The sequence below is a fragment of the Rhamphochromis longiceps genome, linkage group LG20 (assembly GCF_057381845.1).
Source record: "Rhamphochromis longiceps isolate RC_006_pf linkage group LG20, R_longiceps_female_GT1.1, whole genome shotgun sequence".
Classification (NCBI taxonomy): domain Eukaryota; kingdom Metazoa; phylum Chordata; class Actinopteri; order Cichliformes; family Cichlidae; genus Rhamphochromis; species Rhamphochromis longiceps.
The window spans coordinates 27,451,763-27,681,346 of NC_140576.1; the positions used below are offsets into that span (position 1 = coordinate 27,451,763).

The window sequence follows — 229,584 nt, forward strand, 5'->3', positions numbered from 1 at the left end:
TTCACACTACCGGCCACACTACAGCCCCGGATCCCGAGTCCAGGCCAGCAGTACTTATGTGGTGGCACCATATGGCAGGATGCTGTGTGCCATGTTGGCTAGCTGGCACTACCCACGTGCGAATGGCCAGACGCTAGTCACTCCCCCTCATGGGACCGAATGGCTCGGGTTGCTATGGAGACGGGTGGCTTGTGGCTGCCGCGTGGCGATGAAAAGAAAAAAAAAAGGAGGGGTCACAAGTGAGTGAAAGTAACAAGTCAGATAAAAGTCAGAGGAGCGGAGCGGGTTGGCAGTGAATCTAGCTTTTTGATGTACAGTTCATATAAAAAAAGAAAACACGTCGGTGTTAAAGAGATGGCCAGTCACTTATTGGAGTGCTCTCACTGACACAAAATGGTGTTGTAAAAGCAGACATAATCATGATGAGTGGCCCACTATTTAATTAGCAGAGATGAAACACTGAGGGGAGAGTAGAGGAGAGAGGGGGAGATAAACCCTCCCCACCTCCTCTCTACTTGTTGGCTGGTAGGAGTAACCCAGTAAATGCAGGGCCCATCAGAGAGCCAGAGATACATGTAAATGAAATAGCCCCATTAATTAGTAATTAACATCAAGTTAATGACATTTCACTGTGTCGCCATCTCATCCTATGTCCTTCCTCTGTGGTGGAGGGGTTGTCTCTCGGGTCCCTGATCTGAATGCTAATTAGTGAAAAGCTAAAATGCTATATAGGACTACCTAATAATATAGAGGCCCAGTTTAAGACTGGTCATTGTTAGGGAGGATTAATCACTTTGTGGCAATAGATCAGGAGGCTTTACAAGTCTCCCACTCCTTAGAGGGCTGTGATACTGAAGGCCATTGACAGGCTTTATGTGCTAATTGCATTGCGCCTGTTAGCCTAACGTTTTGTTATCCTTCAGGACTTCGAACTACTTTCAACCATTTTTCACCAATCATCCAAGAAATATTTCCATTTAAGTGAGTGTAAAATGGTTTCGTATGTTACGTCTTGTTATTTCAGTCTCTTGTTATAGCAGCGATTGAGTTTGAACACAACAGCAGACACAGTCTTTGGTTTTGGGTCCCCTCCTGAGCTTAAAGCAGCTCTGTGACAGAGGTAATTTTACATGATTTGACTGCAGCCTGGTGCATTATCTCTGTGGAGCTGGATGAAACATGAAGTTAGTGCTCTGTACACCCAGTGTGTTCCTGGGATGGACAATGAATGTCAGCTCCAAAATGAAGGAAATTGTAATCACTCACTGATGTGCATGATTATGTCCTACAATGCTAAACGAGACCCGCAGCGTTTCTCCATCCCTTTCTTTCTTTCTTTCTTTCTTCTGATAGATAATTGACCCTTTAAAGGGATCCCCTGATGCCCAAGCTCATCCACCATTAGCGCACCATCGCACACACACATGCGCACAACCAAATATGTTGATTTCTGTCAATTAAAACCCCATCAGCTGTTTGCCTCCTGCTAGACATATGGCCCGTGTTAAATCTAAAGAGCAAATGGAGCCTCCATTGAGAGGGGCATCATTTTAATGGAACCCTGAGGGACAAGACCCACACCTGCGTGATAATAACATTAAACCATGCTCAGCCCACTGGCCAGATGAGGACAGTGTTGGTTTGTGTGTGTGTGTGTGTGTGTGTGTGTGTATACATGCACATGGCTCTACTGTATCTCATTTCAGCCTCACCTGCAATTGTTTGGTCTGTTTCTAGAACCCACAGGTATGTTTGGTTTGAATCCTTCGCAGCGATATGTTTTCTGTTTTCAGAGCCACAACAGCAGAAAAGAGGCTCAGGCTGTTTTCAGAGTCTAATATTTATTATATAACCCTGAGAAGCAAAGACACAAATGCACTCCATCACTGCAAACCAGCTCTCCCCTGCAGTCAGAGTGAGAGTACAGATTTTTCTTCTTTTGCCAAATGAATGGTTATGGAGTTCACAGGTCCTTAGTCAGAAACAGAGACAAATATCTGAACAAATGTTTAGAAATATAATTTTAGAAAACAATATGGTGCTACGCCTTTGGCACAGAGTGTCAGATGCTTGGTTTTAAGGCAAGAACAGAACAGATAAAACACTGATGGGGTAAATATAGCACGCCTTTTCAGTTCACCCATAACAAATGAAAGTATATTTATTAAACATGAATGTCTGTGCGTTGCTGTTAATGAGAATGACTTTACTTCTCCTAATATTTTTAATATTAAGACGAGTAAAAGTATTTCTTTTAGCTCCCAGTGTTCTCATTATTTTTTCATAAATCATTTGCCAGTAAAATCTGTTTTGTACATTTTGTTAAAAAATTCAAAACACAAAGAAAATCTGTTTACTAATGCAAGAGATAGAAAAATCATTAACCAAAAATGGGAGGCTCTTATCGCAAAATGTTTTCTGCTACTGCTCATAAAATCATCAATTAATCAGAAATATCAAACAGTTGAGGATGAATTATCTTACCGTCTCATCTCACCTGAAACAAGCAAATTTGAATTACAACATTCAGTGCATCTCTTGCTATATGATCTTGAAAAAAATGAATACTTGAATACTGGGGTGAATAAATTAGGTGACTGGAGCAGTAAATTACAAATAAACACAGCCCCTTTGCTATGTGTAGCAGGTATGCAGATCTAGGGTTGCGGTTTATTTGTGTTATTAATTAATCTCAAATTTATTATCCCGATTGAGTCCAGAAGTGGAGTCCAGGGGAAGGTGGATTTGGATTTAGCTTTCTGGGGGTGGCTGTGGCCCAGAAGGGAATAGCGGGTTGTGCACTGATTGGGGGGGTGGGGGGTGGGGGGGTGGATTTGATCCCCAGCTCCTCCACTGTGCATTCTGAACCTAGAGTTGGCCCGAGTGGGGTTGATTGGATGGTGTGTGTGGGAGTGTTGGTCAAGGCGATGTATGTGATTGGGTGAATGAGGCTTTTAGATCCTTTACCGAAGTAAGAATAACAGCACACATTAAGACTACTCCAGTACAAGTTAAAAACCTTCATTCAAAAGTATTTAACAATTTTTAGCAGAATGTAATTAAAGTATGACAAATAAAGGTAATTATTCCACAATAAAATAGTCCCTCGCAGATACAGTGTGTGGCATTTTGGATTAATATTCTTGTTGCATTTTTTTTGTTGTTGCAGTAGATGTTTAAGGCTGAGCTGATTTTAATACTGTTTAATCTACAGTAGTGTATGATATTCTACAATGTCGCATATGCCTTTTCCATTCCTGTAATTGCCTTGGTGTTTTTAAAATTAAAGTTTTCATGAGCCCGCAGAAGCAGCCATGTATTCAGATTAGAGACATTGCTTAGCTTTTTTCTTTAAAATGAACAAACTTCCAGTTTTTACTTAATCTAATCAGAAAAAAATGTCACATTTAAGATAATCATATTCAGAGATACACAGCTTTAGATGGACAGGAATGGTATAAAAATTATAAACCTAAAGTATAAGGTTTAAAAAAGCTCCAATATCACTGTAGTAGGTTCAAAATGAGCAAGAATTTCCACGTTTTTTATGTAAAGTATGAGGCTTGAATAAACATACTTTCATTTCATCAGTGACAGAGTCCAGGTCAGCATCGTCAGATTCACTGTTATGTCTGAGCAACAGTCCAAAACCTAAAGATATTTGATTTGCATTGATACATATCAGAGAAAAGCAGCAACTCCTCAGACTGGAGAATCTGGCTTCAGGAGACATTTTTAAGCTGTTTCATGAAATTGTTTAAAATTGTCACTTTTCAAACTAGTTGCTGATTAACCATCAATTAAGTGGTTAATCCAATTGCTTATTTTTCAGAAAAGAAATGCCAGTATAGTGATTCTTTCTTCACATACCGCTGTGTCCATGTGGACAACATGGTTAGAGAACAAAAAGCCTGAAATCATAAAATATTGTGAAATAGTTCTGTTTTGCTTGTTATGTTCCCAATAATTTGCTGCATTCTGTTTGTGCATGCACACCAGGAGGTTAAATAAATCACCCCCGCCGCCCTCTCGCCCACCCCCCCTCAGTACCCCTCCACTCATCTGTTCCAGCTCTCCCCAGCTTCACACCGCTCACATCTCCAACACCACCAGATCTCCCCTTTTTTTCCTGCTTGCTCTTTACTAAAGTTTGGCTGTCAATCAGCAGTGGCCTCAGGCAACAGGCACTGATGAAAAGACCCCTGAGACAAGGAGACCCAAATTAGATTTCAATAAGGATGTTGAATATTCATATCAGGGAAACATCTAAAGGTAAACGCTTTTTGATCTCCTCGCACAAATATCATTTGTGTGCATTCCCAGGTCCTGGCGCTCTGGTTCTAGTGTTTTCTCTCCCAGCCTGGTCCGGCCCCGGCCTCGGCCTCGGCTCTGTCTCACTCCTCAGGGGATGTGGTGGAATAATGATGATGGAGCTACAAAGGAGAAAAAGCACTATAATGAATGTTTATACTAAAGGGACCCAATAGAAAGGGCATCCGTACTAAGTATTCAGTAATTAGTATTTAGCAGAAGTTGATCGCCGAGTGCACACATTCAAACAGAGAGAGACGCGCACACACACATATCCAGGGCAAAATCAGTGAAGCATAATCATTTACTATGTAAACTTTAGACAGGGGAACCTCCCTCGACAGGAGCAGTCAAAACACAGTTTCGTTTCTCCTGTCAACATGTTTACTTTATTTTTATAATTGACTCACTTTGGGTTCTTTCTCTGCAAAATGTCAACAGAATTCACAGTGGGGCTGTTTATTTTCCTGAACATACCTGCGTTCTGTTGCTCAGCTGCTTTGCACAGAATTATAATTATCACCTTAACTCATGTAACACATTTCTTACCTTGATGATCATTTTTCTTCAAAACTGTACTTGGTATGAGAACTAAAAATTTTTTTAAAAAGGGCCAGCATCCTCCTAATACCCTAAAGAAATTGCCATCACTTCCATCTACTCGGAGATGGTAATGTGTGATGGTGGAGGATGTGGGGAGGGTGTGGGGGAGACTGCCTTAGGCTCTTTCATCTGCAGAGTCCACTCCGCTCGGGAACGCACTTATAAAACAAGTCCTGAAATGAGACCAAAGGATGGAAGCGCCATCTCTTTTTGACGTAGGAAGCGACAACCCAGCTAATAGTCCACGCCAACTCCTATCATCAATAAGGCGTCAAGAGTGAGTGTGATAGTTGCAAACGAGCAACTGGGGCTCATAATGCGGGGAGACAAGCGACTCCGTCTTTCGGTAAAGCTACTAAAGACACATCCATTCTCATCTTACGTTATACTTTTCTCTTGTTATTTCTCTCACTCTGTGTTCCTCTCAACCTCCCCCGCCCCTTCCTTACAACATGATGGTCAGTCCATTGCCAGGCAATCTGGTCTGTGATGTTGTTCACACCTTCGACGAGCCAAAAAGGAAAAAAAAAAAAATCTTTGACAAGATATGATGACTTGCCCAGGTGGTGTGTTTCACTGGTCTCTTGGTCTTATGGGTGAGGGCAGCCAACCAAGGTATGTGTATGTGTGTATGTGTTTGCCTCTACAGTATATGATGGTGTGTTTACCCCAGGCCCTGTGCTGTGGTGCTGTGATGCTGAGTGTCACCCTGCTCCGGCCTGAGCCCTGCAGCCAGAGAAACCAGCTGTGAAACTGACAGGTTTGTCTCCTGCACTCACCTACACTCTTTCTTCCCCCTGAACACGCACGTACTGATCCATACACATGCAACCGCATACACATAATGAGACGCGCGCACACACACACACACACAGACACGCACAGACACGCACACACTTTCATGGCCTGAGGTTTAAGTACACATGCACACATAAGCCCCCCCACATCCACACATATCCACAGACCATCACACAAGCTGCAGGCAGTCTCTCTCATGCCAGCTACAAACACGGCGCAAAAGGAATATGCTTACAGAGCTCCAATTTATAGTGGCTGCTCACTGAACACATTTTTACAATTTGATAAAAATCTGCAAACAGAGATGTTAAAATCCAAGAGATGTATCCATTAAACTCTGACTTTCAATCAGTATTTCTAATCATGGCTCTATACTTTGATCCATGTAGTTTCATTGTGCAGGGATTTTATGCTGTCAGTAGCAATGTTAGCTTCATTCCATTAAATGGAACATTTTATCCCGCACATTTTATAATTAAAAAAACATAGAATATTTCGATTGCGTTCCTTAAGTGAAAATTTCTATCTGATGCAAATAAATCAGAAAACATTTTAAACACACAATGCTTCATTATTTCACACTGAAGTGTATTTTTCCAACCTTTCCAAGCCAAACACTAAACTGTCATTCAGTGAAAGTTTAGCTAAATTTTTTTTTAAAAATTTTGCTCAATGAATTGTGCTAACCTAGTTATTGACAGTATGAGTAAATATGGCTTCCTCCTCCTACACGAGTCTTGCAGTATGCACACTGTACATATGCAGTACATACGTGTTCATGTGTATCATGTAGGTCAGTGAGGACATGCAGCACTGCTCTAAGCGTCTGAACTTGTGGTCCATCCAGGAAAAGCTCATGAGTTACCCTCAGGAGATGCTGCCTTCTATGGAACCTTCCCCCCACACCTAATGCACACCTAGCTAGCACACAAACCCTCACGCACACACACGTGGACTTTGACACACAGTAGTGAAGGATGCCATGTGTATCCAGGTGTCTGGCTGTGCTGTAGCGCCCTTCAGATGTCACAACGACAGAAATCAGTGTTCTGACCAGAAAGTCTGCAGGCAGCATGTGTGTGTTACCTTGCCACATTTGTGTACATGAGCACCAGCGTGCGTGCATGTGTGTTGGTGCATCTGCGCACGCATTTGCATGTGTGTACTTCTGGTTGCCTGTTCCTAGAGGGTGGGGGTGAGAAAAACAAGTGAGAAAAACAGCAAAACAAGTTAAGAGACAATGAAGAAAGCAACACTGGCACCTGTTTCCCCTGGTGTTGAGGGCGAAGAATCCACCACAGAAACTACAATGACTGGTCCTTTGATGTACTCTGACTCTAATAACACCACTGATGATTTTATTTCTGGGTATTTTAGTTCAATAGCATGCACTATATCACCTTTTCCTCCAGCATAAACATGTTCTCTTCCTAACACACATGCACACTTTTGTTGGGTTCAGTTATGTGGCCAGATGTCCAAGTTGACACAGCGCTTAAGGCGTTTGACTGGATGAAACAGTGCATTGGCTGCGGGTAAAGAGGGATTAAAACAAGGCCTGAGGCACTTGTGTTATATTGAAAACATCCTGGGCTGCTTTGTATGGAGATTTGCATACATTGGGGTCTGTGCAGCGATGGCCCATCTGCTGAAGTGCATTGTCCCCAAACAACAAAGTGTGTTTAAATATTTCACATCTCCATCTACTGGGACAGAGGTACACCGAAATGAGTGGAGAGTAAGTGAGAGAAATAGAGGGAGACTGAGGGGGTGAAAAAAAAGACAAAAAAAGGAATGAGTAGATTGGCACAGCTTTGAATTTGAACTGCTCCCAAATGTGCCTCAGTCAGAGCCACAGTAAATAACACTATTGCCGGCCAGAATCCGGGAAAATGAGGAGAATCTAAATATAATATTTTGTGAATCTGATGTCTACTGGAAAATTCTTCTGAATACAGAAATTAAGATGTGGAATGTATGCTTTGGTAATCATATCACACTATGGTTGTTCTCTGAATATTCAGTTAAAGATAAAACGGATTTCCACACATGCAATTTAACATTTAACCTGATATTAATAAACGAATTGTCTAATGTATGCAGTGTGTTTAACTATGAAAGACACTGCTGATGTTGGTAGAATGAAACTGGCAAAAATCCACAGCAGACACTTTGGAGCAGTAGTAAGTTATCATCCCTCTGGCCCAAAACCTCTTTATTGTATTAATGTCATAACTCTGGATTTCTGTGACATTTAATGGCACTGTAAAATTAGATAATTACTGTAATATATCTGTGTACTCATGCCCGTTTCTGAGGTCAGAAACATAAAAATTAATGAGGAACAAGTGGGAGAAAGGGGATAGAGAAGAGAGATTAAATGAGAGAGCGAGTGTGCGAGAGTTTAAAAGATGGCAAAAGTTAGTTTTATTAATGCAAGGAGAAGACAGTCTTTAGTCACTTTGACATCCAATGTTTATGCATCTTGTCTTGATACCCCTGCATTTTTATTTTCTCTTCTCTCCCCGTGTGTCTTTCATTTCGACCAAAACATACATCAAATGAAAAACATGCTCAGGGCAGTGGATGGTGGATGGAACAGTAAGGTGATTTAACGACGGGACGGTTTGTGTGTAGGCTGGACAGCCTGGTGCAGCCTCCGTCTTCACAACCAGCACACACAAACCAATGCACACATTTACACATTTACACACACACAGATAGACACACACACTGACACCAAATATCTGAAAAAAAAACGAAAAAAAAAAAACAGCCAAGATGGACGTGAGGAACATGTTGCTTGCACGGGGGAGGATTTTGGAAAGAGGAGCGTGGTCAATCTGTTTGTTTCTCTGCCACATCCAAGAAGAGTGATAATTTCATTTTCTTTCATTATTTTCTCTCTTTTATTTTACTCCTAATGTCAGATTTTGAAAGCTGCTGAGGTTTATGTTCAAGGAAGGAGCATATCAGACAATGGTTTTTATTTATTTTTTGAAATGGAATAGTGGACATCGTGGCAGAAAAACAGACATAGCCTGTGGTATTACCTGATCCTTGTACCTCTTCCTTGTCTGCCTGTGTCGCCGTCTATCTAATTATATCTCATAAGCCAGTTCATTTATGCAAACTATTTAGCTGTAGAAGGTCACGGTTGGGGGATCTGTGAAAAAGTTTAACAGACACACATTAACCCTCATTTAATCAGGATTACAGAGAACAACCAAGCATTATTTAACACACATCACAGACCATGGCAGCAGTAGGAAAATATGGGACACACACACACAGACACAAATCCAGCACAATCAATCTAATGGTGTGCATTAGTTAACTGCCAAATGTTGGGCTTTTTATGGCAGGATCACCCATCCCTTGAAAAGATAAATACGGTGCACAGATCCCAGTAATTACAGCAATCCCCTTACAGCACACAGAGACTGTCCTCACTCACCAGCCTCTCTGGAGTACTATTGCCCTGTAGATTAAGTCATTTAGGACAGTTTTAGGGCAGCCGACTGACTGACAGAAAAGGAGCTGGACGGAGAGGAGACAAAAGGAGGGAGAGGAGTGTTGTCAACGTGTTTTGTGGTGTGTTTTTTGGGGGGGATGGGTCCTATTTGCAAGGAATATGGACAGAGCAGACAAAATAAATTGCACCGGACAATCAAATGTATTTTGACACACCTGCGTTACGCAGGCAGACACTTGCACTGCTTTACTCAGGTTAACCACCAACATAGAAAAAATCCAACTGAAGAATGAAAAGGAATCACAGTTAAACCGTGCAATATAAAGGACTCGTGGCCTTTGTGACATACGGCAAATTAATGTCCGATAAAGCAATCAGAACAAAAAAGCAAATATTTAAGTTTTCCACTGCATTTCATGTTGCAAACTGGAGTATTTTTTACACAAATATAGTAAGCTTAAGTGCAATTTATACAATTTAATACAACTACTGTACAGGTAATATCATAAACTGTCACCGTGAACTCTGTTTTGCTCCTTTAAAGTCATGTGATTTTGTTGATTAATGAAAGTACACACAATATGTGTACAGTTTCAGAACAATGCTAAAGTGATTTCTACTGTGTGTATCATCAAGCACTAAAAAGATGCTTAAAAGATGCTAAATGTATTTTCTTCCTAATAAAATCCTGTTGTTGTTGTTGTTGTTTTTGTTTGTTTGTTTTAAAATTCCCATTTCATAGGTCCAGTGCACTCTTTGTGTGTCACTGTCAAATATCAGCAGGATAGCTGAAATGAGAAGCAGTAGTTTGCGTCATTCAAATGCTGGCCTGTATGCACTGTATAAGCAACAACAGGGATCCCCTCCATATAACAGTATACCATGGTAGTCAAAATCTCCACAGGGCACCTTTAAACTTTGTGTTGTTGTACCAACTGCTTGTGTGGAATCAGAGCTCAGAACTGAGTCATCTGTCTTTATACCTGCTTTTCCAGAGGAGCTCGCTGTGATGATGCACCCCTTTCTGGTATAGACCACAAAAGAGTTAGACTACTCAAGAAAAATACCTCGACTGTCCGTGTGGGCAGGTCTGTGTGGCTGTGTCCAAAGGGCAGCGATGGGTGTGGTTTCGCAAAGGGAACTGAGTAAAGCCTTCAGGCCTTTCAGGGCAATTGATGTCCAACGGGTGGCTGAGGAACACTAACTCACTCTGCTCTCTGGGTGCAGCTACAACTCTCATTAGTTTAAGTGTGTGAGAGTGAGAGTTCTCTGCCTCTGCAGCCTTTTGACTGAACAAAGCAGCAAAGGGCCAAAATCTCCTCAGATGGCTTTCTCTACAGGGGGAGGGATGCACAGAAGCAAATGTGCATGTATTTAAGCTAAACTGTGTATGCAAATAATAGCACTCCTACGTATTTCTTCCTTTTTTTCTTTTGCAGCCATGCGTGTACTGTACATAACTGTGAGCATGCAGATTAACAGCGGAACCTAATCACGTCTGAAATATAAGCGGTAAACATTTGTATGGACAGATGTGGATTAATGTTCATCTTTTCTTCAAGCCACAGATTAAACCTGATTTACTGCCTAACAGGTTTTAGTTTTGTTCTATTTAATTTCAGAGAGATAGAAAAGGAGAAAGGATGTAAATGAGGCAGAAAGAGAAACAAAGGAAAGAAGCAGAGTGACTGTGTGATTGTGTCTCCTACTTGTGGGGAACTTGCCAGAAGAAGCCAGACAGTGAAAGTGGAAAGAACAAAGAAAAAAAAATAGATGGATTGGATGGAAAGGGAGGCAGAGGGAATCGTCAGATGCTCCTCATTCCTGTTGTGGGTTGCTGAAGTGAAGGAGAAGAAATTTGAGTCACAGAGACGGAATCAGAAATGTCAACAGATTGAGTCAGAGCAGAACTGGGACCGTCTGGAAGGAGAGAGTATCAACACTGACGGAGGGGCATGCAAGATTTTGGGACCATCACTGAGCTAATGGCAAAATTATTGGACATTATGTGTGTGCGTGTGTGGATGTGTGTGTACGTGTTGCATGGGGGCGGATGTGGGATTGGCTTAGTCTGCTGTCTATAATGAATGGTTAATGTTAGTCGGGGAAAAAATGAATACGGTCACCATCTGCTCGATCTAAGTCTGCGTTCTGTGCATGTGTGTGTGCACATTTGTGTGTATGACAATCATGCAGACGCACACACACACACACACACACACACACACACACACACACACACACACACACACACACAATGTGCTCTTGGAGAGGGATTTGGAAATATGGGATGGAGGAAAAAGGAGGGAGGAAGAAAGAGAGGATGAAACAGCTAGCAGAGGAGATACGAACAACAAAAACCTGTGCTAACATGAAGAAAGAAACAATGAAAGTAATATAAGGAGAGAGTCTGAAAAAATGTTCATGTAGGTAACATCATATGTGTTGAGATACAGCAGAGACACAAATACAGGTGAGCACAAATAGGGCACAAATTACAAATTCTGTCAGGTTTCCTCAGCGCATCTAGCCTGTGGTTGCAAGCAAACATGCAAAAAAAGCACACTTGCAAAACATAGAAAACTGTAAAGGAAAAAAAATACTTTTTTTGTTGTTTTATTACTAACACTGTCCAAGCTGAAAACAATGTATACATCCATGAATATACAGGAGTAAAATAGGTTTACAAAACATTTGCTGGAGTAACAACAAGATCCATAAAAAGTGCATAAAATTATATGTAAGCAACAGCAGTGACATTGGCTGCTAGTTTTAAAGTAAATAAAATATTTGTGCAGAATTGCACTTGTTATATAATCTTTCCCAAAAATGTTGAAAATGCAGCTGGCTAATGAACCAAATCTGAAAGTGTTTTCTACGGTTATGGGCTGTCTGAATCAGAACTATCGCTTAACATTTTAGGCTTCTGAACAGATTTAATGTTTTGTCTATTTGAATCTGGATAGCCATCTGTTGTATAATGTTTAATTCTGAAATGCAAGCAGCACATAATAACAATACTCAAACAACAAAAAGATAACCAAAAAGGTTATTTGTATGTTTCCACTAGTCCAGATACACCAGGCAGACTTCTGAATGACTCGAAGGACTGTGGATTTAATATGTATTGTTCACAATATCTTATGTGATGACTTCATACGAATAAAGTAACTGAAATATTTAATTTTAGTTTTAAATGGTAGGCAGATAAGAGAAAATATTACACAATACAGGTAAATATCATGGCTAAATTTAGGACCTTTGTGCAGCTATCTATTACCAGACTACAATTTGAATACAGTATTTAAAGCTTTAGGGAGATTACAAGTGTTGAGGACACCGGAACAGAATCATCCCCGGCTGTGCTCAAGCACACACACACTCTCTCGCCCACTCACACACCAACACAGAACAAATACAAGACTTAGCTTTTTCTCTTTGGTCCATGAATGCACTATATTTGTGTCCAAAGTTTAAATCATAGAAGCCTTGCACTTTTCATGCATCATCACCATGCTCACGGGGAGCCTTTACAGGAGAAAAAAATACAGCACAGATAAAACATTTGTGATACATCTTTAAACACTGGGTTGATAAGTAAATACAGCCTACATCAATAATCCTCATGTCACTGCGCACTCTGTATTATGCAGAGTTGCACACGCACGCACACACAGACACACAGAGACACTGCCAGGTTGTGATTAAATTCTCTGTGGCCTATGATCTGCCTCTAAATCTTTGCAATTTTCATTTTATGCAGCTTTAATATGGATCATAGTTGCTCTCAGAGTGCCCCATCTCCTAATCTGGAGCAATCTGAGTTGAGCCTGGCTGGGCCAACAGCTGACGCTAAGCCAGCCAGTCACACTCAACCAGCCAGCAAGTCAGCCACAAAGCCTCTGTGCAAGTATAGGCCTAAAAATGATGTGAGACAGGAGACGGTGGAGACATTTTAGAGGAAGCTTAAAATATTTTTGCACAAATGCAGAATATAACAAAAAAAAGTGCCAGATTAGGGGGAAAAAACAAAAACACAATTAAATTAAATCTCAGAATAAAGATTTTATAAAGGAAATCAGGATAATATCCGAGTTTCAAGATGCTTTAATAAATAGTGTGCGTGTGCACCTACATATTGTAAATCCTGATTAGGTTAAAATGAGATGGGCCTGTCTGAGTGTTTGTGAGGGGGGTGGCAGGAGGTGAAGGGAGGGGCTGAATGGTAATGTTTGTTGAGGTCATAGTGTCGCAGTGTTTTTGGGTGTGGCAATTTCTTTGCAATAGGTCATATCATTTTCTCATACACATGCTCTATATTTTCACACGACCTTGTTTATCAGAGAATTGGAGAAGCCATAAGAGGATCAAGTAATTAAGTGTACACTGTTAAAAAATGTATATTAATATTGTAATGCTTATATCCAGGAAATCCAAACGCACTGGATGATCTCTCCTGCAATAATTTTGTTTGAAAAAAGATACATCTATGTCATTTATAGTAAAGTAAAAATATATGAATTTGCATGCTGTATCGTGTTTCTCTCAATCTAGATTAAACTGTCATGTCAAATATCAACAGACTAACCAAGTAAAATGTTGGATCAGGAGCAGGCACCCTGCTGGGACTCATGTAAATAATACTGCTGCTGATGGAGGAAACCCCACTAACTGAGCAAAGCTAATGCTCGGCTTATCTATCTCTCTGCTCCTCTGTCTCCCACACACATGCAGTACAGTAGCAGACAGCCTTGTATTTTAAGTCTTTACATTTGTAATACTGCAGAGACATTAGTTAGTGTAGTTCAATCTGCCTTTTGGTAAAAAAAAAAATATCCTCAGGTGATTATTTTAGCAGATAGTAATGAAGAGCACAGGGTGAAAATGTAAGAGGGAGAGTGAACATCAGGAGGAGGAGATCACCCCCCATTTTAGCCTTTTTAATCCTCCCAGTGGCAGACGGGAACACCATTTAGATATCAGGGGACCCCTATGGATATATTAAGAGCACTGATTTTATATGAACACATTGATATTGATGTACACTTGAAATTTATGTGAATCTGACAGGTATGACTAGAAACTAAAACATGTTTATTTTATATATAAATTACCCTGGATTTGAATTTAGCTTGCACAAAAAGCAGTTTAATAAGAAATATGTAGGAATGTATGAGTCCAGTTACCTCAAAAATCCTTTGTGACACACTAACTCTTTGCATTTCTTTTAATCTTTTGCACATTGTTCATGACATAGTTTATCCTCATAGCATTTGCTTAACCATAATCTGTCTATTATGTGTCTAGGGATTGCTAAGTAATCCATCTTTGCTGTGTCAAATGTTAAAGATGCCCCCACCCCCAAAAACACAAAACGTAAACCAAACAGACCTTCAGTCTTCTAAATTCCTTTTTTTTTTTTTTTTTTTTTTTTTTTTTTAAATGACATCAGAAACAGCAGTATGCGACATTACGTGATGGCAGAGCTTCAGTTCATCCTTTGTCATTTTTTTTTTTTTTTTTTTTTTTTTAATAAATAGGACAGGGGGAATGAATGAGAGAAAGAGGGGGAGAGAAAGAAAGAAAACCAAAGGGGAGAAGAGACGGTGAGAAGGGGGGGGAAGAGAGAGAAAAAAAAAAGAACTCCTGGGTCACCTGTATGGAGAAAAAAAAAAAAAAACAAACAAAAAAAACAAACAGAGGAGACAGCAAACAACAAAGAGCAACATAATAATAGAGAAAACAAAGCACCATCACAATAAACTAGCTAGTCATAGATATCAATATTTACTAAATAATAAACGATATTGTGCAGCACGCAAGATAGACAGCGCACAGTGTGCTTTGAGGCAGCAGCCAAGAAAGCTTTAGTCCGCGTCTGTGAATACCCATGTGTGCATACCTGTGTGGATCAGCATGCTTGCATTCCAAAGGTTTCTCCATGTAATGATCTGCTAGGGAGTGTGGGGGGGCCACAGCCCCGTCCTCCAGGGTGTGAAGCGGGTATGGAGGAGATCAAAACTCCAGACATCCAGAGGCCCCCAGAACACAAGAGACCATGGAAGACCAACAGAGGGGCAGCCGCGCCACTGTCCCAGTAAGAGCCGAGGAGAGTCCCAGATGAGGGCTCGCCCAGCAGCCGCGGAGCAGAAGTCAGGGGGAGTTGCAGTGACGCGCCCGTGAGCTCCGCCGGCAGCCAGCTGTGCCTGAGTGACCGAGCCCCAGGCCGAGAGGCCGGGGGCACCCCACCTCCAAAGGGGCCCGAGCGAGCCCCAGGCCCCGACAAGCGGCCGCCAAGGAGTGAGCCGGTGTGTACCCGGACGCCCACCCCCAGACACAAAGAGCCACCAACACACCGACACCTGAGGGAGTCCGCCACCGGCAGGGGAAGTGGTGGTGGGTGGAGATAGGCCTCCAAACCTTGGAGGGCCTGAGGTGTCCCCAGAGAGGTGGCGTCTGATACCCAACCTGACATATAGACACAGACATACAGGCACACACAGATACAAACATCCATTCCCACCCTCATGCTCTCATATGCACTCACTCCACACTCAACCAACGTGGAGACAGACATAAAGAGACGCTGTACACACAATCACACTCCCCAAGCGTACTCTACAGACCGGGTCTAGGTACCCTTGCCCCTGGAGGGGGGAATTGCACCCAGACCCAGGTGGTGTTACCCTTTTCCCTGCGGTGGGGAGAGGCAGACCACCCCGACTCCGCAGCAGCAGGGAGGCCCCACACCCCAGACCGCAGTCGGACGGCCAACTCCTCCTTCTAAATTCCTACACTTACATTTTCAACTTTTTTTTTCTTTTGGCAAAACTTTAAAGCATAACTCAAGTGATTTTTTTTAAAATTCCTTAGTGTCAACACAATAAGTACTGACTTGACAAATATTGCTTGTGTCACCACAGCCTAGGTCATAAACGTGCATTATTATCAAAAGAAATTAAGAGTGAACTGCATGACCACACTGGGTGATGATGAAAGAGAGTATGGTAGATTATATTTGCAGCAGTAGGACATGCACTGTGTGTGTAAATGTTCAGTTAAACATCACATACACAGCTGAAGATAATTTCACACAAAGGTACCATTTACTTCTGTTTAATTAACATTTCCTAAAAATAGAGTTTCCAGGTATTTCAGGAAATTTTATCCTTATTTATTTAGATCTTTGTCTGTAATGAACAGGCTTGTTGTGTCAGACAGGGTTGGGGCATCAAATATGTTTTATTTTGTCTCTTCTCTGAAAATGATAGAATATTGCTAACCTACAATTTTAAATACTTTTGAACCTATATCAATATCAATCCCTTTTGTTTTATTTCTGTCACCTACCTCTAATCCTACACAATCAGGAACGCTGTCCTAAAGTAATGTACAACCATATGAAAAATGGCTGAAAGATCCTATCATAAACTATGCACTGCTGCACGCTGTAGCATAGCGGCAGAATGTTGATAATACCAACAAACTTGTCCCTGTCTGTGCTGAAATATTAAGACCACTTTCTGCCTGTCAGGAAGTAGATAAGTGCAGGTTCACCTCAGTGAACATGATTAAATCACACAATAACCTCCTTCCCCTTATCAAATCCTCTTAAGCAGGCTGCATTACATATCTGCCAAACAAAGAAAACTCAATCAGAACAATCAACCAAGCCAGGCCAAGCCCGTCCCACTAGCTTGTCTGATCCCATTGTCGTGATTAAAATGAAAATGGAGCTGGGACATTACCAGAAATCCCATGTTCACCTTATGAGGAAGATCAGAAATGTGTGTGTGTGTGTGTGTGTGTGTGTGTGTGTGTGTGTGTGTGTGTGTGTGTGTGTGTGTGTGTGTACTCGTATTACTGGCTCTGTGAGGACGCACATGTTTATTAAGTCAATGTGAGGACCTCGTTACCCTGTGTAGGTTAAGTCTTCTAGGAATTTCCTGATTATGGTGATGACAAGTGAATGAATTAAATCAATGTACTGTCCTCTGAAGTGAAGGAAACAGGACTTTTTATCTCGCCCTCTCTCTCTCTGTCTCGCTCTCTGTCTCGCTCTTTGTGTGTGTGTGTGTGCATAAAAGAGGAAGATAAGATAAATGTATCCCGTGTTATTTCCTGTTTGTTTGTTTTTATAAAAAAAAATAGGGTTTTATTGTCTGCAGTATTAACAGAAGATACATTCTAACTGATAGCATTGGATTGGTGATATTTATTGTTTTCATTCTTAGTAGTAATAAATTAATTTATTCATGTGCAGTTTGTTTGAAGCAAAAACATGTTTTTAATGTGATTCAACACAGAGTCACCTGTATGGACATATTCCAAATGTGCTGCGGGGTTTTGAATTATGACTCTTATGAAATGGCAAAATATGAAATAAACCACTGGGTACAAAGATTTGGCTCAATTAATCTGCTTATTTATTTATCTCTTTATTTATTTATACGTTAAATGAATTATACTGTAGGATATTCTCAGTTCCGTGAGTATTTTGAAAATTATGCAGTTTTCAAATTTTTGCCACCAGCACAAAGGATTTGTGATGCAATAAATACTTGAATTGCAGACATCAAGCTTTAATTCAAGGTCTTTAACAAATGTCTCTCCATGTATCTGTGTGAGCGCTTATTTGTGTGTGTGTGTGTGTGTGTGTGTGTGTGTGTGTGTGTGTGTGTGTGTGTGTGTGTGTGTGTGTGTGTGTGCGTGCCAGCAACTCCTGGGCGAGCTTACAGTAAGAGGCACACTTCATATTATTGTTGCTCCAGTTCACTTCCTGGGATAATCCTTAACACAACAGAGTGAACGGCAGGTGACCTGGACCAACGGTGATACAGTATGGGGCTCCATTACCAAACACACACACACACACATACTCACACACACAGAGTCATCCATTCATAAATAATATCAATATGACCCACTCGTCCCTCCTTCCTTCTGCTTTATCGCCACTCCTCTAACACATTTCTCCGTCTTGAGCTCCCCTCCTCTACTCTTAGCAAAACATATTGTAGCCCTGCAGCCTGAGATGAGGGAGTGTCATTCATCCACAGCCCCAAAGTCATCTCCTCCATTAACAGCACTGTCTAATTAAACCTGTAAATGACAAACACATAGACACAAACACAGGCTGTGCTCTAATGACCTGCTGTAGCAGGAGACTGATGGGCAGCTGTCTCTTGTCCATCCTCTGTGCAGATCAACCTTGAGACAGGAGACCTGAGGGATGACAATTGGACCTCCGAGATAAAACCGGAAGGTTACCAGAGCATTGATAATGAATGATTTATATACAGGAGCTTAGCAGTTAGATAAGTTGATTGATTCATTAGCTGAGAACAATATTGTCTTTTAACAAGATGATGTTTTCAGTGCTGTGCTTAGTAGGTCTCACATATGATTTCATCTCCTTCCAGATATTCACCATAGCAAAACAAAAACAACAAGGGATACTGGAGAAACAAACAAGAGGTGTTTTTCTGCTGTTTGACTCAGAATCAAAAACAATAGCAGTCTCCGGGGATCATATCTGGCATTATTATCCTCTTATTTGTATTGTATGAAAAGGGAATAACAATAGAGTGGGTCCATGGCTTATCTAGAGCTCCTGTATTAACCACTGTGGGATTAGCATTAGCAGCCAGAAGCTAACTTGGTTATGTAGCTCAAGATGCTACATCAAGAGGGTGGCAAAAATCAAAAGCCTTGAAAACCCCTGTTTCTTACTAAGAGAGAAAGAGAGAGGCTTTATTGCATAACAGTGATGCTAAAACCCAGCCTCTCTGAGAATAAAGCATCTGTCTGTTTGTTTGTTCCTCTCGCTGTCAATCACTAAAATCACCCTGCTTGTCCACTACACTGTCCCAGAGAAACCTAAGCATGGACAAAATAAACAAATACTCTTCAATCCATTTTCATATTAGTAATAAAATGTTCGAATATTTCAGAGGAATTATCCCTTCCAAAAAACAGAATAAAAGCCCTCTTATTCCCGCTAATCCCTCAAAGACTGTGATATTACCTGATAGGATGTTGTACAGTGTGAATACTATCAACAAGGCATGGCGAAAAATAATGTAAGCAGTTTCCCATTCTGGAGATTAAACCGAGCATGTCTCTTTTCCAATTTTTCTCTTCCCCAGAATGTAAAGCTTGTTTTTTTCGCTGAAGTTCTCTCTCCTTGCCCCAGAATGAGTCATTAACAGTTTCTTTTTCTTTGTCATGCAGCTTAAAGAAACAGAAGTTATTTACTATATCTCCAATAAAAGGGTTAATTAAGGAAACATAATTTTGGGTTCACTTTTTCAGTTAGCTTTGAGGATTTTACACATTTGTGATTTTCAGCTGTGATGAGTGAAGTATTTCTAACTGTGTCAGTTAGGCCACGACTTTGGTCTATTTCACCAGCTTGTGATTGCTATGAAATTTTGAACATTTGATGTTGGTGTTGTCACTCCTTTGATGCTGGCGAGTTTATTTCCCTCCTGAAATCACAAACTACATGATTCTCAAACTGTGGGATGGCCACACTGGCAGGACACGAAGCCACTGCATGAAGGGCATGGATGATCGGCGGAAAAATATGAATGAATTACCTTTTTAAACAAAAAAAGTTTGCTAATGCAATCAGATTGAGATTTATGCAACTAGAAGCTAGCTTGGATCTTTTGTTATTGTTAATCATTGACAAAAATTGTGGGTTGTGAGAAGTGAACTGAGAAGTGAGGGGGCATGCCAGAAAATCACTGAGAACCACTGCGCTAAGTCATTCAGGGTCTTTTTGTCTAAGCACATTTTCACACATTGCCCACACCAAAACAAATTTTACACATCAAATGAAACAAAATGAACACCATCAGCTGCTGGAATCTAGAATGACTGATGTACACTTGTCTCGGTTTAACAGCCTACTGTAACAGAGCAGGGTCCTCCGACTGATTGTTTGTGGTTATTAGTCCTAGAGTGAAGAAAATCCCAGAGGCTGAGCTGTATGACACTCAAAGCCCCTCAAGTCCAGCTCTTTTCTGCTCTATACATATTGAACAGTGAAGTCAGGGGGCTAAGAAGATTAACACAATGGGATAAAGAGGCTGTAAGAGCTTTTGTGTAGCCTCTGTATTGTGGGTGGGTTAGAAATGCACAATGAAAGTTGTGACAGCACTCACAAGCCCTTAAACTGCTTGACCTTAATGTTTATGAGCTTTCAAAGAAAAAGCTGTGGGAAGAGGAGAAAATGAAAAAAACAAAACAAAACACGTAACATGGTAAAATGCAGTGTTGCTAATTCTGTTTGGCAGCACTGCACAAAGAAAGAATAGAAAAACACTGTCAGGTTGAGAATGGGTGTCATCAAGATCACCTGAAGCAAAACTGTCATTGTCTTTCTTTTCACTTAAAATGTAAAAGTTGTTGCTGCGCCTTCCTTGTTCGGCAAAGGATTATTGTGTGTGTGTGAGTGAGTGTGTATGTGTGTGTATGTGCACAGTAAGAGTGACTGGAGCACTGAAATGACATGAAGAGTTATTTGGGCTGTAATGAAGCTGCTTAATGAAATCAGTGCCCTTGAAAGTTCTTCATCAATTCCAGCTCCCTTGCTCACTTGCTTGCACTCCACCATTCCAGCCTGTCAGCTAATCCACGTGCGCGACACAATATTAATTAAACACAGCGTTTCCTGAAGTACTTAAGTGAAGCGCTATCATTGATAATGAGCAGGTTTAAAGGAGTCACATCCCTCCAAAATTACTTTTTAAACCGGCCTTATTAAGCAGAAAATGAGGCCCAAATCAGCCTACAAGCTCCTCATTAAAAGCCACTGATCCTTGGCTACGCGCATGTTCCAGTGGTTTTAATTAGGCTAGTGCAAGATCGTCAGCGACAGGAAGTGCCATTAATCTTGTCTTTTCATCCTGAGTGGGGGGGTTACAGCATGTTGCAGTGTGGTGCTCCAGCCTGGGCCCAGTGGAGCCTTAAACAGTACAATAAGATGAGAATTAAAAACCAAGTGACACACTTTGAAATGTTCTTCATTTGTGTAAAATGACACCGAAACTGTGGGAACACACAGAGTCACGCTTCCCTCTTCTTGCAACCTTTGGTATCACTTTGCATGTCTTTCAGTTAATGTGCATCAGAAGCCACACATAAATACTGACGCACAAAAACAGGATGAAATGTGTCTTCATTTACCCTCGGTGTGTGTGTTTATGAGTAGCACTCGCTGTAGAGGATGGTCCCGGCCCTGCCTGTCACACCGTCTCCGCATGGAGGATTATGGATGGCCAATTACATCGCTTTTGTCATTAATTAATGAGGATAACGAGCTCCCCCTGCTCCCCACAAAACCATGGTGCTCCTCAGCTGGTACTGAGCAGCGAGAGGGGTGCTGGGGCCTGTGTGTGAAAGTGTGTGTGTGCGCGTGTAGATGGGTGTATACTTTACTTCTGCATTACGTGCCTTGTCGATAATTCTTCAAATTCAATGGCTGAGATGTGGTTTAAAGTTGGAGTACTGGTTAGTGCTAGGCAAGAAGTGTTTAAAGTTAGGGTAAGTCTTTGGGACTAGAAGGAGATACAGTGTGATGGAGGGTTTGCTGATTGCTGACTCCAGGGCATTCATGTACATTTGTCTAGTAAGTTGAGGTGTGTTTGCGTGTCTATGTGTCTGTGTATGTCTAGTGTTTGCCCACCACCAGTTATGTATGTCTGGGACCATTACAGAGATTAGGCCATGCTACAATAACGGATGCCCCCGTTTGTCAGCTCATATCCTCTGTCAAGACAACAAGCTAAAGGAGAAAGAGTGTGATGAGCACAGGGATAGAAAAAGGGGGAGGGACTGCAGGAGGAGGAGAAATAGAGGCAAGTTAGCAGGAGAATGTAGGGGTGAGAAAAGCTTTAGTAAAGTGCAAAAGAGGTCTTGAAAGAAAATTGAGCCTTTGAGAATCAAAATGTCCTGGGATCAACAAAAAATGAGGGTAATTTTGGCCTAGGATATCATTTTCAACAATGGCTCAGACTGTTGTCATCAAGTGCTGCCTATCCCAGCTCCTCTCCCCCCCTACCAGGCCCAATTTGGCCCCTGCCACACTGTCTGGGTCTACCATGCGTCGTGTCAGGTGCCTTGTGGCGATAGGCAAAACGCTTTGCATGGCTGCCATGTTTCAAGGGTTTTCAGCCATATGAGCACAAAACACGGGCATCCGCGCACACACATTCACACGATGCACAAAAACACAGACACATACAAACAGACATCCTCTCTCCAACCCCCCTTTAGACATCTGATTAACGAATGAAAGGCCCTGGCCCGTCCCCGCTACACTTGTAGGAACGTCGCCCCAAATCACATGGCTCCTCGGAACCAACTGACTCACCCGCTTATCGCTTCCGACAAGGCGGGGCTGGGAGGGACGACAAAGTGTGATGTCATAGTGAAGCAGAGAAGTTGGAGGTCCACGGGTGGCTGGGTGGGTGAATGTGGGGCATCCTTACAGTGCAACCTCTGGCATTCTCATCTCCTCAGCACCTCATCTCTTCCTCCACGTGCTGTGCCCTCTTTTTTACTCCACACACTGATGAACCCCCCGCGCACACATCCACTTGCCTAGGTCTATTCTCTATCTCACATCCTCGCCCCTTCCCCCTCTCAGGAACCTGCATAAAAACAAGCCTTCAATGCCACTTCACATACAAAGCCTCAACTATGCTTCTGTGAGCGCATTTTAATGAAGACAAAAAATCTCTAATGTTTAATAAACCCTTTGGTCCCCCTGCAGTAAGCTTAATCAGAGTCGAAGGGTGTTCATTTTCCTTCAAGGCCCCTGTTGTAAGTACAGTTTGTGTGTTGGGCTATGTGTGTGTGAAACGGAGTGCTACAATGTGCATCAGACACATGAGCTTGCACATGGAGAGAACTTAATTAGAGAAAACAGCGCTGTCAGATGCATTAGGCAGAGGTACGCACTTAAGGGCATATGGTTTTAGTACTATACCATCGGGTTGGAGAAAAGCACACAAACATACCTCAAAGCTCTGAGCCATGGTAATGAAATCACTCCCTTTCTATCCCACCGAGAGCAAACACAAATGTTTACAGACATCACACAGTCTGTCCGTACTCCTGCACCACACTGGGCTGTGAGAGTAGTAAAGCACCGAGGATTTCTCCGAATAAATACACTGTCCACAAGAGAAAATAGGTGAGAAAAGGCAGCAATAATAGTTTGCAATCTTAATATATGCTATACAATACTACAATGCATTTATAGTAAAATATTTTCTTTCAACACTTTGAAATACCTGGATTATATCATATTTAGAGATGAATCTACGTTCAACTGCAGTACTCCCACTACCTGTTTGAAAATGTGTTTTTGTGAGGAGAGGACAGTGATGACGCAGGTTAATATGACTATTTTTAAATTCTGTGTGTGAGGTGACTCCACAATCTGTCATGGTAGAACAGATCAGACAGGTCCAGATGAGGAATATAAGTACACATAACTGTCTTTCACTGTACTTCATTCATAGTTTTAAATGATGACTTTAAATCTTGTTTTTATAATTGTAGCCTTCACAAACATGTGGCAGATTTTGTTTTTAACCTTGCCCGGAGCATATCCAGAAATGTATCTATTTTCTGTGTTGCATCCAAAATCAATGGGTTTGTATAATTGTAGTTGTATGGATAAAAATTCTTTACGTGTGTTTGTTTTATTCTTTCTTCTTTTCTTTTCTTTTTTTTACTGTATGTTATGAAAAAAGATATGTACATTTCTCTCAATTTTAATATTTTTAAACACCAAATTGTACTTTCTGATATTGCATTAGACACTTACTTTAAGTCACATGAATTATCCATGTAATTATCAATTTATTACATGGATAATTAAGAACAGTTATTTAATTTGAGTCCATTTATCAGCAAATTAAATGAGCAGTCAACATGTTGCACAACAAGAAAAAGGAATGTTTGCCACTTCCCACATCTTCAGATTCTGATTTACATTTACGAAAATTGTAAAACACACAAAAGTGCCCTCGTTATACAGAAAAATGAAGATAAATGATTATTTAAAACACACTTCATTCACTGCTGACTGGCTAAAGCATCGGGGAACACCATCATGTGACCAGCAAGACCGCAAATCTGTCTTAATGTATAGCCAACATGTCAAATAACACACTACCACTATGCACGCTGATGGCCATTAAGATAATAAGGTGCCAAAATATAACATATATTTCTTTAGCTCGACATCTGAGGCCTATAGGGAGGAACAGTGACCACCCAACCATTGGTACACAAAAAGCAACAGTCTCATTTATGGCTATTAGGCTGCACAGGGACTGATGAAGCGCAGGGCCAGAGTCCTCACATCATTGGCAGCATTTGTCACATTTCATCTCCGCTGTCCTAACTGTCTCACGGGGCCTCAGACAAGGCATGTGTCATCAAAGGTCCCATTTAAGATGCCATGGGTGGCCTGTTGTTGTGACATGTATCTAAATTGTAAGAGAGACACACTGTGGTGGATCACTTAGTCTCTGACTAGATTTACCAGACTGCTCAAGAACAAATGTCTGCTTTAATGTATTCATCGGAGCAAGTAGAAAGAACACAAATGAGTGTGAATATGTCAGTGTAGGAAAAGCACCTGTGAGATTAAAGGCAACATTTATTCTGGTATTACTCATTTTTTCTAAGTTCTTTCTTACAAATCAAAGTACTTTTCAGGCTGGTGGTGATTGAAAAAGAGCACATTTACCTAACGGTTTACAATTGTAATCAGTCTAATGGAAGCGTTGTTTAATCCACTACTACTGTGTGGATCTTTGTTCAGTGTTAATTTCCAGATCAATAGGTTAAATATGTAATATATTTTGTGACGTTAGATGTTTTTTATTTACACCCCAAAACCACAAATGGAAATCTGACTATTTACATTAACATATGTACACTACTATAACTAAAAAGAGAAATAATAAAGCACTGATATGTAAACTTAGCGATAACATGGACTTGTTATTAGTGTGCCAAACAGAGATACTATCAGACAGTTAGAGATGATCAAAAACAAAGACAAATGCTTGTTTTCAGGAATGTGAATATCACTTCTCTCTGACCAGTACAAATACCAAGCATATTTTCTTTTTAAATATGTATATACTTTGCTCTAAATTCATCCAGTGCCCAACCTGCAAAGGGGAGCTGGCCCTGTAATGTTCAGTGAATTGTCTACCAAAGAGACAGGAGCAGAAATCGTGTTAATAGCTGTCCAGGCTTTAAGAGCCCGCCAAGGAAGCATACAATCACCCAAATAACCAGAGACAGGTCCTGGGTGCCCCGGGCGGCTCTTGCGTACTTCCCTTCAGCGCCACCGACCCCACTGCGTGCCAAACAGGCCTCACCAGCCCCACTGAGCTCGTTTAGACCCATCTCTTCATGTCAAAGGCTTGAAATGCAAGAACAGAAAAATGCCAACTCATTTTTTGCGGGGTGAGTGGGGGGTTCAACTCAGAGGGTAAGAAGTAGAGATCATGTTAGCAGCGTGATAGTTTTTATTTTCTTTTTCACATATAAAATTTGTCTGTGGCTACAATGCACCGTTATTCTCCCATTTGTTTGCCTTGAAAAATAGATGCGTTAAAAGTGTGTCAGTTTTTTCAGGGTTTCCTAAAAAACACGGCATTGTGTCCGGAACGTAAATATAAACAGAATGCATTTGAAAATTTTGAAATTTTAAATTAAGTAAAGTGTGTATTTTTACACTGCCTGAAGTTTAAATATCATGTCAGCGGTGTGTCTCGTGTAAAACTGTTTTAAAGCTGTGGCGTTGTTGTTGAAATGAAGCAAACCGAGTCCGAGCATAGATATGTGTTTTAATTATAAAGACATATAAACAATATATGAAATCCATGTTGCAACACAACCAAAACGCTTCTTCAGTTGATAGGCTGTAGTCATATAACCATTAAGATAACCAGGCTTGAAGCAAGTGATTTTTTTTTTAAGTTGTACAATACAATCATGAGAAATGTGCAGTAACGTAAAATAAAAACAAACCTGTCAACACATGGTATCAGAAAATATCAGTCAGAATCACATAAAGTTGTGTTTTTTATCTCCCACATAGCATCATATAGTCAGTCGGGGGAAGCCTTAATTGCGGTTTCAAATCTAAATGTTGTAGCATTGGGTCCCGTTTCGTCGTTTCGTGTTGTTGTTACTGAATGTTGCATAGATTACAAATGAGCTGATAACAAAAGCTTTCTCAAATTTACCCAAATTTGGACATGGCCTGTAAGTGTTTGTAAAGTACAAGCGACAAAGTAACAGGGACGTCATCCAATAAGAAGGCCTAAGCAGTTCAGTTTCTATGTAGCGTCAGTTAAATCTGGATGAAACATTGCAATATGCTCACTTAACCATATCTTAAGATTATGCATTAGACTAAAGTCGTTTTTTTTTCTTCTTTTTTTCCACAGAATGGTTTTAAAATAACTAGGGTGGGTGAGAGACCGACACGGGTGCAGTATAGGTAGGCTAAAAGTTCAGGAAAGAGAGTTAAAGCAAATCAAGGCTTGTCGTTACAGTGTTTGAAGAGACTCGACGGTGCCCCAGAGTAAGTAGTGCACTTCTCGGCACAGGTGGCGAGTGCGGAACCCGAGAAGGGGTATACGGCAGCCTGTCCAAAGGGTGCCAGGGCGGTGGGGATCGGTGAGGTTATGGTCTGTCCTTGGTTCAGATACGCCACCAGCCGCCTCATCTCCTCCAGAGCCTGCGCCTGCATGAGGATGTAGTTCTTGGCCAGGAGGAGAGTGGCTATTTTGGAGAGTTTTCTCACCGAGGGGCTGTGGGCGTAGGGAATAACGGCGCGCAGGCCGTCCAGCGCGTCGTTCAGGTCGTGCATCCTCCTTCTCTCGCGGGCGTTGATGCTGAGCCGCAGGGACCGTTGCTCCTTGCTCTTCTTAGCGAGGGCCCCTCCGGGCTTGTCGTCCCCAAATGACGAGCCCCTTTTCCGGGACTCCAGCGAGTCGAAGCCATCCTCGTCGTCGCTCGTGTGTTCCCCGCCGCTCTCGTTGGACTTCGCGGTCTGCCCGGAGAGGAAATCAGTGGCAGGTGTAAGCGGGTACCGGCCGGGGCTTCCAGCACCATGGCCAGCGCCAAACCCGAAGGCTGACTGCCCGTAGCGCTGCGTCAGGTCGAGGAGCGCGTCGTTGCTGATGGACTTGAGCAGATTCTCTTCGTTGACATTCATTTTCTCTTCCAGAGCAGGTTTTGACCAGGAAAAGTCTACCGCGCTTCCTTTATCCTTATCCTTTATCCTAGCTTTTGTTTTGGAAACAGTAGCGTGTTCTCGCGTAGTTCTCTCCAAGAGTTGCTGTTTCCAAGGAGTTCCTCTCCTTCTTCACTCCTTTCCTCTGTCAGTGCAGTGACTCTTCAAGAAGGAGGCTGTGAATCTGAAGCTTCTACATGCATTCACCTCCTCTGTACACTGCGCTCCCCCCTTGTTGCGCGCATAGCCCACGTTCAACAACACTTCTCTAACTGTGCTCGTTGAGACCGGAGCGCTCGTGTCCCTTTCGTACGGTCGGTTTCCTCTCGCGCGTCTTTCTTGCCCTCCCTCGCCTTGGGCAGATTGTGACTGGCGCTCTGCCCTGCTTGCAAGTTAGTAGGAGCACGAGGCCCGTCGGGATTATCTGCCCGTCCAATCAGGGGGGCGTTTTAATTAACTCAGGAAGAGCGCAGGTCTGCTCCCAATTTCAATCACAAAGCGATAAATGCAACACAAATTGACACAGCCGCGTGTATGCCGGCACTCTCCACGAATAAATACAAATTTAACAAAACTGTTCTTTCCGATACTTTAAATAAACTTGAAGTTGGAGGTATTTGTAGGATTTTTTTAGGCATTTAAAATGCACAAATGAAGAAGAGCTCAAGCCTTAACATACGACTAGGTCGTTGGAGAAAAAGGACTCACCTATCTGAAGAAGTCTAGATCAGAAACATAGTGAGGGATCAGGTAAAGGACATTTTGTGAGGTTTGGGAATGTGACCTCCAGGTTCGAGCGTTTTGCTTTTTGAAGTGAATGTGATAGATAGACAAGCTGACAGTGCAGTGACAGTTTTGGGCATCAGTTTCAATTGTGCAGCCTTCTCTGATTGATAGTCCTAACAATGAACCCACAGTCCTCCTGACCGCCGTTCACCTGCACTCTGCTATCAGCACCAACAAAAGCTCGTGGGCAGATACACTCAGACATCAGGTGTTACAGCCCCTTACACTATCCAGTCAGTGATTAGTGAAAGAATCAGTAACCAAATGTCATGAAAATGGTCACAATTTGCGATAATATTAAAGGCCAATACTCTTCTTTGCAAGAAGAGACAATAGGATGCTTTGATAGAATTTAAAGAAAATAGCTCAGCGTCAACTTGAGATCTCTAAATATCTGCTAAATCTGCTAAATAAAGATTTGTAATACAATTATATACCAAACGATAATCAGAATTAAAACGTCATTATATCTGTAGGTGTTAGAGTGCAAGTCAGACACATCCTGAGGATGAGGAACAGGTGTCCTGACTGTCACTAAGTTGATAGCTGAGATAACGGTGCCACTCTGAGTTCACTGTAGAGCATTACACCACGGTGAAGCCTCCCGTAACTCACTAAAGCCATACACTGTACATTCAGCTCCCCCTATGTTAGTGTATATTTTTGTTTAGGTGATGGTGCCACCTTGTGGAGATGCCTTAAAAATGCTCTAGTGCGACAGCTTGACGAGGTATATATATATATAGATATATATATATATATATATATATATATATATATATATATATATATATATATATATATATATATATACGCAGTACTCTTGAAGATGCCCGTAGTATACCTGCATTGAAGAGTAGTGTATACTTCCAGGGGCTCATACTTCACTTAGACACTTAGATGTTTGATCTTCATGATGCACAATGATTCACTGTATGTGAAAAGCTCAGTCACAGCAGTTTGCACCTTCATTTCATGGGGAGAGAAAGTGTGACATTCTGATCGTGTGCAAATGCAATTATTAGCACGTGTTTGATATATTGTATTATTATAATGGCTTAGATAAACTTCCCTCAAGCCCTGTGAACATTGTTTTTGTTGCTAAGTTTAAGAGAACTGTGTTTATTGCATCTGCTGTGGTGTTTTTAGTTTTGTTACTGCAGATGTACAGTTGTTGTTGTGGAAAATAGATAATGCACCATGAGTGGAGTTATGTGTGTGGTTAATGGCCCCTTGGAAGCACAGCATTAGACGTTGTCTAGGTCTCTCAGTAAAACTGTAATGCTTCGGTGCTATTCAGGGGCTTAAAAGATGGGACATTTGAGTCTGTCCACGGGACTACATGTCTTAGTCATTCTTGGTACACTATCTCAATGTGCTTTTTTGTATTTCCACTCCTTTGGATTAGGAATTACTGTTGAATCGAATTTGACACAATTACTACTAGTTGATGTATAATGACTTAGTTGTGTGGTAGTTGTGTGGCAACCTATTGCTCTGACATCCTGAAGCAACTGATTTCACTGAATTTTGAAACATTTAACTGAATTATTGTTGGTGTGATTTGACAAGTGGCAGATGCGGTCTAAAATAAAACAACCTAACATAATACAAAAAAGTTTCTTAAAAAGTTGCGGTAAAAGAATGCAGGGTACCCCCTGGACAGGTCATCAGTCAATTGCAGAAACAGACAACCACTTAAACCCGCAGTCAGTTTATAGATTAACCTATAAAGCATGTTGGACTGTTGGAGAATGTTGGGGAATATGTGAAGACACATAGAGAAAATGCAAACTTTATACAGAAAAGCTTTCAGGCAGCAGTGCTAACCACTGTGCCAACCATGATAGCACACAATGATTTCAAATGACAAGATTATTTGATTAAAATTATTTCATATCCAACAGAATAAGGAGAATATATAGACTGTTGAAACTAACACATTTTATTGTTTTGCTCCAACTTTCTTTCTCCATTAAAAAAAAAACCATTGATGCCAGCAGCGTGTATCAGAAAGGTTGAGGGGCCACAAATCAACAAAAACGACTGAAATCGTTGTGTACACCTGATGAATACTGATAACTAAATAGGCAAATGATTGGACCTGAAAGTACATACCAGTTGGGTTGAATCTCTCAAAAGTAAAGAAAATGAAAAAGGTGTTCACATATAAAAGATTGCATAGGTATGCATTTTTGATTCCAAAGAATTCAGGAATTTGAAATCACATCACATCACAATGGCAAGCAGTTGACACTGAAAGGACAGGAAATGTCTTCAGGCTCCCAGGTAACATTAGAAACAGACACAGCTCTCACACAATTTTGTATTCAAAACTGCAACTAGTCTCCTCAGTTCTCATTTGCTTACAGAGTGCATTTAAAGAGGAGGTAGCACAAAACATCGGTAAATATGACATCCTTCTTTTTCAATCAAATTGAAAATAAGCATATACCAAAATAATAATAACACATTTCTGTCTACCAACATCTGATATGTTGTCTTTGCCCCTAGTTGTAATCATTTCCAAAACAATTTATTGTGTTTTTATTTACATTTTTACAGTCTTACAGCTTTTTGGAAACTGTAATGACAAAAAGTAAGTCATGACAGTGTGACAGTAAGCACCATGCACAATGCCATAACTCTGAAAATGCAGCAGCTTTGTGGAATAATCTGTTATTAATTTTGTTATCAGTGCTTAGCGAGACACATAAAAATATCTCAGGTAAAAAGATAACATAAAGCACAACAGGGTATAAAGATTTTCCATATACAAAAGATTGAAGGCTGTAGCAAACATGTAGCTTCATGATAACAAACAAATTCTACAATATCCTTCCCATAGAAATATTAATATGCTTTCTAGTTATATATTCTTAATATCACACAGAGAATAGCGAGGTGTTTGATCACAAACCTCTCAGTGTGGGTTTGATTTTATTTTTATTGTTGCTATTTACATATTTTTTTGTAGGTGAAAACCTCATTGTATATTACAATTTATTCACGTGTGTGACTTCAAACACTACATAGTCCAGGTTTACTCTGATGATTAAGGGTGGGCGTTACATCACGTCATAGTTTGTTAAATCTAATTCTCAAACTTAATGTGCAATTCACCTTTTCAGTATTAGTTTCTGCCAGCAGATGGCAGAGACGTCCATTAATTGAAAAAAAAAAAAAAGAATACCCTAGACATATTACAACAGAAAAGAAACGGTCTGTCTGTAAAGAAAGTTTTGGTCATTTCTTGAGTTATTTTGTGTGATTTGATTATGCTATTTCTACCGCACAAATGTTCATGTCAATCTAACTACTGAAGCTTATTTTAAAGGGGTTTTGCAAACAGCATCTAAACAAAAGCAGAGCTCTAAGGTGTACACAGAGCATTAATAATATCACTAACTTTAAGACTAAGGATCTAGAGTGTTAGTGAAACGTGGCCTTGTACTGTAAGTAGATACAGCAATGGCAGTACTGCACTTCTCTGCTCACTGAGATCAGATCCCCAAGTGTTCGGCTAACAGCACTACACAGAATCCTCACCTTCTCCAAGCAGGACTGGGCACTAAAAGCTCCCGCTTCACAGAGAATGGAAGAAGCACAAAAAGTGTCAACACACCAACTATTAATACATGATGCTTTTAAAGCCTCTGCTGCAGCTCCGTGTCGCCATGGCAACTGCAGGCTCAGCTGCCAAGCGATGGTGGCGTACCACCATCCTCTGTGACAGTGTCTGCTGCGAGGAAGGGAGAAGGGCTTACGCTGCAGTGACAGGGGAGGACCACCATGGGGCAGGAAAGTACTTTCCATTGCACCGAAACTGGCGGCGGTCACATTTGACAGGAACAATGCACGCGGCAAAGCACGTAGGCAAATGCGTTTATATGTGCATGCATGCAGACGTGTGGACGCGAGCATCCATGTTATACACACGGCTGTGTTGGCTTCACGCTGTCATCATGATGTGCGCTAATTTTGCTCTTTGTAGACTCCCGTGCATGCAGTGAGCGGGAGCATTTTTTTTTCTTCTCTTTTTAGTCTTAACAGGTGCTGATATTCAAAGTTAGACCAGGTCTTGATTGTATCTCAAACCCCAGCAGGATGAGAGTTTTCTTTTCAGGCTGTCTTTCAACCCTGCTCCCTCTCTGTCTGACTCACTCCCCATCTCTCTCTCTGTCTCTCTCTCTGTCTCTCTCTCTCTCACACACACACACACACACACACACACACACACACACACACACACACACACACACACACACACACACACACACGCACACACATGCACACATCAAAGTGCTGCTCTGAGTAAAGATGGAACAGGCTCCTTTGATCTCTCCCTGCCGACTCTGATTAATGTGTGGATTTACAGTGCAGACCTGCAGGGACCTGGCAGCCATGACACCCCTCTGCTGCACTGGAATCTAGTTTCTTCTTCTTCTTCTTCTTTTGCACAAATAATTAGAGCTCTTTATTTTATTCATTGCTCCGGTCGTGATGCTTTCAGCCAAGGCACTCATGAAACAAACCCAAAAGTCTTAGTCTCACTCAACCTTAAGCACGCAATCCAGAGTCTCCAAAAATCCCCACGCTGTCACAAATCACCGGACACACTTTGTACCTGCCCAATCAGAGAGATTTCGCAAAACTTTCCGCTTTGCAAAGCCTTTCCCCAATTCAAACCTCTCTATTTTCATCTTAGAATTGACAGGAAGTTAGTTAGCACGAGATCGCTGTGGTCGGTGTGGTAAATGTTTAATTCAGTCAGTCTTAGGAGTCAGCTGAAATGGCGGGTACAATGTTAGTGTTTGGGAAGATCTTTTCTGATGATGACAGAGCAAAAGTTGGCAAAATTTAGCATTGAACATGAAAGGAAATCTTTGTCAAGTGCAGCTTGCACATTGTACGTTGCATATCGCCTATTGCACCCATGTTTCATCACAAGCCGAGCCAAAAGAACTAAACAAAGTACTCGCTCCTGACTCTGTGTTTGGTCTCTTTATCCCGAAATTCCATCCTCCACGGTTCCCCTCGCGCCATATCTCTTTTTCCCTCCATTTTGTCTCCCCTCACTGCAGTGCAATGCAGATTTTTCACAGGGTGGAGGTATGGTAGAGATAGGCGGGGTCCCATGAATAATTGTTGAAGATATTTTTACTCTGACCCACTTTAGAGTCCCTTTCGCCCCCCTTAAAGGTGCCGCAGCCGTACTCTGTAATAAGTCAACACAAAATGTTTAAATGAGTGCTGCAAAAGGAACAGAACCAATTCACAAGTGAGTTGTGTGGTCTCAGCTGTCAAACGCATGTCTACAGCTATTTAAGAACATGCATCATGATCGAGTTCAAAAAAACAGTATTTCCGCAGTGCTCACTCGCCAGCTTTTCTAGAAGATGCCTTTAAGTTGAATGCAATGGTTTCTGAAAGACAAAAGTAGCCCTCCAGTCTCTTCTCCATATGCACCAAGGTGTTCACTAACATATGAATGCATCTTTCACACTGAGTCCTCAAAGTGCAGTGACCATACTAAATTAGAGCTGGAATGAAATGTTTAATGTTGTCCTATTACATAAAACTGATTTGTATTGATGCCACAAGGAGGAAAAAACTTGTGATCATAGCAGTAGCAGAAACAATGACCAAAGGCAGCTACAGTGATGCACATGTTCATACTGACTGTGGCAGCAGTTTCAAATAAAGAGGTAAACCTAATACCCGTGTGCACAAAACTCAGGCGTCAGACTTCTGCTAGGCTTGCCTACTGGTGGTGGTCAGAGGGCCCGGTGGCGCCAGTGTCCGGCAGCCTCGCCTCTGTCAGTGCGCCCCAGGGTGGCTGTGGCTACAATGTAGCTTGCCATCACCAGTGTGTGAATGTGTGTGTGAATGGGTGGATGACTGGATATGTAAAGCGCTTTGGGGTCCTTAGGGACTAGTAAAGCGCTATATAAATACAGGCCATTTACCATTTACCATTTTAAATGTTTTTCTGCTGTGGCCATGCCATCTCATCATGGATGCCATCTTTGTACAATCCTCTCGTTGCCCAAAATGTACAAGCAGGACACCTCACAAGAACTGGTCACTGCCCCTCTGCAGGCTTTCGTAACTTGGCCAAAAGGAAAAAACTGGACTTAAAGACAGAAAAGAGCTAAAATGAACTGATGGGGTACATAAACTGTTAGTACATATGTGAATCATGCAGATCTACTCCAGAGTCATTAGAATGAAAATATAGAGAGGAAAATGAGAATAATATATCCTCTCTTATCAGTGTGAGTCCTTAACAGCTGCTAGTCTCAAAAATAGGAGCAGCAAGTTTCCCCACAGTTTGAGTTACTACTCAGATGTAGTATCTTCAGGAACTAAATCCACTGTGTGATAGATGAACGTGCCAAAGGTTCCATGTGGCCTGTTCATTCTGTGGCATTTGGCCGGTAGATTGGCATGTTGGAAAGTAACAAAGGTTAGAGCAAGAAGCAGCTGATTGTGTAAACAGGTTTAAAGAGCTGAATGATTTAATCAGCATGTGCACAGAACTAGGGTAAACACTGTTGTGAAAATTTGATTTTGTCAGCAAAACTTTGTCATACAGCAATCTTGTGAGTTTATAATGCTGTTTCAGGTTGTCATGCTTCAGGTTTGATAATGATGTTTGCATTGTAACATGCAGAGTGCATGAATCTGGCTATTTCTATGTGGCTCTACCAACTAGGGCAAATACAATACCACTCAGAATTAAAATAGAATCAGTGCAAAATATTTTCTTGCTGCAGTTTGGTTCGTAGTTTTTTTTTAAAAATCCATTAGCTGTTAGTGTTATTAATTTTTTTCGTATTGATTTGAATAGATTTAGTGCTTCCAGTGCATGTCTTTCTTTTGCTCCTGACATGGATATGCATAAATATGAGATGATTTGGTTGAACTCCTAAAAACAGAAGTTAGAATCAAAATAATAATGACAAGCTTTGTGCAGCTTACATGTTAATATTTCAGAAGGACAGTGATGCATGTACATGGCTCAAAATCTACTCAAACATGGGCCTTTAACACATGTAATGTCTAATATATCAAAAGATACACAATTACTCAGGAAGCACAACACGCAAACTTTCAGGCACTAAAAGTTTGAACCAACAGAAGAGTGAAATAATCAGTTAAGTTAAGGCGGTCAGGTTCAGTGCAGACTGTTGCAGCAGTATGAGAAGAAATACAGTTGCTAATTAATGTATATTCTCGAGTGCATTTGAAATGTGATAAAAGAAATGAACCAAGAATGTAATCAGTGACTTTAAATCATTCATTCAGTATGAATCAGCAAAGTGAGCAGTAATTTCTGTACCTGATCTGAAGGTACCAATTAGCCGTGATATAATGTACCGCCTGGTTATACGCTTCAAGAAAGAACAAAAGGAGGAAAAAAACACAAATATGATGTGATACAGTAGGTATAAAAGAAAGCTATTTACTGTTCTAAATTATGCTTTTGTAATATGCTGAAAGTAACAGTTTGAATCACTGACAGATTTAGATTAAACCAACCATGAATGACTCTTTCACATCAAGGGTTTGATTATATTTATTAGTGATTAAACACTGGCTATACTAAAACTGCATTATATAAGCTGTGTTGGTGATGCATAACATGCGGAGTGTCACCTACATTTTTTGTAAATAGCAAATAGCACAAAGGCACCTTCATGTTTTCCATAGAAGCAAAACTGAGATTTACAGCCACCAGCAAGTATGTAACCATATACTGTAAATAAAAGATGGTTGTAGCTACTGTGATATCATATATGTCCATGGGCTGTATGCGTAACCACCTTTATTTTTACTATCAGCCTAGACGAAATGGCATGTGTGACTTGACAACTTTAAGCCTTACTACAGCTTGAACTGGTAATTTTTACTTCAAACATAAGCTTTTTTGTGTTAGACTTTAAAGTTGAGCGTCAGTGTCTTTGGAGAGTGACTGAGTTTTATAACCATCCACAAGTAGCCATTCGGCATGTTTGTGGACTTCGCTCCGAGCTGGATGTTACCACATTGTAGCCACACACAGCTGGAACAGCATAAATCCAACCGTTCCCTTTTGACACACATATATATATCCAAGATTTGGAGTCAAAACATCAAAGAATTTGTGCTGAAAGAAAATGCATTGGGACAAGGTGAACACCTGTCTCTGTTTTCACTACTGACTGTGTAGATCATAAAAATGTTATCTAAAAGTGTGCTTTTTTTGTTTTGATGATGATTTGTTCTGTTAGCCTGATCACCGTGGAGGTCAAAGCAGTCAGCAGTTGTATTTTTAAGTGAAAAAAAAAAACAAAACTTAGTAAGCAGTAAAAAATTATTTTCTATGACCAGCCAATCCATCTGTTTGTTAACTGGATGGACTTTGCTAGAATACTGCCCTAAGCCCCACTGCATTAATGTCTCTTGTCTTTTCAACATACGCCGTTTGTTTGAAATATTCCAGCTAATCCATGACTAAGATATTTTCCGTGGAGATTAAGCTCAGCAACAAATAATGCAAACCACGCAATAACATACTAATTACTATCTCGTGTTGTGTATGCTGTCATCTCAGACACTCTTGGATGCAACTTTAACAGCTTTCTATATCTTCTTGACATGCGACCAATTCCCAAATCAATTTGTTCTTATTTGTACTTCAGTGCTGTTTTGCCCTGCCCTGAATCTCGGTGTTACACATAAGGTCTCCTTTGCCACTGGGGCCTTGACAAACCAGCAAGGGGTTTATGGGACACCCTGAGAATACGGATCCAAAATAGAGGCCTACAACAGCCTCTGATTTGTCAGCTAGAAGACTGCGGTTCATGCACTTCTGAGACCTTGGCACTTGCGGATTTTTAAAATGTAAATGTTACTTTTAGTTTTTGGTTATGTTTGGGAAAAGATCATGAATTAAGTTAAAATATATAAATACATAATACAAAACATAGGGCACTTGAGTGACACCCAGTGTGGTCTTCTGCTGCTGTAGTATTCAGAGATGCTCTTCTGCATTCCTTGGTTGTAACAAGTCCTTACTTGAGTTATTGTTGCCGTCCTTTCTTCTTGAAGCCATCAGGCCATTTTCCTCTGATCTCTGGCATCAACAACATATCACCAAGATATGAAATTATCACCAACATATGATCAACAAGAGAACTGATGCTCACTGGATATTTTATCTTTTTCCAACCATTCTCTGTAAATCCTAGAAATTGTTTAGCAGAAAAGTCCAAGTAGATCGGCACTTTATGAAATACTGAAGTGACTGGGGAGTGTATTTGAATTAGTATTCCTTTAGTAACCCTCCCTAACCTTGCTAGTGTTTAGATGTTCATTTTTGCTATGTCCAGAATTAAAACAGTGCTGTATTGCTTTAACATCTTTAGATGTCAGTTGGCTAATTCCCCTTAACCTCGTGATTCCTCTTTTTACAAATAGTCTGTTATTTTCTACTTGAAAAGTGTATGAAATGACAAACCTGCAGCTGCTGAAATAAGACCACAGCACAGGAGGAGTTTCATTCAGAGTTAAAATGTACTTTCCTACATGAATAATGCTGGCGAGTTAGATTCATCTTGGAGGCCAAACATTCCAGACTGAATGGCATATTAACCCTTGTGTGGTGTATTCAGCTAGTGCTTGCAGGTCTGATGGATTCACTGCATTTTTTAGTTTTCAAATCAATACGGCCATATAAATGTATGCAAAATGTCTGTGAAGGTTCTCAGTCATCCAGGTCATCGTAGTCAAAGGAGCTTGCAAAGAAAAGCGTCTGGACTTCTTCAAGTTACTTGAAGACGTTTCACCTCTCATCCGAGAAGCTTCTTCAGTTCTAAGGCCAAATGGTGGAGAGTGATGTATGCAAAGAAATACTTAACAGATGTTTACTTTATCCCGCTTTAAAGCAACATATACCACATATTATACAGTAAATATTTGGTATTTTCCTCTGTTAGAGCCAGTTTGAATAAAATACCATTAATCTTCAAGTCATACAACAAAATATAATAAGAAAAATCGTAACATCTGTACCTTGAACAAATATAAAGGAAGCAAAGTTTGCCAAAGTTTGATATTTACTTGAATTAGAAAGTGAAGAGATTCATGTTAGTCTATTTTTTTAGTCCCTAATGGAATATCTTATTCGTGCCAGTTTATGCAACACATGAGGGGCAGAGCTTTCCTGTGTGTTGCATATGTATTTCTTACACTTGATGCACGTATACTGTGTTTTCCTGTCTATCCTGGGCACACACAGTGCAGCTCATCTTTTACTACTGAATCTAGAACAGAATTTAGATCAGGAAATAATCTCCCAATAAGGATTATTTAGTAGGATGCAAGGTTTAAACTCTTATTTGATGTCGTGCAGACATTACTGTTAGCTCTGGTTGAATAACATCTGCACACTTCACAATGGGAAGTCATAGAAAATGTGTTATTTCATAGGTCACAGAAAACGAGAAAAATCTGAGGTTGAATCGTGATAAAATGTTTGGGTTTTTTTGTTGAGATTTTGAAAACAAGCCCGACGGACCCAAACACCACACAAGGGTTAACCAGTAAAGTGATCTCTGCAATGAGAAACTTTACAGGTCAGATTATGTTCATTTTAAGCAGGTCTGTACAGATGCATTGTTGTATTTATGGTGTATATGCCTGATCTTTATCACCTTTCCCAACAGATATCCCAATCTGAAGTGTTACTTAAGGCACCACTTTGCATTATTTATAGTAGAGGTATGTGTCTGTAAAGCTTGGTATGAAAAATTGAATGTCAGTAATCATATTTCGCATGATTTTTTAAATTAGATCCTTGAATGTGCCAAATTTCAAAATGTATTTTGAAGTTTAAATTATAAACTCGCAAAAGATCGAATGAATGTGCTTTTGATAAACACCATCACCGTCTGTGTGGAGCATTTTCTAGACTGCAGATGTGACACCGATGCAAGCTAAAAGATTTAACATTTGACCTGAACTCCTCTTTTTATGACATATTAAATATGTCTGGGTGAAAAGTGCTCAGAGGTGGTACAGTCCCTTTTAACAGCAGCCTGTTTCAACATTAATACACCATCGAGCTGAATTTGGTGCTTAAGTTGCACCATTTCTTGCAGTGGCTTCAAAAACACGAAAGAAACATCGATTTCTTTCCCTGCAAAATTTCCTACAAACTTTAAGTCTTTAAAATTTTGAGCTGATTGCATAGCAGAACTCATCCCCCCACTGTCTTTATCTTACTCTGTTTCTTCTTTTTCAGTCTTATTCGACTCTGCAATGTAATTTGATGAAATTTGTTTTCTGTCAAAGCTTTGAAAACAGGTAACAAATGGGCGCACATACACAAACATAAAAAGGATGCAATATGAACGCAAAACTGCCCTGATGTGTGGTTTGTGAAAATTTAGAGAGATCTGACAGGTCTTCACCAATTTCCACCTCACTGCTCCTGTTATCTCGCCTTGCTTGTCCTTTTTTTCAGCACTGCTATATTTCTCTCCCTTTGTCTCTCTGCGCAATAGTTTCTCTGTCTGCCTCAAACTCCCATGAATGCCCCCACCCCCCACCCCCACATTTTTCCCAATATTTCACAATGTGAAAAGTCACCCAGAGTTTTCCTTGTAGGGTTTTTGTGGACAGGAAGTACATATTTAATGAAGTGACTCTCTTGTTAAAATGCTTTTAAGTGCTCCTGTGCAGGGCTTTGGGCTGGAGGGGAGAGGAGGAGGAGGAGGAGGAAGCAGGGGCTGAGGCTTTTATTTATTCATTGGGCGGTTCAGTGCCTCTTCCCCGCTCTGGCTCTGTGAAGAAGGGAGAGGATTAGAACGAACGAATCCCCCTCCCCATCTCATACACACATACACAGAAACACACACCCACATACACACCCTTCCTCACTCGTTGGCCATGTTCCCTCCCTCGGGGGACACCCCTGCGTCAGTCCACATTAACATCCATCAGAGCATGGTGCTCTAGAGGGGGACGAGCCTCTGTCCCAGTGAGTCGCAGACATGCGCGCACGAATACAACATGTAAGCTTGCGTAAACTCGTGCACACCCGCATGCACATATGTGGAAGGCAAGTGCACACGCACGAGCGTGCACAGAGTGAAGACAGGCACGCTCGCAAGCAAACAGTCCTCATAGTTATGAGTCACGGACTCAAAGTGTCTCCGTCACCTTACTGCAGTTCCTGCCTTGAGCTACCCTCAGATTCAGTTTTTTGTTTATACATTACATTCAGATTGGACTTGTTTCCAGAGAGCCCTCCAACATTTAAGTTACACAAGTGCAGCTGTCCCCTACTTGATCAGTAGGCGTATTTGAACAAGTTTGAACAAGCATCTGAAGACTATCGGCAAACAGAAGACAGAGAAGAAGAGAAAGTTTTGCGAGTGAAGGCTGAGATTGCGGTTGTGCTGATTCCTCTCTTCTTTGTGTGAAGTTTTGGGCTGTCTGCTCCCTCGTTATCTCTCTTGCTTGCAGAATGGGAGGGGAGGCGCGACTCGGGCTGGATGAGAGAGGCATATCATTAACCAAGAGCTTTCTACAACAAAGCGCAGACTCCATCAAATCCCACTCATTCCCACACAGTGGTGTCATTCTCATGCACTGAACTGCGGTATGAAAAAAAAAAATGCCCTCATTTGTCAAAGAGACACATCATTTTGTTGTCAGCAGACCTAACAGAAACACCTTTAATATTTTTCTCTCTTAAATCTTTGAGAATTTTGAGAAACTAGGGCTCATATCTAAAATTGGATTATATTTGTTAGGGCTTGATTGATGTGCACGCGTATGTGTCTGTTTGTGTGAGTGGGTGTCGTGCGCATACACACGGATCCTTATTGGATGGCTTCACTGTAGGCATGCAGAGGGATGCAGATTGTTTCTAATTCACCAGGCTGGCCTAGATTCTAAAATCATGCACATGAAGAGAGAGATGTTGCCCCGTGTCAGCACTCGCACAAAGAATAACACTCACACATGAAAAAAAAAAGAAACATACCCTATGTCTCTGCTTTATGTGCAACACCATCATTCCATTCATCACTTCTCACCTTAAAAGATTTGAACTGCTGATTTGATCCATTCACACCAAATTGCACATCTGTAATTTCCCCCCTTTTCTCATTTCAGAGCTTTCCCTCTTTCCTTCTCATCTTTCAATCTAACATCAAAACCCAAAATGTTAAAATGCAAATTAATTTTCCCTGCTAGCTGCAGTTCACATAAACTTATAATTGGATTCTTCCTATTAATATGAAAGCTTTCTTTGTCCTCATCATTGGATCTCATATTAGTCTTACTACAATACACATGAACTGGCCTCATTTCATAATAAATCAGAGGAGGAAAGATGGTGCGGCAGAGGAAGACAGAGAGGACAGTGGTCTCATTAGCATGGAAAAATGTCTTACTGAATCACGGACTTTGCCCAAACTGAAGTAGCACAGTTAACGCAACGAGTTAAGAATTAATAAGCAAAGTGTGCACATCTGCCTTATTAACATGCGGTCAGTGATTTTGCCCTCAACAGTCTTCCACTTGGTTACATTAACTCTTCTATTTCAGGTTTTGCCCTCCATCAGCCTGTGTGTTCAAGCCAACCTGTGCATATATAGATATATATGTATATTTATTTTTGTAGGATGTGAAATCCGATGCTTAGTGAGACAGAGGAAGCGTCGCTACACCCTCTGACTTCGGCTAACTAGCATGTTCAACTTAAGAAACACTGACACTACTAAAGCACAGAAAGAGGAAAAACAAACGGAGAAGCAGAAAATCGGCGTGCGATGGTCGGGAAAGAGACAGACGGCCTGAGAGAGAGCACCAGATGCTGTGTGGGAGGGTTATTTAATTGATGATATCACACCTCTCTTTCCCTCTTTCTCTCCCTCTTGTTCTCCCTCTTTTTCTGACTCTCTAACACACGTGCACGTTCACAAACATGGGCACACACATTAACACTCGTGCACACTGTAATTGCCCTGTCACCTTCTTGTCCTCGCATGACACGCCACCCACACCTCCCCTTACTCCATCCTGCCCACCTTGGGCTCACCAAGAGGAGGCCTCTTAGCTAACGTGTACCCACAAACACAAAACTGAATGAGAACTTTCCGTCACAACTGCCATCTTATCAAAAAAGAAACAAAAAACAGATTCTTTGTGAAGTCGAGTAGGAGGAATTGCACAACGGATGCTCTGCCAGTGATGTGATTTGAAAATATGTAACATCAGTTTGTTGGTTTAAAGAGCAGAAACAACATTGGCTCTCTAAGTTCTCCGAGCCACGCTTTCTTGTCCTCGTTTCACTCCGGGATTTTCTGCGTGCAGGTAAAAACAGTTCCACATGCTTCCTGCCAAACTAGAAAAGCCCCAGAAAATGAGTCTCATTAATTAGCTTCTCATTTGTAAATGCAAATGAGCTTAATTAAAAAATAGACTCTCCTTTTGTGGGCTTCAAGGGGAGACAGTGAGGCCTAATCAGGAGGTTTGTTCAGCTGTGGCACTAATGAGACATATTTGGCCTAACGAGGGAGCGATGCCCTCATTTGTTTATGCTAATGATATGAAACAGTGCTTGTCCTTTTGGTGTATCTGGGAAGGGATCAGTCACACACATGCCTCTGTGTGATGTACCTTCAGGGTTTCGTTCAGCGTTGGCGAGGTGGTGCTGTGGCCTCGCTGAATTATTTCAGTAGGTTAATTGGCTTAATTAGCCTAATAGAGATCATTGGGGTGATGACTCAATGTCAAGGCATATGTGGGTTTCTAAGTCATATTCTGTGCAAATATTGTGCAATGACAATTAACTAAGGAAATGTAGTTCTTCTCGCTATGCCGGAGATGTAAGGTTAACTCAACAAACCCTTAAAAATAGACCTAGAAAAGTAAACAAATCAAAGCTGGTCCAGGTCAAGTCTCAGGTCTACAGCTCAAAGGATAATTGTGGTTTATTACAGTCTAGGGTTTTCAGCCTCCCATTATTTTCATTATTTTTTTCAATAATAACCTGATACTCAGTAGGCCTGTAGTGAACCAAAAAAAACCTTGTTGGACTGAAATAAGTTTTTACATCAACCAAGCAGGGGAAAGCAAAGATCTGCACATATCTCTAGATTAAAACAATCGTAACAGCTAGCCCTGTTAGAGTAAATAAAGGATACGCAATAAACAGAAATGAGTAGTACTGGCAACATTTACACTACTTTCATCTTTGTTGTTTTATTCTGCGATCATACTGCGAACACTCTCAGAGCTGGTAAACTGGCATCTGCAATATTTGTAGGATTTCTGAAAATAAAATAAAGGAGTAATGCAGAACTCGTCATTTGAAAGTTCCCATTGTGATCACTGCAGACTTCACATCTAGCGTGGTCTAGTTGTAGGTGCTGCTCCTAACAGACAGATGTAGTGGCCTCATTCTTATGTACGGCAGTTGTCCGGTGGTGATACTGATCAATTGATTAACCAACTGAGCAAAACAGCAACAATTTAGCCAAGTGAGTTACAATGTAGCTACAGTTCACAGGTTTTTGTGAAAAACTTGTAAACCAGTTGTCTGGTGGTGATTAAATCAAAGAACCAAGACTGATGTGCAGACTTTAAGATTTCATTCCAGGGCGTTCAACGCAAGCATTACATCAACCTTTTGGAAATTAGGTTGATGTTTTTGGGAGTCTTTCTAGTATTCATTTAAATATTCCCTGAGATTTTTGGTTCTCTTAGTAGTTATATTTTTTCTTGCATATTTTACTCTTAAGTATATTTAGTTGTGTTCTCATTTCCTAATTGCATTAGTTTATTCCCCGCTCTTCCTCATGTGTCATGTCCTTTGTATCTGGATTATTCTCTGTATTCCCTGTTTAGTTAAAACTTCCTGTTTTAGTTTGAGAGTTGTGGTCCTGGTACTTTGCTTTTAGTTTTGTGTCTTATCTTCTGTGATTTAGTTCATTCATGTCTCATTCCTCCCAGAAGTCTTCACTTCCCATAATTACTTCTTCTGTGTATTTTTTTTATTTATTGTCTCTCTAGATCCTTTGTCTGAGTGTCCATTTATGTTCTGGTCCTTTTAGCATCAGTATTTTGTAATCCCAGTGTTTCTAGCTTTAGTGTGTTTTCTAGTTCAAGTTTAATGAGCTCAATTTTTCTTTTGTACTTGCCATATTTTTTGGCGCACCGGATTATAAGGCGCATTAAGCAAAACAAAACAGTCAGGTAAGTCAAACTTTACTCAACTCATTCTTCTTGCTTCCTCTACTTCCGTACCATTTATTCATTAATGCTGAATTCTCTTGCAGCTGCTCTATTCCCATGTTGTTGCAGTATATTAATGAATAACCTCGTATTTGTCATGGTCCTGCGGCCATGACTGAGTGACTTTGTGTTTGTGTCCCTTATTGTTATTATTCTCTTTATTATTCATGGGCTGTTTTGGGATGGTTTGTGTTTTGGGATTTTAGATACTGGGTTCTGGGTTTGTGCTCCCTCTGTTGGTCCCTGGTGTTAGTGTTCCCCTGTCTCGTCAGGTTAATCAGGTCCAGCTGTTTCCCCCACCTGTGTGTGATTTCCCAGTGTCTCTTTGTGTACTTATAGTGTGTGATTTCCTCTGCTCCTCGTCGCGTCGTCTGTGTTCATACCTGGTGTAATCCCCTGCGTGCTCTCCCTGCTGTTCTCATGCTCAGGTTTGCTATTTCTTTGTGTAGTTTCTCCCAGTTAGTTCATCCTTAGTTCTGTTTTACCATCCCCACTTTATATTGGATATTATCAATAAATCACCCTCACACCTGAATAAGTGCTGTGTTTTGAGTCCTCCTTCCGCTCTCCACACGGCCGCTGCCCCGGACCGTGACAGTATTGTGAAAGGATCATCTCAGTTGTTCTCCCTACTGAAGTTTGGTCCGTTTACAGCATCCTGCCATGTGATTGCATTTGTCCCTAACCATCAAGAACTTTTGTGTTAACTTTTATCGAGTGGAAAAATATTAGCGTTCATCCTCCAGCTTCACTGTATTTATGTTATGCTAACGTAGCGGTGTTGCTAGTGATCACGTAGCACATGATTATATACCAGCTAGTCCAACTTCAGTAACCCTACAAACGTCACTGCTGTTTACTTTCCTGTCTTCATTTATGTTGGAAGTGATAGCAGAGTTGTACGTTTTCATTTTTTCTGCGAGGCTCCTGACTACAATAGCCGTAATGCTCCGACAATCCATTAAGTGGCTTCGTAGCTTACCAAAGTCGTACTAAAACATTTTTTGACAGATTTTTGAGCGCCACATAAAATCATTTCGAGGTCAGTAAGCACAACCAGAATTCATACATAAGGCGCACCGGATTATAAGGCGTACTGTCGATTTTTGAGAAAATTACAGGATTTTAAGTGCACCTTATAGTGTGGAAAATACGGTAATGCTCAGCATTTTTTATTTTCCTGCCATCAGCCTCGATAAAGGCCTTGCTTTTTGTTCAACTCATTCTACCTTCACATCCATACATAACATTTGTCCAGCAAAATTTTTAAAATAAGTGTTGTTTTTAATCCTTAGATGAAACTCCTTTGCAGTCAATGCAGCCTGAAGTCCAGAACCCACGGACACCACCAAATGCTGTGTTACCTCTCTAAGTTTTTACTTCAAACTACCTTTGGTTGTTGCTTGTTCGTGGGTCTCTCTGCATTCAATTTTGCCTTCAGTAACTGAAAAGCATGCTCTATGGGGTTGAGATTTTCACCTTGAGAGACCTTTGCCCGGTATGCCCGATGGTGATTTTTCGTTTTTATGGGCCGATGGGGTTTTTTTTTTGTAAACACTGAAAGGTGGTGTATTGGCCAGATGCTGGGAGATGTGTAAAAGTAACGCAATTGTTTGGTGGTGGCTATTGTGGAGCTTCCACAGATTCAGTAACATTAGCAAGTGATGGAGGCCAGCAGATGCAACACGCTGGCAGGTGGATGACGGAAAGGCAGGAGGAGCAGAGACCCGAGGCGGTCAACTGAACTTCAGGTAAGAAGTTATGACCTGCAGTCTATCTGGGTCAGATATAAACCAAGTTTAGGTGGAGTTTTCGTTATGCTGACTTTTTACAGTCAGTTACAATAACTCGTACTGCGTACTAGCTAGCATGACGGAGTTTATATACTGCTGGGCGGGTGCTATGATGTTAATGATGTTGAACTTGTTTTATCTTATTTTATTTATAAGGTTAGAGTTTCCAACCGTCCCGTAAAAAACGGAATCGTCTCGTATTCAGAGAAAATATTGCGCGTTTTGTATTGAGGTGAAAAGGAACACAGTTTGTCCCGTAATTCAGCTACAATGAAAAAGACACAAAACTGGAGTTATTCTGTGTCTTTGCTGCACAGCTACCTCTTCTTCTCTCATTCTCCCCCCACCCTCCCCTGTTTCTACTTCAATCATGAAACTGATCAATGATCAGCTGATCGGCTTTTCTCTCTTGTTTGTTTATCGCTCACTTTGCGCCAGAAAGAGGAAACCAGCGGATGTCACGCTAAACAATAGCAGCACGTTTAAGCTTGATCAGCTGTTGTTAGAATTTATTTAATATTAATTTCTAGTATCAGCTGGTGTTTGCTGGAGCCACAGCTGTAAAAGCTGCTGGTCATGATATCGGTTTGGTTATCTGGTGAGAGGGAAACATGAAGATGAAACAGGAGATGTCCTTACTGAATCATCAGAGCTGAACAGGTGATGGAGAAACAGGTTTACCTTTTCGGTGACATAAATGAGTTGAAGGGAAGTTATGAACTGTTTCTGAGAGACAAATAACACCAGGATCCTTTTTTTATGTAGCTGGTAACTGTGCAGGGGCGGATCTAGCAAAGTTTTGCCAGGGGGCAGGTAGGGCATTAACAGGGAGAGGTGGGCACAAAGAAATACTTTTCTTTCTTATTCTCATTTAAAATGTCTCGCTTTTAACAAATAATTATCTGAATCTTACAAAATATATAGAAATCCATTATTGTACATAGTAATTTTTTTTAGGGTTCCATCATAATTTCTTCAGAAGTAGCTAAGTACTGTATATGATGCCAGTATTTTCCCACATTTTCTAGGTACTGTACCAGTACTTTGTGTAAAATGCCATCAAAAAGTCAATTAAGTTTTTCTTTCTCACCTGTCTTTCTGTCTCCTTTCACTTTTTAAAGGTTGCCATGTTAGAAAAAATATTTTGCCCTGCCATGCTGTTTATTGATGTGGCAAATGAATGGTTTATGAAAATATATCTAAATCTGTCATCAGTAATCAGTAATGATCATGTCTCACCTCTAGTCTTCTCTGTCTTAATTTCAGGTTTTCACCATGTGTTGTAGATAGTTCAGGAGGTTAACTCGACCAAGCAGTCTATTTTCGGGTACTGTTTAGAATACCAGAATAGTTTAGTTTATTAGACTGATACATATATACCAACAAGACAGTGTACATCACTGTGACAGCAGCGTTTGTTTTCATTCAAAGGCTTTATGGTTTTTCTTATAATACCTGGTGGGCCGGTCTCTAGTCAAAATGCTGATTTTTTGTCCCAGTCCAGTCCTGGCATTGGGTCATTATCCATTTGCACTGTGTAGCAGCTCAGAGTAGAGAGTCCAACTCTGTATACTTCACAGTTCATCCTACTACTTCTACCAGCAGTCACGACATCAACAAACACTAACGACCCAATGACCAAGGCAGTTTAACTCATTAAAAGTCATAATCACGTGGCACTTTATCTACCTGTTTTGTTACATAGCACCTGGTTTCATATTTAGGCATATTTATTAGTACATGTAAATATGTACATACTGTGCGTGCCAAAGTGAGCACATGTGTGTGAGTGACAGGGTTCTACCAGCTATTTAGTTCACCGTTGAGTGAGTGTGAGGCCGAGTGAGACGACAGCGTGGCTGGCCCTCACTGATAACTAGGCACAGGCAGAGCCCTGTGCTCTGTGCTTCTATTCAAAACACATGCACACACTCATGTTAATTAATCCAAAAATGGAGGGGAAATCGGAAAAAAGCCCACTGTCTCCACTTTTAATTGGACTGACTGTCGTCCAACCATAAAGAGAAAACAAGCTCAATCATTTTCCTCCATCTTGTCGCTTGTTGAATTATTGATAGACGAAGCGCACACAGCACTAGAAAATGAAATAGGGAAAGAGTACAGAGCTCGAGTGTGTTTGAATGTAGTGATAAAATGTGATTATTCATGTGTGATGCATGCTGTGTGGACCCTTGTAACAGAGCGAGGAGGAGTACTGAGTTTCTCCACAGTGACTATAGAGAACCTGTATGTGCCAGACAAGCCAGCTGGTATCTTGTTGTCCAAGTACACAATGCTCCAGCAGAAAAAAAGAAAAAAAAAACAACTGAAGAAGATGAGTGCTGAGATGGTACTCAGTCAGAAGGGATTCAGTTTTCAGTCACATTTGAACTACTATTAAATGCTCATCCGCTACCAGCCAGCACTCACCGCCTTCCCGACCCTGTTGGCCCCAGTATAAATCTTATAATCATCTCTTCATTTTACCCTTGCATCTCAAGTTTGATGATCTTGCTGATACGCTGATTAAATTATATCAGATTGGCTTTTAGCTAGCAGCTGTAGTTAAAAAGATTTTTTCGAATAATATTTTGGCATGTTAGCTCTTAAAAAAAAAGAAGAAAAAATTCGCCCTCTCATAACACAGTGTAACAGGAATCAGAAGCAATTTTCTCCTTCTCTAATGGACTGGTATGTGCTTCAAAAATTAGAATATAGCTACTTGCAAACTTTTATAACTGGAAGATATAATATAATACAGGTGATCCACGATGTGGCACATTAAATACCCATTATTGTTATTACCAACAATAATAGTATTAATATAGATAGTCACATAAAATGATATGTTATATGGACTTTAACTGCATATTACCTTAATAGAAAGATGATTATTTTTGTGACCTCTTAATTTTTTGATAACTCAACCAGATAATGAGAATGGGGAAATCCCTGAATGGGCTTCTGGGCTTTGACAGTGACAAAACATGTTTCACTTAAACTTCTAGAGGCCAAATAGAGACCTTGAAATATTCCCCTCATCAATTAATCTCCATTCAATGACACACTGCTTTACTTAGCCAACCATTCAGCCTCTTCTGACTGCTATAATTGTCCTAGTTAATTGCTTTTCAGCTCTTGTTGATTACAAGGTTGGATCTGAATGGATGGTGTACATGGCTCAAAGTTTAGCTCTGTACTGGCCCCTCCCCCGTTTCCATCCATCTCCTTGTGTCCTGTCCTCTCTCCTTTTTTCTTTTTTTTCCACGGACCCACACAACTCAGGGTATCAGTCAGAGTTGTGATGTCCATGAAAATATTCATCATGATGACATGGTGTCCTTTAAGTTTGACATAGCTGATACATAATAAACCCAAAGATAGCCACTGCAGGACATAAATAAACACTTGCGGGAGTGGGGGCTGGAGTCTGGTAGGGGAAATTTTGGAAAATATAGTGTTTGGAAAAAAAAATCAGCATTTTACTCTACATAAAAAATGCTTTTGTACTTATTGTTTTAAATAATACATTTCATCATTTTGCCACAAAGAGGCATGGAGAGGAAAACTGTAGAGGAATAGAGATATATTGATGTGGCCTCATGAGAATAGCAGTGCTCTGCAACTGTCCCTGAATTTATGTACTGTTGAGATGGTCAGAAGCAGTGCCTATGAGAAAAAACCGGAGGGGGCTGGTGAGTGTGTGTGTGTGTTGCTCTTGTATCCTTCTCCTCTCCCTCCACAGCTCACACGGAGGCGACAGAGTCCCGCTCATTACTAAACAGCACAGCCCCCAAACAAAGACTCACACACCGACAGTGGCGCGTGTTCAGTACCGATAACTGCTGTGGCCTCTCATCTGAATTAGCATGCCGCTTAGGTCCTGACACATATTCACCCCATTACACGCACAAACATAGGCATGCATTCAGGTCCGAGCAGACAAAAAAAAAAACAGCACATACATGCAGGCATGTTCAAAAGCCCGCGCTCATGTGCAATTATTCACACAAGCACACACACACAAACACAAACACTCATCCTCCAAACTCTTGTGTCGAACAGATAGCGATTACCGGATTACTTTGCAGCGGCAACTTGAATATGCATTCAAGCTTTGCATTGTCAGCACTGGCTTTTGTTCTCCATGTGAAGAAGAGCCACAAAGCCTTTCTGACATCAAAGACGGGGAACATCAGAAATAGCAAATTGCAAAATACTAACTGTGGTTCTAAGGGACGCCGCTGGGTTGATTCGGAGAAGAACCTCGTACATAAGCAGCACAGCATTATTTGTGCTCCACTGAATGTAGTTTTCTCCTCATCTGGCCTTCTCTGCGTTTCACACCTGGCTGGCTAAATGTGCCACTGGGCCTGAAGATGTGTGCTGAGGGGTGAACAGAAATGAGGCAGTGAACATACATGCACACAAATACACACACATATGTTGGCTGACCTTTGCGCCGTCAAGACCCTGAAAGACTAGGTTGTGCATTGCAAAAAGAAGTGAAATGAAAAGTGTAAGATTATCAGACAGTAGTTTTTTTTTAAATAAGTAGGCAATAGTCAGATGCAGTTCTATAAATAAACATCTTTCCTCTTTTTGCGGAGGCCATGTGGTAAAAGCAGGCTAGAAGAACGCTACCTCCTGTTGTGACTAATATCTGCAATCTTCCTGTCTCTCTGCCACACACAGTCTCTTGTGTATCTTGCTGTCATATTTCTTTGATGCTATGTCACTTTTGGCTGTGATTGCGCAAATAGTCCTTACGTATAGTGAGATGCAATAACAGCAGGGAGCAAAATGGGGGACTTTGAAAATGTTTCATGTTTCGGCGAATGCGACCATGCACATCAATAACCGCGTCCTTCCGGTGGTTATGGAGGTTTTTGCCCCGATTTGCTGTGCTATATGGAACACTTTAACGAAGGTGGGAGTGACCTGTTTGGCAAATGAGTTTGGGATTGAGGAATATTTACAGAACAGGTAGCTAGCATGTCATTTCTCAAGCTGATAATGAGGGGAAAGTGTGAGGGAGGAAAGCATGGGAGAGGAGGAGTGGAGGAGGAGAAGTGACGAGATGTGGAGTGCAGGAAGGGAAGCCTAAAATATGCATGTCATCATGTGGATGACTGATAAGTTTCTGTGAAAGCTTCTCTTGATGGGTGCATACAAGGCAGGCCTCTAATTGAGCTCTGCTGCCAATCACAAGTGCTCATAGCTTGTGTGTGTGTCTCTGTGCGCGTGTATGACTGCATGCGTGTGTTGATTTGCAGTGTTACATCCCCCCACCGGAGCGTTGAACATACACACAGAACTCTTCTGTCTTTGATCATCTGAGTGAGACTGTTCTCTCCATGTTGTAATTAGCTTGATGTTAAATGTGAGAGAGGAGACAGATCAAGCAGGGAACCCAACAAATGATCAGTGCATGGTGGGAATGTAATGATCATCCTAAACTATCAATACCAGTCTGCAGGGCTGACCATCTATTACCGCTTTCACTGTTACTCCAAAGGGACACAAGTTGTCTCAAGTTCTGGTTGCATATTCTCGTGAATATTCTCTGGCCAAGATTAGGATTTGGTGCCCTCCTCAGTAGCTATCAGTATCAAAATTTTGGGATTTTCAACCTTGCAACACAAGACTTGCCTTAAATTCAGTGCATTGATTATTTCTAGTATTTATTTGCACAACTACACACAAATGCTATTACTTGCGTTATAAACGTGTCCTTACTCACTCTGTCTGAAGTGTCCTCTAAGCATCAGCTGTTTACTGCAGTGTTAATATTGTTTTTAACAAAATATTGGGAGCTTTCGACGTCAATGGCAGACTATTAAGAATAGATCAGGAGCAATAACAAAATATTTTCCCTCATCTCTGGTGCCAATCCAGCTGGTGGCACCGTAGGCGGCTGTCTAGTAGGCCAAAAACCACTCCTGCGTTTCTTAAATCCTCTTCAGGTTCATTCATTTTACACTTTGGTGCTGTTTCCCATTTGAAGCTCAAACGTGGTTAATTAAAGCAGCCAGAATGAAGACGTCAGTGACTAGAGCAGCCAATTTCTGTGTGGATTTTTGCCTTTTTGTTCAGAAGTCACGGCGAACATAAAAGCAAGTGACGCTCATCATAGCATCTCTACAGAACAACCGCTGTGTTGACTGTGGTGAGTGTTGTGCAAGCGTACTGAATTGCTTTAGATGGAACATGTTGATCTAATTCAATGAAAGGCATTTAAAAGAGGCTGTTTTGTGCATTCGCTAATATCTAAATAAGGTCAAAGATTAAAAAAAAGTTAAGCGCCTATAGTTAAACCCCAAGGCCTCATATCCATCTCTGAGAGCATGAATAAAAGAATATATACAGCACAGACAATTTCTATTTTCATTAACCCATAATGTTCTTGATCTCCATTATTTATTTATTTCGCTTTCACTTTTAATGGCACAAAGAGTCTCTTTTTGCACCTGCAGGCTTCCTGGTTTCCATCCTATACTTCCTCCCTCTGCTGGTCCAAGGTCTCGGCACATATAGACACAGGCAGCTCACAGAGGAGTAATATCGGTATCACCTCCTCACCATCCTTTATTACCCCCCTTTTTCTGTCTTTCCCTCATGAATAAACATCTCTTACATTCACTCAGTGCTGGCATGAAATGGCCACACAGCCCCTGGCACACGCAAGAGTAATGCCGCAATCATTATTCCACTGCAGTGGTCCCACACAAGCATATTTCACCAATCATGTGGCTCTCTCCCCTGGCTTTTGTTTGGATGACTTAAACAAATGATGTGGCAGTGAGGAGGGCCTGCGTACCACAGCTCCCCCTGTTAACACGGCAACCGTTGACACAGACACAGCAAAATTTGCATAAGAGTAAGCTTGAGTGGTACTGGCAATTCCAACAGGGGTCCACAGATTTTTTCCCTCTCTTTCTGTGAGAGGGGTGAGGTTGAGGTGGGGAGGGGGCTGTAAATTGAGGGGTGGTGTGTTATTTTTAGGTCTCCCGCTCTTCTCCTTCCTTTCATCCTGTTCTCCCCTCGCTCCCATTCACTCCAACTGCCAACTCCTCTTTTCTCTGGGGTTTAGTGCTGAATTGGAAGTAATAAAAGATGCACACATGCCATGAGACTGACTGGGCTTTCAGCAATAGAGACGGAGGAAGTCTATTTGGCAGAGCTCTTAAACACATACAACACAATGGTGGCATCTAAGAATCAGCCCAGTTACAAATGACTTCTACCTGATACTGAATGGCCACATATGCAGACACAGAAGTACTGTGGGTGCATGGGTAAGGAGAAATAATTGCATTTAAATTGAATAACTACAATTGATGGATTGACCTACAGAGGATATTTGTAAGTATTTTAGCAGTAACCACTGGATTGTGATGAGAAATCAGTTGGGGGGGTTAAATGCAATGTGGCATTGTGAAGAGGGAGAGGTGGCAACTGTCGTGGTGATCGGAGTACACTTAAAAAAGGACAGGGTTGCTGAGGAAGGTGAGGATGAGGAGGGTAATCATGATTATGCTTATTTCTGTTTTGGCTTATTTGTTGATGTTAATGTCTGAAAATAGGACAGGGGAGTGCTGCATTCAGAGAAGTTAATCAAGCAGCCCGAAGGGCCACAGCTCCATCCTTTTATGTGCCTATCTCTCCCTGCATTTCTCCTATCTCTATCTCTTTCATTCGCCTTATCTCGCCGTTCTTTAATCACAGCATATCAATGTGACTGATACATCTAAGAGATCTATTTGCGCGCTGTTCACTTTGTGAGAAAGTTCTATTTGAATTCCGTGATCTCGCTCTCGCTTGACTTTCAGACTTCTCACAGTGAAGTAGGAGCTCACAGGAATACCAAACAATGAAAACAACCAATAATATCTCCACGTATGCTTATGCAAAGCTGGTGTGCTGCCTTGCATTTGGGCGCATGGGAGTTTTAATGTGTGTGTGTGTGTGTGTGTGTGTGTGTGTGTGTGTGTGTGTGTGTGTGTGTGTGTGTGTGTGTGTGTGTGTGTGTGTGTGTGTGTGTGTGTATAGGCAGCAGTGAATTTGCTGAATCCTAAGGGTGGGGTGTGGCCCACCACTGTTCAGAGGTTGTTTCCATGGTGATAGATGTTGGGTCATCTCCATGACGATGGATGGGAGTCGATGTTGGCCCAAGGTCGTGGACCAAGGACAAGGGAAGAGTGATTGCAGCCACCCAGACAGGAAATCGAAGAGGAACACTCCAAGGAGGTGGGTGGGGGGGTGCTGAGGAAAAAGGTGCAATTTCACAAGCCAAATTACTTCTGGGATGGAGAAGAGAAAAATATCACAGCAATAACGGAGCAAAGGATGACAGGAGGAATGGAGAAGGAGGAGGCGTAGGTGGCAGGGAAAAGGAGGGAGGTCCCAAACAAAAGCTCAATTATCAAAGTCTTCAAACGTGTATGCTTAGCTAAGCAAATAGAGCGACATCCCATCACCTGAGCGCCACAGAAACTTCCCATCAGTGAGAGAAATTTTCAGAAGTATCTGTCAGAGTTTGGCAGTGATTTTATATGCGGTTTATCAAGCTTGGTTTATTTCTGAGACTGATGCTGGCTGTGACTTGAAAATATTGATTGGATTGTGCAATGTTTTCCACTGCAGCCCTACTGATTTCTTTTTTCTTTTCTCCCTCTCTGCTCCTCCTCTGCTCTCTGGCGATTCCACAACATTAGTATGTGGAGCAACAGCATATCAGTAAATTGTTAACAAGAACCGACACGGTGAATAAATGACAACGACGACTTAAAATTTCTGCCTCGCTGCCTCGTCCTCTCCCTCCTTAGGATTTCCTACATATTCAAATTTCTCTGTGTTTCTGTTTGTGTGTGTAAGTGTGTGTGTGTGTATGTTTGTGCACGCTGGTACAGATGAGTGTCTGTATCGGCAGACTGAGTGCACTGAATCATTAAGTCCACAGTGCCACTGTGCCCATTGCCTCATTGCACCTAATTAAGCCCCCTTTGTTTCCTATCAATTAACATTGTAATTAAAACTAGTCCTGCTTCTGTTTACCCAGAGTCTGCTGATTCATGGGAAATGAAACACAAACAGTGATGTGCAGGAATTTAGCCAACACATCCATTCGCTTACAGTGGGCACGTACAGTACATCTAGAAATAAATACGAATGTGCCTGCAGTACAGTGCAATTTTTTTTCTCACACTATTGCAACATGGGAGCTCATCTGGGCCTCTCAGTTTATTCAAGAGTGTGATAGAACAGGGGGTGCTGATGGAGATAGGATATTACAGCAGGATGCGTGTGTGTGTGTGTGTGTGTGTGTGTGTGTGTGTGTGTGTGTGTGTGTGTGTGTGTGTGTGTGTGTGTGTGTGTGTGTGAGAGTCTAAGTGTGAACCACTGTTGAGTCGTTAGCAGAACCAGGGGATTCACCTCCCGATAATCTCACACTAATCACCTAATCCTCCCTCCCTCAGGTGAACAGACAGGAACGGAGTACTTGACAAAAGTGGAAGCCTGACAATATGAAACCCGCTCTCTCTCTCACACACACACACACACAAACAAAAAAACACACTCACACATACTCACATATATATCTCTCTATATATTATATATTTAAGTACATATACATACACGCTGATGAATGAGTAAGTCAAGCAAGCGTTACTCCATCGTGCCACTAGCAGCCCCATCCTCCTCGACGAGCAAATGTACATTTTCCCAAAAAGTATACACCCTATCGTCTTGTTTCCATGGCAACTGACTGTAGAGCTGTGAGTATATGAGGCAGCAGGCGAAATCACTGGAGTGAGAGGCGTACCGGTCTGTCACCTCAGCCTCCCCAGAGATACAACACCTCATACTGTACTACTGTACTCGCTCCTCTTTCTCTCTCTGCATCTATAGCTCGCGTTTAGATGAACACATCGATTTATCTTCACCCACACTGATACACCATCCTCCATGTTGCTTCATTTACAGTAGCTCAGGGCAGGCAGGGCTGCGACACCAGACTTTTGTGTGCAAAACATGTGTGATCTTCTTATTAAAACATGGATGTGAACTGCTACCCAGACAAGCCACCACTCCCCTTTTCTTCTCCTGTCAGGGGTGACTTCTGCTGGTGGTGATGGAGGCCAAACTGTCCTTGGGTGCAGTAAAGGATTACAGCAGCACACACACCATGTGACCTTAATCCCCCCCCAATGCCGGCTTCTGCTGTGCTCAGCCAATCAGTATTAGGGACGAGCTGGGCATGTATGTGTGTATGCTGTGCATATTTGTGTGCCTTTACATGGAGACCGCCATGTTTGTCAGGCGTATGTACTCGAATGGATGGATTAAGTGAGATAAAAGCGGCGGGGGAGGGGGCTCTGAGGTTCTGATTGTGTATGCATGCGCCAGCTTGTGTTTTTAAAAAGTGGGGGAGATACTATGAATCAGCAGCAGAAACAACAGTCGGCATGTGTCACACAATCAGACAACCTCATTCATCCCCAGCAACCCCCAAAATCCCTCTGCTCCTTCCCCCTCACCCACAAACAGACCTCAGCCCTTGACACAGCCGCCACCATCAGTAGGCTCAGCTGGTAACTGAGGAAGGGGTGGGGTGGGGGGTAGCAGAGAGATGGATGGAAGGAAGGATGGATGGATGGATGGATTGGGGGGTTAAGATACTTAAAAGACAACTTAGTAAGAGGCTATTTTTTTTTAACGATGCAGAGGGAATAGATGTTACAGTATAAGAGGGCAGCTAAGTCTTAAAATGTGATGCATGTTGTTGGGATGGAGATCAGTGTGTGTGTTGTGGGGGTGTCAATTAGATATGGAGATCAGACATATTAAGCAGCAGTTTAAACATGAGCATTACATCAAGGGGAGACGTCTGGCTCTTATGGTGCTTTGCACCCGCCAGATAAGGCCCGCAAAGCTTTGTGTGTGCGTCTAAGAGTGTGCCCGTGTGTTTCTTTGTGTCTGTGACGCAGCAGACCCAACAGACGCAGCACCTTGCCTCATAAGGCACCCGCTGTTGTTGGTGACCTTTGACCTTAACTAAACCTTGACCCTGGCAGAAGGGAAGTGATTTACCCAACAAAGACAGATGACACAGCAGAGCCTGAAGCTAGTGCTAAACTCTGACCCTGAGCCCTCCACTCGTGACCCGAGCTCTATCTGAAGCCAAACACAACCAGCTCTGCGGACACACGTGCATAGATTCGGGTAACAAAAATGGAGCTATGCCACACTTGTCAATCAAAGTGTCAGAAAACCAATCCCATCAAATAACATACATATGCAAGTGACGCCATTTTTGTTATCATGGCTTATTCAGTTTGCTCATTTTGTGCTTTCATTGCAGATTTTTTTTAAAGTGCTGAGTTTGTATTTATATCACATCATCATAAATTTATTTTTTAGCAGAGGAAATTAGTTGTGACAAATGTAGAGAAAAAGCTAAATCAGTGGTTAAAAGGACAATAATAATAAAAAAGAAGGGGACCGAATACTAAATACTTAAATGGACTTAGATATATAGTAAATACAGACATAATATTATAGATTATTCACAAATAAAAAAAATATAACAGAGGAAATAAAAAACCCAAAACATTTTAAGTACCCATGTCTGTGGGAGTGTCAATCTATAATGGACTGAACACAGCCACAAAGCCACATTATATCATACAATACTTTTTGGATTAAAAAAATTACACAAATTTGTAAAATATCTTTTGTACCATGTTCCTAAAGATTTTGGCTCAAATGACACGTGTGGTGTCACCGATTTCCTAATTTGCCTTTTCAAGGTCTGGTGCTGTGCTAAGGACTGGATTTATAACACCATGTAATCAGATGTAGTTTTGAAAACTGGAATGCAAACCTCCAAAGCATCAAAACATAAACAATAAAAGCAGAAAATATCTAAAAATCTATTTTTAAAAATGGATGGACATGTTTCAAAGGATTCAGTCCCCACAAATAATCCGCTGTTTACTTGTGATATCAAGTTAATTCTTCACTTTTCTAAACCTTACATGGAAATAGTGTATTTCTTGTTTATTTTTTTTACAGAAAAATTCAATTATTTATAAAATCTAGGCTTATTTTTGTAACTGCACAAGGTATCTGGGTGTCTTTTTGTCTGAGTCACGTAAAGTGGATGTCTAACCCCTGAATTAAATGTTCGTCTGTAACAGATGGTTTGTGTGTGTGTGAGTGTTTCCTCCAAAGTCTGGCAGAAGCACCTTATCACAGTGTGTTGCATCATTCCAACTGTTTTTAACCAACCACACAGAATCTTTCATTTCAACCTTTTACTCCTTTTGCATCTATGCTTTTTTAGTGTCATTTCTTTGTACCTGTCATACAATCAAAGTAAAGCTAAATTTTAGACACCCCCCAACACACACACACACACACACACACACACACACACACACACACACACACACACACACACACACACACACACACACACACACACAAATAAATGAAAAATAAAAACAAAACACACTTTATTAAGTAATTCCAGGCTTTCTGTTCAGTATACCTAAGAGAGAATTATTTTTTTTGCCACTTGTTGTGTCAGCAGTTGGTTGTCTGGTAGCAGTGGAAGAAAAAGAGACGCTACCCTAGGATAGGCTGTAAAATGTTTGTGACATGCTAACATAAAACATTTAGGATTCTTACATGCCTTCCCACTTTGCAAAGCTTTCAAATGTTTGGACTCTTATTTATGTGGCAAGTGTTAGAATATTATAATCTTACATGAGTTTGGTAAAAGTGTTTATTTAAAAGAGCATATATGCAAAGAATTCACACATGTTGTGTATTTTCTGATGCATTTTTTCAATTTGTAAAAGTAAACCTGCTACCATATCAGATTTTCACAACAAGAAAAACATTGGTAAACAAATAAAAAATAAAATAAAATAATTAACTTGCAAAAGATTATTGCAATATCTACTTTCAGTACTTCCTGCAGTTTCAGAAACCTAAATTAAAACTACCTCTTTTTGGCTGGAAGTAGCCTACAGTGCTTTGCTACAGTATGTATCAATTAGGAACTGAAATAAACAATCCTTACCTTCTTTCATTTGTCTTAGCCAATTAGCCGCCAAAATGCTAGGATTATGCTAATGTATGGAGAGTTCTCCCTTTATGACACACATTTCAAAATGATACAGTACAGTGTTGTGCAAAAGTCTTGAGGATTTGATTGGGCAGTGGGTGAAGTGATTTTTTTTTTTCAAATGAAAAACAAAAATGGAAGTAAAGTATATAAAACAAAAACAGAGTTTGTACAATTCTAATCAGCTTCAGATTCAATAATTGGTATGATCACATTCATAATTTCAGTCTTTGGCAATCCTTCCTCTAATCTTCAGCCAACATCCAAAGCTCTTCTGTGGATGTTGGCTGCCTTTTGTTCTGCCTTCTGACGAGATGATCCAATGCCGTTTCAGTAACGTTGGCCTCCGGGCTTTGGGGAGACCAATCCATGACCGACAGTGCTTTGTTATGTGTTTTTCTGTCCAGGTATATTTTTTCTCTATTGGCAGTATTTTTTGAGATCATCGTCATATTGAAAAATGAAGCTGTTGCCAATCAGACACTTTCTGGATGGTACTGCATGGTGGATTAACTTCTGACAGACTTTTCCTGTGTTCATATTTCCATCAATTTTTGACGAAACCCCCAACACTAGCAGAAATGCAACCCTGACCTATAACATAGCCTGCAGCGTCTTTTGCAGATGGCTGTAAACATTCACTGTTGCAGTTCTCTCTTAATGTTCTCTGTGCACATTGACAATGATTTGACCCAAAAATGTCAAATTTAGATTCATCTCTCCATCAGACCTGTTGCCACTGATTCCAGTCCAGTTCTCCTGTAATGTGGTATACCTCAGCATTTTCTCCCTCTTTCACTTCCTTGAGAACGGCTTCTTGACAGCCACCCTTCCACTGAGACCATTACTGATTAAGCCTCAGTGAAGAGTAGATAAATCAGCTCAAGGTCCAGATGCATCTCTCGGGCCCTGTGTCATATCTTAGCTGGGTTTCTTCCTAGTAAGCACATGATCCTCAGCTACTGTTCATCTGCTGCAGATAGTGTTTTTTTAGGCCTGCCATTTTTTCTAAAGGACAAGCTGCTTAATAATTGATTAATCCAGGCATTGATATTGTCTCATCTTGAGTATTTCTCAGTAGTATGGTCTGGTGGTACAGTGGATCAGATTAAGAAACTGCAAATGGTACAAAGTAGAGCAGCACAAATGAATTGTTATAGATATCGATATTGTAAATAGATGTCTTAATTGAGTCACTGTAAAACATAGATTACTTTATTGTTGTTACTATGTAAAAAAAATTATCATTACAAAGATTCCAATTATTTTGTATAAAAATTATATTTCAGTGTAGATAGGACTATTCTACCCGACAGACTACAGAAGGACATTGTTATTACCCATAGCAATAACCAATTCAACTGAAAGAATATTTTTATACAAGGCTATGAAGAAATGGAATGTGTTGCAAATACAGATAATACACACACCACACACAGTGGTGCTTTTATATGTTAGTGGGGACATCTAATTGACATAACGCTAACCATCAAATGAATGCCTAAACCTAACCATTAAACCACATTTTGAGTCTCAAAAATCCCTTCAAACTTTTGGGGACAAGCATTTTGTCCCTATAAAAGCTGTTGGTCCCCACAAAGATATGTAAACATGATGTACACACACACACACACACACACACACACAAAAGTGCAACTGGATTTGAAAAACTGATTTGGGATCACGCCTGACCGATCATGGCAGATGGCTGCTGAGCCTGGTTCTTCTGGAGGTTTTTCCTTCCCACTGTCACCAAGTGCTTGCTCAACTGCTGAGCAAGGCAGACTGCATAGCTAGATCCTTGATTTCATACACCTGTGGCAATGGGACTGAAAACACTTCACTTCAAAGATTATGAGGTGGGACCAACACTTTTATCCACATAGTGTAGCTAAATAGCTAAATTTAAACAAAAAAATGTTTTAAAAAAATGTGCCTATGTATACGTTTGGGGTGGATGAAAATCTCTGCTGTGGCTTCTCTCGTGGATGAAATCCTGTAAAATCTCTTGATGCTGTTACTTATCTAATTTTTGTAAAACCTTGTGTATATTTTTTTAAAATGTTGTCACAACCCCTTCTATTTATGCCACAGTTCCATGGGTCTCCATTTTTATGCACTATTTCACAAGTGTACCCTATAAAAGTGGAAGTCCAGTTAGTTCTCATATTTAGGGGGCATCCAGTTCCTACAGCTTCTTTTTCTTCTTTTTTTGTTCTGTGTTGGTCACAACTAGCGATAAAGTCCATTACAGCCACCTCCTATACTGAATATGTGGCTACTATTTATGACAGTATCATATGTATATTATTAATATGTTATTATTATTTCAATTTTGAATATCATGGTCATAATTACAAACACATCCCAACACCTTTATGTTAAAGCAATGAAAAGCGATCCACAGTTTAGCCCACACAGACTAAACTGGTGTTATAGGAGTTTAAAAATATTCATTTCTGGAAATAAATACTGCGTTCAGAAAACACCAAATACATCCACGCCGGATATATCTGAGAGACGCAAACCTGGCAGTGTCATGGATTCTGAAATTCAATGTCTAATGACAGGGAAAATGATATTGTCCTCTCCTTTGTTGCACTTGCTCAGCAATATTTACAGTTTTTCTCAGTCGCTTTGGTGCGTTTCTCAGATCAGAATTGAAATTCTCATAACTATTAGTTCAACCTCCACAACACTCAGTCATTTGTGCACATCATAGTAGCAATTTCTCCTCTCTCTGAACAAACTGCAAATGATTTTGGACATGAATCAGTTGCTTCCATACATTTCCCTGCTGCTTTCTGACATTTCCATTTGCTTATGTCATGTCAGTCAAAAGTAATCATACCTATGGATGCTGAATAGTCGTTCCCAATAAAACTAATAGTCATACATCCATTGCTTGAGTCATCACACACAAAATTGTTGAACTAGTTATCACATGCCAAATATTGGCCATCTGTCAAGCAAATCCTATACCTTTCTGTATCACTGTTCCTGGAAATGTCTCCGAAATTGAACAATTGATCTCGGGTGAATTACAGCTGTCACTCATGAGGAGGCGTGTGAAAGTTTAGTTGTAACCAATGACAAACAACTTGTTCACTGTCAATTATGGATGAATCCTGTGAATCCCCAATTGGCAAGCATATATAAACTGCGCAGGAGCTAGTGTGTACCATTTCTACACTTCTGTGACACAAAACGGAAGGTCAGCATCGTGGAAGAGGGGTGAGGATGCGGGGAGGAAGGGGAAGGGGAAGAGGGAGAAGAGGCAGATATAGGCGGATTCCTAATGAAATAAGGGCTACAATTGTGGACCATGTTGTCAATCACGGCCTCACCATGGAGGAGGCTGGTCGAAGGGTGCAACCCAATATTGGAAGAACTACTGTCAGTTCAATCATTCAAACATTCCGTAGGGAAAACAGGTATGCAAACAGTAATACACTGTACTGTACTGTGCCATCTCAGACACATCACATGTTACTGTACTGTATTTGCAATTTCACAAAAAGTTCACTCTGCACCACATAGGATTGTAAGACAACCTCGCAGAGGCGGAAGAGGGCCCCTTTTTACCCCACAGCAAGAAGAAGCCATTTGTGCAATGGTCATTGCAAACAATGCAATAAAGCTGAGAGAAATACAAAGCGCTGTCATAGAGAATTACACGGTATTTGGCAATATTGAATCTGTTCCAATTTCAACAATTGACAGAGTACTCAAGAAAAATGAAATCCACATGAGCAAATGGCCCTGCTAGCAGCCATGGATGCAGCATGTGACGACATCACAGCAGGGTCCTGCAGACGATGGATTCGCCACTCCAGGAGATACTTTCCTCGCTGCATTGCGAGGGATAACATCTGTTGTGATGTAGATGAAAATATGTGGCCAGACAGACAGGAACGTCTGGATGTGCCAGAATGATTTACTGTACTGTTACATGTGCTGTTTATTGTTCACATTAGTGCACAGCTCTACCAAATGGGTGATTTTATGTTTACATGTATTCTACAGTGAACAAGTGATTGTAGCATATTTTTCTTTTGCACAATTCTGTAGGATTACAAACACTTCTACACAATGGAAATGTGAAACGTACGTATTCAGTGTCTCAGTTACTCCCAAGACTCCCATAACATCTACAGTGACTTTACTGCACATTTCAGATGGCTGTACAGGTAGGCCATAGTGCTGTCGTCAGCATTTTCAGGTGTCACCAATTGTTTTTGCAATGGGAAACACTGAAATTATAAACTGTCATAGTGGAAACATGACAATGCCATTTGACTATCTTGTTCATAAAGATGGTGTCAAGACTTTTCATTTTGATGGCACTGACAGTTTCATTGACATGGATACTTGCTTTTGAGGTATGGATAATCAATTCTGTGCATGTGACGTGCTTTTGCAGGCTATCCACTAGGTTTTGCAGTTTGCACTAATTGTTTTAGGAAATGCACTAACTGCTGTGCAAATGTTAATGGTGTTCTGAGAAACGCACCAAAGCGACTGAGAAAAACTGTAATAACTGTTCTAACAAGGCTTGTAGAAATGACAGCAGAAGAGGCCTGACATTTGCAGATAAATTTTCACATTGTGCCATCAAGTGAGTAAATGCAAACAGATTATGAAGAGAAGAAGAAGAAAAAAGACAGACAGACAGACAGACAGACAGACAGACAGACAGACAGACAGACAGACAGACAGATAGATAGATAGATAGATAGATAGATAGATAGATAGATAGATAGATAGATAGATAGATAGATAGATAGATAGATAGATAGATAGATAGATAGATAGATAGATAGATAGATAGATAGATAGATAGATAGATAGATAGATAGAACGTGAGATATAAAAAATCCCTAAAGATGCGTTTTCTCTGGTAATCTAGAACAGATTGTGCTTCAAAGTTATTTCAGTAAACTTTGTGGATTCACTAAAAATGTGATTGAACTGACAAAAAAGGAATGAGGGCGATGAGAGAGAGAGTGCAAGAAAGACCCGTTCACGCCTCTGAAAATCTGTGAAAGCAGTTTGGATTTCGCGAGTGTTTCTTGGGAAAGACACACACAGAGATTTCATTTCATAACGGCAGAAAATGCAATACCCAGCTACAGTGCTACAGAATTCTTTTTGGCAACACTTTGGTAGCATCAAGAGCCGACTACAAACAGCAAAGCAGCATTGATTTGACACGTGTCACGGGTGTTTTGTAAATACTTTGGATATTTTCCTCCCCCAGCATTAGACTATTGCTGCCTCCTGTCACACTGCTGCTGCTGTGACAAATACTCCAAAACACCCTTTCTGGCAGGTCAAGTGAAAAACATTTTCAAGGTTTTATGTGGGAGGAGGAATATTGCATTGATTAATAAAGGCTGAATGGATTGGCAAATTATTATTTTTGAACTTCCACCACACAGTTTAGTGTGAATGAGTTCAGCTTCCCGCCTCCCTTTCTTGTCTGTATGCAGAGTCTGTCTCAGGGTTCTCATGCCATGCTGCTGCCGCTGCTGCTGCTCAGGCAGGCTGAGGGAGGCGTGGGGCGAGAGCAGTGGGGTGGGTGACAGGGCAGCATCCATGCCCAGACAGACACAGCCTCTCTTGGGCTGACGTTACCAGCATTCCTTGCTTCTAGAGATACGCACAGATGAGCCCTGTCTGGAGTCGCGGCTGCAGCCACAAAGTGTCGTCAAAGTCATGAAGTGTGTACGTGTGTGCTCACTGACACTTAGGGAAGGTAACCAAGTCCTTTAACTCATACACTTTAATCAAAGTAGTTCTATAAAGGGTAACACTGTTACATGGACTACAACTAGGGTGTCTAAATTTAAATGGAACTTTTTTTTATTTGAACTTACAATGTAATTATAGTTACCTACACTAGAATAAAGGAGTACAGTTTATACAGGAAATAAGAAATAACTATTATTACAGTATTACTTACATACTGCTCAAAATTACACTTTAGTCTTTAATAATTACCCCATCATTCTAGTATATTTACTGCTAAGCAGGAAAAACAATGGAAATTGCATTTAAGTCGAGAGGAATTACAGCATTTGTTGCACTACTTAGAACTACTTTCAGCATAATTTGCGTGTCCTTACCTGTGAAATATAAGTTATGCACTACTTAGAATTACTTTCACACAACCTAAAACTGCTTATATAATACTTAAAATTACTTGCTTAGAATTGCTTACACACCGCATAAAATGAAGTACACTGAAATTATTTCTTATATTCTGTAAAAACCTGAATAATTGCCCTCTTATTCTAGTGCATGTACTACTAAGCAGGAAAAACACATGCAAACACTATTTATTTCGAGAGGACGTACAGCTTTAATTGGTGCTATCCTATGAAGAACTGTGTAAAATTGTTTGAAAATAGTATATTACAAATATATTTACTATCGTATATTGTTACATTTTGTGCATCTTTTTCTGTCAGACAATTTTTGCAGTTTGAAATGTATATGTTTTTATTCTAATGCAACTTTGAGAGACCTAGAGCAACATACTTGCAATTTTCCTACTGGATATAAAGCTATAGATCTGCCTGGTAAGTGTGCATGTATTACTGCACAGAATCAAAGCAGGTTTAACAGAGACAGCCCATTTAAAGTCAACCTGTTATCGGATTCTGATAAAGTAACCTAAATTATTATTAGAGGTTAAATGCAGAATACAAGTTTATGTTGTTATTCACCTTTGGACACCTCTGAATCGTCACTGGTCTAGTCAATAGTCTGTAATTGTTAACTTATCTGAATGGACAAACTTTTATTTTGGTAAGTAAAATGGCAGAACGACAAACATTAAGACAAAGAAATAAAATAGTAACAGTGAAAATTAGATTTAAGCTCTGAAACTGGCACCAAAACTTTTGAAAAGGGTGTAACTGTGACATAAATCACTTTTCCTGTTGATTTTTTTAAAAGCATAATTAGATTATTTTTTTACACTTTTATTTCATGGAGACTGGATGGATTCTTAATCCATGATGTTTTCTATGATTCTGTGTAGCTGCTTTTAATACAACAGAGGATCAGAGTATTCTAAATTCAACTCTAATAAAAAGAAAGAAAAAGAAAAATTATTTTATATCCTGTCTAGCTGCAGCATTAATGTGATTCTTAGGGGTTTATTTCTGCCCTTAGACCCACATGACTGTAATACCTACAGTATAGGATATAATATCGCAATAAAATTAGTAATAGTACATTAAAAGTATACATTCGTGCTTTGATACTGGAGTACACCTTGTTGCTTTAAATGTGGTGCTTGAATTTTTCATCCCCAAAAAAAAATAAAAATGCTCCTGTAGCTTCCATATCAACACAGAGCTCTCAGTCAAGGCATTCATCCAAAAGAGCCTTTTTATAAAGATAATTAACCTATCCAGTACATCACCAGTGAATGAATGATGGAACTGGAGGTGAGGTGAGATGAGGTGAAAGTGGTGAGTGGCATAGAGGGGAGGACAGTGCGGTCACTGGGAAGGAAAGAAACGATGGATACAAAGCCGCGGGGTCTTGGCATTGCCTCCTTTTAACGACATTACAGTGGAAAGAACAAGCGGCAATGAGCGACACTGTCATTAACCTCTGGCTGGGCTATAAATCAACAGCAGTTCACACAAATTAGACCAATTCCCCCAGATCTGCCTCCAAAGGCCCGCGCTAGGACTATGCCATTATAAATCAGTGGCGGGGAGGAAGACACGCACACACACACACACACACACACACACACACACACACACACACACACACACACACACACACACACAAATAAGCGCTCACACAGATACATGGAGAGACAATGCAGACACTTTTATTGTCAGTTTTTAAAGTGAGTCATATACACTAAAAGGATGAAATGTATCAGGCTTACCCTTAGTGATTCACACACATTGTCATCATCCCTGCTTATTATGGATACCTTAGTTCACTGTCAAGGGACTCGAGCGAACTAATGTTACTTGTAACCTGTGTTACAGAAGAGGAGAGTAGACAAGGACTGAAGAAACTTTACGAGATGACACAAGTTACGCAACTTCCTAATATTATTCAGCACAGCGCAGCCCTCGGGACTGATTTGATGTAAATATGAAAGAGTGCCGCATTAACTTTTTTTCTCAAACACAAAAGAATGATTTCTACAGAAACCAAAAATAACAGTGGCTACAAATAGAATACTCTAATTTATCACAAATATACTCATTAATGAATTTTGAATGGTGATTTTTTTTTTTTTTTTTGCCACATTTGAATTGGGCTGTTCGTAGACTACGTCCTTGCAGGGTGGTGCGGGGCGAGGGATGGACAGCTGCCGTCTCTCTGTGGTCGTCTGTAGGAAAGAGTACATGTTGCACGTCACTCGGAAAGGTAACAGATACGGCAGTATGTCCCTACCATCTGTCACTAGAGCTTCACAAATCTACACAGACAAAGGAAAACCAGGCTGCTGAGACGGCAGTGAGGCCCCAGCCTATTATTGTCCTTCAGGCTTCTGGGTGAATGCAGGGGCCCTTATCATCAGGCCTTATTGCAGTGACATAGGTTTTTTAAAGGTAGTATTGTTGATCATGCATAACCAGCAGGCCAAAGAGAATAAGGAAGTGTATATAATTGCATTGGCATGGGTGATTCTCTAATAGTAATAAACCTTTTTTTTTTTCACTTTTTGTCCAGTTTGATTTGTTGTGCCTGATTTTAACACGTGTCTTTTTTTTTTTATAAATCTCTTAAATAAAACCAGAGATGTGCACACTCTTGTGAACACAGACTTCTATCCAACTCAAACTCCTGCAGATAAGGTCCCGGGCTTAGTGGACAGGGTCAATTTTCCATTATGGAATTTCATAATAAAGATAAACTGTCACAGCAATCAAAGCATCACTTAAGGCTGCCTTAAAGCAAAGCCAGGACCTCTGTTTTTATCCAGCAACCTCTTCCCCATCCCCCGAAATAATCACCCTCAGTCCCTCCAAACACTGCTGATCCTCCAAGAGTTCCATCTTTTCCTTTATCTCTGCTTAGAAGAAAGAAAATGAAGGAAAGATGAGGAAGGTCAACGATCTGTCAGCAGTAGATAAAGAAGGAGAGAAGAAAATCTAAAAAAAAAAAAAAAAAGTTGCAGTTTTTGGTCTCAAAGGAAAACAGGGCGACAAAATGCTGTCAGGCTCCAAGTATTCTCACTCTTCCTGCTGTTGCAGGTATTGTTTTTTTTAAATGATTTTTTGTGTTTTAAATAAAAATCATGTCAGCAGTGGACAGTCAAGCATGTTTGTGATTTATGAGCTTCTCTGTGTTGTCTGTGTCTGGGTGCAAAACTGTCAGGGAAAAAGCCTCCCTTGTTCCTTTTTTGGACAGCATTACAGGCCAACATGTGAGATTACAAGATTTAATCCCTGTGTAATCTCCATGTTCGTGTTCGTCTGCTGTAAAAGTTGTCTCGGCGCGAAGGTCCAACGTCTTTGCAAATCGTCTCCTAAATTTTCTGTTTGTTTGTTTTTATTGCAAATTTGTGCTCTGCAAGCAAAACATAGAAGCCGACATTAAACATCTGCACCATTGGTAATATTAACCTGATAAGAGTTTAACACTATAAAACTAGCCTAATGCAGTTTTATCAGGGCTACGTTAGACTAAAAGTGACATACAAATGTCATCAGATTTTTCATCCAAATGTTGAAACGGTTCACAGAAGAAGAAAAAAAACCAGCATGGAGGGTACAGATATGAACACAAGAATTTGCGAAATAACCACAACTGTCCAAACTTTTGCTTGAGCAGCAAAACGTCACTAATATTAAGAAACTGGATGAAAAAAGAAAAAGAAAAAAGGGGGGCAGGAGGTTTGGGGCTTCTGGAGCTTTAAAATTTGCTATTGTGAATGCACAGCGAGCCAACAGTGCATGCAGGGAAGGATTTGGTAGAGCTGAAGGGAACCAGCCCGTTGTAGAGGCCAAGGTATAACCCTTCAGATCTCAGCTCTGTGTGTGCAAGGGTGGTTCATGTTTTGAAGTTGGGGTTTCCAATCAGACAGATTGCTGTTGGGGCCCCTTTTGACATGAAGAGCCAAGTGTTGCTTCAAATCCTGGTGGGCCCACTGGCAGCCTCTGAGGAAACCTGTTTCAATTACCATAAGAGCCTTGGCTTGTTTCCATTCGTCCCATTCTTTAATGGACGACGCATGTAACATCTTATGCAAATCACTTATAGCAAGGTCTTTTTCTTTTTTTTTAGTGGTGCTGATATTCTGAAAGTTTTCTTGGTATGTGACTGGGTCTGTCTCTGTGTGTCTGTGGATGCACCGGTGTGTCTTGGTGTGCGATTAGCTATAAAAGATGTCAGCTATTACCCTGACACATTTCTGACCCCGTGGCAGCAGCGTTTTTGGGAAAGTCGATGAAAACAAAGAGTTCAAAAATACATAATTGCTGAGGCAGCCTGTGTTGACATTCTGTGAACGCGGGGCGATATCTATAAACCAGTCAACCAAAACATGCATTAGAAGCTGGAGATCAGACACAAGTCATATCAGTGTTTTCTTCACAGGCAAGCAGGGGGGAGAGACCTGGAGAGGAGAAGCAAGAGAGACAAGAAGAGCTAGAAGGAGAATGAATGCCACAAAGTCAATGAAAAGAGGAAAGACACATAGAAGTTCAGCGTTTTAGTACGGGATGCAATCAGCATCCAATTTGAGCCTCAGTCCTGTCTTTCATTGCTTTGCAATATCTTGTTTCTTGGCATAAACTTTAGAGTTGTTTAAATGTAAAACGTGTTAACAATCCATGATGACCTTTAAAAGAACAGGTCATTTTCAAATAGTTTTTTAGTAGAGAGATGGCAATAAATGAAAAAAAGAAAAAAACATTCAACAGCCTTGAACAAAATGGCACAAAAGGCCAGATGATTTTATCAGAGCTGTAAAAGCACATAGTAAAAGTACAGGTGTACCTAATACCCTAATACCATTAGCGATGTATCTGTTCTGGTAAAGACTCTCAGCAGCCCTGTGCGAATCACCCACAAAACCAGTATTGTAACGTGCTGCTGAAAAGCAGATATGTTTATTACAAATTAGTGTTTTATGTTCAAAAGGGGCTGCAAACACAAAGAAAACCTAATTTGACCTGCTGATGGTGCTAGATGAAAGGTTATACAGTAAGCCATTCATTTTAATAAATCAACAAATTCATGGCAGGGAAATTCTGCCCTTGCGTGGTATAAATCTTTATGTCAATAAACTGGTAAAAAATAAAATAAAATATATTTTTAGATGATAGATAATAGGATCTGGGTTTGCACTGGCTCAGCACCTCAGGCACATGAAGTCCACTTAAAGATGCCTTTGGTCTGTGTTACATTTGTTTCTACATATGAGCCTCTATGAGTTGTCTCCCATAAAATCTTGGTCCAAGTATGTGAAAATCAGTTTGAGACCAGATTTTGCAACACATTTCTTGTGAATGTAATCTACAGCATATCTAAAGGATGTACATGAGACCAGAGGGATGTTATCAGCTATCGTGTGAGATGCTCTTAGGTTCTGAAAATGCAGGTGTACAGCTTTGCTTTCCTTCCACTTTTGCTTTGTTAGTTTGTTTTTGTTTCCCATTTTATTTGCCACAAATTCAGTCAGTCAAATTATCGACGTGAATGTGGGAACATGCCTCCTCTAGGACCAATGAATATTTTGCAGCATTTCTTTCATGGTTGTCAAAGTTTGTCTTACACAAATGAAACCTACATACTGCAAAGGGCCCCGAAGTCTTAAAAGTCTGCAGTAATTTTGTACAGCACGTTATATGACTGGGGAAAAATAGAGATTAGTGAGATCCATGTTTGCTCATGTTTCAGTTGCTTGGATTAATTAGCAAGCCAGGCTAAATTCTCTACAGAGATGATGGAGGCAGCTGAACACACATTAAAATAAACTCATAATTAATTATATGTATGTCCTCACCAAAAATACACATCGGGGCTGCGCAGACAGCGCACAGCACTTGTTGCACGTCTTACACAGAAGCAGCTCACCGCTGGCTTGGTAGAGGTCTCTAGTGTTTCTTTGACACAGAAGCGACGTGAGAGCAAACCAGACAACGACTTTGGAATTGTATGAGATCCAATTATGAGAGGCGGAGGGGAGCTTTGTGCTCTTCCAGGTACTACCCCCAGGAAAGGAGTTCATCTGCTGGGGATGAGCTGTGGGATTACCTGACCATGAATTGGTTCCCGGAAAACAGGAAAAGTCTATTAGTAACAGTGTAATCTTCCACAGTTAAAATGGGTGGATAACAGCATGTCAGAACAGAGTGCCTACTCAGGCCATTTTGGTGTTGATGGGTGTGTGTGTGTCCATCTATCTAGTATCTTTCTGATTAGTATGCTCGGGCCATGAGGCCACTCTAACAGTGGGGCCTCTGAGAGCAGTAGCACCATGAATTCTTTAGCATGAGGCCGTGTGTACCCTTGCTCTCATCACGCCTGAGAGGACAAGTCCAGTCAACAGGAGACACACAGACACACACACACACACACACACACACAAAACTGCACTCACAAGTGCACACACACACATACAAATCTTAATTTGGCTCATACATCTATGCCTACCCCTCTGAGTTAAGTGAAGGTCCCTCTGGCCTACATGCTGCATCTAACCATCTCATCAGTACAAGGGCCAAACATACCCATGTATAATACACACACAACAAACACACACCCACAAACACGCACCTACACATATGCACACGCACACCAGATAAAATCTGAGGGAATTTTCAATCTCTTCTTCTCCTTTTCTCTCCCTGTCCGCCTGTGGAGAACACTGGCAGGAATCAGGGGGAAGAGCAGGGTTGCTAGGCGACAGGTTGTGGTTGCCATGGTGAATTTAAGTGGAACAGCTGGTCCAATCAGCATAAAGTGCGGGCAGGCGGGGGCAGAGCCAGGGAGGCTCATGCCAACACAGACAGACAGGAAGGAGAGGCTGCTAAGGCATGCAGGATGGAGAGGAGAGGAGAGGAGAGGAGAGGAGAGGAGAGGAGAGGAGAGGAGAGGAGAGGAGAGGAGCTAAAGTAGGCTAATGGTGAGATAACACTAAAAATGGAAGTATGAGGTAAAAAAAAAAAAAAGTAGGAGGTCAGAATGACAGGACAGAATAAAAATCCTGGTTGGTCAGATGAGTAGACTTTAACTAAAGGAGGAGAATATATGAAGATCAGAGGAAGACCAAAATAGGTTCTGTTCAGGGATATTTTTCCCCCATAGATTCATGCAGATCTCTTCACTCAAAGATTACACTTCCCATGGTACCGACAGCAAACAACATCAAATGTATTTCCTAATGTGTGTGCTATATGTGTCTGAGACACGCCATCACACCAAATAAAGCACCATCTTCTGAGAGAAAATATCTGAAGGCACACTCACACACACACACATACTCGAGTACAAGAAAAACAACACTGGCGCCATCACAGTTAGACACAGCTAATGACAAAGTGGTGATAAGATGGTGATAATGATAATGGGGTGGGACAATGTGGGGATTGGGGGATTTGTGATTAATGGAGTATTTTTCAAAATATCTTGACTGCGGTTTGGGGAGGCTGAGAAATGGAAGCCTGTTTGCCAATAAAGTTTTCAGATAAGTGCAATCAGCAGCAGCTCTGAGAGATTGGCGAGGCATGTTGGGGTGACTGGTGACAGGGAGGATGGAGAAATACAGGTGAAACTGTATTGATGTAGTCAAGAGAGACTTGCAGAATGATTACATTATCGGCAATGCCGCTGTTGTCTACATCACTTATGTGGCAAGAAGCTACCGCACATTGAGGCGCTTTTATCATGCAGCATATTTGATGGTGCAGCTTTTTTTATAGCAAGAAACCGAAAACAAGGATGTGCAAAAAGCCACACAAGCTGAAACTGCGCAGAGAGTTAGACTACATATCAGTAAGACCTGACAGATGCTCCCTGGTGTCAGTTATTTCTGATTTTGCTTATCTGGTCAGTGTTCAGGAAACGGTCCATTTCCAGGTTCACCACCGGACAGTACTCCCCGCTGTCTGACACTTTATCAGTTATTGGTTTCACACTTTATCAGGCTTCTAAGACTGAACACTGTGCAGACACGCGCACATGCACACAAAAAAGATCAGAATTGTAGGAGCTGATTCTTTTCCTGCACACAGACACACTGGCGTGCAGGCATGTGTTTATTGCAGACTGTAAACTACAGCTCAAACACACACAGATAGGAACACAGAGAAACAATACGATTCAAAACTACCATCAGTGTTGCACTCGCTTCAGAGGTGAAAGCAGACTTGCGTGCTCTGGACACAGGGACACGCATGTCTTCTCCAAGGAGGACACGCTCTTAGAGCGTCTCGCATGAGCGAGCACAGAGGGGAGTGAGATGAACACAGGCTGCCACTGCTGTAACCAATCATGGCAGCCACTTATCCTGCTCGTTCCCCTCCACTGCAAAATTATGTTGCATCTATTGTCATAGAAAATATGCACTTCTTATCCCTGAAAATAAGAGTAAGAATAAAAGAACAACAGCATAATTTTAAGTCTTTCCACACATGTTGGATGGAGTGGTTGTTGAAATGGCAACATGAACTATGATTGCTAATAATATTACTTTCAGAACCTTAAATCACGTGAAGAATAGAGTGGTGCATTTGGGTTCTGCTAACAAACAGAAAGGGCTTTGAATGTCCGTTCACACAAAGCCCTCACTCTGTCACACCTTCCTCCTGTCACTCACACAAAGCATGCTGGGAGGCATGGTTTCCAGGGCGACCGAGAGGCACCTTTCCTTGACAACAGTTCAGAATGCAGAGATGGAGGACATTGGCTTGCACCTCAGGTGTGGCAATATCAGTGCCTATAGCTCAAGAGGAACAAAGCAAGCGTGACCACAGAAAAACACAGAATTCAACGCAAAGAACTTAGAAAATGCAAAGAAAAAACCCACAGTAACTGGGATTACCAAAGAGCAATCGTTTCTCGATGAACTTTGTAGTTTTTAGTTTTGCGGCTAGTTAGGAGCCTGCAGAGCTTGGTGTGACAGAGGACCTACTGGGAGTTGAAACAGCTCCCTGGGTATCTCCTCTCAGTGATAAATGAACTAAGTCGCTTCACACTTATAGTGTGAATTAAAATTTCACACACACATACTCTCTCAAAAGACCCTCGCACACTGTCCTAAATATGCAATAACACACTCCAGAATCCCCCTCTAGGTTCCAAAATACATCTTCAAAGAAACCCTCAAGCTGTTTAACACATTTTACACACTGCACTCACACACTCACTGGTCATAGCCGCACACGTGCGCACAAAATAACACGTTCAGACTCACAGCGCTCGGATCAATGGAAGAGGAGAGTACACTTTGTGATATTGTGTTGCTTTCAGTGAAGGCCAAACCCATGAAATTCACGAACAGGAGACAGAGGCAGAGATGGGTGTGTCACGTGATCGAAAAACACACTAGATACAGAGAGGAGACAACACACAGTCATTCACATCTCATGAGAAACACACAGCGAAGGGGGAGAAGAAAACGGGTGTGTGCATTCGTAGGTGTATGCGTCTGTGTGAGTGAGTGAGAAGGAGACTGAGTGCGTAGGGAATTGAGTGCAGTTAGTAGTGTTTCCCCCTCGGCTGAGGCATTAACAAGCCTATAATGGACCCTCTTAAAAAGCTGACTAGGATCTCCTCCAAAACTAACTGATTTAGAGTGGCCAGGGCCCCCATGGGCAGTGGCCAAGTCCCCCTCTGTCCCTCCCCAGCACAACCACAGCCAGCCCCGGTGGCAGGCGGCACAGACACACATTGTGTTTGTCTACTGAACCACAAGCAATAGCAGTTTATAACACAATAAAACACCATGAGGAGGCATTAATTGGATATAATAGCCAGGGAATGATTTAGATGATTTAACACCTTTTTTCCAAGACGAGTACATAAAAGAGGAAAAAAGGAAGAGACAGATAAAAGGGAGTTAGAAACGGACTTGAACAACGTTTCCAACTTTGATTTCAAATAGCAGACTGAATCGCACAAATGCAGATGTACGTGCACGCATGCACACACACACACACACACACACACACACACACACACACACACACACACACACACACACACACTCCCGAGCAAGCGCACATGTCAAGCAGCTGTCTATTTTATGATGTCAATTATTATGATGCATGCCAAGTTAAATTTACCTAATTTAAACTGATGATCAGACACATCTGAAATGTTCGTGTACCATTATCAAATAACGCTTTTGCAGTATATTGTTGCAATACTGGGAGTACATTAACAAACCTAAAATCTAGCAAGTTAATCAAATAAAATTCAGCAATTTGTTTAGTTTGCGCTGCAAAGAAATTACAGCACTTTAATATTCATATTTCCTGTTATTTCGTAACCTGATCGCAATAATCAGGCCATCAGAAATGCGGCTATGACAGCGCTGCACAGAAACATCCTCTTTATCGGTGCTCCAGTGTCAGTGTTTCATTGACAATATAAGGATCAGGAAACAACACACAGTATATTGTTGCAGGAAATTATCCTCATAGTCCGCCTGCTAACACTTCGACATTTTCCTTCACTTTATCTATTCAGTCTCCTCTTCTTCACCTCGCTGCCTATTCTCTCCGCGAAGAGCTAAAAAGGAGCGGGGCCTTGCATGTATGTACATAATTGGCACTTTACTGTCATATCAAATTCATATCAGCGCGGGGTCTTGGGCTGGGAAGAACAATGAGGGCCAGACAAAAGCGTGGCTCCATGCTCTGAGAGTCGCCCTGATAACCACAGCACAGGCCAGTCAATAAAACCAATCATCTCTAATCTTCTTATGGGGGTCTAAACAGTTCCCCCAGATACTCCACAATGCCCACTAGACACAATGTGCACCGCACTGTACCAGTTGGAAGGACTGCAACAGCGGGGATGAAAACAATGGCTGAACCATAACCTCAGTTTACGACCTCATCAACCTCATCTGCAGCTACATTACTGTCATGTGAGTTATTTTGGATATGAAATTATGTAAATTTTAAGGGCAGTATAGCTGGGGTTTTTTCCTTTTTGAAAAAGTTAAAAAAAAAAAGGGCCTGCGTATTTCAGCTTTTCATGTACAGTTTTGAAAATCTGATATCTGCAAACCAGCAGGGCCTTTCAACTCATAAATCATTGTAAATTTTTCTTTAGTATTTGGTACTAAACAAGCCTACAATAGACCACCTATTAACCTTTGGTACATTCTCAGTTAAAGAACAAGGGTGTTTGGGATAAATCGTCAACTAGGCTGCATTTTTTACATTCTCATCCCTGATATAAAACAATGAATGCATGAAATGAAGAAACCTCTCTATCTCCTGGACGTTGGTCTGTTTGTTTGAAAGCAGCACTTTGAACACACAAGATACAAGATTAAAGCTGAAACCGTCATCCTTTTTGCATTTAGCTTTATCTATTTTATCCTAAGGTTTTCTTTACTTTAAACACAAATACACCTGTTTTAATCATGTAAAATATGAAATTGTATGTAGGCTTCTTCTTTTTTTTTTTTTTGCCTCAATTTTTAAAAACACGCCTCCAGCATGTCAGTAGAGTTGCTCCGGTCTTGAATACAGCTGTATGCAAAACCTCTCTGATGCTCCAACGCCCAAACCTCTTTACTGGGGCCTACCCAATATGCAAAAAAAAAAAAAAAAATGGTGGGGGCCGAGGGGAGAGGTCAGGAGGGTTATGCTATATAGCTTGTGGATGGATCTTAAGCAATCTGAGTCTATAACTGAAAAGATATATATATGTGCAAACCCACCAGAAAATGTCCAGGAAAGGGACACATCAAAAAAAAAAACCCTGCAAGAACAGGATCAATCTGGCAAAGTTGTTTATACTTTACAAACAAACAACAAAATCTCGCTTAGATGACGTGCAGCTTTACACAGGCTAAACTTCCCATACTTGCGTGTCACTGTTTCTCACTCTGTGCATTTATTTGCCCCTCATCTTTCTCAGTTTCTGTCTCTCCCCTTCTCTCTCTCCCTAATGATGTTTGGCTGAGCTGAGGGTTAATTGCGGGGTTAACCGACAGCGTAGAGGAGCAGTGTGTTGCGAATATGAGACGAAAGCGAGGTGTGTGTGTCATCCGCTGGGCACGAATGAGCATCAGTAAGAGCAATGCTTTGAAGGGAGGTTAAACGTGTGCCTTTGTTTTCATGTGAACGGTTGACATGCAAGATTTGTGTAAAACTCACCTCAGCACTGGCGTCACCTCTGCTCTCTATCTCAGTGTAACACAAAAAAAACCCGTCTTTACTGCCACAGTGTTACATTCATTGAAATTTGACTTGTTTTACAACTGCCACTAATGAATATCTGCAGAGGCAGTTAATGTTCCTCGTTGTTCAGTGTGTCCTTTTCAGGAGTCTATTTCCTCTCCAGACTCCTGACTGCTCAGGCTGGAGTACATGACCCAGGAGCAGCTTTAGTAGTGTGCAGGCTAATTGCAGCATACATGAATGTATGAGAGTCTTGTATAGACATATGAGACATGCAGTCAAATACAATTTTGCACCACTTAAGCGCCATTTACATGAAGTAACATAAGGTGTTATTTGTGATCGAAATCATCACACAAACACTAATTGTGGGCAATATCGATTACAGCCTTCTCTATCTTTCCAGTGATTACAAACACACACATTTGGGTTCTAGAGATGAATGCTCCTGCGCACACAAACACACACACACACCTTCAAGGGAGAGCTGAGATTCAGCAGACTTTTAAACATGCAATAAATGTATAGAAACAGACAGGATAATGACCCTTTTCTACTGGCTGTGTGACAAACAGATCAATGCAAACAGCTCGTGACATTTATCAGATAGAGTCAAGGACCTCCACATTAGCGTTGATGCGCACCTCACTTGTCAAGTGGCCCAGGATTATTGATATGGAGTCCACAAAGCAAAGGACAAATGTAATTCATCTGTAAAACATCCAATGAGGAATTGCCACAGACTGGTGTTGGGAAAATGATAATTTGAGGAGTTGTGTTTACAACATGCACACAGCATCATGCGCGTGTGAGTGTGTGTGTTCAAGTCATTGTTCTAAGCCACACAAAGTGACAGTCCATCTCTCAGCAAATGCACAGTGCAATTTTTCTCATTGTGAAATGATGAACAGTGACATCGTAGATGCTTTTTATTTGGTGGGTAAGAGCTGATAAAGTTTCCTTTTCACTGTACCAAGATCACTTTTAGGACAACTTTAATGGGAAATGCATAAACCTTTCTTTGCTCTTATATTTTCTAATTTAATTTGCAAGTTATCTAAAACTGTGTGGGTGCAATTATATATATATGTATATAATATTTTTAATACTTAAATACAGCAGGTTGCAAAGAGATTCCAAAACACTGCAAAAAATTAAATATCCAATCAAACAAAAAAGTTGGCAAGAAATAACTAATTGCAATTTAATTGATCCGAAAAATGTCTGGAATAAGAGTACCTTTATAGTGCAAGGGTAGGCCTTTATTCCTATTAGCTAACATCATATTATTATACAGCTTCACGTATCATATGGTATTTTATATTATTATATGACCCTTAAGACAATTACAGTAACAGACGAAGGCAATTATGGATATCTGTTTAAATTTAATTGTCTAGAGCACTAGAGAGTTATATGGTCAAGTTAAAAATAACATAACTTGTCAGGAAACAATTCAGCATTAATGGAAGCTTACCTGTAACCATGTGTACCACAGCTTCATAACTGAAGTTTGAAGGGGGGGGGGGAGTGAGGTTTACTCTGAGCGCAGGTGCAGCCCATTGCATCCAAAGTACAGTAAAGTGTTCTTCAAACTTCCAGCTTCCACCTTATCTTTCTGTCAACTGTGTTTGTGCTTGCATTTGTACAGAACTTGGTAATAGCACGGTTTAATATAGGATACTGTTTGGAGTATCTTGCCATATATTACCATTTCTCCTTGGAGGGGCCCCTTGCATTCAAATCAGCGGCTGGCTGCCTGATCGTAGAGGACAGCTTACTAGGACCCTTGAATTGTTCACCAGGAACAATGGATTCCTTTGTCAACGTGTTTCTCTTTCTCTCCCTGGACAATACTAGAGGGTCCTTCTGGCTCTGTGCACTTAAGAAATGTTTGCAAAATTACACCTTTTTATATGCCTCTCAAAACAAGTAGCAGTGCCAGTATAAAAGTGTGGGAGGTTTAGAGGAAAATGCACCGGACACTTGTTTTTTTGTTTTTTGCTTTTTGCTTTGTTTTTCCCCCTCTTTGATAAACCTCATGCAGCGTTTTAAAGGAAATTTCCAGCATTTAAAGATCTATTTGAAACAGTTTTTTGTGTGTTTTATCCTTTTCTTTTCCTTTCTTTTTTTTTTCTTTTTTTTGGGGGAAAACCCCGGCGTCTTTAGCTGAAGTGTAATGTGTTTGCTCGTGATTAAAAACTATATAAAACAAGAAAAGAATTAAAATGCAAATGCTAAAAAAATATGAATATTATAAACAAGATAGGAAGAAATGAAAATGCAACTAAAAACACAACTAATACAAGACGCAAAATTATATAAATGTCATTACGGGGTTTTTCTTGTCGCCTGGTGAAGGTAATTTTTTGAAAACACCCTTTTCCCTTATTAAAGTTATAAACTATAAGCTGTGCATCTGCATAACGTGCTTATAGTGCAGAGCTGCCCACGGAGCAGCAGTGCTGACCTCTCCCTCCTCTTGATGAATAGGCCCATAAGCAGATGCCCAGCTGTGCCTATTCGGGCCTTCAACAGCATTTCGGAAATCGGTATGATTTCCCTGGGAAAGTTGTCTTCATCCGGACTATTTCTCCACAATCGAACTGTTTTCGCTTATTATTAGTATTTTTTTATTATTATCATTATTCTTATTGTTATTGTTGTTGTTGTGGTTGTTGCTGCTGCTGCTGCTGCCGCTGCTGCTGCTGCTGTGTCAGATTTTATGATGACTGTGGATGTTTGTTTTCTTGCACTGGTCATTACTGCAGGACTTCCAGATGTTTTGTTGTTGTTGTTGTTGTTGTTGTTTGTTTGTTTTTAAATTAAATTTTTGTTACAGCACAAAAGCTGCTAATTTTTAAATGTTACTATTAGCATAAAAACATGTTTCATTTTAAAATTACATTTTTCCGCAATGTTTGCAAATGCATTCATTTTTAATTGATTTGCATTCTGATTTGCAATTTCGCGCAGAGAGCGAGAGAGAGAAAACTAAACTTCACGCAGCATGTGCATGAATATGCAAAACTGTGTTTGAAACTGATCTATAGCTCACCTCTCTTTGCGCATTCTCTCAGCATTTTTTTTTTTACCTGTTTGCGCCAACTTAACATAAGTTAACATTAACATTAATAGGCAGTTAAATAAGAGAGCGTTTTGTGTTTTACCTCATAACTGCTTTGAACGTTTATAGGAAAGCTTGCTGCACCTGCTGCAGAAAAGGTCAATATGTTAAAAAGGGATAGGCATTGAGAAATTATAAACAGCACGCAGCATACAAACCGTTTATTTTTGAAACGTTTTAATGGCGTGTTCACGTTAAACTCCACCGCGGCACGTTTCTTAATGTAATTCACATGCACAGGAATATTTTCCCAGCATACCTCAAAAGTCCAGGGGCCGCAGCTCGCACAACTGGGGCCGACTCTCCTCTCTCTTTTGTTGGGGCTATTGTGGGGGGCTCCATGTTGGGATTGGGGGTGTAATGAGGGGGCTGCGACCCCCCGATGGGGGTGCATTTGCTGTCCAAAGACCGTTAGACAGTGGCTGAATGAATGGGGCCTGAATGTCATTGTAATGCACAGGGACAACTCCCCCTTCATTCAACTTAAGATGTGGAGGCCGCTTAGCTCGGCAGAGGGAGAGACGAGGAGGGAAAAAGCAACTGCAATTCAATTCACAATCTAGCTGTCTTTGCTTCTTCGTCCATGTGGAGAGACACGGAGGGCATTTCGTTCACGTTTAGGCGTAATTCCCGCTCTTGTATGTATTTTTCTTTTATTTATTTATTTATTTATTTTGTTAGAGCGTTTTTTAAACCGTGAAGAAAACCTGCGCTGCACAAAGTGGAGAGAAGATATGATGGAGCCACACTGTGGTGCATAGCTGGAGGATGCCAGGAACGACGAGAGTAAGACACTGAACAAAGGATTTCGAGTCCAAGCCGACGTGGATTTATCAGTATAGGCTATATTTGGATAGAGGACGCATCTCCTGTAGCAGGTGGCCGCTGTGCTATATGGGTTATTGCATTTTGGCATCAGGAACCAGCAGGCTTATAGGCCTAACGAATTAGGTGACTTGGGGAATTGACTTGAATTAAAGTAAATGCTGGAAGCTTGTTTAGCGATGCAGATTGCAGCGGGGGCTGGGATGAGTCAATAGAAAGCGCCTGGTAAAATAGTTAATAATTACATGTGCTCGAAAAAGACCACATTTGCGATTCTATGGGCTCAGTTATCGAGAGCAACGCAGCGGATTCTTCCTAAACAAGGCTGACGGTTCTTCCTCTCCCTGTCTTTGTTCAGCCAACAGTGGGAGGTAGAGCCACGCTACGGAAGAGGGGAGAAACATTTGAAAATCCAATGACATTTTCTTCCGGGACAAAAATCAAAATAGTGAAGGATTTCATGGGAATGGCGTTTAAATGTATAATATGCATACGTGTTAGTATGCGGCACTATTTAGGGGACTTGTGTGTTTACGCAAAATTGCGATGAAAACAATCATATAGATTTAATAACACTGTTCGATGCTGGTATGGAAACGGCATCTAAAATAATAAAATAGATCCAATGGAATACAAAAAAGCAGGGAACATTTAATTTGGCCCGAATGATATTAAGAATATTTAAAAGTATTTTACAAATAGGAACTGCAAGATGGAAAGTGAAGGAGGAAGCAACAGGCAAAAATATCTCCTCCAAAACAAGCAAACCAAAAATAAATAAATAATCAAACCTACCTTTAGGGTCACTGACAAATATACACCTAAAAGGCAGACAACCTAACAAGTCAACGCCTCTAAAACTAAAACATAAAAAATGTTTAACGAGACTGCTACAATACTATCAGTCAGGCTAAAGAATAAAATAATAACCACTTCCTAGTGTCTTGTACACCATTTACAGAGTGTGCATGATGTCGTGGAACATTATACACTGCGGCAGCATGTGATGATGGCCCTGACCATCCAGGATCACAGACCGCAGACCTTAGAGGCAATAACCGTGACTACAATCACAGTTTTGCAAACTGGCAAGCACCGATTTTCTGGATAAAACGTTTAACACAGAAAGCTTTACATGCTGTGTGACTGTTACATTTGCAACATGCTAACTCCAAAACCAGTGGTTAGTTTGCAAAGCAGAAACCCCTTCACCGTTTGCCACGGTTAACATCTCGTTAACATCTCCTAATCTAGTCATAATTTAAGATTAGACGCCAACGAGCTGTATTTTGGGTCCCTGAAACAAGCGAAAACTTCATTTTGTTGCTTTAGGAAATTATGCTGAACTCATAATGACAACAAAGTGCTGGTCACGTTTGAGCATGCTCAAATTTAATTATTTATTTATTTATTTTTACCACAAGCCTGAAACATCACATGAAGCAGGAATTGGCCGCTGCGCCTGCATCTGGAAGGAAAACCTTCAAGGGGTTCAGGTGCACACAAGCGACGCTGGACATCCCACGTATATTTGGCTTCTTCGGTAACCAGGCTAACTTGGATTTGTTAGTAAATTCTGGCTATGGACTACAGCTACTCTATTATCTGTAAGCATACACAGTAAAATGCACCGATGCATGCATGCATGACGCGTTGCAGAAAGTCAGGTCGGTGGTTTCAAGGACATTTGGGGCTGATGAGGATTTGGTTTTAATGGGGGGAGGTGAGGAGAGAAGGGGGGCGGGTGGTGGTTTGGGCCCAGGGCCATGACGTCATTGTGCGCCCATGTAATCCTCTTGCGCTGAAGCCCAATCAGCAGAGACTCGCGATTGTCTAGGATGGGAAGAGAGGGGCGCTCTAATCCGGGAGACAGTGGATCACACAGCCCGAAAGAGAGAGAGAGAGAGAGAAAGGGGGGAGCGAGAGAGGGGGCATGCATCCAGGGCTGGATTGTGCCTGAAATGGGTCAGATTAAAAAGACACGAAACGAAAGGAACCGACTGACTCTTGGTAGAGGAGGACATTTCTGAAGATGAAGAAGCCATTTCCCCCTCACCTCAAGCACGAGAAAAGCAGCCTGCCGACTCAACGAGCTTTAGGGATATGCTAGAGTGCTGTAGAAGAAGCGACCTGGGGTCTCAAGATATTCAGTAGCCTATTGTAAAACTAGCCTTCTGTAGTTTGTCAGCAGCAGAGGAGACATCGCGCGTTTTGTCCGAGGGCGTTGATCGTGGACAAGTCGAGGAACTGCACTCAAGCCAAAATGAAATGGAACATACAGTACTCTTCGCACTGGGATGTATGACTTCAAATAGCACTGCCATCGTGGTTGCTTTCTTTTACATTTACCTCTTTGTGTTTTTGGTCAGGCTAATGTAAAATGAGTGGGTTTTCTTTTTCTTTTTTTATGAGGAAGGACAAAGCGAGAGGCTGTGTAGCTTTGAGGTGTCAATCTGCGCGAAGTATCGTGCCAAGAGATGCGTAAAGACTCGCAACCCGCCGAATTAGACAGTGCAAGTGTTTGCAAAAACGTCACGCTAAGGTTTGTTTCACATCTTTATGGATCGTATTCTGATATGATGGGGAGAGGGGGAGGAGGGAGGAGGGCTCCGAGTTGTGGCGCAGTGATATCAATATTTCTTTGCGTGCAATCTAAAGAGGCGCGGGGGAAAGAATGTGGCGGTGCGCATTATTGCTGGTGTAGGCTACAAATCGGCTTTTAGATCTGAGTGTCCGAAATGCTTGTGCGCGCGCGTGATTGTGTTGCAAATCGGCTTTACTTTTGCCTGTATGTTTGTGCGTGTAAGAGAAAGATAGAGAAGATGCGTACCTGTGTGTGTGTGTGTGTGTGTGTGTGTGTGTGTGTGTGTGTGTGTGTGTGTGTGTGTGTGTGTGTGTGTGTGTGTGTGTGTGTGTACACCCGAGCGCGCGCACGGAAACGGGAGCAGTACTTAAATCGCAGTCAAGCAGTCTTGCATCCTCCTTGGCAGAAGATGCTGGGGGTTTGAGCGTGTGGAGGTCAGGCTTTCTTAGAAGCTGCTTGCTCGTCTTCATTCTGCACCCGTCGGCGGGGTGAGAAGGCGACTTCTTAAAGGGTTGTCACTCTGCGTGTTCACAGCGGACCTTGATTTAATGTCCATACAATTAAGGCACGCGGTGAATGCCAAGAGAGGAATCTACACAGCATCATGCTTCACATTTTATTCCTTCGTTATTTCATCAGGTTGTCGGCTTAGAGTGCGCTCCTTTGACCCCGAATGCTAGGAGGGGAGGGGGACAGGCCCTGACTGCCGACCATAGCAGCAGGATAAAGCTGACTGCTGTACTGTCACTCAACGGCGCGTGTGTGCGTGCGCACGCGGAAGCTCGGATGTGTGTGTGTGTGTGTGTGTGTGTGTGTGTGTGTGTGTGTGTGTGTGTGTGTGTGTGTGTGTGTGTGTGTGTGTTGCTTTGACTGTATGGACGCAATGCGTACTTTAATAGGCCATTTTGGTATAGAATTGGGATAGTCCAATCTAGCGTTTATTTCAAGTCATTGGTGAGAAACGTATTGCTTTGAAATCCCTGATTAGTCCGGGATGTCCTTTAAATGCAAAGTGTATCTGAAATCTGGATACGCACAACGTAGTTGCCAAGTCAGAAGTCCACCTCTTGGTTTTATAAAACACTCTCGGGAATTATTTTAAAATATGGTCTTCTTCAGCCTTCTTCTTCTTTTAAATTTAGTACTCAGTGAAAGGCTTTCATTTTTAAGTGCGCCAATCCTAAAACAAAAACACAACAACAAACAAACACATGACATTTCTAAACCCAAGCGGGAGATTTGGGACCAATTAAATAAAAAAATAAAATAAAATGTTTTTATATTTGTTGTACTTTTAAAATTAAGCGAGACCGTTAAGCATCAAATTGTTTTGGTGCACCAGCTCCGAAGCTTGCCAAGAAATCGCCAAACTGTATGTCTGACAGCGGAAACAGCTGTGAGCGCATGAATGCTAAATCCATATCGGTGGGATTCTGTGCTGTCCTTGTGTGGCAATTTTTTAAAGGTATTTTACCAAATGTAACAGAGGCCACCAACGAGGTGTTGTGGACTTTACTAGCTTCAGCTGGGGTTGGCGTCTGATATATTATTTCTAGAGGAAAAGTAGGACAGCAGTTCCACTCCGACACACCTCACGGTGTGGCTGAATCCTCGGGCCCACAGCACAGGCTGAAGAGCCTCGAAGGGATACAAACTGACCATAGCGACAGGGTTTATTCGCACGGAGTCAGCATATAGAAATATAGGCAATTCAATGCCACCTACAGGCGTCCCTCAGACAACGCATCGCGGAAGCTGTTTATCACTCAGGGGGCATAGCAATGAATACTAAATAAGATAAAGTCCCACAAAATAATTGAGTGCTCCTTTTAGACCAGCTCGGATTTCACTCTGCTGTTAAACAGGCCATTGATTTACAACCAGCACTACAGAAGAATAGTGCCTGTGATAGTCCTTGTCTCCACTGGATGCTTTTGGTTGATACCTCGATCAAATTTAGCTCAGATGGGTATGCTTCTAATGATCATCTGAAGGTCTTCAAAACATATTAATAAATAAAAGCTTCATTAGATATGAATAAATGAATGGTCCAACATTACCACAAAGAGCCAAAGGTCGTGTTTTCTGTCATTTTCCAACACTTTTAGTTCAGTATTTGCTGCTGTCATGTAACTTGAAGCCTCAGGTTTGGAGCTTGTGCCACCTAATAAAATCTTTTTTTTCTTTAATTCACTCAGAAAGATTTCCAGCAAAAAGAACTCATCTCATTCTATTAGCAGTTATATAGCACCTTTTGCTGCTTAATCTGTATAGTCTGAAAATATTGTTTGCCTGTTGTTATAGCTGAAATTATATTTTGTAATGATGCAAAACAAATAAAGAATAAGCTGCACTGAGTTTTCTATCTGTTCTTGTAATTATTTTATTACCGATTGTATGCCCTCATCCCAGTTTTGAATCCATGGACTGTTTGCATAAGCATATTTTATAAATGTAGAACTAAGAGTTACACATTAGCAGTCTTGTGATTTAGGTTTTGTTCCACAGATCTTCCCTGATGATCTGGAAAGGATTCACTCATTTGTCCACACATCCTTTAAAATGATCACATTAATGTATATCTAAGGTAGAAGAAATTCTCCATTTCAGAGTGTTTTCACGCCAGATTGTGACTGGAACATCCTACCAGCAGGTCCTTCAAATCAAGAATTCAGCACCACGGAGAGCTCCTGTCAAGGGAAGAAAAGAAAATCTATTGTGGATCAATTATATCATTAACGGAGTTTCAAAACAACTTACATTTACAGCAAGCGAAAAAGACATCTCAGACTAAACAACTAGATTACCCCCACCCTTTTCCTAATTCAAACCTAAAGCCTCTATCTTGTATTATTTTAGAAGCGTAAAATGGCTAAATCAATTTCAATAAATGTCAAATCTGTTTTTATTTTTATTCCAGGGTGCAGTAACTCCATTTGTGCACTCAAATTCTTCTCTAGACTACTTGAAACTGTGGACACATTTGCCTTATACTACAATAAAGTATTTACACTGTTGTCAGCATCATGGTGAAAAACACAAAGAAAAACAAATTGCAGCAAAGAAAACCTTTCAGTGACATTTAAGCTCTGCAGGCTGCACTACAGAGATTTCACTCATTATATAAGGCCACATGTTTGTTTAGTTACTCACAAAGAATTCATGAGATCAAGACGAAGTAATTTCTGAATGGACAGTTTATTAAGGCTTGATTTTTTTTTTTAAGATAGAAAACCAAGATAGATCTTTTGAACAAGGTATCGTCACTACAGCTGTGGCCTACAAGATAAGGTTTATTTAGTACTTTGTATTTCATTGATCCTTTAATAAATATAATTTCATGGCTAACCTGACATCCCTCTTGCAGCAAACATTTCCTGACAGTTTACATTAACATGCATTTAGGCCCTGTCCTACAATCACAACCAGTCGCTTCCCGAGAGAAAGACGGCTGTGGCTGCGATGGGTTGGCGGCGGCATCCTTAAGCTTTTCCCTGCCTTTACGCTACTTGGTGAGAGCGGTGTTGGTGAAGTTAAACATGTTCACCGTATTGCTTATATCCACCTAGCTATTGATTAGTGCAGATTTAAAATAAAAAAAAAAAAAATGAGGAGACAAAGAACAAAGGCTACTGTTAGATGGCAGTTCTCTCAATGATTTTTTTTTTTTTTTTTTGGGGGGGGGGGGGGGGGGGGTTACACTGGTCAGGTGCAAACACACACCTGGAAAATACTGCTGTGAAGCAGACAGTTCAAATGATTTGAAGTACCTCAGCACAGTGCAGCACTTGTGCCATTTCAATGTTTTAACGGTGTTAACAGTCAAGACAGATCGCACAACACTCACATAATCTAACATAATCTGAGAATACAAACAGCTTATTTCCAGGACATGTTTACCTGACATTACTGTTAAGGTGACACGACTTCAGAGAACTGTGAAGTGGAATCTGAAAATTGAATTAGCTCACTGTAAAATCACAACAGATTAAAAATAAGAATTACACAGACGAGAGAAACAAAAATAAAAATCCCTTAAAAGGCAAAAAGGCAGTCATGAATTCCTCTCTTCATCTTTGTAATCTTTCAGTCCAAGATTAAATGACAATCTCAAACTAATCACGAGGCGCGAACCAACTGATCTCACAAATAATCTTGCTGTGAATGCTCCAAAACGGGCGTCTGAACACCCGTCATCACCCGAAAAAACAAGCTGCAGAGTAAATAATACTTCAGCCATCCCCAACAGACTTCCATTATGCAGCTTGCCATGCATGGGCACACACATCTATTAATATTTTTTATTTTTTAATATCCAATCTTTTTTTTCTTTTTTAAACATACCTCAATGTAGTTTACAGTATCATAATCAATGGCTTCAGTCTAGAACAAACTATAATCGCAACATCCAAAAAACACACAGAAACCACATCTCATTCTTCGTATTTTTTTCTTACTTGATATTAAATCAGTTACATTAATTTTTAGGTTATACATTTTTAGGCTTTCTCCATGAATATATAGGCTCCTACGTTAAAGCTTAGCATTATGACCAACATGATAGACTTAGCGAAACCAAATTAAAGGAAAAAACAAAGAAAGGATTAAGACAGAATGACGGTGACTAGACAAATATCGGAACCTTCCCCCTTTTTGTGGAACAAAAATATGATAGCAACAATTGATTCAATGCAGCACTTACATCATTACATAAATCTGATAAAGTAATTTAAGGTGGTGGATGCGACAATTCTCTCAGACTGGGTTGTGTACACAAGCAGAATCTCCTGATGAAACATACAAAGGACCCCTTCACGACAAACATCAAAAGAAAGCAAAGCAGAGGGGTGTGAAGGATGTCAATAGTACAATTTTTGATTTAAATGGTGAGAGTTCTGGTTGTGGAGGACACATCCATTATTTCTTTCCCAGAGGCCTTTGCAATTCCTCCTCTGAAATGTCTCGAGTCCCGTGTGACTTCACACTATCCCTGATTTCTCCAGCAGTGTCACTGTTTGAGCAGTTCTTTTGAGAAGTCACCAATAATTAGAAAAAAAATGTTAAGGCTCCAGAAAACAGGTTTCTGAAATGAAAATTGTCAGTAGTAAGCCAAAAAATAGAGATTTTGTCGATCTGAATGAAAAATAGATAAAACCTTGAAGAAGTTTTATTATCGCACAGTTCCAAGTCCAACATTGCCTTTGTGATCCTCCAACCCTGTTGGCACAGTTAAACCTCTGAAGCATGGCAATGTTGCCCCCAAATGGACAAATAGGGGCAGGACACATCCGTTCCTGATTGTACTGAAATATAAAGTGGCAGATTTATTTTTTCCTCCATGGTGCAGTCAAACCCTGATTCAATTGTAAAGAGGGGGGAGTGGGTGGGCAAGAGAGAGAAAACCAGTCTGTTGAGAGAAGAGTACGTCATGGAATGGGAAGAAAAATGTTTATAAAAAACTGAAATAAAAAGAGTGGTGGTGGTGGTGGCTAGGTAATACATTAAATCAGCTTGTTATCCCTGCACAAAACGTGGTGGTACATGGGGCAAAAAAAAAAAAAAAAAGCACAAGTGTCAATGATGGCAGATTCACCAGGATTAAATTAATAAAAATAAAAAAAAGAAGGGTTTGCTTGCATTTTCATAATCTTCTGTCTTTTTTAAATCAAGTCCTAGTGTAACTGTTGATCAAGCCAAGGATAGATGTCTTCTATTGTTTATTCCTGTTCTGGCGCTCCTGTTCAGAAAAAAAAGAACAAAAGCAACAAACAAACAAAAAATTACTCAAACATTACTCATATGATCATTAGACAACAACAAACTAAGTGCAGCATTTCTTGGTGAACAGATGTCTGCATGTATTTAAAGTGCTGATCAAACAGCAAAAAAAAAAAAAAGTCAGCTTTTTACCTGATCCAACCAGGAGCGGTTCTGTATCTGAGCAGGTTCAAAAGTCTGTCAAAAAAGAGCAAAGAGGAGACAGACAAAAACAAGATCAGGAACAAATCAAGAGTCAAATTATCTAAAGAAACTTTCACCAGTTTTCCACTAAAAAGGTACAAAATCCTATTTTTAAGATAACAGAGAGATGACTGTACCCACCTTGCGCACCTCTTCCTCTTCTTCCTGTCTCTTCTCATAATGGGAGAAGTCATCAAAGATGGAGGTTGTGTGTTTGTAGGTGGCAATGATTTTGAGCACCTGCTTGGCCTTTTCCAGGGGTACCTCCTGGGTATCACGGGAGTTGGTCACTGGCTTGTTGTCGTTGTTCTCCAAGCGGATGTGGCGCAGCTGGCTATTAGGCACATCCTTAACAAACAACCAGTCCACATCAAACTTGCCTTTCCACTTGTCCTGTGCCCAAACACCAGCACTGGTCCCATAGTCCACTGGTGAACGCATCTCTGCCACACCACAGAAATGACCACTGCCATTGACACTGAACAGGAGGTATACAGGACCTTTACCATTCATGGCCCGGAAGGCTGAGTCCAGCCGCTTGTTGCCATGCTCAGTGCTGCACCAGATGGAGTACTTGATGGAGCGATGAATATCATCCTCAGAGTAGCTCTTAATGATGAAAACACGGCCATTCTTCAGGTTCCAATCAAAGTCCTTGGGGTTGTAGCTATGGGAGGCCCGCAGCTTCTCCAGCACTGGGTGCGACTCTCCACAAGGTCCTTGGCTGGAAGATGCTTGGGGACCATTGTTCCCACTACCAACCACACCCATCACACCACTACCATCATGGCCAGGTCCACCCTGGCCATAACCTTGGTTACGGTTGCGTGGAGCAATCCAGCGGGTCTGGGGTTGTGGGGGCTGTGTGTGGTTTTGGTAGGGCTGGGGTGGTGGCTGGTGGTGATGGGGGGGCTGGGGCTGTAAGGCCATAGGTGGCATCTGGGGTTGCACCAAAGACTGAGGAGGAGGGGGCTGCATGGGTCCTTGCTGCATGGGGGGTTGAGGTGGCATGGCATGAGGCAGGCCAAGAGGCTGCTGCTGTTGCTGCAGTGGAGCTGTGGCTACTTTAGTCACTGGGCCCTTTTCCCAGGTCCCAATGTTCATGTTGTGTTTGATGGGTGGTGGGGGAAGAGCTCCCCCTGGGTTGGGCATCCCTGGCTTCACCTTAGCTTTTAGCTGCTGTGGTTTGGCAGGCTTGCTGGCAATGGCCGCCCAAGAGGTGGGTTTAGGTGGCGGCATTCCAATCGGCGTTGCTCCGTTTCCTGTGGCTGCCACTGCAGGTCCACCAATCACAGATCCTACAGCCTTTACTGCTGACCCCTGACCAGTGACATCCCCACCGATCTTCAAGCCAACCATACCCTGCTCCAGGCTGTTCATACCAGGGGCTTTGTTCAGGGTGTCACTGTGAAACCCTGTCTGACCATCAGGCACCAGAGTGCCCCCCAGGGAGCTGGGAGGATAGCTATAGCTGCCACCATAGGCTGAACTTTGAGTCTGCTGGCCCTGGGAGCCACTCGTCCCCCAAGCAGAGAAGGCAGGGTTTTCAGGGAAAAAGTTAAACCTGTGGGGATAGATACTGCTTCCCAGGCCCCCTGGCTGGCCAAACACTGTGTCCGGCATGAAGTGATGGTCTCCATTACTCAAGGGTCCATATGGGGTGAGGTATGGAATAGGGGGATCACCACCTGTGGACCAGGGAGCCTCACTTAGGGGGTATGGAAATCCAATGGAAGGAGCGTAGTAGCTTGGCAAGTAAGGGTCGGTGATGGACTGGTAACTGTTGTTCTGAATGAATAGAAGTCAGAATCACAACATTAGCAAATAACTGAGTTAAACTTAAAAATACCCCACAACAAATTAAATACAACTCTGCTAGTTGTGGATTTTTGATAGGTAAATAGCTAAAGGCTTCTTAACAAATCCCATTTCATTGCGTAGGTTACAAGGTTCACTTTTTTATAAAAAGTGACTGTGCATACATTTGCCATGCTGTGGCATTCGATAATGAATAACATTCTTACAACTCATGTGAGAGAAGCTGAAGAGCAGACTTTACCTGAGTTGATTGACTAGTGAGGTATGGCTCAAAGTCATTGTCATGGACAGTGTCCTTCTGATGCAGTGAACCATTTTGCACTGCAAAAAAACAAAACAAAACATTAATGGATCGTTTAAACTTATTTTGTACTGAGGATGCAGTTATGTTTTGAGGTCTATATAGCAACAGCTTTTTTAGCTTTCAAGATGTAGTGTGTTCAGGGATAACCTTATGATTGTATGAAACTCTTAATATATTTTTACAAAATCAAAAATCAAATCACACTGATGCTGTCTTCGATTTCTCAAACATATTAGTTCTATAAATGTTAGTTTAATCAGTTTTTAATGTCTCTGCTTTTCCAAAAGCACCCCCCCCCCCCCCCCCCCCAAAAAAAAAAAAACCCCCAAACATTACACCAAAACTGCCAAACCATGCCAGACAACCAGATGTGGATGAGCTTGTGGCCTGCTGCCAGCCAGACCTGAGATGAGCACAATTTAAGACCTGTCTGTCCAAAAGCTGCAGCAGATCAAATATACCAATATCAGTGTTCATGAAGAACCAACAATAATAAATTGCAAGTAAATCTTTCTGTGTAATAATTGGTTGGGATAAAAAAAAAAAATGTTCATTTACACAAATCAGCTACAACATTACAGTACAAAGGAGTCATTGTTTTGGACAGCTGCAGTAATAAGAATTTTGAGGCACAGGTGGAGTAATAATGTAATAAAAATGTGATTTATCGTCAAAAACTACATTTTGATATTTAAGGCTCTGAGTACTCAGGACTTTTGTGTTTTACACTGAAAATACCAAGTTTCTGGAGACACAAGTGTGCCCCTCACCTGTGAGATGAGAGCAATTTTGAAGCAACAGGAAGTTCTTATTGTGCCTTCAAAACAATATTAAGCAGGTTCTTTTCAAAATAGCTTTTTCATTGCAATTTTTAACAATTTGGTGGTATGATACAATTCACTCTGATTACAAGGGTTTCTGATTATGTTGGCCCATATGGAAAAGAAATAGAAAAAAATTATAAAAGACTTGCATCAGATTTGGCTTGCTTCATATAGTGAATCATATAAGGCTTATATGATTTACTCATGAAAGTGGCCACTTTCTCATTACTTTCATATATTGTTTTAGGAAGTATCCAAAACATACAGGTTTCATTTATATAATTTTTCAAGGGATTTTATATCTGTTTTCACTCTTGTGTGTTCATACAAGTTTCACACAAGACAGATACAAACTTTATAAGATTTATATATATATTTTCCAAATGGGAGTATTCACTGGAAAAAGACTGTTAATGTGGATGGAAAGTGTGTGAAGGATGTGAAATTTTATCAACATGGGATTTAGGAAATGTAAACTGGAATATAGTGCATCTCCAGTGATTGGAACCTTTATCCCCCCACCCTTTATTATATTGCAAAAATTTGCAGGCAATTTTCTAGGCTATGGGTGTGTGTGTGTGTGTGTGTGTGTGTGTGTGTGTGTGTGTGTGTGTGTGTGTGTGTGTGTGTGTGTGTCATACTGCAGAGATGGATTTGTGCCCTTACTATAAAATCATGAACTAAATAAATGCCAAACCATAAGAGACATAAATCATTGCATTTCATAAATATCAATCTCGTATGTAAACATAAAAATAAAACACGTTCGCCCAAATGCCACATTCTTCAAAAAATGTTACTGAATCCACAGGAAAGGGAGGATGTCAAATTTTACATCATAGGCCATATACACAAATGTAAGGCCACAAATGTAAGAGATCCGTCTGTACAAATAAAAACATTCTGCCAGCCAACTGCCAATTAAATGTCCATCCCCCGGGCCGGAACGGGGTCTTTGCCAGACTAATTCTGACCCACGGGCCTTGTGTTTGACACCCCCAATCTACCAATTTAGAGGTTTCTGAAATTTTTATTTTTAATAGCAAAGGTATTCTAATCTAGTATGTCCCTCTGAATGTGAAATAGTACAATATTTTGCCATTTGGCTTTAATATTATTTGTATTACATGTTAACACTTGACTTATGAAGAATAAGAGCATAAATTTTTTTAAAAATCGCTAGCGGAAAGGATATCACCTTTAAATGTAGATATTCATCTACCAGTGTCAAACACAATAAACAATGTAGTTTGACAATCCAATTAGATAATTTTAACTATAAATTTTCATTACACTGTATCAATCTCCAGCATAGTGTACTAATTACTCAGAAATATGGTATTGCACACCACAGAGAGGACAAGGATGCCAATCTCACTGGTTTAAGTAAAACCAGACTATGGTTCTTCGGTCTGTTGTAACACAGATGTTGTTACATGTTGTTACAGTGTTTTAAGTAGTACCAACCTGGGAAACTATCTCCTTTAATTGCTACATGTGGAAAAGGACAATTTTGGACACTGACCCAATCTTAATCTGCCAAATTCTAAAGAGTTCATCTATGAAAGTTGGCATTTATTCTAAAAAGTGTCTGTGTCTGGGGGGTGGGGGACTGTAAAAACATTGTACTAAAAGATATTTAGTGTTATGATAATGGTGATGGTGCACTGTCCAAGACATTGGTTCAAAAATCAATCATATGCTACTTGTGACATGGCTCTGGTAGCATATAATTTATATTTGAGGGATGAGGGTACTATCATCCAAAAAAGGCCACTGACATCTAATTAAACTTATTCGTCATAGAACAAAGGTGATCTTCAAGAACAATATTGTAGTAATTCAGATACTCTTCCCTCTAAGGTGATAAGTGGACTCAAACCACAACAGCAAAACAGATCCACTGGATATCTCCAGGCCAAGCATTTAAAGTTTTCCTTTAATTTGTCCTGGTCTTTAGATGTAAAAAGTAATTATCTTGATACAGTCATCCACAACTCACCTTTAGATGCTTGTCCCTTTGATCTCTGTGTCCAAGTAAATCATAGGAAAGGGGGGAAAAGAAGACCAAAAAGTTATTTTGAGTCGGCCTGAGATATCACACGTAGCTTGTGAGTACAACCCATAATGTTACCTATCCATTGCCTAGAAACTGAACATGAGACTACTTCCCGAAGAGAGCCATCTGAAACACTTGCCTTACGCTATTCTATATTAAAAGGTGTATAGTAATTACACTTTTATTTGACATATTGTACAATGTAATGGTCTATGATTAACTGTTTATTTAAATAACCAGTTTATGATAGCTCTAATCCACATACAACTTTGCTAACTACCATAGCTCCCTTAAAATGGCTCTACAAAAGCCATCAGACTTAATGCAGCTTTCAGCTTAGTGTTTCTTAGCAGATTCAAATATTTTTCACAGCCCAGACACGAGAAAATATTCCATTATAAAAGTTACTATTTAAAGAATAAGTTAGCCTGAGCCTTTATGTAAATCTGTTGACGTTAACTAGCTTTGGGTTTCACGTATTCAGGTATTGGCTGCTACTTTTTCCCCCGTCCCCAATAGGCAACAAAACATATCGATTCTGTTAAAGATACATCTGACAACAGCCTGAATATTTTCGCAAAAGTGTCATCTTTCTTACTCGTCCAATAAAACATTTAGCAATTTCACGGAAAGTGGCTAACTCGCTAGCTACAAGCACCGGCCAAATGCTAGTGGCTTGCTAGCACTTCCGAGCAATAGCCATAGCCCAATAAATCGTTAACGTTAGCGGGTGAGGTAGCCTAGAAGCTCTCTACAGACGAAGTAAGTCGTCCTTCCTACCTGAGGGTCAATGCTTGTGGCAGACATAATTCATTAAGCAAATCCCTGGATTCTCACAGAGCCTGAGCTTGTGACTGAATTGCAACCCCCGTGATTTGAAAAGCAAGTTCACAGCTCAGTTACAGTTAGCTTTGTGGCTAGCTGCGCCGCTTAGCGTGTGGCTAGCAGTTGTAGCGCAGGCTCAGCTGTATATTTTCCACTGTGTGGACGTATCCCAACTTCCACAGTTCAAGTCAGTCGCTTCGGATACTGCGTCCGAAAGCAGTCAAGTCCCCGGTAAAGGTATTCAAGTTGATGGTACGTGTCGCCGAACGGGCCTTTCCGACCGTGAATATTTTCGGTCGCCTCTTACTTTGTCTTTTTTTTTAATTCCACAGAGGGAGAGAGAGAGAGAGAGAGAGACCTCCTCAGTTACGTTAAAGCCCTGTACACTTCCCCAATGGCTGCTCCATCCGGGCTTTGAGCCGCCGCTGTAGTTCACGTCGTTCCCCACGGGGTGGCAAAAGTTTGAGGCATCCTTACCATCGGCAAAGTGCATCCATGGCTGTGATTTAATGGTAGCAACGAATAAATCCAAGTCGTTTAACAAAAAACAAAATAAAACAAAAAACACAAAAACATAATTCTAGTTCTATAAGTACTATTCCAGTATCACGAGTGCTATTTTCTGCATCCCCTGTGGGTGTAAATAGCGCCAGGAGGTGTCAGCAGACTGCTGGTGGTTTTCTGCAGGCCCCCTAGAACTGACAGTTCAGTCAGACACAGCGCTCATGTGAGACTGTGTGCACAGCGCCACTGGTTTCCCATTGTTATGAATTTGGTATATAATCAGCCTGAAACACAGTGAGGAAAACAGTTGAGTTGTCATGATTATTTTAGTATAGCTAATTTTACATAGATTAGAAATGCAATTGTGCAGTAAATGTTACACCCTTTAACCACTAGGAGGAAGCAACGAGACATACGCAATCCCCTAAACTCAGTCAAAGGTCAAATTTATTTACTGTGTATAGTGTAAATAGATGGTGAAATGTTTGATTATCTATAATCAAATCAAAGTCGCTATAAGAGCTGTTTTATTTTCCCCATCTTGTGTAGGTTATGTTTCGACTTGGCTTGCCTCGTGGCTCATCATCTAGATATTCAACATCCCATATTTTATAAACTATTTAGATAGGTCTTTTAATTAGATTTAAATGTACACTTTTTTCCTTCCAAGAAAGAAGATGACACATCTTATTATTTTGTGTATTTAAGCAATTTGTTTTCACATTTTATTGTGCAAGCTCTCATTTTTATTTACCTGTATTCTCATGATCTATACATTAAGTTGTTTTCTGCTATTTTGTTTAAAGAAAAGCATCCTTTTAAAAATTATTAGTTATTAGGGAAAGGCATGCCGCTGAAATGTTTTGCAGTGTTTTCCTAAGAGGCGGAGCAACATGGCATGTTCAGGCTGTCATTCATTCAAGGATCAAAGAGCAAATATTCTGGCATTTGGGGGATTTTCTGGAAAGCAGTCTCCTGTAGGTCACTGTGCAGGCCCCCTGCAGCTGATCACATTATTTTCAACTGGATGTGCTGCGCTGACCTTCAGTGTGCACTCCACTATGGACCGCAAAAGGGATGACTGGCACAGAACAAAAAGGGAAAGGGAAACCTATATGCTACACAATGATGGATGACAGGCAAGCTATGCTTCACATCCTTGAGGAGCCTCAGATGCGAAGAGAAGGAGAGAGACTTCGAACTTTTCACAACTGGCCAGCAGATGCACCTGTCACATCTGGAGATCTGGCCAAGGCAGGGTTTTTCTTTCTAGGCCCTGGGGATAAAGTACAGTGTTTCTGCTGTGGAGGGATTTTAAGATGCTGGGTACAAGGGGATAGCCCAGCCACTGAGCATAAAAGACATTTCCCTGCTTGCAGCTTCATTCTGGGTCGAGCTGTAGGAAATATCCCACTTCAAGCTGACTCCTCAGATTCTGTGGATGGACAGCTTTTGAGTCAGCTCCAGAGGATGACTATGGATGACCAGGGAACAGCTGGGCAAGCAGTCTACCCAGAGATGGAAGCAGAGGATTCGCGGCTCACCACTTTCCACAACTGGCCCACCGAAGCCTCAATCCAACCCGATGTTCTTGCCAGAGCAGGCTTTTTCTACACAGGTACTCAAATGTCTGACTCTAAAGCCTAATAATGCTGATCACCTCTTGTTTTTAACAAACGATGAGCAAAACTATAGTATTTACTCGTATTTGTAAGTAAAATATCCAGCACAGATCTTGTCACTGCTAGAGTGACCAACCCCACTGTGTGAGAGTTCATGGTACAATTGTCCTGCTGACTCATGATGTTGTGGACAGAACAACCTAGACAAAGCTGGAGCTGCTAAAGAGGTAGGATGTGTACAGCTTCAGGCAGTACACAGGGTGTGGACACAATATCATGAACAGCATTCCAAGTAGTTTTGTCAAGACAGTATCAGGGAAGGCTTGATTAACCTTCATTACAATTTGTTCAGGTTATAGTTTTTGCATGTATTTTATTCCTTTGGTGCGTGAGAGATTTTCTGAGTTCGTTCTAAAGCTGCGAAGATTAAGTGGGCGTGTGTCATTGCTCCCTTTTCACAGCCGTCTTATATTATCGCAGGTCACGGTGACAATGTCAAATGCTTCTACTGCGACGGAGGGCTGAGGAACTGGGAGCCAGGCGACGACCCCTGGCAGGAACATGCCAAATGGTTTCCACGGTAACAACAGGACATTTCCAGGCAGATATTGAAACATCAGCTGAATGCTTTTTTTGTGTCATGCCATGGCAATATTTCTTTTTATAACGAGAAATGTGCAAAGGTTTTAGTCACTCTGGATGTCAAAATTCGCATCACATAATATCATCAGAGATGCACGTGATCAGTCCCAAATTCGTTCTGCAGCATGACCTAATTACCACAAACCTACAGCCAGAGTTATCAAGATCTTTCATGTTTGATTTGAGAAATGAACTGAAAAAATAATTAGGTGGTATTATATTTGAAAAGATGCTCTTGGCCAAATCTCTGACATACACATATACACCATATGCATAAATGTGTGTCTGTATATTGTAGATTATAAAGCAGCTTTTGTTTTCAGATGTGAGTTCTTAATCCAAACGAGGGGGCAGGAATACATCAGCAACATACAGGACACTCATTTCCACCTGGATGACACTATGGTGAGACCTTTTGCTTCTTATCTATTTGGAACATTGGAGATATTATAGCTGCACATTAATGAGCTGTAGTTTGTCACTGCTGCATTTAAATCTGTAAAAAAAAAAAAAGTATATTACTTCTCCAGGGAGGATCACAGACCTCCTCGGGTAGAGATATCAGCTCCAGAGGCGGTAAGTCCTATAAAAAACAAAAATCTAACTTTTGCTGAGGAGATATGATTAACAACATAGCAGCCTTCTGCTTTCATGTCTCTAATTATATATGTGTACTCTATATATAGCAAAGATTTAAACCATCAACACTCAGTCTTGCTTGTTCACACAAGAGAGAAAAAGGGGGATCAAACATTTCTGTTTGCACTGCAAGTCACACAAAGAGAGAAAAGAGGTCTGCGGCCACTTGATTGATTTATTCCTAAGTCAACCACTTTTGTTGAAATACAGATCTGATGGATAAAGGCATACCTTTCACAAACTCGATTTAATACCTTAAATTAGCCACTGAGTAGCAGGTCCATTTCTTTCTATTCTCATTGCTTTGGGGGCAGCTGAAAATGAAATTAATGGGCGATCAATTACCTGAGCTAATGTTTGCTCTAAAATTGAAGCAATTAGGGAGAGCTATGGAAGCCATTTGACTATTGCTCATGGTTGCAGGGCAGGCATGACAGGGCAATTATTCCATACAATGAAGGAAGCACAATTATAATCCATAGCAGCTGAAATGCAGAAGGGGTCTGTGCTTTGAAATGTTTATATATTGGCAGACGGAGGTAAGCTTGCACAATTTGGCAATTATTTACACATTATCTTATAGAGGGTAGAGTGTGTGGGGTGCTTAGACTAGTATAAAATTCACATAGTGTCCAGTGAAGGCTGCTGCTTCTCTAATCATCCTGGCATCTCCCTTCCTCTGATCCCCAGATCTGGTCGGAGGTCTGGGAGCTTCATCGGCCATGCTTTCTCCTGTGGTACAGTCTGTGCTCCAGATGGGCTTTGAAGCCAGCCTGGTGGAGAGTCTGGTCCAAACCAAGTACCTTCTGACAGGCCAGCATTACACGTCTGTATCTGACCTGGTTACTGATGTACTGCAGGCGGAGGAGGAAGACAGACAGAGCAGGCCTCGAAGCAGAGGTAGCTGTCATTGTTAGAAAGCAACTAAGTTTATTTACATACATTTTCTGCTACTGTATATATTTCCACTTCACAATAGAAAGGGGGGGGTGGGGGTGGGGGTTTCTACTTTTCCTTTCACTGTATTTGTTCAACAGCCATTGTATTTCAATTAGAATTCAAATGGTTTTGTTTTTATTAAGGAAAATTCACCATTTTAATGGATCCTTAAGTTCCGAATATATCTGACTGACTCTTAATGTTCGCATACATCAGACCCAGAGATGAGGCAAGGCTCCAGTGCTGGAAATGTAAGAACACAGACACCTGTCAGAGAGAAAGGTCAGCAGTCAATATCTCAAAGATTTTCAAAAAAGATCAAAATTTTGTGCTTGTAGTAGTTTTATTTATTTGAAATCAACCAATTAAACAGTAAATGTGTATAATTACTATAGGCTTGACTTACAACATTGTGCTTGAACAAATAGTTTGTGTGTTTGTCTTCATCGGTTTCTCCCAACAGTTAAGGAAAACAGTCCAGAGGAGCTGCTGAGGCAGCTGCAGGAGGAGAGGACCTGTAAAGTGTGCATGGACAAGCTTGTGTCCATTGTCTTCATCCCCTGTGGTCATCTGGTGGTTTGTGGTGATTGTGCTGCCAGCCTACGTCACTGCCCCATCTGCAGAGCTGTCATCAGAGGCAGCGTCCGTGCTTTCATGTCCTAAGGCTGTAGTGAAAAGCCACCCCTATACAGGTGTTGCATGAGTGGCCTTGAGTTTTCCACAGGCCCCAGTTTCTGTTGTACTGGAAAGAATAAAGAGTGCTGATTGCTTATTTTGTCAGGGTTACCAGATCATTTTCTACAATAAACAGTTCAAGCTGCCATCATATTTATAGCTTCTGGATTTTATTTTTTATTTTTTTACAAAAACAGAATTACCTACTAAATGACACATGGGACCATCAAAAGAGCACATTCTTTTATTAACAAACACATATTTACATGAGCACAAAGCACAGTTCTGGATAAATAGGAATACAAATTCAGGTCACATCGGGTTGGAGGAACACAGGACGCAAAATTGAAGAGAAAAAGAACCATTTCCACTTTCTATAAAAACAAAAAGTATCTACACAGAGATAGACTCTTTTCAGTGGAAATTTAACAAATATAACATGTTTCAACTAATACTAGTCACCAGGTTAGGAAAAGGCTGTATTGCACTGAGAGGAAGACCTGTTTTACATTAGGATTTTAGAAGCATTTTCCTGTTAATACTGATTATGTTACAATATGAGGTGCTTTGTGTTTTTACTCACACGCTAGCTGGCTTCCCAGGAGTGTGTAAACTTTAAATTATAAAGAAACAATGACACAAAAATTATTGCATCTCTCAGACAGCGAGGTGATCAATCGAATGGAAACAGTATTCAGATCATTTTAAGAATCCTAACAGTTGAAAAACTGTTTGTCTGGCAGTAAAGCACATTTAAGATCACAGAGGACTCTGACACGCACTTGATAGCTGAAGTTGCTGAAAACAGAAATGAAAAAACTTCCACAGAAAACAAGCCAAGTGGCCAACTATTCCAATCAATTAACACAATGCAATTACTTTCAAATGGACCAAATCTCAGTCTATATGATGTAGCATACAACTGAAGGCAAATACAACTATGACAACACAAAAATAAGAAACAAATCCTGGCCAGGGAAAGTGCTAAAAAAAAAAAAAAGGGAGTTTTATGGAAGGTTAAGCATGCAGCAGAAACTCAGTAGCCTTGAAATTTGCACATGAATACTATGAACACCAGAGGGCAGTAGTGATTCACACAACCAGTAAGGCGTGAGCGAATCTGACTTCTTGATGACACTAACAGGAACAAAAGAAGTGCTACCAATCAGTATGGGAGATATGAACTTTTTCATTTCATTTCATTTGAATAATTGTCGTTTTTCTGGGTCAGAATACAAGAAATTTAAGTTGCCAGTTTATATAAAGCAATTTAAAGACACCAGTTTTGCTTTTTACTTATTACTTAATATGCATAAAATTACAAAACAAAAAAACACCCCAACATGCTCTCAAACAATCACAGCTGCGACTATTAACACTGACAATTTAATTTAAACTGCTGAAGTGACAGGAGAAAACTCTCTGATCTATTCATGTATATGCCACGCTACTTCTACACTGAAGACCATACCCAGACATCTCAGCACTGTTGTGCTTAAATATGAACAACGAAACAACTTCTATTGTTTTCTTCAAGTTAAAAATATGCTATGTAACCTTTGTTTGAGTGTGTGTAATGATCACCCTTGGCAGATCTGTCAGTAGTTAGAGGGGGACTGACGTGAAAACAAAGCTTTCAGCGTATCATCGAGCACAAACACCTGACACTTCAGAAACACCGACTTTGTTGTTGGTGAAAATAGTCACAATAATAAGACTCCCGAAATAAAACTAAGACTCGCATGCCATCCTTTGTGTTTGAATGCCTCTTGCAGGCTCACGCTATTTTGCATTCTTGATAGCTCACATTTTCAAACTCTAAATCAAAAGCTAATTTTAACCCTCCCACTTTCATTATTTACATTTTCTATTTTTGACAGATGCCCCTGTAGGTTTGGTGCTTTTGTTCCCTCCCCACCCTCTACCTCTACACTCCCCTGTCTCTTCCTGCTCTGCTTCTGTATTTATGCACACACATCCTGGCCTAAAGTAAACAGACAGCACACAATAGCTCATTCCACAGGCTCCACTGTAATTCAGCCCTCCGGCTAAGATTTGAGCCAAACCAGCAATAATATGCTAAATCAGTGAGTCCTCTAAGACACAGCACCACAGACTGGCAATGATGGGCAGCCCCTGATTACATCCACAATGTATTTAATAGCTGTACATGTTCTATACAGTCACAGTCTGGGAGGGGGGTATTTGCCCATTGTGGGCAGGTTGCAGCAGTGGGAGCACAGCAGAGAAATCAACACGAACAAAATGATTGATACTTGCCCAAATACACAAATACCCCTAAATACATGCTTTGTTTTACTGCAATTCCCCAGCTCCCTAAACCCGTCACGATGGACCCTTACAGAGAAATGTTGGCTTTTCTGGGCAGTACATCAGCAAATTACACGTTTAAAGGACTGAAATCAAAAGAGGGAGGAACGTCTCGTGCACCGAAGCGCACTGGGACGTTTGTGTCAAAGCAACCATTTTGTCTCTGTAGGAATTTGCTGCATCACCTCCCCGCTGGATGTTCTCCTATTTACGTAGACCTGGAAGGGACAAAAAGATAGACAGAAAGGGCATAGCTTTAAGACTTGTTGAACAACCAAAGGAAAAAGATATTTCTATTCACACAAACACACACACACACACACACTTAGAAGAATTTCTCCAGGATATACAGGTAACTCTCAGTAGGTTAAGAGGGGAGATGAAAACTTCCTCCTATTAGAGACAGAGTTGATTAAACTGTCAAGAAGCTAATAAAATATTAATTTCATGTTGGCAGAGAATTATTACATTACTTCCCAGGCTTATTTTTATTAATTCCTCTGCACGACTTAAGTGATTAATCCAATTGTAGACATATTTTTATGTGTTTTTCTACCAGTAGCTGCCTGTGGACACACACACACTTACGCACACGCACACAGTGCTATGAAAGGTCTCCATATTCCCCAAAGCACACTGACAGGATGTAGCATGTTTCAGACACTAGTTTACTCCCCAGACATGAGTCATTTCTCCAGATACTGAATAAGCAACTCTGTGTAATCTCTGTCAGTAAACGCTGTGTTGCAACCTAGAGATGCTGACACTAAACTCTGGCACGGACATGAAAGTGGAGATTATTTTCTTGCACTTTCCAACGCATGTAAAAGTTTCACGATCACAACTTGCACCAACAACAATGTGAAAGGTCACATAAATATGCTTCCAACGCACAGAGACAAATACACATGTAATGGGATGAGAGCGCACTCGTACTTACGGGTACATGGGCTTTAAGAGGAGATGAGATGATTTCTCATTGACATGGTAGAGTGGGAATGGGTCAAATCCTCCAATAAAATCAACTGAAAACAAAGTATTGAACACATAAATCCCGGAGTAAATCAAAAGACAGACAACTAAAAATACATGCACGATTAAAAAAAAAGAAACTGAATGAAGAATGAAATGGAAACAAAAAGACACAATGGGAACAAATGGAGTGCACAGATGTTGTAAGGTAGCTTGTGAACAACAGTGCAAACTTTGAGTCTCTTTTAGTTTGACAAAATCTACAAAAGTAGAAGAGAGAGAAAAAAACTGTTTTTCATCTGTGCATCTGCCTCAAGCCTAAGGGAAAGCTTGGGAACAGGTGAAAGCTTGCCAGCTGTCAAAATAGCTTAAGCCTTTTTATCGCTCAGAAACAGAGGTGACCTTCAGCCACCAAATTGATCCTCAAACCTTTCTGTTTAATTTCTCAGTTAAGAGTTCAGACTCTAGGCGAGGTGCAGATGAGCGAGCGAGTGTTATGTCATGCGAGAAACAGAAGGACATGCTGGTACCAAAGTGCAGTGTGTTTTTCACACATGCGGAGAGAGGGATTTTTGAGATGGATGGAAAAGGCTTGGGGCTTTTGAGGGGACATAAACGGCAGAGAGGGAGACAGACAGAGAGGGGAGGAAAAAGGAGGAGAGGACGGGGTGCGTCACGCTTGTCGGTCTGACTGACAGGGAGCCAAGGAGATTAGGGAGTCCGTGTGAAAAAGGCCAGCGTGTCCAGGAGCTGTGAGTCTCCTCTAAACACAGCGAGTGGAAGAAAAGTAGAAGCTGCACCCTATTCAGTGGGAAAAGACACCAAATATATAAAGGACCCTAGCTGAGTGAATAACAAAATGAGCACATCTGTTTCTTTTTTGGAACCCAGCACCTGTGGTGGAAAAACACACATACAAGCCAGCCATAGAGACTAGTGGACGGCCCAATCAGTTCCATCCAGATAAGAGGAGGCAGGGGTGGTCTGCTAAATGCTGATAGGTAGACAGGATGCGCACACCAGCCAGAGGGGTTGTGCTGTGTCACCCCTTTCCTCTGACCCTGTCCCGGTTTCCAGGCATTCACTGTTTCATCTGCACACCACAAACACACACACATGCCACCCACCCACCAAAAGATACAAAGATGCACACACTCACACACACACAAAGCCCTCTCCCCTGCTCTTTTCTGTACGAGTGATTTTCTCATTATAAGCAGGTGGGGATCCATCTCCTGCCATGATAAACCGTGCTGAGGAATACAGCTGGATGATAATCATGGTTGCCATTTTTAGACACGCTACAGCTCGTGGGATAGCAAAGCAATATCGCTCGGTGGATCCCTCCACCAGTCTGTGAATCTAATACTCTGGCTCAGAGTGAAATATCAGCTTGACTACTGGATGGATTGCCACAAAATTTGACACAGATATTCGAGGACTCCGGAGCAGAAATCCCAATGACTTTGGCGATATGTGTGCCTTTCATGTAAAACTACAAATAGGTCAACTTCTCCACTTGGAAAGTATTTGAAAGTCAGATTTCTGTAAAGAATCTTGTGACATATGCACTGACCAACCTAAACTTAAACTGGGCCCGGTGTGTATGATGTACTATTTTGTATTATATCCTTATTTTCTGTCATGTATATACACTGTTAGGATGCTAGTCTCTCTTATTTAGCAAAGCCAGAGCTAAAAATAATAAGCTCGGGCATGTGCAAGCAATCCACATAAGCTCTTTTCACAGTAGTCTTTTCGCATATAATTGCTAAGTAAACACAGGTATTACTAATTAACCAGTAAGATTAATTATGGCTCTGTTTTTTAAGACAGGAAACAGCTGTGAAACACTAAATAGAATGGGGCCGCTTCTGTTTAATCAACCTGAGCTACAATGCTTAAAATTGCTGCTTAGAAAAGGACCTATGAACTAAAAACTAAGGCTTTTACAGTACAGAAGCCCCACCCACCTGCTGTTCAAACCTTTTGTTTACCAGGGACAGCCAATCATAAGAAAGCTGGCTTAAAGGGAGGGGGAAGGGTTGTGAAAGAGATTGTTGCATATAGATGATGAACTGAGGGGCTGTGTCTGCCAGGACCCAAATAAGGATTATTTTGTGTGAATCATTTAAATCTGCTTTATTAAGATTTCAAGAACGAAAGAAAGAAATCCTGGCTTGGGCATAATAGGTTGCCTCTAAAGCTGCCTCTTTTCACTCTAATGAAGACATTCAGTGTGTCAAAACATTACTTTGCTCTCTATTAAATGCTTAATTTATAACCCCGACCTCTATTCCTCCTACAGACTATATTGTTTTTCAGCCAGTTAATTGCTTGTTCCATGTTGAATCATTTCCCTATTAATTACAGCATGCATCAGTCTGATCCTGCTCTGAGGCCGGTCTTCTGTGCAGCTCACTGATTCTTGATGGTTGAGAAATTACTGGAAAAAAAAAATCCATATGACTGTGTTTTCAACATTAAATCTAGTAACACCAGTGCAAACAGAAAACCTTTAACAGGAGAGATTATTAAAACAGATACTGGCGGTTTTTTGACACCAACACTGACAGAAGCAAGATCACTTTCTTCCCAGCAGATTGAGCAAGCTGGTTTTTTTCCCCCTTCTGCAGACACATGCAAGATATGAAAGGTATGTAGGTCAGTAGTTAAGGCATCTAAGTAGTGCCCCCAAACAAGCAGGGAGTAATGTAATGTAAAGCAGAGATACAGACAGTCAGCAGACAGTGGTGTGTGTGTGCATGTGTGTGTGTGTGGTGGGTGGGGACGGCGGGGCTTCGCTTGAAAAATTAGACTAAAACAGACAGAGTATAGTGTAAGGAAAATCATGAAAAACAAGGGTGAGAAATGGCAGAGACAAAGACAGAGAGAGTGATAAAAGACTGGACAGCTCATTCAAGACTTCTGTAGAGAGAATCTGTAATGATGGAAGAGGTCAATTAAAAGACAGTTGTGGTCCCTTTCACACACACACTCCTAGCTGGCTCTGCATGTCTGCATCTCTCGCCTCACACACGCAGCCATCTTTGCTGTTTTATGCATTGTTATTCTGCACATAAAAATGTTGGGTGTGTTTGATTGAAAGTGCATTTAAATTTTATGATCCATGCAAAGATGAGTGAGAGTAAGATGTTCAAGGGAGAGATGGAGTCTGTAGAAACTTTGTCTGCATTAATGATGTTTCTAAACTCCAACATCCAGCACCGTCTTCACTGGTTTTCACTGGAATTTGGAATTGCTTGCGCTTATTATGAGCTATTATTATAAAGTCTTTGAAGATAGTATATCATAAACAATTCCATTAACCGTCTAGCTTATGTTATCATAGTATGACCAAAATTATTGCAACTTTGTTCAATGAACTTGCGACTTTGTTGCCATTTTCAAAGGCAGGGACCAGATCTGTGATGATAAACGGGAAATGAAAAGAACAATTCAGACTGATTTCAATGTGTTGGCAATTTGTCTGTACTTATACAGTAATGTGCAAACCTGTCTGAGAACAACTGCAATCACTGGTCAACCACTAACTTTTACTAGTCGCAAAGAGGTTGCCACCGTAATTTTACTTTAATGTGACTGCTGATCCATTAAGCATGTATTGATTTTGAAATTTAATAATAATAATAATAATAATAATAATAATAATAATAATAATAATAATTTGCTGACCAACATAATAATATTTGTTTTATTATTATTTTTGCTTCAATTGCTTGTTGGGCAGCTTATAGACAGAAATTCATGCATCTTTGCTGCCTGGATCCTTGATTAGCATATATTATGGGGCTGGCTAATCACCCCGAAACACTTGCTTGTTGGCTTTTTGTTTGTTTTGGCAGATCACCCCCATTTCATTGTGTTTCTGCAAAAGACCCTGGAGAGCACACTTGTCTACTGTAAAATTTGCAATATTTAATGCATTCTCTGGTTCCAGCCTTTCCATTGTTTCTTTTTGTTTTCATATGTCTGGGTATTTGACTCTTAGTTGGGTAAAACAAGACCTTTATATTAGAAACTGATTTGTCATCTTGGTTGACTAACTTAAGTTTATTTGCATAAACATCAGCTATTAGGTCAATGCATCAGTGGAGCGATGTTTGATCCTCCAGTTTCGGGGATCTGATGTTGAACATTCTGACCCAGTGTCACACTGATGAGATGTTCATAGGTACAACATAAACATCAGATTAATATCAGCCATTATTTAGTTTGAACTACAGCAAATGAAAACAGCTTTGGTGAAAAGGGACTGTAGTTTAATTAGCACAAAATCTCTGACAGTATTGATTTCCAACTTGGTGGAATGCCACAGTATCATTAAAACCTCCAACTCTAGTGTCAGCTTTAAAAACAATGCATTTTATAATTCAGTTCAGTTTTTATATATTTTATTGCTGTGATATTTTACTTGTAACCCACCAAGGGACTGCAGATGCAAATTAGCTCTAAGCTAACTCTGATACAATGCTAATGTTAATATTAAACATGTTCCCTTAAAAAACAAACAAACAAACAAACAAACAAAAAAGAAAATTAAAAATTCTTATCCCTAAGCAAAGATCTGGGCTTGTCCCTACTGTTTATATCAGGATACTTTTGATGAACATGTGTCTCTGCCTCACCTCACACTACCAAGCTATGACTGGCTTTGTTTCTCAACCCATCATGAATCCACAAAATATGTTCGATCTCCTCTACTTAACACTTTGCTACTGTTTTAAAATTAGCATGTTTTATTCTTTTGGTCAGTTGCTTTATTTTCATGGCATAAAAAATAAGATGGACAATGAAGTACAGGTACCTCAGATTTGCAATATGAGTAAGTTAAATTTCATTTGTAAAATTGTGATTGGGATACTGTTAAATGTCAATGGAAATTATCTTAACGTTACAGTGTGTAAAATATCATTGCTAGTTGTCAGTAGATTGCAGACTGCAGTTAACCGAGTTCTGTTTTTTTTTTGCCTACTTCAAGGGTATAATGGTAGTTATGGTGGCCACTGTTCATCTGTACTGACTGTAGGCTATAAGTCTGCTGTTCACCTCAGCTGGTGTCTACATGTATTTACTCTGAAGCAGGCTGTAAAACTGTGAAGAAATTCTGATACAAGTCAATGAGTCAGTGAAGTTCACTTGTGTCTATGACAACAACACTGAAATGAGTCATTGAGGATATCCTGAACTTTTCTCTCGGTACGTGAAATTTTCTTTGAAGTCGACCTATCATTGTTGGACTCTGACGCTTAGTGAATAAACTCTCATATGATGTGAGAACGTAATCAAACTGTTTATCAGAGGGAACGTGTGATTTTTAGGACACTCAAGCGTAACATTAACTGTCATAACGTTAACTTAAAACTAGCTGTTGTTGTTTAGTGGGCTCATTGTTGAGTTTCTCATCTGCTGACAGTAACTTTGTTATTATCAGGAATAAATCAGCACGCTTATACAAACTTTCACGTGTTAAAGTCCTGATTTCAAGAAGAGGAAGATTTTTACTTCTTTAGTGGGGGGGAGGGGGGGGACCCTTTCTTAGACGATAAAAATATGAACCTTCATATCTGAAGTCTGAAGGCCTTTACTCACCAGGCGTGTAAAATTCATGTGAATATTTTGAAGCTTAAAAATATTTTTCAGACTAACCTATTCATTCATGCCGACCACATAGTTTTGCTGGACCAATTTGTGGCATTTTTCTTAAACCCAGCTTGATTTTCCAGACTTTTCGGATACGAATAAAGATAACGGACCAATCTGATCACTGCCTTTGGGAACAAGTGGACTCGTAGCTCAAAAATGCAGTGGTACAAAATATACAAATAGTAAAATAATACTATTTTACCTCAGACACACAGCTAGACGCTGCTCGAGTCAGTCTGCACTGGGAAATCGTTTTTCTGCGTCCTCAGGTGTGGTCCTAACTCTGCCAACAAGAGCTTAGCCTGCTCCACTGACATCCTGAAATATGTACTCCCGGATTAAACCATGAAATTCTCCCTGCTGCTGCCTTCTCATTAGAATTGGATGAACCAAGAATTTCAGTTTCTTCCTTTGCTTGTTTAGAAACATCAGGACCAGCTCATCATCACTTGATGTTGACTTCATATTCTGTGTGTTCTTTGTGAACAGGTTTTCCAATGCCTGCTCCTGTGTATTTTTAATGGATTCATTCAAAGTTCATGAGAACACATCAGTTTGTTGCACACTAATTAATGTATTTTTTTTTATATGTACAATATTATTTTTTATGTATAAAATGACCTCAAAAATGACTGACTGCACTACTAAGGTTAGGTTAAAGTATTAAAAAGGTCCTGAACACGTGCATCCATGTTTTTGAAGATACTAGAACTTTTGTTATTTTGACCTTCTCACACAACTTGATGATACTGCCCCCTGTGCATCCTGCCGTATAGCTCCTCTGTCTGTTTTTAGAGCATTTTCTGCAGATGTGACTCAACACAGAGGGCGGCAGCATAATTAGCAGACAAGCTAAAGCAAGCTTATCCCAGTGCTAGGCGGCTAACTCCATGACCTACTTTACAAAGAGGATTTTCCCCACCACTCACTCTGCTGGTGTGTCTGCTCACCGCAGATAACTCTGTGTAACAAATTCATGCACACAAATATAGACAATCACCTACACTCAGTCAGTCAGTCACACACAGTCAGCTAAACGCGCACACAAACGCATCCAGGTACGAACGAGTGCGCGACCACGTATAGATGCACTTGTGAGTGACAGAGGGAGAGAGACTCACATCAAAAGGGAGCTCACTCATGCACACGCATACACACTCTATCAGTAATAAAGCCTGAAAGCCATGTCAAACCCTGAGCTGATGGTATATGATGCTTGTTATTCTCCCCATTGTGTCTTCTTGGCTTTTTGCGAGTGTGTATGTGCCTGTATACACGTGTGTGTGTGTGTTCATTTTGCTAGTCTTTACGCAAGTCTGAGCACTCAAATCCAACTCAGTCCTGTCCCTGGAGAGTGAAAGAGTGCTTTGCATGAAAGGAATTCCTCTCTTATCTCCTTATTCATGAAAAGCTCATCATGTCTCTTGTTGTTTGCATACTGGGTCCTTTTTCTCCTCCCAACTTGCTCCCGATAAACACCTCCCTCTGCTCCCCTAATGTATGCCCACTCTTTCTCGTTCTCTCTCTCTCTCGCTCGCTTGCTTCCTTTTCTCTCCATCCCTCCAGAGGATTGTCTCTACCTTTCTTCTCTCAGTAAGGCGCAATCAGCCGTGGAAGTTATTGACCAGCAAGGCGCTTAATGAGGCTGATACAACGAGTGACCAGAGACCTTTAACTTTTTACAAGCACACCTCATTAAAGTTCAAAAGCCAGATATGGTAAAAGAGCGGGGGAAAGAGAGGATTTCTTAAACACAATAAACCTGGGCTATGATATATTATCATTCCCTAAACCTGTGAAGAAACTGGGAATTGAAATGAAGCAAATGAGAGAGAGGAATATGGAAGATATACTTCTGAGTAGGAGGAGAAATGCTGAGACAGCCAGGGAGCTCAGTGGAGAAACTGGCTTTAATCTACACATCAAATAGGAGGAGAAAATGAGCACAGAAAGTGGCTTAGCTGGTGTGTGTGTGTGTGTGTGTGCGTGTGCACCTGTGTCTGCTCGAACAAACATGTGCATATTGGTGGGTGCGTACAGGCAAAGGGCTGATTACAATAACAAAGAGCTAGCACTTGGAAGCGATGTAGCAGCGTTTCACTTCAACACAGCCTGGGCCAGATAATTAAAACCAATAAAAATCACACCACAATCTTTTTTCACCCCAAGCTTTTTTCTTTTGCCATCCTTTCGCTGTTCGTTTGGGTTTTTTTTATCTCTTATTTTTGAGAGAGGATAACTATCCACTTCAGTTTTAATGGATGTTCTCACTGGGAATGAACAGAATTCAAAAAAGAAGGAGTTGCTGAGGGAAAAAACCCTACTTTTTTTTTTTTTTTTTAAAAGCCCTACTTGATAGAACTGGTTTTGCCTTCAAAGCAGTACTTATGGTTGACTGCTGATTAAGTTGTACCAGCTAGAGCTAAGACTGCAAGACACTTGGGTGGTGATGCAAACCCCTCACAGCCTTTGGTATGTGACCACCTAAGAACTGCTTAGACCTTTGTAACACTGGTGTGTAGGAACACACACACACACACACACACACAGCCAGGCTCTAGAAATTAGTATTCTAAAAATCGTGTACATAACTATGCCAGTGGTCCATTTAACTACTAAATGATATATTTGTGAGGACAGATTCTCAAGCTTGTGGACAGACTTGTGTAGCTATGAGAGCTACTGCAGAACAAATCAGAAATTTATGACTACCATTGACCCTTAGATCAAATTTTTCCTGGCCTGTGATTGGCTAACCTCTTGCAGGACCTCCGACCTGCTGCCTATGAGGTCACAGCAGCTGCTGTCAAAAGTGTCCGTCTCTGCTTCCCCCCCCCATCTTCTCTTATTTATTTCATGGTTCCCTGCTGTCTTTTCCCACACTCTTCACCAGCTCTGTGCTTGTTTATGCTTGACAGGAAAAGAATGAGCCTCTCACCCTCAACTAACTTTAACTTAAGGAACTAACACAGATCAGCATACACCAGAAGAAAAAGAGCCCTGAGATAGCACATTGCGAGGAGCCGCTTCAGAGAAGAAATCTAGATGTTTCAGTTGCTCCAAAAGAAACAGGCCTGGGGGGGGGGAGGCAGAAGGTTTGTGTTTGTTAACAAGAGCCCCATCTCACCTCTACCAGGTATGAGACGGCTGGAGTGTTAAAACGTGGGGCATACAGAAAGAAGAAAGTGAGAAAACAAAAGGCCACAGTACATTAAAGGAGGGAAATAACAGGTTTCCAACAACAGCAAGGATGACAGGCTGCGAGAGACAAGGCGCCCAGCGTACACGTGAAAGCGAAAGGAGAGGAAAGAATGGGCTGAAGGAGGTGTGGAGAGTAACACAGGGCTCCTTTGGTTCTGGAGGGAAAGAAAAACAAGAGGGCCCAGCTGGTGTGGGGGAGGAAGGAGGTACAGATAGGAGAGGTATAGGGTGGGACAGGAAAAGAGGGAGAAGAAAGATGCAGCTTTATTCCCCTCAACTCAGGCGTTTTCGTCTCCCTTGTGCGAGTGGCTCTGGGTGTGATTCACTCATTGTTGTGAGGCTCCTTTGCAAGAATGAGTGTGTGTATGTGTGTTTGTGTGTGTGTGTGTGTGTGTGTGTGTGTGTGTGTGTGTGTGTGTGTGTGTGTGTGTGTGTTAAGTCACTCACAGCTGTCCTCCTCCTCAGTGATAGCGCTGACAACATAGCAGGCGTACACGAAGCCAAGGAGCTGCGAACACACAAGCAAACATAGGAGGTTAGACACCACAGACCTGCAAGGCTGAAGTTAAGCTGCTGAGTGCTTTCCTCGATAGACAAAGAGACAATAAAGGAGGAAAATGGGTTTGTTCTCCGCATCCTTAACTGGTGATGCAACACTGCTCAAAGAGCAGGGTCAAAGCCAGAATAACTTGTTCATTAATTAAATCTTTCTGTGAACAAGAATATCGAGTAATCATTAAAGACATTTATTGAGCAAAAACATTTTAAAAAGACACCTTACAAATTTGTGCTTTACTTCTTCTTCTTTTTGCAATTTTGTACAATTCTAATGAGCTTGGAAGTAAATATTTGGTATGAACACCTTTCTTCTTCTACACAGCCTGAACTCTCGTTCATTTGTCAAGATGATCCCACACTGCTTTAATAATGTTGAGGTCTGCACTCTGATAGTGTTCCATTGTGTATCCACGTATGGCTCTACTGCAGTGCCAGTATGGCGTGCTGAAAAATGAAGCCCTTGCCAATCAGACCCTTTCCAGATGGCGTTCCAGTGTGGCTCAAAATCTGAAAGAACTTTTCTGAGTTCATAATTGAGATAACTGTAGCCCCAAACCGTGACACATTGCACGTAATGCCGAGATATGAAAAGGTTTTATGGTAACAGCTCTAAGGGAATCACAAATATTTGCAAAATAATCTTTTATGCCTGGCAATTTGTGCTATCATTAGTTTAATTGTAGGTTCAACTAAAGAAATTAGATCAAATGATGTGTTTTTGCAACAGACTGCTTGTAACAAAGTGCCTAAAACTGGTTCTTTGCTAAGCTGTCTGTTTATGTGCAGACACAACACTGATTCATAACTTGAGTTAGATCCCTTTTTTTAAATGCTTGAATGATTCACAGGTCAGTATTAAGTGGCTTAACAAAAAAACCCAAAAACAACATTCCTCGGAAAATGATCAGGTACAACGCCTAGACTGAAAATGACTAAATAAGCAGCCAGTGTCCAAAGAAAAACTTTGGAAGACCTCCATAAAGCGTCTTGCTTTATATAACTATTCCTCAAGAGCACTTTAATAAAGACAAACAAGTCCTGCTCCTTGGAAGTAAAGTATAAAGACATGAGAGGTGTCTTAAGCACTGTAAATACCTGCCAAAGCACTTAGAAATTCTCTTTTGATAATGTGATATCCCTGTGGTGAGGAATCCTCAGAGAACTGCCATCTGACTCTACAGTTTCCCTCTGCTCTACAGAGCTTCATAGCGCCTCTCAGCAGTGTGGCTGGAGCTTTACTGTTTTGGACCATTCTTACTGCTGATACTAAATGTTTTTCTTGGGAACCAGGCAGCAACAATAACCTCTAAAAACTCTTTGCCACAATACCTGCCCGGCATAGAAAGGCAAAGTTAGTGTCTGGCTGGAATACACAAAGGAACATTTAGTCAGTAAAAGATACTGCAGTCGAGGGTTTCTGCCAGAAACGTTGTTAAGCCCAGTGGCTGGATTTGGCCCCACAGTGGGAGATTTAATGTTGCACTCTATTAGCACAGTTCTATTCACCAGCTGCTTCTGGTGAAGAGAAAGAGTCAAACACAGGGGAGTTTATTTCCCCTTTCTACCAAGAAACGTAGGATACAGCAGGAGAAAAACACCAAGTCACGGTTTCCCTGAGTACACATTAAACAATAACTGAAGGAAAAAGTGTGTTTAGTCATAACACTTCCCCATTTCTTTGTTTTCCATTTTATTTCTACTAACACTGCAACTCTTTGAGCTTTTAGACACTTATAAAATACATTAAATAACCCAACAGCTGCAACTTTTGTCACCAGAAAAATGTCCCTATGCTCAACCCTGTCCAGGATTCAACCTTGGCTGATAGAAAGAAAAGTTCCCTCCCAGAAAATAAAAATACAAAGCCATTATTATGATAGCATTTCTCTATACTGGCTGTATATGAATAAGTGTGTGTGTGTTCGCTCTAACTGTAATTTGCTTTACTTTGGCCGTAGGTTATGGAGTGTGCATAGAGTGGTTGCCCGTGTCCACAAACACAGCAGAAAGCAGCAGAGCCAGCACACAGCTGACTATAGGAGGAACACACATGTGGGGAAACACAGCACTGGGAATGGCCCGTGGCACTGGCAGATGGCTGTCATCAACTCAGAAATATACACAGCGAGTCTCTGCACCCAGCCACCCATCCATCACTTGGCACTCTGCCATGCCAATTAAAACAGCGTTGGGCACGCTGCCCTGCTCGCACACTGGGTTCACAAACACAAAACCCGAGGGGGTAATGACTGTGCGCGATGATATCTATTTATGTAAGATTCATTCAACATATAACTCAGCTTGGCTGATGTAATTATAGATGAAACAAAGATAATGTGCTGTTCGTCTCTGTCGTTTGCGTTTTTGCTCCATTTTACGCACGCACAAAATCTGTTGGACCTTCACTGAAGTTCCAGATGTAGATTAAATGTTTTATTTATGAGTGAAAAGCAGGTGTCACATTTAGTATAAAAGGGAAGGTCTCTGTCTCTGTGTGGGCTAGATAAGATACTCTTCTTTCTGCTTCGCTGTCACTATATTTTTTCTTTCTAATATCTAATTGCTGGTCTCACCCCATCCATTACACTGGCAGTGAAATGGAGGTGAATTAGCATATGTATAAAGCCAGTGTCAAACACAAGATGGTGTTAACAGCAGGGGGCACACCCCGTTTTTCAATTTTATTGTGTCTCGGTGTGTGTGCCCATGTGTGTTTTGCCTGTAAAAGTGTGTGCTCTTATGAGTTAATATATGCATGAGTGCATGTTGATTTAAACTTCATAAAAAGGGCCCTGATTTCTCCAGTCTGGGGTTGACCCAAACACAGGATAGGCAAAGCATCAGCGTAGAAGGCCAGAGCAGGAAGCAGATGCCTGTGTAGCATACACAAGTGAGTCGAATTAAAGTGCGCGTCGACATAAACTGTCTACGTAAGGTTTGTTGGATAACTGAGCTGCCAGAAAAGCTTTCATGTGCTGCTTCATTGATTTTGTCGGTGTCTGGACATTCTTTCACGAATAAATATTTTGCCATTTTGATTGAATACCTTTGCTGTTATGATTATGGCAGTGAAGAACAATCTAATAGTTCATGGTCAATTCAGCGATAGCAAAGAAAATATGGGCAGTAATTTTAAAGCAAAGCTATGTGCACTGCAGTGCAATTACCCAACACTGCTTTTGCCTAATACATGTAGAAGCAGGTTGCTGGTGGTACAGATGTCTGGCAGATTACACTGTAATGTGAACAGGGTAATTCTAGTGTGTACCTTTTGACAGATGAAAAATATTTCCTGTCTCTTAACAATCGAGAGATGCAAAATTGTGATTCATAGTATCATAAAATGCTGAGATGTTTTGGTGTCTGATATAACAATTTTACTGACTATCAACCGAAGCCAAACACTCAAAGTGTGCCCATCGAACGGTCAGGCATGGGAAATAAATGCTGACAGCAAGACAGATCAAACACTGCATGTTACAGCTGATTTTTATCTTCCATTCCTCTTTTATATGGTTTCCACTAAATTTGGACAATTTAGGAAGAATCAGGTCAGGATATTTTTCCCTGTTGTGCTTTCTCAGATTTAGCACACAGCAGGAAATAGTCTGCTTCAGATGCGTTTGCGCTTCTTCAACTACTCGGTGCGGTTAAAGCGAGACTGCTGCCTGCAGGCGGGAACACACATGATTCCAATTCACAAACAGTAAATGCACAGTTTTATTAGCTGCGCTATTCATGCACTGGTTCAATCCCAACACCACACAGACTTTGCACAAAGGAGCTGGCAGGTAGAAGACTTAATGTCATAAGCCTGAACCAACTCTGTCAGGTGATGTCTAGAAAAGTCAGGACTGCAGCTTTGATTTTATGTGTAAAAAGCCGAATTTTGGTGTCTGATAGAGCTCTGAAACTCCCACTGACAGCAGACCATTTTCACAAAAGCAGTTTGCAAGTACTGACGCGTAGCTCACAAATGGGAAAACTTCATGTGTCAAGAGGCCAAAAAATTCCAGCAGTTCTCCTGTTAACAATTAACAGCTAACAAATTACATCTCTCTTACTCATTCGCTCATAACAACTGGCTGCAGGAAAGTCGGACACTGCATGTTAGAGCTAATCTTAAACCGATCTGTCTTCAAGTCCTTTTTTATATTGCTTCCATGCATTTAGTGCGACAGGAAATGCGATTTAAAAAAAATCAGAGACGCGAACGCTGGGCGGCTTTTTGCTGGAGGCAGCAGCCAATATAGGTCGGTGTCCTCAATAACAAGTGACAGAGCTCCACTTATGTATCATTGCATATTAAGCGTCCTTAAATGAAGCTAATAAAATGCCTGTCTCTCTGTGTCTCACACTCAAACTTACACACACACACCAACACACTCAGTTTTCGGCACCTATGTGTAGAAATGAATGTCATATTAATTAAGCACATAAAGCCCCCGCATGTCCTCGGTGACTTGACCTCAGTCTTTCTGTGAAGACGTGCCACACTAAAGCCAACTAATTTGGCTGCCAATCATTTTTCCTTCTCCTTTGCGCTGTGCACTTTGTGTCTTTATAGTAGTCACTTTTCTAAACACAGGTCTATATGTTCCTGTCACTCTGCGATCTGCAAACCTCCTCTACTCTCTTTCTCTCCAGCCCTCGGTGATTCCCGATTTTCGGCTCTTCTAACACTAAATACCACTCTCTTCTTTGTTTTCTCTCCTTTGTCTCCGGGGCTGCTGAGCAGTGAACAGTGATCTCCAGAATTAATAACACAGAGAAAGAAGCAAGCAGGCGGACAATTGGATACTATAACTTCAGTTCAGGAAAACAAGTAAAGATGTCCTCCAGTGGGTCTTCATGCTGCCGAGTGAACTAAGCAGGTATTAATAGTATTTCAGTGCCATTTGCATTTCTTCTCTCAGATAATGAGGCCGAAGAGAAGTTAAAGGCTCTGACATTAATGTGTGTGTGAGTGAGAAGATCAGGCACAGAGCTAGAGAAAGGTTACTTTTATTTGCATAGGCTAATGAAGGTCAAGTTTACAATGAATGTGTCTGTCCAGAAAGACACAAAGCCACCTTTGAAAATAGACTTTCACTCATAAACATCAATCCACTGGGCATGCAGCTACTTTGGTCAACCGCTGTAAAATGAATGCAAAGTGCAGCTCACGATGCTCTGGTGTCAGTTTTTCAGGAAACGAATGTCAGGAAATCACTAATGTTATTTAATTTTGATCGAAATCATAAAACATCGAGTTCATCCCAATCGGACCTGCCTGTGGTTTTCCAGTAAAAAAAAGTACATTTGTCGTTGAGATATTTTAGTCATGCCTGATTGGAGCTGGTAGGATAAAAACCACTTCATGTCTAATCTGAGTCAGACAGTTGTGCTCTCGCATGCAGCTCAGCCAGGTAAAGTTAAAGGCTGCAGTTCATGTGTGATAATGACTTAGGAAGGCATTCGTTAGTTACAGCTTTTCTAACTGGAAGAAATGCTGCTTTACTATTTCAAATAAGTAATTTGATATTCATATAAATGACAAATATCAACAAAGGATTTTGTGAAAGATAATTAAGACTCCACAAAAAAAATATTTGACAGTTTATGAAAATACTGATCATTAGCTTTTTTCGGTCACATTAGAGTAGGTAAAAGGTAGCCTCTTTGCAACTAATGCTGAAATTGTGGTTCACTAGTGGTAGCATGTTGGGAGTCCATGGATATGAGAGGAGAAAACATCTGTGGATGGAGTGCATAAAATATGTGGTAAAACTGGTCTGTGTGCTACTACTCATCTCGTTGTTGCTTTTTCCAGGCGGCTGGGTAGAGAGTAAAGTTAGGGCTGCTCGATTATGGCAAAAATGGTAATCACGATTATTTTCACTGAAATTGAGATCTCGATTATTTGACGATATTTATTTAACCCTTTAAGACCTACTATAGAACCAAGTCCGCCAGAGCTTATATTATTTTTTTACATGTTGTAGTGCCATTTGTGGGAGCATTTCAAGTTGCTAAATAACTGTTATAGCCCATATTTTAATAATATGTATGCATTAAGTCCATAGTAACTACATTAATTGCAAAAAAGTGCAATAAATTACAAAAAAATTGAAAATCGTTTTTGGTTTTTTTTTTTTACATATATTTCTACTTGGAGAAATTTAAGAGGTTTATCCCTCAAAACTTTAAATACAAAAAAGTTGCAAAAAATAGTTTACAACAACAGGAAATTTATTTTGAGTGTCTTCATGGTTTTATCTTGGAGATACACCAATTTTTATATACTGCAGGAAAAACAAAAATAACAATCCTGATGCAAATTTGCAAAGAAAACAGCAGGTGCATCAAAATAAACTATTTCCAGCAGTGCAATTCGAGCTCTAAGCATCCCAGCAACTATTCAGAAAAGTCAAACATGACCAGTATAGGCTTTTAAGGCCTACAAGTAAAAAACTACATTTCCGCGAAAATGACGTCACTTCCGGTTTCGGCCAGGAAATGGCGGACATGCAACAGTTCGGGCTGACGACTTTTTCAATGTGGGAAGTATTACGAACAGCTGATCGGATCGGCAAAGCGTGTTTCTGGAATATTACGTTTTTGTTCCTGCAAGCACTTTTTATGCAATTTTTGCAAAGCTTTATGTGGAAGGAAACCGTGACCGAGGACAAGCTGATGGCATCAGATGTAAGTACAACTCCTCTGGTTTCATATGCAAAACAAATTATTGCGCTAGCTTACGTGGTTCAGGTTCTACAGGGATTTAAAAATAGTTACACAAAACGGAGCGTGCTGCTCTGACCGGATTTAAAGGGTTAACAATGACTTTAAAAAATAATATAAAATAGTGTGCAACACCACTGAAGTTTTTTTTTACCTCTCTTTTCAACCAACAGCAGTCACTCTCCTCTCCAAATAACTTCTGCTTAGCTTTCCGAGCTTCCCTCGGGTCCTCTTAATCAGCGGTCTCCAACCTTTTTTGCGCCACGGACCGGTTTATGCCCGACAATATTTTCACGGACCGGCCTTTAAGGTGTCGCGGATAAATGAGGGAGGGGCTAATAATCGGCTCAGTCATTTTTAATGATCGTTGAAAGCCCAGATCGTAATCGTGATTAAAATTCGATTAATTGAGCAGCCCTAAGTAAAGTTATAACACACAAAGAACTAAAGTGAAACCGAGTGTTAAAAACAATGCAAAGTGTCCACAGCAGCCCCTGTTGATACCTTTTTAGTCTTTGATTCTTTTTAAACTTCTTCCTTTCCTGGTGATTTCTGCTGTTGGTTTCTTCCCTGCTCTGGTTCATTTGTCAACCAATCAGCATCCACAGCATATACAGCATCATCTGTGTCCAGCAACGTGCAATTGGGATTTTGAAGGACTTTATGGAAGCACACTTATAATGTTTCAAAACCTCTCTGTATAACGTCCATCGCAAAATACATACGCAAATTTGCACTATTGCGATACTACAAAAAAAAAAAAAAAAAAAAAAGTTGTGGTTGTTGGGAAGCAACTTGTCACCAAACAATTGCAGTCTGCCTTGGAGTGACTGCAGTCACTGCCTGACACAGTGCAGTTTGTCAAAACTATGTATGTAGACGTGCTGCCAGCATGTTGCAAGCAACTGGAGTCAATCTGTGCTGAGGACATCAGCCCTGCAATTCATTTTTCCAACTCAATTAGTTGCCAGCAGGTCATATTCGAGGGTTGCCTGGTATTTTGCTGTTAAATAGCTGTTTTGCAGCAATTGCATCACTTTTTGTGGAGGAATTTCAGTTTCAAATCTGAGGCTCTGGCTGGACTCTGCATTTCCGATGAACATAGACTACAAACGAGTCGTAATTTTTCCAGATTTATCAAAGTTAATCACCATATTATCACAAACAGATTGCATTTAATTGCCAACTTGTTCCCATTCAGCCACAAACTGATAGAAGACTGACTGTCTTATTGCTGTTTTATCACCATCCATCACTTTGAAGACAGCAACTGACTGCAAATGGTCACAGGCCTGACCCCCTCCCCTTCAAAGCAACCATTTCAAAGGCAACAAGATCTCAAGTTGTCTCCAGCCACTGTTTTGCCTTGCACAACTTCAGCCTTAGTTAACAGTTTTAGCCCCATATACTGCTCTTTCCACCATGCCACACTTAAATTCAGTTTATCTCAAGACGTCGTCAGTTCTTTGCTGCCTGGTTAATGCATGTGCTCGTAACGACGGATATCTGGGTCGATCTGACAGCTAATTAACACAGTATTGACTGTGGCTCAGTGTCAGGAGAAAACTCACTGAGTGCACTACAATTAAAGGAATTTGCAGGTAAAACATACCACATGGGAGAAAGGGGGAGGGGATGCAGAGAGGCGCAAAACAGATAGAGAGGTGGTACAGATGTCCTGTAGGTTAATTGCACAGGACTCTGCCTGAGAATAAGGTGCCAACTCATCTGCAGAAAATTAGATGTGTGTGTTCGTGTGTAGACAGCTGCATGTTTAATGACAAACCATTATAAGGGAGTGCACAGTCCACATTTATCAATGTTTTCTCCCACATACGCAAGAACACGGGTCTGTACAGCTGACATACAACCACAAGGCATTGGGAAGTGTCTGCGGTGCTTATTTGCATCTTCCACATCAAGTAACTGCACTTAACAGCGTGCTAATGTCACACAAACACAACAGGCTTACCCAAGCAGAAATAAAAGCTGCATAAAGAAAGCAAACACAGGCTGTTCTTCACACGCTGCCCCACACAATAGATTTTAGATGAAGTCTGAGTGAAGGAAGGAAAAATGGGGCTCTGTGGGATAAGAAACGAATGGACTGAAGCCGAAACAAGAAGGTAAATAACAAAACAAGTAGGCGCTCAATGAGCAAACAGGTAAGCGAGCATCGCACTGGAGATGAAGTTAACTCATTTAAACTTGCTTGTGTTTCACTTCCACGTTCTCCTCTGTTGACTCTTCTTTTTGCGCTCTCTCTTAAGTTTAAAAAGACCAAATACTATAATAAGATAATCTTTATCCTTCACCCTGCAAACCAGATTAACAATTAAAGCTCTTGGCCGAGACAGCCTTTGAAGTATAACAGCGACCAGTTGCTTTTTTTTTTTCTCCCCTTCTTCTCCTCTGGTCTTGAGGTCGTTCTCTTCTCCTCTTCGCTTTTGGCTGCAACCAACAGCCCTAATAACTGCTCACTACTGCATTATAAATCTTTTAATCCCAGAATCTTTATAATCCTTTGAGGCAGAAGCTGTAAAACTTACAGTGCAGCTAAAACGCAGTGTCAATGCTGACATATCAGAGAGGTGCTTTGTGCCATTGTTATACTGGACGATGCACAGCTATTTAATGTTTTTGGAGAAATCCTCCACATGGCTCCCAGTGCATCTTACACAAAAACAGAAAAAAAAATGCATTCCCAGTAGTGCTGCTCAGCACGAGAGCTGGAATAAAGAGCATGGACTAAAGGACTTGCCAGAGAGAGCACTCTGACCTCTCCGATGTATCAGGGGGCAGCCTGGGTGCCCGTGATGTTTTAACGCTGGTGAGCTGAGAGATTCTCAACAGCCAAAGAACACACACAGACCCTGTAGACAAACAGACCCCAGAGTAGTGATCACAGCGGTCTGCTCATGCCAACCCTGCTGAAAATACCCATCTAATCAACTGCGGCTGCTTCATCCACCATATTACCCTGCCCCCTGGTGCTAAAGCAAACTGCGCCTTTAAAACAGAGAGTAGACCGACATCACAGAGCTGTCAAAGCGCAAGAGAAAAAGGAGCACAAGTGACACTGAGTGAGCAAGAAATGCATTGTCATCGTTTGTTGTTTAGGTTCTTGTGAATTTGAATGACGTGAAGGTCAAACAGTGCGAGATCTGTTCAGGAAAAAGACAGGAAGACGGGCTGAGCTGTGAGAATGTGATGTGGGAAAAACATGAAAACAGAGGAAATGAGCAATGGAACGAGAGAATGACACACACTGCCGATTCTCCCGTTATCATCTTCCACCCATTGCGGGTTTCTAGGGAATAGAGATGCAACAGAAGAAAGCATTGCCTGTGGCAGCAATAACCTACGCTAAATGATATGATATCTGCGTGTGTATGTGTGTACACGAAAGCACTTTCTCCGGCTGTTTTATGAGTAGCACAGCATCTCAGACAGCTTTCACTGTTCCCTTTAAGCTCGTAAGAGTTATGTCTACAGATGTAAACTCAATTTCACATCCTGCACCATTTTTCTTTTCCTTTTTTGGCCGTCTTCCTACCCACACTCTACCTACCACACTGGAAATGTTTTCTCAGACACAACTGTTTTATTTACCAGTAAAGCAAGTTCACAGGAGTGAAAGAAGAAAGACGGAAGACGGGACGATACAGAGAGACGACAAAAACAACTGTGGGTTTTCTGCTGACTGCATTGATCTTTTAATGACTCATTCTTATAACGGTACTATGATAACCAAACCCAGTAAACAGCGATGTGTACTATAATATCGATTTAGTGAAGGCAACAAAGAATAGAAGGACAGAGATGAAGGAAAATATCCCTCGCAGTGATAAATGAATAATACATTAACCCAGTTCGAAAAGGTTGCCTCCACTTCAAGCTCATCCTTCAAATCTTGAAGTTCCTTTTTTGGCTGAATGTTGCCTGCAGCAGCAGTAAGCAACAAAACAAGGCAGACTCCCCCTAACCCAAAGCTTTACTTCTGAAGCCCTTCCATCCAGCTTATGACAAATCTGAGCTGATAGATGACAGCGATGCCTCCATTATTGGCCGATGGATCCACATTTTTCAACTTAATGAAACATGCTCCTTGGAGCCCAAACTAAATATTTAATGGTCTCTCACTGCGACCTTGAAACCCTTCTAACAAAGACAAAGGGACACCCCACTTTCTTCCTTTTCTTTTCAACCATCCCTTCAGCTCTTTCTTTTTCCCCGTCTGGCCCCGTTTTCCAGCGAGAGAGGAAAAGGGGACTAACCAAAACAACAGTGGACATCTCAAAAGGATTCAATTTTCCTAAGCAGAGCCCTGCATTTACCCGGAGAGGAAGTGGGGATACAGGGAAAACGATGTCACTCGTGACGCTAAGATTTCAGTACCAATTTCCCTGCTCCTCTAGGGAACGAGTCCCGTGGAGTTGCAGTTGAATGCTTGGTTGAACAATTTCATGTAAATTGCAGGCAAAAGGGTGTTGCCATCTCATGTGGAGTAGAAATCCAACGAAGGCGAAGGATAAACCAATTCACTGTGCATAATGCAAGTAGTAATGAGGTTCAGCGAGAGTGCCGGGGCTGTAAAGTGAAGCCAGCCATTTTATTATCCTTCTCCGTGGGGGCCATGGGATGAATGGTAAAATCCAGTGCTTCTCATGGCTGGGTCCCTTTGCTTGTTTCCAATCTATCAAACTGCATTCACGACACTTCCCCAGTTGTAAATAATTCCAGCATTAGATAAAATCAACAGGACTCTGAAACACACTGGTACATCGTAGTTCAAGGCTGACAACATCACTGTGTGTTCACTCTCTCTTTCTGTCTGTCACCTACTGCCAACATTAACTACTCCACATGTATTAAAGTGACAATAACTGTGAAAAACAGGTGTGGGTGTGTCACGGTGGAGTCAGAGGGTAAGTGACTGTTAGTGTGAGTAAATCTGTGCCATTGTGCGTGTCTTGAACCCAAAACTTCCTGCAGAGCTGGTCACCAAGAGTGCCCCGGCACCCATCCAGGATTGGGGCAGTCGGTCATATATGTGTGTGTGTGTGTGTGTGTGTGTGTGTGTGTGTGTGTGTGTGTGTGTGTGTGTGTGTGTGTGTGTGTGTGTGTGTGTGTGTGTGTGTGTGTGTGTGTGTGAGAGAATGTCCATGCTGGCAGGATGGGAGTTTTTGGCGAATTGATACAGAGCTTATAAAGAGAACAATAACAGTCCTTCCAGTGTTTGAGTAACCTGTTAGCATCTGGCAAGTCTGAGCCTCAGCAGACAAAACAACTGAGCAATTTTTCATTTGGAGACCAGGGCAGAGGAAGCTGTCCCGGACAAAATAACTTAAGCTTAAAGTAAGACAAAAACATCACCTTCCTTTCTATTCTGTTCACATTTAACTCACAGATATCCAACTTACTGTGATACAATGAAGTCCTGGCCATCTAGACTCAGCGTATGAACGGTATTTTAATGTGCATAATGTCAGCGGGTATTGTTAACTTGTACTCACAGCAACAAGAATCTGTGCCCCACTGTGCATGACCTCAATGTACTGATAGTCCACGAAGCAGCCCATGACAGTGATGTAGGAGTGGCTCTCCGTGGTATGGACCCCAGGAGCCTGTGGCATCTCTCTCCGCACACAGCCGGGGCCATGTTCACTCCACCAGGAATGATGAGCTGAGATGTTAAATGTTAGCAGGTCACTGTCCTGGAAGGAGAAGGAAAAACATTAACTTCTTTGCTAGGACTGTATTCTTTAGTTATTAAGCACATTCATGTATTTTTTATAAGGAAACCAAGGCTGGCTTTCAAAGCAACCAAAGCACCGATGCTCAAAAGGCAGGGAGCTTAACTTTGGAAACTTACAGAAGCTGTTGGAAGACTTTTTATGATTGTAATCCTTTGCTGAAAGGGTTGGTTCATAAAATTACAGACAAGCATCTTTAGACTGCTAATGACTCTCCAAAGCCTTACTTATGTTAGCGCTGCATTGAGCTGGTTCTCAAAACACAATATAACAACATGTTCACCGTCTTTCCTTAGTGTGCTAGCATGTCAACGTTATGCCAGTGCAGCTTTGACTAATAGAAAATCACAACCAGGAAAATGTGGTTTAAAAAACCCTTCAGGCAAACATAGTGGTGACAATTATTACACTTCATCCAGCTGCAGAGCATCTGGTTCATTTGAAGGCAATCCACCAAATAACTCAACACTAACGTTTTAGTGCAAAAATTCTTAAATTTTGACCTCGCTGTAGCATTGAAGGGATTGCGAAGGTACACTCATCAACCACTTTATTAGGTACACCCTGCTAGTACCAGTTTAGACCAACTGATGCTTTCAGATCTGCTTTAAGTCTTTGTAGCATAGATTCAACAAGGTGCTGGAAACATTCCTCAAAGATTTTGGTTTATATTGATGCATTACACAGTTGCTGCAGATCTGATGCAAATCTCCCATCCCACCACACCCCAAAGCTATTGGATTGAGATCTTGTAACTGTGGAGGCCATTTGAGTACATTGGACCAGTGTGTGTGTTTTGAGTTTGTGACATGGCGTGTTATCCTGCTGGAAGTAGCCATAAGAAGATGGGTATATTGTTGTCTTAAATGGAATGGACATGGCCAGCAACAAGACTCAGATAGGCTGTTGCATTTACATGATGTTCAGTTAGTATTAAGGGGTCCAAGTGTGCCAAAAAATATCCCCCACACCATTACATCACCACTACTCTTAAACTTTGATACAATCCAGAATGGATTTCATTTTTTTTATGTCAAATTGTGAAAACAAGCAGTCTAGTCATTCTCCTCTAATCTCTGTCCTTAACTAAGAACAACCTCCCAAAGAACTACCATTCACTAGATAATTTCTCTTCCCAGTACATCAGCAGTTTCTGAAATACTCACACCAGCTCGTCTGGCACCAACAACCGTGTCACTGTGTGTCACATGTCACTTAAATCACCTTTCTTTCATACTTGGATTTGAACTTCAGGAGGTTGTCGTGACCATGTCTGCACACAGATGAACACATTCATCTAATACAATAAGTGACCGTACATCACATGTATGTCAGGTATTTAGTATGAGCACATTTTCATGGCATTATATACTGAGTGGACTGAACTTGTCATACCAAAAAACACATTCTACCACTTAGAAAAAGTGCGATCTCTCCATGTAAACAGTTATTGTTTGCATTATTTTTTCAAATGTCTGCTTCCATCACTATATTTGACGTAAATAAAATAGCATTTATAGTTTAAAAACATTAAAAATGTCATAATTTCAAATCATCTATGTGCCTTTCCAGAAGCTGCTTGTTTCTCAGGATAACTTGGAAACATCTCAGTCCCTTTTTATGGAACTACTTTCTGAAAAAGAAAAAAAAAACAGCATAAATGATAATATTAATGCCATCTTTCTGTTGACATCTTAAAAATGCACTCCTCTCTCTGGACCTCAATTGTCTTGGGTTGAACAGAGAAATCTTCAGAGGCTTATATCCTACATTTAATCGAGTAAAATCAAAAACAACTGCCGGACTAGACAAATAATATTTCAGAATTTGGCTGAACTAAATATTATTAATATGTGCATAAGTCTCAGCCAGGAGATCTGCTGTTTATGTGAGGTTTATAAATTCTTAAGCCATACTACAGCAATACTGCAGCTTTTGGAGAAAACTTTTTTATGCATAGAAGTCTGCACGGTGTTGCTCAATTTTTACACAACCATATGAGCTCATGGACACACACACAACCAAACACACACACAAATCAATACCCCGATACAGCAATCTAACCTTGCATCTGCCCCTCAGTGACAAGACATGCATTATTAACGTTGCCAAGTGCTGTCAGGAAACATCTGATTCCTATCAACCCCCACTGGCACATACATGGACACATCAACAACACATACATCATAATATAACCAGATTATAAGAGCAGGGGCAGAACTGGCTCAGGAACACCGATCTTCCGGCTCAGGATTCAGATGTTTAGGGGTTCCAGTCCCCAGAAGCTGTAGTCCACATGCCAAGACATCAAATCTAAATGTGCACCTAAGACAGGCATTTGCGTGCATAGAAGAAAGCACAAAAAAAAAAAGTGTGTGAATGTGGCTCGCAGTGTTAGAGCACGTTGAGTGGTCAATAACACCAGAAAAGTGCCACATAAACACCAATCCATCTGTGCAGTCAGTAGCAAAGTCTTCAAGGAGTCAGAAAAATATTAATCATGATGCTGATATTATCACTCTTTCTTCTTGTAGATTACCTATCATCCCCCTCAGTTTCTTATTTTATTTTGCCATCATTCTGTCATTTTCTCAACAGTCACAAAAACAAGGACAGCTGAAGGTCAATAGATAGGATTGTGAGGACTAATGACTTGACAGATGCCACTGATGGATCCTGCAAGCGAAGGGAACCATCCCTATCCCAGCTGTAGCCATGCTCACAACTGCATTACGTCAGCAGTCGATACTGAAGAGGCTTTGGGCAACTTACTGTCAGGAGTGTTATTGTTATGCTTCCAGCACCCCAAAGCAGAAATCAATCCCCCCATATCATAGATTTAAGATTAGTCTACTGATGTTACTCAAACTATTTTCTCTAACAAAAGTCAATAGAGATTTAGAGACAGCTCTGTTAGAGGAATACTAGGAACACGAGGCAGTCTATGAGGCTAAACGTCGAAATGATTAGGCTCTTATTTAATTTGTCGTTTGTGAAATAAAAAGATTAGAAACTATGCTTGAGTGATCGCATTGGGGAAATAAACCTGCTTAGATGCTTTAGATTCTTCTAGTTCTGATTAGTCTCGAATTTACTTAAATTTCACAACCGTGAGCACACACCGTGAGCCGCATATTGATTCATGAGCTGGAAAGAAAGTGCTCGCGGTGGTCTTCTATCATCTCTAAAACACAGTCAGCAGACACAGTGTGTGCTGGGGATGAGTGACAGAGAGAGGCAGAGGGTAAAGTTTCACGCTCCGTTCACACTAAGGTGGATCGGTATGAAAATTTGTCCGAGTTATTGTTTTAAGATAAGAAAATAGAGGAGAAAAAAAACACTAAAAATTGATTTAAAAAAACCAAAACTAATGGGAAGTCGAGGGAGCTCACACACAGTCACATAAAGGAGAACTTAATCCCATTTGACTAACATCTGTCCAATGCTGTAGGAGGAGCAGGGATTTTTGTGAATTGCAGAAGAACGGACAACAGACTGAACATCACAAAAGCTCAAAAACTGTAATTTGTGATCAGCTGCTTTCGTCAAAATAAATTAAGCGATCACAGAGGTAGGCATATTTATGATAAACACAAAAGTAGAGTTTTCAGATTTCTCTACTGTGCAGCACTTTTATTCTTACAGGAAGAATAAATAATTGTCCTTTGACTTTCAGACCAGATAAAACTAAGATTAGGAAAGTATTTACTGTAAGTATTAGGCAATATTAGTCACATGTCAATTTCAGACAGTGTCTGCAGGTTTGGACACTATCTGAGCTGCGTTAAATCTACAGGTTTGATTTAGGCGAGAAGCTGCCAGGAATGAGTCAGGACAAAATGTTTCCTTTATGAGTTAAATTGAACATTACACAGATTTTGTACTAGACATCTGGCTGGCTGAAGTCTTTTTAATGTGTGGTCCAACTAATTTGGACACTGCCATTTTTATGTACAACCCCTCTGAAAAAAATTCAGAAAAAAAGGGTAAAATGTCAATTTTCTGTGAACCAGTGTCTCGTGTGCAAAGCATGAGAGAGAATTAAGACTGTGAATGACCAGGGACTCTTTAAAACAGAGGTGCGTGCAGAGTAGCAGGGGTCTGTCTGTCAGTCTGTGCTGTACCATGGGGGAGGGGATAAGGGATCAATAGGAGGTGACAGAGCATGTGGCATATGACTCTGACAACCTGCCCCCTCACTTTGAGGGTCTGGCTAGCACACACCACTCACACAAACACATGCACACCCTCCAGTAAAGTTCTGTCAACATCACTCAGAGCAAGCCAGATAAAATTAGCTGACGCTGTTTTATGATAAAATGTGTTAGGGTCCTGTGTGTCAAGTTTGGCCATGCATGTGTGCATGGGATATGGTTGTGTGCGTGTGTGTGCTCCATTAGCCAGCCTTTCTCCTGGCCACCATATGCAGAGCTTGGAGCCCAGGCCGGCTCCATCTGTCGGGTTAATGCCCAGCCTCAGCCCCGAGCAGCTGTCCCCTACAAGCCTCATTATTCTAGCAGGAACCATGCAAAAAAATCACAACCGCCACACGCACACCCAGCGGACGCACAAAGACATTCGCAGTGAGAGACAGACACAATTGATGGAGCCAAGGACTATCACACAATGACAAAGCCGCCAGAGCCTGCCTGGGAAGGTGTTTCTGAAACTCATTTTGGCTGTCTGAGCAGGTGTCAGATGAACACTGCCGACAAGAATTCATTATTCTCAACGGTCAAGCCTGCAACTGGACAAGCTACCCATTAGTGAAGTGAAGTGGAGTGGAGAGGAGCTGCATTTTCTAGGCTTTATAAGTTTAGAATAAATAAAAAAAATATTTTTTATATATATGTATGTATGTATGTATGTATGTATGTATGTATGTATGTATGTATGTATGTATGTATGTATATCTATATATAGATATCTATATATATCTCTCAAAGGCACAATGAACAAAGTGAAAACACTTGGAGAAAGAGGGAAAGAGGAGGGGGGTAGAGTGAAGGTGACAACCCAAACACTTGCCTTTGTCTGGTTGAATACCAATTTGATCTGTGCTGAGGAACCACAGGGGATCCAGCCACAGAGAACTCAAAAGTATGCATGTGTGTGGGTTTCACACTGCTTTGGGAGGGATTGTTCCTGATTATTTACCTATTACATTTAAGCTTCCACTTGAAACACAGCAGGGTAACCCACAGGTCGACAGAAACGCACCAGCCAAATATAAGAAAACACACACATACATGCGCACACACATGCTGGGGGTGTTGCTGTTGTGGGTGAATATTGTACAGAATCCTCAAGGGAGTGATTTGTTCAGAGAGTGGATTCATAGATGGCTGTGTCACACATTCATTATACACTGCAAGTAATTGTGTTTACTCTGCCTTCACTGTTATTCTCACCAAGGCCTTCGGGCTTGTTCAGGCAGAAAAGACCTGGCGGCAATGCATCATATCTAATTAAAGCTGAAATATGTGTTCAGTGCCGATAAAGCTCAAGAAGCCTTAATTATGCTTTTATATTACATGGCAACAATTCTTATAGGTGCAGCCTGCATGGTGCAATAAAGCAACAGCACTGGCACAAGGTCAAAAGGAAGCTGAATCATTTTCAGGAAAACTATTACTTGAGGCTTTTTTTGTGGCTTCTTTTCCAGAGAACCATCTTTGCCTTCATCTGTCCTGGCTCTCAGGACAACTGCACCCTTTCTCTTTTGGAATTTGTAATCAAACCTCAAATTTGAAAACACTAAAAATTTAATTAGCTAGCCTTTCACAGAGATTTCACCCTCTGTCCTCGAGTGGAATAACAAAAATAAGATTTTAAACCTTATCTAAGTGTGGTTTTTGAAAACAAATGCCTTCCAACATGGTTAGAGAACACACCTACCAGAACCTGACAGTTACCCTTACAGGATTTAACCCACTCTCTGCTCATCATATCAACACAGATTGTACCAGACTGAACAACTCAAACTGAACACCTGCAGAACAAAAGCGTCAACAAAAAAGAAATGCAAAAAATTTTAATGGCCTTAAACAAAAGCAAAGGAAAGAAAGCAAGGATTCAAGACGTCCAGGTCTGCATCTGGTAACATAACTAAAGTGAGGCATATGTACACATTATAGCTCATTGTGCAGAAACTCTTGTATTTTCACTTAAACAAGCAGCTGTTTTTTATGTGCATTAAAGCTATATAAAAATTTAACAGTGCAAAAGCAAATTCCTTGCTGACAGTTTAACCAAAAGGCATTTCCAGTGGAAATTGGCCGACATACCCTCTGCATAACCATGTATAATATCCACAAAACTTAACGGAGGTTAAACACACACAATACGGTAATATTATGTTGAAGCACAGTACGTATTAATCCACCAGGCTCCTGACTACGGTAGCCGTAATGCTCCAACAATCCATCAAGAGTTGCAGCTTCGTAGCTTAGCAAAGTCGTATTAAAACTAGTTCTGTCAGCGTTAATCTCATTAAAATGACGTTAACGCCATAAGCGCGTTAACGCAGCAAATCTCCGTTAGCCAGTTAACGCGGATCGGCCCGTGCGTGGGGCTGGATGGTAGGGCTGTGCGATATGACCAAAATCTCATATCCCGATATAAGAATTCTATCGTCCGATAACGATATAAATCACAAAATTGTAACATTTTCTGTAAATTCTGTGAATCTCGGGCAGCTCGACTTGCGAGAAGTGTTTCCAGCTGCGCGTCATGTAGCTGGAGTCGAGTGTTTTAACAGATGCATGAAACTATACATTTCTAGACTTAAGTTGTAGCGGCCGCCGTTTTCTTTGTGAGTATTTATTACACGGCGTGCTGCGGGGAAAAGCCTGTTCTAACGTTTGAGTCGAAGGTTTATTTTTTAGCACCTGGCGGCTCTTTTTTACTTCTCATCCGTAAATAATCTGCTCTTTCATGTGATTTAGTTTATTTTGAAAAGTCTCAACAGGATCTTGAGCTTTATTGTGAAAGGTTTATGTGGAACATAAACAAGCGGACACGCAATGGTGTTACCGTTGTTGTTGCTAACGACAACACATAAAAACAGGCGCTTGTCCGTCTGTAGTGTGGTTATATTAAATATAAGAGAAAGAGAGAACTTTAAGAAATTAATATAGCCACTACAGTGGCCATCAAAACGATGAAAAAATATTGCCGTAAACAGTTTATTTTGCGACACCACGAAACAAACGATAGCGTAAAATGAAACGATAGACGTTTTTATATCGTCATCCGATATATATCGTTATATCGAACAGCCCTACTGGACGGTGCTAATGCGTTGACGCTGTGCAGCCCCAGGTTTTTCGGCCCGCTTGCATGTTCTACCAAAAACTGTGCTTTGGTGGGTATCTGACGGATGAAAACGAAACCAGTTCCACACTACTGAAGTTGGCACCATTTTTACAAACCAATTGTGGTTCATCTGTTTCATTCAACGATCCGCTTTTGCCCTTCACATTCTCTGTTGCCGCCATGCTTTTTTTCCGCCATGTGCATATGAAAACAAAGGCACTGCGCATGGGCGTTTTACCCATATTCTATGGGTCAGTTATATAAATATATCTGGCAAGTTAACTTGTGATTTTTATTTTTGGTTTATCATCAGTGCTACAATGGATTTCAAACAACACCATCACTCGCATTTTGAATGTATATTCCCGGCCCTTTCTCTCTCATAATTTCGTTGCTAGCTGGCTCACTGACCAGGTTTGGCTACTATGTTACGCTTTTATTTAGTACTCAGAAAGTATTAGGGGTACATCTTACAAGTCACATTTTTTAATAATTAATTAAAAAAAGTGGGAATGTTTCCATCCACCTGCATGTGCACATACATAACAAACATTTATCTCAGGCACAAACAGTAACGCTTCAATGGGACGAAGACACATGAAGGAAGATCCTGAGAAAACAGCTAGGCTGGAATTTTGACATTCTCACCTTGGACAGGCCTCCTACTTCCAGGTAAAAACAGATGATGAAGACGTTCCAGGCTACCCAGATCGCGGCCCATACCGTGTACTGGAGGGGAATAAAAAACTGTTTAGCTGCAGGGAAAATTGAAGACAATATGACAGTTTCAAAATAAATGACAGGCTGGATGAATAAGGTAGTAAACAAAGAAAAGGTTGTGGCCACTGGGCTTTCAAACCTACATAGCTCTATACACATGCAGACACTATACACACACAAATTTATATGGAAGACCTCTTTTTTTTCTTCATGATGCCAGTAAGTTCAGCAAGTCTATCTGAGCCCTAAGGGGGCTGCAGGTTTTTAAGAGCTGAGTGAAGCTCAAAACTAAACCACTTCTAAAATTGTACGCTTAGACAGCCAACTGTTGACAGCTATAGAGTGCTACTGAGCGGTATTCACTGACAGACTCATCACAGTGAAGATTGTCAAATCCTCTGACTCATGATGAACTGTGTGTTTAAAATGTCAGCGAAAGAGTAAAGGGCAAATCAGCGCCCCTGTAAAAATGTTCGTGTTAGATCTTGGAACCCCTTAGCTTGCACTCTTCCATTTTCCATCTGACAATAGACAATGGCTGAAACTTTTCCTCCTTCCTCCCCTCCCTTCAATTCCTGCTTCCTCTGTGTCTTCATTTTATCCTGCGTGGCTTCAATCTATCCTCCCCTGCCTCTCTTTATTTATTCTGTTCTCTGTATCTGTTGCACACTACTCCAGTCTTTTCCTGTCATTAACATCGCCATCTGTGCTTCCACTAATGCTGCTCAGAACAGGCTTTTAATGCCTTAGATGAACGTTACGTTGTCAAATAAAAACCGACGTGCGTAAAAGTGCATTTATAAAGCCTTGTAGTGGTGCTTTCTGGCAAAGTAATGAACAAGCTGCATATGCATTCCACTGCGCTTTAAAGAACGACCTTCTCTGTCCCCAAACTTGAAGCCGTGTATAAATCTGATGAGCTCCTTAGTGGCCCACCACCCCCTCAAGATCCCACCCCCTTTAATTAGGCCTAATTACCAAGGGATTAGAGTGATTTAAGGGTGTCGCACAATGCACAAAAGAGTGCAGCACAACTGAAAAGCAACAACATGTCCGAGGTATGGTACATGCACAGACAGAGAGCAGACGCAAAGTGATGCAAAACCCCCACAAAAAATAGGATTATGTGAGAGACTGTACAGAGTTTCAACTGAACTGCAAGACAAATGTGATTTATTTATGTGCACTCACCACTACAATGTAGCGTGGCCGGTACTGGATAGTGCCAAAGAGGCCGAGGATAACGATGATGATGTGGAAGAAGTTGGCGAGGATGGGGGCCCACTGGTAACCAAGGAAGTCAAAGACCTGTCTTTCTAAAGCCAACACCTAAAGGGTGAGAAGAAGAAGAAGAAGAAGAAGAAGAAAGTCAGGTTAACATGCAATGGAAGAAAACCGTCTTTCTCGAGGCTGCAGGGAACTGCAAGAAATGAAACCTGATTACTTAAATCTGGAAAACACCAACGGGCAATAATTAATAATAATAAAGAATCAAGATAAACACTACAAGCCTGTGCTGCTCTTGGTTTATTGAAGACAACATGTGTCTCCCTCAAAGGAGACACTGAGCCACTTGACATGAACAGCTTGAGAGTTTAGCCTCAAACGATGGAAGCACCCAGGGTGGGGTGGTGGTGGTGGGGGGGCAGAAGTTTTATAAAATAAACAATGACAGATTTATTGATTCAGCCCCTGCTGAGCCATGGACTAGATCACTATTTCCAACCTTTCTGCCAATGCCTGCCAGGAAAGAGAATGCTCTGGGATCTTTATGGGAGGTGTGGGCCTTCCTTAATAATACCACTGCAGTGAGCTTACGGTATGTGCTTACAAACAACAACGAATATTCACATGCACAAGAAAAGTAAAACCATCTACAATTTTTAAAAAAAGAAGAGAAATTCCACAGTTTTCCCAGTACAGTAATCATTCTTAGTCCTGCATCAATAATGTTTTAAGGCTAGTTACGTTTAAATAAAGATTTGTTCTAGTATGATGTCTTTGGTTTTTGCTTTATTTCTTCTTTTTTGTTTGAAGAGGACATCAGTCTCTTTCACCTTTCTTTGTAGCTCCAATCTTTCTGTGCAGTATTTTGTGACATGAAAAAAAAAAAAAAAACCACAAAACAAAGCAAGCTGAACTTTCAAGAGTAGCAGGCCCTATTTGCATCAACGCAATTAGCATGCCATTTGCTGGAAAATACAGGGAGAGGGTGCAAACCGCTTAATTAAAATTCCATTGCCAATCCAATTCCACTCCATTCCCAATGTGTGTGTGTGTGTGTGTGTGTGTGTGTGTGTGTGTGTGTGTGTGTGTGTGTGTGTGTGTGTCTCAACCAATGATGTGTTTCGTTGGGTGCTGACATGTCATTTACAGCCAAGCGCTTGAAGATGGATGAGAGAGGGAGAAATCTTGTTGCTGCCTCAAAGATAGGAAGAACCCATCAAGCACACACACACACCACACTCCATACACCACGGTGGCTGCGCTCCTTGATGTAATGGAAATGTTACTAGAAACTCAATGAGACATTGTGACAGGGAGGGGAGGGAGAAGATCAATCACTGAGTGATAATTAAAAATGAACGAGGGGAATAAGTCCACAGGCAGGGTGTGAAGTGACAAAAGGGAGAGGTGAGTGAACTGCATCAAGCCTTACCATGCCAAAGTCAACGAACATCCCCACGAACTGCACTTTTCATGCACATGAAAATAAGACAACAGACAAGAAAAGATGGCTGGAAAACTGAGACAGATCGGGCAAATGCTGGGGTCTAAGTCTCTAAGTCTTCTTCCTCAGAAGACTTAGAGACTTCCATCTGCCACTGAAGGTGCTCAAGAACTTCTACTCCTGCACCATCGAGAGCGTCCTGACAGCAAACATCTGCACCTGGTTTGGGAACAGCACCAAGCAAGACAGACGAGATCTGCAAAGAGTGGTGCGCTCAGCCGAACGCATTATTCAATCAGAGCTCCCTGACCTGCTGTCCATCTACACCAAGCGGTGTAAGTCCAAAGCTAGGAAGATTATGATGGACCTCTCCCATCCCAACAATGGACTCTTCTCACTGTTGAGGTCTGGGAAGCGCTTCCGCTCCCTTAAGGCCAAAACAGAGAGAATGAGGAGGAGCTTCTTCCCCCAGGCTATTCGGGCCCTGAACCAGGTGTAGGACTGGACTCTCCCACACACGTCACTATAAGACTGGACTCTCACACACGTCACCACACGCACCACCACACATTTCCTATAATCCTATAATTCCTATAATTTATAATCTTTATAATCTTTATAATCTCTTCTGCTATTTGCACATTCTTTACTGTAAATTCCTAAGTTAATTTGTAAATTCTGTAGTAAACTGTAAATTGTAAATATTGTAAAACTTTTTTTCTGTCATTTAATGGTCGGGCATTGTACAGCTACAAGCATTTCACCCCCATGTCATACTGCTTATGGTTGTGTGTGTGTGACAAATAAAATTTGAATTTGAATTTGAAATACATGGTATAAACTCAGAGAGATGGGAAAGGATAAAGGGGGAAAAAAAAATCACAAACAACATATGCTAATGCAAGACGACTGAGCCCCCCCAACTCTCCTGATAACTTCTGTCTATCCCCAGAATTGAGAAAGCCTGGAGGGAATGAATAAAATCAGGAGTCATAGATCTTCTGGCCAGCTCTGGGTCACGGTTAGAGAGCTAAATAAAACTGATGCATGAGGACTTCAGCAAAAATTAGATGCAGCTATAGGCTGCAGTTAATTTGTTTGAAGTGTTTGCCGGCTTGACCCAGACCCCATTATTGGAGTTATAATTCAGCTATGACTTTTAGATGCACGTCTGGATAAATATCTGAATTAATCCCTCCCTATTTTGTGAAGACATAAGAGAAGGTTAATAAGAATCAAGTGCTACTCCTGCATCACACTGGCTACAATCAAACATGAAAGAGACCCAGTTTTAAGCCTGATCAATGATTTTAATGCGATACCTCAGGCCGATCAATAATAAATTTTAAATTTTAATAATAAACTTAATGGAAGACAAGCAAACATGTACTGTTTGTGGTTTTAAAGGAGCTTTTTAAAACAGGCTCTTGAAGTTGATACAGATGACTTTCTAAAAAGCAGCTTTTTTAAATCCATAATTGATTGTGTAATGGTTAAATGAATTAATGCGCTGTACTTCTCATGTGGCAGGATGGATATCAGCTCTAGTTATCCAGGCTTGTGCTCCAGGCCGATGAACACAAAGTCCTGCAGCCAATCACATGCAGGAGTATTGAAGGAGCTGCACTTTGAAGTATCTTGCACTCCTTTCCTGCCTAATGATACCCTGTATATTAGCCCATTGTATGGTGGTGTGAGGTATATCCCATCTCCCTGTCAGCCTTCCTCAGCTCCACAGGGAAAGCCTGACATTTTGTTATACGTTTTTTTTTCTTTTTTCTCCCATTTCTCTTGTCCTTTCAGTTGAGAGGAAGTTAAGATTGCAAAACTTTTTGCTTTGGTCTGTTTATCCAGTATTCACTTTATATTTGTTCTGCTCTCGGTTACTTGCGCTATATTTTTTTTGCCAGGATTCTCCCTGAGGTTAAAACTGAGCTTTATTACTGTTGCAAGAAAATCTGAAATAAGAACAAATTGACTTCTCATATTTTTCATCTAGTTATATGTTACTCCGAACTCCCCGAGCACCCTTGATCTCAAAATAATTATCTAAGTGGGGGAGTGAAATGTGGGTGGGGTGGAGAAGAAAAGAAATAACGGGAAGAACAGATGATACAGCTCCCCCAAAATGTTGTGCGCTAATCCTGGTGGAAGAAAAAAAAAAGAGATCAAATTCTATTAACCAGCTTTTATTCTCTTTGGCTAGATAAGTGAAAATAGCCCCGGGGTCTTATCTGCGTGTGCTTGGCACAATTTCTGAAAAGGCTAAAAGAATGAGGAAAAGTCACGAGGTAATTTTAGATATTTTCTTCATTAAAACTTAGCGTGTCTGTCGGTTTAGAGAACACAGACTGCAGTCAAGTCTACCATCTTTCAGTTCTAAGGTTTTATGCATAACAACGTAAAATAAAAACACAACAAAACCAGGTTTAAATTAGACATAAGATGAACAACAACACATGATAAATGGCTGTGTGTCATTTTTTAAGCTACGCAAAATGCAGAAGCAGTGAGGAAAAAGTACACCCTATGATTCAGCAGCTTGGCGAACCACCTTTAGTAGCAATAAGCTGCTGTTCCTGTATGACTTTATCAGTCTCTCACGTCGCTGTGGATGAATATTGGCCCACAATTCTTTAAAACGTGGCTTCAGTTCAGGTTTGCAGGCATTTATTTCTGCACAGCTCTCTTAAGCTCCTACAGCACTTCAGTCAAGTTGAGGTCTGGACTTTGAATGTGGCCATTGCAACACCTTAAATCTTTTCTTTTACAGCCAGTCTGTTGTAGATTTGCAAACCCTTTGGTTTGCATAATTATCCTGCTGCTTTAGCTGTCAAACAAATGGTAAACAGAAGAGTTCATGATCAACTCAATGACTGTGGCTGCCAAACAAGCCTGAATCCTGATGTGCTGTTTGCTTTTCCAGATGTGGTGATGCGTATTATGGCAAACATCTCCACTTTGGTTTTGACTATCCAAAGGACATTGTTTCAAATGTTTTGTTGTTTGTTCACATTAAACTTTGTAAACCTAAGCCATATTCTTTTTAGAGACAAGAGGCTTTCTCCTTCTAAACAAAGCATATTTGGTCAGTATTTTTCTAATTATACTGTCATAACCGTCAACATTTCACATGCTAACTGAGGTCTGTAGAGTCAGAATTGTTGCTGTTGGGTCGCACAGCGTGCAGTGTTGCACACTCTGATCTTTGGGTGAATTTGCTGACATACACACTCCTTTCTCTCTGTAAAATGATGGACTTGAAATTGTCTGGAAATGGCCTGTTAACGCTTCCTAGATTGACGGGCAGCAGCAATTGCATCTCTAAGATCATTACTGATGTCTTTTCTCCTTGGTATCATGTTAACAGACAGTCGAATGCTCCAAACAAGCAAAATCTCAAAACTTCTGCTTCTATAGAGACGCTCGGGCTTGCTGATGATCACTGAATCAAGTGCATTTAAATAGCAGCATCTGGCTGCTACTTACCCTCTTAATTCCTCAGGAATCAGCGAGAAGTTTTTCACCCACTGCTTCTGCGTTGTGGTTTAGGTTTTGTTAAATTGTTTGTCAGGTTTTATTGTTCATCTGACGCTGTATTTACCTGATTTTAAGACCGGTTGATTTTTTTTTATTGTGTCCTAATACTAAAACCTTAGAACTGAACTGGTGTACTTATCTTTTACGTATAGAAGATGGATGTTACATTTGGGTTTCAGAAGCAGCACCAAACAGAAATTGCCTTAACGCTGCATTTTTTTCTAATGAGTAACAGAGGTCAACTCCTTTGGATTCAGAAGGAAGTCTGATTATATAGAAGTCCATGGAAAAAATACCTCACTGCTGATGTAATTTATAACCTCAGTAAACACGCATTAAAGCTTTCAGTCTCTTGCCTTATTTAGCGCAATGTGATGTTCATGATGTAAAATACAGTTTCATTTAGAGTGAAATAGACAAGAAAGCAGAGTGTGCTTTACCGCATGGCCATCTGTTGTCCGTGACATCCATTTTGCAATGTGGCGCCAGCCAAAATGCTAAACTGTTTCCTAATAATTCTTATCCTGACACTGATTTTTTTTTTTTAATATTGCTTACTAATGTAAAAATACACACACACACACACACACACACACACACACTGTCCTCAGCACATATGTTATCTGACATGGACTGCTGTCGCGGCTTGGGACAGAAGTCTAGTTAATAAGCATAAAAACCATCCATCCAACAAACATAATTCAGATCCAATGATGTATTTATTACACACAGCCATAGACCTTTTCCCTGAATTATTTCCACCAGTCATTGAATTAAAGATCATATAGGCATGAGGCATGTGTGGGTGTGTGCGCGTTGGTATGTGTCCTCTCCTCTGAGAAGCTGCAGTTGCCCTATCACGCAAGCTGCTAACTCAATAATACACCAAGATGACAACAATCAATCAAGGATAGAAAGGCCTTTGCCCACCCCCAAACACACACACACTTACACAAAAGCTATATAGCACAATTAGCCCACAATTCAAAGGGAGTGGGTTACTGGAGAGTGGGGTGGAATTTGATCAAAAGATACCAATGCTCTTCCAGGAATATTGAGCCGGCTACATAACGGCCCGTAAAAGCCTCCCACTGACCTCTCGCAAGCACAAATGACTCCCTCTTGGGTGACGGAAACTCTTAGTGTGCATTTTGGTTTTGGGTGTGTATATGTGGAGAAGCATGTTGGCCACACATACCACTCCTCCCACTATAAATAACTGCCAATTATGGGATGGGTACGGCAGCAGGATGCAACAAGCACTCCTCACACTTCTACTACTGTCCATTCTGAGTTCTCTCTCTTCTCTGCTTTTTAATATCTATTTAAAGCTGTCAATTACATGGCCATGCAATACCAAATTAGGAACACAGACCTCAGTGCTGCTGCTTCTCTCACTTAGCTGGTAAATATACTCAGTCTCTAGAGGTCTGCATACATGAGCAAACACAAACAGAGCAATAAAGAACACAGCCCGACATTATAGACCCCATTTTCTCCCATATGAAACTAGTGAATATCAAATCCAAAAGACATTTCAATCACCGCCACCTTTTAAATGTGCCACAACAGAAGGAAAGAAGGAAGCAAGCCACACATAAGAGTGATGTGGGGGATCAGAGTGAACCTGTCTGAGGGAGAAAAAAACGTTTGATCTGCATCGTTTGAGAGCTAATTAAGACGCGTATGTGTGCTCAAGATAAGTGGCTGAAATGAATGAAAGGCAGCGTGCTTTGACTGCGCATCCAACCGGGGTTTCAGACAGAGACCGAAACATGTGTCGCGCCGTCTTGGCAGTTGTTTATGATTATTAACTCAAACCGTGTTGCCGTGAGTTCGAGATATCCAGAAAGTAGGGCAGATTTCTGGTGAGGTGTTAGGTGTGATTTCCACCCCGAGCTAGAAGATAGAGGTGACTGCTGACCCTCTCATTTCCACAGCTTCCCACCTTAGCCTGCAGATACCAGAGATCACATCAGTGTTTCTCTTTCTGTTTGTCCTCAGTGAAATGTCCTCTAATAACATGTTACTAGATGTGTCATCAGGATAGGTGTGTGTGTGCGTGTACGTGTGTCCATTCTTTATGACTTTAGGCTGCATGAGTCAGACTCCTCTGTGTTCAAGCGTATAACTCTGACTCACACTGTCAGGCTGAAGGACAACACTGAGGCGAGCCAAGAGATATGAGGGGTAAATTAAAGACAACTCCTACTTATTCGGCCATCTCCCGTTTTCTTATCTCATTGGCTTTAATGGTTGATTTTACTTGCATAAAAACACACGACTCAGTGAGAGCAAGCCAGATAAAATGAGACTCACAGGGCCAATTTGTATGTAATATTCAAACAGGCACTAATGTTTCACGTGTGTCTTGCCCTCTAACTGGCACTATCCTGCCTGCTGGAAGTTACTGGGAATAGAGACAAAGTCAGCGCAAAGCATGGCAGACTATTAAAAAAATCTAGTCCAGATTCATGCTTGTCTCTTCTAATTTTTTGACTTTTCCACACCTAATAACTGAAATATGAGTTCCTGCATGGCCCCGTTAAAGGGGTTGCCAATTTGGGTATTGAAATACCCCTGAGGGGATACTAGTCTAAGGGGTCTGGACGAGACAGCAAATTAGAAAACTTTTCTGCTGCACATTTTATCCGAAATGTCATTTTCATGTATTTTTTTTTTTTTTCTTGTGAATTTCTGGAAGAACTGAGAGACAGGTGGATCAGAGAAACAGGAAATCCCCACCCCACCCTGCTTCTCTCAATGACTATCGCCCTGTAGCCCTCACCTCAGTAGTGATGAAGTGCTTTGAACGCCTGGTCAGAGACTTCATCATTTCTTCACTACCAGACACACTGGACCCACTACAGTTCGCTTACCGTCCAAATCGTTCCACAGACGATGCCATCTCTCATCTCCTCCACACATCACTCACTCACTTGGACACTAGAAGGGGGAATTATGTTAAAATGCTCTTCATAGACTACAGCTCTGCATTTAACACCATAATTCCCTCCACACTCACCACCAAGCTGGAGCATCTGGGACTCAGCTCATCTATGTGTCAGTGGATCTCCAACTTCCTAACTGGCAGTCCACAGGCAGTAAGGATGGGCGGAAATGTCTCAGCCTCCACCACTCTCAGCACTGGAGCCCCCCAGGGGTGTGTTCTGAGCCCCCTGCTGTACTCTTTGTACACATATGACTGTGTGGCCACTACCAGCTCCACCGCCATCATCAAGTTTGCTGACGACACCGTCGTGGTGGGCCTGATCTCTGATAACAACGAGACGGCCTACCTGAAGGAGATTAGGAATCTGGAGAACTGGTGCCAGAGGAACAACCTCCTTCTAAACGTCAGTAAGACAAAGGAGCTGATAGTGGACTTCAGCACTAAGCAGGAGAGGAACTACCAGACCCCCGTCATCAACGAGTGCCCAGTGGAGAGAGTGGACAGCTTCAAATACCTCGGAGTTCACATCACGCAGGACCTGTCATGGTCCTGTCACATCAACACCGTGGTGAAAAAGGCCCGACAGCGTCTCTACCACCTCAGACGCTTGAGAGACTTCCAACTGCCCTCCAAGGTGCTCAGGAACTTTTACTCGTGCACCATAGAGAGCATCCTGGCGGGAAACATCTTAACCTGGTTCGGGAACAGCACCATGCAGGACAGACGAGCTCTACAGAGGGTTGTGCGGTCAGCTGAGCGCACCATCCGCTCCGAGCTCCCTGACCTGCACTCAATCTACAGCAGGCGGTGCTGGACCAAGGCCAGGAAGATCGTGAAGGACCTCAGCCATCCCAACAACAGACTGTTCTCTCTGTTGAGGTCAGGAAAGCGATTCCGCTCCCTGAAGACCAACACAGAGAGACTGAGGAGGAGCTTCTTCCCGCAGGCGATACGGTCTCTCAATCACACCACCACACAGTACTGACCCACACATACAGTTCTTACACACACACACACTGGACTTTCTGGACATTGTTTTTGCACAACACTGGTCACTATATTCTTCATTTCCAGTTAATACTTGTACAGCTGCTGTTATTGTGTATATATTTATTTATATTTAGATTTCTTCATACATTCTTATATAGTTCTATATTGTGTATTGTGTATTTTGTTGTACAGTTATTTTATTTTCAACTTTAATTTATATATTTTATCTTATTCTTCCCAGTTAAATTTACCCTTCATTCTAATTTGTGTTGTACAGTTATTTCATTTTTAACCTTAATTTATATTTTATTCCTTCCTAGTTAAATTTACCCTTTTTAATTTTTCATATTTATTTCCTATCTTATTCATAGCCTTTTCCTTTTTTTGTTTTCTTTAGGTCACGAGCAGTTGTCCAAGCATTTCACTACATATCGTACTGTGTATGACTGTGTACGTGACAAATAAAATTTGAATTTGAATTTGAATTTGAAATCACCCTTTCCATGTGGATTAGGACAATCCTTAAACACGTTTTTCACAGGTTCACTCAGTCCTGAATAACAAACGAAACAGACCAGGTTTAGAGTCAAACGAACATCATCTTGGGTCTGTGTGTCAATATGCAAATGAACCTCAGTGATTCCAAGAAGACACCGTGCTTAAATGAAGTGCGACCAAACTGCTGTTACTAGAGGTAACTACTAAAATGCTTTACTCTGAGACTAAATAAGGAGCAGGACAGTAACAGGGACAAACCATGAATCAGAGGCTGGCTGTCATATCTTTTCTTTTTTTGCTCTGACTTGTCTTTTATTCTGTGACTCCCAGCAGGCACTAAAGTACTTCTCAAAAACTTTCTACAATCCAATTTTTCACCTCTTGCCTGGGTAAAGTTATTATACTCTGGTGGCTGCCTGGTCCTTGTGTAGCAGTGTAACTAATGGTGCCAATCTCAGTATGTGTGTGGTGGTGGTGGTGTGTATGCGTGTGTGTGTGTGGCTTTGATTGGGCACATGGAGAGTTGGACAGATAGATAGCCATTGGTCGTGCCTAGTCTAGCAGAGCTGAGACAGGGATTAAGAGGTAGGGTGCCTTCATAAGCCACTTTCTTCTTCACTGTTTGAAATATGGCCTGCACAATGAAACACAGAGAAGCTAGTGCCTTTAAATATCAATTGCTTAAGTGCTTAAGTGGCAGTGCTCCAACATCATTGTGAAGTTTGCGGACGACACTACAGTGGTGGGTCTTATCACCAACGGTGATGAGACGGCTTACAGGGAGGAGGTCAGCGCCCTGACCCACTGGTGTCAAGACAACCATCTCACCCTCAACGTCGCAAAGACAAAGGAGTTGATAGTGGACTTCCGGAGGTGCAGAGAAGTACACACCCCCATCACCATCAACGGCGCTGCTGTGGAGAGAGTGAGCAGCTTCCGGTTCCTTGGCGTACACCTGGCTGAGGATCTTACGTGGTCAGTACACACAAACAAAACAGTGAAGAAGGCCCAGCAGCGCCTCTTCTTTCTCAGGAGACTGAAAAGATTCGGCATGAGCCCCCGCATCCTCAGGACCTTCTATCACTGTGCCATTGAGAGCATCCTCACTGGATGCATCACCACCTGGTATGGCAACAGCACCGCCTACAACTGCAAAGCTCTCCAGCGAGTAGTGCGGTGCTCTGAACGGATAATTGGAGGTGAGCTTCCCTCCCTCCAAGACATCTACAGGAAGCGCTGCCTGAGGAAAGCGGGGAGGATCATCAAGGACTCCAGTCACCCCAGCCATAAACTGTTCAGACTGCTTCCATCAGGAAGGAGGTTCTGCAGCATCCGGTCCCGTACCAGCAGACTGAGAGACAGCTTTTTCCATCAGGCCATCAGACTGCTGAACACGTCATAGACACCTCAGCTTCACTACTGGAACTTCAACATTATGCACTCCACACTGTATATAAATGCCACTTGTTTTGCACATATTCAACTCTGTATATTTTATATATTTTATTATTATTATTATTATTATTATTATTATTATTTTATTTTATTTTTTTACTATTTAATTTGTAAAAATGTGTATACACACACACACACACACACACACACACACACACACACACACACACACACACACACGTAGGAAAATATTTAGTATACACATCCAGAAATGCATACACTATTATATATTGTACATATATTTATTAGTTTCAGGTTGGCCATTCTTGTATTTTGCTCGTTTGTGTTGTTGTGTTTGCACATCTCTGTTGCTTGTGGGGCTCGCACACAAGAATTTCACTCGCATGTGCTGTGCCAGTGTGCCTGCACATGTGATGTGACAATAAAAAGTGATTTGATTTGATTTGATTTAAAGAGAGGGGAAGAGAGGTGCTCGGGGCATCTCTTTTTTGAAGAAGAAGAAGCTATTTCAAGTATATAAAAAATAATCAACCTTATTTAAGATGAAATATGTAAAACCGTAAGTGTTCCTACTACTAATAACATGCTAATCTGTCAGTGCTACTGGGAGCACGTAAATCTGCCCCTCCTGAAAGAAACGTGACAAAAGCCAGCGCTTTGAACTAACTCTCTCTCTGAACTGTGACAAACCACTTTAAACTTTTTGGATTCTGCCCTGTGTTGTTGTGCTCGCTCTCTCATGTGTTTGCTTTAGGATCAGGTTTTAAACATCTTCTGGACTGGAGGCAACAACCAGCTCAGGTAATTGAGCTTAATCAGTTCAAGTGAATCAAGCTTACTTCATAGCATACGTTCACGCTGAGACTCAGAGTTCTTAGCCTGTCTGTCCACTGACCTCATTACGGGTAAAAGTTGTCCCACTTCCATTTCTCCATCTGCTACGAAGTTTCTTCACCCTGTACTTCTTTTATTTTGAGTTTGCTGTACTTTGCTTAAAAATTATTACATCCACTCTCAGAAATCTTTTAGATGGACGTTAAACATGATTTTGATGAGACAGCAGTCAATCTATAATGTATTTAAATCAGTGTTTGCGCAGCAGACATACAAGACATACTGTCTCAACGAAAAAGCAACAACTGTGAGAGACTATCATCAATAGGCATGGAAGATCAGTTTTCTGCATACCTTTATTTCTCTTGGCTTCTCTGGTTTTGAAGTGGGCAGGAATGTGAAGCTGCAATGTTAAAATCACCTACCTAATCTTTGGAAATTTCATGGTGATTACTACTGAAGCCCCAGAGCCTAAAGAAACAGTATTCAGGACATTCCTAAAAATAATTTCCTCAGAACTTAACTAAGACCTTGGTCCCCGTGGTGGAAATGTACTGAGCCCATCCAAAGGTTCTTGGCAAATCTTTAGTTACAAGTAAGGTAATATTTTTATAGTTAACCTTTAATGCATGCAGTCTTAGAGAATGGAATAATACACCTGGAAAAAATTGGCCAGCACTGAGAGGAATTAGCACATGTTCGTCATGAAGCTGACTCGGTGATTAACACTGAGAAATAACCCAAATGTGTACACTGTGACACCAGAAAGCCTTCTCGTTTCTGGTAAATGGCTGTCTTGCTCAATATCTCTTCCTCTTTCTCCTCCTTCAGATAACATTTTTAAGCTAATCAGGGACAGTAATGCTCACGTTATTGAAGGTTAAACGAGACTTTACTGCATCATCTTTCAGGTAAATGTAGCAGCTCTTATGAGTTTAGCCTCAGACCAGAGGTTTAATGTAAGTTTAGTGGGTATGTGTGCTTTTCTTGAAAAAAATGACAGCAGACTGAATCTTACTTCATCTCCAAAAGAAATAAATTATATCAGGTCACGTTAAAAAAAAGGTTCATGTGCAAAAAATATAAAGTAACAACATCTTCTAGGGAGATGATAGAAGAAAAGCACTACAAGAATAAAGTGGTGATTAAAACCCAAACACATCAACCATAGATGGGATGGTAGAAAAAGTTAAGAATGGGAGCAGCTTAAACCAGCCAATCGTCTCCGCTCTTCTGCTTCATCATGTCCCAGATTTAACAAAGAGCTGTTTAGGTTTCGCCCCAGTTAACAAGTAGGCAATTTAGCAGCGACAGAGGAAATTCTCATCAAAAATATGCAGTCAAGAACAGCAAACAGCTGTCAGCAGTTTGCACCCTCCAGCTCTGCTTTCCATAATTGAGTCAGTAATGTTGCTCTTTTCATCATAATACCATCACTCGTAATCTTTCATCCACCGTAGAGGAAGTTACGCTGCGTGCATCCGTGCTGTCCGACCATTTGATCACAAAACACAATTAGAGCAAAAACATCCGTGAAGTCATCAGCTGCTTGTAAAACAAGGACAGGCTGCCAAAAACTGTGGGGGGGAATTTGAGTGGGATGAATATGCATTGCAGCCATTCAATTGAGTATGATCTGTCAAGATAGTCATCCCAGCTGTGGTGCTCCCCAAGCAATTTATTCGATGCCACACTATAACAAATGACACCACTGGAACCACTGGAATGGAAAGAGAGAAATGGGCTTGCAAATAGTTCTAGTTCTATCTCCATTATAGCTTAATATTGCAATATCATTGATGTGGAACACACACACACACACACACACAGGCACACTGGCACAAGCCTCTGCATGGATGGGCATATGTGCACGGTCACATTTTCCCAGTCCACGGCTTTCTCTCTAAGAACATAATTAATGGTCTAGTAAATTGAAGACATTAAAATTGCAAATAGTTGTAAAAAGGGCAACAAGGGACAAAGGAGATGGGTTTTTTGACAAACACTCATATTATTATAAACTCACATCCATGAGCAATATCGTGACGGTGAAGGTCATCACCTAGCTGCTTTAATCTGTTAAACATCTCATCACGGACAGAGGTATATTATAAACACATTCCAGTCAGGACCATTCTTTTTTTTTTTTAGTCCGAATCAGGGTTGCGGGTGGAGGACTAAGACAGCTGTCACAGGGTGAGAGGTACACCCTGGAGGGTTAGGGTCACAGAAACTCACACCTACAGTCAATTCAGAATCATGCATGGGTGTTTTGGAACTATGAGGAAGCCGGAGTACCCAGAGAGAACCACTGCAGACACAGAAAAGCCTCAGTCTGGTCTTGACCCAGGACCTTCTTATGAGGCAACAGTGCTAACCAATGCATAACCATGCCCGCTCCAGTCAGGGCTACTATATTCAAAAGAAGGCTGTTATTGCCATCTGCACTGGTAGCATGGTTATGTACTGGGACCTCCTCATCTTCACATGTGGGGACACGCAACACTGACCCATTAAAAAAAAACAAACTGAGAAAGCATCAGTAACTGGTGACACAACAGCATGAAGAGGAGATTGAGGTGGACTGCAAAGCGGCTTGCAGAAGCAGCGGTAGGCAATTTAAAGTAATATTCCCTGTAATATGTTAGGCTTTGTCGGTTGAAGGCTATCAGACAAGCCATCGGCTGACGGTTGGCTTGAGATCAGCTGATTCTTGCTCTCAGATAAAGTTTGTGAACAAACCAGGTGGGTCATACTGATTCGAATGTTGGATTTCAGACATTTTTGCGGCACGGTTAGAGGATACATACTGCATGTAAGTAAGGTTATCTTTAGAGTGACAGCTGCCCTGACAAAAGGATGTGAGCCATCATCGTTGCAGTCTAACGCCCAGAGGTTGTCTACTAACACTCATCTCCCTTCTCAGCATGCTAACTCAGATTTGCATCATACATTACCAAGCTTCCTTTTGACAAGCTGGCTTTCATTACCTGCAGTCTCCTCAGCATCTTATTGTATAAGTAAAGGTTTCCCTGGTAACAGCGCACCAGAAAGAGGGCCAGAGAATGAAAGAAAATGAAAGAGAGGGGAAGGGGAAAGTGAAATGTAGAGATCTCAGGTCTCGAGGGTCATGCTCATAATTGGTCTAGGGTGAGAGGTTGAACTACCACAACCGCCCCTCTTTTGACTCCCTGCTTCTCTCCCTCTTTCTATCTGTATGTCTTCCAAATCTCCAGTGACTGTTGCCCCACTGATAAATTAGATGGTAATCAATAATGCAAACATATTCCAACCTGCCCGCGATCCCAGCAGGGGGAGAAAAGAAAACAGGGTGGGTAGAGGGGTGGAGGATACAAAAAGAGGGAAAGAAGATCGCGCAGAGCCTTATTGTCTTTCCACAAAGGATACATGCTAAAGACATTCATTACAGATTCAAGCAGTGCTTCCCATCCCCGAGTACCCAGGTTACATTAAGCTCTAAGGTGAGATGATGACACATTGGAGCTCCAGAAGTCAGCGATGTGACTGTGAATTTATTACGGAGTCACCTTGTCTTGGTGTCTCATTGTAAGCTGTTGTTTAATCAACTTTCCAGCTCAGGTCAGGCATGACCTGTCAGAAACTGCTCTTCTGTGGATGAGGGTTGTTCAGGAATAGCAATCAACAGAGCACCTGGGTCAAGACCACAATCAGCATTGAACACTGGGGGTCTATTTGACAGCACAAGCACAGCACTTACACACATACACCTACGGTACCTAATTACGGTGAACCGCATGACCTTCAAAACGAAAAGAATATGGGCCCATAGACAATATAAGATGAGGTTAAGACCTTCATTTCTGAGATTATCTGAACTAATGGAGCTCTGTGAGCTATAGTCATTTACTGTCAGACCTTTGAGCTCCCCGTTTCACACACAGCAATTTTTGAAAGGAAATAGGCTTCTGCATGTGAACTTTCTTTTAGAAAAATGCTTTTTTCTATTTAGCTAATGCAGTTTGAAGAGCAATTTGTAATGCAGAAAGAATTAATCAATTATAATAGGTTGGGCAGGCTGTTACATTATTATTTTTAAATACATTTAAAAATAATAATGTAATAAATGTATTATTAAGGCCTCATAGTGTGTTCAACTGACTCCAGATTAGTTTGATTTATTAGTTTATAAAACAGGAAGAACACTTAACTACAGTATAGAACAATTCTACATCGGTTGTCCCTGGTCCGTTAGCTGATAGGTGCTGCTCTAGGATTTAACAGGAAATTGTAACCCTCCCCCACCTAGTCCACTTCTTGCAAATCTGTTAATCAGCTTGTATAAACTGTATGATACAAGTAGCAATTCTTCTAAGACCAAAGCACATATCGGGACAGATCCAAAGCTACAGTACTGGACAAATGTCTTTAGCAATTCCTCATTTCTTTATGTTTTGCTGGGAAATAATTGCAGCAATTTGTGGACACATGCAAACATATATGGAAATACACTATGACAATATATAGAATTTATGTAAGTAGACTTCAGGAACAATTCTGAAATCTTGTAGAAGGACATTCATAGCTGTTCTTTGGATGTTGGATGTTCTCTTCCTAACAAGATGATTGCACACTGCTTCAATAATGCTGAGCTCCTGGCTCTGGTGAGGCTAATCCATGACAGATAGAGTTCAATTGTGTGTTTTTCTGCATTAGCGGTGTGTTTGGTATCATTGCCATACTGAAAAATGGAAGTAGTTGCCAAACAGATGCCTTCCAGATGGTATTGCATGGTGGAACAAAAACAAAGTAGTATTTGGCATACCTTAGCATCTTCTACCCAATTCCCTTCCATAAGAATAATCACTTGATCTACTGAAAATCCAGTTGCATCTTTCAGATTCTGTGTCAGCTCTTTGCTGGATTACCTACAGCATAACCTGATGTGCACCTCCCCAGAAATGTAACTACATGTAGGGCTGACGAAGCCTGCAACTGTTGAAACTGGCCTATACAGTACTGTCAATTACTCTTATGCATTTCTAGAAACTTTTTTTGTTGAATTTTGTAAATTTATCAGTGAGAGAGTAACAATTATCATCTCAATGTAAGAAAAAAATTAATGCTGCATCAACCAAAAGGACTCACAAATGACAGCAAATTCATGGAGGGACATTGCTGAAACCATTGGAGTGGATGTGAGAGAATTTACAAAGAAGTGGAAAAACTCAGGGGCAAAAAGATTTAAACAGTTTATACAAGCTCATTACCAGATTTGCAAGAAGTGGACTGGGGGCAGGGATGCATTTCCCTGTTAAGCTTAAGGCAGAGCATGATCACTTATATTGTTTTCAACATCTAACTGCCAGGGGACAGCAGATGTAAATTTGCTATATACTGTAGTAAAGTACTTGAAAAAATGACAATGACTTCAGTTCTGAAGAAGCTTATCGCATGAGAGGTGCAACGTCTTTGAGAAACTTAAAGTCCAGTCACTTTTCTGTCCAAGCTCCTTAGATTACTATGAGATTACTATGACTGACTGAGAGTGTACACAGACCGACCCAAGAAGTCATTTTGCTATTGGTATTCAGTGAATACACAGAGTTTGCGAGGAGTCTAACATACACTGACAACACATTTTGTTTTTGCATGGATAATTCAAGTACGGGTGCTGCCTTAGTCCTCCACCATCTGTGCAAGCCAAAACAAATAGTAAAAAATGTGCTTGTGCCCACAGTGATATAAATCACAGTCCAGAGAAGCTTTATAAAACATAATAGGAGCACCAGAGAGGTGAAGACAATGAGAACGGAGTGGAGCGATAAAGAGCTACGACCATTCATTTTATTCCTGCCGGCCTATCTCCTCCATCAACCTGGCAATGTCAAAGAAATGCAGTTTATTATCACTGATCAGACAGCTACGACTCCAGGTTCACTCAGGCACTCTGTAAAGAAGTTACACACAAATGCACTTAGCAAAACCCACTGAGCAGATGTCCGAGGCATCTGTAACTGGGAAAATTAAAATATTCTAGCACTTGCGCTCATATTTCTGTAGTAAATAGCTTTCAAAACATCACGCCACCAGTAAATTTGCAAGGCACGGAAGGATTACACAGCAGCAGTAACCCTCACACCCTGGTTTGCTGGTCTGACAGCATATAGTGTTTTATTGCCACACAATTTGCTCCAGCTGCAGTAATTATTCTTAATTATAGCTGTGCGACACATCAATATCAAAGCTACAGGCCAAGACCTTCCATGTGTTGTGTGCCCGCTAGCACACACAGATTAGTGAGGAGAGAGAGACAGTATGTTAGAGGCATCCAGCATGTCTGAGATCATGAATATTCAGCAGGAAATTTGAATGTTCGTGCCTCCATAAAGCAGATGAGTTAGCAGAGGAAACTGGGGAGAAACACAACCTAAATCCTTTGTAATATGTAGAAGATGACGTGAAGCTTGCCAAGGGATGATGTTGCGCCTTTAGAGATAACACTCTTCAGGACGAGGCGCTCTGTTTTTCTGCTAAAAAACTTTCTTGGAAGTACTTTGGTTGAACTCGCTTTTCTTCTCTGAAGCTTTCTCTACCGAGTATATTCTCCAGCTTTGTCATCAAAAGACTAGAGGAAAAGTGGGCAGTGTGATGCAAGATGTAACACACAAACACTCACACGGTGCTTGTGGGTAGTCTCCTTTAAAGGGTGAACATGAGGTAAAACTTGCAGTTCTCCTGTGCCGCTGTACCGTGGGTGACTTTTTCCTTCCTAGACACAAATTATGCAGCTACTGTGACAACAAGGACATTGTTTATTCTCCTTGCATGTGATCAAATTTAAAAAATAAATAAATAATTTTTTTTAAAAAGCTTCAATTTTCTTCCTTTGCTTGCCTCGTATCGTCAGAGGTCAAACACAGCTGCACTCGTACGAAGGCTCTAATCTTTACCCACCACTAGACCTAATAACCTATAACTCAAAGTTAAGAATGTGCAGCTGTGACTGTGTGGGTGTGTCTGCGAGACGCATCTGTCAGTGTAGCCAGACTAGTTATGTCAGGGTCAATGTTCACTTCTAAGTTCATTGCCTTTGCCCACTGTGATTGTGTGTGTGTGCGTTTGTGTGCTGGCCTGTCTGCCCTCTCCTGAAAAACCACCATGACCACTGAAAAGGCCTCCTTCATCTATCATCAAGCTCCGCTGAGCCACAATAACCATCAGCTCTATTAAGGACAACCTCCTCGTCATTGCAAGTCGCTGACATTCATATGTCTAGACTGGGTCCTGTATCTGACCAATGGAAGTGCTTTACTTCCAGGTCAAGTTAAGGTCAACACCTCAAAAACCCAACCGGTTGATAACAAAATGAGCTCCCTGGTGTCTCTGAGTACAAACAAATCGTTACACAGACGGGGCTTCCTGCCAACGCTCGCTATTCTCTGGAGCTGATCGGGGTTCTGACAACCATCCAGCACTACTGTCTGGAACAGTTAGGCTGCAAAGAGAAGAGGGAACAGAGGCGTTTTCGATCAATACGGGCTCATTATCTGTTGCCTTCTGTCCCAGAGAGATCAGTCCCAGCACTCGGCCTGTTGATGAGGAAAGCGCACCACAATTCAATTAGGGGATGGCCGAGATGCCAAAAGAGGTTTGATCAAAGCACTCTGCCAGGCTAATTAGCACACAGCGGTTCACAAGGGCTTTTTTTTTTTTTTTTTACATCTGAGGAGCAGAGTATGTTGTTTTGTTAATGGTAGTTTTACCCTTTAATGGACTGGGAATAACCTGGCTCATTTTAAATGCATAGGTTTCAGCCAGGGGAGATTGAGGGTCCCTCTTGCTGCTCTACATACACATGTATATTCATGTGAACACATACGTAGACACACACACACTGCCTGACGACCTTTTCAAAGGTCAGGCAGGGTTTAATACAACCCCTCGCTGCAGTTTAAACGTGTCAATGTGCAGGTGTGTGTATGTGTGTATGTGTGTGTTCCTCCAGACAGGAAGTGTCAGGTCATCCAGAAATACTGCCAGGGGAAAATAAAGCTGTTTCCAGAAGTCTTTGGGGACTTTTTAGGCAGCTAGTTGACAGCTTTATAAACCTCGTAACAAATGGTCAGCCTCCTTCTCTCTAATGAGGCAAGAAGGTCCGAGGACTGTGAAGGAAAAACAGGTGTGTGGTTCAAAGTGGGCTGATAGCCTACTGTATTCGTGCGAGTGTGAGACGATTGTTTGTGTCACCAGTGAAGCAAGTCACATTTTAATCAAGAGGCAACACAAAGACCCCTGTGGCCTAATAAGCAAACTATCAAGAAAAAGTCTGAGTTCCCTGTTCTTCACACTGTGATGAACAGGTCCAAGACACAAAAGAACAGCAAGACACTGAGCAGCAGGAAGATAGCAGGAGCTTAAACAAATATTTAGGAGCTGAAAGAGCGATTGAGCTCTTAGCAGCCTTGCAGTATTTAAAAGGTATGACCGCGAGACAACCCAGCAGCCAGAAACCTAAAAACTGGTGTAAAATGTTGGTTTTAGGGCCAAAAGACTTTACAAATTAGAAGTTGTGGGCTTTGTTATTAAATCCGGATTTTTAAAGTTTGACACCAGCTGATACTTGCTTCCTTTTTGTTTTTAATGCTCCATTTTGAATTCCCTTCCGTGTGGTGCAATATATCACAACTTTCCCATTACACTCTTTGTCTTGAGACGATTTTATAGCTGTGTTTGTTTCTGAAAGTGGCATTTACGTGGGAGCTTATGGTGTGAGCAAGCTGAGTTTTAATGCCATCATAAATAACACTGTCACAGCCTGTCAGGTAAACTTCACTCGGGATAATGGCAAAGGGAAGCTAGCCTCTGAGTCAATAGGAAGCATCATCCGAGACGTATCATCAGTAAAATGTCACAGCCCACACACCACTGATCAGAAACTAAAAATCTCTCAACAACCTTTTTCCTCCTCTTGTTATTAAAAATTCGCAAATTACAGCTGGTTAGAATTTCCAAGAAACACATTTCGTAGAAATTAATTTCAAAATTCACAAACTGACATATTAGCCAATGTTTTACATGAGAACTATACTACACAAATGTGAAATACATTAAGTGGCTATATGAACACTTAAGTAACACCAATACAAAGATGATGGTTAGTTAGAATGATGGTTAGTGCAGGTGGAAGATGGGACTCAATTATAATATTGTGATTAGTATAAATTTGCTCTGTCATATCTCTGTACAGCTGCTTAAGGCTTCTGGTGCTCAGAGAAGTTGAGTTCTTTGGACCAACAACTCATGTCAACACAACACTTCTTCACTAAAACACAAAAGTTAGAAATCCACGATTATTCCCAGAACTACTATGTTTAAATAAACTGGATTCAGTAGACATAACGAATGAAGATTTGTTTTAAGTAGGATCCTACTTAAAGTTAAAAATAAATAAATTATTTAACATGTCCTCATCAGTTTTCAGCATCCTCCAACAGAAGCCGAGCTCCTGCCCATGTAAAAACAGACACTGTATTGGAAACTAATTCCTTTGTCAAACACGCAGTGGCTTCCTCGTAGAATACAACTTCTAACAGCTAAAAAGTGCAGAAGTGTGGAACAACTCACCAGCTGTAAAGTGCAAATAAAGATGAGAGTGCATCGTCCGCTGCAGCAGCCCATTGTGTCAGCGGTGAAAACACGGTGACTCTGGGAGGGGGGAAAAGAAAAAGTCAGAGGAGCTCTCGGTGTGCCGGCAGGACTCAGTGTTGATCCAAGCACCGGCGTCCCATTCTTCTCTTCCACCCCGGTCTCTTTTACTTGAGCCCAAAACACGATAGACGAGAGTCGCTCCGGATGCTCTGGATGTGTTTGTTTGCCTCCGCTCCAGCCGCTCGGCCGCACTTGAGGTGACTGACTGGGAGGGTGGTTGCAAGCCGGTGTGTAAAAAAAAAAGAAAAAAGAAAAGAAAAAAAGGGAGGAGGGGGTGGGAGGTGGTCGCGGTGGTGGGGTAGTAAAACCGAGGCTGAGACAGGGCTGACTGAGGGCGTCAACTGGTTTCTGACTGTGGCAGTCGATAAATTTCGCGCTTTATAAGTCGAAATATTTTAACACAGGTTAGTTTATTATCGTGGCGAATAAAACTCGGTCCCTGTTGGACTAATTAAAAAGAAATGAGCCAATTAGATTTGCAGAAATGGAGATTAATCTCATTTGGGCAGTGGAAATTGTCAAGAAGTGCACTTGTGTTTTTAGAATTTCGTATTATTTGTGAATTAATGACGCTAGAGAAACTCGGACGTATATTAGAGCGTCAGGACGGATACCAGGTTACACCGCTGCTATCTGTGAGGTTGCAGTTGATGGAGAACTGGCTCCATCTCGTGGCTGTATGTCGACACACACCCTGGCAAGTTTCAACAAAGACCTACATCACACAAAACATAATTTTCTACTATTTGCGTCAAGGCGTCTCTTTTCATATTTAATAAACCATCGTACTGGTGCTCTTGACAGCTTCTTCACTAATAATTAAAACTATTTAAGCTCCTGTGTGTTCCTTAAATCTTAAGGGGTTCCGTTTAAAGATGTTTTTAATTCCGTGATGTAATTAGCTTAGTTTATTTACGCACAACTTCCAGTCTGTTTTCACTTTACGTGCATCTTTTGTCCCCCCCCCAAAAAAAAAAAACCCCTCTTGCCTTGCTTCCCCAGACCTTTTGTGTGAATCTCCACTTGCCTTTTAGGCAACCAGTGGTCGGTATAATTTAAAAGAGAGAGGATCTTAGCAGCAAGTCTCTCAGTCTACCTCTCCCTCTGCAGGAGCGCACGAAGGCAGGTCCCACCTCTCCCCTCACTAGCTTCTTAAATCTTTTACGTGTCTGCAGGCTCTGAGTGAGGGAACACTTCACATCTCATTTCATCACACACTCCCGCGCTCTTTCCCTTTAAAGTACTGTTCCTCTCCTCTCTCCTCCTCCGTGCGCCGCCCTGCCCTCTTGCGTCCAGCCGGCCCAGGAGGAGCTCCTCCCTCCCATCGCCAAAAATAACCTCAGGGTATTTGAGGAAGCCGACGAGCAGGCACGAATCAGGCATGGAAAAAAGAAAAAAGAAAAGAAAAGAAAAACTGAAAAGCTGAAACCCGAGTAAACGTTCTGGCAATCCACCTGCCCCTGTTTCCCAATAGAGTGATGACTTACAGTTTGCGTATGCTCCGGTACTTTTATTTCAGAGAGATAAGCAATGGCGCATCGTGTTACATAATCTCAGCAGGTGAGCATTTACTACATGTTGTACAGCTGGACTATGAATTACTTTTCATTCAAAATTTGTGACGATGGCAATAAATAATTAAAAATCAAATCACTAAAATATGAAAATATTTTTTGCCAATGTATTCTTCCAGGCGTCAGACTGTCAGCCTTATATTTTTTCGCCAAATCACACCACCTTCATCAGCTGTCATGGTGTGCTCGCTTATGTACTCAAGATCCACCTGGTTCCTGTAAACTAACAGCTAGAAGTTATTTAAAGACAATCAAATACATTATAATAGAAGAATGACAGTAATTGCAGTTAATGCTCAAAAGGTTACGGGGACCTGAGTTAGTTATAGCCAGGAAATACTGTTCAAGCTTAACATTCAAGTGATACTGTTTTGTTTTGGGTTGTTTTTGTTTTTGGGGGCTAGGGGTGGTTACTTTCACATTTTTATTCCAAATTCTAAATAGTATTTATCTTGTCATATTTCATTGAATAAAGGTGTTTGCTTGGTTCCGTGTGAGTGATTGCTCTGTTTGCCTGTAGCAGATGGCATGTTTCACTGTTACACATCAAGCCTGTAAGTGCAAGACATACGTGAAGCTTATTTATTCCTAGGCCGCATTTCTCATGAGAACATGGCTTCTGAACGTGTGCCATAAATCTGTGCTTGTGTGTATTTGGGTTGCTGGTTGGGTGGGAGAGAGTGAGACAGAGAGGCAAGCACAAGGCTGAAATAAGGTCACTGTTAAAAGTTCTGTTGGAAGCCTTGATGGAGGTTCTCCTTGTGTTCTCATTTTGCCTGACACCTCCTATCTTCACAGTCTGCATAATGTGTGTGTATGCGTGTGTGTGTGAGTGGGTGGGTGTGTATCCAGAGTACTTCTTTCATGACAAGTGTGGCCCTCCGGGGCTGCTGTTCTCCATGAAGACACTAATGTGAAGTGACAGGAGAGCCAGTGGTGCACTGCTCTGAGGGGACCTGCATTGTGGAGGAGACCCAAGAGTCTGGCTCACAGTGGACAACAATAGGAAAAGATCTCAAAAGGACAAGGCCTGTCTGTCTTTGAAAAAGCGTCTTAGCCTGTCGCTTTTACTTCTCTTTCTTCTCCTTCTCTCCTTCTTTTTTCCTCACTGATTCTCTTCTCACACGTTTTTGGCGCTCAAACACACCAGTGAGGATTTTGTCCTGCAGCACTCAACAGAAGTCTTTTTCACTTTTATCAAAGGGCCAATTCATCATTTCTGAGACATGAGAGCAAAAGAAATTGAATCCATATAATTACAGCAGCCTGAAAGACTTGATTTCCCCCAAATTATTGTTCTTGCAACAGTAGTTTGCTCACACCAAAGGTTCGCAAATGATGTCATTATTCAGGCAGAAATGAGTATGTCAGCTAGGGGGGGTTAACAAAAACAACACCGGATATTTTTGCAGTGGTGCAACTGAAATACATTACAACCTAACTTTAAATCAAACGCGAAATGAGCTGCTCCCTTCAGCTCTGTGGGAGATTTGTCAACACGAACTAGCTTACACAGCTTCAAATTACAGCCACCGCCGGCTTTCCAACACGCATATGAATGTTTTCTTTATTTAGGCTATGCTCATAAAAGTTTAACGATATACAGTGCATGTGACGATGGGGGCGCAGTCCCATCTGATTTTTTTCCTTTTCTTTGTTTGCTATTAAAGAGTTCAGAACTCGATAAACAAGGAATACAGAGGCTGCTATAAGGAACACGTCAATAACTGACAATACTTCGGAAAGGAAATATTTCTCCTCAGGATAATTTTTTGAGAAGTCGGTGTTACTCTAACTGCGGTCGCTTGGAGGCACTCTCTGTGAGGTCAGTCTTAATTGAATGGGTGCCTTCACAGGTGCGTCAATAGAGATTGAAGCCGGAAAAGAGGTGAAGAGGAACCCCTTCAAAATAAAAGTAATATATTTCGTGCTGGTTAGACTTCAGGGGAAATCACAAAGTTTTCCTAACCAGAGAAGAAATCAGCTTGAGTTTATGCTAAATCAACAGCAGATACTGCTAGAGAGAGATATCAGCCCCACAATCGATTCAGACCAATTTAAGACAAGAAAAGATGAAGAAGGAACTAAAAAGACATAAAGAGAAAAACATGCAAAATCCCCAGATGACCATGTCAAATCTTGTCCTTAATTTTAAACCTATACAGGCCTCTCTGTTGTGTGGTATTAAAAATAACTTTTCCTTAGTACAGGCTTTAATTCTACGTTAATATTTATTAATGATCTGATATGAGAAAGACAGTGTTTGTGGCATTTTAAAAGGACAACAGCGCTAGAGGCATACTTTCCATCACTATTTTTTTTCTAATTTTTTTTTTCTTCTTTTTACTATATTTTATTGCCAGTTCAAACGTGGGATTCATGTTTTTGGTATTCGCTGTTGCAAACTTAACACGTAGCTGGGAATGGATATAAATAATATTTTATATGCAAATAAAAGCATTGTTTACTTTGCTTTTTATTTGAATTAATATGTCGGAGATTAGCTTTGATCAATGTTCATAAATGTCAACTATACTTTATTCTTTTAAATATTCGAAATAAACCTGTCTAATTTTATTTATTTATTCATTTTGCAAGATGAAATCAAATTTAATCTACTATCTTTTTGGTGATTTCTACTTTACTATTAATGGGATTCTTCTTCAGTTTCCTTTCCCCAAAACTTTAGATATAGTGTTTTATTTTGAAGTACGGTAACAGGAAGTAAGCGTGCCATCGCGTGTGTTTGACGCTATTTTCAGTCACATGGTGCTGTCCAACCGAAGGCTGCTGATGGAGCCAGATGAAAAAGACAGGAGGCGAACCCCTCCGGTTGCGCGTCAGCATCCCCTCAAATAGGAATCCGCTTCTGTCACTTCTGCCCTGCACACCGAGAGACAGACGAGAGCAACCCCGAAACAACACCTGAAGGAGAATTTTATTTGGCATGCAACGGGTTTGATTTTCTTCGTTGTATTTTTTTTCTTTTGTAATGCCAAAGAAGAAGAGTAAAGGGAGGCTGTGAGGAGGCTGAAGCCTTGCAAAGAATGATAGTGAGGATCAAGGCGCGCTGTCCCAGGAGAACTCATCTGAAAAGCTGGCCGTGAGAGACCGGGATGCTCCTCTAAGGCACCGGGGACGAGTGAGTACGACGCATCTGGTCTCCGTCGTTTTCATTTTTGCTTCCACTTTGGCGACATCTGGGCAGTTTTGGACAGTGTCCCTCCTTACCTCTGATTTATGCCGTAGCCACTACTCGATCCCACCTGTCTGATCAATGATTCACGGGCGTCTTTGTAAAGCGCGCATAACCGTGTCTTCACCGACGTGTGAAAGTTGCCCCTCATTTGCAAATGGTGCACTTTCAGCGGCAACTTAATGCACGCAGGCGTCAGGGGTTTGATGTCGTGCGGGTGATTGGGAGGTCGATCGTGCCCCTTTAAAGTTTTGATTAGCGGGGACGTGTTGCACACTGCGGCCACAGCGTCGGTGTTAGGCTAATTAATAAAGCCTTTGTGAGGGGCTCTCCTATCAAAGGCACTTATCATTAATCCACTGATGGCTCGGAGGGCGTGGGTTGCTGTACGTGATGTTAAGAGAAAGGCACCAGTCCCGCTCACACGCTCGGGCTGATTAATTATGGACTCAGAACTGATGAACTCGCTGACTATTAAGTGCCGAGGAGATGCGGGCTTGTCAAAAAGAACCAGTGGCTTTTCAGATCAGCTTAAAGTTGGATTGTCACAATTCAGTCGTGGCATTTGGGCTCTTTTTTTCTTCTTCTTTTTACTCAAAATACAGGTTCGGGCCGTTAAGACACGTGGTGTGTTAAATATAAGCTCGCCAGTTAGAAATGACATCATTTCATAACATCTGATTCACTCAGTAACCTGAAATAAGAGTGAAATCCTTGCTGTGCTGCTAAATGTGTGGGTGTGAGCAGAACTTCTGCAGCAGGCTTAGTGCATGTAGATGAATGAATCGCACTTAACTATGCAATAAGGGTTCCCATCTCCTCTGTGTGTGTGTGTGTGTGTGTGTGTGTGTGTGTGTGTGTGTGTGTGTGTGTGTGTATTTCACCTCATTACACCCATTGTGTTGACTTAAGCAGGAGAGTCACCCCTGAGGCCCGTTCTCCTGCCTTATTGAGGAGTGATGCCCTGAATTTCACCATGCTCGCCCTGATTACAGACGAGGGAGAGGCTTTTCAGCTTACGTGTTAAATTCACGGCCTGTTATTTCGACTGAAGCATCATGCATGAGTGTGACGTATATTTCCTGCCGCAGATATGCCAGTGCATTACACAATCACCACAATGAAGAAGTACCCCCCTCAAAACAAGTGCTTTGTTTTTGAGAGGTGCTTAACTCTTGCACGTAATAGATTTCCAATTTGCTACGGAGCTCCGGCTTTGGTCCGAGTCTTCAGCAATTATATTTTGCAGCCTGCCCACGCATGCTTTGTACAGGAGCCCCACTATTCTTGGTTGTTCTACAAACTGACCAAAAAAAAACCCTCTCTCCCTTCCAGCCCGTGTGCTGCATTTCTCCTGAGGCATTTTCAATATTCTCCCTGTGTATGTATTAAACATCAAGCTTGTCGAACTGCGAGCGCGGGGCCGAGCACTTTAAGGCAGAGTTAGCCTTCTGTTGAGGGTGACAGAACAGTCAGATGGCCCCCACAGGGCAGAGAACAATTCCTGCTGCTGATGCACCCAAGGCGACAGGACTGGAGCGCTCTTTCCTCCTCCCTTTTCTTTCATCCAACCTACATCCCATCATCCCTTCCCACCTTCATCTCAGAGAAATGGAAAAAAAAATGAAAAAGGGGGGGAAAAAAAGAGTCTCACTGGTTCTCTTGCACACCTGCACCACGGCGTCTCTTCTCTTTCCGTTTTCCTTGCGCTTCGACATATGAAACATTTACACCCTCCTTTATAAACACACATGCAGACGTGTGCCTCAGGACTAATATTTATGAGTGGCTGCTTAGGTCGTAAATCAGACCTGTTCTCACACACAGCACAGCTCTACTTCACATGTAATACCTACAATCACGTTTTTTAGCATTTTGTCATAATTACATACCCTGCTGTTCTCTACAACACACACATTTATTGATTTATTTGCAGTCAAATGCATTTGTTCTCTTATAAAGTCTCATTTTTATGAGTGTTAAACTGTGTTTGAGTAGAATTTATGTCATAAAGATGATTATGTAAAGGACTGTATTATGTTCAGAGGTGTTTAAAAAAGTACAAACACTTCTCACAATCATGCACCGCATCTTTATCTGCGATCTGTCAACAGCCTCTCAGTACTACAAACTTAAAATGTTATAGAAGAATTAAACTGCAGCGCTTTGTCATATACATGCAGTCAGTGTGTCATAAAGGTAGTATTAGTCACTTACACGTATACATTTGCTCATAAAGTCAGGCTGTTTTGTCACACTGTGAGATCAGTCTGATTTGTTGCACAAGCATGACCTTAAACTCACTAAATGCTCACGTAACTGCTTGCCAGCTGGGTAAATTAGCATGCTTAGAAAAGAGATACTGCAAGGCTGTACTGGAAGAGAAAAATCATCTTTGTATAAAATGTTGCTATTCTTGGTGAACAACTTGAACTTAGTGAATTTTTAAGTTCTTCTGCGGTTGGTTTGAAATCTTCTCTGAAACGTAAAGATAGCCAGAAGATACGATTTCTTTCCAAAAAGGCTGCGAGCCAATCAGAAACTGAGAATCTCAACAGCTTCTCTGTTCAGAGAAACTACCCCCTGTTTCAAATAAATGCTCTGCACACTGACACAGATGTAAAGTGCCTATTCACTGTCATTTTTTTTCTTCTGGTACAATCGTACTGACTCATAATATTCATGCAAACAATTATACAACAGTTATAGTCTTTCATTTATAATCTTCCCCACACACTGATGTGTGCCTACATGCTAGCTTTTAGCAGATATCCTTCTGATCCCACTCACAGTATCATGCTCTCTTTTAAAAAGATTTTTTTTAAATCATGCAAACTACCATTCAGTTATGCATACATGATAAAAAGAGGGATATGTTGCCCCGACTTTAAGTAAGAATGATAATGTTTAGAAGAAAAGCCACACAAATCTTCCTTTTTAAAATATGTTTGAACCAAGTGCAATTTTTGTGTCCAATTTCAACTTCTCTCTTTTGTGGTTTGTTTGTTTTTTCTCTAAGTGTGATTTGCCAATGCTAACTTTTGTCAGTTTTGATTTTCTTTAAAAGAACTACAACTGACAGCGTACAGAATCAAAAATCAACTTTTCATTTTTGTGCACTTTTTTTCATAAGAAACAAAGGTGAAGGTGATTTAAGTGTCTCATTAGGTTAGTTGTTAGGTGGTGTTCCTCTGCAATTTAAGTGAAGTTTGTGCCCTCCTCACTCACAGTGAAGAACTTGCTAACAGCCACACCATGGCGACATGTTGGTGTATGGCTGTGAGTGTGCCGGTGACCATTGTGTGCATGTTGCACATCCATGAAATGGGTTGACTCATAATCTGACAAATGTGAGACTGACGCTAAGAACGCTGATTACACTGATCCCAAATCCAACAACGGCTAACTTGATTAGCTAACTAATGTTAGATCTATGTCAACTCTGTTCTTCAAACTGCAGCAATACTGACTCATCCAGATTCAAAATACATTGCACGCTCTGAAGTGATTTGTGAAACCAACACTTTGCAGTTGCAAACTGTGCTTGTAGCAATGGAACAACACAACTGACTTTACAAAGCAGATTACTTTTTGGGTTACATGTTGCCGCTACAGAGTTTTCCCATCAGGATTCTTTATTATTATTTATTTTCCTTTTTTGTCTTTCTGTTATAATCTCTCTGGCAGAGACCCTCGGCAGCACGTAGTTGTTGAGAGCTTTGAAAATGTAAGCCATTGTCAGTGGCTTTTGGTTTGCTTGTTAAGCGTGATGGTAACTTTACAGATCACAGCGTTAATGGTCCATGAATCCTCAAAGTGTGCATGTGCATACACATGCAAGCATGTCAGCTGTGTGCCTAATAGCTCAGGGATCGAGGGGCTGTAGATTGGCCAGTCAGCCAGACAGATGTGCCCTAGCCTTGACTTGTAGTGCAGGGCTTCAAACTGGCCTGCCACCCAGCATTAGTGCCATGGATCTGTTACCAAAGGGCACCAAAAGTTACTCTCAGCATAAAATGCTCTAAATTATTAATTCTGTTGTATAAGGCAGTAAATGGCATTGCAGTGGCCATTCAAGGATAACATATTCAATAGATACATATAATGTGCATTCTAACAAATTTATATCAGATAAAATTACCATACCACAGATCAATACAGTGACTGCACAGCACTTCTCTTACTATTCGCTTAGCCTAATTAAAAAAACAAAACAAAAACAGGTTCGTTGGGCCTTCATCATTTTCACCATATTTTCCATGAAAAAAGCCTCGGAAGTGGTTACCACGGCTCATCCCCTGAGTCATCACTTGACGCAATTAACTAACAATTATGCAGGATCCTCCCGACTAATTGTCGAGTGCATGGAATGTTTAGTGTCCATTGTCTCGCTGTGCACTAAATATATTTCAGGCTTAGCGTGGCAAAAGCTTGCCATTAGAGTCTGAGCACGGTAATTCATACAGTAAGTATTGATTCATGTCTCAGCGGCACTACAGCATAATGTCCCTGAAAACAAACGCGAACAATAAATAAAGTAAAGAAAAGGCAGTGATTTACATAGTTATGCTTTTAACTCCCCATTATGTCTATTTGTAATGCACTTATAATCCAAACGACATAAAATAATGTACTTAGAACATTTTAGCTTTACTATTACATGTAAGTAATGTACTACAGCCTCTTCTGCTGAACGTGACCTGAGAGAAGTTATTCTCCTCTTTTGAACCTTGAATCAGAATCAGAAGACTTTATTTATCCCCAAGGGGCAATTAACAAACAACAGAGCAGCATGACGTTGAAGATAAGCACAATAAGAACAGGCAATAAGAGTGAAATAATGAATATACAGTATATACAGTTTTAAAATTAAAGTGACTGAAAGGTGAATAAATAACTGTAAGTGACTAAAAGTGAATAAAGTGTCGGTAGTATAAGAAGAGTGTAGTTTATGTTTATGGGTGTGGGAAATGGCCTTATCGGCTGGAGTTAAAAAGCAGAGTGGCTTTGGGGACAAAGGTGGCTCTCCTCCTCTCAGTCTTGCAGGAAATGCAGCGTCGCCCAGAGGGGAGCCATTAGAATGCAGGGTGAAGAATGTGAGATGGGTCGTAGATGATTTTGGCTGCCTGTCTAAGGGCCTGTTGGCTGAAAACCTGTGCCAGAGTTCTGACAGGCAGGCCAATGATTTTAGAGCACACTGATGGAGTGTGCTGCAGTCTGTTCCTGTTCTGAAGGCTGGGGGAGTGAAACCAGCAGGTGATGGAGAAGACCATGATGCTTTCCAGGAAGGCATAGTAAAACGTCATCATGATGGGTGTGCTGACTCCAAAGGAGTTGAGTTTCCTAAGGAGGTATAGCCGTTGGTGGCACCTCCTGAGAATCTCCTCTGTGTTGGCAGAGAATTTAAGGAGGTTGTCAAAGATGGTTCCCAGGTATTTGTACTCCTCAACTACTTCTACTGGTTTCCCGTGGATGGTGGTGGTGGTGACTGAAGCGGCCAGATCCCTCTGCCTACTGGAGAAGGTCACCACCATCTCTTTGTTTTGCTCACGTTCAGTTCAAGTTTGGAGCTGTCACACCACTCTACAAACTCCTGAAGAGCAGGCCCGTGGTGTTGTGAGGGGCCTGACAGCAGTGACAGGAGAACTGTGTCGTCAGCATATTTAACCAGGTGACAGTTGGGCTGTGTGGATCTGCAGTCATCAGTGTAGAGGATGAAGAGCAGGGGGGAGAGCACACAGCCCTGGGGGGAGCCAGCTTTTGGGCTTTATTTTATTCAGCATTACTTCTTGAAGTAAGCAACCTCATCCAGTAATTTGATGAAAAACTGAAGAAAATGACCCTACTGTAATAAAATGCTGCAGTTTTTACATGTCAGGTTATTTAGGCAGAGGAAACTGTAGTAGACACATGAATCTTCTCGCATTAAACTTCCTATTAGCCGGTTTTAGAAAGTCTGAACCCCTTTAAGTCTCAACTGCAGGCATAGTTGTCAAATTATGCTTTGAGGAAATATTCCTTCCATCTTTAGCTCATACTCAGCATTGCCACTGCATGTGATCCATTATTTCTTTGGTAGGGTTGCATGAAGGCGAACAAAATGCGCTTGTGTGTTGGTTTTTTCCCCGTTGTGGGAACCACAAGTTAACTCATAACCTAGTTCATGTTTCAATGCAAACACGATAAATCACCCACAATAACGATAATGTGATAATGCAAGCGTACAGTTCTTTGATACGTGTCACGTAGCAGGACAGTTATTTACAGTAGATCGAATCTATCTGTGGAAATGAGGGAGAATAAAATAACCATAAAGGTAAAAACTGGTAATTTTGTTTGATTTATTGTATTGTGTAATATTGTTTAATTAATTAGCTCTCTGAGTCACTTTGTCCAGCTGTCTGTGAAATGTCCCCTGTGAGTTTCTTCGTCATCTTTCATTCAGTAAGCTCCACCACAAGAACTCATGAAGTAGTAATTCCAGAAAATTAAATTTGGGAATCCACTCAGGACCTCTTAATGGTTTAAAAAATAGTTATTAAAATATTTGGCACTGGTGTAGACCAGACCACTGTATCACATGGAAAGAAGTGCTATATCGGGTTACATAGTTTGTCCCAATCCTAATCATCACCAAAGTCCTTTCTCTTCAGAGTGCCAGACGTGTGTAGGTGCCATTTTTGCCCTACTTTGTACTTGAGTCACGAGTGACTGAGCCTTTTTATTTCTTTAGAAAAAGGGGGGAAAAAATGAATGCATCGTAAACCAGTTGCTCAGTTTGCACAATGTGAATCCACAGAATTCATAACTGTGTGATGCATTACAGGTGCAACTTGAGAAGGTGGATTTTTTTCTAGATGATTAGTCAGATCGCTAAATGAGTCTTTGAGACTTCTAAAATTACCTAAGTAGAGGTGATTTCTGATAAACTCTGTCTGTATTTTCAGACTTTTTTCTTTTCTTTCTTATAATTTAGAAAATGTGGTGTGTCTAAGCATGTCCAGGGGTTGCAGAAAAATCTCTTCAGTTGTTGTGGCCAAAATTGTGAGTAACCATAGAATGTCAGTAAACAAATAAAAATAAAATAAATAGCTGCATGTGATGTCTTGCACAAATGTCCCCTTTTTGTGCGTGAACCGATTTACCATTTGCGACATTTGTGTAGTCACAAAGTGCGAAGTGTGCAAAGTTCCTATTTTTAAATAAAAAGTGAATCTTTTTAGTTTCATTTGCCTAAGGAAATTTGACTTGGCTCGACCTTTTCCAGCACTCCCGACAGCGTTCTGCTGTCTGCAGTGTTGCTCCTCTGAATGTTCAGGGCCACACTGAAAAAGCCTTACAGCTACAGTACAACAAGTACCCTGTTTCCATGCTGATAAAAGAGGGAGGAGAGTTTTTCATTCTTAAAGTTAGAGTTTCTGACTTCTTGCAGAGGTGGGACCAAGTCATTGTTTTGCAAGTCTCAAGTAAGTCTCAAGTCTTTATCCTCAAGTCTCAAGTCAAGTCTCAAGTAATGTCAGGCAAGTCAGAGTCGAGTCTCAAGTCACTGGTGTAAAAGTCCGAGTCAAGTCACAAGTCTGAAACTTTGAATTTCAAGTCCTTTCGAGTCTTTAAAAAAAAAACGAAAAAATAATGTTGCAGTTATGCTAAATGTAAATATTAGACCATGTAATTTTAAAATCTGTGTTTTTCTCAACACATGACAAAATAGTGAACTTAGAAAATATACACAAATTGTGAAATTGCACCTCTTTAAAATGCAGCTCAATTAAACCTAGCTCCAAGAATAATTTTCACCGACAGTTCTGAGATACGCTGCATGTTATTCTTGGATGCGGTTGTAGGACCGGCTTTAAAATCGCATGACAAAAATATCATACACATAAAAAAGAACTGCATCACCAACGTAGCCTGGACAACATTTGCTAGTTAGATGAAGTCAGCTATCTCATTGTAGCATATTTATATGCATATTTATAATCATACGGTTCTTGGAGTGAGTGCATACACTCATGAAGTTTAGTAACTTCAGGTCACTGCAACAAGCCCAGGTACAGTTTACCGACGGATGGGTACAGGACCTTGAAATGCACCGTGTAGAACGAAAGACCATCGTACGTATCATAAGTTTACCAGTCTCACAAATTGTCATCATAAATACACATTCGTTAACCGTTTATTAATAGGACCTTTGAGCTCAAGGGTAATTAATTAGTAGTGGAAATCATTTTTGGTAGCATCACAGAAATGTAGCAGTGACAACAATATTGTATGTTGTAATCGTACTGGGCAATTAGTGATACAAAAAACCTGTTTTATCCTGTGAATAAAAGTATATGTTTTTGTTAATGTACCATAATAACAGAAGCGAAACGCAATATTGTGTCAGGACAATTCACTATTTATGCACAATAAACACAGGAGCATAGCGCGACAATTTCTGTTCAGCGCCAGACTTGCTTGTAACCTATATCACTAATTATGTTATGAAAATGACGTATTAACTACTAAAAAATACTGACCTTCGTGTAAATGCTTGGAGCAGACTAACCTGTGAGCTGGAGTGTTCTGGGACGTTATATTTGGTCTTTGAATGGCTGCAATCCAGGCCATCCGTCGCGTCTTTGTTACTTCGGAAACATGGCTGAACAATTTCTCTTCAACGACGTAATCCGATAACAACCGATCTCTTTACCCGTCGGCTTCCCGTGGCTGTCATGCGACCGGCTATTGCAGTTAATAATACAACGGCTTCTTGACATTTTTGTGTTTCTTTTTATCGCTGTGTGACTGATTTCAATTGAAAGCCTGCGTGCGCTACTACCGCTTGCCACGAGTTCCCAGAATCCTTTGCGGGTCTACCCGTGAATGACGTCACATTTTCAATCTCTATATAATATGCATGTTACATTTTATATTTTGGGTAAAATATCAAGTCTTTTCAAGTAAACCGGTTCAAGTCCAATTCAAGTCCCAAGTCATTGGTGTAAAAGTCCAAGTCAAGTCACAAGTCTTACAACATTTTTTCAAGTCAAGTCTAAAGTCATAAAATTAATGACTCGAGTCTGACTCGAGTCCAAGTCATGTGACTCGAGTCCACACCTCTGACTTCTTGTGGGTGGAGAAGTGTTTATACTGTAAGTTTAATCTGCACAAACAGAGCATATCTTCTTGATCTCATTAGCGAGGATGGGATGCTCTTCTTTAGCTTGCCTCTTGTTTTGTACTGCTGTAAATAACAAAAGAAATACTCCCTACTCTTGGTTCAAGAAAAGAGTGTTACATATGCATTTTCCATGATCAGATTTAGGCTGAGCTAAAGCCATCGTCTATATAGTTACAGAGGTGTTGCATCAGGTGTTTTACTTAAGCTTAATACCGGCATCTGTGCGAGAGACCTCTAGATTGGCTTTGGCTGCAAATAAATCACATTTGCTACCACCATCTAGCAAACATACATGGAGTTAGTTATTGGAGACATTTTTAAGTGTTTATTGATTGCAATGAATATCTGTTTGTGAGTGGACGTCAGCAAAAAAATGTACAAGAGGAAACGAGCTAAAAGTTCTTTATTGTCTTTTGAGTGCAGCTATATCTTCCCATTGAATGTATTAGATTTGATGCTATTATACCAGCCATCTGTCTCTGTACTTCCACTTATGTCGTATGCATGTTTGTTATATGTTTGTTCTCACTGGCGACTCACACTCATGCGTTAATTTGAATGTGAGGTGTTCCTCCGCCGTAAGTCTCTTTCTGTTAGAGACGCAGACAGTGGGAGCACAGTGTGCACTGGTGGGCGAGTTCATCTTTGCAACAGTAGCTGTTTATTGATTCCTCTGACAGTCACACAGGTGTTAGCGATGGAAGATCAGCCTCTGCACTCAGAGAACACGGTGACAGTGGGGCATTCATGCTGACTTCCCTGTTTATTTATTCATTAACAGGCGGTTTGCTCCTCAGCTCCGCCTCAGAGGACTATTTTCACCCGTTTCACCTCCTGAGGTTTTAGATAGTGGCACATCAGGCACCACATCTGTCACACATGCACACGCATGCACAGTAGCGTCAGCTTCACCCTGTGCTTACCATGAATGAGTGAGCCTGTGGGGGACAGTGAAAGCCAGAGGAAGAATGAAGGGTGGAGTCGAGGGCTCCGGGGACCATGGCAAGACAGATCCTTTATTGATTGGTTTAGTAAGAGAATCCTCAGGCTTTTAGTGGGGCTGCTTAATAAGAGTGGCTTGTGGAAAGAGAGATCACATCATCTGAACTCCACTCCAGAGGCTGCCTCTGGCTTTAAAGAATAGTTCACAGCAAAATCAAAACATAAACAAGAGGGGGGCTAATCCGTTTAAATAATGGTTTTCGGCACTCCACAACTTTCAGGATTCAGAGGTATCTCGTTACACAAGAGCTCACATCAGAGTCGTTTACTTGCACTTTCTCCCTGAGGTCAGTTCAGGTTTTCAAACATGCAATATAATGGCCCAAAAAAACTTTTGACACATGGCCAGATGAGTACCCTGTCACAAGCGCGTCCATACATCCGATTCAAAACCTAAAAGGTAGAATTTATGTATCTACCTATCACATAGTACATAGCAGGATCACACAAAACGAAACTTGAGATCTTGCGTTGGGTTTGTGCGCCTGTCACAGCGGGGATGGTGTGGTTTTTTGTGCACTGACGTCTCTTTTTCTTTTTTCCTTTTTTGCTGCACGCTCCCCTATCTGCCTATCTTGGTGTTAAGTCAAGTGCCTGGCTTCAGAGAAACTCTGAGCTATTTAAGGAGGCAGCACATTGTGCTAAGCGAGGAAGTAAAGTGACACAACTGGGGTTGAGATTTCTTGGTGTCTGAAAACCTTGAAAATATCTTTATTTAGTACTCTGCTCCCCCGACACCTTGCAGATTGCACCTAGCTACCATCAGATAATGAGTAGCTATGGAAGCAAGCAGCACATCAAAGCCGGAAGATAAACAACGCATTACTGACAATAGTTCTTTTACATTTTATTGCAAAATGACATTTCTAATCAGAAAGCCTCTTATTGCTATCTTTAGGTCATTTTAATTTTTGAGCAAGTGCTAACAAAAAAAATAGTAATCATCATTTTGACAATTCAATTTATAGATAATTTAATGTCAGGACTGATACAGACTAATGTGACTCCAGTGAATGTAGAACATGTAATATGGTGCGTATATTATTGAAAGAAGGGCTGGGACTATTTTGGGCTGTTTTTGATGATTAAATTTTATTATTTATGTATTCACCTCCACATGAAAGAGCGCTTAGGTCCCATGCGGTTTGTCTTTTTCTCGCTCATGCACACTTTTTCATGCAAACACATGCACAAATCCATATTTATTTAGTTATTTGCTACCATTTGTGCAACTACCATCACTATATGTGTGTGTGTGTGTGTGTGTGTGTGTGTGTGTGTGTGTGTGTGTGTGTGTGTGTGTGTGTGTGTGTGTGTGTGTGTGTGTGTGTGTGTGTATACACATATCCACATACGTCTGCCCTTTTGCAACCAAGCTGGTGCAGTTCATTTCAGTGTAAAGAGACACATTTGTGTGCTGATACAGTCTGGTGGGTTTTTTCATGTGCTTGGACTTGTTTAATTAAAGCACCTGCTGTTTGTCCCCTTCATTCACCCATTTGATCGATAGCAGGCTGGCTCTGTCAGTGTGGTAGCTGTAATGGAATCTTTGCTAACCCAATTAGCAGTGCCCCTGCACTATATTAACCCTATTTACATCGGTACACATACATCTCCCTGACATGAAGCATGCAAGGCCATGCAGCTGGTCAGACATTCAGCGAAATGAAGTCAAGTGCATAGAACATTTCATATAACAGGTTTAGACCTAATGTCCTTATCACTACTCATACCCTTTGGTTCTTCCATAGCGAGCATTAATGGTTGTAAAATATTAATGGCCTGTAATGTCTGTTCCTTTGTTGTTGTTGTTGTTGTTTTTTTTTATTCAAATAAATTAAGTATTGGATAATTCAGGAAATAGGACTTGAATAGGATGTTTGGTACTTTTCCAAAGTCATTTCTGTTCATGAATGTTATCAATACCTATACTGTTTTTTCTATATACAGAAGCATTGTGACGTCTCCAGTTATGTGTTTTTTTCTTGTTGTTTTTGTGTTTTGTTTTTCTGCTGGCGACCATTAGTAAGTCGATGATTCCACGGCAAAAACGGCTGGTTCATTATGATGATGTTTGTTTATCCCGTGCTTATGTTAAAAATGCGTATTTTTATTGAACTTTTCTCAGCTAATGCTTTTCATCATGCTCAAAAATTCACTGCAAGTGGAGCTATACATATGATGTCAGCCATCATTGTCTCCTACTGTTAGATGCTTATATAAGCATATTCTGTTTATTTCACTTTTCATTATTTATTTATCTGCTATTATTTGTGCCAATAAAACAAAGAGTTATAACAACATATATGAAAAAACAACTGTTATGACGTTTTTTAGCTCTCATCGTGCTGTGTTTGAACATTATAAAACATTGCCATTAGCAGGTTTAATACATTATACTGTATATTTATGCTACAGAAGTTCATCTGTTTGGCTCTCATTTCGCTTGTTTTTGTACTATGTTTAGTTTAATTAATAATTAAAATGATTAAAATACTCTTGCTGGCCACTTCATTAGGTACACCTGCTCATCCACTTGTTAACCCTAATGTCTAATCAGCGGCAGCAACTCAATGCACTTAGGAATGTAGACATGGTCAAGATGATTTGCTGAGGTTTCAGAGCGGAGAAGAAAGATTTAGGTGAATTTATGTGATGGCTGTTGGTACCAGTCTGGTTGGTCTGAGTATTTCAGAAACTGCTGATCTACTGGGATTTTCACACACAACCATCTCTAGGATTTACAGAGTATGCTCTGAATAAGAGAAAATATCCAGTGAGTGTCAGTTCTCTGGGAGAAAATGCCTTGTTGATGCCAGAGGCCAGAGGACAACAGGCAGACTGTTTCGAGCTGATAGGAAGGCAACAGAAACTATTGGCTTCTCTTCACTGGCTCCTAGACTCTAACTCAAAATCCTTCTGATCACATACAAGGTCTTGAATAGTCAGGCCCCATCTTATCTTAAAGACCTCGTAGTACCACATCACCCCAATAGAGCTCTTCGCTCTCAGACTACTGGCTTACCTGTGGTTTCTAGGCTATTTAAAACTAGAGTGGGAGGCAGATGTTTCAGGCCCCTCTTCTGTGGCGCAACCTTCCGGAGACAGACACCCTCTCTACTTTTAAGATTAGGCTTAAAACTTTTCTTTTTGATGATGGTTGATACACCACTCTGCATTTATTCATTAGTTATTATTAATCTCTGGCCTGTCATCCTCCCCTCACCCTAACTTGTCGCAGCAGTCCCTGAGCCTGGTTCTACCAGAGGTTTCTTCCTGTTAAAAGGGAGTTTTTCCTTCCCACATGTCACTAAAGCACTTGCTCATAGGGGGCATCTAACTGTTGGGGTTTTCTCTGTTTTCTGTGTATTATTGTAGGCAACAGCACCTTGTGGAAACAGTTTTTGTTAAATGGAGCTGAACTGAATAACCGTTCATTACAGCCAAGGGATGTAGAATGTTACTGTATCTCTAAATACACATTGTGTTAAACATTGTTAATAACCATTTCACTTCCTTTATGACTATAGTGTGCACATCTTCTGATGGTTGGTTGGAAACATGGCAAGAAGTTCACTGTACTCAAATGGCCTCCAGGGTTTGGGGGCAAAAGGGGGTCCAACCTAGTACTACAGGGAGTGCAGAATTATTAGGCAAGTTGTATTTTTGAGGAATAATTTTATTATTGAACAACAACCATGTTCTCAATGAACCCAAAAAACTCATTAATATCAAAGCTGAATGTTTTTGGAAGTAGTTTTTAGTTTGTTTTTAGTTTTAGCTATTTTAGGGGGATATCTGTGTGTGCAGGTGACTATTACTGTGCATAATTATTAGGCAACTTAACAAAAAACAAATATATACCCATTTCAATTATTTATTTTTACCAGTGAAACCAATATAACATCTCCACATTCACAAATATACATTTCTGACATTCAAAAACAAAACAAAAACAAATCAGCGACCAATATAGCCACCTTTCTTTGCAAGGACACTCAAAAGCCTGCCATCCATGGATTCTGTCAGTGTTTTGATCTGTTCACCATCAACATTGCGTGCAGCAGCAACCACAGCCTCCCAGACACTGTTCAGAGAGGTGTACTGTTTTCCCTCCTTGTAAATCTCACATTTGATGATGGACCACAGGTTCTCAATGGGGTTCAGATCAGGTGAACAAGGTGGCCATGTCATTAGTTTTTCTTCTTTTATACCCTTTCTTGCCAGCCACACTGTGGAGTACTTGGACGCGTGTGATGGAGCATTGTCCTGCATGAAGATCATGTTTTTCTTGAAGGATGCAGACTTCTTCCTGTACCACCGCTTGAAGAAGGTGTCTTCCAGAAACTGGCAGTAGGACTGGGAGTTGAGCTTGACTCCATCCTCAACCCGAAAAGGCCCCACAAGCTCATCTTTGATGATACCAGCCCAAACCAGTACTCCACCTCCACCTTGCTGGCGTCTGCGTCGGACTGGAGCTCTCTGCCCTTTACCAATCCAGCCACGGGCCCATCCATCTGGCCCATCAAGACTCACTCTCATTTCATCAGTCCATAAAACCTTAGAAAAACCAGTCTTGAGATATTTCTTGGCCCAGTCTTGACGTTACAGCTTGTGTGTCTTGTTCAGTGGTGGTCGTCTTTCAGCCTTTCTTACCTTGGCCATGTCTCTGAGTATTGCACACCTTGTGCTTTTGGGCACTCCAGTGATGTTGCAGCTCTGAAATATGGCCAAACTGGTGGCAAGTGGCATCTTGGCAGCTGCACGCTTGACTTTTCTCAGTTCATGGGCAGTTATTTTGCACCTTGGTTTTTCCACACGCTTCTTGCGACCCTGTTGACTATTTTGAATGAAACGCTTGATTGTTCGATGATCACGCTTCAGAAGCTTTGCAATTTTGAGACTGCTGCATCCCTCTGCAAGATATCTCACTATTTTTGACGTTTCTGAGCCTGTCAAGTCCTTCTTTTGACCCATTTTGCCAAAGGAAAGGAAGTTGCCTAATAATTATGCACACCTGATATAGGGTGTTGATGTCATTAGACCACACCCCTTCTCATTACAGAGATGCACATCACCTAATATGCTTAATTGGTAGTAGGCTTTCGAGCCTATACAGCTTGGAGTAAGACAACATGCATGAAGAGGTTGATGTGGACAAAATACTCATTTGCCTAATAATTCTGCACTCCCTGTAGTAAGGGGTACCTAGTAAAGTGTTTGGTGACTATATGTACTAAGTGCATTCAACTACGTGCTGTAGTTGAATGGGAGCCTCTAAAGTGTGTACGCTATCATTTGCCCTGTAACACCTGGGATAATGAATGTATGGAAAATTAACCAAACTGAAATGACACATAAACCCCATCTTCCCCTTGGTTGGCAGCTCTGTTTGTAAGCCAAAGTGAACAGATATTAGACTCAATAGAAAGGAACTCCAAGCACAGTCAAAATGCTGTTCTTAACATTATTCACACAGGCGAAAGGCAGAAGATAATGATATTCTAGCTAACTGGTATGGGTCTCTGCTTCAAACCCCACATATCATTTTAGATGTAGCAGCACGATTTGTGCTGATAAAATTAGTCATCTGTGGCTTTTCTTCAGTGTCAGAGGCTGTGAGTAGTGTAATGGATGAGCAGGCGTAGTAACTTGGCAGCAGCTGTGCTACAGTGGAGGTGTAAGGTAGGTGGCCTTGGACAAGGAGTGTAAAGAAAGGCAGGATGACTCACCTAGTGAGGAGCATGCAATACTCCATTGACGAGCAACCCACAGAGCTCCCTCTCCTGTCTCTTCTCCATCTGTGGTGTTTCGTAGGACAGTCAGGGAAAGCAGGAGAGTGATGGGAAACATGCATGTAGGTTAACGTTTCAGAATTCACCTGGGGTAATGGTTTTTCCATAAGCTGCCATTGTTGAGGCTGACCTGGCTTTTAAGACTGAATCAAATCGATGGCTTCTCCGTCTGAGGCTGGGAGGAGCGAGGGAACCTGTCTCTGTCTGCACAGCAACGATAACACTGCTCAATAGGCACTAACCACCTTTCAAATGGAAATGTAGTATCCAGTGAAATTAGACACAGTTATCTGGATGGTACTGAGTAGCTATGGGGCTGTGAATGGGAGATGGTAGGGCGACTGTTGAGGGTGTGTCACGCTTTGACTTTGTTGTCCCAGAGCTTAGTTTGTGCAGAACATTCGAGGTTCACGTTTCATGTCTTTGAGGTTCGATAAACACACCCAAAAACACGCAAAAAGAAATTGTGTTTCATATCAAAGGCATGTACGATTGGATGCAAGCTTGCAAGTGCAGAGGGTGACTCACCACCCAAAACCATGGGGGTGTGTGGTACAGACAGTATGCTAAGTTACAGTACACACTCATCACAGTGCCAGTTCGTTCTTCCTGCGTCTCCCCCTCTCTCTCTCTCTCTCCCTCACTCGCCATGTCTTTGCTTCCCACCTCTCTCTATCACTCATTAGCTTGCTTGCAAACACACATGCGCATCCAGACAAATTCAGACTAAGGGGGTGGATTCACAAATTGCTGACATAGAAAGTGAGTGCTGTGATCAGGTTCAGTGCTGGCTCAATCCTGTAAAACCCCCAGGGAAAGGTTTAAAATAAATCACTCGTAGATTCTGCCTGCCCTGAAGATTAAAGTGGGGGAAGAGTGTGTTTGTGTCTCTGTGTGATCATTCGAAATAAGACAGTTTGTCTGCATTTGTGTCTCTTTTGTTTCTGTGAATTTACGCCATGTGCATGTAGTCTGCGTCTTCGTGAGAGTTACTGACTGTAAAGGTGATGAAAAGAGCCACTGGGTGGGTGTGCTAAATGGCTGCATGAGAGTGTTGGCATGTGTAACTGCTCCAATTGGCTTGCCGGAGTTGTCCTCGGGGAAATAAGGGCACCGGCACAAGCGAGATAGCCTGCCACTGATACAGAGTTATGTGTCTTTCCCATATTTGCAGGTTTTTCTTGTGCATTAAGACTGATGCCTGGAGATGCAACAAATGTGCAGAATGTGCAGATACAGGATGCAGTCATTTACATTTTGTATGCGTGCATGTTCATGCATCTCATATCTAGCTAGACCCATAGAAGTTTTATCTATGAGCCTGGAAATGTCTTTGTTTACATGAACAATATGTCTGAGCATATGTAGACGTACTGTCTGTGTCCAAAGGCTACGTGTGTACAGTGGGTTTAGTCAGGTCTTCCAAGAGGTCCATATGGCGTTAGGGGCAATAAATGGACTCTAGGGGGAACAATCGGCAGCTGTTTGCAGAGTCACCCTGAACCATGACCTTTACCCTCCAGTGTGTAAGGGCGTGTGGTTAAGTGGCTCTCTGCTCATTATAAAGTATAGAGTGCTCTGGATTTGAACCCACCCAGACCACCTCATTTGCACATTACACCCTTTCTAACGACACAGCTGAAGATGCTGCACTGTCGTCCGCTGTTTTTGTCATCCGGGGTTTTTGTAGCCATGTTGCATGCCCTATAATTAATCCTATACAGTGTGCATCATCAGACCAAATCCCATTTATAGCTTTACTGTTAGTAAGTGCTGTTATTTAATAGATTATCGATACTGGTCAGTGTGTTAAGTGTTGATCAGCCTAAAGGAAACTAACTGGAAACTTTGATGAAATCAGATTCAGAATACTTTATTAATCCCAAAGGAAATGATATGACTTCAAAATTTAAGGAGTCAACTCTGTCAAATATACTGTCAATACAAGGTCAGATACTTTCAGGTAGGAAATGTTTTCTCACTTAATGTGGTTCATTGGTGGAAAAAGAACTAAATTGCCATGAATCAGTCATCAAATAACTCAATGACATAAAAACATTCAGTCGTGACAAAATCATTCTTTCCTATTTAAGGATCGGTTGACTTGTACAGCGTGTGTGCACATAACTTGTAGGTTGTGACCTTTCAGAAAGGTCGCTTAAAACGTGACGTGAACACATTGTGTGAGATCAATAATTGTATAGGGTCTGCCTGGGTTTCCAGGCTAACTCTATCAGCATAGATGATACCTGGTGCACTGCCAAACATTTCTGGGATTTGCAGTCAGGAATTTCTACTCTGCTGTTGCAGGATTGTGGACATCCATCCATCCATCCATCCATTTTCATCCGCTTTGTCCGGGGCCGGGTCGCGGGGGCAGCAGCCTAAGCAAAGAGGCCCAGACCTCCCTCTCCCCAGCCACCTCCTCCAGCTTATCCGGGGGAATACCAAGGCGTTCCCAGGCCAGCCGAGAGATATAATCTCTCCAGCGTGTCCTGGGTCTGCCCCGGGGCCTCCTCCCGGTGGGACATGCCTGGAACACCTCACCCAGGAGGCGCCCAGGGGGCATCCTTGTCAGATGCCTGAACCACCTCAGCTGGCTCCTTTCGATGTGGAGCAGCAGCTGCTCTACTCTGAGCCCCTCCCGGATGGCCGAACTTCTCACCCTATCTCTAAGGGAGAGGCCAGCCACCCTTCGGAGGAAGCTCATTTCTGCCGCTTGTATCCGCGATCTCGTTCTTTCGGTCACTACCCACAGCTCGTGGCCATAGGTGAGGGTAGGGACGTAGATCGACCGGTAAATTGAGAGCTTCGCTTTTACACTCAGCTCCCTCTTCACCACGACGGACAGGTGCAGCGTCCGCATTACTGCAGCTGCAGCCCCAATCCGTCTGTCGATCTCCGGCTCCCTTCTCCCATCACTCGCGAACAAGACCCCGAGATACTTGAACTCCTCCACTTGGGGCAGGAACTCATCCCCGACTGCCAAGACTGGATTGTGGACATAATTATAGTATTCTGACAGTAACTGTTTAGATAAGATGACGTACCAAACAGAAGTCTCAGACGTCGGTAACGAACAGTTCAGACCGGATACATGTAATGTTACACCCATGCTTGTAATGATTAATTGCATGTTAATATGGAAACATGAGCAGCAGTGCCAACATAACAGAATACAGTGCATATCACAATTATACCAATACCAAACAGTGCAACAACGCAATTAATCGCCCCTTGGCATAGTCATAAGTCATCAGAGAAGCCGTCCTTCGGTTTTCTGCATGATACTGAGGTTTCACTGCGTTGGGCGGAACAGACACCCCCTTTTTAGCTCCAGTTTAGCTTTGGTTCAGCTGAACCTGTGCTTGTTTTGACAGAGCAATCAGGTCTAGTTTGGCATGCAGCTGCGCTTTTAACCCCTCTGGGTTCGAGATTAGCTGGAGCCACTCTAGACCACGGCTAAGCACATCAGATGCTAAGCGACAGAGTAATTGTCCCATTAAGTTTAAACTGGAAAAGATTAGGTGCACTGTTAATAAAAGGCTGAAATGTTATGCTTTATTTCATGAGTACAGCTGCTGAGCAAGAGTACGCGAGGTGGATAAAAAAAAAAGAAAAAAAAAAGCCTCTTGTGCTGAAAAGGTTGAGCGCCACGGTAGCTGAGTTTCAGTTTTGCTGGTAATTCAAAAAATCTTTTTTTTTTTGTAACTGTTGATTGAGCTGTAGAGGATTGGAAGGTGCGCGGTTGGCTTAGAGAGAAGATAAGGGAACTAATTCCTTGCCTCTTCTCTTTCTGCTCTTTGATCCTCACCTCCCGCTTCATATCTCTTTGATTGCCATGTTTATGACAGCTCCTTTTCCTTTTCTCCTCTTGCCTCTTTCCTCTCCTGCTGTGTGGTGTGGCATGTCAGCAGTTCACGCTCCGAATCGAGCATAGACAAGCGCGAGTGGAACACACACTCAAAGGAAGACACACCCGCCTCCATCCTAACTGAGGTAAAGTGAGTGCACCAGCATCCGTGATGAATAATTGAGTTATCTGGCTCTGCGCAGAAATAGCAATCTCCCCACATAAGTGTGAAAACATCACTTGCCACCGGAGACCTGGGAACTGGTGCTGCCATGTGGGTCTACACGTGTATGCGTGTGGGCTTCTGACTGTATTAGCTTATGTGGGACCTTTGTCATTTTTTGTGTTTTAATCTGTGAATATTTTAGAGAGGGAGTCACGGTCTCAACATGCCTTTCATTACATGCTGAGGTGGTGACGTTTGCGTATCTGAGCTACAAAATGAAAACGTATCAAATATTGTGACGTTGAAATGAGAGCATGCCTCCTTCAGCGTGATGCTCCGATCACTCAGGCCTGTGTGATTTGAAGAAGAACTAAAATGTGGAATCTTTTTGAGTCCATCTCCAGTCGTAAGAGCAGCATTTTGATCACACACCCTGCCCATGTAGCTCAAACCTTAAAAATATAATATTTTGCTAGAAAAATTTAAAGAGATGCACAAACATAAATGGAAATGGAATATATAACCAAAAAAACAGGCTTTGTACACTTCTAACAAGCTTTAAAGTCAAGTAACCACTTTTATTCTTCAATACAGCCTAACTCTCTTTCAAGCTTTCTTGCTATTTCTTTAAGTAGATTTCAGGAATAGTTGTCCAGGTTTCTTGAAGGACATCCGAAACTCTTCTTTGTATTGTCGAAATGATCTCACACTGCTTCAGTAATGTTGATGTCTGGGAGACCGGCACATGAATGATCCACTGGCATGGCTGTTGCTCAGGTGGTGGTGGTTCAGGTGGTTTGATCCTTTGCTGCTCCAGTCTCCATACCGAATATCCTTGGGCAGCATACTAACCCCAAGATGCTCTCTGATGCATCGGAGTGTGAATTTGTGTGAACATTAGATAGAAATACCTTAAACATAGAAAAAAGCACTTGTGTGAATAATGGGTGAGAATGGGCAAACGAGGCCTGTTGTATAATGTATTTTGAGTGATCAAGTAAAGTAGAAAAGCGCTATAAAGGAACCAGTTTATTTACCTTTAAAAAAAAAAAAAAATCCAGTTATGGTATGGGATCATAATCACGCTGAAAAATTAAGCCGTTACCAATAAGATGCTCAGATCAAAATCGATACTACTAATGATCCTTTGTATTCAGTTATAATATATATATTTATATATATATATATATATATATACATATATATATATATATATATATATATATATATATATATATATATATATATATATATATATATATTACAGTTTTCCAATAGTACTGCAACATGACATATTTTTCCATAAACTGTCGTTGCTAAATATAGGACACGACCTGTTTCTGTAGTTTGATTGTGGTAACAGCAGCTCTGGAGATTATCGTAGTTGTTTAAATAATCATAACTAGTGTTTTGTGCGGAGCTTAAGCATTCCATCTGTCTCAGAGAGGACTGACCTGATGTAAATCAGCTACAACGCCTGGCATATATTCTCCCAGCGAGCACCTCCCAGGAGCCCTCTGAAGCAGTCGAAACGGTGACATGACAAAGCTGAGGGAGCAGAATCACAGCAAAGTGACAAATAAGGCCAAATCTGACAGGCGAATCCTCTGAGCAGCTCCACATTTTGACAGATCCTTCAGCGGAGAAGCACAAGCCAACGCCCTCCACGGGAGCGCGATTGGTTAATGCTGTTTCATAACACTACGGTGGAAATGATGACGTATGTGGCAGATCACCTATCAGATATGGTACATATACTGTACTGTGTGCTGTACAGTATAAAAGTGAGGTTATATAATAAGGAGGAAACCTTTGAAGAGTAAGTGTTAGTGCTGCAGTAACACAGGCTTGGGGGTGGACTCAACCAGCTGTTGGGTCTAAACACCCGGTGTTCCGTTATGGGGAGACAGCAGCAGATTAAACAGCAATCCCGCTGATCCAGCCCCACACAGTTAGCCCGCCACTCCCCCTCCCCCTCATACACGCCCACATTCATCACGGCGAGGAGGTGCTACTGTGAGTGACCATTTTATCTTCTGCTGGGCTGTAATCTGTTCTGTTCATGTGGCAGTGTTTTGCCATAATAGGTAACAAACCTGAAAAGAGGGCGAGGGTGAGATAGGGTTAAATCTGGGGCAGGCTGTCCCAGGATGGATAGCTTCCACAGCTGTCAGCGTGATGGGGTTTACTGGGAGGGAGTGCAGGGATGACATTATCAAGACACTCAAGGTAGTAAGAGATGATGATGGAGCATGCTGTGAAAAAAATGGTGAGTTTCTGGTGTCATCATGCCGTTAAGCAAGTGTTTGCATATGTTTGACAGCACGCTTGCACTGACATTTACACTGCTGCGTGTGTGAAACTGGGATTTAGCGATAGTGTGCAGTTTGGTTTCAGGCAAAAAGAAGTGAGCCTCATGCCCCTGCTCTTTGCTTCCTATGTGTTTTCTAAGGGGTTAAGAGTCTTTAGTGTGGAAATCGTCATTAATCTGCTCTGTGCAGACGAGTCAAACAGAGCTGGGAATATTAAAACATGTAGGGAGAAGTCTCCCTGGATCATTCGAAATCCTGTTTGGATGTTTCACTACATTGCAGCTGAGAGATTGAGCCATTCCCAATCCCGCTTTACTGCATCTGTCTCACCCATTCTTTGTTCTGGTGTTTTCCTCTCCCTCTTCTCTCTCTTTCTCTGTCTTTCTTTTTTTCTGACATTCTTGCGGCGACTTCTTTTTCTCTAGTCTGCCTGTCTCTCTTTCTCTCTCTTTCTCTCTCTCGCGCTTCTCGTCTTTTTGCTGCCAGCTGGGGAATTGGGAGGGTTCCTCCAAATTGGCACACAGATGAATAATGCATCTAAAGCAAAAGCAGAGAGCTGGGGTTGGATATATCTGTCTGTCAGACTCTTTCTCTGTATTACAGTTATGTACGGAGTTCTGCTGATACTTCAGAAGAGAAAAAGAGACGTTTGACGCACTCTACCCTTCTTCCCATTTACTTTCCCGTCTGTTATTAACTCTTTTATTCTCGGGAAACGTGAGCATGTATGGTCGCAGAACACTGCGGATAACATGCAAGTCGGATGGTGATACATAGTGTGAAAGATTCTTGAATTTTGGAGCTTTTCTTTTTAGTAACAACGCACATACATAATGCATACATAGTAGTTTGATTTCATTTGATTCTCTGTCACTGTATGCATGAGTTTCTCTGCATGTGTGTGTGTGTGCGTTTCTTGCTATTCCCAAACTGCAGTGTTAAAAAGCAAACTGCACTCGTGAGCATAAGCTCACAGTAGAACCATCATTAAAGTAATGAGCAGGAAGTTAGCACTGAAGTCAACCATAAACAGAGAGTTAGAGAGGGAGAGGGGAAAACAGGGAGTGAGGGAGAGAAAGCGAGAGAGATCCCCAATCCCATAAGGACAAATCTTAAATCCTGAGTGTTGCTTCTGACTCATTCTGGTTAATTAAGTCGAGTCAAGTGAGAGGAAAATGGGGTCTTGCCTTCCCTGAGTCTGTAGGATCAGCACTATACTGTATTTGCAGCTTATGTAGTCTCTCACTGGAACTGTCCTCTGTGCACTCACAAAGCAGGAACGGAACAAATTGTATTGAGTCTATTCCTCCTATTTTTATTAGCTTGACCTGCACAGCCTCTTTATACTCAGAAGATTTCACACACACTTCCTGTCAGCTCTGAAATTTACATATACATCAAGAGAAAATGCTCCCATTCAGCATTAGCTTTCAGGCAGTAGATACGCTAATGGTTTCATTTCTCACACTTTATTATTCAACTCCCACCAATTCATGGTAAATGTTATTTGCTCTGCACATCCTGCATTCTGCAGTTAAAATAAACACGTATCCCACCCCCTCCGAAACTCAGAGAAACAAAGAAATCTGTTGAGCAACCTCTGGGATTTTCTTTGTTGTGTTATGGTGGAAAGATTTCGCCATGCGACAAAGGATGAGGCAAACAAGTGAAATGTCAAAACCCTGTGTAACTCTAAAAATAAAACAACACAAGGGCTGCCGTTCGAGGACATCATAGGCGCTCGATCGGGTGTGGAACAGATAAAACAAACAGTTCTTTGTACCCAACAGCAACCGGGGTAGAGCTGCCAACTGTCCTCTGGTGAGAATAGCAGAGAGCGGATTTTAGAAATGTTTACCTGTTTAACATTTTAAACCAAGTGCCCTTAAGATTTATAATGGCAGACAAACAACAAGGGCCTTTAATCAGCACAGAGTATCCAAAGTGCACCATAATGTGCAAAATATCATTTATTTACATTTGAATTACATAATACGCTTTGTGACGATGTAATACAAATGCTGTGTGATGCAATAAAATCATAGTTAGTCCCATCACAGCCTTAAGGCTAAAGGATAAGCCTGACATTATTCTGTAGTTTCTGTACTCAAAGCAAATCCTATAAGAAGACTAAATCTAACAAAACATTAGTCCGTCCCTCTTCTGACGAATCTTTTAAAAGGCAGTTCTAGATTAGCTATTTCCTATCATGTTCTGAGTAATGTTAGGTCTGCAGGTTTTATCAAACGCTACACAAACAGCATTAATTGGCACGTTTGTCAAGCTGAGAAAATAAACTACACTGTTGATTTTGGACAAGTATGCAGGGCTGTGGCATGGACAAATATGCGAGTTTAGTTCTTGGATGGTGTTAGTAAGTCTGTTAGTAATGTGATGGGTTTTGATCCATGTAATTGGTTAAAAAACATAAATGCAGAGTATCCGTAGATGTAGTAGACAAAATGTAAATATAATGTAATGTGAAAAATATGAAAATCTTTTATTTTTATTCATTTATTTATGTTATTTAACCCCGTGTTTGCGTGGGTTCCCTCCGGGTACTCCGGCTTCCTCCCACCGTCCAAAGACATGCAGCTTCTGGGAATAGGTTAATTGGATAATCCAAATTGCCACTAAGTGTGAATGTGTGAGTGAATGTGAGTGTGACTGGTTGTCTGTCCCTGTGTGTTAGCCCTGCGACAGACTGGCGACCTGTCCAGGGTGTACCCCGCCTCTCGCCCTATGACAGCTGGGATAGGCTCCAGCGCCCCCCGCGACCCTGAAAAGGATAAGCGGAAGCCAATGGATGGATGGATGGATGGATGGATGTTATTTAACCTTCATTTAATAAGGGTAATAGTAATTATACAGATCAAAAATCTCAAATTAGCATGTCTTGTCCAAGATGGAAAGCAGCTCAATTCATTTCACTTCAATGTTATTTGATTTATATAGTGGCAAATCGCAGCAGCAGCAGTTTCAAGTCAAGGACTTTATATTAAAAGGTAGTCACCCTACAACAATAAAGAGAAAACCCCCACAATCAAATGACCCCCTTTGAGCAAGCACTTGGCAAGAGCAGGAAGGAAAAAGTCCCTTTTAACTGTAAGAAACCTCTAGCAGAACCAGGCTCAGGGATGGGCAGCAGTCTGTTTAGTTACCATGGATTACACAATAATGCGCACACAGCAAAACATAAAAAAGACTGTATGTATGCAAAAGATGGACAGTGACATGTAAAAACATACAATATTATAAACTTTAAAGCTACAGAAACACAACTGAATTGTCACACAGTCGTCACAGGTGCACAGGTGAAGTGTTAACATAATACTAAATCGGTAGATTTTTGCACCTGATTCCAAGCAAATTTGAATATGCTCTTTCCTAATTCAGTAAATGCTTTGTAGATACATAAAAGGAACAACGCCTGGGAGCGAAGGCAGTGACTACCAGTAGTTTTATGACGGATGTAGGTCTGTAAATAAAAAATGGATAGCTGAGAGAGAGAGGGCCTTGAAAATAAGACGACACCCGTGGTTGAATTTAGGGAAAGACAAAGCAGACCATTCATCTCATAGACAGATCACCGCATCAGCAAAGTGCGTGCCTGGCTGTAAATTTTTAAATGTGTACAGCAAAGGGGTTTTGAATATGTGGCATGATTTTGGAATTATTTGAATGTTTAATAAGTGAACATATTAAATCACAAGTAACGTAAGGCTTAGGTGAAATGGCAGTTGATGATCTTGTGGTCAACAGAGAAAAGTCATACATTCTGTGCAAGAAAGACACATTCAGCAGCTCAGCAAAGGATAACTGTCAGCAGCAGTGCCAGAGCTGCAGAGCCGGATACTGATGTTCATGAAGTTAGAACCTAACTGAGGAAAAAAAAATTTTTTAATTTTTGTTTGATAAAACTTTAATTTTTTTTTTTACTTAATTTTTAAAATGTCAAAAAAATGTAGAATTTTCCCTCCAAAATTAATATATATGGTAAATGGTCTGTATTTATATAGCGCTTTACTAGTCCCTAAGGACCCCAAAGCGCTTTACATATCCAGTCATCCACCCATTCACACACACATTCACACACTGGTGATGGCAAGCTACATTGTAGCCACAGTCACCCTGGGGCGCACTGACAGAGGCGAGGCTGCCGGACACTGGCGCCACCGGGCCCTCTGACCACCACCAGTAGGCAACGGGTGAAGTGTCTTGCCCAAGGACACAACGACCGAGACTGTCCGAGCCGGGGCTCGAACCGGCAACCTTCCGATTACAAGGCGAACTCCCAACTCTTGAGCCACAATCGCCCCGTATATATAACATATTTATTTATATCTCATAAATAAACAGGCTATTCTGAAACAAAACCAAAAAAACTGACCCTACACTTGCCACTTAATGCTTTTGCTCATTAAGGAAAGTATGCTTAGTAAGCTTTTAGCAGAGTCCAAATCATATTTGTTCTTGGTTATGAGATTAGAACGTTAGTCCAGGACAAAAGCTCAGCAGGTTAAATTCACTTGATCTTTTATGCGACCGTTTGTAACAGGTCACTTCGGGATAGGCATTAAATTGCAAACTGAATTTTCAAGTTCCTGTACAAGGTCTTAGTCCTGTGCCTGTGTGTGTGTGTCCGTGTGTGTTAGTGAGGCTTAGCTGATGGCAAAAATGTCAGAGGGTTAAGCTGCGCACCCCCATCCCTCCACCCCACCTGCCTTCCTGTGCGTCTCTTTCCCTTTTTACTGCTATCTCCCCATCAGTCCATGTTGTTATGCGCAGCGTAGCGGTGTCCCGCGGGGCCTGAGATTGCCACGGACATGATGTGATTCCGCGTCTCCTTTTAGCTGTAATATGCTGCACTACAGGCCTCTGATGAACTTGCCTCATAAGGCATGTTGTCCTCTACACTCTCCTCTTTCTTTCTCTGATTGCCATCTATTTCTGTCAAACACAGATAATGCGTGCTTCAATGACTGATCTTCAAATGGCATTATTGATTGATTTGGAGGTGGGAAGTAAAGAGGACAGACTGTTTAGTTACAAGTCGGTGCTGTGGAGGTGATTTAAGTGAAAATATGTCATATCACTCGATGGGCATTGGTGGCCTGTAACTGATGTGTTGATTTATTGGGAAAGAGCAGTGCTGCACACTCGCTCATTCACAAAGACCCACACACTTATGCAGCAACCCTCATATCTCAGAACTCCATTGTTGCCGTTGATTAATAATCACTTAGTTGAATTTGTCCTAATGTGATGACAGAGGTTGAAAGCTGTGCTCAGGATCATGGCAGGGGCATATCAGCCTTGTCTGGCTGCATTTACAAAAATTGCATGAATGCTGGCTTTATTAATCAAGTGTGAAGAGGGAACAGTGGGGTTTGGGGGAGTCTTTATGTGATAAATTCAATAAGCTTGGGGACAGAAGAGACAGTGGCCAACGTGGGAATTGGAGGGAAAAGAAAATTTAACTCACCTGTCTAGCATTGTAGACAGTTTCGGTTTTACATACTGAGGTTTTGAGATATCCATCTCTGAAAAGGTTATTGGTGCTGCTCAAAGTTACCAAAATACAAAAGCGTTCAACAGCAAGCTGTCAATCAGCGAGTCGTCGTCAGTTTTCATCGTGACTATTTTCAACTGAAGTTGACAGTCATGCCAACCAAAAAAAGTCTCTTTGCGTAGTTTTTGGAAACAAAATGGCTAAATCTGAAACTTATTTTAAGAGAAAAACGATGAGATAAAAAACTTTGTTGAGGTAACACAATGTTTTTTTTAAAACACCAGCCAAACTATAAATAGCGAAAAAAGGTGGAAATGATTGTCATCTATGAATAAAACACTGCATACTGTCACGTGTTGTTACGTTTGGCTTTTACTGTTACGTGTGTGTGTGTAAAAATAGTTTGTGGGATGTTGACAGATTTTCCAGATGTTACAGCTTTACTGATAAGTTTTTAATGTCGAATTACCTGCTAAAACTCTGATACTATTCCTGATTGTAACTATATAGTTACATAAGTAAATTTAACCAAGCAGTCTTGTTAGCGATATCTTAGTTTTTTGTTGTTTTATTATTGTTTATTTCTTATTTGAGCTATTACTAAATTATTACTATCATTCTATCACAAAGTGTTGCCCACAGTGGCTATGGCATCAAAATAACATTCATTGTACAGTCTGTATCTGTATCTATCTAATATAAAGCGCTTTGAGGCGACTGTTGCCGTGATTTAACGCTATCAATAAAATTGAATTGAAAATACAGCAATAGTTTAAAATGAATCTTAATATCTATGTAACCGAAGATGAAAATACACCCGAAGAAGCTGAAATTGTGTCTTCATTCACTACACTGTGGTGTTAGTTTGTTCTTTAATGTCAGGATTGTGTTATTTAATTTCAATATTGTTTACCCAAAGTGAGTTTCTTCTTCTTCGCTGCAGCTTTTGCTCACTTTCATTAAGTAAGCTGCATGAGAACTCATAAAATAATAACTCTGGTGAAACTGTTGGGTGTGTAGTTCAGTGACTGCATGTTTTTCTGAAGTACTGATATTTGTTACTACTCTGTCAATAATTGTACCTGAAGAGGAATCATTATAATGTATTGCCATATTAATAGTTCATTCTACCCCACTAATGGTAAGAGTGTCCTTTTTAACTTATAGTCTATTTTTGGATAATTTACTGAAATAAAGAATATGTTTATGATATTACAGTATTTTAATTTATGAGGTTATTTATGGTAACATTAATGTCTTTTCTCATTTACACACTCATTCTTAGTACTGATGTGATATTGGATATTATTATGCTTAAGTTTTAGAATAATAGTTTATGCAGTGGGGATGTAGGCAGAGAGTGATTTTCCTCTTTGTTTTGTAGTGTTCTGTTTTTCCCCACATTTAGCAAATAGATTCATCAACTTTAGTTAGTGGCGGGCATCAAATCAAAGATAGTGATGTGATTGATGGAAACAAAAAGGTTAATTTCTCTCCTTGGTGAAATACTGTGGTTGTGATGTGTAATCTGTCCAGTTTGATAATGCATAAACATGACAATGTGTGTTACGGTGAGCGTTAATTAACATCTTCATTATACAGTATGTTTTTTATGCTTAATGGAGACCAATGGCAGAGAAGTTGGTGCTGCATTGTCAAAATAATTTAATCAGTAAAATACAAAATAGATTTATTTTTACATAATATTTTTACTTCCATGTTCTGCATTGTGTTTACGCACGTGATGCTCCAAAAATGTCTCTTTCGCAAAGCTTGCCAAATCAGAAACTAAGTAATGTAAGTAACCTTATGTAAGTCGTTATAAGAGAGCCATTCTAGGATACAAGAAGAAGAAGAGCAGCTGCACAGATTTCTTTAATTTTGGATGACTGCAGGGAATCACTGTTGAAATGCTGAGGCGAACCTTAATATACTTAATATATACTCAGACTCCCCAAAGCCGTCCAGCTTGTGCTTTGTGCAACATTTGGCGCTGTTGGTATTGAAGTCATTTCTATTCAGCTCTTCTGCTCTTTCAGTGAACCCTTCATAGGGCACTCATTGAAATACTTGGAAATGTAAAATTTCGACCCTCGTGTGTTATTGGAGGATATGATGTGAGTTAAAATTGTTTTTATTTATTTATTTTTTCTTACTTTTGTAAGCTGGGCGATACAGCCTTAAAATTGAATCACAATATTTAAATGAAATTTGCTTTAATATTTCTGACGATATAGAAAAATAATTACTGAACAACATTTTATTAATGCTTGCAGCTTACAGACTACAGCAAGTGTAAGCAAGTGTGCTACCACCAATGATGACACACTATGTAATTCAAAGAGTGAACGTACGAGATGTCTGCAGCAGTATTACAGTGACACAGCATTGTATTCAGTGATAAAGCACAAATCAACTTAAACAGAAAAGTAGCCTAGGTCATGTTTTCTTTGTAAATTTTAAGTCAAAGTATAAAATAACTGCTCGACACATTAGTTTAACACTAACTTAACCTTGTAACACTTCAGAAGCTGCAGAAGATTGTCAGATAATACAGTTGAGATATATTTTCTACCTTGGATGTTCCATCTTACTTACGCTGAGCTGTTTAACCAGCTGGCTACAGTTATGCTTTTCCACCATGTAATCATATCATATGGACTGCAACTAGTGAGCACAGCTAGTGGCATGTAATATCGCGATGTGACACTTTTATATCACATAAAAATGTACATGATGTTATCGCAGACAATATGATATGGCACAGCCCCCCTTTTTTAATATTTTTATGCTGCAAATCAAGGTCAATTATATGATTTCTCACACATTTAAGGCAAAATAATTATTATTTAGGAATATTTATCTTTACTGATACTCGCACTTGTCAGAAATATAGCACACAGTGCAGTCCTGTCCAGTCATAGGGAACTGTTTCATAGCACTTGGTGAAACTGCTGTAATGTGGCAGCTCTTTAAGCTCTTTCATAAACATCGAATTAAGCATGTGTATAAATCCAAATACAGCTTGAACTATTCTCTGGCATGGTAGTTGATAGTCTGGCACAGCAACATCCTCTTTTTTCCATAAAAGGGAAGATCACAGTTGCAAAAGAAGATTTTTTTTTAAATCAGTATTGATATCCCACTTTGAAGTGAAACTGTAACAGTAAAGTGCAGATCCACTGAAAACAAAATACGTTGACATATAAATCGTAAATATATAACATTAAGTGGTACCACTTAATTTTTTTCCTACACAAAATTTCATCAAAACTATATAAATCCCAATATTGGATTACTAAATCAATTTTAGCTGCACCAAGTCTCACAGCATAAATATACACTAGTATATGCAATATAAGTACGTATAATAAAAACTGCTATAAGGTCATAAAACTTAAGAACGCACACATATTTGACTGTTTGAAAATGTCTATGGGTGAAGTAAACTTCTTACTGTATCACTGTATATTGTTATACCAACCTTTGGCAACATCCAGTGTACTATTAAGCACTACTGTCCAGAGTTATGTGTTATGGCTTACTGAATGCATCTGGTGTATGTCTAAAAATGAACTGGGTGTAAGAATAATAAAAGGCAAAAAAAATAAATAAAAACACATTTTGAGTTTAAAATACTCCGGGCTCATGTTTGTTCAGATCTTTGCTTTTTAACTGGGAGAAAGCCATGTGGTTCTACAACCTCACAGAGAAGCATGGGGAGGCTAATTTTGATGTTAGCATACATGGTTCCCTGCCTAATGAGGGGTTAAAGCTAGCCTTCACAGGAAGCTGACCCAACAAATCTTGACTACTGAAAGTTATTAAAATTGTATAACAACCCATGATGCAATCCACAATTTAAAGAGAAATATAAATGTCATCTTAGAGATGCAAGTGAGCCAGGTTATGTTTATTTTGAAACTTTACAAAAAAGCCCACTTCTGATGTAGTGCTGCAATCTAAGAGAGGTCGGTTCATAGTAAAAAAAACATTGCTCATAAAGTAGCTTGTTGATAATGATTTTTTTAAATATCTAATTAAAGGGATAATGACTAAAAATGCTTGTAGTTATTCATTTGCAGAAACGAGTCTGATAAATTTCCTCTGCTGGTCTCTAAAACAGATTTCCACGCACCTGAAAAACTTGCTGATGTTTTTTTTTTCATCAGTCTATTTTAAGCAACTAAAAGTGGAATCTATAATTAGCTTTAGTTAAGCAGAGATTGCAAAATCACAAGGCTGCACAAGCTTGCCAGACCCCATTTGCACGTTAGAGGGTTAAATAGTGTGACGATTTGACTTTTTATTTGCAAAGTGATTGTGCAATCCAAATACTGGCATTTGTAACACAGAAATTGTTTTATGTTCTCTGTGTGTGTGTTTGTGTGTGTATGTGAGTCTCAGAGACACACAGAGGAAACCTTCCACCCTGTGGTTGTGCTGCACCGCTGCATCCTGCTTGCTGCTCTCTGCTGCTTGCTGCTCTCTGCTGCTTGCATCCGCACCTCAGTGTGTCTTTGTAACAATCCCTTTGACCTCTTTACTCATTATCATCAGTACCATTACCATCAGTATTAGCTACTGCACCTTTCATCATCATTGCTGACATCTATATTATAATCACCAGCAGCGGGCCTCAATAGGGCTATCACCACCATTGTCATCTTTCTCAATATGCTGTTATTATCACTGTCATCATTTTACACGTAATCTTCTGAAATGAAGACAGATGCTGGAATAAACATTCTTGCACCCTAACTGTGTGTCACTGTTGAGCATGCTGCAGGGGCGTTGCGCGTCGTGCAGGAACTGCCTCTCCTCCTCCTTCTGAGGCTTGTTCACCACTTGTGAGCTTCGCGTACTGTTAAGTATGCTGCTAGACATGTGCTCCCGTCTTGCATTGTGTTCGCTGGCAGTTCAGAAACACACCCGTCGTATGTGTTTCTCCTCTGAATATTTCAGAAGGGGGCTGACAAAATGCAGGCAGAAACAGACCGCTGATGACCTCCTTCTCATCGACTCCTTTTTCTCCCTCTCTGCGCCCCCCTCCATACTCCCGCGTAGATCGCACATTCTCTAAGGCTTCCACGGCATTTCTCTGCTGTCCTCATCCTCCTAGTCTCATCACTCTCTTTTCTCTCTTCCCTCCCCCACTGTTTATTGCACCCTTCCCTCCTCGTTCCTCCTTCGCGTTTGAAGTGCGCTCCCCTCTTTCCCAGTCTTCCCCCCATTTTCTTGCATATCTTCCACCATTCTCCCCTTTCATCTCCACTCATTTGCTCCCGTGTCTGACCACCTCTCTCTTACCATTTGCCTTCATTCATTTTCTGCCTCATTCCCCCCCCTCTCCACTGTGATGTACTCTGCCTGCCTGTCTGTCTATTCCATAAAGGGCTGTCTGAGGCCTCTGCTCTGCTAATTCATTCGCTGTGCATCGCCTCACATATCTGCAGGGTTATGCAGACAGACAGATAGAGAAAGAGAGAGAGGAAAGCAGATCTAGAGAGAGAGAGAGAGACAGATGAGAAAAAAGAGGACATGGAGAAGATGTAGTTTTATCTCCAAGAAACAGGAAGCCAGAGCCAGATCCTGTGGTGGTATGTTCCAGAATCACTCTCTCACACACATTATGTACAGCTGTATACAGCCTGCCATGACCTCTTTCTGTGCACTGTACGCTTTGTCACTTGGATGCAATCCTTAACCGCATGGATGCCATTGTCTGTGTTTCTAGAAGAATGCAAAGCATATAGTGTGTTCGTGTGCCTTATTCCTAATAACTTGGGCTGATAAGTTAGTAATTCCGAGTATATTTGGACTATATTCAGTTCAGGTTTTAGAGATAGATGAAGCAGCCTTTTGCAAAATTAAGCTTAGATGTTCACTTAACGAACTTAAGATATGAGTAGACATTAGTTCGTGTTAAATATTGACACTGATAACTTAACACTGCAGACTAACTAGATAACCATAGCTGACGTCTAGGGTTAGCTTGCAACAATGTGGCCCGTTAAAGCTGAAAGACGTAAATTAACACAAGGTATAAATACTCTGTTCAAGTGAAGACACAATATACTTAAAAATAAAGCCCAATCGATATACGAGTTTTGAAACTGATACCAGTGCAGATATTTGGACTTGGATCTCATATATTGGCTGATGTATGTATGTGTGTATGTGTGTATATGTGTATGTAGTATAGAAATAATCTTACTTTGGTCCATCTAGCTCTGCTCGGATCAGTTGGCTGTTGCCTTTGTGGACACACTATGCAACCACAACACTCATAACATGGTTGAAATGTGTTTGTCTCATTTTGTCTTCTTTGCAGTACCAGTATATTGGCAAAGAGCTACTAATAGTCAGCCTCTAGTAAAAAAAAAAAAATGCAAAAAGCAATAATAATAATATCAACATAAAAACATTATACTGGTATGTGTATGTTAACTGTACTGATCATATAGTACTGGTAAAGTTAGTGTTGGCACTAAATATCATTAAAAAGCATCTAGCATTTTTCATTAAGTAAGACATTCGTCAAAAGTGTGAGTCTCTTTTTGAAAGCTAGGCTGTCCTGTAGTAACTGAAATGTAAGGTTCATTTATATTAAAAATAACTTAACTGGGCAAAACACTAAAATATTCTGCTTGGAATAAAACCAATACTGCAGCTTAGTGCACTAAAAGCTAAAGATCATTAGCGTAATTAAATAGTTAGCGTATCAGTATCCTTAATAGAGCATACAGAAAGTAGGTTATATCAGCTTGCTGCAATTTCACTGATCATTTTCCTCGATTGTCACTTTGGCTGAACCTAAATATACCGCACTAGGAAACAGACAGGGTAAAAGCACTGAAATATCTGACTCATCTCACCGTGATGTTTGTGTCTCCCCGACACCTCTCTCTGTACTGTTCAGTAAAGTTTATGAATGCAGTCCATCTATAAAAATACATTCACAGAAATGCAATTGGAGGAAGAATTAACTTTTCCTTTACTACATACTGTACTCCATACCACTTTCAAATAGAAGTACCATACTCCCACAAATGCACAGGTATAAAATAAATTCAGCCTAGTTTGTAAAATACTCAATTTATTATAAAAATTGGTCATTACTGCAACCTTGTTGATGTACTATACTTAATAATATGCTGATATTAACACATTTTAACCTGATAGTAGGCAGCACATTTTGGAAAACGAATCTCATTTAAGGCTTATGTAAATCAAATTGAGTGTGTTTGTGAAGTAAATTATATAAAAAGACCTGAAGTGAAAATCCTACCTTGTATGTCGTACACTTCATTATTAAAACTGAAACATTTTGCTCGTCAGTGTTTGAGCCACTTGTGATATGAGAAAAAGAATTCTGCAGGCAAATGGAGTGTAGCAGCAGCGAGCCTGGTCCTTCCGTCAGTGAGGCCACACTCTTGGGAGCTCAGTTGGTTTTTCCTGTTAAACTAACTGCAAGAATCTCTCTGGTTAGTCAAATGAATGTTACGGTATCATTTGATCTTTTTTTAACAGCAAAAAGAAAGAATGTGATGAAACAAATTTTGGCGTGCTCGTAGCCGCTGCTTTGTAAGGTGTTCTATTTTCTGTGCATTATTCGACTGAGTCAAAAATAGAAACTGATATGTCAGAATGAGACAGTGACAAAGAGCCAGAGGCAAACCAGGAGCACACACACAAACACACACGCACATTTTTTCACCTTGTTCTAGGCAGCATTTTGCTTTCTTATCTCTCATGTCACTCATATGTTGTATCGCGTGCTTTATCCTTCTCCTCTATCTTTGCAGGTTTTCCTTAGCAGACGGTGTGAGCGGAAGAGTTTAAGCTTGAGTAAGGAAGTGAGCAAAACGGAGTGGGTGTCATGGAAAGACAAGGGGGCTCTCAAGACAACCTTACCTACCAAAACCTGCTTCTACTGGGAGCCATTGCAGCAGCGTCTGCTTTCGTGGTCACCATCCTGATCGTCCTTGTCTGCGTCGGCTGCCAAAGGTATGATTTGTGGTCACGTGACATTGAAATGTGGTATAAGTAGGCCGTGGAATAAAATGATGAACGGCCAGTTTTATGATCTTTGCAGCTTCTTGCTTTAGTGCCTTCCCAAATTACTCTCACTATCCCCTCTTTCTTTTATGTGTCTCCGCTTCTTCTGAACTCTTCTCCTCCTTCCTTTCTTTTCACTTCTACATCCTTCCTCTCCATCTCATTTATCCCCTGCTTTGAGCAGAGTGGCGCTAATGAATGTTAATGGCTGCGAGTGTCGGATCAGATGAAATGATGTTTACAGGACACTGACGAGACAGGCCAGAGTCAGAGCAGGATCACGTCATCCCTCTCCAGCAAACTACTCAGCAGGCAAAAGCAATGGGACACCCCACGGTTTACAAAGGATTAGACTCTGAGCCAGGCAGGAGCAATGGAACAGCCTATGACTTTTTTTCCGAGCCCTCAGAGACCAATCAGAGGCACTGCAGTTTTGTTGCTATGGTATACAAAGACAAGCATGTGGAGAGAACCTCGTTTGTTTTATGAAAACATAACTGCAGTAGTGTTAAATTGTAAAGAAGATGTAAGCTTCTGATTTTTAAGATGTAAGGTTCTTTTAAATTCCAAAGATTGCAGTGGATCTGACTTTATGCCTTCACGTCATTTTTACCTTAAACCCTTCTGCTGTGCCATGTTATTATGAAAAGCTCCAAGGGGAGCTCTCTTCTCGTGGTTTCCTTGGGCAATGATGGCCATATGTTTGAACAAAAGATTTCCAGCTTACTAGAGGAGATAATATCTAGCTCCAGTGACATGGATCTGCCACAACTTCCCGTGGCACCTTTTATATTCAGATTTATTTTAAGCGACTTGCATAATAAGAAGGTGCAGTGTATGGTTTCTGCACCTGTTTGCAGCGCTCTGTTTTGCAGCACAGCAGTAAGAGCTCAGATCTCAGAGATGGGGGTAGAACTGTTGTCACATTTGCACCTGCACCTAGGAGCTCTTGTCTTCTCGTCACACTCTCAGCCATATCAACTGTTTCCTATAGATACAGCCTCCGGGGATCCACAGTGCACTCCATACATTTGCTTCACGAGGTTAATGCTAGAGGAAAGTAACGTGAAATTGCAAAGAGAATCGGCACAAAGCAAACAACATATTAATAATTGTGAGCTTGCCTGCTCTTATCTTGAAAAACAAATTGCAGTGAAGGTCATTCTCCACTTTGGCAAAAAAGCCTGAGTCACGCTCGTTCAATGTTTTACTGGGCTCTTGTTATCAACCGAGGACTTTTATGCCCTAACCAGAGTTGGATGCTGATAGTATCTATCTGCTCTGAGTGTGTGTATATTCTCTTTCTGTCCACTGGCTTCTGTTGACCTTCTTCACTTTGATTTTGTGTCAGGAAAAGCAAAAGCAAGCACCCTCCGGCCGGGGAGAAAGGGACATCTGTAAATATGGTGAGACATCTTTTCATTATTCTATCTTTTCCTCCCTTCTTCGTTTCCTCTCTCCACTTCTCTATCTGCCACTGCTCTTTTTCCTCCAAGCTAAGTACAGATGCACATGCATACGTTTGCATGTTTTACGTCTGTATTAACAAGTCCATGTGTGCACGACAGCAGGGTACCCTTCGCCACCCAAAACTCAACTCCATGAGTAAATCTGACACCAGGCTCCATGAGATCAATCGCTTTCCCTGCAATGGAAACTGTAAGTGGTGGCTAACAGCTCTTAAGTGACAATAAATGATATACTACAATAAGCCGTTACACTGTTTCAGCCATGACACAACCATCTCCTTACGCTTCTCCCTCATCTTTCTCTTTTGCGCAGCTGTTAGTAAGAGCCGTCCAGCTAGTATGGACCTCCTGCTTCTCCACAGTCGCCGCTCCCAGACGGATCTGAGGCCCTCCCACGGCCGACAGCTCCCCCAGATCCCCACCAGTCCACAGAGATCTGGCCAGGGGGGAGAAGGGGAAACGGGAGGGGAAGGGGGAGGCGGAGGAGGAGGAGGCGAAGCAAGAGATCACACCTACACTGAGGTGGGCCTACGCAATAACCCCACCCCTACCCACTACCTGGATGATGGCCTATATGAAAGCGTAGGTGTCCGGGAAGGCCCAAAAGTACCCTCTGCCCCACCAACCACATCAGCCAACGCTCCAGCTATAGCCAGGGCTCCTCAAAGCCCCTCTACTCATGCCAGCGGAGCTCGGAGTGGAAACGGGCACGCAAACGTACGTACATGCATTTTAAATAGCTGTAAATATAAAGCAACTTGCTCACGAGCAATCATGCATTCATGTACATTTCTCCGAAAAACATCTGGGGAGGTACATGCACTAAGCAGTTTAACAGCAGCTATTAGTCACGTGAAATAAAATGTGCCGCACAAGAACCAGTATTACAACTAAAATCGCTGTTTGTTTGCATATAGATGGCTTGCATCATTGCCTTGTTCATGCAACATTAGCTTAGGGTGCTTTGCATGTAATTTTTGTGTGTCTGTGTGTGTTTTTGGATGGTTGACACTAATAATTTTAGGCAATGCTTACATGTTTTCTCTGTTCCCATTTTATATTTTTTACTCCCAGGGTGGCAGAGGGAATGACACTATTAATGGACCAATGACGGGACGAGGTAATGGAGCAAGTGGGGTCAGTAGGTCACCTCTCTCTTCTGTGAATTCCCTGGCTGTTCAAGATCCATCTTTAGCCGAGTATGCATCTATACGAAAGTTTAGAAAGGTAATTACATTGATTTGTTTTTATCAGTGTTTTAAGCTGGTATCTTTTAAAATTAAAGAGGTGGCGTTTCCCTCATTAAAGCTATGAGTAGGGAACTATTCTAAGTCAGTTTAGTATAAGGAGTAAATCTTTAATCATTTACCTGCATTCACTTTAAAACTTCCAGCAAGCCCAACCTGAGGTAATAAAAGGACACAGATTCAGCTGTACATTCATGTATCTTGTTACCTACTGTGACTAATGGAAACTTTTTTTTTTATGTATTTACGGTGGGTACTAGATGATAGGTGATGTTTTTGTCATGTCACATGATGTTGTCTCTACAGAAGTATGTGTTTGCGTGACACTAATCAGTCAGGAAAAAGGGTAGCAGATTGTTAGTGATATGATCAGTGGTGGTTAAAGTATCGCACCGTAGTAATGTTAAGTAGTGGAGGTTGTGCAAGTAAGAAAACACACTAACTAAAAATTGGTGTAATTCATTGAATAAAGACGTTCGCTTTCAATCTTTTACACTGCTTTTTAAAATCGTCTATTATATTAAAAACTTTTATTAAAACTGCATATAATGTTTTCAATGATGATTCAAAACCTCAAGGCTGACAAGATAAACAGGAAGGAAAACAACGGCGCCGACAGCCAGTCAGACAGCCAATCGAGCGTGAGTGATTCACCCTCTGCTGGTCCTCCTCCACTACATCGCAGTCAAGAGTTTCCACGGAAACAACTGGAGCCATTTCACCTTCACTCCTTCCCAAAGGTAGAGAAATTATTGAATCAGAATGCTCTATGCGACCCATCATAACGCCCAACTATCCACCCACTTTTCCAAACTGTAAGGCTGTCTGATTACCACCAGGGGGCACTGTCCACAAACAAACAGCTTTCTAAAATCAGATTGAAGATTAGTATTCTTGGATTGCTAAAAAAATTTGAAACAACAGCAGAAGTGGTCACGTTCACCACATCACTGACCTCAATAAGTTCTGTTTTTATTGTTTTGTATCCTATCTTAATTGTATTTGTTTTATTAAAATTGTTGCATGTGCCAGTTGGGATGTATTCATAAACACCTATGAGCATGGGGATGGCTATTACTGTGTTTTTAAGGAGATTTATTTAAGGGTGTTTAAAAAATGCATGTGCATGTGTGACTCTTTCCCTCCTTTGCACTTTGCTGTGCAGCGCAGTAATATTGAGTAAAGGGTGGAAAGATAGATTATGTAAGAGTTTGGCAGGCTGCCCAGCTTTGTGTGTATGTGTGTGTGTATGTATATATATTTAATATATATATATGTCCTGTTGAATCTATCAGCAAGTCTGTCTAGAAACGGCTAACAGGTAGCCAGCAGCCAGAGTGGGAATAAATATTGTTCACATATTGAAGCCATTTACTCTGCCCAGGCCTCTATTACTCACTCTGACTGAGGAACAGGAGGAACATATAAAAGTTTAATCATCCTTGATCACATGTGTACACACCACTACATGATTTCTAATTGGTTTTTCATCACCAGTAGTTACTGCGTCCATTTTAGTGTTAGTCTCCCACGCGTCTTCTGTTTCTTAGCATGGAAACAAATAGAATGGCATTGTTCACATAATTTGATCGAATCTATGCAACTGTGAATTCAGTTGTAGGAACTGAAGTTTAAGAAGGTCCTGTAATTTTGTAAAACAGAGATTTTTCTTAGCTGTTTTCCCTAAACTCTTGCTAAAATTGCCTCCTCCTCCATTTAACTCTTACAGGCAGAGTTAAATGGAGGTTGTGTTTTCGGAGGCATTGTCTGTGTGTCAGTGGGTCTGCCTGTCTGTCAGCAGGATGTCTTTGACTGAAGGGATTTGCATAAAAGCTTGTGGAAGAGTTGGCCACACAACAAGGAGAAACTGATTAACTCACTCCAGATAGAATCCATTGCTTGGCACTAGTTTACACCTCTAAAGCATTTTTCAAAAATAACTATACAGCTTATTTTGAAATAGAATTGTTTTTCAAAAGCCTGCTATTTGTTACATGTTGTGATATGTACTTTTTGCAGCGCTTAAAGATTGTAAATGCAATATTTGCCTGAGCTCTTACTTTGATTTTCCTAACAGGAAGCAGTGTTCATGGGCAATGGGGAACAGTACATCTGGAAGCCTCCAGAGGACAACGACATCATCACCTTGCACCCACCTCCACATCACCCACCTGGGGAGAATGAACAGGGACACCCATTGCCTCCAACTGCAAAGGAGGTAGTATGTGTGTCTGTGTATGTGGTGGGAGCTGAGGGAGGGACTACTAAAAAGTAAGGGCTACAAGAAGATGGATAGATAGACAGGTTTCTGATTACTGCTGTGTTTACCGAAGGGGGCGCCCATCTCATATGGCATGCCGTCATAGTACTGCTGCCCTGTGACCTGCCTGTCATACAAGGTTTCTGCTTACAGGCAAAGGTTGCGTGACATGGATCCAACACCCTGCTTGCGTGAACCCTGACCCTAATCTCCAGCCCCTCCCCCCACTCATCTATCTGCCTTGAAAGTATGAGCAGACAGATCAGACATGAGTATTGCTTGCCCTGAAATAATTAATAATCTCTTCACATTCATGGAGATGCTTGTTATATGCTAGATTTTGGTTGGGTTTTTTTCGCTTCATCAATCCAAGACCATGACCTCGACTGGGATGTATATATATATCAGCATATGTCTGGTGGGGGAAGGAGGAAACCTGCGCTTTGCCAGTCATGTCAGATACTCCACCGCATGCGTTTCTGCAGAGCAACGCCACCCCCACTTTTCCACTCTCGGTCCCCTGTCTCATCTTTTCTCTCTGCTGGATACAGAATGAAGTGAGAGAATTGCAAGTTGTGTAGGAAATTCTGTTATGCCCGAGGGGCTGGGGGAGTCAGTCCAGCTAGATGGACAGACCCCTGTCTATAATTAGTCTGTGTTTAACACAACTTCTCTTTTTCCATTCCATTCACCAATCTTTTCTATCATCTTCAACAGGCCAGGGATAGTTTCTGTGCAGTAATAGTTTCTTAATTTTGACAACAAAATAAAACTTTCTTGCATTAAGGATGAGGAAAAAAGGATGAACTAAAATAAAGTATGGTTGTATCCATATTGTCTATCTGTAGGCATGTTCAGAACAGTAGAGCAGCAGTCCTGACAAGTTTAAAGCTACTGCTAAGTTTCTTGTCTACGCCTGTGTTGAGCCACACAATGCTGTTGAATGCTGTATGTGGAGACGAAGAGGTTACGTCTCAACTGTTTGGCTTCACTTTAACTCCTCTTTTTGCAAATCAGACTGATACACAGAGCAGCTGGCCTTGAATGCATCCTGCTATCTCTTTTTCTTTTTTTTGTCTTTTACAGACTTTTCTCTCTTTTTAGCGGCTGTTTTTCTGTTTTCAGTTGCCCTAACATGCCGATATACTTTGTATCCTCTAGAGTTTGTCAGTTACAATCGTCGAAAGGTGTTGGATTTCCACTCCCGACTAAATCTCCTCCTCTTTTCTGGCGCTCTCTTCTTCTGCTCCACTCCATTTGTGGCTATTAGGAGGCGCTGCCTTCCCCAACCAATCGCATTGCATGAAACATGTCTTACCAGATGAATATCAACTGCTAGAAGACTGTTTGGAAACTTGCGCCATATCTGCTATTCATAAAGTTGATCACACACAGATGCATCATGCATATGGCTGTTTCCACTGCAAATCAGCAAATGCAGAAAATAAATTTGTGACTTAGCGAAGCCTCGGTCTAAGCAGAGTGTTCAAGCAATGCCAGAAACATAACAAAAAGGAGTACTGGGTGAGGAAGGAGAAAAGAAAACATACAATGTGCAGGCTTCCTCAACAGCTGCAGATACGAAGCCCAGTTTTGAAATCCCCATCATCTTGTGACTTCCTTCCTCTGCAGCAGAGCTGCAAATTCTGTGTGCACACGTGTGCATACGCTTGCACATACACACACACAGGCACACACACACACACACCACATTGGCTGCACACACTTACACCATACGCTAGGGTCTTTGTTTATCCAAAAAGGTCACAAAAGAGAGATTTGTGGGGGGAGGGCGTGTGCATCGCTTGAAATCTCTCAGAGATAGAACCAACAAACAGAGGAGAGAGAGAAAGATTTACAGACAGTGAAAGTGATTTACACTTAAAGTGTATTTCAAAGGGACGGTAAATATGTAAGACATATAAATGCAAGGTGAGCACACGCACAAAGAGCACTGTCTCTGTGTTCTCAGGTTTCAGTTGTTTGGGAGTGCACAAAAACAAGACTAATCTTGCTCCGCGTGTAAGCGTGTACATGTCTTTGTGTGTGTGTTTGTGTGTGGGGGTGGACACAAGAGTTTGCATAGCCAGTGTTTCTCAGGGCCAGTAGATCAGAGCTGCTGGCCTGGGTGTGAACACGGAAGGTAAACAAGACCATGTCCCACAATCCTCTGCTCTTATGCTTCTATTGTGGGGAATTCTGATAAACCAGTGTCGTGACCTCTGGTATTTCTGTGTCAAAATTGCATAAGACCTCACACATGGCCTTAAGTGGCAAATTCTAGATGTCCGATTTTCTCATTCGGACATCTGCATATGCAGTATGAGCTCACTCATACTGCATATGCAGTCATGCTGCACGCACATGCAGAGCACGAAAAAAAAAAATGCACATAAGCAAATAAGACGAGAACAAAGTCCATTAATGAGCACAAAGCTTTTTTATTTTTTTTACATTTTTTTTTTGCAAGTTGGCTGTGATCCAGCTCTTTCACACTATACTTCTGTTGCCAAAGCAGTCGTGGTGAAACTTTAACAGGTTCGTCCACTGCACAGTTAATGCTGCCTCTCGGCCTAGAACTTAACGGACTGATAACATAGTTTACTCTTTCTTATCCTGCCCTGTAAAAAAAAAAAAAAAAAATAGGTCAGGTCACAGCACAGAGCTCTGTCAACACATACACAAACTGTTGCATACGTACACAGTCCAGGCTCGGACAATTATTATTTGTCTGAGCCTGTAGTATATACAAAACGACTTATTCACAAATTATACCTTTATATCTGGAATGCATACAGAAGTGGACAAAAACGGGTAATTACAAAAATATTGGAGCTACATATAGATAACTCAGGAACTGGGAAAGAGGTGACTATTTAAATGCCAGTGCAAGTGTGGTTACGGACTTTCACCAACACATAGCTTCTATTTAAGGAGCTGTCATCAGTGGACTACAGGATAGAGTTGTAGTGCAGCGTTATTAACTAACAACATCTTCCTTCTCCTACTGTGTGTGTTCTCAGATTGCAGACACCTACTCTATCGTATGTAAAACCCAGAAAAAGAAACCTCCTATGGAACACAATGGAGCCAAGACCCTCCCACGATCCTTTGGTGGAGATAGAGGAAACATGGGTTCTCGGGGCCGAGGTAGGGGAGTCCAGAGCCAAGCACGTTCGCAGGAGGAACCCTGCTACGAGCCTGTAGGAGACAGGTCCTGGTCTTCCCCAGTGGCTGAGTCAGACCCTGCATACGCGACTATCGACCCACACCGGAAACGTGAGCAAGGGGGAACCAATAACAGCACAGCTGGGGGTAGTGCCACTCTGAAGAGAAAGAAGCAGCAGCAGCAGCAGCAGCAGGCAACACCAGCAGCACCTCAGGCCTCAGGACCAAGCACCCTTCCTACTAGAGGCCTGCCTGGTGGGGAAAACTTCTATGAGACCATCAGTGATGTGAAACAAGGGGGCAACAGCACTACCACCATCTTTACTTTCAATGATGGCATGGAGATGTATGTCACAGGCCTGTAGCTGACTGACAGGCAAAAGGGCCCAGAACCCACTGGTATAGAGTCTGGAGATTTTCCTGTTTACAGAACAACAGGTTGCTGTACATAGACACAAGGCCCTCTATAGTAAAACAACATGAGGATCCATTTTGTGTTGAAATCAGGTACAAACAGGGTCTTTATCCAGGTTCAGACTTCCTTTGATTGGTCTGTACTTAAGAACCAGCCTAAGCCTAGTCCAGCCCAAATATGGACTAAAATCATTTGAAAAAACAAACAAACAAACAAATAAAACTGGGATAGAGATCTTCAATCTGCTGTGTCACTCACCATAGTCACCTGTTTGTGCAACATTTTCCATAATATCTTTATTTTTATATGAAAACTCTTTAAAGCATATGTGGTGTAACTCACAACCTCAGAAGAACACACTATATATATATATATATATATATATATATATATATATATATATATATATATACCCATACCCCGTGGTAATCGGAGCACTAGGTGCGGTGACTCCCAAGCTAGGCGAGTGGCTCCAGCAGATCCCGGGAACAACATCGGAGATCTCTGTCCAGAAGAGCGCAGTCCTGGGAACAGCTAAGATACTGCGCAGGACCCTCAAGCTCCCAGGCCTCTGGTAGAGGACCCGAGCTTGAAGGATAAACCGCCCGCAGGGGCGTGCTGGGTGTTTTTTTTTTTTTTTTTTATATATATATATATTATACTCTGTCCTGAGTATGATAAAATATAATATAAAGAAATGTGCATGCATTGTGCAACTAAAAACAGTAGCAGTGAAACTGGCTATATTGTACAAGGAATGTGAGGCACACTGTAACGTATTGTCCACAGTATACACACACAAACACACATGTACACGCCTCCTCTTAAGCACATGGATGTCACAGAGATTTGCGGTGCTATCTCTCCCTAAAATAAACACTCGAAACAGGTTTTCATTGTGCGCCGACCTGTTGCCTGGAAGACGCGATTGAGGTGTTGTGTCCAAATACTGGCTTATGATTTGTAGACCTGTTTAAATGTGAAGGATGTTGTCCTCAGAAATGATCCAACCCAAGCTTTTTAGCAGTTTTTGGTAATAGCCCACTTAATAATCACGACGCATATGTTTGGCTCGATAGTGTAACCTCCACTTGAATGAAGAGATTAGCTAAAAATCCACCTAAATTTGACATCTGTAGCTAGAGGCATGTTGACACACCCCAACACACACACACACACACACACACACACACATGCACACATATTTGGCAGTGATGCAGGGAAAAGTGATCAGGTCAGGGGTATTGAATGGCTTGTGATATGGATGATAGATTTCACAATGCAAGACTTTTACAGTATTATTGTGAATACAGAGAGAAAAATATTTTCAAAAAAAAAAAGGAAGTGAAAGAGTGTCCAAAATAATACAGGATGCTTCATCATGCGCAGTTAATGTCATATCTTTTGGGCACTGTAAACATCTGATTTTATGACCATTGTAATTTAGCGCTGGACAGCTGCAGGACTGCTGGGCTTATTTGTGCATTATTGTGCCGTAAAAAGCACAGCTCTGATTCGTTTTCTGGACTTAAGTTAAACCCAGAGCTCCCGGTAGCTTACCAGATTTAAGTCTTGTGGTTGAAATAGCAACAGAAGTCTTGGATTCCAAGGAAAATAAAGAGCTGGGCATAAAAATGACCAGCGAGTGTCTTTTGGAAGTTTGCCCCTCTCCCCACCCATGTCTCCAGCCTCTGTCCTGAGTTTGCTTCCATTATAAACAATGTCTTTCCCATGTAGCTGTGGGGAAACATTGAAGAAAAAAAAGGAACAGAGGGGAAAAAAACAAAATATTTGAGGCTTAATAAATGGGCATAAAGATATGAAGTGAAGAGGGATACAAACTTGCTCGCTGGCTGAGAGTAATAAGATGTATTTGATCTCACTGTGAGACCAAATGCAGAGAGAAGACAGGTTTAGTAAGGTTAGTAAATTAAATTAATAATGTCAGAAAGTATGTAAAAACAAATGCACTCTGTATTTTAATGCACTGTTTATTTTTTCTTACCTACTGACAATTCTATTGGTTGAATAGCTCATACCACTGCCATAAAAACAGTATGTTTATGTTGTTGGTGCAATATTTCCTGCTTGGTCAAAAAAAAGTGCATGCTTTAATATATCGAGATGAAAAATATTGTGGTACATAACTGATCTTGTTTATTAATCTTTTCTGTTGTACTTTTGTTTTTCTTTTTTGCCATGTGACTCAAAGCAGTTTTTCCAAAGCAACAACTTGGAGGAGCAGAGCAAGAGAGCTAACAGGGAGGAGCCGCTGGGAGTTTAGGGTAGAGCTGTGTTTATTCTCTGCTCTGGGGGAGCAAGAAAGTGTCATGTTGAGGGGGTGGGGGGTGAGGGTGCACACGCAGTATAAAGCTGGATGAGGCTCACTGCAAATGGACACAGACCCACAGGACACTCCTCCTCTTTCTCCTCTAGTGTGTGCACAGAGAGCAACATTCAACCATGTGCTTCTCCAGTTTAGGGGAGGAAGCACATTTTGCTTACATTTGGTCAGCTCTTGCATAATGCTCCCTTTTCCAGCTGTGTTCATTCTATAATACAGACCTCTTTTTCCTTGGCTTCACCTTCCTCCCTCGCTGTGCAGGTGAGGTGTTTGATGTGCTATTCTGAGGGACTGGGAGCGAAATGGAAGTTGAGGAAGAGGGCAGAGGCTGTGGGTCACGCCAACCCCAGTCCGATATCAACAATGCACCCTCGGCTCAACTATTATCTAATGTGAGAAATGGCCAACAGCTGAGACGCTTAACAAGCTCCGCTGAAGCTTCCCTTAAACAATGCCGGCTGGAAGCCGCTATCGCACTTAATCCTTTTTCTTTGGCTGTCACCTAATGTGTCACATTTCCTTTATCCCGAGAGGAAAAAAAAGCACTGATGGATGTTTGGTTGTTATACACACATCGAGACAGATGTTCATTGCACAAATACAGTATGATGATGTAAATGTGTAAAATACACTGTTGCTGTTCTGATGTTGTTGCAATGTAACATACAGTATACATTTGTTGAAAAAAAAGAGATGGTTGTCACAGACACATTGTACTTTGTGGATGCAAAATCTTTCATGCTTTCCATGCAGATACAGACCCTGTTTCTTAATTGTCTTCTTATATAAATATGGGCCAATACTGCTGTGACAGCTGTAGCCAATGTTGTATGTTCCTAAAGCACAGGTTTTAGTTTCAAAATAATTCATATATTAAAATATAGTGTGACAGTGCAGATACTGTATGCAGAAGATTGTAATGTTTTATATTAACCTTCATAAAACATTAAAGTGAGTTTTTACTTTTCTAATAAAGTGGCACATCAGAAAGTGTTTGTTTTGCCTGTAGTTTCATTGCTTTGTGACAGCTTTCAAACTACACCTGGTTCCTGCTCTGCAGCGGCCTCTCATTTGAAAGTGCAGCTTACAAGAAAATGCTTTTTTGTGTGAGAAATTAAGCAATACAGCAGGAACAGCTGGGAGGTGTACTGTGTCGTTCAATAACAGGAGCTATGCTGAATGAAGAAAGGTTGCTGAAATCTTTTTTTTTTCTTTCCGACCACACTCAAAAGGCATTTTATAAAAAGGAAGCAGACACATGGACGACATATAAAAATAGAGGAATATGACCTGAAACCTCTCGTGCAATGCAGTGCAAGTCAAGCTTACGCAGATTTGAATTAATCACCATAAATCTGTACCTTGCTTCTGCAAATGACCTTATTTACTGCAGTGAGTGGCAGTGTTTCATGCTACTGTGTCCGGACGGTGTTAGTTTTCCAAAATGCTAACTTTTGAATTAGCATACATTTCCCCATTAATGCAGGCCAAGTCACTTATAAGGAGAAAGCAGTGTATGCATTTTTTCTATAATAACTCGCCTACAATGAGAAGTTCAGGTGTAATAGTTTGCAACTCGCTAAAGTGCTATTTGAATTGCAAAATTATAAATGCGCAGTTAGCCGCTGAGGCCTGCACGCTGTTTTTCCTGTACTCTCTCGACCTCGCCTCCCTCGCAGACCGGCTCAGCGTCGACAGACACCGGCCGGTAAACTGAGAACACGCCCCTCTCTCTCTTCCACCCACAGTACTTAGCTTCGAAAAAAATGTTATTGACAGAGTGAAACTAGCCAATCACCTGCAGCTTTGCGGTGGACGCGTGCCAGAATGTAATGTTTATATTATGCAGAGCACCAATAGGAGTGGAGCAGAGGGGGCGTGGCAGCCGTTTGGAGGAAAGAGGCAAAACAATCTTTTATCCTCCTGACCGGGCGGCTTTTTGGGGCAGCGGCGGCGGCAGTGGTAGAAAACTTTACATGTAGGCTAGGATATAAGTAAAGACACAGACAGTTCCCATCAACTTGCGACAATCCTAATAAATGTATCTGACTCCAGCAATTTGCACTAAAATTTCTAGAAAGCTGGTTTTCTTTCTCCTGCTCGCCTTGTCTGAATATGGAGTCCAAATATATTGTGGAGAAGTCGTCGGTTGGGACAGGAGCTGGCGGTGCGGACTTTAACTGTCGGACCGGCCGCTCGGTGCTCCGCGACACCCGGGTCCCTTCGGTGGAAAAAACCGGTTCCATGTCGGCGTACACAAACGGGGCCGTGCCGTACAAAAACGTAATGGACGGCGGCTTGGCGGCGGAGATTAAAAGCGAGAGGACCCCTCTAAAAGGGAACGGGCTGTCTCTGGGTGGTCGGCTGTTGCACGACGTGGAAAAAGTAAGTGCAGTTGAGATGTTTTACGCGTGTGCGCACGACTCTATTAGCCGGTAAAGTCCCTTCATATACCCGAGTTACCGCTCAAGATAATATCGCCCACGTAATGTTAGCGTGTCTGCAAGCTGTGTGACTTCAAAGTTTTGACATTTTACGCCATTTTCATGTGCTGTTATTACGTTTTAACGGTTGCGACTGTGAGGCTTATACGTCACTACTGTGTCGTTATTTTTAAATAACTTTTAAGCGCCCGTTATTTCAATTCCTGCCCGTTCCTATCATTATTAACTCCATCGTACTGTAACCGCTTTTAATGGCGGCTCACTCTTTGCAAAGTTTACAGAAAAGGGGGCAGGGACGTCAAACTACAAGCCCAACCCCCCTCCCCCATAACTTAAGGGTGAAGCTACAGTTTGGGCTTCCTGGCGACATGGGAAGGCCCGACTATAACTACACATACGCCACGGACTTAACAGTAAAGACACGTGATATATTATTGTTGTTGTTGTTGTTTGCGTCGGCCTTGTACTTGCATTGTGTGTGCCTGTATTTAATTTGTGAGCCTTTATGCAGACAGCAAATAAATCTCATAATAAATATGCCAGTTACTCACGATATTAAAACCACGACATCAACTTATCAAAATAATCTCCTCACAATGTAACACTGCTGGGAAATACTGGGTCCTGCCATTCATATGAATGCGGCTCTGACACTTGTTGCCGGCTGGAGCATTTTTGCAGACCAAGCACACCCCGTAACAGTATGGGCCCTCCCCGGTTGCAGCAGCCTCTCTTTAGCAGGATAGTGCACCCTGCTACCAAATCCCCAAGATCGCAATCTGATTGTCCCAGCAGAACAAGCCAGAGCCACAGGAGCCCCACCCCACAACCCACAAAACCCAATGGATACTCTGCATCCCAGTGGCAGACACTATAGGACAATCCCAGAGGTCTGGTGTGCGTGGCCATGCCCTTATTTCTGTCACCTCAGATTTAAAAACTTTTTTAAATCTGAAAAAAGCATGTGGAAAGCAGTTCTGGACTGCCAAAGTATATTTGTAACATTTTATAAAGTTAGTGGTTAATCAGTTATATAGATAACACAATGAGGCATATAGTTACTTTTACACTGTACGTGCTAGTTATTTTCATATATTATCATGTAATATTCAATAGAGTTTCCATTTGCATCGCAGAATACACAAAACTGGACACTGGACCTGGCAGTTATGTGTATTTAGCAGATTTACACAGCTACTTTTCTAGATTTGTGTTGTTTTGTAATTTAGGTGGCAGGAACAGAAATGATAACCATATTCTAACCCAGGATTGCTTCTGTTCTGGTTGGTTCAGCAGCGTTCATGTCCAGTGGAGAGGACAATAACCTTGGGTTTATTAAGTGAGAGGAAGGAAAAATTAAAGAAGATGCTATTTAAGGCAAACGGTTACACTAAAAAACACCATACCCTGGCTTGTATATATTAGGGCTGCCACGATTTGTCGACTAGTCACGATTACGTCGATTATCAAAATCGTCGACGACTGATTTAATAGTCGACGCGTCGTTTGAAGCTTTGTAAGATCACAAAAGACGCAGGAATAAGTGGCAGGATTTAAGAGTGTAATAACGGACTGAAACAGAAGATGGCAGCATTGCATGTACAAGGATGTCAGCTACCGTTAAACCCCGAAGAAGAAGAAGAAGAAGCAGCTGTGTCCCAGAATTCATAGCGCGGCCCAGCGCAGTTTCCAACAATGGCGGCAGCTAGTTAGTTTTAATGTTACTCTTATTATTCTTTCTGGGTCACAAAATAAACGTTTAACATATTTTCAGGCGAGAATGTAGCTGTGTAAACCTCAAATATCTGCTCAGTTTATCAGGACACCACATATTTTCAAAAGCGCTCCGACGTTTTCGGAGACATCTGTTACCCACTAGCTCGTTAGCGAGCCGGGGGCTAGGCTCACTAGCGCCCTGAGAACACCGGACTCCCCGCAAATCGTTTTCAAACCCACCACCGTCTTTCGCTACTCAGGTTAAATATATATGAGTCACTTAGATAACTTAAAATGTTATTGTTTGGCTTTTTTTTTTTAGTATTTTATTTGTTCCTGAGTAAATCAGTTTGTCTGAGATTAAAGTTATAGTTTTTACACAGCTGAATAAACGTCAAGCAGACAACTGATTATCAGAAGTGTGAGATGCTCCAGAATATACTCCAGTGTCCTGTTATATTTTAGATAGCAAGGAGTTTATTAAACTTCACCGAAACAATCTGCAAATTTCATTAAAATTTAATAAACTATCATCTTGTCTTTATTTTTAGTTAGCACAGGCCTTAAACACTTAAAGCTGTAAGCTAATGATAGTTATATAAGAGCAGATGCTGCTGGTGCAATAAGCTGTAGTTTTACGTCCAATGGATGATGATCTGATTAGTCGACTAATCGCAAAAATAATCGGTGACTAGTCGACTATCAAAATAATCGTTTGTGGCAGCCCTAGTATATATATATATATATATATATATATATATATATATATATATGTGTATATGTATATATATATATATATATATAATTAGAAAAAAACAGTAATCTTATGCTCAGTTAAATAAGAACTTAATGGTATTGCTAGACTTAATGTTTTTAATCGAGGCCTGATTGTAACAGAGATAAACTCACTGTAATTTTTTCTTGCTGCATTTTCTAGAATGGCCTGTTGGACCAAAAAGACACAGGTTCCACGGGGATCCTGAAAAGGGCAAGCCCCACTCACTGCCTGGGTGTAAACGGGCAGTTGCCAGGTGGCTTTATGCATTTGGACATCAGAAACCCTGGGAAGCAGCCAGACCCGACCAACAACTTCAGAGTAGCGCAAGGGCAGATCCTACCACAGACAGAGAGATATTCCCTCTCATCATCCCACATCCCTGTCCCCAGAAACAGGTATGGAGAGGCTGATGTCATCTATAGTCATGGACACTTGGTGAATCTTTGGTTTTCTTTTCTCTAGTGTTCCTTGTTGCATGAAAGAGAACTTCAAGAAATATAGTTATCTGATGTGTTTCCTACTTTTATCTTTGCATTCATTCACAAGCTTGGGCATATGTGAATAGATTGTAGCTATAGATTTATGCAGCACATTGTAAACAATCAAACCAGATTTTGTGCTCTTATCTCTATTAAGCCCCTATCCCACTACTAGTTTGGCACTGAATATGTGGTAGGGCTGAACGATATATCGCATTTGCGATAATATCGCGACATGATCAAGTGCAATTTTCTAACCGCAAAGGCTGCGATTATACTCTGGACATGTCCAAATTCATGGGCTGCATCCTCCTGAGGCCGCATTTGTAGACCGATTACGTCACAGCGACGCGCCGAAGGCTGTCCAAATTACTACCATATCCCAGAATTCATAGCGCGGCCCAGCCAAACTCCAGTTTCCAGCAATGGCGGCCGCTACTAAGTTTTAAAATTACTCATACTAATCTTTCTGGGTCACAAAATAAACTTTTAACATATTTTCAGGCGAGAAAGTAGTTGTGTAAACATCAAATATCTGCTCGGTTTATCAAGATATCCCATATTTGCAAAAGTGCTTCGACGTTTTCAGAGGCGTCTGCTACCCACCAGCTCGACAGCTAGCCGGGAGCTCGAGGGTTACTGATGCGGCCGAGAACGGCACAACTCCCGGCACATCATTTTCAGATCACCGCGGAGTTTCGCTGCTCGGGTTAAACGTAATATATAAGTCACTTAGACAACCTAAAAATGTTATTGTTGGGCTTTTTTCAGTGTTTTGTTTGTTCGTGAGTAAATCGGTTTGGCTGAGATTAAAGTTATTAGATTAGATAAAATAAAACTATTAATCCCCCGGGTGGGTTCCTCCTTGGTTTTCACACAGCTGACTAAACGTCAAACAGAAAACTTATTAAACAGAAGTATGAGACAGTCGAGAATTTACACCAGTGTCTGGTTATATTTTAGATAGCAAGAAGCAGACGGCCGAGTTTATTAAACTCCACCGAGACAGCGGTGACTCTAATCAGAACTAGACCGTCCAATTTCACGCCTTTAAACTTTAAAGGCGTGTTTGTGTGTGTGTTTATACAATTGCTATTATGTTTGCACTTTATGTGTAATGTTACTGACTGCAGAGATCAGTAAGATGTGTGTATTTTTTATTTATTAGTTTTATTTATTTAATATTATTTTTTAATTGAATGACTGTCTAGTAGTTCACAGATGTCGAAAAACTGAGTGTGGTAAAGCCACTGATTTTTTTTATGTATATTTCTGCAATCTGCACATTGCACTGACTTTCATTTTAATGTTTACACCAGGGTTCCTTGTCAGCACTTTATGCTCAGATGTTTGTAAGCTAAAAATAAACTATTGTGTATGTTCAAATATACTGTTGTGATTGAAGAAGTTAAATAAAAATGTCAGTCATCAATTCATGCATCACCTCATGTCATCATAACAGAGGTCTGTCTTCCAGGAAAGAACAGTTTAAAATTAATGTAATATAGTATTGGCCATACTATATGATGTATTGCTTGTCTTTGTTTAATAATACAGAAGACAAAGACCTTAAAAAATAATCGCATATCGCATCGCAATCGCAATATTGGGGCAAAAAATCGCAATTAGATTATTTTCCATAATCGTTCAGCCCTAATATGTGGTGATAAAAGTGTTGCAGGCAGTTTTCATGCACAGCTCTGGACTTCTGTTCCTTGCCAATGCTTCGACATCTGGCTAAAACTGTACAGTGGTTTGGGCATGAATGGTGTGGGGGCGTGCTGGTTAACTGACTGCATGTTTGGTATTTCATCCAGAATGGTTTCGAAACTCGTCTTAAAAGAGCCAAAGCTTTATGAGGGCCAGGATTGCTCAAGCGCTTGACCAAGTGAAAAGGAGACTGCATGAAATAGTGACAGTGCATTTCGCTGATAACTCCACTATCTAGATTTCGGAAAGTTTTTTTTTTTTACTACTCGCATGTCTAAATGTATTGATTGCACCTAAGCTCAATGCCATCTTTGTTGACCCTCTCTTGATGGGCTAGTGGATATATCAGCGTGATGTGTTCACTGTATGTCAGGCAGTAAAATGCACCTTTGCTGTGTGTGCGAGTGAGTGTATTTTATTAGATGTTTCATGTGCATTGCAGTTTGCTTTTCCTCCAGTTGTTTCACACTATTTTCACACAGAGACACATGAGTATTCCTGCCCAGAGCCTTCTGTGATTGGTCTTCGTTAAACATACATGCAGAACGTGCACCCTGAGACAAGCCTACTGCACTAAAGTGATTATGTAACAGTTAAAGCGGACTGGGAGAGGCTGTAGGTGGTGCCTAAGAGCATTTTCCTTCTTTTTATACAACTGCTGGGGTTATTGTCCGTGTCCAAAAACTGTTTGCCTGTCAGACTGCACTTTCACGCTGAAATACCTGTTAGCTGTATAAAAACTGAGCACCTTCTTGTTGAATATGTTTATATGCAAATGTCACAATTCTTTAAGAGGTTCTGTATGATAATTTCTGCAAATGTAATAACATTCATCGGTACAAATAGTAAGCAGGCATCGTTTTTGTATGGGTCTGGGGGTTTGCACAGCGCACGTTTACTGTTTTCCGTCCTTCTCTCATCATCACATGAATTTCACGTGCTGCTGGTCATGTATGATGTGAGGGAGTGTCTCCTGGGAACATGCAAGACTGAGCGTGCGTTAAAAACCAGGGTGATAGTGTTAAACAAAGACAAAATGGCTCTTTTTTCTTTTCTTCTTCTTCTTCTTCTTCTTCTTCTTCTTCTTCTTCCTTTTTTTTTTTTTTTTTTTTTTTTTTTTTTTTTACTGATCTGTTCAGTTTAGAAACATTTATGTTTCTTTTTATCTCCACAAGGCACAAGAACATAGTCTGGGTTGACACTATGCAGTGGCTAAAAGAGGTTGCATAACATTATATAACTGCGCAGTGATATTAGCGAGGCCTCTTTGTTGCTCCATTGACCTTTCGGAGTAACTTCTAGTCTCTACTCTGCTCCAACTGGTTTTGCTGGTGATAGAATCTCCTTTCTCTCTCTCTCCATGAAATTGTTTACCTAGTCATTGTTCATATTTGGATTTAAACTAGGTCTGTGATTGATTCATTAGTTGTTTGCTCTATAAAACATAAGAAAGTATTGAAACTTGAACTTCCAGCTCTCAAGATAATATTGGTAATATGAAATTATCAATATTTTATTGTTTGGTAGCTAATACATATATCTCTACGTAAAATGAATTTTGTACTGATTCTAGTAGGAGAGCTCATAATGCTTGTTTGATTTTCTTGGCTCATCTCAGCTCTCTCTGTTACCCAGATGTGCATGTATGTGGTATTCATCACAAATTATAAGAGCACTTTAAAAGGGAACTCTTATTGCCACACAAACCCACTCACAGTAATTTGGTTTTGACAAATCTGGCTTTGACCTTCACAAAGTAACAGCACTGCGCTGCAGTGTAAGGTACCTGTTTTTTCTGCTAGTGTTGGCCACAGTTGGAAAGTGGTAGTTGTCTATGTGGGTGTAACCCCCAGTGCATTTGTAGCACTCTTTGCCTTGCGTTAGATTATGTCAACAAAGCCATTTATTTTCATTGGTTCTCCACCGACTTGGGTAATACCGTCAGTGTGGGACAGGATTAACTGTGTTTAAAAAGAACTTACTTTAAAGATGTCACTCAGTCCTCTGTGTGTTTTATATTAACTGCTTTGTCAGTTGCATATTGTTTCTTCAATACGGCTTGATACTTTTACACCTTGTCTTGTTATTTTGCAAATGCCGCAAAGTAGGTCACTATTCCTTAGACAAGCCTGGACAAAGATCTTGCAGGAAGGAAGAGGAAGAATCAGCACGTTTACTTGGGCACAAATGGTTATGGTCATCTAAACATAGTCAAACTGCAGCACATTTTTAAACATTCCCACCTGTCTTGTCAGCTGCGGTCTTAGTGTGTGTGTCTCCTTTTAACTCTCTTTTTTATGTTCGCTCTGCAAAGTCTCCCTTTCACCCACATCCTAAGTATACCACGTCAACCTGTCAGTAGTCATCAGTGTGAGATCTAGTACCCTGATAACAGAACAAAGACCAGTTTGAATGAACATTAAAAGAGCTCTAAGAAGTGAAGGGGGCGGGGCTGTTTTGTTGCGATATGAAAAGCTTTTCTCTTATCGGTCCTTGGTCAGGTACACCGTTACCACAGTAGGGTAACATGAATGGAAAACATAGAATCAGCATAAACAAGACACCAGGAGGGAAAAACAGGTCTGTTTTTAACATAATTACTGACCGGCCTCTGACTCAGTCTGTATAAGAATCACCAGCAGGTTTTAGGTCTGGCGAGCAGGCAGAATGTAGTTCATCACCTCTCAATCCCCCTTCATCCACCTCATTACCAATACACTTCTCCCAAAGGAGACATTACTGGTGATTGTTGAAGGTCAGAGGAACATCTAACCCACCCCCACTGTAGTGTGGAGGTGTCTAACCCACATTCAGGGTGCTGACATTTCGTCCTGATTGAGGGAGATATAGTTGCATAGTTGCCTTGAAATGACACTTTAGGGTTTCCAGATTTGAGATTAAAAAAAATTACCGTAATGTCAGTGTTAAAGTGAGGAAAGTGACGACCGTTATCAGTATTATTGCAGTGCTGTTAAAACACATAAAAAACACACATTACACATGCAGCAACAGGACAACATGTAGTGTTGGTTACAAAGATGGCTTCAGTTTATATCGCTGGCAATGTGCTAACAAGTCAGACTGGCAAACTGTCATATTTCCCATTTTTGATTCTTTTTAAATAGTGGGAAGTACTTGTGAAGGGATTTCCTTCCTGTCTTTTGCAGACAGGGTGACAATTTTTAATCACATCTTTCTCAGCACTATGCTGAAAAATGAAATACGACCACACTTAAAAGTCAGTCCTACTATTAAAAAGCTAAAAAAGATATCTGCCCTGTCTTTGGGCCAAACAAACTCGCTGTGCTGGTTCAGCTGCATCTGTTGCTAAATTTGGTTAATGGTGAATAGTACTGTTGTTATTTTTTCAAAATATGGCAATCAAACATGATTTCATTTATAATTAGGACTTTAAATGGTAATTGTATGTTAAAAATGTTTGTTTTTTCATAAAATCAATGTCTGAAAAATCCCTTCTGAATTAGAAGGTACATTTTCATCCTTGCTTGTAGCCTCCTTTCTTCCCTCCAGAGTACAAGAGGTTAAACCTCTTGCACTGATAGGCAGGGGTTAAAGGTCATCTTCAATGAATGGAGTCATGCAAGCGGGGAGGGTCAGATCAGGACGCAAGCAGGCATCTGGAATGTCTGCTAGGTCAGCCTCAGGATCTGGGTTATGAGCTACATAGGTGATTTATAACCCCAGAGGATTGTAGCAGACAGCTTATCATCTAACTATGCAGCTTTACTGTCTACTGATTTGGAGGGGCACGGAGGAATGAGGATCTACTATCAAAGTAAAAAGTTTTCAGGGTGCACCTTTGTGGCTGTCTCTGAATCACTCCTTCTTTAATACTAATAAAGGTCTCTGGAAGAAGCGCAGACTAATGGGGGGAATCTGCACTGTGTGTGTATGTGTACAGAGCTCTAATGAGACATTAATCATCTCCTGATATGCGGTGAAGAAGAGAGGCAAAATTTCATTTCAGTTTCATAAGTGAGGAGGAGCGTAGGAGGCATGCAGGAATGTTTTCTGCAAACAGCGCTCTGTTGTAAAAACACTGCTCTCTATATTATGTGTTGGATACATGTTCAGTTAAAAGGCCTGGATTGCTTTTTCGTGTTCGCTATGTCAGTTTTTATAGTGTCCTCGGGCAAGATGCCTTAAGGACAGGGAAAGAAATGCTTATCACGAGGGAAGGAAACTCTCATTGCGCAGCTCTGGCAAGGCTGCAGAAAAATGCTTTATCGCTTGCTCACACACACTAATAGATGCTTACATAACGCCTCCTGTTCTGCCTCAGCAGCGTTTAAAGATTCCAAAGTCAACTATCTCTCCTTCTCCTCAGTCAGTCTCTCTGTCCTTCTGCCCAATTCTTTATACCAACCACCAGCTGTGCAATCCCCTCCTACCCACCGACAACTGCCACCTTTCTCTTTCCTGTGTGTCATTATATCCTTCCCTTAACTTTGCTTTATCTAAACAACTGTTATCATTCCCTTGATATCCTTCCCTCTTGAGTCATTAACATTCTCTGTTTCAGTGTTGGGAAGGTTACTTTTGAAGTTTTACAGATTATTTATCATTCTGTTATTTTTTTTTTTCAGAAATAAATCCCTTTTATGTTAGTGTTTATTCCAGCTTTATTAAGACATCTTCAATTTTTTGCCATACAAGCATAAGGTTTGTCACAACTGTTATTGTTCCTATCAACTCTTAGTCAGGTGCAGCCATACTTTCGATCATTTAGATCTCTGCATCCTAATGTCTATGTGGCCCACACTACTTGCACATAGACTCCCACCAGTTCAAATCAACAGAGAGGAGTGTAAAGCAAAAACAAATCATCTGCAGGCTGGAGAGAGGTAGTTTCTGCTGGAAGAAACAAAAAACGCTTTACTCTGTACAGTAATGTCAGAGGCCTTTCCTTATTTTGGTTGGAATTTGAAGCTCTGAAAGACATTCTTGTCCCAAGACATGGCCACCTGCCTTGACATGGTCAGCTGGTTACTCGTATGACAGACTCGGGTTGGTTCAAGTAATGCATTTTGACATGCGGGCGGAATCAGAAACAAAATGCAAAAAGATATATCACCATTGTGGAATAAGTGGACACTGCATCAATGTAGAGACAGGTTCTTGAATGCTTTCTTGCACTGATGTTTGTCCCAGGCCTTTGCTCACCCGCGTGATTTGCAAAAGGGCCAATAGAAAATGCAACAAAAAAAGAATAACTTCTGTATTCTCACAGAAGCGTTGCATGGGACATAATGTATTTGGATGCAACCCAATATTTTTATTTGTAACTAATTTATTTACTTGTTTCCCCCGTAATTGCACCAGATTACAATTACTGGTATGTGCATACCATACTGCAGCACTGTTTGGTTTACATTTGCTGTTGGCTGTGAAAGAAAATGGTAAGAGTGCTTTTCTAAGTTGTTATTAGTGTCTAAATGTAAAAAAATAAAATGAAATATGATTTTAGCCCATTGTTTTGTTGTTATTCGGCAGCATCATGGGATTATAATGTATCCATCAGCTTATATGGACAATTGGATCCTTTTGTAATGTGCTGTAGATTGATAAAGTTTTTTTTATCATGTTGCTATCATGTTATAGGGTGGCTGTAGCTCAGGTGGCAGAGCAGGTCAGCCACTAATTTGAAGGTCGGTGGTTCGATCCCAGGCTGCCTCCTGGCGGCATGCCAAATATCCTTCGGCAAGATACTAACCCCATGTTTGCCTACTGGTGGTGGTCAGAGGGCCCGGTGGCGCCAGTGTCCGGCAGCCTCGCCTCTGTCAGTGCGCCCCAGGGCAGCTGTGACTACAATGTAGCTTGCCATCGCCAGTGTGTAAATGTGTGTGTGTGAATGGGTGAATGACTGAATGTAGTGTGAAGCACTTTGGGGTCCTTAGGGACTAGAAAAGCGCTATACAAATACAGGCCATTTACCATTTCTAGGCAACATGATGATTACGTAATATCTGACATAGATAACAACCCCCAGAGATTTAAGATGCACTTGGTCTCGCAACTCCTGATGGCGTAGGAGGAATTAACAGATAAAGAAACAAACACAGACAGTCAGAGAGATCAAATCAAGTCAAACGCTCATTTGTTTTCTCTCTTTGTGCAGTTTGCTTTTGTAGATGTGAATACACAGTCGGATATGGACCAAAACAGTTTTACTAAAATTCTTTGGACAAGGTGGTCTCAGCCTGCTTTCAAACAGGCTCCAGAGAGGTTTGTTTATGATCCGACCTCAATCTGACTCAGTATATGCTGCAAGTTTTTTGAGCTAGCAGAGCACTATTGATTGTGTATCGTACAAAACCTGCACAATATTACCAGGTAAATACGAATGTTAAGAGTAAATTCTTCATGTTATCCACTTGTTCAGACCACAGCACCTTCCTCTCGTATTTACTTTGGTTGCTCCCTCCCCTCACATATCCGGCCAGTAAGCGTACCAGACATTCTCACATGGTTTGTAGTGCCACATTTTGGATCGCTTGGAGTTTTCTCTCTGTGAAAAGAAGAGTTTACCAACTCCTGAGCTGATTCTCCCCCAGAGGAAATGATCTATAAGTGTGAAAACACCCTTAATAACGTAATTGGTAAATGGACTGGTTCTTATTTAGCAGTTTTCTACTCTACCTGAGCTACACTACCAAAGCTCTTTACACAACCTGCCTCATTTACCCATTCATACAAGCACTTTTTTCGGTGCTTTTTCCATTTAAGTGGTTTCTATCTAACGTTCACACACATTTATTCTCTGATGGATGCGTCTGAGAGCAACTTTCCCAAGGATATTTGGCATGCAGACCAGGGATCAAACCACCAACCATAAGGTGTGGAAACGATGGCACACTCATCACTGGAATTTTCACATTGTTTTTGTTGGCATTGCAGTTGCAGATTTGCAGACTCAAAAGCCAAGGAGTGATTTTGAGTAGAAAATGTGTTTACTGGTGTGCAAGGTTAAAAGTTTTTTTGTTTTTTTCCTCCAAAGCATATAGTCTGACAGTATTATACATTTAAATTGTAAAAATCCAATGGCAAAGCTAAATATGCCAATTTTACTACTCCTTCCTGTGAAAGATAGATTGGCACAACACAGCAGGAAAACGAAAATGTTCTGAGTATGCTGCGTAATGCTTCGGTGCATTTGCAAATGGCATCCAAAACCAGCTCCAGGATGGCTGACAGCAAGCCACATTCATGGGTTTTCCTTTCCCTTGTTTCAAATCACAACACTTATAAATACACACACAACTCTATCGAAGTCATCTCGTTCTGCTGACAACAAGGAGTGAAATTCAGACAGTACTGCAAACTTAAAAGTTTGATGGACTCTTACTGCGTACTTTGCCCTGTGCAGAGGGGGGGGGTCTTATATTTGTTTAAATTACTGATAATGGTTTTTGGGTTTGGTGATGTCACTGCTGATAACAGTTTTTAGGAAATAAAAATATTTGTAAAAAATCCATATGTTGGCTGATATTCTTTGTGGTACTTTTGTATTAGCACCCCCCTTTTTCCTTGGCAGGATGCTTATTTAACATTTCTTTATCTGTTTAACTAAAATGGTGTGTCCTTATGATGCTTTTTCTTGATAGCTTTTGGCCATTACTGAACTTAGAGCAGAAATTTCTACACATAATGTCAGAAAATTTTCCTCTTCTTTTTTCCTGTCTCTTCTTTGTTACACTGGCTATCTGCATCTCAGTTTGGTAGTATGCAGGACATGGAAAAAGCTTATTTCGGGTAGTGTCCTGAAAAATGTCAGGTGAACGTGATCTCACTTGTAGTAAACGACTTTGACAGCCCCGTCTTTTGGTTTAGTCAAAAATTCAGTTGTACTGGGCTACTGGCATTTCAGTCGTTTTTGTGTTGGCACTGACTTCGCAAAGTGCCAGGAACTGCAATTCAATACATCAAAATGGGAAGAAAATACCTGGAAGCACTACATAGACTGTAAGTCTTCTCTTCAAAATAATTTTCAAAGATTAGGGCTTAGATAAACAGATTATAAAAGCTACCACGCCCAGACTCCAAAAAACCAGTGGGCCCAAATCCTCACAAGCTTCTAGAAACCCCCTACGCTTTGTGTGTATCCTTAAGTGTGTGTAGACATGTGCATCCTGAACAAAAGAACTACAGTATACAGGCTTTGATAATCACTTATCCTCATGCTGGTGGACAAGATGAGCAGTCAAGCAACATGTGAACAGATGTGTGTTTTCCTTTTTCACCCCCCTATTTTTCTCTTTATCTCATCAACATGCACAGATGTGCACACACACACACACACACACACACACACACACACACACACACACACACACACACACACACACACACACACACAATCGCTTTCATTCTGTAGCCACAGTGAGGTAGTCAGGTTTCATTTAGCACTGATCTGCCAGTAAGGCTGTTGTCCTCTCACCTCCTGGTTATTGCTTCATGCGTCACACTGTTTGCTCTCCCCTGCTAAGCTATTCAGCAGTATTTACACACAAGTCAGTTATATGCACAAAGTCAAATTATAGATGACTCCATGATTTAGCCACATGATACACAGATGTTTCCATATTAATGTTTGATAAATGTATGTGTGTGGGTTGTGTGTAACAGAGAAATAGAAGGGAAAAGAAGTGGTGCTTTATGTGCATATTGTTTGCTTTTTCACCTGCTAACTTGGGATCTGTGCTCTCCACTTGACTGGATTGATTTTTTTTTTCCACACACCCTTTTTTTTTGTCTTTGTGCTAGCTAAATCTTATCAGTCCTATTGAAGAGAAAGCACTTCACACAGCCCATATTTCCAAGTTTTTTTTGTTTGTCTTATAACTACAATAGTATTTTGCTTTACTTGAATTTAATTTTAGTTGCTATTAATAACACATGAAGATGGTTATAAGCATTTATTTATTTATTTATTTATTTACTTTTTAGCTGAGTACTCTCAGGAACACAGTGACTGGACTCCTGACTGCTGCCAAGATAATGTGGAGATTTCCGGCCTGTGGAGATGCAGAAAGTAACCCCTCTTAATCTTAGTGGCTTCCAGCACCAACATGCCACTGCACAAAGCAGTGAGTGTGTGAAGCTGTTCAGTGAGGTGTAAAGTACAGCACCGATCACTTCCTGACTAACCTGTAGAACTTTCATAGCTGTTCCGAAGCACAGAAATACTGAGAGATTTTCATATTCCTGTTAGTCTTTCTTTTCAGATTTGCTGGATTTTCAACTCTGGCTTTTATCTGAAACTGAACTTTTTTTTTTCTTATTTTTTGGTTCATATATGATAGATCCAATGGTGAAGTCTCTCCAAGCTCAGCATTTTTCATCAAATCTATCTTGCTTGCAACCTCTTTAGAGGACAAGACTGGGCTGATCACAAGTCTCTTGTCTAACACCTTTTGCTCTGTCCGAATTGCCGTGACCTGGCTTGGGCCAAGATTCAAAACAATGATCAATATGTTTCACACTATATTTTTTCACCACAGTTGGCCCATGAGTAAACAAGAGAGAGAGAAAAGAGAGGAAACCATATGCTTAGTTTTTATATAAAATTTACACCAAGGTTTCTATAGAACCTGAACATTTGTGTTTTATGCTTTTTGCTTGCTGTCAAGGAAGTGACATCCTCAAGAAGATACTAAAGTAATTGTATAGTAAAATTACCAAAAAGAAAAAATAAATAATATGCATGGAAATATAAAAATAAAAAATAAAAGCACTATGTGCAGGAAGTTGTAATGTGTAGGAGTAAAGATTAAAGTAAAGATTTTTACACATTTATAAGGTAAAAATAAAAGCCAAAAGTTAAAGTTGTCATGGAATTGTAGATGTTAAAATTTTTATGCCTTGAAGCCTGCTAATGTTTGTCATTAATGCACAATTCCCATATGTAGTTCTAGAAATTATGTGTGTGCATGTGTGTCCGAGTCTGAGACCCCAGAGACTTGGATGAAAAAGATCTGAATGTCTGACAGAAAGACATCTTGCTTGCACAAAGCATGACTTTCACTGGGCCAGAGCTCCATCGGGGCAAGTTCTCCCATCTGTTTGTTTGTCTGTGTGAGAGAACGAGTCTGTCCTAGTCTGACCAACCACTCGGCCTATCCTTATTGGAAAATGCATAACTCTCAGAGGGGAACCAGCATTTGCATTCAGCTAGTCATACTCCTCATCATATTACATCCAACATTCATTTTTCAGTGAGCTGCTAAATGTTTTAAAAAACAAAACAAAACAGAAAAAGCTAGGAGGCTGGACCAGCAGTGAGGTTTAATATTATTTCAATAATCTGTGACAGTTTTATCATCATCACTACCATCTCTCTAGTGTTTCCATGATGTGCTCTTATTGCTACCATTTATCTTATTAACTATTCCATTCCTGACGTGGCAGAGTGATAAAGGGACCATTTTCCTTACCTTATTCCCAATACTGTCATAAGGCCAGAAGCTCCACAGGGAGGCTTAAATTACCAAAAGATATGGTTTATGGCATTTTCCTCTATATTAGTCACTACCCGGTACAGTTTGGCAGGATTAGCGAGGAGCTGAGAGTAGGATGATATTCAGTGAAGATCTGGGTTGAGTAAAAAAATAAAATTTTTTGTTACATATAATACAAAATAATATATAACAAAATGAGAGTCTGTTTTCATGCCATTTTTATAATTTAATCTATAGATAGTTATCCAATCCCTGTGCAAGTTTTTAAATGTATTTCTGCTAATGGTTCAAATACATGTCGCGCAAAAATTAGGATGATCATTATAGAATAGAATAGAATAGAATAGAATAGCCATTTATTGTGATTGTACATTTACCACGAAATTGTGGATTTTGTTGTACATTAAATCCACAATTATTAGTTTTTTTGTGCATGCTTATCAGTCCACCACGAAACTGTGTCAAAGGTCGTCCTTAGATGACAAACATAACTCCTAACACATCTTTGCTTTTACTGCACAGTAAGCAAACAGGCTGTAGACAAACATTCAACTTAGAAGCCAGGTAATACTTTTGCTTTTAACGTCTTGCTTCACATTCATTTTTGTTTAGTTATTTTTTTATTTTTTTTTTTCAAATTTTTTGCGAGAGTGCTTCTACTGATGTGCTTCGTACAACCCCTATCTTTTTTAGGGGTCAGTTTATTTTACTGGCTGGAGTCTTTGTCTGTCTGACGGTGCCCTGCAGATATTTGGCTTTATAGGAGTAAGTAGAGCAGTGTGGCTTTGCAACAGCTTTGGTTTGCCTTTGCAAAACACAGGAAACCAGGCAAAGGCCTGCTCTGGCTTGTGATGGCAGACGAACAAATCTCAGGAGTAGGCAAGTGTAGGAGTGAGAAGTGAAGAATTTAAAACAAAATAAAAGCATGACTTCTTCAGGAAGAGAACTTGACCGTTATTCAAAGCCTTTTCACCATTTCCACTAAGTAGCATTTCTAGTATTTACTTAGTATTTTGCCAGTTAATGTGAGTACATTGAGTGACTGGGTGGTTTAAATTAGTTTGACCCATACATGTGATATGCACTGATGACTTCTTACTACATCAAATATAGATTCATATTTGTTTTGATAAGGAGTAGAGGTTTTCAGGCAGAAAGGTCTTTTCTTGTTTACTTCCTAGAGGAAAATAAGGGCACAGGCCAGAAGTGAATACCCCACATTCCCCCTAGCAACAGCATTGTTATTGGAGGGAACTAAGTTAGTTATGAGAGACATTAACACTATTATAAAGATGTCTAAAAATAAAACTACTGACTAATTGTAGTATTTATTACTTTGTAATAATATTACATGTATAAGCAATATACAGCTATAATACAGATTTAATGTCTTACGTGAGGTGGTAGTACCCTAAAGTGTGGCTATGGAAAAGTGACTGTGGATTTTTTTTTTTTTTTGTATTCATTGACGAGGTGAGGTGAGGTTTAAATTCAACCCTTCTTCACTCGGCGTCTGGTTGCACTGGACTGTGTCAAGCTCGCACTGTAAATCTGATCACCTACGATTACCCCATGCACAGTTTATGAGCATGGTATGCAAGTCAGGCAGTGTGTCATGATCTACTTTGTCATCATCCTTTTAAGTGCTGTTGCTGAGTCAACATTTTCTCACTGAGGCATGTTCGTCACAAGCACCTGTGTGATCCTGAAATGGGATGTGCGGTTACTCGACACGAAATAACCATTATTCACTGAGGTTTGAATCAATGCGAGCTTGTAGTTCAGCTGAAATTTGTAGATATCATCCTCTGTGTTGTGTAGTTTATGACATCTTGAGTGAATCGCCACCGCCACAGAGGGAATCATGCCTTTTTCTCAACATCTAGCCGGTATTATTTTGCCAGAATAAAGCTATCTGTTGTTTGTGCTTCTCCCTAAGGGCACAGATTGCATTCTAGGATCAAGAGAGAGAAAGAGAGGGCTTTTTGTCCCACCACTGAATAACCATCACACTCACAACCCACTTTAAAGAGACACGGCTCCTGTCTGACAGCCTCTCTCTCTCCGGGGGTTCAAAGCTCGGAGACTTACGTAAGCGGCAACATGTGTATTGAATGGACAATAATGGCGGACTTAGGAATATACACACACATGTGTGGTTACATGCACAATGATAATCATACTTAATGCCTACCCACACTTCTATATTTATATACTTCACATATTTTTACATTGTATTCATTCAGTTCATACAGTGCATAGTACCTTTACATAGAAGTGTAAAGCAGGAAGCCTAGAAAGAGGCAGAGTGGACACTAACACCAGCTTGTGTTGGGTCAGGGATAGAGTGTGCTAATCATTACCATCTGCCTGCAGCAAAAATAGTGAGACAGAAAAAGATGAACAGAGGGCATTACGTAATACTGTGGAGTCAAGGCAAGATGATGAGGGGCAGCGAGAGTGTGGGATTGAGAGTAGTGGGTGTGGGTGTGGAAGGGGCAGCTGTCCGAGCTGCACCCCAGGCAAGAGGAACATCAACAAAAGCCTGGTCTTTTCTAATAGCCTCTATTGTCTTAACGTTACCTCATTGGACAGAATATCCCAGTTAGATGACATTTTGCTGAATGTTCTTCATTTTTAGACAACAGTCCTCATTTTCTGAGGGCAGCATTTACAACCCTCTTAGTCTGAAATAGACTGAAATCAAAAAGAAAGAAAACACCTATTACAGCAAGGGAGGAAAAAAATATGTTAGCAACACACTTTGTGGCTGCCATCTATTTACCTGTCAGCCTCCTTCACAGAGTGTGTGCATGAGGATGACTAATGCAGGCGGAGATATTACCTTTATTTTTGGTGTGCATATCTCTCTACCCCATGTGCATTTGGATTTGTTTGTGTTCAGTAACGATACCTCATAAGAAAACAGGAAAAACACCAGTCAGCATATGCTGAATGTGTAGGGTTAGGTTCCATGATGACTCAAACAGAGAGGTGCTTCAAAGTTTATTTTACTCGTGTGATTGTGATGCCGTGTTTGCTGTCTTTCTAACTGCCAATCACACGCAAGCCTCTGCCAATTTAAGGAACGTGCACCTGCTTTGAATATGAGGACGTCAGCACACATACAGCACATACAGGCACAAAAAAGCTATCTGATGCCTGTTTTGGGGATCATGTTGAACACATGATCACATTGGACAGATAAGTGCTATTTAAAACCTCCACCACCGGGGCTTAGGGGAAGATCAGAGATTTTTGTTGGCAGTGTGTTGCTCCAGTGAAAACTGGACCTGTCATACTGAAGTGATACAACAAACGATAAATATTACAAATACTGCCAAGTCCCTGTCCCTCTGCCTTAGGGATGTTCGATATAACGATATATATCGGATGACGATATAAAAACGTC

General features: G+C 41.1%; 6 protein-coding genes across 10 annotated transcripts in view; 3 read left to right on the forward strand and 3 right to left on the reverse strand.

Annotated features, from left to right (window-relative positions):
- Positions 1-26,116: 26,116 nt before the first annotated feature.
- Positions 26,117-27,812, reverse strand: bhlhe23 (basic helix-loop-helix family, member e23). Its single transcript, XM_085394298.1, has one exon. The coding sequence runs from the start codon at positions 27,453-27,455 to the stop codon at positions 26,772-26,774; it is 684 nt and encodes a 227-aa protein (XP_085250424.1). The 5' UTR covers positions 27,456-27,812; the 3' UTR covers positions 26,117-26,771.
- Positions 27,813-84,581: 56,769 nt separating this feature from the next.
- On the reverse strand, positions 84,582-96,552 carry LOC146645521 (YTH domain-containing family protein 1-like). The gene is made up of 6 exons (XM_085394939.1): positions 96,125-96,552; positions 95,288-95,312; positions 92,399-92,478; positions 90,481-92,127; positions 90,289-90,333; positions 84,582-90,115 (listed from the first exon to the last, which is right to left on the reverse strand). The coding sequence occupies exons 1-6, from the start codon at positions 96,149-96,151 to the stop codon at positions 90,089-90,091; spliced, it is 1,851 nt and encodes a 616-aa protein (XP_085251065.1). The 5' UTR covers positions 96,152-96,552; the 3' UTR covers positions 84,582-90,088.
- A 150-nt stretch (positions 96,553-96,702) lies between these two features.
- Positions 96,703-101,269, forward strand: birc7 (baculoviral IAP repeat containing 7). The gene is made up of 7 exons (XM_085394940.1): positions 96,703-98,291; positions 98,776-98,875; positions 99,261-99,342; positions 99,468-99,513; positions 100,267-100,476; positions 100,732-100,797; positions 100,979-101,269. The coding sequence occupies exons 1-7, from the start codon at positions 97,751-97,753 to the stop codon at positions 101,176-101,178; spliced, it is 1,245 nt and encodes a 414-aa protein (XP_085251066.1). The 5' UTR covers positions 96,703-97,750; the 3' UTR covers positions 101,179-101,269.
- Positions 101,270-101,418: 149 nt separating this feature from the next.
- nkain4 (sodium/potassium transporting ATPase interacting 4) lies at positions 101,419-157,259 on the reverse strand. 3 transcript variants are annotated; one of them, XM_085394942.1, is made up of 7 exons: positions 156,944-157,257; positions 135,627-135,764; positions 134,364-134,444; positions 126,159-126,359; positions 113,809-113,869; positions 104,462-104,546; positions 101,419-103,739 (listed from the first exon to the last, which is right to left on the reverse strand). In XM_085394942.1, exons 1-7 carry the CDS (start codon positions 156,995-156,997, stop codon positions 103,730-103,732), a joined length of 630 nt encoding a protein of 209 aa, XP_085251068.1. In that variant the 5' UTR covers positions 156,998-157,257; the 3' UTR covers positions 101,419-103,729. The 3 variants fall into 3 exon arrangements, with proteins under 3 accessions (XP_085251068.1, XP_085251070.1, XP_085251069.1); XM_085394944.1 differs by lacking the exon at positions 135,627-135,764 and having other exon boundaries at positions 156,944-157,259; XM_085394943.1 differs by lacking the exon at positions 104,462-104,546 and having other exon boundaries at positions 156,944-157,258.
- A 4,128-nt stretch (positions 157,260-161,387) lies between these two features.
- Positions 161,388-206,594, forward strand: LOC146645524 (uncharacterized). 2 transcript variants are annotated; one of them, XM_085394837.1, is made up of 9 exons: positions 161,388-161,743; positions 197,412-197,613; positions 199,016-199,070; positions 199,233-199,323; positions 199,447-199,850; positions 200,208-200,360; positions 200,959-201,120; positions 202,458-202,598; positions 205,664-206,594. In XM_085394837.1, exons 2-9 carry the CDS (start codon positions 197,486-197,488, stop codon positions 206,171-206,173), a joined length of 1,644 nt encoding a protein of 547 aa, XP_085250963.1. In that variant the 5' UTR covers positions 161,388-161,743; positions 197,412-197,485; the 3' UTR covers positions 206,174-206,594. The 2 variants fall into 2 exon arrangements, with proteins under 2 accessions (XP_085250963.1, XP_085250964.1); XM_085394838.1 differs by having other exon boundaries at positions 199,236-199,323.
- Positions 206,595-210,477: 3,883 nt separating this feature from the next.
- slc2a4rg (SLC2A4 regulator) overlaps positions 210,478-229,584 on the forward strand; it is a 41,790-nt gene continuing 22,683 nt past the window's right edge. For both annotated transcript variants that reach the window (XM_085392712.1, XM_085392713.1), the window contains exons 1-2: positions 210,478-210,952; positions 213,665-213,900. In XM_085392712.1, coding sequence (XP_085248838.1) covers positions 210,683-210,952; positions 213,665-213,900 — 506 coding nt within the window. In that variant the 5' untranslated portion in view covers positions 210,478-210,682. The remainder of the gene's footprint in view (positions 210,953-213,664; positions 213,901-229,584) is intronic.

Excerpts from the sequence above, each read along its gene's own strand:
- LOC146645524 (XM_085394837.1), top strand. The coding sequence starts at position 197,486 with ATGGAAAGACAAGGGGGCTCTCAAGACAACCTTACCTACCAAAACCTG. Across the intron at positions 199,851-200,207 it reads GTGGAAACGGGCACGCAAAC|GGTGGCAGAGGGAATGACAC; the intron begins GTACGTACATGC and ends TTTTACTCCCAG. Across the intron at positions 201,121-202,457 it reads ACCTTCACTCCTTCCCAAAG|GAAGCAGTGTTCATGGGCAA; the intron begins GTAGAGAAATTA and ends TTTTCCTAACAG.
- bhlhe23 (XM_085394298.1), bottom strand. The coding sequence starts at position 27,455 with ATGAATGTCAACGAAGAGAATCTGCTCAAGTCCATCAGCAACGACGCG.
- birc7 (XM_085394940.1), top strand. The coding sequence starts at position 97,751 with ATGACTGGCACAGAACAAAAAGGGAAAGGGAAACCTATATGCTACACA. Across the intron at positions 99,514-100,266 it reads AGATATCAGCTCCAGAGGCG|ATCTGGTCGGAGGTCTGGGA; the intron begins GTAAGTCCTATA and ends TCTGATCCCCAG. Across the intron at positions 100,477-100,731 it reads GAGCAGGCCTCGAAGCAGAG|ACCCAGAGATGAGGCAAGGC; the intron begins GTAGCTGTCATT and ends CGCATACATCAG.
- nkain4 (XM_085394942.1), bottom strand. The coding sequence starts at position 156,997 with ATGGGCTGCTGCAGCGGACGATGCACTCTCATCTTTATTTGCACTTTA. Across the intron at positions 135,765-156,943 it reads TTATTTGCACTTTACAGCTG|GTGTTGGCTTTAGAAAGACA; the intron begins GTGAGTTGTTCC and ends CTCACCCTTTAG. Across the intron at positions 113,870-126,158 it reads GGGCACAGATTCTTGTTGCT|CTCCTTGGCTTCGTGTACGC; the intron begins GTGAGTACAAGT and ends GTGTGTTCGCAG.
- LOC146645521 (XM_085394939.1), bottom strand. The coding sequence starts at position 96,151 with ATGTCTGCCACAAGCATTGACCCTCAG. Across the intron at positions 95,313-96,124 it reads CCACAAGCATTGACCCTCAG|AGATCAAAGGGACAAGCATC; the intron begins GTAGGAAGGACG and ends ACTTGGACACAG. Across the intron at positions 90,334-90,480 it reads AAGAGGAAGAGGTGCGCAAG|ACTTTTGAACCTGCTCAGAT; the intron begins GTGGGTACAGTC and ends CTTTTTTGACAG.